At 38.1% G+C, this 288,358-nt stretch overlaps 1 protein-coding gene and 3 pseudogenes across 2 annotated transcripts; 2 read left to right on the forward strand and 2 right to left on the reverse strand.

Moving 5' to 3' along the window:
• Window positions 1–42,389: 42,389 nt before the first annotated feature.
• KLHL4 (kelch like family member 4) lies at window positions 42,390–150,858 on the reverse strand. Of its 2 annotated transcripts, XM_051827398.2 has the most exons (11): window positions 150,054–150,858; window positions 85,194–85,361; window positions 84,716–84,852; window positions 77,765–77,961; window positions 73,532–73,744; window positions 68,047–68,233; window positions 61,150–61,374; window positions 60,203–60,365; window positions 58,273–58,485; window positions 45,217–45,388; window positions 42,390–43,808 (listed from the first exon to the last, which is right to left on the reverse strand). In XM_051827398.2, exons 1-11 carry the CDS (start codon window positions 150,473–150,475, stop codon window positions 43,749–43,751), a joined length of 2,157 nt encoding a protein of 718 aa, XP_051683358.1. In that variant the 5' UTR covers window positions 150,476–150,858; the 3' UTR covers window positions 42,390–43,748. The 2 variants fall into 2 exon arrangements, with proteins under 2 accessions (XP_051683358.1, XP_051683359.1); XM_051827399.3 differs by lacking the exons at window positions 42,390–43,808; window positions 45,217–45,388 and adding an exon at window positions 53,996–57,926 and having other exon boundaries at window positions 150,054–150,842.
• Window positions 112,752–116,619, forward strand: LOC103351929 (28 kDa heat- and acid-stable phosphoprotein pseudogene; annotated as a pseudogene).
• Window positions 150,859–229,067: 78,209 nt separating the features above from the next.
• On the reverse strand, window positions 229,068–236,783 carry LOC127484821 (putative ribosomal protein eS26-like pseudogene; annotated as a pseudogene).
• A 37,186-nt stretch (window positions 236,784–273,969) lies between these two features.
• On the forward strand, window positions 273,970–274,781 carry LOC103351919 (cyclin-G1 pseudogene; annotated as a pseudogene).
• The last annotated feature ends 13,577 nt before the right edge of the window (window positions 274,782–288,358 follow it).

A 288,358-nucleotide genomic window follows, 5' to 3' on the forward strand; every position in this document is an offset into this window, starting at 1 on the left:
GATAGAGTGAGTTACAGATAGAGAGAGGGATAGAGAGAGATAAAGGTCTTCCATCCACGTGTTCACTCCCCAAATGGCCACAATGGTCCATCTGAAGCCAGGAGCAAGGAGCTTCTTCTGGATCTCCCATGTGAGTGCAGGGTTCCAAGCACTTGGGCCATCTTCTGCTGCTTTCTCAGGCCATAGTAGAGAGCTGGGTTAGAAGTGGAGCAGCTGGAACATGAACCGGCACCCATATGGGATGCTAGCACTGCAGGCAGTGGCTTTACCTGCCATGCCACAGCACTGGCCCCCACATATGAATTTGCAAGGAGATACAAACATATAATCTATTGCACCAAGTGATGAACATACACTGTAGTGTATAAACACAATAACATATATGCTTACAATAACAAATATCTAGTTGTATTTTTCATTTATTTATAGATCCACATATCCCACTTTTGCTCCCATAAAGCAAATATTTTTTTAAAAATTTTTATTTTCATTTTAAATCTCTTTACTTCAAATCTGTAGAACAAGTAAAATTATAACAAATATAATAATTTTTAAAACCAAGCACTTTAGATCTATCATTTTAGTAGGTTAAAACTGAAAATTAAACTTGTTTGTATCTCTTTCCAAATTCCATAAGTATATAATTTTGGCTTTATTTCTATTTAGAAGAAAGCAAGAATAGTACTACAGCAATAATGTATGGTTACATTACTTGGCAAGGTAGTTAGGTTAGGGTCCAAATCATATTGAATGTATGCTCAGCCATAATTCTAATTTGTTATACCATCTACTGAAAATGATAATTATAAAAATATAACTGTTATTATTGACTCTTTCCATTAGACACACATTTGCCATACCAATACCAATTACTTTCAGTACAGCAAGGTTAGCTTTATGATTCATACAAAATGCTTTGTCTGCTCAATGGAATGGTGAAATTAACAAAAGATGAGATTAAAAAAAGGATGACTATAGTTTGTGCCTTATATTTGATATTGGAAATGCTATGTTGTAGTGGCTGTTCTGGATTGTCTCGGAGCAGGTTAATTCTATTTTTGAAGATGAATAGTGGAATACCTGATTGTATTGGGTCAGTGTGGACTGATCTGATCTCTATTTATCAGACTTTTAGGTAGTGCTTGATGCTTACATAAACCCCAAACCATTCCGGGATTTCACAAGGAAAATTATCTACTAGCAGAGATGTTTACCTTAGGTTCAGGGCTCCACAGCTAGGTCAGGATGATTGTTGGAAGCCAAGAAGTAAAGGAATTCAGTCAAGTATCTTTTTCATTAGGCTACTCTGCATTTAGTCTTGGACTTCTTTAAAATGGTACAGCACAGAATAACACCAATAAGATATATGTGAACACATCGTAATTAATAGGTGTTCCAACTGTCATTTATGTCTGTGAGCAATTTCATGTTCTCCAAAAGACAAATAAAAAAGAAATGCTTTAGAATTTAATGACAAAGGGTGACTCAAGAATACCGAAGCATCATATATCTAGGTATTATGTTTTGTTCCAATTGTGTTGGTAGAGATTATGGTAAAGATATTTTTCTAACATTATGAAATGAAGTCAATTTCAGATTATAAAGAATGGAATCAAATTTTCATTAGCACAATAAATGCTATTTGATAATAGCTAATGCCAAAATGCCTCACCATTCCTTTTTCCTTGATGAACATGCTGATCTTGCATTTTAAAGAGATTTAGACTAAGCATATACATTCATTTCAACATCACTTTCAACATCATGTAATCAGAACTTACAAGGTGAGATGTCATTTCCAAACTATACTATATGAAAGGATTATATGAACACTCACGATTACATGGATAATCTGTAATCAAGAGTCTAGTGCTATTTAAGAAAAAATAATAAAACAGAGCAGAAGCTTATCTTACTGATACACTAGACACCACTTTCATTTTCTTAGACTTTACATCTCTTTTCCTGTACAGGAAAGAATTCACAAATGAACAATTAGCATTCCCACCCTTACAAAGGAAGTTTTATAGCTTTTTATGCCTAGGCTTCTGAAGTTTCTCAAGGTAATATTGCAGTTTAACTCTTTGAAAAGTACGCAAAATGCTTTGCACCTTAACAAGTATGTTTTCATATAGGCAGCTTCTTCAATGGTAACAGTATGTTTTCCATCCAATTTCATCCCATTGGTTCCACTTTCTTCAGAGCCATGATGAGTGCTTCTTCCCCAAAATGAACATTTTACCCAGTGATATTGCCATAAGCATTGCCAAAATGGGAAGAATAGTAAGGTAAATGGAAATAAGAAGTAAAAAGATTTGAAAGACAGGCATGCAGGCATAAATCGCATTTGCATTTTGAGATGGTTTAGATTAACACATACTGGTTTGGTGCGCATAGGAGTCAGTTAGAAATGTTGTTAAAATGCAGATGGTGATTCAGAAGTTCTAACATGGGCGACAGAAACTGCATTTCTAACGAGTTCCCATGTGAGTGTTGCTGGTCTGTGGGTCATATTGCATAGCAAAGGTTTCTGCAGGATTAGACTGACAAAGAAATCATCTGATGAATTATAATAAAAGTAATTGTCAATATGCAAGTACTTTATTAGGGATTTTTATGCATTATCAAAAATTAACTCCTCAAAAATCTTTATTAATTATTATTATCCTCGTTTTAAAGATGAAAGAACTAAGGCTAAGAGGAGAAGCAATTGCCCAAGCTCCTAAAATATTAATTGGTAGAAATGAGAAGATTTGTGTCACCTCAAAGAGCAAATTTCTCTTTAGAATAACATCTTCAACTTCCTCCAGAAAGTTTCTCTTTAAAAGTAAGAACAAAGGCACAATTAGATTCCAATCCTTGTCACAGAGATTATTAGTAGCTATTTATACTTGGTCTTAAGAAGCTTCCTATGGCAGAATTCCAGTCTTAACTGATATGATAATATTTGGGGGAATATCTAAGACTACACTGCAAAATAAGGTCAAGTTGACATTTGAAAGGAAGAAAATAGAAAATAAAAAAATCATAAGAGGAGAGCATAGTTCACCACAGTGCCTGACATATAGTAAGGGTTTACTGGTAAATGAAATAAAGACAACAGAATACACTCATTCTCCATATGTCTTTCTCATTATACATATAAATGCATATACAAATGCATTGATTCATTACTTTATTGAGACAGAGAGAAATAGATGAGTATTTATATAAGCATCTATATATGAATATTACATATGCATATGTGTGTATAAAGGATAAATGCATTTTTAATCAGATTTGTTATTCAGTAACACATAGTGAAGAGAAGAATATATTTGTTAAGATGATATTAACTACAGCATGGTGGTTTGAGGAAGGAAAAGATTCAATTAAAGAAAATAATCAAGAGAAGAGAGACCAGGATTATGATACAGCAGATTAAATTGCTGCTTGCAATGCTGGCATACCATATCAGTGCTGGTTCCTGTCCCAGTCACTCTGCTTCTCAGCGAGCTCCCTGCTAAAGCTCCTGGGAAAGCAGTAGAAGGTGATGGAAGTGTTTGATTCCCTGTGAATCTCATGGGAGACCCAGATGGAGTTCTTGGATACTGGCTTTGTCCTGGCCCAGTCCTGGCTGTTGTGACCATTTGGTGAGTTGAAGATCGATGGAAAATATTTCTCTCTTTCTCTTTCTCTCTCTCTCTCTCTCTCTCTCTCTCTCTCTGCCATTCTGCATTTCAAATCAATAAATATTTATAAATAAAAGATGTGTAGTATAAAGAGAGGATTTCAGGAGTGAAGTCCTTGAAATAATGAGGAGGAGCACTAGCCAGATCACAAATATAGAAGTGGGAGCAATAAAGCCATTTCTGTTACACAACAGAAGGCAGAGAATAAGGCTATATATGGTGGATTTTACTATTTGAGAGATGGGAAGTTAGGGAGCTTCTGTCATAATTTTTGAATTTTCTCAGCAAAATATGTTGCAACATCATCTACTTTTTAATAATACATGAAGAGTCTGCTATTTGCAATATTTTTCAATTTATATCCTGCCAACTTTCAATTTTTTTCTTGTCTTTATAAATATTGGTAAGTATTTACTGAATATTATCTGTAATAAAAATTGTGAGCTCTTGAAACTAGCTAGGGACTATATTGGTTTTTGAATATCCCACTGTGCCTAGGATAATTCTTACCAACAAACAGTAGTTGATAGCTTGTAGAACAAAGAGGTAAGCTGTGAAATCAGACATATTTGGGATCTTATCACCAGCTCTGTCACTTTCTAGGTATGGGTAACCATGGATAATTGACTTGACACCCCTGAGCTTTAGTTTCTACATTTTAATTATTTTTCAAAGCATAATTTCCACTTTATTTTTCCAGAGGATATTTTTCCTTCAGTCTTTAAGGAATAAACTCCTTGCATGGATTTTGAAAGAGATCATGGGACAGTACTGACAGGTATAAATTGTAGTGACTGCACTCAGATCTTCCAGGCTTCAGGATATTGATTTCTCACTACCCTGTTGTGAATGGTACAACTCATACAATACTGTAGTTTCTCATACAGCTTGGGAAGCAAGTAGCTGTAGAAGACACTCACTTAGGAACTGTCCCTCATGGCTATGGCCTCCATTGTGCTTTGAAGATGAACTTCTTAATGACCTTATCCTTGGGCATGCATGGAGCACAGTTCCCAGGGCAAGTAGGTTGCACTTGGCTGTGGTCCTTTTTGATATGGGGGTTGCTCTTTCTCTTCTTTGTCATCTTGGAAATGAACATCCAAAAGAACTAGTTTCTACATTTTAATGGAAATAATAGCTTCTTAGAATTAGTGTGAAGGTAAGGAAACATAATCAATTTAAGTAAATGTTTTCATGTAGTGTCTGATAGATAGGAAAGGTCCAATGGTATACTGGTTGATGGTAACAAATAGCTTACCCAGATAAAGCAAGGCCCCTGATTTATAGTTTGTCAATTTCCTTGTAAATATTTCCATAATGTACTATTCCCAACATGGTCAATTTCAAGTCAGCAATGTGATGAATCTAAACACAATAGGAAAGGAATGACTACAATGAACTCTCAGAAGCTAGTCCCAGTTGCCTTCAGCACACCACTGGAGGGAAATAAAATATCGCATCTAGCATTATAATTATTAAGGATGTACAGTCACTATTGAAGATGTGACCGAGAACAACACATTGTTTCACAACAAAATGGATGCAACTAGAGACCATTATACTTAGTGAAATAAACCAGTCCCAAAAAGACAAGTGCCATATTTTTCCCTGATTTGTGGTAACTAATATACAGAGTACAAAAAATGTATATAAGGAAAATCGACATTTTGAGATTTGATTATTGTTTATAGCCCTTATCTATACTCTTGAGAAACAATGCTTTGTTTTGTTTTGTTTTTTTACTTTCTATTTGTTGAATTCTTCATTTAGTGGAAGGTTAAGCTTATGATTATAAAGTAAACTGAAAGTGTATCATTGTAAAAAATTAAAAAAAAAACAAGAAAGGAAGAAATAGGGAGGGTGGAGGTGAAGGAAGGAGGGGGTGTGAGTGGGAAGTATCATTCTCTTAAATCTATATACATGAAATACATGAAATTTGTTTCCTTTATATAAATAAAAAGGGACAATACAAAAAACACATTGTCTTGTCTGTATTCAGCACTATGTATGCACTTTATTAGAAGCTGTACAATAGCTATGGCAATTGTGCAATCTGGAATTTGAAAGGAGATATGTATATCTAATTCATGTTTCCTTGATAAAGCAAGGATTTGTTAAAGCAACAAATTAGAACCTATTGTAAAATATAGTCACATATAGGCAATTTGGAAATTATAGGATATATGTATTTGATACATATTTGAAGAGGTCTTTATTTGAAACTGAGCAACAGAAACACGTTTGCTTTGACTTGTGAAAGATGTAACAGATAGGACCATAGAAGGAATGAGAGGCAAATTGTTGAGAAAAATGTGAAAATCAATGTTAGCTTTACTATCTTTACCACATAATTTATTATGTCAATCGTAGAATTATAAAAAATATATATGAGAACTTTCAGAATCTTCCTCAAAATGTCAACTGTTAATCTCTGATTTATATATCATCATCATTGAATTAACATTTAAGTGACATTTCCTTTTCTTCTTCGCATGGCATCAGTAATCCCTTTCCCCAATTCCATAAACTTTACTAGTGGATGGAAGAAAAGAAGTGGTCTTTCATACACAGAATTGCCATGACTTTCTGCAGAAGCTATGTGCTACCATGACCACAGTCATCAATTGCACTTATGGGAGGGCTCATTATTTGTTATCAGAATATTTCTCTTGCTGTCTCCAGCCTCTTCAAGTAAAATATTTCCAGAAATAGTAATATGACCTTTCCTTTATCTCAAACCTTTCATCACTGGATTTCAAATGTTTCAAGTATTTTCCTGATGCTTAGAGATGTGTTTCTGACTGACAAAATAGTCTTTCAACTCAAAACCTTGATGGACTTTAAAATACCAAGTCTGCAGATAAAAGGGATGCTTCCTTTATTGCTAGAATTGCTCTAACATGTTTTTCAGAGTATGTTGTCTTACAGAGGATTTTCAGTTATTTATCCTGGAATAGAAGTATTAGGTTGACACTCAAAGCAGAATTGAGAAATCTGTTTGCAAGAGAATCTAATTATTTCTCAAAGCTGTAGACAAGGAATATGAGACTGCATACGGGCACTACTTTCATTGCACTATGCTTCATCATTCTGCAAAAGTGCAGAAATTATTAGCAAATTGACCTCGGATATACATTATGGGTTTGGTTATTATGTTAAGATTCTGTTATTCTTGTTTTTGTCATTTGCCAGTCATACATGTTCAGCTGTGCTGCATCAAAATATATATGCATGTTATTAGCACACTCTCCTAACATTACCTTGTAGTTATATGTCATGCAACTTCTGTCTCACATATAGAAGTCAAAAAGTAAGTTGTTTACTTCTGGTCGTGACTTGATACGTTTAAGTGATTCTTTATATAAACAAAACATCTTAGGAATTAGAACAACAGATGTGGAAATTCAAATTCAGAAGGTCTGAATTGAAGCCTGAGCACCTGTATGTATGAGAAAGCTCCACAATCAATTCCAGTGTATAACTGGCACTGTGAATCACTGTCTTGAGCAGTAATTCATACCCATAAGGCAGAAAATATAATGTGTATTTTCTAGAGCCTTGCTACCCTAAGTGGGGTCATCAAACCAGCATCATCAACACATTAAAATTTGAGAAGCACTATTTAGGTGAATGAATTTTGCTATTTAAGATTGTAAAACCAGGGCTGGCACTGTGGTGTAGAAGGTTAAGTCTCCTCCCGCAGTGCCAGCATCCCATATGGGTGCCAGTTCAAGTCCTGGTTGCTCTACTTCTGATCCAGCTCCCTGCTAATATGCCTGGGAAAGCAGTAGAAGATGGCCCAAGTGCCTGGGCCCCTGCATGCACATGGGAGACTTTGAAGAAGCTTCTGGCTCCTAGCTTCGGCCTGGCCCAGAGGCCATTTTGATATCAGAGAATGACCCCCTAAAATATGTAAGAAAATGTGGCCCCTAATCCCCAGAAATCCCATCTGGGGTGCCACATATGCTACCGGAATTTGGGGTGCCATATGATATCACCATATGATTACTAATAAATCTCCAATATTAATAAGCCCGAGAGGGTTCTTGCCTAATATTTAGAGAAGAATTCTAAATACTGGTGTAAATAAACCAGGCAGCATGGTACATTTTAGGCTTTTCTTTAGTGTGAAAGGTGCATAGGAGAGTGAGAGCTTTATTAAGAGAGAGGGGTAAATCTGGGTTCATACCTAGCACCAGGAACCAGCCACGTGGAGGAGCATCTAGGCCAGGAAGCCTAGGGCTGGTGACCTGAAGGCCACACACCCTGGAGGCGCAGGGCTACCGCAAGCCCCCTCCTGGCAAGAGACCAGGGAAAAGAGAAGGGCAGACGCACCCTGTGTCCCAGGCTTTTAACCCACTTCCAAAAGGGAGTGGTTAATTAACCTGATTGGCTGGTGGGCACCCAGGTGTGGCCAGGTAGGGGGGATGAGGTCACACAAGGGCGTGGCGAAGGTGAAGCAGGCAGGCATACAGACATACCACCTACAATTGGTTTTGCTCCAGTTTTGCCTTTGCTAATTAGCAACTTATATGTTTCAGAACTCGACTTCTGGGAGTAACTGACTATGCAGGGGTCACAGACGTTGGCAATGAGACTGCCCCAGCTCACAAAGCAAATTTGTGAGATAGGATAGGCAGAGACCTCCAGACCCTGGATAGGCAGGGCCTGCACTACACCCCTCATAAGCAGGAAGCAGTTACAGAAGAGATGATTCCACACCCATCAAATCCCTTTAGGATTAAGGGGATCTTAAGGATTCTGAGGGGGGAATGAAGTAGGCAGGCATACAGGTTAAAATCAATTAGGTTTGTGAGCTGGAAGGCCATGCCCCCGTGTGACCTCACACCCTACCTGATACCTTCGCCACGCCCCTGTGTGACCTCATCCCCCTACCTGGCCACACCTGGGTGCCCACCAGCCAATCAGGTTAATTAACCACTCCCCTTTGGAAAGTGGGTTAAAAGCCTGGGACAGCCCTTTTCTTCCTTGGCCTCTTGCCAGGAGGGAGCTTGATGTAACCCTGTGCCCACAGGGCGCGTGGCCTTCCATCCACCTGCCCTAGGCTTCTTGGCCTAGATGCTCCTCCACGTGGCTGGTTCCTGGTGCTAGGTATGAACCCAGATTTATCTCTCTTAAATAAAGCTCTCACTCTCCTATGCATCTTTCGCACTAAATAAAAGCTTAGACTGTACCATGCTGCCCCGTTTATCTGTGCTGGTATTTAGAATTCTTCTCTAAATATTAGGCAAGAACCCTCTCGGGCTTATTAATATTGGGGATTTATTAGTAATCATATGGTGATATCATATGGCACCCAAAATTCCGGTAGCACATGTGGCACCCCAGATGGCGCTTCTGGGGAACTTTTCGGGGCCACATTTTAGTATAAATTTTAGGGGGTCATCTCCAATATCAAAGGTATCAGGTAGGGCATGAGGTCACAAAGGGGCATGGTGAAGGCGTGGTCTCCCAGCTCAAAACTTAATCAATTTTAGCTGTATGCCTGCCTACTTCAATTTGGGCTTCAGCCTGGCCCAGCAGCCATTTGGAGAGTGAGCCAGCAAATGGAAGATCTCTCTCTCTCTTTCTTCTTCTCACTCTATCTTTGCCTTTTTTTTTTTTTTTTTTTTTTTGACAGGCAGAGTTAGTGAGAAAGACAGAGAGAAAGGTTCACTGGTGAGCAAACAGAAGTGGATTCAAGCTTTATGTTTTTGAAGTTAACACAGAAAGGATTCTCAATCTTCTAATGTCCCTAGGGCATTGTCAATGAGCTTTGGAGAACTGATGACAAATTAGGCTAGTCTACCTTTTCCAGATGACAAGATATTGCGAGGAGTCAAACAGGTAAATAGAATGGCCAAGAAGAAAGGTGAAATCTCTTTGAGGTGGTGCAAAATGTTAGTTTCTCCCTGAAAGTTATCTTTAGAAAGATCAAGTTGCCAAATCCCACTGCGTGTTTCTCCCCAAAAGCTTCCTTTAGCAAGACAAAAGTGCCCATCCCCCCCCCCCCTTTCTGGGTTTCTAGTTTTATCATTAGAATAGGAAGAAGATACCTGTCCCATTCTTATAATGGTTCTTTTGCTTTATCCTGAGCAAGCTAGACAGGGCAAACAAGATAACAAATCCTGCCTTTTGATGGGTTTGGTTTCTGCCTTCTAACTGATTACTAGCTGCTGTTTCTGTTTTTTTTTTTTTTTTTTTTTTCCCAAAAGTGTGCTTAAAAGACCCAGACCCTCACAGTTCTGGGGGGTCTGCCTCTCCTGGAGCTTCCTCCCAGCCCTGCCCCATGGCTGTGGCAGGAAGTTTCTGACGCAGATAAAACTTGATTTTTCTCTCTGCCTTGTCCACTTGGAAATTTTTCTTTCACCTGAGATAAAGGACTGAGGCTGTCTTTCTCCACGCCTTTTCACCAGTAACAATGTGACAAATCTCTACACCCTTTGCTACAATTTCCTCTGTTTGCATAACACTCAAGTCGTTCAAGTCATTCTGTTACGGGAGAAGAAAAGGGTCCTTGTCTTCCCACAAGAAAGAATTCAGATGTGAGACAGAGTAGTGGAAAGCAACATAGCAAGGTTTATTAGGGTAGGGACATCTGTAAGAACGGATGGGCACCTCTCCAGACAGGACCTGAGAGAGAGTGCTCAGTCGCTCAGACTGGGGGAGAGCGAGGTTAACATGGTTGAGTGGAGAGAATATACATGGGCAGGCCAGGTGGGCGGCTCAGCAGAGAGGCACAGGGCTGAGCCCGAAGTCCGGTTGAAGCCAGGGTTTTTAAGAGGATGGGTCTTGTCTTCCCACCTCTTCTTCTTCTCCTCCTGGAACAAAGGACTTTTTGGATGTAAATACGAAAAATTCCTTTCTGAATTTTCCCCTTGAAGTTATCTGACAGGGGGAAGCCTGGCTGGCACCACCCCACCTTAGAGGAAGGATGGCTATCCGGTAGAAGGGGCAGGGCATTTGAAGTGCAGATACTGGGCTGCACCTGGAAGGTTATCAGGATGACTTTGAGATGTGGATGCTGGACCTAGATGTCAACTCCTTAGGGCTTTGTCACAAACACGTAAGCTCATTTCTGACTTCCTACCTAACAATTCTATCCGCAAAATTATATATATTGAAAATGAAGGAATTAGTCTGATATTTCCAAGATCATAAATGCTCTGTTCATGTTAAAGAGATTTGCTGACAGTAAAAAGTGGGGAAAGTCAGGGAGATAGATTAAGTTCATGAGCTGGAGGTCACACCTACCCCACCCCCAAGTAATCCTATCATGAATCAGATGACCCCTCCCCAAGATGCACCTCCCCTTACCTGGGACCTGGGGACAGTACTAAGCAGCCATTCCCCTTGTCAAAACTAAGAAGTCTGGAGAAGGGGAGGGGGCTCTCTCTTTTTCTTTCTTCACCTCGTGGACCCAGGAGGAGCAGAGCAGGGTATGAAATTTCCCTTTTACCTTTCCTGGCCACTCTCTCTAAATGATGCCCTCATGTGCCTGTGTATTCTGCTCACTTTCTAAATAAACCTTACCATGCTGCATGCCGTGTTGGGCCTGTGCTTAGAATTGTCTAAGTAAAAGGCAAGAGCCTGAGATATTAATTTTGGCCCAGCCTAGCCCACAGCAGTATCAAATAGCATTCCTTTTAGTGTAGGCTTCTTGGATTTTGTCTCATTGCATCTATTTCAGGAGACTGGCTTTACATGTGCTTTCATCTCCTTTCTTGTAGGGTCATCTATTAAAATGTGTGATTATGTGTAAAACAAAGAAGGGTGATAGATTCATCAAATAAGCTATTAGGATTGTTTTTCTTTTTTTCTGATCTATTATACAAATATAACTGCATCCTTAAAGAGTTTTGTATGAAGGAAGATGTGAATTTTTTAAGTTGTATTGACAGGATGTAAAAAGAATAAAAAACATTTAAGTTTGAAGAGTGTAAGCAAATAAAAATGTAATTCACACCTAAAGAAGAGATATGCTACTCACAGGAAACTGAAAAGCGCTAATTTGCATTTTAGTAATCAGTAATGGGGGTTATGAGGTGTCGATTATGTTCCACATATGACCTTTTGCAGTTTCTAGGTAATGTACCTCAATTAATTGTCTGTGGTGTCATAAAGAACCCTTTTCACTGCAGCATGACTATGAAAGCAGTAAAATTCTTTCCGTACAGCTAAGTATGAAATGCACAACTGACCTCAGCACTTAGCAGTAGCTCACTGTATCCATGCAGATTTTCTGCTGGCATCAATTACAAGGCAGTCAAAAATCTGAATAGATCAACTGATGCTTTCCTAAAAGATGTGCTGAGTATGGTTAAGTCACAGAAATCGCCATGCTTTTAAATTCATATTTCATTATCAAGTCTAAATATATATTGAAAATCAATTAAGAAGTACAATCCTATCATAATAAGCCAAACTGGAAGGTACTGTTGATGAAACAATTTCAGCTCTTACATAAAGCTTTTCTGCTTCTCTCTTATGCATACCACAAAGCATAAGGAAAATCTAGGAATTATTTATTCATCATTTATTTATTGACTATCTCTTTGTAAATCAATGAGTGTGTATTTGCAGATAATAGTGAATGTGAAGTAGTTCTTGTTCTCAAGGAGTTTACATGACCAAAGAAGTAATTTTAAATTACTATAGGAATCTAAGTATCTGCCTTCCATAAATAATTATTTCTGAAAGCAAACAAATTAAGGATGGGGTATAGGCTTATATACGCATTGGTCCTGGGGGATGGGATGGAGTGGTGGGAAGATAGAATATCATAAGATTTACTTCTTGAGAGCCAGGAACCATAATACAGAACACAAAAGCACTAAAGTCCTTGGGGAGCCTGACCTGTCATGCCTTGCTTCAGGAACTCAACTGGATTCCAAACTGAAATACATTAACACTGTTTCTGTGGCAACAATTCACACAATCCTATCTTCCATCTATCATTCATTTTATTTAGAGTTATATACAAGGTTTTATCAAAAGACTTCTGACAAAGAACAAAACTTGATTTCCATTCTTTGGGATTCATGCAATACAATTGAACCCAAATGTCTGATTGGACTTATTCGTTGTGCTTAAACTTAGATATTACCTACTATATAACCCTGAAATAAGTGATCTCCTGATTATCACAGCCTCTGTGCTTAAAGATCATTCTTTTCAACATGTCCATAATTCAGGATTTTATTTTGATATTCCCAAAAAATATATTTGCATGTGTGCATGTGCACACTCACATATAATGAAAAAGTTTTCATTTAATTTACATTCAAACATTTGTATTTAAGATTACCTTGTGGGACCCGCGCTGTGGCATAATAGGTTAAGCCTCTGCCTGCAGCACCATCATTCCATATTGACACCTGTTCAAGTCCTGGCAGCTCCACTTCTGATCCAGCTCCCTGCTATGGCCTAGAAAAGCAGTAAAAGATGGCCCAAGTTCTTGGGCCCCTGTGCCCATATGGGAGACCTGGAAGAAGCTCCTGGCTCCTGGCTTCCAATAGGCCCAGCTCCAACTGTTACTGGCATTTGGGGAGTGAACCAGAGGATGGAAGATCTCTGTATCTCTCTTCCCTCTCTCTGCAAATCTGACTCTCAAATAAATAAATCTTTTTTAAAAAATTACCTCACAAAAGCTTTTGCTTATTGAGTATCTTCCCCACCATTTTATTCTAAAATGCTGAAAACATAATTAAGTAAATAATACCAGAGATAGCCACTAGTATTTATTTATTTATGATATTTTTATCTACATATGTATATTATGGTAACTATATATGTGAGACTACTTAAATTCATGGAAAATAGAATTAAAACATAGGTTACATTGAGGAGGACATTTTGATGCAATGGTTAAGCTACCTCTTATGACTTCCATATCCCATATGAGAATGCCAGTTCAAGTCCTGACTACTCTGCTTTTGATCCAGCTTCCTGCTAATGTATCCTGGATGGCAGCACATAATGGCTCAAATGCTCGGAACTTTGCCACCCAAGTGGGAGACTAGAATGGAGTTCTAGGCTCCTGACTTTAGCCTGGCTCAAGCCTGACCATTGTGGGTATTTGGGGATTGAACAAGTGGATGGCAGACTGACCTTTCTCTCTCTCTCTCTCTCTCTCTCTCTCTCTCAGTCACTCTTTCAAGTTTAAAAAAAATACATTTACTTCAGTACAAGAAAACAGCCTTTAAATTCATGCATGCTTTTTCATATTTTTCAAAAAAGTTTTGTTTATTGGAAAGGCAGAGTTACAAAGACAGAGGAAGAGATAGAGAGAGGCAGAGATCTTTCATCTGATAGTTCATTCTCCAAATGGTAATAATGGCCAGGGCTGGTCCAGGCCAAAGCCAGGATCCAGGAGCTCGATCTAAGTCTTCCATATGGATGGTGTAAGAAAATGGGTACAAACCAAAGAGAAGATAGGATACGAACTCACAGCCAAAACGAATTTATTTGCAGAGGTGGCCAACTGCCAGCATGCTCACAGACCAAACACGTGGCAGAGGGCAGAGTTATCAGTGGGCTGGGACTTACATATCTTAAGGTGGGCTAAGGGCCCGGAGGTGGGGTGGAGGTGATAGACAGAGGTGAGTTTCTCCATACAGGTTTTTAGATTTCTTTTTTTTTTTAATTTTTTGACAGGCAGAGTTAGACAGTGAGATAGAGAGACAAAGAGAGAGTTATAGACAGTGAGAGAGAGACAGAGAGAAAGGTCTTCCTTCCGTTGGTTCACTCCCCTAATGGCTGCCATGGCCGGCGCTGCGCCGATCCGAAGCCAGGAGCTAGGTGCTTCCTCCCGGTTTCCCATGCGGGTGGAGGGACCCAAGCACTTGGACCATCCTCCACTGCCCTCCAGGGCCACAGCAGAGAGCTGGACTGGAAGAGGAGCAAACGGGACTAGAACCCTGGGTGCCAGCGCCGCAGGCGGAGGATTAGCCAAGTGAACCACAGCACTGGCCAGGTTTTTAGATTTCATGGGGTAGGGGTGGGGGTGGGGGTGTGATTTCAAACTTGGAAAAGAATGCAGGGGATGGGGTGGGGAACAATATAGGGTGTAAGACAGAACTGGTCTCTTGAAAGGATGCAGGGGTAATGGGTAAATTCCGATTTTATCTACTTTCCAGCAAAGAGCTAGAATGGCTGAGGCTTATGTCCTTGTTCCATCAGGTGGCAGGGGTCCAGGCATTTGGGCCATCTTCCAATACTTTCCGAGGTGCATTGGCAGGGAGCTGGATCAGAAGTGGAGCAGCCAGGACTCAAACTGGGGCTCCCATGGGATGCTTATATCACACAACACCAGACCCTGTAGTTTTTCATAATACACACTTTCCATTAATTTTTGTGATCCTTTTTATGGCTTTAGATCCTGATTTTTGTGTCTCACCTTGCATTCTCAAAGTCAATTTAAATTAAAATTTACTGAGCTTTCTCAGGACCATATACTAAAATTCAATGTCACTATCTAAACTACTATGAGACTTAAAATGTGCCCTAAAATACAATCCTAAATAAATTATTAATTTTAAATCAGAATTATCAGGTACATTATGTAAGCAAATAACACACTTATTCATTCTTATCCACAAGCCTATGAACAACCATAAGGAAATTTTTGAGATTCTCCACACAAATTTTGAAACTAACGAATGCAAATAAGGAGCCAGCACTGTGGCATAGCAGGTAAAGCCATTGCCTGTAGTGCTGGCATCCCATATTGATGCCGATTCCAGACCTGGCTGCTCCACTTCTGATCCAGCTCCCTGCTATGGCCTGGGAAAGCAGTAGAAGATGGCCCAAGTGCTTGGGTCCTCGTGCCCATGTGGAGAACCTGGAAGAACCTCCTGATTCCTAGCTTTGAATCAGCCCAGCTCTGGCTGTTGCAGTCATTTGGGGAGTGAGCCGGCGATGGAAGATCTCTCTCTCTCTCTCTCTCTCTCTCTCCCTGCCTCTGCCTCTCTGTAACTCTTGTCTTTCAAATAAACAAATAAATCTTCCAAAAAATAAGAATGGAAATACAGTTTGGGGCCTTGTATTGGCTCATCAAAAATTACCTGAATTAGGGCAGGCATTGTTGCATAGCAGGGAAAGCCTCTGCCTAAAACACCTGCATCTAATAGGAGCACTGGTTCGAGTTCTGGCGGCTCCGCTTCCAGTGTCGCTCCCTGCTAAAGGCATGGGAAGAGTAGTAGAAGGTAGTCCAAATGCTTGGGCCCCGGCCACTCATGTGGGAGACCCAGATAAAAGCCCCTGCCTGTTGGCTTTGGTCTGGCTCAGCCTTGGCTATTTTGGCCACATAAGGAGTGGACCAGTGGATGGCAGACTGACCTTTTCTCTCTCTGTCACTCCCTCTCTCTCTCTCTAACTCTTTCAATTAAATAAATCTTTTTTTTAAAAGTTCCTGAATTTATCAACAAAATGGTGGAACAGGAAATCACAACTCTTGTCTCCCTGCCTTTATGAAAACTCTAGAATCCTTCAAAGAAGGTGCAGCACCCCAGAGGAGCACACAATTGAGAACAACTGTATTAAAAGGGAAAAGAGTAGCAGTATCATTTTATCCATGTTACCACTTTCTCCAAGCTATCCCAGTTCAGTGATGAGAGAGATTCCCTCAGTCCATGATTGCTGCTCTGGGTGAAATAGCGAAGTACATATCCACTTTCCCCACCCTTAGGACACTTCCAGAAAGGTCCATTTCTGTCTCACTTTATTCAGAGTGTTGAGGAAACTTGTATAATTGGAATGCCTGAGAACAAAGAAAAAGAGATATTGACTCAGCTCGTGGACCTCAGCTGACTGTGCACATTTCAGCAGCTGGTGCTGATACCAGCACTCATGACGACTCTCAGCAGCCAGTACTGCTATCAGCAGACGATGCAGAATCCTGAAATTTGTCATTCAGGTGGGAGGATTAGAATTGGCGCTTACAGTCAGTGTTCTAGCCCTTCAGTGCATTGTCCTCAGGAAAATGACAGGCAACTCTCAGTATTTAGCATTTCTCTGTGGGATGAGTAAGAGGAATGTAATCCTCGGGCTACTCACCTAGGAAGCAGGGAGAAGAGAGTGAGTTCACCTAAAGAAAAAGAAAGACTCAGGGGCCAGTGCTGTGGCGCAGCGGGTTAAGGCCCTGGCCTGAAGCGCCAGCTTCCCATATGGGCACCAGTTCGAGACCCGGCTTTCTGATCCAGCTCTTTGCTATGGCCTGGGAAAGCAGTAGAGGATGGCCCAAGTCCTTGGGCCCTGCACCCGCGTGGGAGACCCGGAGGAAGCTCCTGGCTCCTGACTTCGGATCGGCACAGCTCCGGCCAATGTGGCCAGTTGGGGAGTGAACCAGTGGATGGAAACCCTCCCCCACCCCTGCCTCTCCTTCTCTCTGTGTAACTCTGACTTTCAAATAAATAAATAAATATTTTTAAAAAAGAAAGACTCCCCAAATCTCTAGTCAGACTTACTGCTGAAACTCTTATATTGAAAAAGACAGTCTGTAAAGCTTGGAGGATATGGCTGCTTTTTCAAATATGCAGATATCAGCACAGAGTTGCAAGACATGTAAAGAATCAGAAAAATATGACACTACCAAAGGACAAAGCAAGTTTCTACTATTCAATCCTAAATAAAAGGGGATCTATGAGTATCCTGGAAAAGAACTAAAAAAAAACTGTATGTTGAAAGTTCAGTGAGCTACAAGAAAATACAGATGGATAATAAATTAGAAAAATGGTTCATGAACAAAATAAAAATATCAACAAATAGGCTGAAGTCATAGAAAAAGAGCCACATGAAATTCTTGAGATAAAGAATATAATTGAAGTAAAAAATTAAATACAGAGACTCAACAACATACTGGATCAAATACAAGAAATAATAAGTGACTTCAAAGATAGGCCATTTGAAATTACACAGTCAGCAAAAAGAAAAAAAAAATGAAAAATAAAAATAATGAAGAAAGTCTACAGGGCTTCTTGGCCACAATCAAGGGAACCAATATGGGAATAAGAGTTTGTACAAGCATTTCTCCATGAGTGTTTTGAAGATCTCTTGCATTATAAAAGTTTCACCATAAGGACAGAAAGGGAGAGAAAGCTTGTTTAAAGAAATGATGACTGGGGGCCTTATATTTTAAAATTATGTCAGCTTTCGTATCTCTATAGTCTCGAAAACCAACCAATATAATGCCTGAGGTGTTTATCCAAACTTTTTTTCTCAATTTCCCTCTGATGTGACACAACCTCTTTACACCACCAAAGCACATTGCTGGGTCCAGTGCTGTGACGTAGTGGGTGAAGCCACTGCCTGAAGCGCCGACATCCCATATGGAGGCTGGTTTGAGACCCGACTGCTCCACTAATGATCCAGCTCTCTGCTATGGCCTGGGAAAGCAGTGGAAGATGGCCCACGTCCTTGGGCCCCTGCACCCACATGGGAGACCCGGAGGAAGCTCCTGGCTCCTGGCTTCAGATCGGCCCAGCTCCAGCCGTTGCGGCCATTTGGGGAGTGAACCAGTGGATGGAAGACTCTCTCTCTGTCTCTCTCTCTCTCTCTCTTTCTGCCTCTCTGTAACTCTGCCTTTTAAATAAATAAATAAATCTAAAAATAAAACAAAACAAAAAACACATTGCTTCTGGGGCCAGCGCTGTGTGTAGGCTAAGCCGCTGCCTGCAGGGCCAGCATCCCACATGGGTGGCGGTTCATGCCCCAACTGCTCCTTTTCCAATCCAGCTCTCTGTTGATGGTCTGGAAAAGCAACACTTGGACCCATGCACCCATCTGGGAGCTCCTGGCTCCTGGCATCATATCAGCCCAGGTCTGGCCGTTACAGCCATCTGGGGAGTGAACCAGCGGATGGAAGATTCTTTCTCTCTCTGTCTTTCCCTCTGTCTGTTTGTAACTCTACCTCTCAAATTAATAAATAAAATATTTTTAAAGATCCACATAATTTCTAATCATGAATTTCCCAATATTTTGAATACTTGAACATACTCTTGCTCATCCTCTTTGAATACCAGCTGTTTTTTTCCTGAATTCATTCTCGTTCGTACATCTGCACCTGTTTTTACCTCCTTTACCTTCATTCTTTGGCATGGTGGTGACGGTGGTCTTGCGAGTTTCTAATTTCTTTCTGGATGGCTGTGGCGGTGGTGGCAGCAGCAGGGACTTCGAGGGGCTCCAGGGCCCACAGAAGAGAGCACCAGGGATGAGGCAAGCACTGGGAGTCTTGTCCCGAGTTCTTCTGAGACCCACTGGTGCCTATGCTTGGCAGGATCAACATGGCACACAGTATTCTTAAGAGTTCTTTACGTATTATTCCCATTTCATAGATTAATAAAAATGAAGACTTGGGAAATTTAGAGAACTAATTTTCCAAAGGCAGCATTTGTTACCTGACTGCCAGGTATCTGACCCAAGTTCTTCACTACAATGCCTTTGTTTGAACAAGTGCAAACATCTAGATCAGGGGTCAGTAGACTACATTCCACAGGCAGCAGGCCATACCCAGCCCACCCTCTGGTTTTGTGTAGCCTGAGAGCTAAGACTATATATATATATATATATATATATATATATATATATGTATAGCAGAGAGCTGGATCATATATATATATATAAAAGTCGTTGGAAGGCAATCAAAAGAAGAATACTTAGTGATGTGTAAAAATTGCTTGAAATTTGTGTTAGGGTCAGGTCCCCTATAATTACAGTTTTATTGGACAGATCATTCTTATGTGTTAGCATATTGCCCACAGTTTTATATATGCTGTAACAGCAGAGTTGTACAGTTGCTACAGTGGCTATATGACTGGTAAAACCCAAATATTTGCTACCAGAGCCTTTATAGAAAATCTTTGCCAGTCTCTGATTTGTTGCCTATTCTCTTAACTTTGGGCTACATCACACCTTAATTTTATGTAGCTTCTGTGTGTGTGTGTGTGCAAGTGTGTTTCTTGACAAAATAGCATACGTGAGACTAAGAACATGTAACCTTATCAAACAATGAGAAGAGTACGGAGACAATTTGCTGTCTTATTTAATTCTGATAGCATGCTCTTAATGTGATAGAAATTCAGAGAAAAATGGTTAGATAACACCATCTACTGAGAAAATCTGAGATTACAGATGATGTGACAAAACCAGTTTATCTCAACTCTGGTATGCATCAGTGTCTCCTGGATTCTTGGTATGAAATACGGATCTCTGCATCTCATTCCTTACTGATTTTGATTCAGAACAAAGCTTATATCCGAGGGGAACAAGACACGTGCATGTTTACTTCTCCTCACATTATATGCATTCATTTCACACAAGTCAGTATTGCTGTGTCTTGAGCCATGGACTCGATGGAGAAATAGTCATGTGATGCACTGAGTAGAATCAGGGAGGTCTCTGGTGACACCGAGTCCCGGTTACAGCCAGTGTTATGCACAGCTGTCTGAGGGCAAGAGGTGATTGCTGTAGGTGTGCTAAGCCGGGGACTAAAGGTTAGGGTGAAGTAATTTAGATGAGAACAGGAGGATTGGTGATGTGAGTGGGAGGAGGGAATCCTGTGACTTCCCCCAACATGGCATCTCTACTGCTGATGTTGTCAGGGCTCATTGGCCCCGAGAGTACAGAGTTGTGGTCCTAAGGCATAACAGATTCACCATGAAATTTCTGTTAAAAATCATCAGCTGCAACAGCATGCTCTCCAACTTCCAGTTTGTGTTAGAGTGTTATCAGGCCCTATAAATGTGCATGTGCGTGTGCGTGTGTGTTTCTTCCATGGCAGTCCCGAGACAGAATTACCAAGCTGTGGAGTGGGGAAAGCCAGTTAATAAATCAGAGAGAAGACAGCGGTAAAGCCATTTGTGCAAAAGCATTGGGGCTATTCTCACATTGCAGACATTGCTTTCTAATGGGGAAGTTAGTATGTGTGGCACTTTTCAAGCAGATATTATTAAGTTTCACATTACTGTTAAAGAAAGTGAAACTAGGGCCTGCAGTGCTGGCATCCCATATGGGCTCTGATTGTAGTCTTGGCTGTTCCTCTTCCAATCCAGCTCCCTGCTAATGCACCTGGGGAAGCAGCAGAGGATGGTACAAGTCCTTGGGCCCCTAAATCCACATGTGAGACCCAGAAGAGGCTTCTGGCTCCTGGTTTCAGATCAGCCCAGCTCCAGCTGTTAGGGACATTTGGGGAGTGAACCAACAGATGGAAGACCTCTCTCTCTTTGCCTCTGTCTCTCTGTAACTCTTCTTTTCAAATAAATAAATAAATAAATCTTTGAAGAAGAAGAAGGAGGAGGAGGAGGAGAGCCATTGCTGTGGTGTAGTGGGTAGAGCTGCAACTTGAAGTGCCGGCATCCCATATGGGTGATGGTTTGAGTCCCGGCTGCTCCACTTCTGATCCAGCTCTCTGCTGTGTCCTGGGAAAGCAGTGGAAGATGGCCCAAGTCCTTGGGCCCCTGCACCCATGTGGAAGACCCTGAAGAAGCTCCTGGCTCCTGGCTTCAGATCAGCACAGCTCAGGCTGTTGCTACCATCTGGGGAGTGAACCAGTGGATGGAAGACCTCTCTCTCTCTCTCTGCCTCTGCCTCTCTAAAACTGTGCCTTTCAAATAAAATAAATAAATCTTAAAAAAAAAAGAAGTGAAACTTAGGATAAAAAGTTATTTAAGGCAAATGGTGGAGCTAGTCAGGAAATAAATACAGTTTTCTGACCCCAAAGCCTATGCTTCTTCCTTAGTGATAAGCTGCTGGGCAGGTACATGCCCACATGGATATATATAACAATAATTGTAATTACAGAACAGTAATTGTTATCATTTATTAAGCACTTTGTAAGGCTAAGGTATATGCATGATATGATCATATGATACATAGACGGGGAGGGGAGAGCGGAGAGAGAGAGAGAAGACAGTTTTCCCTATATATTGTGGGAGATTGACTCCAGGACCTCCTGTGGATTTCAAAATTGATTAATCAAGCCCCTGTTATAAAATAGTGTAGTATTTGCATGAAACACTTCTCCATATGTATTTTTTAAGATTTATTATATATTTATTTGAAAGAGTTACACAGAGAGCGAAGGAGAGAGAGAGGTTGTCCATCTCGCTGGTTGATTCCACAGATGACAGCAATGGCCAGAGCTGCACTGATCCGAAGCCAGGAGCCAGGAGCTTCTTCCCAGTCTCCCACATGGGTGCAGGGGCCCAAGGAGTTGTGCCATCCTCCACTGTTTTCCCAGGCCATAGCAGAGAGCTGGATCAGAAATGGAGCAGCCATTTGGGATGCTGGCACTTCAGGTGGCAGTTTTATCCACTATGCTACAACGCCAGCCCCTCCATACATATTAAACCATGTCCAGATTGCTTACAATGTTTAACCCAATAAATATGGTATATAAACAGCTGGTTGACTATGTTGTTTAGGGAATAATAACAAGGAAAAAATCTGTAAATGTTTAGTACAGACACAACATTGTTCTTCAGTGTTTTCAATCTATAATTGAATCCATGGACATGGAACCTATAGATTTGGAGGGCCAATTGTATACACACATAGGTACTTATATATATATATATATATACACACATATATATATTCTTTGCTTGATTTGATTCCTGCCATAGTTCTATAAATAGTACTATTATTATTTGTATCCTACTTATGAGGAAATAACTTTTTTTTTAAGAAGTTAACTGAATTTCCCAAGATCATTCAACTAATATGCAGAATTTTGATTTGATCTTAGGTCATTTTGACGCTAAGTCTTTCTACAGTATCCAAATACATTCATGACTTGGTACAGTATCTCAGCAACACCATCCCCCTTCCCCAAGACTCATGTAAAGTATGCAGCTGCTTCTCTTATGCAGAGTCAAATTGAGAACTATAATTAATAATGCAGGGTCTTAGTCCACCCGAACGAGGATCGACTGGGTCCGAAGAAAGGTAAGTGCACCGCTTGTCTGTTCCCCAGTTTCCCGATCCCGGAGACAGGGGGAGTCAAGTCAAGCAAGCAAGAACTCGGTTTATTGTGTGTGTAGCAAAGCCTTTTAAAGCACAAGGCCACAGGATTACTGGGGCAGGGCATAAAGACCAACCAATTACATAAAAGGTCATTTTATGGGGGCGACTTTTTACAGGACCAGCCATATGTCTGTACACTCATCATCAGTTGTCGTCACCTCCCCTGATGCTGCACGGCCAATCAGCTTTGGTGGTAAACGACTTTGGGTACCACCCACCTTACTTCCTTTGGGTGCCATCTTTGAATTGCCTAATTTCTCCACAAACAAAAAATACCAGGCACCATCTATGTCTAAAATGAAGTGTATGGAATACAAACGAACACAAATAATGCCTGAGGGTCTCAATTGTTAGAAGACTACTTACAATGATCATTGCTATACTGTCCATTGCTTGGGTATCCTCTGAAACCTTGGAATATTTTGCACTTCAAACCTTAACATGATTTGAACACCAGCACACAGCTTGATAGCAACTTCATGAAAGACCCTGAGCTAGAGCCATTCCACAATGCCCCTCCTTGTGTTACTGACACTCAGAACACCATTATGTTTGTTTTAAGCTGTTAAATTTGGAATGATTTGTTCTATAGCAACAGTAACACATAAAGGCATTTTATTATTCAGTTGCAATGTATTGTTTCTAAAGAGTAGTATTAAGAGTGAAATTCTGGCTTTCTATGGACTATCTATACCAAGAGATCCGATGGTTCATTTTGTCTGAGTATTCTGTAAGGAATATTTCTGTAACATCCCTGTTCATATCTTTCTTTCTCCCTACAACTTCCCCATAGTCTTCCAGTTTTCTTGAAGCTGAGCTGAATGTATTAAACTGAGTCTCCAACAAGGGCACATCCTTCTAAAAAAAAAGAAAGATTTATTTATTTATTTATTTGAAAGGCAGAGTTACAGCGAGGGAGATGTAGAGAGAGAGTCTTTCATCTACTGGTTCACTCCCCGAATGGCCACAACAGCCAGGGCTGGGCCAGACCAAAGCCTGGAACCAGAAGCTTCATCCAAGTCTTCTGCATGGGTGCAGGGGCCCAAGCACTTGAGCCATCTTCTGCTGCTTTCCCAGGCCATAGCAGAGAGCTGGATTGGAAGTGGAGCATCAGGGACTCAAACAGGTGCCCATATGGGATCCTTGGTGCAGTAGGTGGTGGCCTAACACACTAGGTCACAATGGCAGCCCTCCAAGGGTGCATCATAAGTAAGGACCTGTTACTCTTTCTTCCTGCCTGGTACACATCATGAGCAAGCAGAATTTTATAGTCACACAAACTGCTTACTGACCTTAGACAGCAAAGCTGTTGTCTCTGTAAGCCATGATACACTTTCCCAGGGGCTTCAGTTCTGCTTCTCCCCTTTCTAGATCCAGAGGCCTGTTTCTTTTTCCAGCCTCCTGCCAATATGCACCTGTAGCCTTATCTCACTGTGGATGGAGAGTGAGGCACTGATTTTAATCTGTAGTCCTCCTCTTGCCCTCCAGATCCTCTTAGATTTCCCCAGTCCCTTCTCTTTACTCTTAGGTAGAAGTCTCTATTTCATTCCCCTCTGTACATACTTTCTGTAAAGCTAGTCTGAAGCATCGTTTTGGAGGTATTCATCTCTAATTGTTATCTCAATTTGAATATGCTGCTCAGGGGAATAGAATCATTATAAAGTTCAATCAAGTGGCTGGTGCTGTGGTGTAGCAGGTAAGGCCACCACTTGCAGTGCCGGCATCCCATATGAGCACTGGTTCACTTCCAATTCAGCTCTCTGCTATGGCCTGGGAAAGCAGTAGAAGATGGCCCAAGTGCTTGGGACCTTGCACCCATGTGGGAGACTCAGAAGATGTTCTTGGCTCCTGGCTTCTGATCAGCTCAGCTCCAGCCATGACGGCCATTTGGGAATGAACCAGTGGATGGAAGACCTCTCTCTCTCTCTCTCTCTCTCTCTGTAACTCTGCCTTTCAGATATATAAATAAATATTTTAAAAATTCAATCAGAATGATTTGAAATTACCTTCAGATTTTAGCACAACTAAATAATTATATATATAAATAAATTCATATTACATACAAAATATATACATTTATGTAAGAGATGAATAAGTATATAGACGAACTTATCTGTATGATTCTATATCATCTATATAGATGAACAACTACATAGACATAATCATATGATCTTTTTCTGATACAATGTATAGGAAAAGCACAGTGATATGAGGTGATATATATAGTCTAGTAAAAATAATAAAAATTAATTGCAACAGTAAAGTGCACTAAACAGACACTGCAACTGCTAGGCAAAAGCAATTCAGTTACTAAAATCTTGTCTGTAGCTTGGGTGACATATCCCTCACAAGCAATAAATTCTTTGTCTCTGATGATTGGTTTAGCTTCAAATACTTTGAGGGAGTGATATCTCAGATAATTTTTACCACTGTAAATGTGTATTCCAGTTTGACATTAAACACCCTGACATCTTGGTTTATTATTCCAAGAGAAATATATATATACATATATATAAAAATATATAATTCACTCACTCATAATTGATCAACATTGTTACCCAGAGAGAATCAAACCCCTAGGTGTACACAGGCAAGGACAAAATCATGGGCTAGGATGACCCTAAGGAGCAGAGAGGTTTTGAAGTCCTGAATAGCCAAAAGGACTCTTTTTTTATATTTCTTCTTTGAACTGTGATAGTGAATAATGAAAGTCAAATCTGACTGAAAGCTCGTTTGCTTTGGCTTACAAAACTTCTTAACTTGGATTTTTTTTAAAGGTTTATTTATTTTGAAGTAACGCCTTGACAGTAGGGACTCCATTTTGCAGAACCTGAGACTCCATTCTGAGAAGGTACCCCCCCCCACCATGAGACTCTGGTCTGAAACTATGATCTAAAACAGTCGGACAGTAGCAGTCTACTACATCACACTTGGCAGAGCATAGAAACCCCCTAGCATGATTGCTCAAGCTTGGAAGTGGATAGGCTGCACCTGGGTTAAGGGTAAAAATGTAATTTTTACATTAAATTAAATGTATGATTTACATCATATGATTAAAACCAATACCTGGATTAATGTCAAGATTATAATTGGAAAGGCATTTGGATCTGGCTAAAAAGCACATGGGAGTATTTCAGGCATGGAAAGCCAAGACACTCTGGCAAAAGAAAAGAAAATTACCTAAATGAAAGATCTCTGTGAGAGAGATCCCAGTGGAAAGAACGGGCCATCAGAGAAGGAGGTACCTTTCTCTGACAGGAGGAGAGAACTTCCACTTTGACTATGACCTTGTCTAAATAAGATCGGAGTTGGCGAACTCAAGAGGTTTCCATAGCCTTGGCAGCTCATGACAAGAGCCTTGGGTGATCACTGACGCCATAAATAAGAGTGTCAGTTGTTAAATCAACAACAGGTGTCACAGTGCACTTACTCCCCAAGTAGGATCTCTGTCCTTCATGTGTTGTACTATGTAAATTAATGGTATAACTAGTACTCAAACAGTACTTTATACTTTGTGTTTCTGTGTGGGTGCAAACTGTTGAAATCTTTACTTAGTATATACTAAATTGATCTTCCGTATATAAAGATCATTGAAAATGAATCTTGATGTGAATGGGATGGGAGAGGGAGTGGGAGATGGGATGGTTGTGGGTGAGAGGGAGGTTATGAGGTGAAAAAGCCACTGTAATTCAAAAGTTGTACTTTGGAAATGTATATTTATTAAATTAAATTAAAGTTAAAAAAAAAAAGAAGCTACGGGAAAAAAAGAAGATTGTAACTGGTATTGTCAAGATTACAATTAATACTAGTTTCGCATCAGTTTTAGGTCAGCTTGACCCCAGTAACCATGTATTCCCCCCTGATCCTAGCAACCATGTATTTCCCCTCCCGATGTTGTGGTTTTTACCTTTATAAATCCTGTTGCTTTGGGCTTGGGGGTCGAGAGGGTTTTTTTTTTGTTTTTGTTTTTGTTTTTTTTTTTTTTTTGACAGGCAGAGTGGACAGTGAGAGAGAGAGACAGAGAGAAAGGTCTTCCTTTGCCGTTGGTTCACCCTCCAATGGCCACCGTGGCCAGTGCGCTGTAGCCAGCGCACTGCGCTGATCCGATGGCAGGAGCCAGGTGCTTTTCCTGGTCTCCCATGGGGTGCAGGGCCCAAGCACCTGGGCCATCCTCCACTGCACTCCCTGGCCACAGCAGAGGGCTGGCCTGGAAGAGGGGCAACCGGGACAGAATCCAGCTCCCCGACCGGAACTAGAACCCGGTGTGCCGGCACCGCAAGGCGTAGGATTAGCCTAGTGAGCCGCGGCGCCGGCCCAGGGTCGAGAGTTCTTTAGGGCATGAGCCCACTCTCCATTGCTGGCAATAAAGGACCATCAAATTTTTTCAATGTGTGGTACTCCTTTATTTGCAATTTACTTGAAAGTCAGAGTTACATAGAGAGTGAAGGAAAGGCAGAGAGAGAGAGAGAGAGGTCTTCCATCTGCTGATTCACTCCCCAGATGGCTACAATGGCTGGAGCTGTGCTGATCCGAAGCCAGGAGCCAGGAGCTTCTTCCGGGTCTCCCACGCGGATTCAGGGGCACAAGGAGTTGGGCCATCCTCTACTGCTTTCCCAGGCCATAGCAGAGAGCTGGATGGGAAGTGGAGCAGCGGGACTCAAACTGGCTCCTATATGGGATGCCGGCACTACAGGCAGCGGCTTTACCCACTGGCCCCTTAAATTGGATTTGAGTACCTTCAGAGGAGTTTATATTCTTAATCTCACAGTCTCCATGCTTCTGTTTTAAAGGTATAATGGTGCTGTTCACACGTTTATGCTAGTTATACGTCCCATGAAAAGCATTTGAGTTAGCTGATTCCTAACTTTAATAACTCCTTACTTTCTAATTGCTTAAGATAGATTACTTTGTTATCCTTAACGAAACAACTGCTTCGTTAGCTACAGTCCTCCTATTTCAAGCCTAGTCTATTAATGCCCCTTTGATACTTCTGAACAAGCAACAGTGAAATCACAGGTTGCAGGTGGTAACTGTAATCACCTCACAGACACTCAACTAGAACAAGTTCTTTGTTCATTAAACAAATTTGCCAGGTAACTCAAATCACAAGTCTATTCAGCTCAATGATGTCATTTGCACCATCAGGAAATACTGAGTCTATTTATTTATTTATATATTTTATTTTAGTATTTTTAAATTTTAATTTTTAAGTCATTTTTAAATAGAGTCAATGTGAACTGTAGATACAATTCTAAGAACATAATGATACTCCCTCCCCCTCCTCCCACCCTTCTTCTTTCTCCCTTTCCTGTTTTTTAGTTTTTGAGATAACATACTTGAAATTCATATTACAGTAAAAAAGTTTAATACTTCACCAAATAAGAAGTTTAACAAGTAAAAAGCAGAAAGACCCTAGTTTAGTGGGCATAAGGACAACAGCTATAAAAAGTAACTGAATTGAAAAATGACCATTTTGCCCATGTACAGTAAATTTTAAAGTAATCACAGACACAGTTATAGTATACACTAAGTTATGGATCACATACTAATATTTAAATTCCAAAGTGTGTACCATTCCAATTTTCTCTTTGTGGAAGTAATTAAAATAGACTGTTAAAATTTTTTAAAAATATGGGGCTGGCGCTATGGCACAGTGGGTTAACACCCTGGCCTGAAGCGCCGGCATCCCATATGGGCGCCGGTTCTAGTCCCAGCTGCTCCTCTTCTGATCCAGCTCTCTGCTACTGTCTGGGAAAGCAGTGGAAGATGACCCAAGTGCTTGGGCCCCTGAACCCCTGTGGAAGACCCAGAAGAAGCTCCTGGCTCCTGGCTTCAGATCTGTGCAGCTCTGGCCATTTCGGCCATGTGGGGAGTGAATCAGCGGATGGAAGACCTCTCTCTCTCTGTCTTTACCTCTCTCTGTAACTGTCTTTCAAATAAATAAAACAAATCTTTAAAAAATTTAAAAAATAATAAAATAATCAGAGATCATTAACCCTATATCAGTATAACATTCTTTTTTTAAAAGAGTTATTTATTTGAAAGAGTTACACAGAGAAGGAGAGGCAGAGAGAGAGGGATGCCGGTGCTTCAGGCCAGGGCATTAACCCGCTGCACCACAGTACCGGCCTCAACAGTATAACATTCTTAACCAATGGTTTGATAAATGTATAAAACAAAGTTTTACAAAACTAAATTTCCAGCAATACTGACAAGAACATTTCTTTCATTTTTCCTTTTTGTGTGTTTAAATATTGATTTTAAAAGACAAGATAATTGACTTTTTAAAATTCAATTTATTCTTTTCACAAGTTGAAAAAACAACTTCCATATATGCGTATTTGTTATTTGGTTTATCTGCCACCTTTCTGCTTAAAACTTCAGGCAAGTAAAAGGGTGTTTTACAAACAGCAGCAAAAAATGTTTGTGGCTTCACTTTTTCAGAAGGCAGCAATGTACTCTTTCCTCCCCAACGTTCCACCCTTGCCTTCCAAGCCTAGAGAAAACATGGAAACTCATAGGCTCATCCCCTAAGGCCTTTCCTCCTTATCAATTGCAGTGTTCCTGGTAACTAGAAAAGTACGAGGATTTTTCTTTCTTATTTTTCCAAAGACACGTCCTTCTTCTACGATTGAACATTGGATCCTCAAGTCACACTGTTCTATGAAGAAACAGCAGTTTTTACAGTGTAAGAGAACTGTGTAGGTTGATTCTTCTGGGTATCATGAAGTTAAGAAGGAGGAGAAAATTTTAGAAATTTAAGTCCCCAAACAGAGATCAGGTGTCAGTAAACATTTTCTGTAAATGTTCTATGCCTTATTGATCCCATTCTCTACTGCAACTAGTCAAGTCTGCCACTGGAACATACAAATGAATGAGCATTGCTGTGTATTATGAAACAATGAACAAAGAGCCACTGATGGAAAGCTGACATGACCAAAAGAGCACTACTTTTCTAACACTGAATAACCTCACACTGCCTCATTTTAGTGCACATGCCTCTGAAAGGGACTCATTTCAGTGAAATGTTCACTCAACATCCTAGATACGTAGATGAAAAATTTATAATGTAATATGATTTATAAGAATATGATAAAATCAATGTAATTATATTAACATGCATAGATGACAAGCTTATACATTGAATCTAATATCTAGATCCCTACCTCTTAATTATGAAGAAAAGTCAGTGTTCTCTTTAATTTGTTGCATTACATCACCAAAGCATGTTTTTAAATCTCCTGATTAACAAAAATAGCTTTTTGTCCTGAGAACAGTTTCTGGCCCCTATAACTACACAGGTAGGTAGCATGAAGTGTTATGTTTCATCCATCATTGATGGGATGATGACCAATATAATTTAATGAGACTCACACAAGAGTGATTCATTTGATCCAGGAATGAAAACACTAAAAGAGTAGAAATTTTTTTCAACATGTGAACAAAATATTTACCTTTCTAAATAAAAGTGTAGAAGTGAAGCCATCTAGGGTATGCCTTCACCTATGATTTGCACACATCTTTGAAAAGGAGAAATTGCTGAGTGCCAGCTGTTAATTTTCCTAGTCAGAAAAGCACAGACGTCTAGGCATCTGTCTGTCTGGGAAATATAGACCCTGGTGTCAAGTGTAAGTGATTGTCCTTCTGCACCCTCTCCCCCCATCTCTTCCCACACCCTGCAGCTGATCCCGGGAAAACCATCCTGATTTCGTTCCTGTCTTCTTCTTCCTCCCTGAAATTTGGAATGTGCCTCATCTGTGGCCTTGCCTCCAGGCCTTTGATTCTTGTTACTATAGACCTTAGAATAGAAAATGCTTCAAGTTAGGTAATTATGGAACTCTTGTTGTAATTCCCCCATAGACAAGAGTGGTGAAGGGAATATATGCCTAGGATATTAGCCATAACATGAGCTTCATTTTTGCATTAAGTACTCCCTTAGCACTAGGAAACCATGAAGTGTAAAAGAATATCCCAGGGAATGAGTGGAATGATAATATTCTTTTCAAGGAAGCTTTGGACTTGTAAGGAAGTGATAGAAGCAGCACTCTTGGGACTATGTACCTGCCTTTTGGGACTAAAGTGGCCAGAAAAATATAGAGGATAAGTTAAATTTTACAATCAGAAAAATAATGAATACATTTTTATATAACTGTATTCCAAACATTGTATGGAACACATACCAAAACATTATTTATTGTTTGTCTGAAATTAAAATTTAGCTAGTCACTCCATATCTTCATTTGCTAAATGTGTGTAATAGTTTATTATATCAACTTGCCTAGATCCGAGGGTGCACAGATAGTGGTTAAATATCATTTTGCAGTGTGTATTTGAGAGTGTTTTCAGAGGGGATTAGCATTTACACCAATGGAATCAGCAAAGCTGTTGCACCCCGGTGCAGGGTACAGGTAGGCCTCATTCAGTCCACTGAGGGCTTGCATGGATCACAAGGTGGAAGAAGGGAAGATTCATACCATCTGCCTAACTGCTTGATCTAGGATACTGCTCTTCTCTGGTACTGAACTAATGTTTACACAATTCACTCTGGCTTCTCAGATCTTTGGACTTAGACTAGAACTATATCACTGGTCTTCCTGGGATTCTAGAGTATAGACAGCAAATCATGGGACTTCTCTAAAGTCACATGATCCAATTGTTCACTATAAATTTTTCTCTATCTATCTATCTATCTATCTATCTCCTATTGGTTCTCCTGTTGGAGAACCCTGACAAATACAATCTGTAATTTTGTCCTGAGTATAAAAATCCCCAGTGGCGTTTATACATCATACAGGGTCTACATAGCCAGAGCAATAAGTTTACTAAATCAAGATCAGAACATAAGATTTGTGAAGTCACATTTTTGGTAAAATTATGATCCTCTCTCTCTCTCCATATATATATATATGTATATATATATGTATATGTATATATATGTATATGTATATATGTATATATACATGTGTATACATATATACACGTATATATACATATATACATATATGTATACATACGTATATATACATATATACACATATATATGTATATACATATATATATATGGAATTTAATATCTTGTGCTTCTTCCACAGTGTTTGATAAACTCCTGAGAGTCATCCTGGTTTTACAAGTGATTCCCAGAACTATATACAGTCAGTGATTACAATAGCTCATTTACATATGTACAATTCCTGTCCTTATGTGCCAACATGGAGATGATGGCATTTATCACCTAAGTAAGAGAATGAGAAGAGAAACACAAAACTTGGGTAGATGGTGACAGAGATTGTTTGGTCAAAGTTACTTCTTTGAACAGTATCCAGTGTTTGCATTGCTGGAATGAAGGAAGCAGTTCCTCACAAAGAGTCTTCAAAGACTGAAGAGGTAGTTGCTTCTTTATGTAAAGTAGGCACAGCCAGGTTGGTCCCAAACAATAAGAGATACAAAATGATATGGATTTACCTGATGTACAAGCAAGGGTAACAAGCCCCAGCAAACACACAGGTACTTTCTGGATAGGGTATCTTTAGATAGAGACTCAGGAGGCTTCACTCTTTCTACTCACACCATTGTTTCAAGAGGTCACTAGTAAACCTTTCACTCTGTCTTAAATGTGGTAACATTGAAAGCCAAGAACTGTGTCTAACATTGCTTATTTGAAAGCTTTTGTTTTTCCCTAGGAATAGGGAAAAGACTAGGAATATAAATCTGTTCCTACTTTGGTAGGGAAATAGAAAATGCTACGATACTCCCCTAAAAATCATGTGCTTGGAGGAAAAGATACAATAATAAAAACCATCTTTCCTTGTCACTGTACTTTGCAGCATCCATAACATATTATTTTTATACATGACTTGAAATAGGTTGGCATGTTCTCTATCTACTTTCCAGGATTTTCAGTATTAGCTAAAACCAGAAAAGATACTCATACTACTGTGTTACTAATAAGAGAAAGTTGCTATAGGGAAATGTCAGCAGTGTGGCAGAACAGCACTTTCTTAGAGTCCCCTTTTCACAGAAACATCAATTTGAAAAACTGTACATGCAGAAAACTAACTTCACAAGAGCTAAGGAATCTAAGTAACAGATCACACAACCTAGAAGTGGCACAGGAATAAGAAAAGGTACCTTGAAGAGGGGATGTTAAGGACAGTTTCACACTACCCTTATTGCCCTTCATAAAAGACTGGACAACAAAGGGTGGATAGTAGTGCCTTCCTATTGGGAAAAGGAGAATGAAGCGATGATCTAACTTTGCCACAAAACCCAGAACTTAGCCCACTCTAGTGAAACCTGGTGATAGGCCCCTATACCTCAGGTACCAAACTGCAGCACTGTCTCAGAAGCAGATTGCTCCCAGTGACCCCAGGTTCAAAAATAGTCCCTGTAGACTAAGACCCAGGCCTATCCCAAGCTCAAGACCAACTCCAGCACTAACCTGGTCCCTATGGCCCCAGGCTTCAGGCATGCCCAGTTCTTGACTGGCCTCCACAGCACCAAACTCCAAGATGACCTTTACCAATCCAGCTTCCATATACTTTCCAGAATAAAGATAGCTCATATGGTCCTGATCCCAAAGCCAGCACTGGTATATCCAGGCTACAGGCTGGCCCCCATGGATACAAGCTTTGGATCTGTCCAGTGTAAGACTCAGCTTTGCAGAATCGGGACCCAGGCTACATTCTTTGGTCTCATGCCTCAGTGAACCAGGGTACAGGTAGTGGCCTCAAGCTCCAGCATTTCCCCCAATAAGAGGCCAGTCCCAAGTTTCAGGCCATTGTCTGTGGTCTTATGTTCCAGAGGACCCAGTGTCTAAGACCATTCCAGCAGATCCAGGCTCTAAGGAAGCCTCCTTAGATCAGGATCAAGGCTTGTGCTACAGACTCATGTTTCTGACCTACCCCCATGTCACATTGAACATCATGTATCCAGAGCTCAGGTCAGCCCCAGTGGACCCATGATCCAATCCCAACCCTATGGACCTAGACATCAGGCAAGGCCCTGTGGAACAAAAGAACAGGCCTATCCCCCTGCAAATATAAGCACCAGGCAAGCATTCACAACGATTCTAACAGAAATCTTGCATATTAAAGTCCACCACATGGCCCTTCCACAATCTCTAGATGGGTTAACTAATGAAGGGCTTTCCCTGGAAAAGCTAGTCTTGGTGATTGAGTTAAATACCTATTTATGTAAAGGGACATATACCAAATCCAGGCCAAAAGAAAGATGAATAATCAGGGAAACAAGATACCATAAAAGGAACAAAGCAAAGTACTATTAAATGACTCAATATAAAGAAAGATATATGAACACTTGCCAAAAATTTTCAAATTAACCATTTACAGTTCTTATAAAATAATACAAATAACTAAACAAGATGGGTAAATAATTTGTAAGAATAATAAACTCAACAAAGCAATAAGCCATAGGAAATAAAAACAGCCAAAATTCTGGAGGTAGAAACCACAATGACTAAAAAGAAAAGTTACACAGAGAGCTTCAACAGCAAACTTGATCAATTGAAAGAATCAATGAACTTAAAGATATGTCATTTGTGGCCGGCGCCACGGCTCACTAGGCTAATTCTCCACCTTGCAGCGCCGGCACACCAGGTTCTAGTCCCGGTCGGGGCGCCGGATTCTGTCCTGGTTACCCCTCTTCCAGGCCAGCTCTCTGCTGTGGCCCGGGAGTGCAGTGGAGGATGGCCCAAGTGCTTGGGCCCTGCACCCCATGGGAGACCAGGATAAGTACCTGGCTCCTGGCTCCTGCCATCGGATCAGCGCGGTGTGCCGGCTGCGGCGGCCATTGGAGGGTGAACCAACGGCAAAGGAAGACCTTTCTCTCTGTCTCTCTCTCTCTCACTGTCCACTCTGCCTGTCAAAAAAAAAAATGTCATTTGAAATTACCCAATTATAGGAACATAAAGAGAGGAAAAAGAATGGAAAAGAGTGAAGAAAATCTTTAGGGCTTGTGAGACACCCTGAAGCAAACCAGTATATGCATTATGGAGTCTTAGGATTAAAGAGAAAGAGGGAGGAAGGAGGAAGAGAGACAGAAATGGGCAAAAAGCTTAATTAATGGGGTAATGACATAAAATGTCTCAAATTTGGAGAAATGAACATCCAAATCCATGAATTTGAAAGAACCACAAGTACGCTAAATATAAAGAGATCTCCATGAGAATACATTATAATAATATTATCAAAGTTAAAAAGAATGAGGCATTTTGAAAGTCTCAAGGGGTCAGCACTGTGGCATATTGGGTAAAGCCACCACCTGCAGTGCCGGCATCCCATATGGGTGCCAGTTCAAGTCCCAGCTGCTCCATTTCTGATCCAGCTCTCTGCTATGGCCTGAGAAAGCAATAGAAGATGGCCCAAGCCTTTGGGTCCCTGCACCTGCATGGGAGACCAGGAAGAATCTCCTGGCCCCTGGCTTCAGATCATCACAGCTGCAGCCATTGTGGCTATCTGGGGATGGAAGAACTCTCTCTCACCCTGCCTCTACTTCTCTGTAACTCTACCTTTCAAATAAATAAATAAATATTTAGAAAAAAATTTCCCAGACCAAAAAAAGCTATGGGAGCTTACAACTACAGGATTTGAGTTAAAAGAAATGATAAACAGGGTCAGCGCTGTGGCTCACTTGGTTAATCTTCCACCTGTAGCACCAGCATCCCATTTGGGCACCAGGTTCTAGTCCTGGTTGCTCCTCTTCCAGTCCAGCTCTCTGCTGTGGCCTGGGAAGGCAGTGGAGGATGGCCCAAGTGCTTGGGCCCTGCACCCGTGTGGGAGACCAGAAAGAAGCACCTGGCTCCTGGCTTTGGATCGGTGCAGCTCTGGCTGTGGCAGCCATTTGAGGGGTGAACCAACAGAAGGAAGACCTTTCTCTCTGTCTCTCTCTTACTGTCTAACTCTATTTGTCAAATAAATAAAAAAGGCATTTAAGAAATGATAGAGTTCTCCAATTGGAAATAAAAATAAATGTAACAATAATATCATAGTACAGCAGGTTAAACCATGTCTTACAATGTCCCACATACTTCATTTATGATCCAACTCCCTGCTAATGTACTTGGGAAAGCAGTGGACAATGGCTCAAATACTTGGTCCCTTGCCATCCACATGGGAGACCTGGATGGAGTTCTGGGCTTATGGCTTCAGTATGGCCCAGTCTCTGCAATTGTGGCCATTTGGAGAATTAACCAGCTAGAAAACTTGACTCATTTGCAATCTTTCCAAGGATACTGTGAGCATAAAATAGGTACTACATAGAGATCACTTAATACAATACCTATGAAATAGAATACACATTATACAAAGGATTTTCTTCACTGGGGCATTTGAATAACTAAAAATGTTTTCATCTTGCCCCCCTAACTCTATTCTACAATAAAATAATTTTGAAAGCATTATCATTCCAGGAAACACCCAAGGAAAATTATTCCATTCCCTACTTTCTATTGAAAGTAGTTAAAATCAAAGACAGATATTGTACATAGGAATAATGGAAAGTGAATGTAGCTAACCTCAAGTATTCCTAAACCTGAAAGACAACAGAAGGGAGTAGATATTAAAACTCAAGGAGAAAGGTAGCTACAGAAAGGAGATGTCAAAAACAAACTGTGGCTTTCTGTAAAACCTAGATACTGCCAAAATCTATCCCCAGCAGGAAGAGCCAGGAAAATAAACATCCCTACCTCTCTTTCTTCTTTTACTCTGATCTCCTGTCAATACTTCTAGCTGATTAATTCCCCAAATGTAAGTCAAAGAATAAAAAACCAGAGTTGATATAATCCTTATAAGCCAGTCTCCGAGTAGAGAGCAGAGTGGGAAAAGAAGATGGAAATTGGGCCAGCGCCGCGGCTCACTTGGCTAATCCTCCACCTGTGGCGCTGGCACCCTGGGGTTCTAGTCCCGGTAGGGGTGCCGGATTCTGTCCCAGTTGCCCCTCTTCCAGTCCAGCAGTCCAGCTCTCTGCTGTGGCCCGGAAAGGCAGTGGAGGATGGCCCAAGTGCTTGGGCCCTGCACCCACATGGGAAACCAGGAGGAAGCACCTGGCTCCTGGCTTAGGATCAGCATAGTTCTGGCCATACTGGCCATTTGGGGGGTGAACCAACGGAAGGAAGACCTTTCTCTCTGTCTCTCTCTCTCACTGTCTAACTCTGCCCGTCAAAAAAAAAAAATGAAGAAAAAAAAGATGCAAATGGATCTGGAACAGTGACCTGAGGAAAGAGGCCCACGTTTTTAAAGATTGCATAGGAAGAAGGTGGCAGAGAGGCTAAGAGACATTTTCCAGACTAGAAATAGTACATGGGTGTTGCTAACTGACTTACTCTATCAAAGACAAAGGACAGAAGTGACAAGACAACAGAATGGGAACTTTAGAGTAGAATTTGACTTACTCTGAGTAGAACTCAATTTATTTTTTGAAAGATAAAGAAACATGACATCTATAGCAAAATAATTCAAATTATTTTAAGTTGATGAAAGTTGAACGTTTTGTCACAATCATCTTCCTGAAGAAAAACAAAAGCTGCTAGATATTCAAGACTGAGACTCCTGTGTATCTGTAAACATGTCACCATATTTATTTCCAGTCTTAATCTTGTGAAACAGCCAACCATGTATTTTACATGCACATGTAGTGGATTTTATAAGGCTTGCAGAGTTGGAATCACATTGTCTCATCCCTTTTGAGAAACAGTCTGTCCTGTCACATCCTTTGGTGTGTTCCTTTTAAGTTATAACACCTACAGCAATGTAAATGCCTCTTTATCTAGTTGCCAATTTTGTGGTTTCTTCCACATGCTCTGTATCAGGCATACATAACATTGTTCCATTCACAAGATCACCCTGCAAGTTCACAAGTATTTTCTATGCCTCGTTTAAGAGGTCACGGGAACTCCAGGACACTTCCTTATCCCATTTATGGCAGTAAGGGACTCATTATATAATTATTTATTTTTGGTTAGTAACTACTTCAGCATGATGTTGAAGCTTGCTGTCTCCCTTTGCATTATTGAAGTAAATAAAGCATATACCCTCTTTGTTCTTATATCCTTAATTCTATTTGCTCATTTGCAGGGAGATTTGCCTCAGGATAAATCACACCTTGATTCTCACCTGTATCTGATTTCAGATTTTGTAGTTTAGGCTTTTGAGTTGATTCTGGAGGGTTGATTCTTAGGATGGAATGAATGTATTTTACAGCTGCAAAAGATATTTGTGTAGAAAAAAAATCATCAGTAACTATGAACCCATGTGCAGTATTGTATCAATTCCTGTCACTGCCATGTTACATTAGAATATACAATCAAATGCATACATGTAGCCATATAAGGGAGACAAAGAAGCTAAAATGTATAAGGAAATACTGCCTCCTTGTTCTGGGCTCTGTTAGGAAGAGTTGCAGATTGGTGCCTCTTCACAAGGGGCACCAAAATGTTAGGAAAAGAGGAGCAGAATAGAGAGGAGACAGTGTATGAATTTACAGCCAGACAGAATTTATTCAGAGAAAATAAATTCATAGAGGTGGGTTACCAAATGCCTGCATGCACATTTATGGAGTATGTGGCAGAAGGCCCTGACCCCCAGGGGCTGGGTCTTTTTAAGGAGGGCTAGGAATGGGGTTAGCAGTAGGGGGCAGCAGGTGGAGGGAGATTCCTGGAACTGGACAAGGCCTTGGGAACCTGGAAAAAAATGCAGGATGGGGTATGAATGCAATAGGGTGTGAGACCCAATTGACATTCAAGGGCAAAAAATACATGCCAATGTTTATCTATCTTTTGGGCAATGAGCAAGAATGGCCGAGGCTTATGTCCTTTTCCCATCAGGCTCAGGCTTTTGGATAAGAAATTCCACCTGGGCCTTATGCTGGAATAAATAAAGACTACTTCCTGTTAAAAGGTGCTGGTATCTTGTCTCTGTACATGAATCTTGCTATAGTAAGGCCATCAAATTCTGATTCTCCAACAATTGAAGTATAATCTAAATTTTATAGGCCTAGATTTAGTACAGATTTCACAAACTTAGGCTCTTAACCTAATTTATGCTTATGTCACTGGGCCCCACAACATAGTAGATCCATAATAAGTGTTTGTGTCACAGGGATACTAGTTTGAAGACTATTAATGTCTTTATTGTTTGTGTATGGTGTGTGTATTGGAGTGAGGGATTATTGAGAGGGTTAAAATAATATGAACACAAAAACAAAGAGGTTACCGGGTAACAACAGCAGAAAAATTACTATAACTTCGGTTCTTTGTCTCACATGGAAGAAGAATTTCCAAGCAGACAAGCAGAGAAATTTAAAAAGCAAAATTTATTAGAGTCAAAGACCTCCAGCCAGAGCTGCTTCCAAGAGGGGGGCTTCCAAGAGAGGTCAGTTTTAGAGAATGATAGAATGAATGGACAAAAATTCAAGCTTATATAAGAAGTAAATAACACAGATAATAAGATACCTATACATATACAAACATATTTTTTAATTTTTTAATTTATTTATTTTTTGACAGGCAGAGTGGACAGTGAGAGAGAGAGACAGACAGAAAGGTCTTCCTTTGCCGTTGGTTCACCCTCCAATGGCCGCCGCAGCCGGCTACTACTGGCGCACCGCGCTGATCCGATGGCAGGAGCCAGGTGCTAATCCTGGTCTCCCATGGGGTGCAGGGCCCAAGCACTTGGGCCATCCTCCACTGCACTCCCTGGCCACAGCAGAGAGCTGGCCTGGAAGAGGGGCAACCGGGACAGAATCCGGTGCCCCGACCAGGACTAGAACCCGGTGTGCCGGCGCCGCAGCCGAAGGATTAGCCTATTGAGCCACGGCACCGGCAACTTTTTTTTTTTTTTTTTGACAGGCAGATTTAGACAGTGAGACAGAGACAGAGAGAGAGGTCTTCCTTCAGTTGGTTCACCCCCCAAATGGCCCCTATGGCCGGAGCGCTGCTCCAATCCGAAGCCAGGAGCCAGGTGCTTCCTCCCAGTCTCCCATGCAGGTGCAGGGACCCAAGCACTTGGGCCATCCTCCACTGCACTCCTGGGACACAGCAGTGAGCTGGACTGGAAGAGGAGCAACCGGGACAGAATCTGGTGCCCCAACCGGGACTAGAACCTGGGGTACCGGCGCCACAGGTGGAGGATTAGCCAAGTGAGCCGCGGCGCCACCCAGTATTAAACTTTTATCACCTAGAAAGCTATTTTCCCTAGTCTGTAGCAGACCATAATCTTGAAGAAATAAGCATTGTGAAGAGACAAATATTTTTTTAATTTTAAATCAATCTTATTTTAACTGACAAAACTGTATAATTATTTTAAACAATGCAATATTTTTATATATGCATATAATGTAAAATGATTGAATCAAATTCATGTATACATCAGCTCACTTATCTAATGTTTTCCATGGGAGACATTTGACATTTAAAAGTCTTTAAAATTTTCCTTTGACATGGGTAGCCATGAGTATGAATTAAGTAGTTCGTGTAGTATCTTCTGCAGAGCAGAGAGGAGCTACCTTTTCCATAATTTTCGGTTAGTTTATTTATTTTTCATCTACTTGAAAGAGTGGGGAGAGAGAGAGAGAGAGAGAGATTGACTTTTCATCTGCTTGATCACTCCCCAAATGTCTGCAATAGCCAGGGCTGAGCCAGGCTGAAGCTAGGAACCGAGAATGCCATCTGAATCTCCCACATGAGTCAGGAACCTAAGCACTTGAGCCATCATCCACTGCCTCTCAGGATGCATTAGCAGGAAACTGCATCAGAGGTGGAGCAGCTGGGATTCAAATTAGCACTCTAATATGGAATGCAGGCAATGGAAGCAGTTGCTTCACCTGCTGCACCACAATGCCTATCCTTCTTTCCAACATTTAGATTTGGGTTCAATACCTCCAGCAAAGGAGATATTGCATGAAGAAGTCACGACAGATAGGAAAAGTAACTCTCCCTTTACCTTACATGAAGGTGATATGAGAAAGTAGACAAAGAATGGTGACCGCTGAAGAAACATGTTTCATGGCCTGTTTTTTTTCCTGGACAGATTGCATGTTCAGCAATCTGAAAGATCCCCAAATCCAGTCATCCTGGGTTTTTACAGAAGTTTCAGTACACAAAATTGATCAAACTGTTGGCCATTGGTGATCAACCTAACATTCAGCCTTTCACTTCCTGGGAGGTTAGGGGTGGGGCTGAAAACTCCAAACCTCTAATCCTGAGGTTGGTTGTTCCGTAATCAGCTCTCACTTTGAAGCTAACTATAGGATGCCAATCATTTGTTAATTCATTAACACAGAAAAAGGAACATAGTCCTTTGGAGATTACAAAGATTGTAGGAGCTGAATGCCTGGAAACTGGGGCAAGGACCAAATATATATTTCACCATATTGCAATTGAATATGGGACTTCAGATGGAAACTACCATTTAATGTTCCCTATACATCAAAATGGGGCAGCAGCTATGTCTGAGTCAGAAGGGCATATTTAGGCCCAGATAGGACCTGGATTTAGTGACCCACAGTGGCCTTCAGCTGCTGTGTCATATAGAAGGTATTTAGAAATTGCTGCACGCTCTGCTGAAATATGGGGAAAGCAGATAATTGTGCTGCCCAGAGGATTATTTTGATGCAGGCTGAAGGTTGCGGGACAGGAGTGTGGTCATAGTGATTTATAGAAAAATCAAAGAGGCAACACTTTCTTTCCAATCCAAGTTTATTGTCTAAATGCATGAGCTCTTATGCATGAGAATATATAAATTAACAAACCCCTTTCCTATCCCTTTCCTTTTTTTTTTTTTTTTTGGCTTAAACTAGCTCTGATTGTTCCTCTCCACAAAATCTTGCCTGTAAGGGCTCTGCATATATCCTTCCTTTTCTCAAGTAGATTTCACAATAGCACAATTATGCTCGGATTTTGGCAGTTCATTCTAGGCCATAGTGGCCCTCCAATGATTTTCAAATACAGCTGGTAGCCCTAGGCGACATCCATGTCACCTATGAGTCAACATTTAATCAAATTGAAACAAGGCCTACTGCATCATCAAGAGGATGGCATTTAACCTCCACTTGCTTCACTCCAACAATCTTCCTACTGATACTCTCCTGTTACTAACTAGAGCATTAATAAGTTAGCATCTGATAGGTCCTTTGATCTTTCCCTTATCCACTAGTTCATAGGTGCACACCCTCATTTAACTTAATAAGCCAAGTTGTGTGCTGGGGATACAAACTTAGGTGGTTCTATTTCTACTTTGATTTGGATAACTGAGGGTGGGGAACATTTTTCTGTTAAGGGCCATTTGGATATTTATAACATTATTTGCAGACAATACAAAGTTATCAACCTGAAGATCATCTTGCTCTAGCTTTGCTGAATTTTGAGTCCCATCTGCGGTTACCTTGGTAGGGCCAAACCAAATGATTTTGTGGGCCATTCATGGAATGCAGGCTTTAAGTTCCCCATCCTTGCTATGTGGATTCGGAAGATCCACCAGGGCTGTATATGAGCTTTAGCCTCTCTCTATCTCCATCTCTACTTTCAGTTAGGGAAAAATCTGCAGTTCCCTATTTAGAAGTAGAGACAATGGCAGGTCTAACAAAGCAGGAGAATTTTATGTTTGTAGTTAATATTTCAGTACCTGGGGAAATACAATAACAAAAAGTCAATTCAGGCTACACTTGATATATTGTAAAGGCACACTATAACCAGAGGAAATAGGTTTTATTTAAATTCAATTGTTCAAAGTACAAATGTCTTTGTTCAACTCATACTTTTCTTTTGAAAAACTTAAAAGGTAGAAGTACGTTTCATAAGCATTTCTCTGGATTTTATTTATTGGTTTCACAATCTACAATACAAAGTCTGGTTAAAAGAACATATTATAGAAATTCTAAAATTGTACATTTACTTGAAAAGTTACTTTCATAAAGAAGCTTTATCAATATTTCATTTTAAATAGTTTTAAATTCGATGGAATAAACTCAAGAATCTAAAGCTAAAATACTACTCAACTAGCTTTTTTGTTGTTTTTTAATTTATAATCCTTTTTTGTAGTACACATTTTCTTGAAATTTTCTACTGGATAAATATAACATTAACAGGAACACACATATTGGCATACAAAAGATAACTATAGAATTGACCATGTATATTGAATACTTTGCTTTTTCCATCTGTTATCATTGTATAACATCTTTTCCATTTTAATGCATTTTGAGAATTAAAGTTTTTTTTTTTAAATCTTGTTTTACTTAGTGGTAGGTGTTTAGACAATTCACATAAATGTTTCAGAGGAATATTATTTTCTAAACAAGTGAGACCCTGACACTCTGAAGCTGAGGTCACAATTTTATTAATAGATAAATTTCCAGTGTCTTGTTGTATAGATTGTGGAAATGAAATTACAATAATATTTTACTGGTAGCTAATCCAACACAATATGTCAATACATACCAAATCTATATGTATACTCTGACAGATACTGAAAAAAGAGTAATTTGTGAAAATTTTGAGAAACTGTGTTACTGAAAAAAATCTTTATTCTTGGTAAATTTAGGATACTATTTATCTATTTGGGATACAGTTTGAACAAGAGAATTATGTCTTACTAAGAACCATACTTTATATTCTAAGCTTTAGATTATCTCTTTCAATCAAGTTGTATTCTAGATAATAGCTTTTTTAAAAAAATAAAAATAGAACATCCTTTTAACTTCTCAGGCTTTTAACTTGTAAATTTCTAATGCTTTTATAACCTTCCAGCTTTGGCCACTGTCAATTTTCATTAAGTATTTTAACATTTTATAGCAAGAAGATGAAACCTAGACTACTAGATTTTGCTTTATATTATCAGCTGTGACAACACATACACTTAACACTCATATGTCACACATGTTTAAAAATTCGCAATGGCTTCACAGATGAAACTATAGCTACACAGTAAAACAACACAACAATTTTTGAGTTTGATTATTAGTTGCAGAAAATAACATGTTTCCTCTTTCTCTTCCTGCTACATTTCATAACATTTTCTAGTTTGATTCCATTTGATACAGATAGCTTTAGGGCAGCTTCACAACCACCACACACGCACCAGCTCTTCCAATGTTCACGGGGACTTCCTAAAACAAAAACAAGACAAGAAACACTTGATCTTCGTCTTTAGCATAATACGGAATGTTGAAGTTGAAAAGGCCTTAATTAATATGCTCCAACCATCTCCCTGTATAAAGGCAAGGGAAACTGAAACCCAGTGTAGTGAGTTGGATAGAACACAGCAGTTAGACTAATATAGAACTGAGTTTGAGGATCAGATAATCTTAAGTATGTTTCACCTCACTGCTAATTTCTTCACTTGAAAAACAGCTAATAATACATACCTCTCAAGGCTTTTGTGAGGGTTAATAAGTGACAAGAATTTGGCACAGAGTAGTTATAATCTCACTGTCTGCTAGTTCTCTTTAACACAATGAAACGATGATACAGCCAAGAATAGAATTTAGGACCCTTAGCTGCTGCTCTAAAATCTTCTAAAAAGTAAATTCCACAAATTTAGTCAAGCATTTTGATTATTGTCTTTGATGTAACCTCCTGTTTGCCTCATTTGAATCCTGCATTTCTGGTTTGGTTAAGCATGAATATAAAGTAATTACCTACATGATAGGACTTGAGCGTTTCTGAGAGCCTTAATGAATCAGATTTTTGCAGGAGAGAGACAGAAAATCACTAGCAGTTATCATTATATTAACACTTATCTATTTAAAACAGTAGCCAGCTCTACCCTGAAGAACACAGAGTAGCATTAAGTCAGTATAAAGGAAGAATAAATTAGGTCCCTAAATACAAAATTTGCCTGTTTGTGGACATTGGTAAAGGATTCATGCTGTTTCACTTTTTTTTAACCCATTATTCCGTTGACTAAATGTCATTATGTTGTGGACTAAATCTAGGACGACCATTGGCAAAACCTTAAAGTTTGCATTTGACGTCTCCAAGATGCCCTCTCTGTGTTCCTTTTTGCACCTTCCTTGGAATTTTTGTCTATTAGATGGCTAGCACTTTAGAAAGGGTTTAGTTCTGATCTCTTGCTGTATACTGCATTCCTCCAATGACTGAGAAAGTTTGGAGTATTGTGATTTAAACATTTTTTATAAAAAGAAAATTGAAGGCTTTTCTCCCGGGCACCAGACAATAAGAAGGGCAGACATTTGTAGAAGATATTGCTCTGGCTTTCAAGTTTCAATACATATATAGTTGGGTAGCGTACGGCTCTGGGATATTGAATCTTATTCACTTATTTCTTTGAAGGGAAGTCAAGAGAATGGTCTGTCCTCTTTCATGTCAGTACTGATGAATCCCGTTAATGGTCACTTAGGTCAATTAGTAACTCTCTAAGACAGATAAAGCACATCGTGTACATTTGGTTCTGGTTAAGTCTTAGGAAGAGAATGCAATTCATTCCAAGAATACATTTGAAAACCTTTTATTAAAAACTGAAACATATTAATTTTAATATTTCTATGAGAGTACCTCTTTCCACTCGTTTTTCTGTGCATCATACGACTCAACAGTGTTCAAGTAGGTATGACCATCATATCCTCCAACCACGTAAAGTTTGTCTCCAAGGGGGCACACAGCAACAGCATCTCGAGGGACACTCAGAGGTGCCACAGTCGACCATGAATCATTTTTTGGATCATACCTTAAGAAGTTTAGGAAACAATGGAGAGTGAAAGTCCAATAGTGTTAAAAAAGGCATAAATAAAGTGCATGTTACTCTAAAATATGGAATTAAAAGCACATTATAAATATCAAGTATAGATTGACTAATAAATGTTAAAAATAGGTACATGAAAAAATTCTCTTTAACCACCAGAGGTCTCTCAAAGCATATGAAATAAGTATTTCCTTTCTGAGCTACCACACATTTCTGTACTCAATACTCTGAATCTCTTTGAGGGAATTCACATATTGAGATCTTAATATTACATGGAAAATGCCCCTCTTTCATGCAGTATTCTGGTGAGAGAGCTTTTGTTTTTTTCTTACTCTTTATTCTTCAAAGTTATACATGAGTTAGTTGCCTGATCCTATTTAGGTGAAAACTCATGTTTTAATATAATGGTCTTTCTGGTTTAGTTGTGCTTTATAGAATGCAGTACCCAGGTCTAAATACTATTTTCAGTTAAAAGGATCATATCCTTATCCTGTCATTTTCTTTTCTGAGAGCTCTTACTTACCTTTACAGGAGTTGGTCTGCGATTTGTTTTTCCATTTTAATCTGAAGTTAACACCTTATTCCCAAACCTTCTCAATAACCAGAATGAACAACAACTCAGTAAGTAATGTTAATTAAAATTCTTCCTATGGAGGTCACATGGGGCCCTGGCAATAAGGAAGCTCCTGATTTAAAAAAAAAAAAATCCTCAGCAATAAAGTAATCACTAGTGACTAGTGACAGAAAAGCCTGTAGCCAGCAGCAGTCTGCCTAAGGTATGTATCTCCCAGGCTATAACCCACATTTCAGCAGTTTTCAGCTTCCACCTGACCTGCTCACCCACTGCTCCCTTGCAATATATTTTATTTTATTTTTTACATTTTTAAAAAATTTATTTGAAAGGTAGAGTTACAGAGAGGGAGACAGAGAGAGGGAGAGAGAGGTCTTCCATCCGTTGGTTCACTCCCCAGATGGCTGCAAAGGCCAGAGCTGCGCCGATTGGAAGCCAGGAGCCAGAAGCTTCTTCCTGCTCTCCAACATGAGTGGAGGGGCCCAAGCGCTTGGTCCATTCTCTACTGCTTTCCCAGGTCATAGCAGACAGCTGAATCAGAAGTGGGGCAGTCCAGACTTGAACTGGTGCCCATATGGGATGCAAACACTGCAGGCAGTGGCTTTACCTGCTACACCACATCGCCACCTTCACCACGCCCCTGTGTGACCTCATGCCCCTACCTGACCACAGCTGGGGGCCCACCAGCCAATCAGGTTAATTAACCACTCCCCTTTGGAAGTGGGTTAAAAGTCTGGGACACGGTGTGTCCGGCCCTTCTCTTCTTCCCTGGCCTCTTACCAGGAGGGGGCTTTCTGTAGCCCTGCGCCTCCAGGGCTCATGGCCTTAGGGCCACGCACCCTAGGCTTTCCGCAATGTATTTTTTTTTTTTTCTTGACAGGCAGAGTGGACATTGAGAGAGAGAGACAGAGAGAAAGGTCTTCCTTTGCCGTTGGTTCACCCTCCAATGGCCGCCATGGCTGGCACGCTGCGGCTGGCGCACCGCGCTGATCTGATGGCAGGAACCAGGTGCTTCTCCTGGTCTCCCATGGGGTGCAGGGCCCAAGTACTTGGGCCATCCTCCACTGCACTCCCTGGCCACAGCAGAGAGCTGGCCTGGAAGAGGGGCAACCGGGACAGAATCCGGTTCCCCGACCGGGACTAGAACCCGGTATGCCGGCGCCGCTAGGCGGAGGATTAGCCTAGTGAGCCGCGGCGCCGGCCTCCGCAATGTATTTTAATACATTTAACTGTGCTCACTCCTCCCTGTGTTCAGCTACTGGTGAATTCTCACTGCGCAGGACACTGGCCTCAACTGGTTACTTCCCATCACACTTTACAGGATTGCTTTCTTAAATTTTGAAGTCTATTTAAAATAATACATGACATTGAAATCTAAAAGGGGTGAAGAAGAAAGAAACCACATATAATTATACATGGAAATACTCTCTGATTTTATAATGACCTATTTAAACAAGTTCAATGAAAAATATTTATTTTTGAAGATGAATTTTTATTTATCAAATTCTACCCATTTACCTATATTTCCATTATATCACCTAAATGTTTTCTTGCCTTTTAAATTACATTCTAAATCATCTGATCTGAGCTTACCTAAGAAAGTTTCTTAACATTTAGGAATTTCCCTTATTAAAAAAAATCATGTCCATTTTATTTGAAAGAGAACAGAGAGATAGAATGCGAGAAAGAGAGAGAGAGAGAGAGAGAGAGAGAGAGATATCTTGTATCCTCTGGTTCACTTTCTAAATGCCCAAATAGCCAAAGCTGAAACAGGTCAAAGCCAGGAGCCCAGAACTCAATCTGGGTCTCCCACATGCATTGCAGAAACACAGGTATTTGAGCCATCACCTGCTGTCTCCCAGGGTGTACATTAGCAGGAAGCTGGATTTAAAGTAGGCAGGCATACAGGTTAAAATCAATTAGGTTTGTGAGCTGGAGGACCACACCTTCACCAAGCCCCTGTGTGACCTCACGCCCTACCTGATACCTTCACCACGCCCCTGTGTGACCTCATGCCCCTACCTTGCCACATCTGGGTGCCCACCAGCCAATCAGGTTAATTAACCACTCACTTTTGGAACTGGGTTAAAAGCCTGGGACATGGTGGTGTGTCCGCCCTTCTCCCCTGGCCTCTTGCCAGGAGGGGGCTTTCTGTAGCCCTGTGCCCCCAGGGCGCGTGGCCTTCGGTCCACCCGCCCTAGGCTTCCTGGCCTAGATGCTCCTCCACGTGGCTGGTTCCTGGTGCTAGGTATGAACCCAGATTTATCTCTCTTAAATAAAGCTCTCACTCTCCTGTGCATCTTTCTCACTAAATAAAGGTACCATGCTGCCTCGTTTATTTATGTCGGTATTTAGAATTCTTCCTCTAAATATTAGGCAAGAACCCTCTTGGGCTTATTAATATTGGGGATTTATTAATAAGCATATGGTGATATATGGCACCCCAAGTTCCGGTAGCATATGTGGCACCCCAGATGGTGCTTCTGAGGAACTTTAAGGGGCCACATGTTAGTATAGATTTTAGGGGGTCATCTCCAATATCAGGTTGGGAATGGAGGAGGCTGGACTCAAATCAGGCACACTGATATGAAATGCAGGCATCCCAAAGGGTGACTTAACTGTTGTACCAAAGGTCTACCGCAGGAATATTTTAATGTCTTCTGAAGCCAGCAATAATTAAGATCACTTTTATGTCCATTATATTATCCATTGTCATTTATGATAGCACCTTAAATTCTGATGTTGTAATAAAAACCCAGAACTAGAGAATCCATCTGTGCTCAAACTAAGCAGAATCTTCAGAACAATAGCTACTGTCAATTGATGTTGTACTCAGCCAATAATCAGGGTATGCCAATACATGAATAGTGAACAGAACTCACAGAAGGATTTCCTCGTAGATTTCCACCCAAAGACTCAAGACTTTTCTGCATGTGCTTGAAAATTAATGCCCCTAAGTCTGGCTAACTTGACATTATCTGGTTACTGCTTGAATAACAAAGAGGAGTTTGGGGAACTTTTGAAGAAAAAAATTTGGCAACATAATTAGCATCTTTAAGGACACTACACATTCAAATTAAAATCACAACACTTAGTTTCTCTTTTGCTTTTCTGTCTTCCCTTACTTCCCATATAAGTGTAGTCACACTAGTGGAAATAAAATTGAGCGTGAAGTCAAGAGAATTAGTCATGGATTTATACTCCCACTTAGGGTAATTTGGGATAATTTGCTTGACTTCTTTGCTTCAATTTTCTCATTAATGTTACAGAAATAATAATCCCTGACCCAACCAGTGTGATAGCTTTAGAAACCTTTAATTTAAATGATTATCTTAAATAATTGGATAAGAGACTCCTAAGGTACTGCGTAGGCCAACAGTGTTTTAGCAGAAAATAGTGTCAGGAAAAAAAAAAAGTCCAAGATACAGAAATGAGGCTTATCTGATCTCCAAAATGTGCAATTTTATTTACTTTCTACTGGTAAGTACACTTTACAACTCTGCATGTGTGGAAGTTAAGTTACAGAAAACTGAGTTTACTTGTCACTCCTTTTCATAATGAACCTGAGCTCCCCATATGGTGTATTGAATGCAGATGCAGGATAGCAGAAGGTCCCATGCGAAAATGTACTACTGACTTGAGGGAGTGGTACAGCTGGTCCTACAAGGACCTTAAACACCCACCCTACAAGGTCTTAACCTTGAGACTCATAAGGCCATGTTTCCTTAATAGATACCATCTAGATATTTGGTCTTGTCTTTTCCAGGAATCCCAGGCCTGAACATAGCCCTAACACTGACTGGAGCTCAGTTTCCTATCATCGAAATTGCTAAAGGACATGAGATCACTGACCAATCAGGGGAAAGCCCTGAGCACTGCATACCAACTAGGAAATTGGACATGAACTGAGCATGTGCTTTTCACTTGCATCTTCAGTCTACAAGGACTTTCATCCAAACCCCTCAGGAAGCCTGGGGAATTAAGCCACGGTTGCCCAGCTCCTTATTCTGCAATAAACACCATCACTGTCAGTCATGGGCTTTCTGCACATCTGTTTTGGGGTTCCAAAGCAAGTCCAACCAATTTTGGAAGTTGCTCTATATTAACGATATAGATGCATTTTGCCTAATAGAGATAGAATTGATTTCCACTATGTAGAAATGATGACTTACAAAGACTATATATTAGGTTTGAGTCTATTAATAATTTTTCAACATTCTTAACTGTCTTTTCTTCAAATACTCTTTTGAACTTGTTTTTATCTTGGAGTTACTTTATTAACTAATGGATCACATAAAATTGTTGATATATGTTCATTTTATATTTGCATGAAAATTTTGATAGTTTTAAAATTACGTACCCATTTTTATTTATGTCAGAGGCAGAGTGTGTGTGAAAGAGAGAGAGAGGCAGAGATTGAGAGACAGATTTTCTACCTGCTGGTTCATTCTCCAAATGCCTACAACATCTGCAACCAGGGCAGGTAAGGCAAGAGCCAGGAACTTTATCCCAATCCCTATATGGTTATCAGGGACACAAGTACTTGAGATATCATCTGATGCCTCCTAGGTATATAAATAGTAACCCAGATCAGAAACAGAGGCTGGTCTTGAACCCAGGCACTTAGATATGCAGTGCAGCTTAATCTGCTATGCCAGAAATGTGCCCCAGTGATTTTAATTTTTGAAAATTATACTTTAGCATGAGCCATTTTCTCGAAGTATTTTCAAGGAAAATGACAATAAGGGAATAATGTTAGTAATAAGAATAATACCAATTACAAAAGCTGCTATTATTTGGGGAATCAAATGCACACACACAAGCCCAGAAAGCATGCACACTCTGAAAAAAGCTTAAGATCTCAATCCTTTTGTTGGACTGATTCCAGGCACAGAACATGACCTGCTAATCAATGATGGTCTTCTCATGCATGAAGCCAATCTGCAAAAATTGAGAAAGATGTTTCTTACTTAAAATGCCCACTTTTCACAAAAAGATGACAAAAAATACAAAGAAAGAAACACAAATCCCATTCAAAAGAACAAGAGGAACCTTCAGAAACTGTCTTGGGTGGGGGGCAGCATTGTGACACAACAGGTTAAGCTCACTTCTTCCCCTTTTTAATATATTTTTATTTATTTATTTTTTATTTTTTTATTTTTTGACAGGCAGAGTGGACAGTGAGAGAGAGAGACAGAGAGAAAGGTCTTCCTTTTGGCCGTTGGTTCACCCTCCAATGGCCGCCGCGGCCGGCTCACTGCAGCTAGCACAGCGCGCTGATCCGAAGGCAGGAGCCAGGTGCTTCTCCTGGTCTCCCATGGAGTGCAGGGCCCAAGCACTTGGGCCATCCTCCGCTGCACTCCCGGGCCACAGCAGAGAGCTGGCCTGGAAGAGGGGCAACCGGGACAGAATTCGGTGCCCCGACCAGGACTAGAACCTGGTGTGCCGGCGCCGCAAGGCGGAGGATTAGCCTAGTGAGCCGCGGCACCGGCTCAGTTCTTCCCTTTTTTAAAAAAAATATTTTTTTTTGTTCTAGTACTATTGGTTGAACTCTGTAATTAACACACAATTATTCTTAGGTGTTTAAATTTTAACGGAAAAGTGATCCCTGTTAAATATAAGAGTGGGAATAAGAGAGGGAGGAGATGTACAATTTGGGACATGCTCAATTGGATTTGCCCCAAATGGTGGAGTTAGAAACGTGCCAGGGGATTCCAATACAATCCCATCAAGGTTGCATGTACCAATGCCATCTCACTAGTCCAAGTGATCAATTTCAGTTTACAATTGATCACACTGATAGGTCTAAGAGTCAAAGGGATCACATAAACAAGACTAGTGTCTGCTAATACTAGCTGATAGAATAAAAAAGGGAGAGAACGATCCAACATTGGAAGCAGGATACACAGCAGACTCATAGAATGGCAGATGTCCTAAATAGCACTCTGGCCTCAGAATAAGCCCTTAAGGCATTTGGATACGGCTGAAGAGCCCATGAGAGTATTTTAGGCATGGAAAGCCGAGACACTCTGGGAAAAAAAAAAAAAAAAAACCTAAATGAAAGATCTCTGCGAGTGAGATCCCAGGGGAAAGAACAGGGCCATCAAAGAAAGAGGTACCTTTCTCTGAAGGGAGGAGAGGACTTCCACTTTGACTATGACCCTGATGGAATAAGATCGAAGTCAGCGAACTCAAAAGGCTTCCATATCCTTGGCAACTCATGACAAGAGCCTAGGGAGATTACTGACACCATAAACAAGAGTGTCAAATTGTTAAGTCAACAACAGGAGTCACTGTATACTTACTCCTCATGTGGGATCTGTCCTTAATGTGTTGTCCAATGTGAAATAATGCTATAACTAGTACTGAAACAGTATTTTACACTTTGTGTTTCTGTGTGGGTGCAAACTGTTGAAATCTTTACTTAATATATACTAAATCGATCTTCTGTATATAAAGAGAATTGAAAATGAATCTTGATGTGAATGGAATGGGAGACGGAGTGGGAGATGGGAGGGGTGCGAGTGGGAGGGAAATTATGGGGGGGGGAGCCATTGTAATCCATAAACTGTACTTTGGAAATTTATATTTACTGAATAAAAGTTAAAAAAAATATTTTGAAAAGCAAAGTTACAGAGAGAAAGAGGGAGGGAGGGAGAGAGGGAGGGAGAAAGAGAAAGAGAGAGACCTTCTATTTGTTTACTTCCTGGATGGCTACAGCCAGTGGTGGACCAGGCTGAAGGTAGGAGCCAGGAGCTTCATCTGGATCTCCCACATGAGTGACAGGGCACAAACACTTGGGCCATCTTCTACTGCTTTCCCAGGCCATTAGCAGGGAGCTGGATCAGAAGTGAAGCAGCCAGCCATGACACAAACTGGCACCCATATGTGATGCTGGTATCACAGGTGACACCTTTACCTGCTATGACACAACGCAGAGTTCTCCCCTCTGTCCCTCTCCCTTGCTAAGCTACTTCTGATCCAGTTCCCTGCTAATGAACCTTATTAAACAGCAGAAGGCCCCTGCCACCCACGTGGGAGATCTGGATGGAGTGTCAGGCCAGATGCAGTCCCTACAGCTGTAGGCATTTCGGTATTGAACCACTGAATGGACGACCTCTCTGTCTCTCCCTCTCTGTAACTCTTTCAAATAAATAAATAAACCATTACAAAATATAAGGATCTGACTTGCAAGGGAAATAAATTTGAAGTACAATTTGTACATTCTTTGGTTAAAAGGAAAACTCAAATAATGGAAAGAAGTCAGGAAAATAATATATGAACTGATGAGAATGTCAAACAGAAGCAAGAAATTTTAGGGAATAACCAAACAGAAATTCTGCAGTTGAAAGTAAAATAAAGTGACTGACTTAGAATATTCACCAGAGAGGTTCAGTAGGAGACCTGAGAGGTAGAAGAAAGTATAAATGAACTTGATGACAGGTGATTACAAATGATTGAGTCTGAAGATCAAAAAGCATGAAGAAAAGTGAACAAAGTCTGCTACTGTTTAGATATTAGTTTTGATTTCCTCAATGTGTAAATTTTAAAGACTTAGCCTCAGGATGGTGCTACTGAATAAGCATGGGGGCCAGCGCAATGGTGTAGAGGGTAAAGCTGCAACTTCAGGGCCTGCATCTCTTTTGGGTGCTGGTTTCAGTCCCAGCTGCTCTACTTCCCATCCAGCTCTCTGCTATGGCCTGGGAAAGCAGTGGAAGATGGCCCAAGTCCTTGGACCCCTGCACCTTCATGGGAGACCTGGAAGAGGCTCCTGGCTTCTGGCTTCAGATCGGCCCAGCTCTGGCGGAGTTACCAGTGGATGAAGATATCTTCCTCTCTCTCCTTCTCTGCCTCTCTGTAACTCTGCCTTTAAATGAAATAAATAAATGAATCTTAAAAAAAAAAGCAAGAAAAAGCATGGATACCTGATCTAATTAGGTTTAGGTGGTATGCCTAGTGGGTCATCCTTTGGTCATTGGAGGCATGTGCTTAGAACAGTTCTTTCTTTCTTTCTTTCTTTCTTTCTTTTTTTCTTTTTTCTTTTTTTTTTTTTTTTGACAGGCAGAGTGGACAGTGAGAGAGAGACAGACAGAAAGGTCTTCCTTTGCTGTTCGTTCACCCTCCAATGGCCGCCGTGGCCGGTGCACCGCGCTGATCCGAAGGCAGGAGCCAGGTGCTTCTCCTGGTCTCCCATGGGGTGCAGGGCCCAAGGACTTGGGCCATCCTCCACTGCACTCCCGGGCCACAGCAGAGAGCTGGCCTGGAAGAGGAGCAACCAGGACAGAATCCAGCGCCCCGACCGGGACTAGAACTTGGTGTGCCGGCGCCGCAGGCAGAGGATTAGCCTATTGAGCCACGGCGCCGGCCAGAACAGTTCTCAAAAGAAGGTTGATTATATAAGCCTGTTCTCTCTGTCTCTCTCTCTCTCTCCCTCTCTCCCTCTCTCTGCTTGCTGCCTTGCCATACAATTCTACCTCTGTACATATTCCACGATTTACCACCCTCATCCGTTGAGATCAACAGATCTTGAACTGTGAACCTCCAAAACCATAAACTAAAATAAACCTTCATTTCTTCCTAAGTAGCTTACAGTGGATTTAGTTTTACCATGGAAATCTAATTAACATAGTATCTAAGGCACTAAAGGAATATCAATTAGACCAATGTATGTGTTGTAAAAATCTCAAAAGAAGGAACAAGAGTACTCGTATTTATTTGTTACTTCAAATAATAAATACTTGGAGTAATAATAGCTGAAAATTTCTGACAAGACTAAAATCTATAAGCCAATTGTTAAAAGACAAAAAGACAATCTTAATAGTAAGGAAAGTAACTTGCCACATTTAAGAAATTCTCAAGATTATCAGTAGAAACCTTTGAAGATGACAGGCTATGAAAAGATATTAAAATGCTGAAAGACAGAAAGACATCTAACTAAACTATGCTGCAAAAATAAACAATGTGAGTATAAAAATTCATTTTCACTAGAAGTTCCCTATGGAAAAGTAAATTCTTCAAGTTGTAACAAAACGGTCCCAGACAGTAAGTTGAGATTGTATGGAAATATAAGGTTCTCTGGTAAAGATTATTATATAGACAAAAATAAGAATCAATGTTGTGGTAATTTTGGTTGATAACTCTACTTTTTATTCTTCTATGAGATTTAAAAGACAATAGTATAAAAATTATAAATCCATGTTAATGGGTACACAAAACAGAAAGGTGTAACATCAATAGTAAAGGTATTGAGGAAGGCAGTTTAAAGTCTTTCAATATGATAGAAAAGTTGCTATCAGTTTAAAAGATTGGAAAATCTTTAGGATATTATATATAGTCTCCATTGTAACTACAAAGAAAACATTTATAAGGTATACACACAAGGAATTCAGAAGGGAATCACAACTTTTCAGTATAAAATTCAATAAAACGCAAAGAAAAACTGTAAGTGATAAAGTAAGGAACCAAAAGTTTGTAAATACAGTAAATTTTTCCCTGTTATTAGTTATTTTAAAGGTAGATGAATTAAAATTCCTCAATCAGAAGACATATCTTGGAATAATGGATTTTTAAAACAGTATCCAATTGTCTACAAAAAAAAATATCTTAGATTTTAGATCTTAGGACATACCTAGATCAAAAATGAAAGACTAGACAAAGATATTTAATGTGGGAAGCTGTCAAAAGATAGTGAGTTATTAGGCAAAACAGACTTGAAAACAACAATGGTTACAAAAGATAAAAGAAAGATGTTATATAATAATAAAAGAGTAAATTCACAAAAATATAGTAATTATAAACATATTAACCAACTATCAGAGCTCCTAAATATATGAAGCTGACATTAACAGAACTGCAGGAAGAATCAGAAAACTCTATAATAATAGTAGAAAGCTTCAATTCTTCACTTTAAATAATGGATAGAAAAGTGAGACCAGACTATCAATAAGTTGCTACAGAAAGTGAACATTATAGGCCAACTGGTCATATGCACACACAAAAAAAATCTACTCTACTATAGCAGAACATAATTTTCTCAAGAAAATGTGGACTATTTCCAGAAGAAAGTATTATACCGTAAAACAAGTATTTAATAAACTTAAAAAGATTGAAAACATGCTAGGTACTCTTTTCAGGTCATAATGGAAAGAAACTAGGATTCAAGAGTAGAAAAGAAATTAGAAACATTTCTGAACACGGGGCTGGTGCTGTGGCATAGTAGGTAAAGCCAACACTTGCAGTGCCAGCATCCCATATGGGTGCTGGTTCGAGTCCTGGCTGCTCCGCTTCCAATCCAGCTCTCAGCTGTGGCCTGGGAAAGCAGAGGAAGATGGCCCAAGTCCTTGGGCGCCTGCACCCATGTGAGAGGCCTGGAGGAAGCTCCTGGCTCCTGGCTTTGGATTGGCACAGCTCTGGCTGTTGCGGTCATTTGGGGAGTGAACCAGGGGATGGAAGACCTCTCGCTCTCTCTCACTCTCTTTCTGCCTCTGCCTATTTGTAACTCTGTCTTTCAAATAAATAAATAAATTTTAAATAAGTAAATAAATAAAAAAATCTTAAAAAAATAACAATGGAACAGAGATAACCCAGAAATAAACTCTCACAAACACAGACAATTGATTTTTGTCAATGCCACTCATTGTGGAAAGCAGGGTATTTTCAACAAATGTTTAAGGGAAAATTGGATATTCAATTGCAAAAGAATATAGTTGTATCTTTACTCATATACAAAAAATTAACACAAATCAATAAAAGATGTGAACTTAAGAGTCAAAATTATAAAATTCCAAGAAGAAAACATAGGTGAAAAGATTCATGACAGTAGATTTGGCAAATATTCCTTGGATAGAACACCAAAAAGACAGTCAGTAAGAAACTATTTTAAATAGACTTCCAAAATTTCTAGAAATAGTACTTCAAAGGGAATTTTTAACAGTGAAAAGGAAACCCATAGAATGAGATTTTTATATCTGGTAAAAGATAAAGAACTTATAATTGAACAACAGAAGACAAACATCCCAATTTTTGAAAATGTGCAAACAGCTTGAACAGAAATTTTTCTAAAGAAGATGTAGAGTGACTAGCCATTTAGCCTAGTGGTTGAAAGATCAGCATTCCAAATCAGAGTACAGATTCCATACTTATCTCTGGCTCCAGACTCCAATTTCCTGCTAATGCAGACCCTGGGAGGTAGGGAGGTAGTGGTGATGGATGAGGTAGTGGGTCCCTGCCACCCACATGGAAGATCTGGATTGAGTTCTCACCTCCAGGCTTCAGCCCTGTCCCAAATTCAGCTGTTGGGGACATTTGAGGAGCGAACTGGCAGAAAAGAGCACTTTCTGTGTGTGTGTGTGTGTGTGTGTGTCTGTCTGTCTCTCTCCTTTTCAAACAAATGAATAACACAAAAAAAGAAGATATACCACTGTCCAATAGTACCTGATGATATACTCAACATTTCTACTCACTAAGTAAAAGCAAATCACAACCCCAATGAGATATTACTTCACAAAATATTTACTGCAACAAAGTCATTGTTCACAATATTATTAACATGCTTTTGGAACTTCTCTTTGGCATTTTGGGATAGAAAAGTCTCCACATCTTTGAAGACTGACTTGATTTTAGAAATAGTAAACATATTTTGATTTAAGTCTGTGATTTGGTTGTGTGATATAGCCTGGCAAAAAACTGCCTTACTTTTCATCATTTCGTCTCAGTATTTTTAAAGATTTATTTCTTCATCTGTTTAAAAGGCAGAGAGACAAGTAGAGGGGGAGAGAGAGAGAGAGAGAGAGAGAGAGAGAGTTTCCTTCTGCAGGTCCCAACAGTTGGAGCTGTGCAAGGGTAAATCCAGGAGCCAGGCACTCGATTCAGGTCTCCCATGTGGGTGGCAGGGGCCCAAGTACTTGGGCTATCATCTTCTGCCTCTCAGGATGCATGGACAGGAACCTGGATCTGAAACAGAGTAGCTGGTAATTGAAAGAGTACCCAATATGGGATGTGGGCATCAGAAGTGGTGAATTAACCCTATTTTTTCCCAAATGTGATTAGCCAAAGATAAGGCAGAATACACACACACACACACACACACACACTGATTGTGGATCTGAAGTGAATGAGGAGGATTTTTCCTAAAATATGTTGAGTCTAAGGTTATGTGTACAATTTAACAAAGGGCTAATCTGTTGAAAAAATTAATACTTATATGGAAGTCGGCTTTCTATTAGCTTAAAAATCTTTCTCATTTCTGTAAAAAAAGTAACCAAATCATCACATGCATAAATAAACAGAAACAATTTACCTTTCCACGCAGTCGGAAAGCCTGGAGCAGTGATTAGAAGCAGGGGCATCATGACCTCCTACAACATATAAGAATCCATTGTGTGTTGCAACTCCCACACCTCCACGTCTTTTGGACATTGGAGCACACAGACTCCATTTGTTGGTATGTGGGTCAAAGTATTCCATTGATTTGAGGCAGGAACTTCCATCACGTCCACCGATAGCATATAATCTAGGGGGGAAATGATAGAACGTAGAGCTTTGTGTGTTTGTGTGTGTGTGTATGTACATATAGAAAATATATGCATAGAATAAGTATGTGAAAACTTTATAAAAAGCATTCAAATTTCTGAAGTTTCTGACTGTATGGTCTTCTCCATTATTTTGTAGTAAGTAGTCAGGCTTTGTTAAGGGATAGATGTCTAAGGGCATCTGTTAAGTCTACTCTACCTAAGACCTTTCTTTATCACTTTTGTCAAAGTAACTTTGACACAATTGACTAAAATATTACATGGGAAGTGATGCAGAGGAAAAGGGAAGGTATATCAAATAGGTTGGCAGAATAGTTCCAAAGACCAGCTCCAACAATCTTAAAATTATAGCCAGGCTCAACACCTAGCATCAGAATCCCTGTTGTTTTTGCTACTTTATTTTGTGTAAAAACAGTATCAGTAAGAAGGCATTACCTTAATAAACTAAAGGAATCAGATAGAACATAGAAACTGAATTTTTCCTAGGAAGAGATGTTGGCTGTTGCATTTCTCCCAAAAACTTTGAACTGGTAAATTTTCTGATGGGAAGTATTTTTTAAATATACTTTACATTTAATTTTGCATGAATAAAGAAGATAAGTAGAAACCACATGTCTGTAACTGCCATTCATGTTGGATTTTGAACAACTGCAACTTAAAACAAAATTAAGTCAAATTTGATGATTTCAGGCTGTTTGACAAAGGATTGGAGATTACCTTACTGAATCACCAAGTATCATTTAGGATAAGCCAGAGATGATCAGATTTAAAAGTACATTAAGCTCTAAAACATCACAAATCATGTTAACCATAGATATTGCCTATTTCTTCTTATGTAAGGCGCTAAAACGTATCTGTGTTGCAATTTCTACAAAGCCAGCTTCTGTGATGAGAGATTGGCTTTCTGCAGAGTCAGTACAGCACAGAAGACTGCATCCCGCCACCAACTTATCCTATTGTCTGAAACTGTCATCCTTCAAGCCCCTCCTATATTCTGTTAATTGTCTCCATGAGTCCCATGTCAGGACAGGACATAGTGATGCTAGAGATTTCTGAGAGCTAAAAGTAATAATTATTTGGCATTAATTTTAGATCTCAGAAATCTCTAATATCACTATATTTTAGTATATTACTTTCCTTTCATAGGCAAGTGATAAGGAAGAACATGAATATGAGTATTCAAGAAGTTGAAACTGGTGAGGATTCTATATTTGGGAACTCTGAATGCTTAGGGGAGAAATGATTGAAAAAAACCAAAAGACTTATCTTTTTCCTTGTTATAAATACAGTCAAACCAAAGTTTTAGTAAGTCAAGAATAAGTCAACATAAAAAGTGGTAGTTTCTTGGGGGACAATTATAATTAGTTTGATTATAATTTTTCTTCTCATATTTAATGAGCACACAAGTCACCCAAGGATCTTGTTAAAGGGCAGATTCTGATTCAGAAGATCTGGGGTAGGTCTAAGATTCAGTATTTTGTAACAGTTAGCAAGAAACGCTAATGCTGCTGGTCCTAGGACTGCACTTTGATTGGCAAGAGTCCCAGTAATAATGAAAGGAGGACTCCATTAAAGGCTTTTCATCATTGATAACAAGGTTGTCTTGGTTATTTGGAATACATATTGATGAATGGAATATGTCCCTGAAGTTCTGTACCATATGCATTGGGAACAAAAAGTATGCATGTTTGGACTTACTTGTTGTTTAATGCAACAACACCAACTGTACTTCTAGGCGTTGACATACTGGCCACGTAATTCCATTGGCGTCCCTCAGGATCCCATCTTTCTACAGTATTTAGATAACTCCATCCATCATGACCACCTACAGCATACATTGGTCCTTCAAGAGTGGCTACACCTAAAGAATAAAATTAGTATGAGGGATCACCCAAGACCTTGCGTTTTGCTTATTAAATGATTTTACATATATTGGAAGTATCTAATGATTCTGATATAAAGCTAAATATGCTTTTGTAACCCTAGGAAACTTTCAATCATCATTACTGTGTCATGGAAAGGTACCACTGTCATAACATTGAAGTCAACTGAAATAGTGGAATAGAACTTTTGTTCATGTGTGATAGGAAAGGGATGCTACTTTTTTTCTTTCTTCATGTCAATATAGCTTTTTTTTAATGTACAGGATAGTTTAGATATGGTATTTAATCTTAGATGCACCTTAGAATGGTAGGTGGACTATGGTAGATCTTTATAATCACTTTTTTAATATAGTTACAAATAGATTCCTGTAATACAAATAACTAAACAGGGCTTTTTGAGGTTTAGTTTGAAGTTCTGCTAGATACTATAAATAGCCCTTGTGTGTTTCTTATCTCTTCTGGGAATTCCCATAATTGCCTTTTATCCCCACTTTCCTCACCATTCCAATCAGCCTCTCAGTAGTATATCTTCCTTTTTTCTCCTACTTCTTCATAATATCAGTTTGATTGGGAGAAGCTAGTTCTTTGTTCTCTGTGGGACACACTTTCTAAGTTACGTCTAGAATCACAGTGACATAACTGAACTGAATAATTGTATAGTGTGTCATTTGGCAGACATAATTTATCAGAAGCTGAGTTTAAATATTAAGAACTCAACTAAGTATACATTCTCAAGAAGCCACAGTAACATGATGTTCTTACCTAAGCCATGCCTATGAGTTGACATGGGAGGCATCACAGTCCAGATTTTGCCAACTGGGTTAAAACATTCCACAGTATTTAAAGTTTTTAAACCATCTCTTCCTCCCACAACATAAAGTTTATTATCAATAACTGCAACTCCAAACTGAAGTCTGCGGCCACTCATGGTGCCAATATGCAGCCAGCTGTTGGTCCTGAGGTCATATTTTTCAATTGTAGTGGTACCTGTTAAAATAATATTGAACAATCATAAAAAAACCCTGTATTATAATTTTGAATTGATGTAATTCATGTTATATTTATGTGTGTATTACTTACAGTGCAATAGTAGTGACTGCAAATCAAATTAAGCACCCAGATGATTCTACAATCTGGGAATATCTTACTGCTCTGGATTCAAATGGAAGAATCAGAAAAAAATAGATTTTTAAGGTATGTCTTCATCATTTACGTCCTGTAATCCTTTCTTTTGCTATACTATTCTGACAGAAGAACTAACACAGGTGTCAACCAGAATATCTGGTGACAAAAAAGTAGCATGGATTCTACTATGAAATATTTACACATCCATTATAGTTTTAATGACTTATAACCATTTAATGTGTTAACTTATCTTCTTTCATTTTTTTCTCAGTTTGTGAGGGGTGTGTGTGTGTGTGTGTGTGTGTGTGTATTTAAAGGAAAAATGGCTAAAGATTTAAGATTGAAAATTCTTTTAATAGGCCTCTAGCATTGATTCACATAATGTTCCATGATGCATTATAGTTTAGAGTATAAAAATCTGATGCAATACTTTCTATTTGTTTTAAGAATATTTCATTTTATTCTCAATTACCAAAATACCAAGCTTATAACTGTCATAATAAATTGTTACTACTGTCATAATAATTCATCATTTTATAGATAATTCTGCTTTCCATTTATTCATCATAACTACTGCTATATTTTAGTAAAAGCTGATTTTGTACAAGAGGGACGCTTCTGCCTAATAACCAAAGTGTGGAATAATAGAATTATTACTCACACCTATGTTGTACCTAAAACAGCTTGTGACTGGTTTGGGGAATTTCATCCTAATTGCACAAATCCCAACACAGGAATGTGCAAAAACACTTCCCAGTTTTTGTTTTCCTGGGAAATTTGTGGATAGAATATTATCCATGAGTTAGGATTAAAATATGGTTGTCATGGAAGTATATCTGTTGGCAGTTAAAAGTCCACTCTATGGGGTCATATCAAATGAAAATTTAAACAGATTTGAGTGTATACTAGATCTGTGCTGCTTCTGAAAGTTTGTCTTGGATTAGTGGGAATAGTATTTGTTTCCTTCTTCTAATTTTATGTATTTCCTAGCGAACCATGCACTACATTATTCATGTCCCAGGATTTTGGATTTTCACAATAAACTTGTGAATCCACAGGCACACATTTACTCCTTCCCTTTCATTGCTGCATCATTCACTGATAATGTGGATCGGGCTAATTGCTGATTTCTAGATCAGGTACTGCTCTGTTGAGTGTATTTACTACTGAGAGCTTATATTACAGCACCTATCTTTTCTATACTAAATACCTTTGGATGTAACCATTAAGAAAGGAATAGCTACAAACAAATTCACATCTATGTTCATTTTGTTTGCATTCATAGACTTCCCTGAACAGTTTCCTGTCTTCCCATATCTGTCTTCATGGCTGCCACTGCTGATTTTAACTTTTACTTCTAACTCTTTTCATTAGTGGATTTACCAAAGAGCCAATTTATATCAGGAAATGAGAGCTAGGCTGCTCTCATTATTAAGATTATGGAGATATGAATGGTGAAATAATTAGTTAAGAAATTGTAACAAGCTATACTAATCATCCCTATATAGATTTATATTGCAAGATACAGATATTTGCTTTATGTCAGATTGATTTTCCCAACATTATATTAACATAGAAGAACAACTATCCCACACTTTTTCATTGCAACCACAAACATTTATGTGTCTGTATCTGAATTGTGTACGTTTTTGAAGACCATCTGCCCACCCCCACCAAAACTCCAACTAATTAAAATGTAAAGCCTTCAGCTGGCTTAGTATGACAGCTCTGTGTTTGGTGAAAAAATATAAAGTAGATTTTTAAATTTCTATTATTTTATTTTATCCAAAAATTTAGCAGACACTTAGAAGTTGAACATATTTATGGGATATCATGTGATGTTCTGATACATGTACACATTGTGTTATGTCCAATTAGGATAATTATAACTATCCCCTCAAATGTTTAGCATTTCTTTTTGCTGAAAACATTCAAAATCCTATCTTCTGAGTTTTTTTTCTGTTTGTTTTTATATAGAAATATACAGTGCATTAATCTTATAGTCCTTACTCAACTCTTTAGAATTTTTTTTTTATTTAAGGTGATTTTCTGCCCTAAAGTTTTGCACATATTGTGCATCAATTCATTTCTAAGCTTTCACTTAATACTCATGTATCATCTGTTCAACAACAAGCAAAAGCCAGCAAATTTGACGTATTGCTGTGGGTTCTCTGAGCATAGTAGTATAGATAGTAGCTTTGAATATATCTGATTTAGTGATTTTCTATATCAACTTTAAAATTATCTAAAGATACTATATTAGCTTTTACATTGTTCCCTGATGTACTGTCTCTCAGAAAGTTATTTTTAATAAATAATTTATAAATGTTTATGTGTACAAGACATCCAAAGTTTACCATTTGTCTACTTCTGAATTTTGACTCTGATGATACTTTAAAACTTTCTGATGATTATTTTTGATATACTGTAGGATTTATAGCAAACTCTAGCCATTTGTATGATATCAATATTTAGCAGCTATTTCTGACTTTACTGTGTGAGTAAGAGAGGAAATTAAAGATTGAGGAAGTACTGTATTTCCTAGACATCAAAAAGCAAAAGTTTAAAAAGTATCTTTTATTGTTTACAGCCTATGTCTCTTCCATTGAGGAACAGTGTTTTTTTTTTTCTCTCTCTCTCTCTTCATACTATTTGTTGAACACTTTTAATTAGTGGTGTAGGGTTAACTATATGATCATTAAGTAAACTGAAAATAGATCTTTGTATAAATTAAGAGTGGGAATGTGAGAGGGAGGAGGAGGAAGGGTTTCAGTCTGGTAAGGAGGGAAGGTGAGGGATGAAGTGTCACTATGTTCTTAAATCTGTACATATGAAATGCATGAAACTTGTATAACTTAAATTTTTTTATTTTTTATTTTTTTGACAGGCAGAGTTAGACAGTGAGAGAGAGAGAGAGAGACAGAGAGAAAGGTCTTCCTTTTTCTGTTGGTTCACCCCCCAAGTGGCTGCTATGGCCGGCGCGCTGCGCCGATCTGAAGCCAGGAGCCAGGTGCTTCCTCCTGGTCTCCCATGTGGGTGCAGGGCCCAAGCACCTGGGCCATCCTCCACTCCACTCCCGGGCCATAGCAGAGAGCTGGACTGGAAGAGGGGCAACCGGGACAGAATCCAGCACCCCAACTGGGACTAGAACCCAGGGTGCCGGCGCCACAGGCGGAGGATTAGCCTATTGAGCTGCAGCGCCGGCCCAACTTAATTTTTTTTTTAAAAAAGTATCTTTTAAAAAAACTAAAACAGTACCTATAAGAAAAGGCATGCGTATAGAAATTCTTTATCTATGCTTTTTGTGAATGAATGTAAATAGGTATACTTTTTCAATGCAATACTGATTTTTAGAGATAAATATTACTCTTCTTGTTTTACCCAATATTTTTCTTACACTGCTTACTTTTAATATCTTGCTTTTCCTTTTCGTTTTGGTCCTAAGTATATCTTGGTTTTTCAAAAGATTCTAAGACCTTTACGGTGGGGGGGGGGGGCAGTTTTGTGGCTGTTATTTCTTTTTGTAACAGTGGCAGTGCAGAAAAAAGAACATAGCATTTGAGTAAGAATTACATTTCCAGATTTTATGGATGCTTGTTCTTGGCTTAGTTATCTAACCTTAAGATGTACCTAGTGGGGCTTGTGTTGTGATGTAGTAGGTTAAGTCACCACCATCCCATGTGGATGCCGGTTGCTGTCCCAGCTGCTCTACTTCCAATCCAGCTCCCTTGATAATGCGCCCGTAAAAGCAGTGGAAGATGGTCCAAGTACTGGGGACCCTGCAACCCATATGGGACACCTGGGTGAAGCTCCTGGCTCCTGGTTTCAGCCTGGCCCCATGCTGGCATTTTGAGCCATCTGAAGAGTAAACAAGTAGATGGAAGGTCCATCTTTTTGTCTATCCCTCTCTCACTGTGACTTTGCCTTTCAAAATAAATAAATAAATCTTTAAAAAGATTTATTACCCTAGTAAGGGTAATAAAATCTATTTTGTAGCATTATTGTGAGGATTTGAAAAATACCAATCAAGTACTCAAAAATATTATTTTTGTTTGTCTTTTTAACGATTTATTTATTTATTTGTTTATTTGCTTGATAGAATTACAGACAGAGAGAGGGAGAGATTGAGAGAAAGGTCTTCCATCTACTGGTTCACTCTCCAAAACGCTGCAGCGGCTGGAGCTGAGCCAATCCGAAGCCAGGAGCTTCTTCCGGGTCTCTCTTGTGGGTGCAGGGGCCTAAGCACTTGGGCCATCTTGTACTGCTTTCCCAGGCCATAAGAAGAGAGCTGGACAGAAGAGCAGCCGGGGGACAGGAACTGATGCCCATGTGGGATGCTGGTGCCACAGGCAGAGGCTTAGCCTACTTTGCCACAGTGCAGGCTCCAGTAGTAGATTTTAAAACAATTTATTTATTTGAAAGCCAGAAATACACAGAGTGAAAGATAGAGAGAGATCTTTCATTCACTGGTTCACTTCCCAAATGGCTGCAACAACCTGGTCTGGGCCAAGCTGAAGCCAGGAACCAGAAACTTTTCCCGGGTCTCCCACGTGGGTGCAGGGACCCAAGTACTTTGGGTCATCTTCCACTGCTTTCCCAGGTGCATTAGCAGGGAGCTGGATCAAAAATGGAGAATCTGGGACCTGAACCTGCACCCCATGGGTGCTGGCACTGCAGGCGGAGGCTTAACCTTGTCTGCCACTGTGCTGGCCCCAAAGAGATGGTAATTTTTACTACCCTTCTGGTAGTCTGCAGCTTCCCATAAACTCTCATATGGTGTTTCTATATACTAGGAACTCAAAAGAGTCCCAAAATGAGGGTCTTGCTTCTTTCCATACCAAGCTGTTTTAACAGAATCCAGGAGTTAGAGATTAACTTTTCACTCATTTTTTAGAAACTGGTAAGGAGTTGAGGAGCTTATAACCATTTATGTAATATATTACTTTATGTAATGATGACTGAAATAAGAAAAGCCTGAAAAAAATGACAAAAATAGACAACAAATACTGACACACATACAAACACAAACACAAATACAAGATATTCCTTTTCTCTCATTGCACACCATATGTATGTAAATATATATATAAATATATATAATTTAACACATAATCTAAGAATAACCACATTTGCACTTAGTGCCTTTTTAATTTAAATATCAAACAAGAAACCTTCAAACATGCTATTAACACTAATTTTATTCAACAAAATGCAATAAAGTATCAAATTACCAGGCATGAAAATAAGCATAAGATCCCATTATATTTGTTATTTTCTAAAAAAAAAACAGTAGTTCTGTAAAGTAGCCTTACAATTTTGAAAATGACTGCATTTTCAATCTCTTGTTTTATAGGTGCTTTGATTTGAACATGTCCCCAGGAATTCATATTGGAAAATTAGTCCACAATGTGGCAGCACAGAAAGGTGGTTGAGTCTTTAATAGGTGAGTAGGTCATGGGAAATGGCCTTATGAATGTAATTAAAGCTGCTTTTGCATGGCTGGATAAGTAAGCATAAGAGCAGGCTGTTGTAATGCAAATACACCCCTATTGTTGTCTCCCTTTGGCTGTGCACACTCGCACTTCTCTTTTTCTGTCATATTGTGATACAGCCAGATTCAGCTGTCCAATCTTGGACTTTCAGCCTCCAGAACCATGTGGTAAATAAACCTCTATTCTTTATAAACTATCCAGTGTCAGCTATTTCGTTATAGCAACAGGACTCCTGGCTTTGGCCTGGCGTAGCCCTGGCTATTGTGACCATTTGGGGAGCAAACTAGCTGATGGAATATCTGTTTGTCTCTCCCTCTCTCTATAATTTTGCCTTTCAAATAAAAAAAATAAATCTTCAAAAAAGTACTCTTTTGAAAGCCTCATTTCTTTGTTTTTATGACCAACTTTCAATAAATATCCCCTGAAAAGACTATTGCAGAATTGCTTCCATGAAAGAAAAGGACCTACTAAAGTGTTTTGCTAACACGAATTAAAGGGTTATATGCCATAAGGGGAAAGAAAACTGTGGTCAGAAAAAAATCACATAAAATACCATATTTATGATAACTTTCTTTTTTTCTTTTTTTTTAAAGATTTTATTTATTTTATTTGAGAGGTAGAGTTACAGACAGTGAGAGGGAGAGACAAAGAGAAAGGTCTTCCTTCCGCTGGTTCACTCCCCAGATGGCCGCCACGGCCGGCGCTGCACCGATCCGAACCCAGGAGCCAAGCGTTTTTTCCTGGTCTCCCACGTGGGTGCAGGGACCCAAGGACTTGGGCCATCTTCTACTGCTTTCCCAGGCCACAGCAGAGAGCTGGACTGGAAGTGCAGCAGCCGGGACTAGAACTGGTGCCCATATGGGATGTCAGTGCCACAGGCAGAGGACTAACCTAGTGTGCCACGGCACCGGGCCCGAAAGATAACTTTCAATGCACTCATTTAACATGGTTTTAATACACTCTCTTAATTTGAAAGTGTTGAGAATATCTCATCTATTTTGAATAGAGACATTTTATAAATGAATTAATTTATTCCTTTTACCTTTTAAAGCATCCATGCCTCCCACAGCATAAAGGGCCCCTACAGTTGATTTTCTAGGTTTTGTCCGAGGACTTTGCATCATGGGTCTTCTCTCAGGTAAGAGATGATATTTCATAGCTTCCATCAGGAGCTTCTGACACTCCAGATCACCACTAAACATGGAACTGTTTTCAAGATCTGCCAGTAACTGAAAAGTAATGATGAATGGCATGTGAATGAAGAGGTCACCATTAGAAAGAACATATTTTGGTTTACATATGTTTGGAGAAAACTAGACCTAATTGAAATGTAGAAGTTTTATTATTTAATATTTTAACTTAAATATTTGTATTTTCAGGTGTCGTGTTATAATGACTAAAAGCCTCGTGGTAATAGCTAATGATCTACACATATTTATTAATTGAAACACTATTCAACTTTCAAAGATGTAAATATACAATCTGAAGGAGTCAAAGTGAAAAGTCACCCATAAAAATATTACTGAAAGTAATTAAAAATAATGACTGTGCTTTCAAACAGCAAGCATCTTTTAGTCCAATACATGTAGCTAATGCAAACAGGCACCTTCGGTGAAGTGGGTTGAGGGTAGAGGTGGCAGTCATGCAAATATGCCCAGTTGAAATAACATCACCCACAGGGGACTGCATCTTTATCATGAAATCGTTTCTGAATGATATTGTGAAAGATACTTTTTAACTGAGTTAATGTGCATGTGTTAGTAACTGTATAACACAACAGCAAAAGAAGATCAATGCTCTCAACTATCACTACTTGGCATACAATAAGATTGTACCTGATACTGATAAAATCTAGAAAAATTGTTTTTTCCTGGGATGAGTTGGAGATAAGTCAAGAATATGTTTAGGAGTGTTTTCAAGGGTCAGATTGATTCCCCTGGAGTTTTGGGTCCACTGTATCATTGGCTATTGAGAGGAACAGCAAGCAGCGTATTGGAATGCAAGGACTAATCTCAGTCTACAAAGCTTCTCTGAATTTTCTTGGCCTGCCCTGACTAACTCTGGCTTTGTTCTCACCCCACATGTAATCTCAGGTAGATCATTATTTTGACTTGCTTGATGAGTTCCCAGACATTTCCTAAATGCACAGGCTGTTAGAAATATATCTAAAAATTAAGTTGTGTAATTTTTTCTTCAGAAATTCATCACCATTCTCTTCATATATTTCATTTCTAAAATATTTGCTTAAGGTAGCCTTTACATTCTTTTTGAAAGCCTATACTGGTATGCCATTGCCCAACACTGCAATTATGAAAAGTTCACATGGTCACATTCCAGGCAGAAAGCACACTGAATGTGAGAGGCCCAGGTACCACTGGTTGGGCAGCTGGACTGGAAATTTCTCTTTGTTACAATAAATTAAGAGAGAGGATTCAAGATGGCTGAATATGTGTTGATTTTGACCATGAGGAAGCAACAGAAGAAAAAAGGAGGAACTGCATTTCCAGGGGGAAAGTTGGAGAGAAGCTTGCAGTAGAAATTCTACAGAAAGAAAAAGAGACACCATAGAGCAGCGTGGACGCTACAAACGCACAGCAGTGAGCAGAGAAACTAGTGGTGACTCCTGCAGCCAGGGGCGGAGAAAACATCACATTATGAGATCGAGCTGAGAGCACAGTGTGGAGCCCCTGTCACTGGTGATAGCACCTGAGGGAGAACTTTGGGAACCACACTGATCTGAGTCCAGCCTGGAGCACTAGTCGGGGGCAGGGTGCCCATCTAACTCTGTGAATGGAGAGCATATTTCTTCCTCCCCATCCCCCAACAAGGGCACCTGGTGACTAGCAGTGAGACCATGCCATATTAATAACATAAGCAGAGGCTGCTCTCATGAGTGTGTAACTACTGGATTTTATTTGGCTCATAAACCTGCAGTCCTCACTGACTTAGAGGCTGGTTTGGAGGGTTAGCAGGGGGTGGGGCATCTTTTTAGGCCTGTGAAGTGCTCCCCTCCCCTCACTCTATCATGGGTGCCCCGACTCAAACTGCCAAAATGGAACAGCCACAGGCAGGGACTTCTGGGAATGCCTTGGCTCTGTCTGTGGTTGAGGCAGCTTCAAGGGACTAAGAGTGGACCCCCTGATCCCTGTGACTGTGGGAGCCCTGTGAGCTGTGACTGTGGGCATTCTGTGACTGCATGATGGGGCGTGGGTTATAGCTGGGTCTCTGGACGGCATCTGGCTTCAGAGGTACAGAGTCCCCTGAGTGCCTGATGTGTGTGGGTCATTGCAGAGGGGTCCGTGCTCACACTGAGGACCACACGGATCCTTCGTGTAGTTCATAAGCCTGAGTGGGTGGCGTGTGTAGCCGCTGTGGGCTCACACTAGGCATTGGTCACCTTGACAGAGAGGAGGTGAGGCTGTGATCATGCCAGCTGACCATAGAGGAGTTCCACCACACCCAATTTGGGTGTCACCCTGGACTCTTGCCTCGCCCTCAAGTACAGACCAGAGCTCCCTGGCTCCACCCAGCACACACCTCAAAACGCCTCGAGATATCCACTAAAGGAAGCATATTTTAAAGATGAAATTCATCAGATGCGAAAACCAACAAGTGTTTCCACAAATGCCAAAAAATAAATGTAGAAATACAAGAAACATGAACAAGGAAGACAATATAACTTCCTAAAAGGATAACAACAATGCTTCACTGTTGCAATGTGAAGACAAACAGGTTGATGAAATGCCTAAAAAAGAATTCAAAAGAATGATCATAAGATTACTCAAAAACACAGAGAAGCAAATACATGAGTTAAAGAAATCCATACACTACATGGATGAAAAGTTTTGCCAGAGATAGAGATATTGAAGAGAAATCAAACTGAAATATTAGAATGAATTCAATATGTCAAATAAAAAATACAGTGGAAAGCCTTAACAACATACTTGGTTGTTGTCTTCTGAGCAAGCAGAAAAATCTTTGGATGTATCTCAATCAAACAGAAAACAAAAGAAGAAAAATACTAGAAAAACTGAAAACAGTATGGGATACTATTAAACAAGCTAACATACTTGTCTTAGGAGTTCATGAAGGTGTGGAAAGAGAAAGTGATTATAAGTCTTATCCAGTGAAATAATAGCAGAAAACTTCCTTAATTTAGAGAAAGATAGGGACATTCAAGTACAGGAAGCACATTGAACTCCTAACAGACATGATCAGAAAAGTTCTTCACCAAGACATATTATATTCAAGCGTTCAATATTAAAACATAAAGAAAGCTTTCTAAAATGTGCACAAGAGAAATGCCAGATTATTTTCAAAGGGTCTCCAATTAGATTCACAGCTGATTTTGCATCAGAAATCCTACAAGCTAGGAGAGAATGGAGAGACAAAGACCAAGTCCTAAAACAAAAAACTGTCACCTCAGAATATTGCACTCTACAAAGCTCTCATTTATAAATGAAGGTGAAATAAAGACATTCCAAAACAAACAGAAATTGAAAGAATTTGTCACCACTCTCTTCTAGTCTTACAAATGATACTTAGGAATGTGTACACACAGAAACAGAGAAAGATAGTCACCATCATGAAAGAATGTGAAGGCAGAAAATCTCCTAGTCAGAGTACAAAGGAAATCCAAAGCAAATAGGAATATTTACGGAAAAATGGCAGGGCCAAGTCATTATTTTTCAATAGTAACCTTGAATGCAAATGGCCTAAATTTTCTAATTAAAAGATACAAACTGACTGGGATTTATTTTTAGTTTTTAAAGACTTATTTATTTGAAAGTCAGAGCCACACAGAGAGAGGAGAGAGAGAGGAGAGAGAGAGAGAGAGAAAAGAGGTGTCTTCCATCTGCTGGTTCACTCCCCAATTGGCTGCAATGGCCGGAGCTGCACCAATCCAAAGCCAGGAGCTTCCTCCGGGTCTCCCATGTGGGTGCAGGGGCCCAAGGACTTAGACCATCTTCTACTGCTTTCCCAGGCCATAGCAGAGAGCTGAATCAGAAGTGGAGCAGCCGGGATTCGAACTGGTGCCCATATGGGATGCTGGCACTACAGATGGTGGCTTTACCTGTTATGTGACAGCGCCAGCCCCCTGAATGGATTTAAAAACAAGATCCATCTATTTGCTGCCTACAAGAAACACCCTACTAACAAAGGTGGTTAAATACTTCTTATACAATTGCATCTCAAATTTTTGCATGTCTAAGAATCATTTGGAGAACTTAGTAAAATACAATTCTTCAACCTCACCCTCAGAAATTGCTTTTGTGACTCTGAGGTGGTACCTGAGAAATTATTTTTGCAGTAAGCTCACAGGAAATCCTACACTGATGGTCCAGAAACATTTTGAATGACACTGTTTTATAGAATCTGATAAATCATATAGAACCTCTCTTGAATATAACAAATAAGTGTATCCATGCTCACTAAGACATAAAATTTCTATAGATTCGGAAGCTCATCTATAATCTCAGATTAGAACTTTGGGTCTAAAATTACATATAAATGTTGACATTTCTCTTTTAGGTGTTACCATTGCCTTTCCTTTTGTATAAATTTTTTATTCCTTGAAGGGAAGTCCATTTTTGTTATTTCATAGTATAGATTCTTAAGAGCAAGCATGTAATTTCATAGAATTTAATTAACTACTAAATGTAAAAATATATGTATATAGGAAAATCATCAGTACATTAACAATCTATTTTTCAATATTAACAATTAGTTATTTTGCTGAAAATAAATGTATTTTAATAATTACAAAACTATTGATCCATTATATGCAGATAAGTTCTCTTTTTCCAATGTAGATGATATTGAGGAATTTAGTCACAGACTCAATAAATATGACATGAATATGTTCAACATATTCCTATATATAAATACGTAGTGTGAATTAGATCTGTTATTGATCAATTAGAGGGAAAAAATTGTGGTTATCACTAATGGTGGAGTTATGTAGCAGTACTGCAGAACATTCTCACTAAACTTCACATGCTGAAATTCAATACGAGGTGAGTCAATCTCATGTCTTATCCAAGGGAGTTTGTTTTCACGGTCGTCTTTGCTGTAATCCTTTGGTTCAGCACGCAGGATGAGGCTGCCATTATAACGATGCTCTAGTGCATCTGAAAGTATGATGCGTGCTTTCAATCATAGCAGATAATTATTCATAGTAGCAGGCATCATCCAATATATCACTCCAGAAGGTGAACAGAAAAAAAGAGGAAGATTTGGCTTAGTCATTTTCCCTGCTTGTGACACGTACTATTTGGTGAGCGAGGGAACTGAATTCGATGACTGTTCTGACATTTAGGCATCATCTGTAGTTTTTTTTTAATCCACATTTCCTGTGTCTCCATTATTAATGCCTCTAATTGAAGGCTGGATAGATCCTTCCGCTAAGCAAGCCCTGAACACACCAATTACCAGAAATCCTCTGATTAAATAAGCAAATAAGGAATGAGTTAATGCCTAGTGGGGGTTTTGAACTCTAATTCTATTACCTGGGTACATTTCCATACCTGTGGAGGAAGTAATGGCAGTCGGATATAGGAAAGCAGCATCGCCAGGTCTCGTTGCCTGGTCTGCGCATCATGCCCTACCCACTGCATTAGAGCGTGGAAAATGGTTTCTTCATCAGGTACATTAATGTCATCACTACACAGAAGTTTTGAAATTTCAGTGGCTGGAAGTAGGAGGAATTCCTGGTTCTTTATTACCTCAATGAAGTGTTCCTAAGAAAGGAAGGAAATCCATTCAATCTTTACACTTTAGAAACTTCTTAACAACAACAACAACAAGTATCAAAGCATTTCACTCTGTAAAACATCAGAAAATGGCAGAAAGACAAATATAACTATGTATAACAAACAGATGTTATTGCACACAGGGGTATGGGGAGTCTTCTGAAGCTGAGAGACTAAATGCTTCCACTAGTAATTTCTTATCAAGCACAAGGAAAATCCTTAACTCTCACAGGTTGCATGAGCACAATGTTGCAGCCCATAGAAGTGCTTTTTGCCTTCAGCTGTTGTATGGGACAACAGCTATGACTCCAGACCTAACTGTCCTGTTGGTCTTTAGCCAAAAGCTCTAAGACAAAGGATGAATGTTTTCAAAGTGGAGGCTAACTTGAAGGCCTTGATGAATTAACTCTTGCCATGCATCTGAGGAGGCAACAGACTAAAATCTTTTGAGAGTTTAAGAAAAAGAGATTGATGAAAAACTCTTAGGGAAAAAAAATGATTTCTACTGACCAAGGGAAATGTATCCTTTTACAATGGATCACAATCTATAGATTCAAGACAATTTAAATGGATTTCTTTGGAGTGTTTCTTTAGAAGGAAGTGTGGTTGAATTTACATTTTTATATATTATATCTTAATTCTCACTTTCATCATCATGTTGTATTTTGTCAAGTATCAAACTTCAAAAAGCCATGTTGCAATTTCTTATCAAACACCATATATTTTTCCAGTACATAAATATTATATGCTTTTTATTTGACAACACAATTATCATTTCTCAAATTCTTCATAATAAAGATCTCATATTTTAAATGCAATAAAAGATATTTCTGAAATAGAGGCAATCATGCTTACTTGATATTAATGTTGCAAAATAACCAGATATTCAGGGAACAGTTGAAGACAACCTCTGAGGCCTCTGGAAAAATTAAATCACTCATTCTGCTCTTCTCTTAATTTAGTCATTGTAGAACTGAGTTTGGCTAAAAGCAAAATTATCTACATAGCAATCATCAGAGTTGATAGCTCTAACGTCACAAGGTCAAATTAACTTACCTATTTAGACAAAGAATCCTTCTGGAATTAAGGCAAGCAATTGAGTGAAAACTGGTATTCTTATGGTAGCAGAGGTCTATGGTTGAGAATCCTCTCACAGAATATAATGCTAATAGCACTAGTACTTCTACTACTATTAAACACTTGTACAGTACTTCACACTTTACCAAATTATTTCACAAGAATTAAGTCATCACTCATGTGATCTTGTGAGGGTCCAACTTCTTCAATAAGAAAACCAGTGATATCAGTTTGATCTTTTTTTTTTTTTTTACAATTTAGTGGCAAAGTCTGTACTCAGACAAAAGCCTCTGACATCATGTGTTGCACTTTGCTCAATTACTGCAACTGATTTTCATAATTAATATAATTTTTCTGAAAGGGTTAAGAAAAATATAAAACCCTATAAAACTTACAGTTACCTATTGCTCTTATTACATACAAACTCTGAAACTGCAGTAATATTATGGAAAATCTGTATTTCCTTCTCTTTTCTTGTGTACCCACCAGTGAAAAGTAAAGAAAATAAGATAAGAAGAAATTATCTCAATGTGTATTCCCTACTCAATGACCAATGTTGTTTACAATATGCCTATTTCACTTAGTTATGCATTTTAGACAGCTAAAATGACAAATTATTTATATCATGGCCATATTTAGATATAACCAGAAATTATATATTCTGACAGATTTCTTATGACTTTAGATTTACTATCTGACAAGACAGTATTGAAAATTGCTACGCAATAGATTAACGTAACTAGAAAAATAAACATATAGGTTTAAAGTATCTATGTATGGCACTCCAGCATGAAGTACTGTAGAAAAAATAGTTATACTTAAAGGACAATCTTACCTTGTTTGATTTTGGAATTATTTGGCCTCTAATTTAAAAATAAACACCCTCCTATGCACTTTCCCATGAACCATTTTTGTGTCTTTACTTCATTATTTATTTTATTTAGTCCACACCTAAATTGCTTCAAAATTTAGTAAACGAATATAGCATTCTAGTTGAATGTTTCTTCCAAGCTAACAGCTACTTATATGATTGAGATGACTGATTTTGTGTCAACTTGACTGGGTCATGCTGTGCCGAGACATTTGGTCAAACATTATTCTGGGTGTTTCTGAGAGTGTTTCTGGATGAGGCTCACCCATGTTAGGGAGGGCAACCTGCTTTACTCAGTCTAACAATTGCGTCATGATTATAATTAAATCCATAAAATGCTTGACTCTCTGAGGGTAATTCAGAAAGTTGATAGAAAATGAAATTTAAGTTTATTCTGGTATAAAAGTTTTTGAAATCCATGCATAATTTTTAGTAAGACACATTTCCATGAACTTAATGAAGTGTCTTTGTCTTCCTAGACATCAGAATTATTTATAACCTTATACTATCAATACAGTACTACAAAGGCATAATTATAACAAGGCTTTTGCCTATTTTACTGTATTCACAATAGATACTAAAATAACCAATGAAGGACGATTAAGGAAGACCACAGCAATGCATTTTTATGCACATCCTGTTTTAACACTCAGTTTGGTCGCATAATAGGAAAAGGAAGACAAGTTCATTTTGAGCAACAAAAATAATTCAAGCTGTTTATCAGAATGTATTTTGTCTGCAAGAGTAAGATACCAGACAGGAAACTGTTAATACTTAGTTCAAGAATTTAAGTAATTTAACAGGAAGTTGTCATGTTTGGCTTTTGTGGTAGAACTAACCTTTGAACTACATAACTGCTGTTCTTTCAGATTATATGGCATCTGTATTTAGGACACAGGGCTATAAATAGAATAATTAAATGACATATTTTAAGATGCCAACCATTATAATGTGATTCCCTGCATAATGGTGTTGTTTCAGGAATATCTTTGAAACCTCAAATTTCAACAATGACCCGGGGTGAGAAGGAGGGAGAAAGACTTAGAAGAAACCTTCAGAGAATTCAACTTTAGAAATTTGAAAGTATCATTTATAAACATCTCTATCCTAAAAGATAACACTACTTCTACTTATCATCTTTACATCCAGTTCTCCAGTGCTCACTTATATGCAATTGACTTTGTTTTTTTAATCTTAAGCAATGGGAAGAATTTCCGTTGCTTGGAACTTTTGTCTTGTAATTGGATTTTACAGGAAGTTTTATCTCTTTTGTCATTCACTACTTCATTTCTTTTCAGAGAAGTATAAACATTTATGGTAAGTATTCATTTCATATCTTCTGTTCACATTTTTGCTTCCCAACAATCTATCTTTCATGTGATTAACACCTGACTGAATAAAGATCATTGTACCCTATGCAACTTTTAAATAATTACCACATATGGACATGTTCATTCAATTTACTATAACAGCTAGTAGAATAGAAAGGGATTTTATAAGTTAATTTAAAGGATTGAAATGCAAATTGTTTTTTAGCCAAAGCACAAGTTTTTACTAAGGCATAAAAAAATCCATTCAATAAATTGTCCGCCTTAATAATTTTGGTAGTTCATTAAATCTTTCCAATGGATACTTATCTATTATTATGAGTTTTTTTCCTTATTGAATGATATTTCACTTTCATTAAAAAATAATTTATGCAGCTTTAGAAATTTTAATTCTAAAGCAATTCTATAGTTTAGAAGCTATAGTTCTAATTGTGCAAAAACATCAGGGAATTAACATTTTCCTAATACTGTAGATTCTGTTTTAAATAGACACTTGCACAATTGAATTTTGGGCAGTATTTTCATTTCTCCAAGTTTTGAGATTTAATTAAATCTTTTTGATTCAAAGCATGAAAAAATGTTCTTTTGTACAGTTCAATAAGAAAAATATATTTCTCTAATATACATGATGTGCTAGTCACCTACAAGTTTCATAAGTTCCAATTGCCTACTGATTTTATCACAATATAATCATATTATTAACACAAATTAGATTCAAGCAATTGATTTTACCATGGTGTACTTATGTGCCACATTCAGGAGCTCTGTACAACCCTGGGCATCTCCGAATGATCGAATCCCTAAGCAGTTGGAGGGATGGAGCTGCTTTATGAGGAAATTGGAGCAGACTTCAATGACTTGTGTCAGCTGCAGGAGACAAGCTGCAGCCAGCAAACTTTCAATGGTATCTTCTTTCAATTGCAGGACACCTAGATGGTTTCAAAAAATAAAGAAGGATTATATGCTCCATAAAATGAGACACAAATATTATGGCTGGTTAAAATGTTATCAGTTTCCTCTCTAGTAAGGCTATGATTTTTAGTGTACAATAGCAACTCTGAGAATATGTGTTGAGGTTTACCTACACAAAGGAATCTTGGAGTAAATATTAATAAAATGACTGATGGGAACTAGCCTGGGTTATCAAAAATGAAACAAATGAGCAGTAAATACCATCATTGCAAAGAAAAGTAATTTGTTATTTCTTTATCAATTTAGCTTGGTCTGCATTAAAATTTGATATCATTTCATAATGTATTCGTGCAAGAGAAAATCGCATTGTATTCCTTAGATACATACAATTTTTAATTAGCAATCACACTAAAATAAGGGTGGGAGAATTGTTTATATTATTACTCAAGTAACATTGTGTCATATTGTGTTAAGTATGATACAATTGGCCCTACAGGTAATTGTCATTTGTGTGGAGCCAAACACCCTGGTAAATAAGAATAATTTTGTGCCTCTGTTATTTTGGGAAGAACATTGACCTTATATCTCCATTTTTTTGTTTGCTTGGTCCAGCACTGTAGTACCACAGTCTAAAGCCCAGGCCTGCAGTGCCAGCATCCCATATGGGCACCAGTTTGAGTCCGGGCTGCTCCATTTCTGATCCAGGTCTCTGCTATGGCCTGGGAAAGCAGTGGAGAATAGTCCAAGTCCTTGGGCACCCATGTGGGAGATCCAGAAGAAGCCCCTGGCTCCTGGCTTCAGATCAGTGCAGCTCCGGCCATTGCGGCCATTTGGGGAGTGAACCAGCAAATGGAAGACCTCTCGGTCTCTCTCTCTCTCTGTAACTCTGTCTTTCAAATAATTTAACCTTAAAAAAAAAAGATGTGTTTGCTCAAATATTATGTCGGGAATTCCTCTCTGCATTGTCTCAAAAAGAAAAAAAACATTATGCTAACAGTCCACAAATGAAGAATTGTTTATATGATCATTTGCTTTGGTATAAAAGAACAGTATCTGTTTAAAATGTCTGTAATGAGTTTATTCAAATGAGATCAGAAGTTTGAGTCATCTCCTTTATACTGGTATATCTATATCATTTTAAAGCAAGCATTATTGATTTATTATAAGCATTGTAAATTATCTTTATAAGATATAGTTCTGGTCCTGGCATTGTGACCCAGCAAATTAAACAGCCGCTTGCGATGCTGGCATCCTATATAAGTGCTGGTTGGAGTCCTGGCTACTTCGCTTCTGATACAGGTTCCTGCTAATGCATTTGGGAAAGTAGAAGATGGCACAAGTGCTTGGGCCCCTGGTTTCAGCCTGGCCCAATCTCGGTCTTTGTAGCCATTTGAAGAGTGGAGTGAACCAGTTGATGGAATATTTCTTTCTCTCTCGCTCTCACTCTCTAACTCAGCCTTTAAATAAATATATCTTTTGAATATGGAATCAACCCAGATGTCCATCAACTGATGACTGGTAAAAAAAAATGTGATATATACATATACACATGGTGGACTGCTACTCAGCCATAAAAAGAATGAAATGCTGTATTTTGCAACCAAAAGGATGCAACAGGAGACCATTATGCTTAGTAAAATAAGCCAGTTCCAAAAAGACAAATATCATGTTTTCTCTGATTTGTGATAGTTAATATAGAATACAAAAAGACCCCAACAATGTGTGAGAATGAAACTGACATCTTAAGGTTTAATTGTTGTTTATAGCCCTTGTCTTTATTCTTGTGGAACAATGGTGTTTCTACTTTTTATTTGTTGAAAATTATGGTCAGTGGTGCATTAAGCCTGTGATTATAAAGTAAATTAAAAGTATGTTGTTAAAAAAAGATATAGCACTACACTTTATTGCTTTAGTCAAGCTGTATATAATTTATAAAGAATGTTTCAAATGGCAATTTTAAACTATGGACTACTTCTTCAAAGTTTTTACTTCAAAATAGTTTCATATTGGTTCTACATGATTGCCTATCCATAAGGAAAAGAGCAATACACATTGCCTGCTGCTCTCTACTTAATTCAACCTGCAACAAGGAGAATGTGTTCTAAAGAGATCCAGTCCATCTGCAGAATTTCTTGTGCTGTTTTGCCCTGGATTTTGAGATGATTGGCTGCCCATCTCATAAGACCCAAAGAAGTACAAAATATTCTCATATTTACCTATAAAGATTCACCTGATTGGCCTGATTATTAAGAAGAAAATTAATTCGCAGGAGTATTTCAGTTATAGAAGTCTAGCATACACTATGAAAACATCTGTGTATTCTAATTATTCAACTGTAAAAAAGCGTAACAAAGGCTATTAACAGCTGGATGCAGGTTTTATCTCATTAAAGAGTAAAAGGCTGTGGGCACCTGGCCTAGCAGTTAAGACATCCATTGGGACCAACATCTGAATCCCGTATCAGAGTGCCTGGATTTCAGTTCTGGCTCAAGTTGCTGATACCAGCTTCCTTTGTAGATGATAGCTTAAGTAATTTGGTCCTTGACATCCATGTGGGAGACCAGGATGGACTTCCTGGCTTCTGTCCCAGAAGTGTAGGCATTTGATGAGTGAACCAGCAGATGGAAGCAGTCTTTCTTTCTCTATGCCTCCAAAATAAATAAACATATTTTTTAAAAAGATACACAAGCCAGCTGGCCTGGTCATCTCAGTCTTCACACAATTACAAAAAAGAGATTCGTTAGGAAGAAAAAGGTGTTTTCCAATGACTAAAATGTCTTAGCTAGGAGAAATAAAATCCTTAAAAGTCTAGAAAAGAAAACAGAAGTCTCTGATGATTCAAAAATGCTCTACCTCAGTTCCTGTTTTAAAGAAGTCTATAGAGCTTTTAAAAATTTAAGAAAATTTAGAGGATGCCCATTCAGAGTGCCTGGTTTGAATCCTGGCTCCACTTTCAATTCCATCTTCCTGCTGCTGTGCATCTGGGAGGCAGCAGATGATGGCTCAAGAAGTTGGGTTCCTGCCGCCCTGGTGGGAAACCCAAAATGAGTTCTAGGTTCCTGGCTCTGGCATGACCCAGCCCCAGTTGTCTGGGAAGTGAACCAGCAGATGAGAACCCTCTCGGTATTCTCTCTGTCTCTGTCTTTCTGTGTTCGTTTGTCTGTCTGTCTCTCCCTCTCTAACGTCTTGTCAGAAGAAAGATAGGAGTTGAAGAAAGAGAGTAGGAAAAAGTGAAATTTAGAAGTTATTTTGTTAGAACAGGGATATTCCAGTACTATGAATAACACTAGGCATACATAATACCTTTGCAAGGCACACATCAATTTTATATAAACAAATTTTAAAACCTCAACTTTCATGTATACTCTTCTTTAAAGATGAAATGGGACCAGCATTGTGATGTGGCAGTTGAAGCTGCCTCCTGTGACGCTGGCATCCCAAATGGGCACCCCTTCACATCTGGCTGCTCCACTTCCGAGCCATCTCCCTGCTAATGAACTTTGGAAAGCAGCGGAAGATGACCCAAGTGCTTGAGGCCCGGAACTCATGTGGGAGACCCAGAGGAGGCTCTTGGCTCCTGGCTTTGGCCTGGCCCAGCTCTGGCCATTGCAGCCATCTGGGTATTGAACCAGCAAAGGGAAGACCTCTTTATCTCTCTTTGTCTCTCCCTATCTCTAACTCTGACTCTCAAAAAAAATAAATAACATTTTTTTAAAAAAAGAGATTGTCACCCACAAGGAGATTGTCACCCACAATCTCCTTTTACAATGTCTCTTCCACAATTGTCTTTCTCTTATCTCATGAAAGAAAACCATATTCCTCCCTCATCCATAAGTTCTCTATGCTATATTAGAAGGTGAGATGTATCTACTTCACATCAAATGCACTTTTTTGAAGAGTACAATTCAGTTTTTTGTATATTCACAAAATTGTGCAGTCATTATGATTAATTCCAGAGTATTCTGGGGGAAAAAAAAACCTAAATGAAAGATCTCCACGAGTGAGATCCCAGTAGAAAGAATGGGTCATCAAAGAAGGAGGTACCTTTCTCTGAAGGGAGGAGAGAACTTCCACTTTGACCATGGCCTTGTCTAAAAATGATCAGAGTCAGTGAACTCAGGGGGCTTCCATAGCCTTGGCAACTCATGACAAGAGCTTTGGGTGATTACTGATGCCATAAACAAGAGTGTCAATTTGTTAAGTCAACAACAGGAGTCACTGTGCACTTACTCCTCATGTAGGATCTTTGTCCTTAGTGTGCTGTACATTGAGATCTAATGCTATAACTAGTACTCAAACAGTATTTTTCACTTTATGTTTCTGTGTGGGAGCAAACTGTTGAAATCTTTACTTAATGTATGCTCAACTGATCTTCTGTATATAAAGAGAATCGAAAATGAATCTTGATATGAATGGAAGGGGAGAGGGAGTGGATAAGGGGAGGGTTGCGGGTGGGAGGGACGTTAAGGGAGGGAAGCCATTGTAATCCATATTCTGTACTTTGGAAATTTATATTCATTAAATAAAAGTTAAAAAAATGACCCTAAAAAAAAATTCCAGAGTATTTCACCACTCCCAAGAATAACCCCATACCTGTTCACACTGATTCCCAAGTGTCCCCAGATTCTTGAAACTACGAATCTACTTTCTGTATGTATGAAATTTCCAATATTGGATATTTAATATGGATGGTCTCTTGTAATAGGATTCTTTCCTTTTTGTTTTTAAAGTTTTATTTATTTGAAAGGCAGAGTTACAGAGAGGGAGGGAGACAAAAGAAAAAGAGAAATTGTCCAACCACTAGTTCCCTCCCCAAATGACTACAATGGCCAGGGTTTGGCCAGGCCAAAGCTAGGAGCTAGAGCTCTAACTGGGCCTCCCACATGCACTTTGGCCATCTTTCTCTGCTTTCCCAGTTGCATTAGCAGGGAGCTGGATCAGAAGCAGAACAGCCGGGACTTTAACTGTAGGTTCTCTGATATGGGATGCTGACATTGCAGGCAATGAACTTAACACACCGGGCCACAACAATGGGCCCCTTGATAGGACTCTTTCACCTGACATAAGGTTTTCAAAGTTCATCTATGTTGTAGCATTTATCAGTGCTCTCTTCGGTTTTATTGTCTATTAATATCCCACTGTATGCATATACTGCAATGAATTTATTCATTCCTTAGGCTACAAATATTTGGAATGTTTCTTTTTGTGTTTATTATAAATAATGCTATTATGAACATTCACATACACTTTTTTTGTGGATACAGTTTCAGTTCTTTTTGGATATATACATAGAATTGGAATTTCTGGGTTATAGCATTTAATGAACTTTGAGGAAATTCCATATGTATATATATTTCAAATGAATAGTTACGGATAACAAATTGCTATTAGGTTGTCATTTTGTTGGATATTATTAAAATGCAAATGCTATAGTGCTTTTTAAAAGACATCACTATTGAGGTAGACATTTGGCATAGTGGTTAAGATGCCAGGTAAGACATCCATATTCTATCTCAGAGTGTCTCAGTTTGAGTTCTGGCTCTGCCTCTGGTCTTAGCTTTTGGAAATGCCTGCCCTTGATCAGGTGATGGTTGAAGTACTTGGATCTTTGCCAGTCACGCGGGAGACCTGGATTGAGTTCTCAGCTCCCCGGTTCAGCGATGCCTAGCCTTGGCCATTACAAACATTTGGGGATTGAAATAGTGGATGGAAACTTTCTTTCTCTGCCTATGTGTCTGTTTCTCTTTCTGTTTCTGCCTCTCAGATAAAAAGACATCAATATTTACCAAATATTGAGAAGATAGAGGCCGGTGCTGTGGTGTAGCAGGTAAAGCCGCTGCCTGCATTGCCAGCATCCCATATGGGCACTGGTTCGAGTCCCAGCTGCTCCTCTTCCTATGCAGCTCTCTGCTATGGCTTGGGGAAGCAGTAGAAGATGGCTCAAGTCCTTGGGCCCCTGCACCCGCTTGGGAGACTCGGAAGAAGCCCCGGGCTTCAGATCAGTGCAGCTCCAGCTGTTGCAGCCAATTGGGGAATGACCCAGAGGATGGAAGCCCTCTCTCCCTCTGCCTCTCCTTCTATCTGTGTAACTCTGACTTTCAAAAAAATATTGAGATGATATACAACGACTAAAAATTACAAATTATAATCATTAATGGAATAATGTAATATGAACACATAGTTTTTCAAAATTCTTTTAAGAGAAATGCAAGCAAACATGTGTGAAAATAACTTTATTGAAGAAAACCAGGAGGTAAGTTTTAGTGTTTAGAAAGGTGTAAGAATATACAATCGAATACATGTTCTTAAATACTAGGAAATGCTAAATATGAAATAATGATTATGGAAAAAAGGACAAAATACTTTTGGGATCCCAAAGTCATCCTGTTAGCTTTGTTTGATAGTTTAAGTAAATATGACTTTATTATTCCAGAGGAAGAGACTAATTAAATCTCTACTGTCAAATTGGAAAATTCCTCTTTCACTTTTTTTCATGAGCCAGAACCATTTCAGAGATCCATGTCTTTTATGTTTATGTTAAAGTATCCCTCTTTCCTCAGGGCAAAAAAATATTTGACAGTATATTATCTATCTCAATCTTTTATATCTTACATGTTACTGAACTTAAATGATTACTCTACCTTCTTATTACCCAAAGGAAAATTTCTTAAAATACCTACCCTTTGGTTTCTGCCACTGTGGAGTGGAAATAATAATAATGTGTGCTAGAAATGTGGGGTTGCTGTGAGTAAGTGCATGTCACACGCTTACCTGTGTAAGCATACTGCACCAAGGAATTAAGTGCATGTGGATCTACTCCTTCCATCTTGACCTCCTCTTGTTTGGCTTCAAGAACATCATTAGTAAACATTGCGGCAAAGTAATCAGACACTGCACTGAGAACCAATCTGGAAATAAGAGTGTTTCATTGGATTTCAAATAAGTCCATAATCTCATTGAAAAACACAAAATACATTCAGTAAGTTTGTAACACTGGTGAGTCTGTTTTCTGCATAAAATTCAGTAAGGCATAGCGATGTTAGAAATGCCAAGTAGGTAAATTTTCCTTTTAATCTTTTGTTCATCAGTTTTTCCAAAGTTTGACTCTTCTAAATACTGCACAGAGAAATGGATCGCCTACACTAATGCTTTGTCAACACAGGAAAATAAAAATGTAATCAATGTGCTGGTTCTGTGTTATTCATATTTGTCCCGCCCACCAATTTTCCATCTGCATAAAAATGCTTACCGATGAGCTGGGATTCGAAGGTGTCCAGCAATGAGTAGCACATCACAAAGTTGTTTCTCTTTCAAGTAGTTCTCCATTCTACGAAGAGTTTGCTGTGCATGGTTTACAGCGTGGAACTGCTCCTCAGACCTGCAAACATTCATTTCTTCAGGATGTTGAGTATCTAATCTGAAAGAGAAGTGTGAGTAAGAATATGCTTTATCATATCATCTTGTAAAAATTGTAACTTTTCTCCTTGTGAGTATTCACGTCTCCAATGGACATTTCAGGCACATCAACTTCTAATAGAAGTATATTAGGTTAAAGTAAACTTTGCTCTCCAATCTTAAATAATTCACTGTGATTACTGTCTGATCTTACATTAAAGTGAAGCATCATGTTAGTGTTGCTTCATCTACAGGACTAATAACAATTGTTTATACACAGACAGAAATATCCTCTTTTTTGATTCTTATAGGTATAACTATTGGTTATGTCATTAGGCATGGAACCCTTAGACCTGATTCACAACAATTTTGAAAATTTGATAATGTCCTGAGCTTCTCCATGGGAATACTCATTGCATAGCAATATTATTTCTTGAAGAATCTCAAGTCTGAGATTCCCACTGCATTTTTTATTGTATGTCCATCTCATCAATAAATGATATATGTATTTCTACCTTTTACTTCCCAGTATTTAGGAAAATGTTATCAGTATTTAATTTACAACAGTGAAAGCTATCCACATGTATTTTCAGTATCACACAATGATAGTATTTAAATGCCAACACAAGTACACATAGACATACAATTGATGGGAACTTAAAAATTTGATGATTGGATGAACACAATTAAGTGTTTTGCTTGTTACCTTTCTTGTTTCTGTGCACCATTTTCTAATCACTAGTTAGGATTAGTCAGGTTCCCCCACCCTCAATTCAGCCTGTGTTTTTTTGAAGACAGTTGGTCCAAGGTGACATTATTATCTCTTTTTAAAGAAATTATTTATTTTTTTTTTTTAAATTTTTTTTTTAATTTTTTTTTTTGACAGGCAGAGTGGACAGTGAGAGAGAGAGACAGAGAGAAAGGTCTTCCTTTTGCCGTTGGTTCACCCTCCAATGGCCGCCGCGGCCGGCGCGCTGCGGCCGGCGCACCGCGCTGATCCGATGGCAGGAGCCAGGAGCCAGGTGCTTTTCCTGGTCTCCCATGGGGTGCAGGGCCCAAGCACCTGGGCCATCCTCCACTGTACTCCCGGGCCACAGCAGAGAGCTGGCCTGGAAGAGGGGCAACCGGGACAGGATCCGATGCCCCGACCGGGACTAGAACCCGGTGTGCCGGCGCCGCTAGGCGGAGGATTAGCCTAGTGAGCCGCGGCGCCGGCCTTTATTTATTTATTTGAAAGGGTTACAGAGAGAGAAAGAGAGGGAGAGAGAGAGCGAATCTTCCATCAGCAGGTTCACTCCCCAAATGGTCTCAAGGGCCAGGGTTTAGTTAGACTGAAGTCAGGAGCCAGGAGCTTCCTTTGGGTCTTCTACATGGGTGGTGGGGGCCCAAACACTTGAGTCAGCTTCTGTTGCTTTTCTCAGGGTCTTGCACGGACCTAGATTGGAAGTGGAGCAGCCAGGACATGAACAGGCCCCCATATGTGATGCTGGCATTGCAGATGGCAGCTTTACCTGCTATGCCATGATGCTGGCCCCTTAGTCTCTCTTCTGAATTCAAATAAACAATTCATCTAGGAATCTTCTTAACCTTTAAATAATCTTGGATACATTCAATCATAATACTTTTTTCATAATTAATAGTGATCTAAGCCTGTTTCTTGTCTTAGGTGACAACATTTGGCCCAATGTGGCCTCTGTACATAATGAACTGAAACCTGGTTTGATGTGCAAATTGCAACCTAACCTGATAGTATGCACTTGTACCAAGCAACTGAGTCTTAGTCAATCATAGCAGCCAAATACTTAGCCAATCCCAGCCTTAAGATGGGCAAATTATCCCCAAGTTAAGGTAAAGGCTGAATTGCACCAACCAACGAATCTCTGCACATCGTTTCCTGTTTTTTTCTGATTATAAATACAACCCACTATGTTCAAGGTGAAGGCATTCTATACCGTCATCAGTGTGGAACGCTGCCAAGTTCTCGAGTTTGTTCTTGCTGAAATAAACTGCTAAATTTAACTTGTCTCAATTTTTCTTTAACACATGGTATGGATAGCTAACTAAAAACTTGCCTAATATCCTTCTTCAGATGCACTATTGTATAATTGTTTAGGAAAGGATCAATCCTTTCTCATAATAAACTGGAAAGCATTCATGTAATATTTAGCTCACCTTATCCTAATCTTTCCTCTGCTCTAGTAATTGTTATGTTAACACGAACAGAGTCAAGCATTCAGTGCCTTATTTTCTTAGCTATCCTCATGTATGCTGCACAATATATTGGAGCACAGCATGTTCTAAAGGCAGAAATTGGGAAATTCTAGCCAGGAATCAGTTTCATTCCCTGAATTTTCTTTAGCCTAATTTGGCTAAGAACACAAAAAAATAGTGTCTTCAACTGCCAGCTAATGTGAGATGTCTTTATCTTGGCATAACAAATGTACTAGATATTTTAAATATATTTCATAATTAAAATGCAGATTTAAAAAAATCCTTTTACTATGAATCACACATGAGTTCATTTGATTTCAAAGGACACAAGCAGTTCTATCTTCTGTCACTTCAAGAAACAAGAAATCAAAACTCAGAGAAACCTAAATAGATGAACATATATCAAATATATAATAAACATATTAAAAGATATAAAAATAGAAAAAAATCATCTACTCACTGTTAGCATCTAGAGTATATAATGAGACATCACCATCAACAACAAAATTAGCCTATTGATACTTAACCTTATTTTAGTTCCCAGAGCTCATAAATTACAGTTCTCTTGCTTGCATTGTAGATACTCTAATGGTAGGTCAGGTAGGTATTTTCATGGAAGCTACTACATAGAAAATTTCAATTTGTCTCTTTATCATATGGTACCTACCAATTGTGACATGAGAGGTAGCGTGGTGAAATAAAAAGAACCTATGGTATGACATCAGAAAGCTTGGGGAAAAGCTGGGATTTACTTCCAGCCCTTGCTACTTACTGGATGAGTCATTTTGGGCTAATTACTGTATCTTTCCCAGCCTTAGTTTTCTCTTATAAAATGGGAATGGAACTATACTAATACTACCAACAAGAATACTGAAGCCATAGAACTCTTTTTTTTTTATTTTATTTAAGGTATGCAAGTTTCATGTATTTCATATATACAGATTCAGGAACATAGTGATACTTCCTACCCTACCCTCCCTCCCTCTCATGCTCCAACCCTTCTTCCTCCTCCCTCTCCTATTCCCACTCTTAATTTTTACAAAGATCTGTTTTCAGTTTACTTAATACTCATAAGGTTAACCCTACACTAAGAGTTCAACAATATTTTGAAGAAAAAAACACTGTTCCTCAACAGTAGAGGCATGAGATGAAATAGTTTACATATTCTGTTTAAATGTAACATCTCACATTTGGTTAGTTATTACTACCAATATATATTTGTTTCTATAAACATACTTTAAAAATTGTGTCTCAGAGCCTGCTTCATGGTGCAGCAGGTTAAGCCACCCCCTGCTATGCCAGCATCCCCTATGAGCTCCAGTTGGAGTCCCAGCTGCTCCCCTTCTAAATCAGTTTCCCACTAATGTCCCTGGGAAAGCAGTGGAAGATGGCCCAAGTGCTTTAGTCCCTGCCACTCATGTGAGAGATCACGATGGAGTTTCTGATTCCTCATCCAGCCCTGGCCATTTTAGCCATTTGGGGAGAGAACCAGCTGATGGAAGACCCCTGCCTCTCCCTTTCTCTCTAGAATTCTGCCTTTCAAATAAATAAATAATTCAAAATTTCATCAATTTTGTTTAGTTAGTTGTTTTTTTTTTTAAAGCCAGTAACGGAATTAGAGAAAATTTCTACCTGCCTATTTAACATTTGTTTATATAGTTATCAACTCACAGTTATTTCTGCAATGTTTTGGCTTATAATCCAATACCATTTTAGTCATTGTGTTGTATACATTTTTCCAGCTTTGGTCATTGAGAGCTCTTGCAGTTGATTCCTGTGTTGCTTTGACTTAACGAATTACTATGGGTTGTATTTAGCTTTTCCTTACTTTCTAGCACTAGAAGGGACCCTAGGCTCAACTTCAGGAGAATCAGTCATCTTATCATGGAACCTTAGTTCCTTTCATAGCAAAATTGTATTAGAAATCAAAGTCTGGGTACTAGCTATGCTTGTTGCTACTGGACATCATTGATGCTAGGCTCCCTCAGCTGACAGAACAAGGGAATATATGTGCTTGTATACATACTAACTCAATAAATTGCGTTTCAATGCTGATATTCAAGTGTCAATTTAGTGCACAAGGTATATACAGTATTTTTTGGTTAAGCAACACTTAACATGACTATTATAAATTTAAGTCAAAATTATTTTTCTCTTAGATAATCAAAATTTAGGATGGCATGAAATTTAAGGTGTGAATGAGAATTGAAAACAGAAATAATAATCCAAACCAACTAAAATGAAGCAAAAACACAGTTACTACTATCAGTGTACTTTAAACATCTCCTTAAATCCCCATTATGTTGCACAATGTTCAAGCCAAGTTGTGCCTTCTAAGTAGCATTTCAGTATTCAAAATGGGCTCAGGAACAATGTTTTTTCTTTCTTTTTTTTTATTCATGCTATTTGTCGAACTCTCTACTTAGTATAGAGTTAATCTTATGAATATGAAGTTAACTGAAGATAGATCTTTGTAAAATATAAGAATGGGAATGGGAGAAGGAGGAGGAAGAAGGGTGGGAGGGAGAGAGGGTATTCTTAAATTTGAATATATGAAATGCATGAAGTTTGGATTCCTTAAATAAAATTTTAAAAAAACAATTGGTTCATACAATACTGAAAAGTTGAGACCGGTATTAAAGCCACTCAATAAAGCCACTGCCTGACGCTGGTATCCCACATGGGTGCTGGTTTGAGTCCTGGCTGCTCCACTTCTGATCCAGCTCTCTGATAATGGCCTTAGAAAAGCAGTGGAAGATAGCCCAAGTGTTTGAGCCCCTGCCATTCACATACCTTGGGCCTGGCCATTGTGACCATTTGGGGAGTGAACCAGTGGATGGAAGATCTCTCTCTGTTTCTCCCTCTCTCTCTGTAACTCTGTTTTTCAAATAAATAAATAAATCTTTCAAAAAAAAAAAAAGAAGTCGAGAAACAAAAATTATTATTGAAAATCTTGCTATAATATCTTAGAGATAGAATTCAAATGCTTCCTGGAAACATGTTTACTGACTAGTCCCACACGTTAAAGTTAAGGTTAAAGAAAATATTTGGAAAAATGATAGTAAAAATCTGTATCTCTGAGTACATATACTTAAAAGTCCTATGTGAAAAATTCTGATAATAATATGAATTGTGTATTTGGATACATAATAGCGCCCTACACCTAGAATCAGAGCCCGTTGTGTTGATACTGACTTGTATGTCCTGTTTTACTTGAGACCTTGCTGATTTTGGTTACTTTTTTTCATTTTTTGGATAATCTTCATTGGTCTCTCTTCTTTTCGCTTCCTAAATGTGAGGATCTTAAGATTTTAGCTTTAGTTTGCTCGGTGCCCTTGGAATTTCATACACTTTCATTATTTCAACTATTATTCAAATGTAGAAAAGTTCAAATGCTTGTAACCAATCCTGTCTGCTGAGTTATACAGGCAGATTTTCCAGACAACCTGACACTTCTGCAAGAAGATTTATCTGTCATTTCAAACTCAGTATGTTTAAACATCTCATTCATTTCCTCCCAAAGCTAAGAGTCATGTGGTACTCCTCCTTCTTCCTCATGCCCTATAATTATTTTTTCTGAGTAGTATTGCCTTTTCATACACAGTGGTTCATGAAGTGTGGTTTTATGAAAAGAGCATGACTTTTAGAATTAAAGATTAGGCTCAAGCCCTTGCTTGAATTTAGTTAGACCTGGCAGGTACCTAACCATTGGCAAGCTAGTTATTCCTATTGAATCCTTGATTCCTTATTGGTAAATCTGATGATAACAGCACTCACTATGAGTAGTTGTTTTCAATCTTAGAGACTATATAAAAGTACATGGCAATCAAAAATATTAGCTTACTTCCTTTCGTTTCTTTTTCCCATGAGTTATCCTCAGCCCAGTCCAGGCTTACATTTGTTTTCACAATTTCCAATTAACTTTCATGCCTATGATTTTCCATTTTCTATTCCAGCCTGTAAAAAGTTGCTAGATGACTCTTAGTAACACTAGCACACAGCTCTACCTTTCATGTTCTCAAGACCATCCTGTAGCACCCCTTTGTCTATCATCGTGATACTGCAATACGACCTCAAATTGACAATTTCTACCACATCTTCTTCCTTTATACAAATTGTCTGCTGTTGACTGTTACTTCGTCTTTGACCATCCCGTGCACTTTCTACCTTTACCTACTCTATTTTGTCTTTCTGTAATTCCCTATTCCATATTTGGCTGTTGTATTCATATTCTATAATCTGTCTGCTTCAGGATTTGATATTATCTCTTACTTGAAAATTTCTCCTGGTTTGTTTGTATTGTTCTTTTGATATTTACCTTCTACAAAAATCACTAATATAATGAAGCACAGTATCTGCCTTCAATAAGCTTATGATTCAGTAGTGGGACTTAAAGAATACATAGTTGTGGCCGGCACCATGGCTCACTTGGCTAATCTTCCGCCTGCGGCGCCGGCACCCCAGGTTCTAGTTCCGGTTGGGGCGCCGGGTACTAGTCCCAGTTGCTCCTCTTCCAGTCCAACTCTCTGCTGTGGCCCGGGAGGGCAGTGGAGGATGGTCCAAGTGCTTGGGTCCCTGCACCTGCATGGGAGACCGGGAGGAAGTGCCTGGCTCCTGGCTTCGGATCAGCACAGCGCCAGCCATAGCGACCATTAGGAGAGTGAACCGACAGAAAGAAGACCTTTCTCTCTGTCTCTCTCTCTTTCACTAACTCTGCCTGACAAAAAAAAAAAAAAAAAAAAAAAAAAAGAATACATAGTTGCTAAGTGCATAAGTTAAAATGAATTTATCCATGCATATATTCAGGAGACACACTCAGTGCCTGTTATGTGTCAAGGATCATGATATTCTTATGGAAAGCTCTTCTACATCCGACACTGTCAGGACCCAGCAAAGTTCTATGAAAAGTCACTTCTTTGTTCTGTTCAGACATGGAATAAGAGCCTTTTTCTTGAATAAACTCAGAATGTGGTCAAGCATCTTCAGACTCCAGAACAATTATTTAAATGCATGATCAGTTTAGTTTTCTGGCAAATACTGGTTGAGAATGGATTTGCATTGTCTACTTTTTTCTGATTTCCTAAATTTGTGGTGAAATATGTCTAAGCTAAAATTTAACATTTTTACTTTTTTAAGTATATAGTTTAGTGGCATTAAGAACATTTACATTATTTTGCAAGTGTCACCATTTATTTATAGAACATTTCTCATTTTATAGAAACAAATTCTGTACTTCTTTAATAATAATTCCAATTCCCTCCTTCCCCATACTCTGACATCCATCATTCTAGTTTACTTCCCTATGAATTTGATTACTATAAGATATCTCACATAAGCAGAATCATATAGTATTTGCCATTTTGTGGCTAGTTCATTTCACTTAGCATAATGTTTTCAAGGACCATCCACAATGTAACCCATATTAAAATTTCATTTCTTTTCATGAGTAGTGTTCCATCATGTGACTATATTACAATTTTATCCACCAGTCTGTCAATAGACATTTAAGTTCTTTGTATATGTGGCTACTGTGAATAATACTATCACAAATATCGGTGTATACATATCTGTTCAACTCCTTTTCATTCTTGTGTGTGTGTGTGTGTGTGTATATATATATATATAAAAACTTAAGAGTGCAATTGAAAGAACATATGGTAGTTTTATGCTTAAACATTTTGGTTTGATTTACACAAATGCATTATCTTACAATTCTTTTTTTTTAACTTTTATTTAATGAATATAAATTTCCAAAGTACGATTTATGGATTACAATGGCTTCCCCCCCATACCGTCCCTCCCACCCACAACCCTCCCCTTTCCCACTCCCTCTCCCCTTCCATTCACATCAAGATTCATTTTTGATTATCTTAATATACAGAAGATCAGCTTAGTATACATTAAGTAAGGATTTCAACAGTTTGCTCCCACACAGAAACATAAAGTGAAAATAAATAGATGATTATTTTAAATGATGATGAAATCAGATCAGACCTATTGTCATGTTTAATCCCAGTGAGAGTCAAGTTGGGAGTTGATAATTTCTTTTCTTTTTTTTTCTTTTTTTTTTTTTTTTTACAGAGGATCAGTTTAGTATACATTAAGTAAAGATTTCAACAGTTTGCACCCCCATAGAAACACAAAGTGAAATATATTGTTTGAGTACTCGTTATAGCATTAAATCACAATGTACAGCACATTAAGGACAGAGATCCTACATGAGGAGTAAGTGCACAGTGACTCCTGTTGTTGACTTTACCAGTTGACACTCCTGTTTATGGCATCAGTAATCTCCCTATGCTCCAGTCATGAGTTTCCAAGGCTATGGAAGCCCTCTGAGTTCTCCGATTCTTATCTTGTTTAGACAAGGTCATAGTCAAAGTGGAGGTTCTCTCCTCCCTTCAGAGAAAGGTACCTCCTTCTTTGAAGACCTGTTCTTTCCACTGGGATCTCACTCACAGAGATTATCTTACAATTCTGAAAGACAGAAGTTTGCAATGGGTCTCCCTGGACTAAAATGAAAGTGTAGGCAGAGCTGCATATCTTTGAGGATGATCTAGAGGAGGATCTGTATCCTTGTTTTTTTCAGCTGTTAGAAGCTCATGGGATCCCTTCTGTCTTCAAAGCTAGCAATGTAACATCATTCTGACATTGAGTCTTCTGCCACTGCCACGGCCTCCCACTTAAAAAATATCCTTCACAAAATACAAAAGCAGGGGCCGGTGCTGTGGGGCAGCGGGTTAAAGCCCCGGCCTGCAGCACCGGCATCCCATATGGGTGCTGGTTCTAGTCCTGGTTGCTCCTCTTCCGATCCAGCTCTCTGCTATGGCCTTGGAAAGCAGTAGAGGATGGGCCCCTGCACTCTCGTGGGGGACCCGGAAAGCTCCTGGCTCCTGCCTTCAGATGGGCCATCTGGGGAGTGAACCAGTGGATGGAAGACCTTTCTCTCTCTCTCTCTGCCTCTCTCTGTCACTTTGTCTTTCAAATAAATAAAATAAATCTTTAAAAAAATGCAGAAGCATAAAACATTTTCATTGTTTTAAGTGTACAGTTCAATTGTGTTGATTATGTACACATTGCTGCATAACAAATCTCCAGAACTCTTGCAAAATTTAACTCTATGCCCATTTAACAACAACCCACATTCTGCTTTCCTCCATCCTGTAGCAAACACTATTTTACTTCACCTCTATGACTACTCTTAATACCTCATATAAGTGAATAACATATATAATGTGTTTGTGATTGACTTATAACTATGTGTTGTGATTGACTTACAACTATGTGTTGTGATTGACTTATAACTATGTGTTATAGTATGTTTCAGAAATCCTTTCCTTTTTAAAGCTAAATAATATCTCACTGTACTAACAGGTCATATTTTGTCTATCTTTTCAGCCATTAGTGGACACATGCAATGCTTCCAGTCTTTGTCTATTGTGAATAATATTATTAGGAACATGAGTGCACAAAAATTGTTCCAGTTCTTGCTTTCAATTTTTTGAGGTATATTCCCAGAAGTAGATTTAAATTGCTGGATCATATGAAAATTCTTATTTTATGTTTTGAAAAATCACCATAATGGTTTTCATACTGATAGCATTGTTTTTTTCTCCTCACCAACTAAGTAAAAAGGATACAATTTCTGTACTTTCTTTTCTTAAGCTTTATTTATGTATTTGTTTGCTTATTTAGAAGAGTTACAGAGAGAGAAAGAGAGAGAAAGAGAGAGAAAGAGAGAGAAAGAGAGAGAGAGAGAGAGAGAGATTTTCTATCTGCTGGTTCACTTTCCAAATGCCCACTATGGCCGGGGCTGGGCCAGACTGAAGCCAGAAACCAGGAGCTTCACCTGGATTTCCCATATGGATGTAGGAGTCCAAGCACTTAGGCCATCTTCCACTGATTTTCCAGGTGCATTAGCTAGGAGCTGGACTGGAAGTCAAGCAGCCAGGACCCGAACCTGTGCTCATATGAATGACTGCACCACAGGCAGTGGCTTAATCCTCTGTGCCACAACACAGGCCCCAATTTCTATACATTCTTACCAACATCTGTTATTTCTCACTTTTTTCCTTATTGTAATAATAGCAATCCTAATAGATGTGAAGTGATATTTAATTGTTGTTCAGATTTACATATATCCTGAATGATTAATGATTAGTTTCCTGTTAGGTTTATTCCTACTTATTTATTTTTTATGCCATTGTAAGTTAAATTAATTTTTAATTTCCTCTTAGATTGTTAATTTTTAGAAGAGTTTGTTGAAAAGGGGAATTGAATTTTATCTTGGTATAAAAGTTTGAAATCCATGCATAGCTTTCTAGGTATATGTATATTCCATGAACTTTCTACATACTCATAACATGTATTTTAACATTTCTTGCAAATTTGTTTTAATTTCATCTTCCGTGAAAATGTTTTTTTCCTAATACTGATATGCAATATACTGCTGCATGCTTATATTATATCCTTCCATATTGAATTTGATTATTAGTTTTAATCATTTTTTTTTCTAAAATTTAAGGGCTTTTGCAATATAAAATCATGTCATTTGTGAATGGAGATAACTTTTCTTATTCCTTTCCAATTTTGATGTCTTTTATATATTTACTTTTTTGGTTGGCCTAATTACTCTGGCAAAGATTTCCAGTACTATGTTGATGGAAAGTAGAAAACATGGCTAGCAACAAAGCTAGGAATTTTCTGGGAATTTTTTCATATCACATTACTCTGACACTGAATCTTGTGTCTTATTCCTGACATTATAAGAAAAATCTTCAATTTTTAACCATTTAATATGGGGCTAGGTGTGGTACTTTCATAATGACTTTCTTTTCTTTTTTTTTTTTTTTTTTTTTTTTTGATAGGCAGAGTGGACAGTGAGAGAGAGAGAGACAGAGAGAAAGGTCTTCCTTTGCTGTTGGTTCACCCTCTAATGGCTGCTGCGGCCGGCGCACCATGCTGATCCGAAGTCAGGAGCCAGGTGCTTCTCCTGGTCTCCCATGGGGTGCAGGGCCCAAGCACTTGGGCCATCCTCCACTGCACTACCTGGCCACAGCAGAGAGCTGGCCTGGAAGAGGGGCAACCGGGACAGAATCCGGTGCCCTGACCGGGACTAGAACCCGGTGTGCCGGCGCCGCAAGGCGGAGGATTAGCCTAGTGAGCCGCGGCACCGGCCGTATCATAATGACTTTCATTATGTTGACACAGTTTCCTGTTCTTGGTTTGGTTTCCATTGGTGACAAAAGTATGTTTAATTTTGTAAAACGTTAAATGTCACTCCTGCTTCTTCTTGGGGTCTTAGATGTTCTATTGTGTTCTTTTGACCATAATCACTTGTTCCCAGTTGTCTGTGACTTTGTAGTCCTCCTGCAGATTTCACTCACTATACCATTTCCTTCACTGCCTTCTCTCACTTCTAACGTGCCATGCAAACTATGCTGCTTTTCTCTTCTGAGCTCTAAGTCAAGAAATATTAAATGCAGATCTTCAGGTAGCCTACAGATAAAGCAGAACATTGCAAATAATTTCTTTTTTTTTTTTTTAAGAAAGGAAACTGAGAAATGTGCCTCCTCCTGCTGACTACAACATGACACTTTGTGGAGGGGATATTGTAAGGGCAAACGCAAATGCCACAAAATTTCCCAGTGTTTTGACTTTGTTTCTTAAGCATCTTCTTGGTTGCTACATACCATTAACTCATTTCTCCAAAAGAACTATTTCTGTCAGCCTTTAGTTCTGTGTTTATGTGGAGGAAAGTGGTACCTAGAGTTTTTGCTAACATCACAGAAGCTACCATTATATGATTTGCGTTATTGCCAGAATATTCTAGGTTTCTGTTTTTTAGGATAGCCATAAAACACACATGAAAAAAATAAACTCTTTAGATAGATTTTGCTATAGAATTATTTTGTAACAATTTTATTTCAAAAAAGAAAGGAATTAGAATATTTGAAGGAGTGCTAATTTTGGTAGCCTCCTTGAAAGGGTATTTGATAGTATAAATTACACACACATGCACACACACACACACACTATAAAAGCATTCTGGGGGATCTTCAGAGAAGCTTCCCGAATTTGGTGTAGAAAAGCTGCGTAGCAATATATTAAGGAAACTATCTTTTGCCATAGTTGAAATGCTACAAAGAGACAGAACCAGTTGTTGCTAACAGAGTATTATCACAATATTTAGGCACCTCTCTGCTCAAATAGCTTAATAAGAATTTTTTCCTAGTTTTCTTTTTTTCACACACTTGTCTCATGTTTCAAGGAAAGCATGAGAGGTAAGTGGCAATTCAATCTTCTTCTAATGGTGCTACCTAAGTTCCCAAAGCTCATTATAGGAAAGGTTAATTTCTTACTGAGAAAATGTACATATTCAAAGAAGAATTAATCTCTATTTTTTCTATGTGTATGAAATATAGTTCTGAAGATTCAGAGGAAAAATTATTGCTTAAGTGAAATATTTGTACTTATGCTCTTTGGAGAGTTGTTAAAGCTTGATCTATGTTCTTTTCCTAGATCATGAAAGGTACTCAATAAATCTCTGTTGAGTATATTAATTTATGCAGTATTTAATGATAGTGCAGTTTGAACTATACCATATTTAGTCCATTGGAAGTGCATCTCCAAAGTAAATCACACTTAAACTTTGCTCTTGTTATGATCACCATGGTACCTAGTGAGAAAATTTCAGTGACATGGGCAAAATTATGATTCTTTTATTTGTTTTAAAAATGTATATATTTATTTGAAAAGCAGAGTTAAAGAGAGCAAGAGGGAGAGATAGAAAGAAAGAGAGATCTTCTATCCACTGGTTCACTCCCTAAATGGCTACAGTGGCTAGAACTGAGCTGATCCAGAACCAGGAGCCAGAAGCTGAACATATACAAAGCAGAGAATTTTCTTTGAAGAGATGATACATCTATATGTGTGAATAAGTGTTTTAATATATTACTGGTAATTACATTTTAAGATATATTCATTTATTTAAAAGCCAGAGTTACAGAGAAGGAGACGCAGAGGGAGGTAGAGAGAGAGATCTTCGATCCATTGGTTCACTCCCCAAATGGCCAAAACACCTGGAGCTAGTCCGATCGGAAACCAGAAGCCAGGAGCTTCTTCCAGGTCTCCCACATAAGTGCAGGGGCCCAAGCATTTGGGCCATCTTCCACTGCTTTCCCAGGCACATTCACAGGGAGTTGGATTGGAAGTGGAGCAGCTGGGACTCAAACTGGCACCCATATGGGATGTGGGCACTGTAATATTTCCATAAAGAAGGGACTGTAATATTTCCATAAATTCAAAGCTTATGGCCATCCATTACAACATATCTACTATTAATACTTAGGATATTACCTCTAAATTTTTATTATTTAATTATATAAATGTGATAATGACATCAAAATTTAAGCCACTTTCATTTAGGATTTTAAATTTTACTTAGTCTTGGGTTTTGGCCCGCCAGAATAGTCAGAAAATAAATTTACATTGTTTAGGTCACCCAGTTTATGGTTTTGATTATGGTAGCCCTAGAAAATTAAACTAAGCTATGTATAAAATTAAATGTGATAAAGTCAGGTAACAATGGCTTATAAATATTTGATGAAGGCATTGCAGGTATTTAATAAAAGAAAGTAGATTGAATGATCAGTGAAGGCAATAGCAAAAACTTAAGGTAGCACACAGAAAATATACAGATCAACTTAGCCTTGAGTGACAGATGGAGCCTGGGTGAATATGTATAAAAGAGTGAGAAAGAAAGGCATTGGAGGAATAGAGAGAAGGCTGGGCCCAAGCTTATAAGTGTTAGGTCTAGTGTTATTTGCCCTAGCTATGCTACTTTCAAGTGTTAGAAGGAAATGTGAAAGTAGCACAAAAGCAGACTATGAAAAGTTTAAACTCCAGGAAAAATAATGTCCATGTATCAAACTTGGTGTGTGTAACTAGAAAGTGAGTAAAGAGAAAACTGGAACCAGGAACTGATTCAACAGGAAGGAGCTGCTGTGCATGACGTAGTCTGAGCATTGGCTGTTACAGTGACAAAAAAGCAAGGAGAGTGAAATGAGTCAGTATTTCCCTTCCGTGAGGCCCAAAGTTCTTCCCTGAGTAAAATATACAAATTATGAGCCAGGTGCCTGGATGCAGAAAAGTGTTCAGCATATTTAGCACTTGCCTTTGATCAGATTCATAGAAGTACACAGGTTACATGTGAAACTAGAGTGAAAGCAGCAAATTACATCAAGTATTAGATTTCATGAAATATAGCAAGAACTAGCAAGATTAATATGCAATGGGTATTTAAGCAGCAGCAGGGTCAAGAGAAGTTGGCTGTTTTACATTTTATGGTTTCTTTTCCTTGCTTGTGCTTAATTTGCTCGAATTATTTAACTGCAAGGAACTTCATGCTTTTTGTATTATACATCATGGGCCAACATGAAATGAAATGAATACATAAATAAAATGAAATACATAAATGAAAATCCTTTAAATGTCAAAATCAATGCATTAAATTATATCAGCTCAGGCTGATAAAAGATTTTTGTAACTATTGCTTAACCTTTGAGTTTTCCAAAGGAAATGCTAAGTGAAGTAAAGGGAAGTAGACAATCCTCAAAACATCTTTTTTTAAAAAAGATTTATTTATATTTGAGAGGTAGAGTTACAGAGAGAGGGAGAGATAGAGAGCAAGGTCTTCCATCCGCTGGTTCACTCTCCAAATGGCCACATCAGATGGAGCTGGGCCTATCCAAAGCCAGGAGCTTCTTCCAGGTCTCAATGTCATATTTGAGACTGTCTGAAGTTAGTGATCCTGCCCAGATGCACATATCATAGTTCTGTCCGTGTTGGGTGAAAACATGCTACCAAGTATTTGCAGTTTATCTGTAAATCAAGTCCTAGATTGACATGTAGAGCTAAAGGTGAAACAAGAAATGCATAATCTCACTTACGTCTCACATGAAGACTATGTGGACAATGAAATAAAGACAATACAACATTTCAGCTTCCAAAATCATGAAATAAAGGTAAAAGAATATATTTTTTCAAAAGATTACTAAGGAAAATCCTTGAAACCTAAGTGTGTCATTTAATCAAAGTAAGTCATCCAATTGGCTTATACTCCAGATATGTTTTCTGTTGTCTTTCTTAATTTTGAAGTACAATTTAATGTAAGAAAAATAATCATAGAACAAAATAAGCATGTTATTAATGGTGCATTTTAATGACAAAATGCTATAGGAAATATTAGTTAAAATTGTTTTTCGGGTTGTACTTTTAATCTCCCTCTTGTTCTTCATTCTGGAATACAGTTAAAGATTTATCTATTTTATATGCCTCTATGAAACATAATTATTATAATTAGCAATAAAGAGAGAGAGACTGTCTTACTAGTATATTTATTGAAGGTAATATTCAAATATCTTCCAAGTATTTATTCTTTAAGCAAAGTAAAACAAATGTTTGCAGGCTAAACAGTGGAAAGTTATATTTATATAAAGAGATTTCGCCAAAATAAAAAGCAAAACCACCTCATAAGCTTGGAGCAATAAGTGGTAAGTGATAACTGATACTTGCTTGATCAGGTAGCCAAGTTATGACCTATTTCTTTCAGAGTTGCTATGTATTAGGAGACATAATTTGAACCCATTTTACATAATTTAAATCTATTTTAAAGTGGAATGCATATTTTTAAATTTGCTTTCACTGTGGTACAAATTCCCCTGAAAATATAACATAATCTTTTATTTTTGTCTATACTTATTGGAAATGAAGACTTACATATCCTCCTATATTACCAATATAATAATAATAGACTAGTGAATATCAGTTATGAGCCAGGCAATACACCAGATATTTTCTTTCTTTTTTTTTTTAAGATTCATTTATTTATTTGAGAGTTAGAGTTATAGACAATGAGAGGGAGAGACAGAGAGAGAGGTCTTCCTTCCGTTGGTTCACTCCCCAAATGGCCGCTACGGCCAGAGCTGCGCCGATCCAAAGCCAGGACCAGGAGCTTCCTCCAGTCTCCCATGCAGGTGCAGAGGCCCAAAGACTTGGGCCATCCTCTACTGCTTCCCCAGGCCATAGCAGGGAGCTGGATTGGAAGAGGAGCAGCTGGGACTAGAACCGGTGCCCATATGGGATGCCGGCACCGCAGGCCGAGGCTTAACCTACTGCGCCACAGCACTGGCCCCCAGATATTTTCTTGTAATGTATTAATCCAGCTAATCATCACAGTATATGAGTTAACTTTTATCCGCATTTTTCAGATATGGAAATTAAGTTTGTAAAGTGTAAAAAACTGTTCATCTTTATACATCTAGTGTTGAAATGAAAAAATATATATATATATAGAACTAGCAGATGCTGAATATCAATTGCTTTTTGCTTCTGTACTGCACTGCTTGCTCAATGACTTAAAGTGGGATGTCCAGCATAAGAAAAGGGGGGTGGGGATAATTGTACCTCTGTGACAGGCTTCACAAACTCCAGGAAGACGGGAAGGCCCAATTCTTAGAAAACGAAACTTAGTAATTACTTCCTGAAATTAATGGTCTCCTACTTCCTAGTGTGACCACTTCCTTCTGAGACGTGTAGTCCCGGACTGCTGAGATACACCAATAAAATGCTCAAATTTAGGTAATTGACATATAAAGAGTAAGGAACTAGCATACGTGTGTAATGACGAATATACTTGTTCACTCAAGTGTATAAAAACGCTGAGAACAAGAGAGGCGGGGCTTCTCAGGCCCGCACTGCACTATGTTGTATGTGTCGGTGGCAGCCCCAGCTGGCTGGCATTAAAATAATAAATTCTCTTGCCCTTGCATCTGTGACTGTCTTTTGTGGGTTAATTGGGAAAGGTCTCGGATCCCATAATTCAACACTAGTAAATGGATAGCTCTGTTTTCAGCCACAATCTGTCTGATGCTAAGGTGTTGTTCATTATGGTATTCCACAATGCTAAAGTACTCACGTTACATGACATTGAATTCATAGGAAGTAGACGTGTACAGATAAAGTATGTGTTTATTTGAAAGAAAGTTTTAGCTGATCTCACCTAACATAATGATGTCCAGTTCCATCTATGTTGCTGCAAATGGCAAGACTTCATATTTTTTATGGCTGAATAGTATTGTATTTATGTATATGTAACACATTTTCTTTATCCACTCATCAGTGGATGGACATTTTTTTGTTGCCATTTCCTGGCTGTTGTGAATAATGCTGTAGTAAACATATGAGTGCAGATGTGTTTTCAACAGATTGATTTCATTTTTTTGGACATACATCCAGAAGTAGGATTGCTGGATCATATAGTAATTCTATTTTTTGTTTTGGGAGGAACCTCTGCGCTGTTTTCCAGGAATAATTTATATTCCCATGAACAGTGTATAAACATTCCCATTCCTCCATGTCCTGTCATATTAATCTCACTCATATAGGAAGTCTATAAAAAGGATGATCTTGAGAGTAGTGGTGCAGCACAGAAAGTTAAGCTGCCTCCTGCAACAAACACATCCCATATCTGAGTGCCGGTTCAAGTCCCAGCTCCTCCGTTTCTGATCCAGCTTCCTGCTGATGCTCCCGAGAAAGCCGTAGATGAGAGCCTGTGTACTAGGGTCCCTGCTATTCATGTGGGATATCCAGATGGAGTTCCTGGCTCCTGGCTCCTGACTCTGGAGTCACACAGCCCTGGCTGTTGAGGGCATTTGGGGGTGAACCGGTAGATAGAAAATCTCTCTCTCTCTCTCTCCGTGTGTGTGTGTGTGTGTGTGTGTGTGTGTCTTCTCTCTCTCTCTCTCTGTCACTACTTTTTGAATGAATTAATAAATATTTAAATAATTAAAATGTGACCTCTTAGACATTAAGGCTCAGGAAGGAAGATGGGAGAGAGGGACAAATTGATGAATATTAGCTTTATAGCTAGGTAAAAGTAAGAAATTTGGGGGTCCTATTGCCTAGTGAGTTGACTACTGACAATGGCAATGTACTGTACATTTCTAAAAATAACCTGGAAGACATAATTTTGGATGTTTTCACTCTAAAGAAATAAGAAATATTAAATAAATATAGTTTACCCTGATTGGAACTTACACAGTGCAGACATGAACTGAAACATCACAAATTACCCCATAAAGCTGTATAATATTTTTAAGATCTCTATCTATTTGAAAGGCAGAGTTACAGAGGGGAGAGGGAGAGAAAGAGAGTGATCTTCCATCTGCTGGTTCACTCCCAAATGACCACAACATTTAAGGTTGGACCAGGAGGAAGCCAGGAGCCAGAAGCCTGTTCCAGGTCTCCCATGTGGATGTCAGGGGCCCAAATATTTGCTGCTTTCCCAGGCACGTTAACAGGGAGCTACATGGGAAATGAAGCAACAGGGACTTGAATCAGCACCCACATACGGGATGTGCACCCATGCCGAATGCCGGCATCACAGGCGGTGGCTTAACCTGTTGCATCACAATGCTGGCCCCAATAGGTACAATATTTTCGTGCCCATTGAAACTTATAAAAAGAAAAAGAAAACATTTAAAATAAAGAAAATCTTAGAAAAATTTAAACGAGAATTTTGGTAAATTAGATTAACTTTTGAAAGCTTGTTAAGCAATTTATTATCCTGATAAAATTTAAGGATTACAGGTTAGTGACCTATAACTGACATTTTTAGTTCAAGATATTTTAAGGTAGTAAGTCAAGGGACTTGAAAATCGTATGTCTTAGAAGTCATTTGAGAGGTGCACTTGTTTCTTTGGGGGACCTACTAATTTTGGCATTTTAGATGCTCTACTTTTAGAATTTGTTTCAGGAAGAGAAAGCTCTTGAGCCGATGCCATTTGCTGTTATCTCAAAGTAAACATCTGTGGATATTTTATCTAATTTTTAACAAATATTATTTTTATATGTTTATGAGGTACAATGTGTGCACTGTGGAATGATTAAACCAAGCTAATTACCATTTGTATCAGATTTTAGAGGGGGTACAAGTAAAGAAAAAATAGTATTTCTGTTTGAAATAGTTTGCAGATTGATTATGAAGTCTTTTGGTTTTGAATTATATTTTGAAGACTTCTATACTAAAGCTTTGATTTGTAGTTAGTTGGAAAGTAAGAACTACAACAAAACATAAATGTAGAATAATGGGTTTCCTCAGTCTAATAGCACTGAATTTGTTGCATTTGCATATATTATTTTTTTGACCATTCAGTTTTCCTGATTTTTTTTTTCGTGGAGTGGTGCTAGCTATTGCTAAATCCAAAGTAGAGTTGCTGATGGGCAAGTATCAGAAGCAGAAATACTGAATTAAAGTAATCACATCTGTCGCTCCCCGTCTTCGTGGAGGAACGACACAGGACCCTGCGCTGTTCTTTTGTCTGCTCGGCCCTCCCCGGGTTTGCTGCTGGTTCTTCCCGGGTTGGCTGCCGTCCCTCCACCTCCGTGGAAGGGCGGTTCCCCCTGCCACCTTCCCCACTTCCGCAGGGGAGCGGCACACCGCCGGCCGGCTCTCTCGGGGGCTGCACAGGTGTTCCTTCAGATAGATGTTCCTCGTGCATGTTGTCTCTCTCCTCCTTTATAGTCCTCTTCCGCCAATCCCAACTCTGCTACCCACACGCCAAGTACGCTGCTCTCCTCCAATCAGGAGCAGGATCAGCTCCTGCAGCTCAATCAAATTGGCGAGAGGCAGCTGTATAGAAGTTGTTACTCCCTTCTCAGCGCCATATTGTGGGAGAGCAGATGCATAGAATAAGTCTTAATTCCAGTAACGGTCTAGTCCGAGTTGCTCCCCACAACATCCTCTCAGAGATCTGAAAATACTCTATTCAAAGCACTACAGGTGGCATAATCCTCCAAGTCTGTGTTTGGCACTCGCTAAGGCTACTTATAGTTTTCAGATTTCAAAACTATTGATAGAAGCAAGTGAATCTGGTTACATCTTTACTTCAAATGTTTAAAATATCCTGGGCCTACATGTGTAGAAAGGAACACCAACAGTACTTTTCAAAAATATTGCTGTCTGAATAGAAGTAACATATAAATGTGATTCATGCATGGTACATATGTTTTTTAAAAAGCATAATAAAAATTCTTTCTATTCTCAAATCTGGATTTAATTTGAATATTTGAATCAGAAAACGTAAAATATGTTTTCTAGGCTGAACTGAATATTTCTAGGAAACATGTCTCTTTTTCTTTCATAATATTTTTGCATTTGCCATCTAGGTGAGGCAACATGTTTTGATCTAGTCAAGCAGTTGGAAGTTCTGCAAAACAAATTAGATGAAAATCTCAGAAAACAAAGGGCACACTATCCAAGTACATAATGAGGAGAAAACGGACATAGATGTATAGAAAGACAAGACACAGAGTCAGAAGTCTAAGCATTTACCTAGGAAGAACTTATGGAATCAAAGAAATAACATATACTATTATACATAATTTCACATTATGAAATGTTATATTAATTTTGATAATCCATAGAAGAAATGAAAACACATGACTAAATGTGTGTCAGTCTCATTTCCTGTGATCTAGCCATGGATGGTTATTATTTCTGGATCTCACACAGTGCGCGAGTTCCACTATGCATGTATTTTTTGCAATTTGTAATTTTCCATGGCATAAAACATTTTAGGGACCCACTATATTCAACAGGGAAGTACAGCAGGATCTAGCACTTTTCTAGCCTCCTGGTGGGGAAAATATGAAAATTAAACAATCAGAATCTGTTACATTAGGTTCATAAAACCTTTATTATTCAGATAATAGGGGAAATCTTAATTTTGCCTCTTTCCCATTTGATTTGGCCAAAAACTAAGGTGAAAATGCCAATAGTTATCAAAAATATTATTTTTACCAATATACTTACTTTATTCATTTATACCTCTTCCCTAAATTGGTATTTTTCTCCTTTCTAATTATTGTACAAAAACTAAATGAGCTTACACTGAAGTAAGTAGATTATAAAACTAGTTAATCTTTCCATTAAATAGTAAGATTGCTTTACTGAATAAATACATTCATGGTAACTCTGAAAAGGACTTGTTACCATTTGGTTTTACTAAATGGGATGCTAAAGTATCAGTGTATTCTATATTAACATTCTGTATCGTCATTCACTATTATAATAGCCTTGTCAAAACTTGCTAATTTAAAATTCATGAATTGAGATTTTGTAATACTTCAATCAGGTCATAGATTGATACAACTGAAAAGAGTTTATCAAGCAAGTTAATGAACAGCAAAGGGAAAATACTTACCAAATAAAAAGAATACAAGATTTTAACGTATTTTGGAAACACTAATTTACGTGTCAAAATATAACTCTAGTATAAGAAAACTTTTAGTTTTGATACATGAGCGTACTTCAAGAAGTTCAGAGAATGTAATTAAGATAAGTTTATTTTAGTACAAAATTATAAAAAACATCATGCATAGTTTTTCAGAATATGTATTTAAATGAATTTTTTGAAGACTTCATGCATATGAATCTCAAAATTTGTTGCATGAACATAAACATATTGCTTATATTTTCCACAAACTTTTTGAAGTGTGCTTATACTTATTGGAAGAAATCCTTGAATATATATTGTTAATATTGTTACCTGGGTTATCTGTATTAAATGTAACTTTGTTTCTTCTCAAATTAAGAGTTCTATCCCTATATTGTCAAATTCCATAAAATCAATTAGTAAAAAAAAAGGCAAATTCAAATGTACAAATCAGCTTTCTCTGCACAGGGAGAATATGATAAATTCAGTGTTCTTGTCCCTGGGATGATCCCTCTGCATCCAATACCAACTGATGGGAAGATGGCACTTTCTAAAAACTACTATAAAATAGTATGTACAAAGCCAGTTCATTCAACTTAAAATATTTATTGACAGTCCACCATGTACAAGGCACCGTGCTGATCCATCATACAGTATAACATATGTGAACAGTCCATGACCTTCCGTAGACGCTCTTACAGTTTCCCTGGAAACTGTTTTCAGCCTAGTGCCGTCTTCAGCTTCTACAGATGTTAAAACAAACATGAACTATCAAAATGCTGGCTCCTTGAAATAAACTCTATTGTATCTCATTTCTATATGTATTCTGTAAGTCTGAAGTTTACCATGATTTCTTTTTCTCAGAGAGTTTCAGTCAAGATTACATTACAAATATTAGGAACAAAATGAAGAAGAAGAGTAAGAAGATATTTTGCTACAAGAAAAGTCTGAGTGAATACTTGTGCCATCAAGAAATATAAGCAGAGATTTAGACAAACACTGAAGATATTATTCTTCCCAATCAAAGTAAAGTGATGAAAAGATATTGGAATTTCAATTCCTTAAGTTAAAGCAATTTTTCTATACTTGAATGATCTCTAGGTTCACTGTCAATATCAATAATACTCACAGTTGAGACATGCACTTGGTGCAGTGGTTAAGATGTTGTTTTGGAATGCTTAGGTTTGAGTCCTGGCATTGCTTTCAATTCTAACTTCCTAACCATGAACACCCTGGGAGGCAACAACTGATTGCTCCAGTAACTGAGTCTCTGCCAACCACATGGGAAATGCAGATCGAACTCCAGACTCTAGGCTTCAGTCTGGCTGATCCCTGGGTGTTTCGGGCATTTGTGGAGTGAACCAGTGGATGGAAGACCTTTCATCTCTCTCATCTCTCTCTCTCTCTCTCTCTCTCTCTCTCTCTCTGTATATGTGCATGTTTGTCTCTTTCTCTCTGCCTGACACTCAAAAAATAAACAAAAATTAATAATAACCAGTCAATATTGAATGATCACTTGCAACAAGACATATTTTTCCAAATACTCTCTATATAAAAATAACTTAATCGTCTCAACTATATTCTTATGATGCTACTGTCATTGATGAGGCAACGGGCTGTACAGAGTGATTATATAAACTGCTTAAACCAACACAATCATGTTTTGAATACAGGTAGCTTTTCTCTAGAAAGCCAGCCTTAACCACAAACAAAACCATCTCTTTTTCTAGAACATCTTGTCTAATTTGTATTTTTCTTAATTAATTTTGGAGATTAAATGCAAATTAATAGTGACTAATGATAGTTTAAATTTTGTCAGCGTCTGCATAACTGTAACAGATAGCACAGGCCTGATTCTTTCAGGCAATTCAGAGTTTGGAAGGCTGCCCAAGGGACTGTTTGTAGTTTCAGTATTTTTACATGTAAATTAGAAGTGATAGCTGCAGAATTCTACAGAGAGAAACAAAGCTTCAAAAGTCCCAATGGGTTCAGCCCGTTTCCCTATAGCTATGTTTTAATGGAGCTGTGATGTTACTGATGCTGCATCCACACTGTGTGTGGAGATAGAACTACCACTCACTTCTTGTATAATTTATTTCCTAAAGTCCTTTGAGGCACACTTCATAGAAGGTTATATAGTCTCTTGCTATCCGAAGGATGTTCTAAACAGAATGTAGAAATGTATTTGTCCATTTAGCAAATGTGCCTGAGAAATCAATGGAAGATGGCCGAAGTGCTTGGGCCCCTTGGCACTCATGTGGGAGACCACAATGGAGCTCCTGGCTCCTAGCTTCAACCTGACCCAACTCTAGGTGTCACACCCACTTGGGGAGTGAACCAGCAGATGGATGATCTTTCTCTCTCTCTCTCTCTCTCTCTCTCTCCCTCCCTCCTTCCGTCCTCCCTTCCTCCCTCCTTTTCCCTTTGTTCTCCCTCCCTCCCTCTTTCTTTCAGTCACTCTTTCAAATAAAAAAGTTAAAAATAAATAGACCAATATAATACTTGAGTGGGTAGGAATGAAACACAAGTTCCCACACTTTCCAGTTGAGCACACAAAGACAGAAGAAGCAGATCAATGCCAAAATGTTCCTGATTCAGCAGCTGCTTAGCTGCATCACTCACAGGCACTTTGAAATGGCACAGAAATTTGGACTTAATTCAGCTCCACTCTGTGACCTTTGATGTGTATGGTAGAAAGGTTGTAATTAAATTTCCTGTTAATATTTTCTATATAAACACAGCCTGTAAGACAGCATGCATAAATGTGCATCATATCTTACATGAAGATGCAAAGCAAAGAATTGAAACTGACAAAGTTTGCTTAAATTCTTGGACAGATTCATTTTATTTGTAAGAATCTAAAATGATGCAGACTGTATAAATGTATCAAATAAAGTTGTCTTTAGTTCCATGTAGAGACAAATTAAATATGACATTTGATATCCTACCACTCTTTTGGTTTTAGAGAAATAAAAATATTTCTTTTAATGAGCATTTTAGTTTTGCAATCCTTGAACAGGTGAAGCATATCAAAGTCGGATATTCTAAGGCTGGAGTTGTGGCATAGGGGATAAATCGCACCTGTGACACTGGCATCCCAAATGGGTCCTGGCTGCTCCACTTCTGATCCAGCTCCCTGCTAATGGCCTGAGAAAAACAGTAGAAGATGGTCCCAAGTGCCTGGGCTCCTGCCACCCATGTGGGAGACCCAGATGAAGCTCTTGGCTCTTGGCTTGGATGTGGTCCAGCCCTGGCTGTTGAGGCCATTTAGGGAGTGACCCAAAGCATGGAAGATTTCTTTCTGTCTCTCCTACCCCTCTCTCTGTAACTCTGCCTTTCAAACAAAATAAATGAATCTTTTTTAAAAGCCAGCTATTCCTTATATTTAAGTGAATGAATGCATGATTCGTATTTTTTGATATAATATTCACAGAACACAGAGGACTGGGATTATTTCTAAAGAATCCCCCATCCCTTGGGCCGGCGCTGTGGCTCGGCATCACATATGGGCACCAGGTGACAACTGACTGAACACCAAAAAGGAAACCTGTTGAAGTGAAATGGACACTATGAGAAACGGTGACTTGATCAGCATAGCCCTGACTGTTAATGAACAACTTAATACATTATCCCTCTTAGTATTTTTTTATCTGTTCTACTTAATACTACTGGTTTAATTTTGTAATTAATACACAGTTATTATATGCAATCAGATGATGAAGGCTAACACAAAGACTAATAGAGCATTACAGTATGATTTGTTTTCCCAGGGCGGCTGTCTAGATGGAGGTGGGGAGGGTGATGAGGGCCAGGTTCTGGACTGCAGCCATGACAATGTTGCCATCTGTCTTCAGTGTGGTCAGAGCACGGGGATCTGATAACTGAAAGGGTTACTAAGTGACTAACAGTTGGTAGCAGGTCCTGTTGGACTAAGCTGCACAAAATGATGATTCATGCCCCAAGCGGGATAGAGCAGGATGCTGTGAGATTTCTTCATGGCACTCAGAACAGCACAAAATGTAAAGCTATGAAATGTTTATTTCTAGAATTTTTCATATTTAATATTTTCATACTATGGATTATCACAGGTAAATAAAACTGCTGGAAGGGAAAAATGCAGATAAGTAGGGACTATGGTATCAAATAAAACAGATCTTAATTAAAATACATTAGAATATTAGATTCATTAGAAAAACCTAACAATCATCATCACATACATACCAAAAACACAGGAACAAATCATATGAAGCAAAATCTTACAGAATTTCAGTGAGAAGTACATTGTTTAATAATCATAGTTGGAGACTTCAATATCAACTTTCAATAATAGAACAACGTGGTGGAAGGATTACAAGGAAATAATGGGATTGAACAATACTATAAACTGGCAAGACCTAACAAACCCATACAGAACTCTCCACTCCAAAAGAGCATAATGTATATTCCTCTCAAGAGCACATGGGATATTCTGTATGTTAGGCTATACAACAAGTCCTGATGAATTTTTTTAGAAGGAAAATACACAAAATGTCTTCTCTGACCACAATGGAACACAACTATAAATAAATAATAATGGAAGGAAAAGTGGAAAATTCACAAATATTTAGAAATTAAATGACACATTTTTAAATAACCAGTGCAATATCAAAACAATCACAACAGAAATGAAAAAAAAATCTAGATGAATTCTTAAAAGCACAAAATACTTAAAATTATGGGATATAGTGAAAGCAGTGATTAGATGGGATTTCATAGTCTCAAACATATACATTAGAAAACAAGAAAGATATTAACCTAATTTTACCTCTTAAGGAAATAAGAAAGGACAATATGAACACACATCTAACTGAAGAGGGGAAGCTGGCGTTGCAGGGGAGATTCTCAAAAGAGGAGACTATAAAATAACAGAATCAGTGAAACTAAAAGTTGGTTTTTTTGAAAAAAATAAATCAGCAAACATTTAGTTAGACTGACCAAGCAAAGAACAGAGACCTCACTCAAATCATAAACAAAATTTTCAACAATACTATTGATCTTGCAGAATAAAAAGGATTACAACAATACACCAGAGGGACCAGCATTGTTGTACAGGAGGGTAAGCTGCTGTGTGCGATGTCAGCATCCTATATGAGCACCAGTTTGCATCCTGGCTGCCCCACTTCTGATCCAGCACCCTGCTAACACATCTTGGAAGGCAGAGAAGATGATCCAAGTATTTGGGCCCCTGCCACCCACATGAGAGACCCAGATGGAGTTCCAGGCTCCTGACTTTGACAATGCCCAGCCTCAGCTGTTGGGGAATGAACCAACAGATGAAAGATTTCACTCTATCTCTCCCTCTGTCTTTCTCTGTAACTCTGCCTTTCAAATAAATAAATAAATGTTTATTAAAAAAAGAGTACACTATAAGCAATTTTATGCCAACAAATTCATTATCTTAAGTGAAATAGACAAACTTCTAGAAAGACTCAAAATAACAAATCCATAAAGATGAAACAGAAAATCTGAACAGGCCTATCATGATTAAAGTGACTGAACTGTTAATAAAAAACTTCCCCATGAAGAAAAGTCAGGACTGCTTGGCTTGACTTTTGTAAACGGATACCAAAATTTTGTAAAGGAATTAACATCAATATTTATAACTCTTCCAATAAACAGAAGAGAAGATAACACTTTCCAACTCATCGTATGAGGCCAGCATTACAATGTTAACAAAGTCATCACAAAACAATAAAAATGAATTACAAATGCAGATATAAAAATTAACAAAATACTAGTAAACCAAATTCAGCAGCATATTACAAGCTTTATACATGATGATCAAGTGAGTTTTGTTCAGGAAAAGTTGGTTCAAAAATTCAAAAGTCATTTAATGTAGTAAACTATATTAATGTAATGAATGGAAAAAGTATACAACAATACCGATGCAGAAAAATCATTTGAAAAGTCCAAAATCCTTTCATGATCAAAATAATGAACTAGAAGTAGAAGGGAATTTCCTTAACTTGAAAAACATCGCTTATAAAAAATTGGCAGCCAACAGACTAACAGTTGCAGGTAGGTAAGGGGGAGTGGAGAAAGAGGTGGAACTGCTCTATGGTTACAGTTTCTTTTTGGGGTGATGAAAAATTTTGTAAACTAGACAGTGATGATGGTTATACAACATTTTGGCTAAGCTAAATGCCACTGAATTTTATACTTAAAATTGGTTGAATGGTGAATTTCATGTTACATGAATTTTATCAAAATCATTTTTATTGAGCACATGTGTTATGTTTAGGGAAATGTGCTACATACATTGTTGAGGACAAGGTAAATAAGACACAGTTCCTTACCTAAAGAAAGTTACAAACTTAAAGAAAGATAACTTAAAAAAATATAACACAGGGACAAACAAAATATATGGATTTAAGATAAAGAAAGACACTATATCTAGTTTAGGAGTATTGGGAGAGGCTTGTAAAAAGAGGAGACAGTTTACATGATCCTTGAACAACATGGTGGTTAGTATGTGGGCATATGTTATGTGTACATAGGGGTAAGTAAGCTGATAAATATTTGTAGGCTGCCTTTTCTGAGTAATATCAGTGTTCTAGGTACTGATAATACAATAGTGAGTACAAGAGATATTTGTTCACCTGCATTTTTTCTCATAGAAGTCTAACAGCATTAAACAATTGCAAATATAATAAATATTAGGAAAGAAAAGTGTAATTGTTCTGTGGATATAGCAGAGGGATCACACTTGCTTCTAGAGTTCAATAGAGATGTAAAGAGCAAATGTTCTAGACAGAGGGAGCCACAAGGCCCTGAGAGACCATAGCAGCCTAATGGAACCAAGAGAAGTGAAGTGGGTAACTGTTTCACTTATTTTCCGAATATGAATGCTTTTCAGGGACTTGGTTTCAATGATTATACCAGGACAAGAGGAACACATTAGAACTCTCCATAGTTAAAATCTGGACTTAGAGTCAACCAAGTATGATGGAGGCAGCAAAGGAAGGAGAGAGTTTGAAATATTATCTTCTTAATTAGGTCAGTTTGCATTTTTAAAGTGCAATAAAGTTACACAGCAAGAACATTCATCACTAAATAAGCTACACTGCCTTGTATTACAACATATAACTAGCTGCTAAGAGACTAAAACATAGTATTCGAGGGAATGCTAAAATATTAGCTACAGTTAACTTTATTTTTAAACTAGTACTCAAACAGTATTTTTCACTTTATGTTTCTGTGTGGGAGCAAACTGTTGAAATCTTTACTGAATGTATGCTAAACTGATCTTCTCTATATAAAGAGAAATGAAAACGAATCTTGATGTGAATGGAAGGGGGGAGGGAGTGGATAAGGGGAAGGTTGCGGGTTGGAGAGACGTTATGGGGGGGAAGACATTGTAATCCATATTCTGTACTTTGGAAATTTATATTCATTAAATAAAAGTTAAAAAAATATCAACCCATAATTATAGCTATTTTCATATAATACAATCATACTTTGCTCCGTTTTACAAATGCCTTCCTCAGTCTAGTTTATATATCGCTGTATTTCCTGTAAATTTTATTTTTTTACTTTTGTAAGGAATTTATTAGTACAGTAGATTCCCAGGGTCACAGCAAATGCATGATAATTACTGCAACACAATTCTTATCAATCCTTATGTTAGTGCGATATTAATAGGGCAGATTCCATGTAATTCAGATATAGTTATAAAAATATTCTTCCCTCCCTCCTCTTTTCTTTCTTTCTAGCAAATTTTGAAAGTTTATTTACTTATATTTATTTGAGAGAGAGACAGAAGGAAGGAGAGAGAGGGAGAGAGAGAGAGAGGGAGGGAGGGAGAGAGAGAGATCTTCCATCCACTGGTTCATTGTCAATGACTGCAATAGCCAGGACTGGGCCAAAGCAAGGAGCCCTGAATTCCATCCGGGTTTCCTATGTTGGTGACAGGACTAAAACACTTGAATGCCACCTGTGGCCTCCCAGGATCACATTAACAGGAAGCAGGATTGGAGGGGGAGTAGCCTGGACTCCAACCTGCTCTTTCATGTGGGATGTAGGCATCCTTAGGAACTTAACCCTTTGTGCTACAAAGCCTGCCTCTCCAGTAAGTTTTTAAAATGCAGTGTCTCAGTTGATCATAATGATAGGACTAAGAGTCAAAGGGAGCACATAAACAAGACTAGTGTCTGCAAATACTGACTGATAGAATCAAAAAGGGAGAGAACGATCCAACATGGGAAGCGGGATACACAGCAGACTCATAGAATGGCGGATGTCCTAAACAGCACTCTGGCCTCAGAATCAGCCCTTAAGGCATGCAGATCCGGCTGAAAAGCCCATGAGAGTATTTCAAGCATGGAAAGCCAAGACACTCTGGCAAAAAAAAAAAAAAAAAAAAAAAAAAAAAAACAAACACCTAAATGAAAGATCTCTGCAAGTGAGATCCCAGTGGTAAGAACAGGGCCATCAAAGAAAGAGGTACCTTTCTCTGAAGGGAGGAGAGAACTTCTACTTTGACTACGACCTTGTCTAAATATGATCAGAGTCGGTGAACTCAGGGGGCTTCCATAGCCTTGGCAGCTCATGACAAGAGCCTAGGGTGATTACTGAGGCCATAAACAAGAGTGTCAATTTGTTAAGTCAACAACAGGAGTCACTGTGCACTTACTCCTCATGTAGGATCTCTGTCCTTAATGTGCTGTACATTGTGATTTAATGCTATAACTAGTACTCAAGCAGTATTTTTCACTTTGTGTTTCTATGTGGGTGCAAACTGTTGAATCTTTTTTACTTAATATATGCTAAACTGATCTTCTGTATATAAAGAGAATTGAAAATGAATCTTGATGTGAATGGAAGGGGAGAGGGAGCGGGAAAGTGGAGGGCTACGGGTGGGAGGGAAGTTATGGGGGGGGAGCCATTGTAATCCATAAGCTGTACTTTGGAAATGTATATTCTTAAATAAAAGTTAAAAAAAATAAAATGCAGTATCTTTCTTTTAAACAAGTGAACACTATAATCATGCTGATATCACAGAACATTTAGATGGATCTTAATCCAGAACTCATCTTAAAATGTCGGGTTCCGGTGTCAGCTCCAGGTGCCGCTGCCGCAGCCACTGGACCCGGGATGCCTTGAAGGAGGGAGGAAGGGAGGCCACAAAGACCCAGCAAGGCAGCAAGGCCGTATAGGACCCCTGAGGAGACTGACACTCAGTTCCAGGTTGAAAAGCAGAAGGCCAGGGAAGACAAGCAACAAGAAAGTGGAGGTGACTCCAAAAGGGAGAAGAAATCACTAGACTCAGACTCAGCCCAGACTGAGCGAGTGAGGCTAAAGATGAAGACTACCAGCAAAAGTGCAAAGGCGTGCAAGGGGACCTTGACATTGAGAACCCGAAGCGAATGGTACAGACAACCAACACAACTGGATCTGGGCCAGGCGCAAGAACTTTTAAGGAGAGAATGAGAAGAAATGGCGAAGCAGAAGACAATAAAAGCGTTACATGAGAATGCGTTTAGCTGGGAAGACTGTGGAAGCCGACACTGTCCTTGCCCGGCTGGCGATCTTTCAGAAGCAGCAGAAGGAGGCAGCAAGGAAGAAAGAAGAGGAAAGGAAAGCAAAGTCATGACGTGACTGTCAGGAAAACGAAGGCAGTGACTGCCCCTGAACAAGTGCAGCCTGTGGGATGACATGTTGGGGAGCCGGACTGCACCATCGGGTGTTGGGGGCTGGGTAAGAAGAGCTTCCACGTGTCTGGAAGTAGGCGATTGTGCCAGAGGCCACTGCTGACAGATCTGACACCAGCCCTAGTCTGTGTTGCCTGGGTGCTCACTCAGACAGGGGCTGTTCGTTTGGGTCTCTAGGTCCCTGAAGGTCATGGCTTATCCTTGGCCAGTCTCCTCTGGCTGAAGCCTCTCCTTTCTGCTTTTCCCGGCCCCACTGGCTCCTACGTGGCCAGGGTCAGTGCCTGTTTTTAACCCTACCACAAATCATTTCAAGAAATCTCTGTTTATTATGCAGAACTCTGCCAAGGAATGCTCCACAAATACATCTTATATGTTTACTTGGCAAATTAAACTTGACATTATCAAAAAAAAAAAAACCCACCACCTCATCTTTGATAATATGAACATAAATATTATGCTAGAAAAATCTTACAAAAATATGCATATTTATGTCTCTATCATTTGGTTATGAATATATTGTAAATTAGAAGCCGGTGTTGTGGCCTAGCAGGTAAAGCCACTGCCTGTAGTGCCAGCATCCTATATGGGTGCCAGTTCGGTTCATGTCCCAGTTTCTCCACTTCTGAGCCAGCTCCCTGCTAATGGCCTGGGAAAGCAGTAGAGGATGGCTCAAGTGTTTGGGCTGCTGCAGCCACATGGGAAACTCAGATGAAACTGCTGACCCAAGGCTTCATCTTGACCCAGCCTTGGTTGTTAAGAGTCATCTGGGGAGTGAACCAGCAATGAACGATTCCCTTCCACACACCGTGTAATGCTGACTTTAAATAAATAAATAAAGTCTTAAAAGATATGTTGCAAGTAAATGATAATTTTGATGAAATGCCTATGAACAATACGTGTATTTTAATACCATCACAATGTTAAATTTTTTTTTTTTTAATTTGACAGGTAGAATTACAGGCAGTGAGAGAGAGAGAGAGAGAGAGAGAGAGAAAGGTCTTCCTTCCGTTGGCTTCACTCCCCAAATGGCCTCCACGGCTGGCGCTGTGCTGATCCGAAGCCAGGAGCCAGTGCTTCTTCCTGGTCTCCCATGCCGGTGCAGAGGCCCAAGGACTTGGACCATCCTCCACTGCTTTCCCAGGCCATAACAGAGAGCTGGACTGGAAGAGGAGCAGTCAGGACTAGAACCCAGTGCTCATATGGGATGCCAGCGCCGAAGGCGGAAGGAGTAACCAAGTGAGCCACAGCGCTGGCCCCTAAATGTTTCTTAGTATATAGTTTTTAGATTTTCAGAATATAGTGGTAATTTCTAGAATTGATTCTTCTTGATAATTTTTTTTTCTGGGGCCGACGCTGTGGCGTAGTAGGCTAAGCATCCGCCTACAGCGCTGGCATCCCATATGGGCTCAGGTTCGTGTCTCGGCTGCTCCTCTTCCAGTGCAGCTCTCTGCTATGGTCTGGGAAAGCAGTGGAGGATGGCCAAGTGCTTGGGCCCCTGCAGCTGCATGAGAGACCTAGAAGAAGGTCCTGGCTCCTGGTTTCGGATTGTCTGAGCTCCGGCCATTGCGGCCATTTGGGGAGTGAACCAGTGGATGGAATATCTTTCTCTGTCTCTTCCTCTCTCTTTCTGTAATTCTGCCTCTCAAATAAATAAATAAATCTTTAAAAAAATGTTTCTTGGGCCGCCGCCACGGCTCACTAGGCTAATCCTCCACCTGCGGCACTGGCACTCCGGTTTCTCGTCCCGGTTGGGGTGCCGGTTCTGTCCCGGTTGCTCCTCTTCCAGTCCAGCTTTCTGCTGTGGCCCGGGAAGGTAGTAGAGGATGGCCCAGGTGCTTGGGCCCTGCACCCACATGGGAGACCAGAAGGAAGCACCTGGCTCCTGGTTTCAGATTGGCGCAGCATGCTGGCCATAGCGGCCATTTGGGGGGTGAACCAAAGGAAGGAAGACCTTTCTCTCTCTCTTTCTCTCACTGTCTAACTCTGCCTGTTAAAAAAAAAAAAGATTCTTTTCTATTTTTGGATGACATTGGATATTTCCAAATATATTTCTAGATAATAATTAGGTTAAATTAAAATATTGCCCCCACTTACTTTTGTGAATTTCTAGAATGTCAATGTTTACAAGGGAATATCTTATAGCAAACTAAGCAATGGATAGAATGAAAAACATTTAAGAACCCACTTTTATACATCATTGTCCTAGTTCTCCACAGAAACTCTGATTTAACACTGCTATGTGGATCAAAATGCTTTTATGAGAAATCTAAAATACAATTGAGAAGTCACAATACTTCAGATGAACACAAAGCCAAGAAAAGCTGCACTGAAGTGGATTAGAAAAGCAATTTCAATCCAGCTGCATCTGCCCTTCCCAAAAAACCAGCACGGGTCACACTGAGAAACACAGCATCAGGATGCAACTTTTTCCTTGAGTGAAATGAGAGTCTGGAGTGTGCGGCCAGTGTTCTGTCCTGACATCTACGGAGAGCTTACGGAACTGGCATAGTTGGGATGCATGAGGGAAGCCAATAACAAAGGGAAAGGCATGAGTGGCTTGCTTGCTGTGCGTAGCACAATTCTGGGTGAGAGATTGAGGCTTCTCCCCAGGAGGAAGGGAGAGGAATGGGGCATGCCACCAACATTGTGACCTTTCACTGCACTGCGTGAGGTGCTGTCTTGCCTCACTGGAGCACCGAAAGCACCCACAGAGCTTAGTGGGGACAGCTCAGAACCAAAAGGGGCAGGCAACTTGTTGGACCTGGTACGGTTCTGTGAGCTTGGAAGTTTTAGAACTAAACATTTCTCCAGAGGGAAGGTGGAACAGGAATGGAACATACTCCCAAGTGCCCTGGCCCATGATACAGCAGTCAAACACTAGAAGGAGCAAGGGATTACAGGCTCCTAAAAAAAAAAAAAAAAAAAAAAAAAAAGAAACTTGCAAATTATTTTTAAGATATATTTATTTATCTGAAAGGGAGAAAGAGAGAGAGAGAGAGAGGAGAGAGAGAGAGAGAGAGGAGAAAAAGAGAGAGAAAGAGAGAGAGATCTTTCATCTGCTAGCTCACTCTTCAAAATGACCACAATGGCCGGGACTGTAACAGGCCTAAACCAGAATCCTGGAACTCCATCCGGGTCTCCCAATTGGGTGGCAGGAACCCAAGTACTTGAGCCATCATCTGCTGCTTTCCCAAGTACATTACAGGGAGCTGGACTGGAAGTAGAGCAGTTGAGACTCAAACCCATGCTCATATGAGATGTAAGTGTTGTAGGCAGTGGCTTAATCTGCTATGCCATAACACTGGCCACAGAAATTTGTAAATTCTATCAAATTAGGAATCTACATACAGAAGTACAGAGAAAACACATCCATAGAAAAGGCTGGAGAAGTTCACATAATACTCAGAGGAAAAATAATAATACATAAAACAAGTTTTTAGAAGTTATGGAAGAAGAGAAGGAAGAGGGGGCAGAGAGCTTATCTAAAAATATTAAGACCAAATGTTCAAGTCTGCAGAGAGAAATGGACACCTAGATTCACAAAGCTCACAGGACACCAGAAAGGAGGAATCCAAAGACACCTCCAACAAGACAAATTAAAATAAAATTCGAGGACAGAGAATTTTGAAAGCAGTAAGATAAAAACAACTTATCACACACAAAGAACTCAAAATCTAATGAAACTTCGCAGGCCACAATGGCAGTGGGGCGAGATAGTAAAAGTGTCAAAAAAAAAAAAAAGAATGGCTAACCAAGAATACTATACCTGAATTTTTTTTTCAAAAATGAAGGAAAGATAAAAAAATTTCCCAGAAAATTAAAAATTGATAGAGTACATCACCATTGGATCTGCTTTATGAGAAATGCTAAAGGGAGTTCTAGTTAAAATGAAGGCTACTAAACATTACATGATAGCATAAAAAATGAAAATTAAGATCAGCATTGTGGTGCAGTCACACCAACACTTGAGACATAGGCACCCTATATCAGAATGCCGGTCCCAGTGCTCTGCTTCCAATCCAGCTTCCCACTAATGCCCCTGGGAAGACAGCAGAAGATGAATCAAGTACTTGGGCTCTGCCTACCATATGGGTGGCCTGGATGGAGTTCCTGGCTCCTGGCTTGAGCCAGGACTGTTGTGGCCATTTGGAGAATGAACCAGCAGGTGTTAGTGTGTGTGTGTGTGTGTGTGTGTGTTCCTCTCTCTTGTCACTCTGTTTTTCAAATTAATAAGTAAATCTTCACAAAAGAAAGCAAGCATGAAATTTGGGAAGGTATTTGGCCTAGCAGTTAAGACAATGGTTAGGATGTTTATATCAATGTGTGGGGGCTTCACTCCCTGCTCTCTCTCCTGATTCAGGCTTCCTGCTAATGCAGATCCTAGGAAGCGGTGAGGATGACTTAAATGGTTGGGTTCCTGCTTTGGCTATCATCTGCTGCCTCTCAGGGTGCAAATTAGCAGGAAGCTGAGCAGGGAATTGAAGTAAGCTCTCGAATACTAGTAGAAGGCATCCCAAGCTTCAGCTTAACTGCTGTGCCAAATGCCCTCCCCCCACTATTAAACATTTAAAGAATAATTAAAATCAATCCTTGTGAATCCCCTCTCAAAAACTGAAGAAGGAACACTTTCAAACTCACTTTAGAGGCCAACATTACACCAATATCAAAGCCAAATAAAGACACAAGAAAAGAAAACTATAGGTCAATGGATGTACTAACCGATGCAAAATTCTTCAATGAAATGTGAGAAAACTGATTTCCATAGCACATTAAAACAATCAAATCATTTCTGAAAGGAAAATTTAAAGTGACATTTATCACTGGGGTTCAAGGATATTTTGTTATGTACGAATCAATTAATATGATACATCAAATCAACAGAATGAAGACTATCATGCATCAAATGGAATTTGAAAAACTTCAACAATATTTCATCATGAAAGCTCTCAACAAACTAGATCTAGAAAGAATTTGCCTCAACATCATAAAGGAAAGCTTGCTGGGGCTGGTGCTCTGGCGTAGTAGGTTAAGCCTCTGCCTAAAGTGTCAGTACCCCATATGGGTGCTGGTTTGTGTTCAGGTTGTTCCACTTCCAATCCAACTCCCTGCTAAAGCCCGTGGGAAAGCAGTGGAAGATGGCTCAAGTGCTTGGGCCCCTGCACCCACCTGGGAGACCTGGAGGAGGCTCCTGGTTCCTGACTTTGGATGGCCCTAGCTCTGGCTGTTGCAGCCATTTGGGGAGTGAACTAGCAGATGGAAGATCTTTTTCTCTGTGTCTTCCTCTCTCTGTCTGTAACTCTATCTCTGAAATAAATAAATAAATAAATAAATAAATAATCTTTAAGAAAAAAAGGCCCACAGCTAATGTTATACTTGAGGGTAAAAAAAAAGAATGTTTTTCCCTTTATCTTCTAAGATTGGGAAGAACAAAAGAATACTCACTCTTGACACTTTTTTTAACACAATACTGGTAGTACTACCAAGATCGATTTAGGCAGAAAAAGAAATAAATAATAGTCATTCCTGAAAGGAAGAAGCAAAAATTTTTTTTGTCTGGAGATATCACAATCCTACATACTAAAAGTCCTAATAAATTTCTAAAGAAACTTAAATAAACTAAGGAAAGTTGCAGAATACAAAATCATCATACAAAAATCAGCTGTGTTTCTAAACATAAATAAGCTATCCAAAAAAAGAGTCAAAATTCCATTTATAGATAGCATTAAAAAGAATAAAATATTTAGAAATAGACTCAAAGAGGTGAAAAACTCATATAATCAATATTATATAGCATTGATAAAAGAAATTAAAGAAGACACAAATGAAAAATGTCCTGTGTCTGCTGACCAGAAGGCTTAATATTTTTAAAATCTTCATACTAACTGATCTACAGATTCGATGCTGCACTTATACAAATGCAAATGACATTTGTTACAATCACAGAAAAAATTTCAAGATACATATGGGATTACATGAGACAACAAATATCCAAAAAAAATTGAGAAAGAGTAAAAGACCTGGAGGTATCACATTTCATGATTCCAACTTTGATAACACAGTGGCCATCATTAAAATAGTATGCTACTGCATAAAATCAGGTGAAGAGAAATGTGGAACAGAACAGAGGGCTCAGAAATAAACCCATACGTTTAGGTTCAACTGATTTTTGACAAGAGTATCAAGAATACACAATGGAAAACAGGCAATCCCTTCAAGAACTGGTGTTGGGAAAATATGTAGTAAATAAAACTGGACTCTTACCTATATACCTATACCTGACACTATACACACAAAATGAACTCAAATTGATTAAGAGTATAAATGCCAGACCTGAATCTATAAAGCTCCCAAAAAATAAAAACAGAAGAAACTCTTTGTAACACTGGTCTAGGCAATGTTTTCTTGGATAAGACATAAAAACTCAACAGCAAAGCAAAATAGACCTGTGGGACTGCATCAAGCCAAAAAAGCTCCTTCACAGAAAAGAGAACCATTCACAGAGTACATGTGTAATCTATATAATGGATGAAAATATTTGTAAAGCATGTATCTGATAAAGTGTTAATATAAAAGTAAGTAACTACTAAAACTCAATAGTAGAAAAAAAAAACAATTAAAAATGGGCCAACAACCTGAACAGACATTTCTTCAAAAACATTTACAAATGATCAATAGGTATATAAAAAGACACTCATGGGCAGGTGTTTGACCAAGGTGATAAAGACCCTGCTTGGATGCCTGCATCCCATCTCAGAGTGCCTGTTCAAGTCCTGGCTACTCTGCTTCCTATCCAACTTCCTGCTGCTGCATCACAGGAGGCAGCACGTAATGGTTCAAATGCTTAGGCCCCTGCTGCTCATGTAGGAAACTTCGATGGAGGTCCTGGCTTTTGGCTTTGTCTTGGCTCAGCCCTGGCTATTGTGGGTATTTGGGGAGTGAACCAGCAGATGGAAGATTCTCTCTCTCTCTCCCTCCCACTCTTTTTCATCAAGTAGAAGAACAATATTTTTAAAAGACACTCAACAATACTAATCATCAAAGTAATACAAATTTAAATCACAATGAAAAATCACCTCACACGTGTTAAAGTAGCTATTATCAATATAACAAAAATATAACAAGTGTCAATAAGGACAAGGAGAAATTGGAACCCTGGGTAGTATTGGTGAGAATGTACAATGTTGTAGCCACTATGGAAAACAGTATGAATGTTCCTCAAAAAGTAAAAGTAAGGGCAGGTGTTTGACACACTGATGAAGATGCCACTCAGGAAGCCCACATCCCATATCTGAGTGGCTAGTACAAGTCCTGGCTCCACTTCTGATCCAGCTTCCTGTTAATGCACATCTTTGGAGGCAATAGGTGATGGCTCACACTGGATCCCAAGCTCCTGGCTTTGGTTTGGCTGAACCCTGGCTGCTGCAAGCATTTGGGGACTGAATCAGTAGATGGAAAATTTCTCTTTTGTTTCCATTTCTGCATCTCTCTCTCTCTCTCTCTCTCTCTCTCTCCATCTTTGTCTCTCTGCCTTTCAAGTAAAAGTGAAAAAATAAATATAAATAAATAAATTCTAAAATAATTAAAGATATAGATGCCATATTATCAAGGAAATCCCACTTCTGGGTAATTATCCAAAAGAATTGAAATCAAAATCTTGAAGGGATAACAACATTCCAATATTTATTTCAAAATTATTCACAAATATAAAATTATCTAAATGGCCAAGGACAGCAGAACAGATAAATTGGAATGGATAAATAAACTACAGACAATGAAACAGCATTCAGTCTTTAAAAAGAAGGAAATCCTGATGTATGTGATAATATAGATGAACGTGGAGGACATGATAAGTGAAACTGACCAGTCACAGCAGGACAAATACTGCCTGATTACACTTACATGAACTTCCTAAAATAATGAAAGTCATTGAGATAGGGAGTAGAATGGTGGTTTGTGGAAGCTGGAAGGTAGAGGCAATGGGGGACTGCCGTTCAATGACTACAATATTTTATTTTATTTATTTAAAAGGCAGAAAGAGATGAGGGGGAGGGAGAGGGAGAGGGAGAGGGAGGGAGTGGGGAAGAGGTATCTCCCATACACTGATTCACTTGCCAAATGCCTGCAACAGGCAGGCTGGACCAGGAGCTAAGAACTCCACTGGGGTCTGCCATGTGGATAGTAAGGAGCCAAGTACTTGAGCTAAAATCCACTGCCTCCCAGGGTGTCTGTTAGCAGGAAGGTAGCACTAAGAACAGAGCCAGGACTTGAATCCGGGCACTAAGAAATGGCACATAGGTATGGCTTAACTGCTGCACAAAACTCCCACCCCTAATGTTTCAGCTATGTAAGAATAAGCTCTAGAGATCTGTTGTACAACATTGTGCCAATAGTTAACAAAATGCTGCACTATGTATTTTACATTTTATTAAGAGAGCAGATTTCATTTTACATTTTCTTGCCACAGTAAAAAAAAAAAAAGCAACATATGGAAAATTGTATCAGAGGCCTGCAAATGAACACATTTCTACTGAAGCACTATCAGAGAGGCCGTGACTATTTACAGCTTAACAAAGGACAATGACTCCTTGAAAAAGAGGAAGTAATCTCCAAAAATAAATGTGGAAATTAGCGTGATGGATAAGGACAAACTATTTAGATCATGCAATGTTTTTCTAGTACTCCTTAAATTAAACTCTGCCTACTTCAGGGACATATCCTATCACAAGGCGTCCTAAAGCAAGAGTGAACTAATTTTGTCACAAGCTCTAAAAGCAAATACTGGTTGGCAACACTCTCTTTAGGTATCTGGACCATAACATAAATATTCCTTCTGTATATACAGAGGAACAGCAAATTACTTATGGAACTACAAGTTACCTAACTACTGCACAAAAGAGTAAGTATATCCCACATACATACATATATACTTATGCATCAGTGATTAACATACTGGGATGAATGGTACAATTTTTGTAAGCATTTTTTTTTTATAATTTGCTTTAAAAATACATTATCTGTGACTTGTTAGATATACTACTTTGACAGCACCTACAATGTTCCATCCAGCATTGTAATTATTGCTATATTTCTTGCTGTCTGCTAAACGGTAAGAAACTTTTAATGTAGTTGTTTTTATGCGTCTTTCTGTTTGTCAAGGTGCATGCATCTACTATACATTCTATAAGCTTTTGGAACTTGTGAATGGAGCATGGCTCCGCAGAATTTGTACTTTCATGTGACTTGTGTTCTACAGATGAGAGGAATTTATAGCTGTTAAATAAGATGCTGCTGTGTATCAGTGTAAAAACTCTCACAGGCAGAAGTATTTTAGTTTCTTTAACAGTAGTGAGATCATTTTGACATATAAAGTTGAATCTAAATAGAATGTAAAATTAAAACACTTCTGAAAGTGAGCAAGATTCACTGAGTGGGAAGATTCCAAGCTGTAAAGCATTTCAACTAAGGCTGTAACAACATGATACAATGTTCATGGCTTTCTTTTGTAGAAAACATCCCCTTCATGTCTCGCAAAGTGCTCCTAGACTTGTGATGGACAAACTATCACCTATAGGCTAACTTCTACCATCCATCCATTTGTATAGTTTGAGAGCTAGGAATGGATTTTTTATATACTTTTAAATAGTTCAAATCACAAGGATAAAGGAAGCTTCAAAATTATGAAATTCAAAATTCTGTGTCCATAAATGTTTTATTGGAACACTGTCACACTCATTCAACTACATGTTACTTATGGTTGCTTTCAAGTGAACCTCAGAGTAGGTACAACAGAGACCAGATGGCCTGCAAAGCCTGAAATACAAGAGAATGCCAAAAAGTTCGTGGAAAATGGAATTAAAAGGTAAGCTTACTATGGTGCAAAAAAAATTGAAATTTGTGCATGCAAGGTTCTTCAAAAAGTTATGAAAAACAAGTACCATGAAAAAAAAATGCAAGGATTTAAAAAAAATTTTGCACCAAAATTGTCTTTTAATTCTATTATTCTATGAACATTTTAAATCTCCCTCATACTTACTGTCTGTCCCTTTACAAACAATGCTTGCCTATAGTGTTTTGAAATATTCACTGCTCTCACGCCTTATAAGTGCTTGTAGAATATCCAGCAAGGATCTAACAGTTTTCGTTGTACTACTTTCTATATTTTATTAGTTTGATTTTATCGCACTCCAAATAAGACAGCAATGTAGGTATTAATCCATTTTGAATAGCTTTGTCAAAACACTTAAGGTTGGGTACTTTCTACAGAGGTTTATTTGGCTCAGGATTCTGGTAGCTGGGGGATCCAATCAGCATGATACTAACATCCTGGCAAGGAAACCCCGCCTGCATCAGAATATGGTGAAGAGACATAAAAGGAACTGGCCACATGCCAAAGGGACTAAGCCAACGGGGAGAGCTCGCTTTATAACAACCTGCTCTCATAAGAACAAATTCACTCAGTGAGACAAGCTTTAGTTACTCCCTTCCAAAAGAAGTCATGATCAAATCACATCCCACTTGGCCCCTCACCTAAAAGGATCTACCACCTTTCAATATGACATCATTGGGATCAGACTTCCAGCTCATGAGAATCTCTAGAAAATTAACTCAAATCATGTGCAAACTATGATAATATTTTATTGGATTCTTAGTTCTCTCACATTCCATCCACTGCTGGGATGACTAGAAAATGTTATCTTCTAAACATTACTATTCTAGAGATCTGCTTAGCAAATGGGGAAAGGATGTTTGCTAGTGACTGGATTATGGTTATATGTAGAAATTTCTGCAAATGAGAAGTTAAATGAAAGAATTTGTAAAATAACATTGATTTCCTTAAAATTATTAACTGAATGACTAAGCAATGAGTAAATAATTAGGAAGGAGCTTTTCATCACATCCAAGCAATTATAGTATGCTTAATAATCTACATGATGACTCAAGTGAGTCATGTTAAAAATTGTCCGAAAATGGAAAACGATAATGTTATCACTTATTGAACACTAATATGTGAGGCACTGTTCCAGAAACGTTGTATTTATTGCCACAGTTAATCTTCCACACAGTCCTATGAGATTGTACATGTACTTATCTCATTTTAAAAATGAGAGAAACTGAGACTATGAAATTAAATTACTCACTTGAGGTCATAACAGCAAATAAGTAGCCAAATCGGCATTTGAATTCAGAGACCCTGAATACAGAATGCACCGCATCTTGCCTTCTTATATAGGATGTGGTAGGAAAATGCCTCTGGATACAAACATATTTTACTTGGTGGTGAATATGGGACCACAAATATCTTTTATGTAAAAAACAATGAACATTTTATGATGGATAGCATGAATAGATGATAAACTACATTCTTTACATCAACAAATTAATTCCTTCAGCATATCTATAAGAATGATTTTTAATTCCTATTTGTTTATAAAAGAAATTATACCATATGTTTTGAGTGGATTGAATACAAACTGACATAGACCAAAAGCATAATTATTCTTCTAGGGAGAACAAACCATAAACTCTGAAGTCTCACTTTGTCTGATATGCAAAACCATTACAAATTGTTCGCCATATTTGGAGTCAGAAGCACAGAAGATCAAAGATGGAAGAAAACTGGCTTGCATTTACCACAGCAGCAAAAGACACTTTCATATATAAGCCTGACTTCGCAGCGATGCTACATAAAATTCATAGAACTGATTTAAGAACTTAATGGTGGAAAATTTCCACTGCTGCTTGTTAGTCATAGCTCACTCAGAAAATCAACCAGGTATATTTTGATGATGGCATATTACTTTAGAAGTCTTATAGAAATAATTTATTTCACCATTGTTATTTTTACCTTATCACCGTGTAAACTGCCCTTATGGAAAGTCCGCTTGCTAGTTCAAAGTGTTCAGAGATAACCTGGGAAATAATCTGTGAAATCAATTTCCAGTTGCAATTCTACTTTGTTAATTATCTATATTTATCCACTCCAAGATGTATAAATATTTTAAATTACTATATTGTACACAATAAAAATACACAATGTTATCTGTCAATTTTAAATAAATGAAGTCCATCCAACTTTTGGCTTCATCTTATCTACCTGGTTTTTATGACAGTGTCCTTTCATTACATTTCTTTCAGGATCAAATACAACACATTTATGAAGTCGATTGACTAGGAAAAGAGATAACTTCTTCTTCCATGTGAGATGATAAATAACACATTCTCAGATCTCAAGATTTTTTCTAAGAGAGCAAAGGTTATTGTTTAGCACCTTTGTATAACTCCGGTGATGTTACAATTATTTTAAAATGCTTCCAAATAAAAAGCCAATAACAGATGATTACTTTTGGAAAATAAACCACTAATGTATGCTTTTGTGGCTACTTTAGGAACAGGAAGGAATACTCTCGAAGCAGAAATGATTTTTCATTATTGTAATGATCACTATTAAAGACAAATTGATGTTAGAGTAAGGTATTCTCTTCTTGGGGATTTCCTGTAAATAAAGACACTAATACGCGAAGTACAAAAATTGGTACCTGGTTGAAGTTTGTAACTGGGAATAATGAGATTGTGGTGAAGTTGCAAGGTTCACTACTACTTTAATCTAGGAAAGACACCAACAATGTACAAGGGGACTTCAAAGCATTCACGGAAAAACAGAAATAAAGGACAAGTTTATTTTGAAGCAAGAAATTTTGAAATTCATGCATTTTTTCACAATATGCACTTCGGAGCACTCTGTAGATTAAAATGCAGTAAAATTTCAAGTATTATAGCTCATTAAATAATCAGGAATTGATAACAATTGCAGTGAGTCAAATTCCAAGAATTATATTATTATTTCCTTATTTACAATTGGTAGGATTCAGGAACATGAGTATATTAATTCATAGTTTTTGTTCCAGGTATCTACTCAACAAATACCTGCAAAATACAGGCTACACTACTGGCCATCTGAGAACTATGAGGCTCACATGGAAATCATAATTGAACACTAAATACTAAGGAAAGACCTCATGATTGGTGGGGATATGCATGAATATGACTCAATAATCAATTTGTTAGTGAAGAATTTCACTAAATGAGGCAAAGATGGATGTGAGGGAAGTTAAAACCATTACCAACCTCTCATGAACACAACACACTGTTACAAAGTGAATCTTCAATGTGAAAAATTGCATGTATATAATAATAATTTCAGAAAAATGGCAAAAGAAAATCATAAAACCAGGCTGCTTATTATTGCAAAAGCCCAGGAAAAAATGGAGTCTATAAAAGGAGGTACAGAGGGGCTGGCATTGTAGTGCACTTGGCTAAGCCACTGCCTGCAACTGCATCCCATATTGGAGTGATGGTTCAGGTACTGGCTGTTCTGCTTCTGATACAGCTCCTGCTAATGTGTCTGGGAAAGGCAGAGACGCAAAAGAGGGCCCAAGTGCTTGGGTCCCTGTCACCCATGTGAGACAATAATGGAATTCCTGGTTCCTTTGGCCAGGCCCATTGTGGTTGTGTAGGCAATTGGGGGGGAGTGAACCAGCAGACAGGAGACTTTCTCTCTCTCTCTCTCTCTCTCCCCCCCCCCACTCTGCATTTCAAATAAATACATAAATCTAAAAAAAAATGAGGTACAACAAGCAGAAAAAGAAAAGATGAAGAAGTTACCAACAAACAATGTTTTGGTAGAAAGGAAAAAATTATTTTCCAAGTAGGATGAAGATATCAAAGGAACTGGAGACTCTGGGGGGGGGGGGTGGTGGTAATGGAGCATATTTTATATCTAAAAGAAAACTATGACAAAAAGATTGAATTGAAGAGAAGGGTTTGATGTCTTCCCTTTTATCCTTCATAAAATGTAGTAGATACAGCATAATGATGAGAACCTTTAAGTGTAGAAAATTTCAGAGATAATAGCATGAAAACAGTCTTTAAAAAGGGCTAAAAATAAATAAATAAAAAGGGATGAAAAATCTAACCATTGCCATGTATATACTATATATACACACACATATATAATTGGTATTATACTGTATATATAACATAAAAGTATAGTCTACATATTCTTGTTCTGTTTGGATCTGCTAATTGCATGAAAATCACAAATAATTTATCTACTTTGCAGTGCTCTCTTTTCAAATGTTACTATATATTTTGGCCATAAATATTCATAAGATAGGAAAATGAGATGAAAAGAATCTTTTGTAGCTTGCTTTGTTTAGCATTTAGAGTGTTCATGCTCTTGAATGAAATATGAGAAAATCAAAGGGTACTGGCAACAATGTCTTGCAAGTAAAGAGCTCAAATACAAGATTAAGTGCAGCTTGGAGTCCATGATACTGTCTGTCTCCTTTCTGTTTTTTTTTTTTTTCCTACAATAAATCCTTAAAGTTTAAGAGGAGGAAGACAAAGGAATGGAGAGAAAGATGTAGAGCAAGGTGAAGTAAATGGTCAACATTTCACGAGTAATACATGATAGCAGAGTTTGCAGCTTTCTATTACATTTCATCAAGGGATACAAGCAAGCTACCAGAAAATAAAGCTCTTCCTTAAAAACAAATAAAACAATGTAAGTTCAAATATTGGTTTCCCAAGTCCCTCCGTATGAGCAGAATCTGCTGGATGGAAACATCTAAAGAGTATTTGATCATTTAATTAGATGTACTAAATATAGTAATATTCTAAAATACTCATTGCCACTTTTCAAGGCCAGTTCCATCATTTTACAGTATCTTTCTCCTCTGATAATAAAATTAACACACACAGAAAAAACTGATGGCATAAATACAGTAACTCCCCAAAGCAAGTATCAATAGCCATCATAGGTCATATTTAGGTATATGGACATGATTTTTATGACATAGTCAATTCCTTATGTAATCATGAATTTATGGCATAGCCAAGCATGACATGCAAAGGGACTTCAAAAAGTCCGTGGAAAAATAAAATTAAACAATTGGTGAAAACATTTTTAAATTTGTGTATAATTTTTTCATGATACACATTTTCTGCTAAGTTTTGGAAGATGTCTCATATATGGAGCTCAGATTAACATACCCCTTTGATTCATGTTGATTTTGGTTGTACCCTGGAGTAACTTCTTGGAGCAAAACTATAGCTGACAAGGTCCGGAAAGCAGTAGAAGACGGCCCAAATCCTTGGGCCCCTGCACCCACGTGAGAGAACCAGAAGAAGCTCCTAGCTCCTGGCTTCGGCTCAGCCCAGCTCTGACCATCGCGGCCATTTGGGGAGTAAATCAGCAGATACATCTCTCTCTTTCTCTCTCTCACTCTCTCTGCCTCTGCTTCTCTGTAACTCTGCCTTTCAAATAAATAAATCTTAAAAAAAAAAAAAAAAAACTATAGCTGACAGGCCCTTCAGTGAATCAGCTTCTACTGTGTTCATCGTTTCTTAAGAAAGGAATCAAAATAGAAAAGAAAGAAAGAAGGAGTTAGGAAAAGAAGAAAAAGGAAACAGTCTTTGGGAAATATCAGGAGCTTAGAGTTGCTTATACCTAGTATAGTATAGAGATCTGCAGTGAGACTCTCAGCCTTTTGATTTCTACATTATTATTTGACATGAAGTATAGGATGATTGTGACTTTACATCACAGCACACTGACTTACAGCTAAATGTGTGCCCTGAAACATGTGTTAATGAAATACCAAAGAAGTGATTTGAGGTTGAATCCTATTCCATTTTTACAACACTTGCCAGAATTACAAGGACCAAATCAATATGGAAGTTGTTCATGTCTCCCTTTGTTTCTGGCCATGTGTTTTAATTTTCAGCAAATGAGAACAGTAAGAGTATTAGCTATTAACTAAATAAATATGGGAAGCTTTTAAAATAATAAAGTAAGACTTAAAGGGCACGCAATGATATTTATGCTATTTAAAGTTCATTTAAGAATTTCCTCAGTAAAACAAAACACATTTAGTTAACTATATCTTGAGAACAGGATGTAGTTTTTGAAAATTTAACCTTTTCCAGGAAGTGTTTACATACGTGTGTATAGCCTCATAAAAAACTTGAACAAGATTGTGGAAGCTTTGAGTTGAAGGTCATAAAAGCATTCTTGTAATTTTAATTTAAAGTAGAAAAACTAGAAAAATCACAAAAAAATCAAAGCATTACATAAAATGAAAATTCATTTTGAATAAAACATTCTTTAAAATTCAAATTAACGTTACAAATAATCATCATTTTGTATTTTATATCTTCCTGATGTAGCTAAATAAATGTGTTTGTAAAGAACAATTTGCTCCAATACAGAGATGTCTTGATTCCCACATGACAACTACAGCAAAAAGATTCCAGAAGTATTGAAAGATCTTTAGTTACTCTTTTACTCATAAATGTTCTTTATTGTTTTCCAGCACTGTTGCTGTAACCCTGACCATACATCTCTCGCAGCGATATGAGCCTGTTGTTGTAAAGCTCAGAACCATTTTCTTTTTAAGGTGATGGAAGTGGAGAGGAAGAGACATATCATCCTACTAGATATAATGAGTTCCATGCATTTTACTTCTTTTGTTCACATCAAGAGTCAAACAAGCATTCTGGAAATAACACTATAACATAGGGGTAGCAAGTATGAACGATCAAGAAGGCTCAACATCAGCACAAGTATGAACGATCAAGAAGGCTCAACATCAGCACAAATAGGTGTAATAACAAGCTTGAATTCAACAAATAGAGCCGATTCTGGTGTTACAATGCTCTAAATTATTAATACACCATTTCAAATGCTCAGTGCTGTAGAGACTGCAGTGTAATTCACAAATGGTCTTGCAGCCATCAGAAAAATTAGAAAAAGCCTTATAAATACTAGAGATACAAATTCTTTAATCACTAAAAATACTTAATAGTCCATTAGACTTACAAATGCTTCTAAGATACCCATTTTTAAGTGAAACTATTATCATTCAATAAAAACAAGAGTAATTTTCTTTCTAATTCTTCATTGACAGTAAATTGATATATGTGGGACCAGCATTGTAGTGCAGCAGGTTAAACACTTATAGGTGCCAGTTTGAGTCCCAGGTGCTCCATTTCTGATTCAACTTCCTGCAAACTCACCTGGGCATGCTGCAGAAGATGGCTTGAGTGCCTGGGCCCTTGCCACCCACATGGGAGACCTGGTTGGAGTTCCAGGCTCCAGGCTTCACCCTGGCCCTCCCATGGACTGTTGTGGTCATTTGGGAAGTGAACCAGCAAATGGAGGATTTCTCTCTCTCTCTCTCTCTCTCTCTCTCTCTCTCTCTCTTTCAAAAAAAAAAAAAAAATGTGACTGGCTTATTTCATTAAGCATAGTGGTCCCCATATGTGTTTCTCTGGTATGTAGTAGTTAATATAGAATAAAAAATGTATAAGAATGAGACTGGCATCTTTAGATCTGATTACTGTTTTTAACTGCGATCTATACTCCTGTGGAACAAGGTCTTTCCACTTATTATTTGTTGAACATAATGGTTAGTGGTGCATTAAGCCTGTGATTATAGAGAGGACTGCAATTTTTTTTCAAAAATTAAAGAAAAAAAAAGAAAGGTAGGAACGAGGTGGGGATTGAGGGAGGGAGGGAGGGAGGGAAGTATGGTTATCTTGTTAGAATTGTATCTATGAGATACTTGAAATCTGTTCTATTAATAAAATTTTAAAAATTGTGATTCAGTATGAAAAGTAAAAACATACATATGGATATTTAAATTCTGTTCTTCAAAAATTTGGAAATTGAATTTTGAAGAGTGTGATGATTAAGCTACTTAAGAATGGCTTAAGGGGCCAGGGTTGTGGCCTAGCAGGCTAACGGGTGCCTGTGATGCCAGCATCCCATATGGGCACCAGTTCAAGTCCTGATTGCTACACTTTCAATCCAGCTCCCTGTTAATGCACCTGGATAATCAGGGAAAAGTAGCCCAAGTGCTTGGACCCCTGTACCCACAAGGAACACCCAGATGAAGCTCATGACTCTTGGCTTTGTCCTGTCTCAGCACTGGCTGTCGTGGACCTTTGGGGAGTGTGCTGGCGAATGGAAGATCTCTCTCTGTAATTCTGCCTTTCAAGTGAATAAATAAATAAATTTTTTAAAAAATGACAGTTACTCAGTTTTCCTCCAGTTAAATTAGGAATACTATCATATTCATTCATTCAAAATGAAAAACATGAAACATTATATTTTAATTTTTGAAATATATGCCTCATGTGGGCCTTCTCCACACTTTTTTCACATTTATACTTTCACTAATAATGACCAGAATTCTCATATACCTGTAAACATCTATGCTGTGCTAGAATGCTAACAGGAGATGACTTTCGGCAAGGGGAAAGGTAGATTATTTGTGCCTCACTGGAAGCAATATCAGATGTTTCATTAACTTTTATGTTTTTGCAAGTATCCTCTTTAATGACACAGAAATTGGCATAGAACCATCGATTTTTATTCATTTATCTTTGCAAGTCACTAAACACAAAAGTAAAAATATATGACAGTCAGGCCTTTACTAGTGTATACCTGTCAGTAGAAAACTAAAAAGAGAAATATAAGAACGTTATGTCAACTCTCACAATTTGGCTTAAAGGAAAGAAAATTATAGGATAACTTTGAATGTTCCCATAGAGATTTTATACACACACACACAAACACATACACACATATTTATCATCAGCTTTGTACTGGTGAAGGGAAAATAAGAGAATAGAGACTAAACTGTTGTAGGGTAATTGTTGGTTAGTTTACAGAGAAAGTGTCAGTAGGATTTGAATTACTTCCACATTTTGAATAAAGTTGCAAAAACAATCAATGCGCTTTAGGATAAAAACACCATAAATAGGAACTCACTCAGTTCTTGATTACTCCTCTTATTAATGGGCAGAAACGAAAAAGAGCAGATGCATTCCCAACCAGGGACTTTTTTGCCATGCTCTTGAACTGCTGAGAGTATACAGAAGCTCCTATGAAGTCATAGACAATGTATATTGCATGACATTTACTTACGAGTTCACTGGGTATTTCAGATATTTTCTGCAAACACTGAAATAAACAAGGTGATTTACTACCACAATGATATTAATATTTTTGAAATGTTTTCATATTTTATGTGGCAGTTAACTGATTTAAAGTGCCACATTATTTCAAATATTTTATTCCAGGAAATTATGTGATCCACCTGCTCTAAGTACTTCCTGGTTTCAGTATTGAATTAATGATAATTGAATACTCAGAGTTTAATCAAAAGGAAGTCAAATTTGCTGTTGTAAGAGTAGTGTGGTAAAAGTTCAGGAGTTAGGACATTTAGCATATAACTCTTGTTTTGCCAACATTAGCTGGAGTCACTCCATGTTTTAGATACTTTTTGCCACCTGCATAGTTTTTTAGCAGTCCCCTCTATGTCTAAAATGTTAAGATATCTGTAAATAAGCAATTATTACAGACATAATAAAATGGAACTAAACAAAAGAGAATTTCTGAGAATTTCCTTTCTCTTCAGATATTCATAAATTAGAATTATTACAGCATATGTACTTGTTCTGCTCATCTATGGCAAGCTCAAATATTTGTATAGTATTTTATGTAGAAATAAAAAGCATGTTGATCAATTTTAAGATGCATGCTAACTGCTATCAAGTCTTCTTCACCATGTTACAAGATGGGCCCGGTGTTTCAGAGAGGTGATTAGGTAAAAGATTGTTTTTGTTTAAAGATTTATTTATTTGAAAGGCAGAGTTACAGAGATAGAGATATCTTCTAACTGCTGGTTCACTCTCCAAATGGCCACAATGGCTGGAGCTGGGCCAGACTGAAGCCAGGAGCCAAGAGCTCCTTCCAGGTCTCCCATGTGGGTGCAGGAGCTCAAATACCTGGGCCATTCTCTGCTATTTCCCAGGCACATTAGCAGGGAGCTGGATCAGAAGTGCAGCAGGCAGGACTCAAACCAGTGCCCACGTGGATGCTGGTATCACCAGCGGTGGCTTCAACTGCTATACCACAATTCCAGCCCCCAGGTAGCAAATTTCTTCTTAATCAGTCATCGCTTGTAGAGAAAGACTTCATTTAAAAATATATTTTTTTTATTTATTTGAAAGGCAAGTGTCAGAAATGGAGAAAGAGAGAAATATTGATCTTCCATCTGCTGGTTCACTCCCCAGGTGGCTGCAACAGCCAGGGCTGCACCAGACTGAAGCCAGGAACTTCTTCCAGGTCTCCCGTGTGGGTGCATAGGCCCAAGCACTTGGGCGATCTTTCATTGTTTTTCCCAGGCCATTAGCAGGGAGCTGGATCAGAAGTGGAGCAGCTGGAACTTGAACGGGTGCCCGCATGGGATGCCAGCATCACATGTGTGGCTTTACATGCTACACTTATTCTTCTTAATTGTCTTCCAATTTGAGGTTGCACTTTTCCAGATTTATGTACTTTTATTATGCTAACCCATACAGAAATGAAAAAATTTAGATGAAGAGAGCAACAACTCTAAAGTAGCAACTACAAAAAGTAAAGAGAAAGTAAAAGAGCAGCCAATTAAGTATAGGAACTGAGGCAGGGGACGCTAAGTCAGTGGACAGAATGCCAGAATGCAAGCAGTGTTTTCAATAACTATGTGTGCATATAGAGTATCATGTTAGGGATTATTGCCCAACTTTCAAAACTGATCACTTGTGACGGCAGCCTCAGTGAAGGCAGCCTATCACTACTAATTTTGTTTCAGCATTTTAAAGATTGAAACTACATAAAAAATTTCCACGAAGACTTTTTTTATGTTCTTGGATTAACCTTTCTATGTTTAAAGTCCAAGAGACCTTGAATCATTAATCCTATTTGGGTTGTAATTATCCTGGATAGCCTCTATGGTAAACATCAGGGGCTCTAAACTAAGTTGCTTATTGGGGAGTGTATTTTTCCATTCCAACTGTATTATGAACTCCATAAGGGCAGCATCTGTATTTTCATTATAGTTGAAATGACAGTGGAGAAAACATTATTACCTGCGTTCTTGGTCTCACATGGAAGAAGAATTTCCAAGCAGACAAGGCAAAGAGAAAAGCAAGATTTGAAGGTTTAAAAGCAAGATTTATTAAAGTCAGAGGCCTCCAGCCAGAGAGGAATCAAGGGGGGCTCTAAGAGAGGCAAAACCCGAAGAGGCCAAGGGGCCAGTGGTACTGGGGTTTCTAAGCACAATTTTGGAGAAGAAAAAAAACTCGAGATTCAGTAAGAAAGCAGGGACAAAATCCATCAAAAGATCTGATTTGCAATCTTTTATCCTCTCTGGCTTGCTCAAGATAAAGCAAAAAGAGCCATCAGAAGGGTGGGATACCTAACTTTACAGTACTTTACTTCACAGTAAACTGGATCTCAGAAGGAATTGCCACTCCTTTGTTATTCTTATGAAAAGACTGGAAGCTTCAAAGGAGAGGGCAAGCAGCCACTTTGGACCATGCTAATGACAACCTCTGGGGAAAGCAAGCATTCTGCACCCTGAAACTCCACCCTCCACCGGGACCACCTGGACTGCCACTAACCTGACTCCCTACATTTTTACCCCTTTACCCGCCTTCCTCAGAACCTAACAGTCCATTACACATAGGAGGGGCACAAGGCTTAATTATGCTGTGAACTCTATTTTTTTAGGAATTACCTTGCTCAACATGTAAGAACTTGTCGATGTAAATTCAAGCTTGACTTTTTTGTTTTTACCTTTATTAATATATGAAGTGTTCTTCTAGGAATACTGATAAAATGGGCAGTTAGAAGTTAACTTAGGTTTTTTTTTTTATTTCTTGAAGTTTAGTTCCTAAATCAATGTTACTTAAGAAGTTAAAAATTCACATTTCTATGTCCCACCCGAAACCAAAAACATCAAATTCTCAAATCCTCTGGTGGTGGATACTGAGTAACTGTATTTTTTATCAAGTTTATCAGATGATTCTGGAGCTCAGTAAAATCTGAGCTCTTATTTAGCAGTACTAGCCAAGAGAATTGTCCCAGGAGTAGCTTATTTTACTGGGATCTCCCTCTATTGTAAGCTTAGAGATTTAACAGTGGTACTTCTCTTTCTTCTGAGTTTTCAACATTAGCTTTACACTTGTGTATCTGTGTCATCTTTATTCCAGATTCTGACCTCCTGTCTTAAGGCCCTGAATAGATCTACTGACTGCAACTCCTAATCAAAGCTCCCTTTACTTAATGATCTTATTTTAATGTTCTTAACACCCAGACTATACCCTGATTTTGGTTAATTCATTCATTTGGTTCAAAAAGGAAATTTTGAGTTCCTTTCCCTTACAGCAAATCTATATTGATACATCTTGGAGGTGAGAATAATAAAAGCTCACTATTAACAACGGGGAAGTTGAGCAGTTTTGCTTTTTTTGTTTTGATTTTTTTTTTAACAGGCAGAGTTAAACAGTGAGAGAGAGACAGAGAGAAAGGTCTTCCTTCTGTTGGTTCACCCCCCAAATGACCGATACGGCTGGCGATGCGACGATCCGAAGCCAGGAGCCAGGTGCTTCCTCCTGGTCTCCCATGCGGGTGCAGGGCCCAAGCACTTGGGCCATCCTCCACTGCACTCCCGGGCCACAGAAGAGAGCTGGCCTGGAAGAGGGGCAACCGGGACAGAATCCGGTACCCCGACCGGGACTAGAACCTGGGGTGCCAGCGCCGCAGGTGGAGGATTAGCCTAGCTAGCCAAGGCGCTGGCCTTGATTTGTTTTTTAATTTGAAAGGGAGGGAGACAGTCAAAAAGAGAAATGCAGAGAGCTCCCATCTGCTGATTCACTCTCCAAGTGGACACAACAGTCCTGGCTGGGCCAAACTGAAGCTGACAGCCAAAATGCAATACACGTTTTCCATGCATGTGGCAGGGACCCAACTACAACATAATTCCTGAAAATATTTACTTATTTGCTTGAAAAGCATATTGACAGAGACAGAGAGAGATCTTTCATTCGATGCTTCATTCCCCCAATGGCCACAACCGCTAGAGCTAGGCCAGACTGATACCAGGATCCAGGAACTCCACCCGGGTCTCCTACATAGGTGGCAGGAACCCAAGATCTTGGGGCATCATCTGCTGCCTCCCTAGTGAACTAGCAGGAAAATGGATTGGAAGTGTGGCATAACCTGTATTGGAAGTAGACAGTCTGAGATGGGATGTGGGGATCCCATCTGGCAGTTTAACGTGCCACACCACAACATTTTACCTACATTTTTTCTTTGTTTTCCTAATGTATTATGTATATATATACACACACATACACACATATGTCTCTCTGTGTGTGTGTATATATATATATATACTCACATATATATGTGTATGTATGTGTATATATATGTATATATATGAGTGTATAGTCTTTGCAACTTTCATTATTTTATTTTATTCTATTTCTTTTTTTTAATAGGAATAGCAATCAAGCCATGACTTAGACATTCATTTGAAGGGATTTTTCAAAAACCTGGAATCTTTTTGGTAGATTAGTTAACATGAGTCAATAATTAGCCTGGAAGATAAAAGTTATGTGTTTCCGAATTCCTAGGAAACACTACTTGAGAAATTCTCACCAACTAAAAATTTCGGGTTATTTATTTCTGCTGCTCAGGAAGTTTAGTGACAATTTTTGTGTTTTTTTTTTTTATTATTTTACTTCACAGTTTGGTAGCTCTCAGTAACTTTTCATTGTACTCATGTCTTTTTGAGAAATGGAACTTTTTGAGAATCTAAGAAAAGTGAATAGAATCCCTTAATAAAAAATTTATATTCATAAAATATTTCAGAAATTTCTTACAGATTAAAAATCCCTAACTTCTAAAATGAAAAAACAAAGACCCTATTTTGTATTTTAAGAAATCACCACAATTTAGCCCTGACTTCCTTCCCAGTCTAATTTTCTGCTGTTCTCCAATATGTATTACTCACTTTAACAAAACTAAAATATCCCATTTCAGTACACCTTAACTAACTATTCAGGCTGCATTGCCTTTTTTTTTTTTTTCAGAGAAAGGCATTTTGAACTTATCTTTCTACCTAGATTTCATTTTGCCCCATATCTATCTCAAAATCATATCTGTATCAAATCATATATCCTCCATCAATTTTTCCTACAAGATGTCCATGGCCAGAGGATACTTTCATGCTTTTGAATGTCTACATGGCTCAATGAGTAAGCAACTTCAAACTTTCTGATAATGCAGTGTTTTTTTGTGGCCATGAAGCTTTTCAACTGAATGCAATTCATTTCGTTAGCTACACTGGGCGCCTATAGTGGTAACCGGCATGTGTTATTTACCTATTTATTCTTTAGGGTGCCTAGGAAAGCATAATACAGGTAAGTAGGACTAATACTTCTTGAATGGAGGAAAACACAAAAGAACACCAACTCCTTAGGTAAGCAGCTGGCTTGTTGATTAATACAACAGACTTAAAACGAAATTAAATAGTTGTGTTGCTTCAAATTTCATGTGACAATCTGTTCCTCATGCAGTTGTTTATTAGTGTTGTTACAGATATGGAGATAAAGGACACTCGAATCCCACAGTGCTGACAGAAGTCAGGTGTTTTAGGGAAAAGCTAGACAAGAGATTTAACAGAGCTTCCATTTAGTAAGGTAGCAGGGGGCATTACCAAGAACCAATTGCTTAAATTAAAGACCTACTGAAAAACATTGCAAGGTGTTTAATATGTCTCCTGAGGAATCAATAGCAATAGACAGGGTGAAGAGGGCAAGAGATACACTCTGTACAGTAGCATTCAAAAGCACACAAGGGATAAGTCACTGTGACTGATAGTGACTGGCTAAGAAAAGTTAATTAGGAGTAACAAAGAACTCTGCATTCACTCCTGAATAATAAACATGTCATCAATATTGCTGTGTTTCAGCACAAATAATGATGACTATATAGTAATTGAGGATATATATCTATCTTACAGTGTTTCCATTGTAAAGTCTTTTTTAAAAAAGATTTATTTATTTTACTTGAAAGGTTGAGTTACAAAGAGAAAGGGAGGGACAGCGAAATCTTCTACCATGGGTTCACTCCCCAAATGGCAGCAAAAGCCAGGGCTGGGCCAGGCCGAAGCCAAGAGCCAGGAGCCAGGATCTTCACCCGGGTCTCCCATGTGGGTGCAGGGGCCCAAGCACTTGGGCCATCTTCTGCTGCTTTCCTAGGTGCATTAGCAAGGAGCTGGATCGAAAATGGCACAGTCGGAACACAAACTGGCACACATATGGGATGCCAGTAATGCAGGCGGCAGCTTTACCCGCTGTCACAATGCTGGACCACAGAGTAAACTCTTATGTATTGATTTTTGTGTAACATTTCAAGAATACCTATTCCACCCTAAAGCACCAAATAACTGAAAATTTTTTGATTTAGATTTCTTCACTTCCAGTCGTCTTTTCTTAGGTAGTTCTTTTAAGTCTATTTACAAAATATTTCCAATTATTATGGCTGCACGTTTTCCATTCTGTTTAGTGAAATTATCTGAATAGAACTCAATCATCACAAATAAAATGTGCTCAGTGGCTATATATTTCATTTAGCAAGGGAAAACAAAGATTTATAGATGGAAACTTGTCACATATGACAATCCATAGATAGCAATGTAAAGAAATAAAGAAACGAGTTGCAGGCTGTGTTTTCATGTTTTCTTTATCAAGGACTTGATAAATCATTTGAAAATGCCAAGAAGGGTGGGAATGGGGGTGGGAGGGCAGGCATGGTGGGAAGAATCACTATATTCCAAAAACTGTACTTAAGAAATGCATGAAGTTTGTATTCATTAAATAAAAGGTAAAAAAATGGAAATAGATATAACACATAGTTCTAGAAGAAATACCATAAACAAACCAGCCTGTGGCATAATGGATTAAACAGCTGCCTGTAACGCTTAGCATGCCATAGGGGCACAGGTTACTCCACTTCTGATCCAGCTCCCTACTAACATGCCTGGGAAAGCAGTGGAAGATGGACAAATTCCTTGGGCCCATGCACCCATGTGGGAGATCCAGATGAAGCTCCTAATTTCTGGCTTTGGCCTGGCCCAGCTCTGGTCGTTGCAGTTATTTGAGGAGTGAACCAGTAGATGGAAGATCTCTCTCTCTCTCTCTCTCTCTAACTCTGCTTTTCAACTAAATAAAATAAATCTTTCTAAAAAATACCCAAAAAAAAAAAAGAAAAAGAAAAAGACTTACCTATTCTCTGGAAAAGAATAGAGCAAACAAATGTTGGGACAACCCAACCACAGTTGTATTAATATACATGAGGAAGCAACAGCTAGTGTTATTCTACAGAAATGAATGGATGAATAAATAAATAGACTATAAAAAAAGAAAGAAAAAAGAAAATTCCAATAAATATGATACTTTATTAGGATCTGGGTTTTTCTCAGTGACTATAAAAGAAAGAAAATCAGGCATTTGGCTTAAAGGCACCCACATCTCATATCAGAGTGCCTGGGTCCAGGTTTCAGCTCTGCTCCTGATTCCAGTTTTCAGCTGATGTACACCATGTAAGGCTGCGAGTGATGGCTCAAGTATTTGGATCCTTGTCACCTCCATGACAGACTTGGATTGAGTTCCTAGCTCCCAGTTTCAGCCTAGCCCAGGGCTATCTGTTGCAGGCATTTGGGAAGTGAATCAGCAATGGGAGTGCCTTCTCTCTACTCCACTCTCAAATAAAGTGTTTTTTAAAGCAATGATTTGTCTGTTAAACCCTACTATGAAGTTGGTAGTTGCTAGGCCATTAAAGTTAGTGTACATCAAATAACAATCTCACATGCCATCTGAATATGACTTAACATCGTATGTGGTCACTGAGTATTACATAGCTTTAGCTAACTTCCCTAGAATTCCCTGTAAGATATTATCTTGTTGACAGTATATAGCATTTATATATTTGGAGAATGTAACACCCCATTGATTTTGACTTGGTAATCTTTTAACTAGTTGCCAAAAAAAAAAAAAAAAAACACAAAACAATCAAGAACTAATATCCAGTTTTCCCAATCAGATGGTCCTCTACTGTTGATTTGAGAAATCGACTTAATAAGACAGCCCTTGCTTAAATATTATGTACTTCTGAAACAGAAAGCCTATGATAATTTAATGATAGTATTTCAGTCCCCATACAGTTCACGTCCAGGTCCTTCCTTACTAACATCTTATATTGGTATGGTAAATGTTACAATTAAGTAATCAATACTGACACATGATTACTAGCAAAAGTCTATCTTTATTCATATTTCCTCAGTTATCCCCTTTCTGTTCCACCTTACAACTATTCAGCATGTCTCCTTGGGTTCTACTTAGTTGCGATAATTTCTTTGACTTTTGACAACACTGCTAGTTTCAGGATTACTGACCAGCTATTTTGTAGAATGTTCCTATATTTAAACTTATCTTTTTCTCACAATAATATTACGATAATGGGCTTGGGGGAGCAAGAAGACAGATTTATAATACTATTCTCATCACATCAAAAGAGGTGTACATGCTATTGATATAAACATACACTTCTGATATCAGATTTCTCCAATAACAGTGTAAATATACATCTTCCTGTCCCCTTGCCATGCAGAGCTCACATTTTAGAAAGAAGTCATTATGTGCAGCCCACTCTTAGGGTTCAGTATTCTGCTCCTACTTCTTGAGAGCAGAGTACCTACATAAATTATTTGAAATTTTTCTGCACAGCAGGTTTTTCTTTTCTCTCATTTATTCAATCATCTGTCTATAACAGTATGAAATCCTGCATACTTATTTTATATTTTGCTTTATAATCCAGTATCACTGTGTTGTTCAAATTGTTCCATTTTTGACCATTAGAAGAATTTTTCAGTTGGTTCCTGTGTCCCTTTGACTTGTCTCCACTGCATTTTTAAGAAATTCTTATTTTTTGACACTACAACATGTCCCAGGTACATATTGCAGAATATTGTATTTAGGATAAAGGCTATTTGTGGAAGATCCAGTGTTTCACAATCATCTCCCTTAATTTTGATTTCCCTTCTTTATTTTTTAAAGTAACTAATTTGAGGAGGAAGGAGAGAGAGAGAGAAGAGAGAGATCTTCCATCAGCTGCTTCACTCTTCAAATGGCCACAACAGCCAGGGCTGTGCCTGGCCATAGCCAGGAGCCTGGAACTTCAGATGGATAAAAGGGACCCAGGTACTTGGGCCAACTTCCTCTGCTTTCCAGATGTAATACCAGAGAGATGGATGGAAAGTAGATCGGCTGAGATTCAAAATAGCACTCCAATATGGCATGCTGACATTGCAGGCTGCCGCTTAACTCACTACACTACATCACAGGCCCCTGGTTTCCCTTTTTTAAATACAAGAATTTCACACCAATATACAAGTACACAATAAATACATACACATATATATGTATATATATATAAACATAAACATATGTGTGTATATCTAGCTTATAAAAGGTTGCAACTATTTTCACTTATGAAGTCATGAGAAAGTCATCAACAAGGTTAGCATTAAGGGGCAGAATTCTTACAGGGGTCAGAAAAAAAACATTGAAGTCTAAGAAATAATTTTCAAACTTGCGTATTAAGTGAGTAGTTGCACAATTTGCAACAGCTAAATATAATTACTATGTTATTCTTGGAGTCATATTATAAAGCACAACATATTTTAGTCCTTTATTTTTATATCCACATGTAGAAGTGAAGTGATACTTGCCTTTCAAATATTAGACATAATAGTCACAGGTATTTATTTATAATACAAAGGTACTTTAAAATGTTCATGGCAAAGAATTAAAATATGAGTGCTTTGAATGAAAAAAATTTCTGAAAATATGAAATATTATTTGCATCTACATAAACTCATACTTTAATTCCATTTTCCACAAACATTTTAAAGAAATGTGGCCCGAAAGTATCACCAGATTGCTATATATAGAAGAAAGTCCCAATTTGTCATCCATCAAATGTATCCTAATAGATGCTGATGTCAATTGGTATGCGATACCACATTCTCAGGAATGAGACATGAGGACTAAGATATCTCACTCTCAGGAATGAGGCCAGAAGTAACAACAAATTAAAATCAAACAACACAGATTCTAATTCTGAAAAGGCTAGGAATCATTGCATTAAATATAAATTATTTGTTTATATGCTTTAAATTTAGTAAATCAAATGAAAATCTTTTGTAAATTTGCATTTTCAATCATTTTAAACTATATTTTCATCTTAATCTTTCTATAAACAACCATAAAACCGTAGTCTATTCCTTGTTCTTTCCTTTGCAGTCGCAGTCTCTAATGAATAATGCAGTGTAAAGTGAAGCAAGCCTAGCTCTGAACTTTAGAAAACAATACTATTCTTTGCCTAGGATAAAGATAAGCAACAAACAGACATCCAACAAAATGATATCTGGATAAATATGAACTGTAGTTGTGAATGCTATTTTCACATTAAAGATTTTCCTTGACAGCATGAGAAAATATATGGAAAGTGCTTCATGCCTGGCACAGTGTTTATCAAAAGATTCTTCTTACTTTTAATGCTGTAATGCTGTTGTCTCATGATTGTTACCTTTCCAAAGTCATCTCCTACCACTCTATTGAGCACTCTACTCCAGATGTACTATCCTCCCTTGTGTTTGAACATATCAAGCTCACTACCATCTCAGGGCCCTTGAAATTGCTGTTCTTTCTTTCTGCAAATATCTCCTTGAAAATATCCACAGAGTTCACTTTCCAATGCATGAGAGAGTGTCTTCAAATAAGTTTCACTCATTTGGATTCAGGATTTCCCTTATGAGTAAATATTTCCCAAGCAGATTCCATATCACAGATGGGTGTGCAATGAGGATGAAGACCCACAGTACATTTGATCCTATCTGAATGGCTTGGTTAAGAAAGCAAATAGACTGTCATGTGCCTGTTTTCACAAGGGCATAGGCCCCTGTCCATGAGGCGTATGATCAAGTAGCTGAATAGCCAGATCCCCAGAGGACAAAATGGCACCATGGTTACAGGATGACTGGAAAGTCACCTCTGTGACCACGGGCCATGCATGTGATGCTAAAATTGTTATAATGAACAACAAGGCAGGACATATTTTTTTACTTCATAAGTTATGTTAAAGGATGTTTTGAACATTAATCAATGGACTGTGCTGGGACATATGACATTAATTTGTATAGAAAACCATGAATGGTGTACACAGGAACAGTAACCTCTCATTTGCTTCAAATTCTTGAGTCAGACATTTTGTCTTCTTCCTTCATTTCAGTTAAATCTCTGCTCTAAGATTACTTTTCCAGAAAAGTCTTTCCTATCTGAAGGAGCACCTTTTCCATCAATCTCTTCTCCTCCAATTTTTATTCATGTGATTTATAGCTCTATAACATTGTAGCTTTAGTTCATTTTATTGCACCTCTCTCCCCAGTGGAATGTGTATTCCATGAAAACAGCTTCTCTGATTTGATCTTGTTTTACCACTAATACCTAGAAGAGTTCCTGGCACACAATGGTGCTCAGTATTTCTGGAATGAATTAGTGAATTCTAAGTCTTATTCATCCAATTCTCCTTTCTTTGGAATATCAACATACACAGTGACAGCTGCATTTGTTTCCAGGCAAATTTCACTTTAAAATTGGAAAGGACTCAAGTGCAGTGGGAATTTTGAGTGTTGTCTAACCATGTGTCTAGCAAACACACACAAAATCACATATCAGCACAGTTACTAGGTTCTGCCAAAACTTAAAGCCCCAACAGGTAGGATGAGCCCGTGCTCCCCACTCCCTTCAATTTCTGCAAACTAAACAACTATGTTAACCTCCAATTTTATACTAGGCTATGTTCTGGACCCATAAACAACTTATTTGCATTTTATTTTATGTCTTCAAACACAATGAGGAAATAAGTCTGTTTTAGCAAATGATGTTTAGCAAAATCTTAATATTAAAAATGTGGCATCCACTTGTGTCCTTATGCCATCATTTATTTATGAGAAATTTCAAATATTTATATATATAATTTCATGACTAAATATTCTATTATGTAGGAATCATAATCATAACACACTATTAAATATTCTGTATCTTGAATGTTATGACTGCAATAAAGGATTCTTAAGTAAGGTAGTTATGGGGATGTAAAGATGCAGTTAGTAGATAATTAGGACAATAGTGAAACTATCACTGAGCCCAAGTTTCTGATACTAGACATATTGATGTACATTCTCACAGCATGGAATCATGATACAGAGCTGTTTTTAAATGCATTGCACACACATAATTCAATTACACAGGAGTATAGTTGCATTTAAATCCTCAAAGGAAGATATTATTATGCTTTTAATATTGGTTTCAATATTCTTCTTAAGACAAATAGTGAGTTTTTCTGTTAGATGCATGTTTGTAATTTGGTCCTTTCTCTATTCATTGTCTGTAATATTTGTAGAAAGTGGAGTGGCATAAAGACCCTTACTTTACCCTGAATGTCAGAGTTTACCTTGCACTAGTTTGATAATTCTCCATATTGACCACAATTTTCCTTTTTGTAAAAACCACAGGTGTTATAGTGAAGGGATGACAGGCTACTGTCAACTTAGCCAGATCCATTCCTTGTACTCCCCAATATTACTGGAGAAGAGAAATGTTAGAGAAACAAGATGTCAGAAAACTCCTAGAATTTTCCTTGACCAAGACCTGGAGATTTAGAATGGACAATGAAAGGGTAGCAAACCACCACATTTCACTTAATAACATATTCAATGAACCCCTTTCTTTCTGCCTAACGTATCCCTAGCATATCAATAAAACCACTTCCTGTACTTATTTTAAGAAGTCATTAACTTTCCACAGAAACCATAGGTAGGACAATTAATAGAACATTTATTTAGAACATGAAAAAAGTCAAGCATGAAATCAAAAGAGAAGAGAAATATATTTCTTAAAAATTGCTTGGTGACATTTTTAAATTTGATGTTTTATCCAGCATTTTCTCTTATTATCTAATTAATATACATGTGCTATAAATTTCATTCACAGATTCTCAAAGATGTTTGTTAGAAGAGTACAGTAGGTAATTTAGACTTCCCTACAGCAGAGTTAAAAGTATTTATTAATGGCAAACATCAGCACTTTTAAAAACTGTTGCTCATGGTGAGAAAAGAGAATTTAAAAATCTGCTAAATCTTAAAGTATGGACTGCCTGTTATTTGAGAATCTGTTATGTGTACCAAATGCAACTTTCAATCACAAGAGATACATAGCATTTCCCTAGGAGATAGCAAAATGTGTACAGAAATTCACAAATACACACTTTATTCTTAAGTCTATATTATGGACAATTTATATTACACTCAAAGTCATTCACAAAATCTTCATGTTTACAGTTCAAGACAGATGAGTTCTATAAAGACATCATTTTGCAGAGTTTAGTCATCTTTTGCCATGATGTGGTTATATGTTGCTTTAATATTATGGTTTGAGCTTATGGCAGTAAGACAAGGAGGATATATTGGGAAAACTTATGTCAAGGGGCAAATGTTTCTGTCCCCTAGAGAGACACAGTATGCCAAATATCCAGGTTTCCAAATAATTTGGCATAATTTCCTGTCAACTATTGTATGATTTGAAACATATCAAAAATATTTCCTTTTCTGTGCCATTTCTACTATTTAGTTACATTAAGAAGATTTTCAATTGTGCCTAAAGCATTTTGAGAATATAGAAATTTTTGATAGTCAAAAAGAAAAAAGCCAGAGAAGTAAAGATTCACTAGGCTAAGTTATATTTGGCAATATAAGAGAGCAGAACATAAGTTTCTTCCCCTCCAACAATACCAGTGGACACAACAGTAAATGTAAAATCCAATGTTTAATAAGCTTTACCCAAACTACAATATATTGTCACTTTTTATTGCACTTTAATGTCCTGAAATAGCTGTTATGTGCCATTTTCTACTTTAGGATCTTATTGCTGTAAGAAACATTTTATTTCTTATTTTATGTGGAAGAGCTTCCTGATTTGTTGCAAGGAATCTCAAATGTCAAAGGAAGCTGTTCTATATTCTCATATCAATACAGCATAGTTTCAAAAGTCCACATGGCAACGATGAACTAAGGAACAAAGATGTGCTGAGCAGTTGCACTTTGATTTTGTCACAGTTGGCCTGACTCACAAAGTCAAAAAGAGTTCTGTACGACTCACGACACTTGTACAAAGAATTGCAGCTATCTGAACATTTTCAGCCACAGAGGATATTTGCAGAAAATTGCTAATCACAATAAACATATCTTAGAACTGAAACAAAATTCTTAACTGAATGGGGATGGACTAGGAGAAGAAACTCAGCACCCCCAAAATAATTCCCAACAATTATCAAAACATATATATTATTTCAGTTTTCCTTTAGAGACTTAGAGAAGAGGGTTCCTTGGAGTCCCTGATTGGCTGTATACAAATTCGGAGTTTATTACAGCACTTTCTATTTAAACTCGAAGTGAGACAGTATTTTCGAGGATAAGTTGACCTATGCTATATGGCTTTCAGTGATACGACTAAAACTCCTACCTTGCTGAAGAATCTTCTATGTTGTCATCAGCCATCATCTCCAAATCTTGTGAGCGTTTTTCATAAGCTTCTTTGAACAAATTCTCTCCTGTAACTGCTTTAGGAGTATCTTCATTTGCTTGAAGATGTTCTAGCAGGTTTTGGTGGTGCCAATTCTGAAGGGCTCTTTGATGGGCAGGAGCCGGTCCTGGCACTGGTGCCAGTATATTGTGGTGGACAGGACTGCTGCTTTTCTTTAGTCCGTTTCTGTCCCGAGAGTGGTTCTTCAACCTGCCCTGAACCGGGGTCCCTCTATGCTCATATCCTTCCTGCTGAAGGCAGCTTCCAGTGCTGGGCGAGCCTTGAGAAGGATGACTAAACCACCTCCAGCGTAGCCTGAGGATCTGTTTCACATCAAACTCTTTCTTGCCGGACACTGACATCGTAGCAGGAGGCAAGACAAAAGCCTTCTCTCACAGAAAGGAAACGGAGCCTTTGTTATCTCTTGTTTCTCTGCCTCTTCGTAGAACTAACAAAAGCACAAGTGCCCGGAGAGCAGTCTTGCTTGCTTTCTCTCCCCTCCCCCGCTGCCTATGGAACACTGTGAATACTTCTAGCCTTCCAGCTGAAGCAGAAAGCTGTCGCTAACAGTGTAGGTGGGAACCCATACTGACAGGATGATGAGGTCAGACCTTAAACAAGTAAATCAGCTTAGCACAGGAAAGCAGCTACCACAACACACTCCAGCTGCTTGATCTCAGGCTCGCAGCCCTCCCGCCGGGGCTTGCAACAATCTAGCCCACCTTCTTCAGTCCTGAAGTACAGGAGCTGCAGCTGAAAGCCAGGCAAGTGAGTAGAAGTGGGATGTTGAAACTCACTTCCTTCTAGCTTCTCTCCCTTCACACCGCCCCCTGCCAGGTTCATTTCACCAGCCCACTTCTAAAATTGTGCCACTTTGTCCTAAGAGACAGGGGAATTCATTATGCTCTAGTTGGGGATCCTTCTTATGGAAATTTTGAGAGTAATTCATTAAGGAAAACCATCTTGTCATCAGTTCCTCCACACTGATGTGTTGTAATTAATTACATCCAAAACTCTTCTGAAAATGTGGATGTCTCTATACAAAATTTTGCATTGAAAACTGAACAATTTCAGAAACATAAGAAAGTGTTGGTTATTCATAATCATGCACACACACACACACTTCTATGTATCTCTGCATGCACACACACACACACACACCCCTCTAGAGAATGTAGTAACGATGTTTTATGCCTACATATGAAAAGAGCAGTGCATTTCTAAGCTGGTTAGATTAAGAGATGTCTCCTCAGTGACCAAAGCTTAACAATGAGCAGTCCATTCTGGCTCCAAGCCAGTACAAACACTTCCTTATCATGCCCTTTATTTCCACAAGCAGTGTTAAAGGTTTATTTTCATTGCTCAGAAATCCTTATGAGAGGATGCAACAGGGCAGGTTTTGAACTCACTCCAAATGACCATACTGCTGGGTAATAACAGTGCCCCAGGTATTTCGAGATCTGAATGCACGACTCTGTACAGAAGTAAATGTTTCTACAACAGACTCTCATGTATCAGAAATTCATCTACCAATGCAATCTTGACACTGTTTGAATTTCATCCAAGTCGCAATGCCACGCATACTGGTCGTAAGTAGGAAGCTTTATTAGAGTATCCTTAGAAAGAATATGGAATTTGTATGCTTCTGGTTTTATGGTTAATGAGCTGTGTGACCTTACACAGCTCACTTTTCTTCCTCGCATCTCAGTTTCTTCATATACAATGTGAAGAAGCTGAGCAGATTTCTAGGTTTCCACCGGCACCAACACACAATGGGTTTAGAAATAAATGAGAAATTGAATGAAATGAATCTCTTTATGTTTTGGAAGGCACTTTTATCTCCAGGATTTTTTTTTAATATAAATTCTTTCCTGTCTTATTTTTCTATGTTATGCTTAATTTCTGTGTCAACTAGACCAGGGTAGGGCGTACAAGATAATTCTGGGTGTTTCTGTGAGGATGGTTTTGATGAGCTTGAATGTTAATTGATACCTTGAGTAAAGTGGATTCCTTTCCTGATTTGGTGGGATTCATCCAATCAGTTGAATGGCCGAATAGGCAGAAGGCTGATCCTCCTGGGCCTAAGAGGGAATTCCTCCTCCCTGACTGCCTTCAAACTGGAATGTGGGCTTTTTATATGGCCTTCAGACTTGAACTGAAACATCGCCTCTTCTTGGGTCTAACGCCTCCTAGCATTCAGGCTGAACCTATACCATGGGCTCTCCTGGGTCTCCGGCCTGCTGGCTTCTCAGCCTCAATAATCACATGAGCTAGTTCATTTTCTTTTTCTTTTTAAAACAGTGTTGCTTAGATGACATATTTTTAACATGCATTACAGTCAATGGCTTAATGACCTTACTAAATAAAGAACTCAAAAAATAAAAAGTAAAAACACCATACTCCAGTAGGAAGAGAGTCAAGGCCTATAAACAATAATCAAACGAAAAGAGTAAGCTAATTCCTTATAATCTCCTTCTCTCTCTCTGCCTTTCTCATACACATCCCATAGTTCTATTTCTCTAGAGAACCTTCACTAATTTCTAGGTTTTTCTCATACTTAGAAGTTATTAAACACACACTGGTGGATGTATAATTGAATTTTATATGAGTTACAAATAGGATATTCCCACATACAACTTTCCATCTATTTTTTCCAGCAGGTTCTTTAAACCCAGTTTTGACACTTATAACCTTTTCTCTTTGGTAAGTGTGTTGTCCATATTTAGCTTGTAAATAATTGAAGGAACTCTCAAATGGTTCCTCTCATAAGCTCCAGATATGTCAGTGAGTATTGGCAACTAAACATGAATTGCCTTCCTATTACTTAAATAGGTAACATTCCAGGGAAACTGCCTGGAGTCAGGTTTTGTGTTTTAGACTCACTGCATCTACCATTCAATAATGGATAAAGATGAAGCAAGTGGTAAGTATTAGATAGAGTGAATGAAATGTTCTGATAGATGTGTAATATGTAGTAGTAACAAAAAGCAGTACTGAATTGGCCATCTAAGTAGCTTTAAATTATACCTCATTGGGTTTTATTATTTAAAGAAATGTTAATTATTTAATTTAATATTTAATTTATATTTTTTCAAATAGAATTTTTAAAAAAAAATTTATTTGAAAGTCAGAGTTACAGAATGAGAGAGGGAGAAGCAGAAAGAGGTCTTCCATCTGCTGGTTCATCCCCAAATGGCCACTACAGCCAGGGCTGGGCCATGCCTAAGCCAGGAGCTACTTCCAGATCTCCTACATGAATGCAGGGACCCAAGCACCTGAGGCCTCTTTCACTGCTTTCCCAGGCCATTAGCAAGGAGCTGGATTGGAAGTGAAGCATCCAGGACTGGAACTGGGGTACATATAGGATGCTGGTGTTTCAGTAATCCATTCTGCCACAAAGCCTGTGCATTTTAAATTTACATTATAATCAAAGGCTTAATGGATCCACTAAATAAAGAGTTCAAAAGATAAGGGATATGCGTGGCTCTCTCTGTCTCTCTTTCTCACTCTTTCTCTGTCTCTTGATTTCTCTCTTTCACTCTCTCTCCTGATCTCTTACACTCTCCTTCTCCCTCTTTTCCTTCAGCCCTTCCCTCAGGTCTGTCGGGTTTCCCCCAGTAAACCCTTTCCCTTAAAAAACAAAAAGATAAAGGGATATGAGGAGTCAATAAGCTTGTTTTTCTAATACATTTATTGAGTTTGCTATGATTTAGATACAATTCTGTATTTACCTGTGTCCACTTGCAATAAGATGATGAATGACTAATATCTGTCAAAATCTAAATTTTGCTAGCACAGTGCTCTGAATAGATTTACCAAGTGTGTACTTCATGAAAGTATGACAACTAGGGCCATTTTCCTGGATTGTGAGCACAGAAATGTAGAATGACTAAGAAATTTAAAGGAAATGATATTTTATGAAGCTTTGAGGTTCTGTCTAAATTTATGATTATACAAGAAAGAGTTAGGCAAACTGAAGCAGAAATGAAAAAAATAATTGTGAGGATAGAAGTCATGTCTTGGCCGGTGCCGCGGCTCACTAGGCTAATCCTCCGCCTGTGGCGCTGGCACCCTGGGTTCTAGTCCTCGTTGGGGCGCCGGTTCTGTCCCGGTTGCTCCTCTTCCAGTCCAGCTCTCTGCTGTGGCCCAGCAGTGCAGTGGAGGATGGCTTAGGTCTTTGGGCCCTGCACCTGCATGGGAGACCAGAAGGAAACACCTGGCTCCTGGCTTAGGAGCAGTGCAGCACGCTGGCCGCAGTGCACCGGCCATAGCGGCCACTTGCGGGGGTGAACCAATGGAAAAAGGAAGACCTTTCTCTCTGTTCTCTCTCTCACTCTGCCTGTAAAAAAAAAAAAAAAAAAAAAAAAAAAAAAGAAGTCATGTCTTATTCACCATTTCCTCCCCATTGTCATATTATCTACCTTGCAACTAATATTTAGCCTATGTAGAATAAGTGAATAGTAAATCATAATTGAATTTGTTATCACATGAATTTATTTTCTCAATGAATGCAAAAATTTTAAAATGAAAAACAATGCAGAATAGCTAAGTAGCTAAAATAGTTGCCCAGCTACTTCTTGATTATACAAGTAGACTGCAAACCTGTTGAATATTCAGGGTAACCTGACAACCGTTGACTCTCTTGATAAATTCTCAGCAAAAACCTGGCCAGCAAATCAAATCAGTCAGCTGCTACGGCACTGTAGCATTAACATTATTCACATTTATTTGGACATATTTTGTTTTCTTTCTTTCCCATCATTATCTGATTACACCACTTAAAAATAACATACACTAATACATAGACTTCCATGTATTAAAAGCAACACATCAACAATCTATCATAGCCTTGAGCTGGAATGATTCACTTGGTGTGAGCCATATTGAGCAGCACTAAAATGGTAAAACAAAAACAATATGTGATTGCAAAAGCTTTTATGCTAAACACATAATTTTAAAATATCTTTTGTTATATCCCTGTATTGAAAATCAGTACAAAAATGTTGGAAAGGGTAAAAAAAATACTAATGCTGACTTTTGGTCAAAGTCCTCTGCAAAATGAGGTCAAATAATGTAGTGAAAATGTTACCAAAAAGACCCAAACTTCTGAGCATAGAACAGTATAGTATTTCACATTTACCAATCCTACACTGAAGATTTCACATGGGTGTTTTTAAAAATGCTGACAGCGAGTGAGACATGCATGTATCTGAATGAGCACCAACTGAATCATGGCCCATAGATTAAAAACAAAAAACTTCAAGCAGTAAATTCTCTGTTAAATGGTAAGAAACTCTTTGTTTACCGTCACTACAAAAGGACACAGATAATGATACAGACTGAAGCAGTCACATAGGCACATGCCTTAGCTGTCAGGCCACACAGACACACGCACACTGATTTCAGGTAGCTAGGCATTTAAGTAAGTAAAGAACTAGTGTCTCTACTAAAGTCTATTCCAGTTATATGAGCATACATTTCAATTCTATAAAATCAGGGTTTTTTTAGCAAAATATTTTTATATCAGTTAGGAAACTCATTCAAAAGTGTTCACATACATGCAAGTATATTTGTTATATCTTCATAATCACTACATATGGAAGAAATATAAAGTAGTGTGCCTCCTCATTTTGGTAGCTTATCTTGTATAAATAAGTTCCCAATATATAAGTTGTTTATAATTGTTTGGTTTAGATTTGACAATTGAATTCAGAATAAAAGATTCCTATAGCTTCAGATAAATGTTGAATATAAATTTTGAATATAAGTATATATATTTGATATATATACACTATCTCCATAGATATTTGCTTTTTCTATATTTTGAGAAGCTAACACAGCTAAAGTTGCACAATTTGGTTCAGGAAATATTTATCTACTGCTTGGTAATGGTAGACATTTAGAATTAACTTTTTTCAAAAGGCTTATGATCAAGTGGGTGGCATATTTATAAACTAGCTATAATATGAAACAAGATTAAATAAGTGCTATTATAGAACCACAAATAACATTTGAAGGAAATGTAAACAGAACAATATTGTGAAGGATGGATTACAGAGAAAAGAGAGGAAAAGGGAAAATCAGGAGGCTGCTGGAATAGCATAGATAAAAGATGACGGAGACATGAACCAGACTGATGAGAGTGGGAAGTTGGGGAGGACATGAAAGAAAGCATGAGGTAGCATCAGATGACTGATTAGATACATATGCTGACATGAAGCACAAGTTTTTACTTCATTTGTGATAAAAGCAGTAGTAAAGAGAAAGGTAGGACCAACTGATCAGGCGGAATGGGAAAGTAGAGAAAATGAAATTACATGTTTAGCTTGGAAAAGACTGAGGCTGATATCTCAATGAAATACTGGCATGAATATGTTTAGCTGATATTTGCAAACTTCAATATGGAGCTTATTTCAGAGGTCAAGGGTGGAAATGAAAATTTGGCAATGTTCAACAGATTTACCAATAGACATATGAAGAAATCCTCAATATCTTTACTAAAAGTAAATCAAAGCCACAATGTGGTATCATGTCACTCCAGTAAGATGGGCTATTATCCAAAAGACAAGACAAGTATTGGTGAGGATGTAGGGAAAGGGGGATCTTTACACATGATTAGTGTGAATTTAAACATAACCATTTTGGAAAACAGTCTGGAAGTTCCTCAAATATTGAAAGTAGAACTAGTATATAATCTGGCAATCCCACTACTGGGTCTATATTGAAAGTTAGTATGTTAAAGAGATATTTGCACTTCCACGTTCATTACAGTATTATTTACATTATTCAAGATATGGAAACAACCTGATTGTTCATCAGTGGTTGAATGGATTTTCATATCCATTAAATTGGCACAAATTAAAATACCTTAAAATATCAAGTATTGGTTAGAGTGCATTTATGGGAGTAATGGGAAGTTACTCTCACTGATAATGGAGATATGCATTATTAAAACGATTTTGGAATCATCTAATGGAGTTGAACTTATGCATAACCAAAGACTGGGTATTTCTCTCCCAAATATAGGATCACGGGAAAGTTTCACACATATGTAGGAGGATACATGTGTACAAAAATGTTTGTTGGACAGTTGCTTGTCAGAATGAAAAGGGAACAGCAAATTCTTCTTGACATGAAAATAGAATTGTTTTGATATAGTTACATAAAAATACCACAGATTGGCTGACTTAAGCAAACTAATTTATTTTCTTACAGTTCAGGAGGCTGGAAATTAAAGATCAAGGTATCAGCAGGGTTGGTTTCTTCTGAAGCTTCTTCTTGACTTGCAGCTGCTTACCTTCCTGCTCTATCCCCCTCATGGCCTTTTTTTTTTCTGTGCACCTGTATCCCTGGTGTCTTTCTTTGTGTCCATACTTGCTCTTTTCATTGTTTAGATTGGATGAGGGCTCACCCTAATGTCCCCCTTTTGGTTTATGCACCTCTTTAAAAACCTTATCCTCAAATACAGCCTTATTCTGAGGTACTTAGGGTTAAGTTTTCACATGTGAAGGAGGAGGGGGCACGATTCAAGCCATCACACTGGGGAAGAATACTGGATCTCCAACCAAGCATGGAATGAGGGCTAGAGCAAGTGCATTTCATTGTTGAGAGGATGGGTAAGCCTACAGAAATGGACTTCAGTGATTTTCAGGTAGCTTGGGAACTGTGTTCCCCTAGGTATTCTCACTTTGAATATTTACAAAATCTTGCTCATAGAGCGTGCCTTTTTGTTATTTCAACTCTTATTTAAGTTTTGCCATATTTCTCATCATCATCATGTTTTGTAAATTTGATTTCTGAAAGATTTCTACAATAGAATGAGCCAACATAAGAATGTGACAGAGTAAGAGATTTTTATTTGCATTTCAAAATGACCTATCATAAGTATAAAAGGTGTTAATATATGAGGATGTTTTATAGGCATCTTTTCAACCTTAGATTTTACTCTATAAAATTATTTTTTTCTATCATTTTGAAACATTTCATAATATAAACAATCTTCACTGAGTTGATACGTACAAATGTCAAAGAAAACTGGGGAATTTGCATTATCTATACCTGTACTGGGCACTGCCAGTCACCAGTTGACTAAGCCCCTTTTCAGTCATTTGTACCAAGTATAAGACAATTCTCTTATCCTTTCAAAACACTTTACTGCTCACATACATCAAACACACTGTGACATTTGTATCCTTGTCTCCTCAGACTGCTATAGCAAAATGCCATGGATTAAATGACTTAAACAAGAAACATACGTTTCTCACAGTTCTGGAGATCAAACAGTCCTTTATCAGGGTACAAGCATGGTTGGGTTCTTTGTCAGCACTCTCTTTCTAGCTGACTGTTGGCTTCCTTCTTGCTGTGTCTTCACACGGTGTAGGAAAAGCAAGCTCTGGTTCCTTTATTTTCTTATAATGGCACTAATTCCATGATAAGGGTTCCACCCCTCATGACCTCATCTAACTATAATTACCTCCAAGAGGACCTACTTGCTAATAATAACATTGAGGCACTGGATTCATCATATGAATTTGGGGGAACACATTCAATCCCTAGTAATTTGTTTATTTGCAGTTCTTCTGCCCACAACTCAAATATTTTCTTTTCTGCATTCTGTGCTTTTTTTTTTCCCCTATAAAAACCTTACTCCCCTGTTCCCTTGATGGAGCTCCTGAACTACTTCAGTTTGGAGGTACCTGATTCAAGAATCATTGTTTGCTCAAATGAACTGCTTTAAAATTGTATTCTGTTTCAGATTGCCTTTCTTTTTTAGCAAAGAGAATATTCTTAATTGTGACTTTACCTTTATTAGGTTTGAAAATTTTACAATGTCTATGCATAAGTTTAATTTAAAAAATACCATGTCATTCATAATGTACATACAGTAGTTGACAATCTCCACAATAGTTTTGGTCTGCAGCCTTTTATCATCTAAAAAATTTAGTATCTTCTAAATGGAAGTCATGTTAAAGTGATAATAATGATTTAAAAATTGATGAAAGCAAAATCATGCATCAAAACAGTAACAACATATTTTCCACCTCTTAGTCTACCTTTATTGTATAGCCATATTTAACTGACTTTACAATGAAATAATGAGAGAATAGGAATTGATTAACAGTATCATTTCTAAGAGAAATATAGCTATACACAAAAGGGTTGCTTAAAGTTCATTAAAAGTACTTAAATTCATCAGATGTGGTTAAGAAATAAAATGTTTTCTTAAAACTCGATGCTGAGTGAAAACTACAGCAACTGTGATCCTAAAAACAAACCAAGATTCTGTTTGCTTAAAAAGAAAATATTTGACTCTTGACTCTTGATTTGCGTTTGCCTTGGTTTCAGATGTTAACTTCTCCAAAGAAATTCTATGAAACATATAGAGAAAAATAACTGCATTTGTCAGCAACGCACAAGCTGCATTGTCATGTTAACTGATCCAGAATATATATCTCATCAATATGAATATATATATTCCTAAAGATTTATTTATTTATTTGAAGGTAGAGTTACAAAGAGGCAGAGCAGAGAGACAGAGACAGAGACAGAGAGACAGAGAGACAGAGAAAGTCTTCCATCTGCTCGTTCACTACCTAGATGGCTGCAACGGCTGGAGCTATACTGATCCAACGCTAGGAGCCAGGAGATTCTTCCAGATCGCCCACTCAGCTGCAGGGGCCCAAGCATTCGAGCCAGCTTCCACTGCTTTCCCAGGGCATAGCAGAGAACTGGATCAAAAGTGGAGCATGGGTCAGCACTGTGGCATAACGGGTAAAGCTACTGCCTACAGTGCCGGTATCCCATATGGATGCCAGTTCTAGTCCTGGCTGCTCCACTTCCATCCAGCTCTCTGCTATGGCCTGGGAGAGCAGTAGAAGATGGCCCAAGTGCCTGGGCCATTGCACCTGTGTGAGAGATCTAGGGGAAGCTCCTGGCTCCTAGCTCCGGCCATTGGCGACAACTGAGGAGTGAACCAGCAGATGCAAGACCTCTTTCTCTGCCTCTGCCTATCTCTAAATGCCTTTCAAATAAATAAATGAATCTTTAAGAAGAAAGAAGGAGGAGGAGGAGGAGGAGGAGGGGGAGAAGGAGAAGAGGAAGGGCAAGGGCAAGGGCAAGGGGAAGAAAAGAGCAGCCAGAAACCCAACCAGTTCCCATATGGGATGCTGGCACTGCAGGCGGCGGCTTTTCGACACTACATCATAACGCTGACCTCTGAATATATAGTTTAAAGACAAAAATAAGTTCTAAGCATTTTCTCATGTCTGATGCCCACCAGTTTTTCCATTCTCTATTTCAATGTTACTTCCCTTGTGGAAGCAATTATTACATAAATTTATAATTATCTTTTAATACTGTATCCTCCACTTTATGTGAACAAGGACTCTTTATTTGTTCATTGTTGTATCTCTAAAATTAATCAAAATGCTTCATGGATCGTAAGCAATCCATAAATATTTATTGAAGGAGTGATGGAGGATGATAATACCAGCTTTAATACACTGTCATCAGTCATCTTGACCTTGTTTCTCATTTTGTAAAGGTCATGTTAATAAGCAATACCCAACTGCAGTATTGTCCCAGACATTTAGCAACTGCTGGAGAGGTATTTAGTGTCGGGGACCACGCAGCATGTGACCTCTTAGTGGAAAGACAGGGCTAGACAGGCCAGACCAGATAGTACTGATAACGCAACCTTGTGTGACCTCATGCCTTAAGACCTTGTAACCTTTCCCCTACTTGCACTAGCATTGCAGCTACAAGATAAGCTCCCCCTCCTTCCCCCGCCCGACACCCTGCCTCTATGATATATAAGTGTGTGGTTGAAAAATAAAGGCAGCTTGATCGGCACCTGTCTTGCTGCCATCTTTGTGTCTCCTGTCCCTTTCATTTCTCCTTCTAGGTGCTGGGCCCCAGTTGCTGTCCCGCGGGACGGGACAATTTAGTAGTCACAAATGGGGAAGGTTTATTGTTGGCAGCTACAAGGCTATGTTCACATTCAGGTAGAGAGTATAATTGAGGGACTCAAGTTCATTTTTATTGAAATATTTCATTTCTATACACTGTGGTATATAAATTTATCTTATTAACTGATTTTGTAATGCATATAATATTGTATATTTTTCATTTTATAAATAACAGTTATGAAATTTTTTTTGAAATTTATAAACAGAGCTCAGATCACAGAGACCCAATAGTTAGCACCTTAGCTCTCAAATAATTTATGTGGATGGGGTCTGTGAGTTATGCTAGAAGCAAAAATAAGAATGTTCTTTTACATAAAAAAAGTACTAGATAATATTGCCTTTGTGTTGACATAATCTAAGACAACAAAGTCATGCTTGTTTTTTAAGCTACCTTCAATGGGTAAGGATATTAAACAAAAAAAAAAAGATTTATAACTGACTTTAATCATCCATTCTCAGCATAAAGACAAAATATCACTCTTCCACTGTGTTTGTTGCAAATGTTAGGGTATATGAAGCTGTTCTCTAAAGAAGCACTTTGTACGTGTTGTCCTACTAGTATAGGACAATTCTGTATGTGACTAAATATCTCACCGTGAAATCCTTCAAGGTTGACTCTTTAATGACAAAGGAAATTATAGGTTGTGTTTTCCACATCCCTACTCTGCACTACAGAGTACCAGTCAAAGCTGTATCAGACATTAGCCCTATTTACCATTATAAACCTTATTCAATTCAGCTATCATTGGATAGACAAAGTCTAGGCTGTGTCATTCTTTACTGTAGAATACTGGGTGAGGTGTGAGAAAATAGTTGGAAATATTCACCTAGGAACATTTCACCCTTCTCTTAAAGATGGAAAATATTTTGGAGGCACACAAAATCAACCCAGCTTTCATGAAAGGAGTGAGTTTATGATAATTTCTATTTCTCATTCTCTTTCTCCTATCAATGTAAAATTCCCAAACTGTCTTAGTTTTTTGTTTTTTTTTTTTCTATTTTTTAAAAATTTTCTAATGGTGTACAGGAATAAGCATGATTGGTGTAATATTTAGTATACTCAGTAATTTTCCTCAGAGCCAGTATTGTGACAAAGTGGGTTAAGTTGGAGTCCTGGCTGTTCCACTTCCTATCCAGCTCCTTGTTAATGCACCTGCGAAAGCAGCAGAGGATAGACCAAGTGCTTGGGCACCTTCACTCATGTGGGAGACCCCATGAAGCTCCTGGCTCTGGGCTTCAGCCTGGCCCAGACCCAGTCTTGGCTGATGCAGTCATTTGGGGAATGAACCAGCTGATGGAAGATTCTCTCTCTCTCTTTCTCTCTCTAACTCTGACTTTCAAATAATAAAAACTTTTTTTTTTGACAGGCAGAGTGGACAGTGAGAGAGAGAGACAGAGAGAAAGGTCTTCCTTTGCCATTGGTTCACCCTCCAATGGCTGCCGTGGCCAGCATGCTGCGGCCGACACACCGCGCTGATCCAATGTCAGGAGCCAGGTACTTATCCTGGTCTCCCATGGGGTGCAGGGCCCAAGCACTTGGGCCATCCTCCACTGCACTCCCTGGCCACAGCAGAGAGCTGGCCTGGAAGAGTGGCAACCGGGACAGAATCCGGCGCCCCAACCGGGACTAGAACCCCGTGTGCTGGCGCCTCAAAGCCGAGGATTAGCCTGGTGAGCCGCGGCGCTGGCCCAATAAAAACTCTTAAAAAAATTTTTCTTCATAAAGCATGTGTTGTGTACGCGATCATATCTTTATTTAAATTCATATTTTGAAAAAAATAAGAGAATGGCCTAAAATAGTGTTTTCTGAGATACCACCATATACATATATAAACTATGTATCTGTCTATATAGTATAGTGTGAATAAAACAGATTTAGGGACTCATGTTATTACAAGTCAATCTACTCAATCCCTAGAGAATTTGCTGACAGAGGTAGGATTCTGATTAACTGAAGAACACTGAATTAAACTCTTTTTCTATTTAGTATAGATGAGAGAGGATGGGAGGAGAGAGACAATCGCATGCTATCAAGCATTTTTGTTAAGTAGTAATGATTAGTCTAATGTTGACCTTTTTTGATAATATTCCACAATGTAAATCTTATTTCTGCCCTTATCCTCCCTCCATTAGCACCATCATACTCTTTTGCAAGTTTCTTTCACATTTTTCTGTACTCTGATTTAATCTGGGGTTATTTCCCTCCACTGTTTTCAAGAGTCAATTTGCTCCTGAATCAGTGCATTTGGTAATCTGAAATCTCTCCATCATTGAAATGTTTTTTAAAGTTCTCTAGAAAGTCTCAAAAGCATAAAAATATGGAAGAGCTGGAACCCCTAAATAAAATTATATTAGAATAATAATAGAATTAATAGTTGTGAAATGAAAGTGAAACGAACACATTTGCATTTCCTTTCACCTAAAAATAGCACGTAGATGGTAGGGCACTTTCTTGGAGGAGGCAAGGAATGCTTGTTAATTAAAGGTGGGATATAATAACTCAAAAGAACTTTACATTCACTGAATTATTAGTAAATTTTAGTTTGTCTAGAAATCAATGTAGCATTAAATAAAATAATTTTTCAACATTTGCAAGTACATAGGGAAACAAATGGTTCGGAGACTTAGTGGTTGGCCCCTGAGTATATTCTTTCTTTAGGTCACTGGTTCAAATCAGGTTCCAGTTAAATATGATGTAAGTTTCTACTATAAGACAGCTGTTGATTACTTAATGTGAAATGAGCTGGTAATTTTTTTTTCACTGTATGAGTCACCAACATGTGAAACAAAACAAAGCATAATAGAAAGCTTTATTTGGCAATATGCCCAAAGCGAACAAGAAGTCAAAGAGCCCCAAAACAGAAATTCAGTCTGACAAACGAGCAGTCTGACAGATGTTACAGATGGAGTAAAAGGTAACCAAAGCACTCAGAACTAAGAAAATAAGGCAGGCAGAGACCAGGACAATATCTCCAGGAAAATTGGTTATGGAGGGAAGAAAGGACCCTCTGTACTGTTAGAACAGAAAAATGTGTAGGAATAAGAGTTAGCAAAAACAGACTTCTACAGGCTTTCCTGTTCTAGAGCAGCTTGTGTGTGCCACAGATACTGACCATCCTGAGAAGGAGAAGATTATGCACATCTCTGAATATACTAAAAATCCTTTGAATTGTACATTTTAAATGGATGAATTGTGTTATGTTAATCACATCATAAGGTTGTTTTTAACAAAATGCACGCAATACAATAGCAACTAAAAGAGAAGCAGAAATCATTTCAAATAATGCAATTCCCATGAAAATTCAGCACTTATTTACAATGTCTTCTATGGATCTTATGAAAAATTGCATAGCGGTCATGGGTCATTTGACTAGATGAACAGTATCAGTTACACTGCAGAGAATAGAGTAAATGTCATCATGGATAATTCAGAAATAGTTTAAGCTGGAAATAGTCTGAGAAAAGTTGGTCAGAGAATTGACAAAGGAAGAGTTTAAGCTAGGGTTACTTTTTCATTTTAAATCTCAAATGTGCATGTTTCTGAAAATATCTAATACCTCCTATTTGTCCCGTCCCGCGGGACAGCAACTGGGGCCCAGCACCTAGAAGGAGAAATGAAAGGGACAGGAGACACAAAGATGGCAGCAAGACAGGTGCCGATCAAGCTGAGACTTTATTTTTCATCCACACACTTATATATCATAGAGGCAGGGTGTCAGGCGGGGGAAGGAGGGGGAGCTTATCTTGTAGCTGCAATGCTTGTGCAAGTAGGGGAAAGGTTACAAGGTCTTAAGGCATGAGGTCACACAAGGTTGCGTTATCAGTACTATCTGGTCTGGCCTGTCTAGCCCTGTCTTTCCACTAAGAGGTCACATGCTGCGTGGTCCCCGACACTATTAACTGGACGTTAATGAACAATATCTTTCACCATGGGGTAGCATGCTCCAAAGAGAGCAATGTTTTAGTGGAGAGTGAAAATGAAATGTCACTGAAAAAATTGTATGAAATTTCCTAAAATTGGTGTTTAAACTTTCATGGCTAATTAGTGATAGTAGTGGACATGTATGCAAGGCTATTATAGCTTCCTCTGGGATCCAGGAATTATGGTGAGTGCGCCACAGGTTCCCCCAGGTGAAAATTGCAATGGAAGAAAGGAAAAGGGGCATTCTTTAAGAAGCAAAGTAGATCTTTATGATTATCTTACATATATTATTTAGTACCCAATATGATATTCCAAGGTAAGTATTGTTAACTTCATTATAATGATTGAAGAACTGAATTATTAATACTTAAATTATCCAAGATTCACATATTTAAATTATGGAACTGAGATGGAAAGCACTGGGTATACCTGTTCTCTAAAGTCTGTGTTCTTTCTTACATCACTCTACTGTCAAGTAATTTTTCAACATAAAATACAGTAAGCCTGAAAAAGCAATGAAAAAGCACCATGAGTTTTCACTTGGGAAAACTGATTTGTTGATACGAGCCACATACATGAACTTCTAGAGTCATAAATTATAATGAGTAACATATATAAAAATATATAATCAAGTGAATCATCACCTTCTGGTTACTAGACACCATTTTTTTTTTAACAGATTTATTTATCTATTTGAAAGTCAGAGTTACACAGAGAGAGAAGGAGAGGCAGAGAGAGAGGTCTTCCATCTGCTGGTTCACTCCCTAGTTGCTGTCAATGGCTGGAGCTGTGCTGATCTGAAGCCAGGAGCCAGGAGCCTCCTCCGGGTCTCCCATGTGGGTGCAGGGACCCAAGGACTTGGGCCATCTTACACTGCTTTCCCAGGCGACAACAGAGAGCTGAATCGGAAGTGGAGCAGCTGGGTCTCAAACTGGCACTCATATGGGATGCCGGCACTGCAGGCAACGGCTTTACCTGCTACGCCACAGAGCCGGCCCCTAAAATTCTTAATTAATACTTGATAATCATACCAAATGATATTTCAGAAAATGTATAAAATACACACTGATCAAACCAATATAGCTAATATTTCCCCCTCTCCATTAGTTTATGCTTGGAGCCTTCCACTTCTGTCTTCTATTTGCTCATAAAATACATTATTGTGAATTACATGCGATCTACTTTGCTGAGGAATACTGGAATTTATTCTTTTTATCTAACTGTACCACTATTCACAGTAGCCAAGATAGAGAATCAGCCATGATGTCCATCAACAGATGGTTGCACAAAGAAAATACACAAATATACACAATGGAATATTATTTAGCTACAAAAAATGAATAAAATTCTGTCACTTGTGGTAAAGTGGATGTAACTGGAGATCATGATGTTAAATGAAATAAGCCAGACACAGAAAGACAAATGCTGCATCATCTCCCACATATATGGAAGTTTAAAACAAGTTCATTTGAACAGTGATTACCAGAGTCTGGGAAGGGTGGAGAAAGCCAGAGAGAGATTGGATAACAAGTATTAAAACACACAATTTTCATCTCTACATTTAACATTGCAAATGTAAATTAATTCTGAGTGACACAAAGACTGTAGAAATAGAATGCTTGCATGTATGTGAAGAACAACAAAACTTATCATTTATTTACAGTAATATTCTTAGATTTCAATGGTTTTTACAGACATGGTAATTTATTAAAGGAAGTGTGTATATTACTAGGGATAATTTCTGGGCTGGCTCTGTGGAGTAGTGGGTTAAGCACCAGTATCCCATATGGGCACTGGTTTGTGTCCTGGCTGCTCCACTTCCAATCCAGCTCTCTGCCTATGACCTGGGAAAGCAGTAGAAGATGGTCCAAGTGCTTGGGCCTCTGCACCCACATGGGAGATCCGGAAGAAGCTCCTGACTCTTGGCTTTGGATCAGCCTAGCTCCAGATGTTGTGGCCATCTGGGGAGTGAACCAGTGGGTGGAAGACCTTTCTTTCTGTCTCTCCCTCTCTCTGTAGCTCTGCCTCTCAAAATAAAGAAAAATCTTTAAAAAAAGGATAATTTATTTTATAGTCATAGAAATTTAAACATGTTTACCAAATGAAAGTACATACTAGACAGGGAAACAGATTGTTTTTCACAAAATGCATTTCTTCCCTATTATAAAATTTTTTAACTTTCTGTATTTTATACAAGTAGTCCAGAAATTGAGTTGATTTAGGCACCCAGCTTCTGATTTTTCTATAACAACATTATAGCATCTGAACGTCTTTTGTTCAGTATTGCATATAATTTTAAAAAAAGTATATATAGTGTTGTATATGTAGTATTTGTGTTTGTGAGTTTGTGTGTGCGTTTGTGTGGATATATGAGAATACTTCAAAAAATTCATGGAAATGGAGTTAAAAGATGACGAGGGAGCAGGCATTCAGCCTAGCACTTAAGTCACCCACATTCCACATCAGGGAGCGTGGGTTTGAACTCTAATCTGGCTCCTGACTGACTCCAGCTTACTGGTAACGCAGACCCTGGGAGGCAGTAGCAATGACTCATGCGTTTGGGTTCCTCCCAAATGGGAGATCTAAGTTGAGTTCTGGCTCCTGGCTTTGGTTTCCGTCCAGCCCTAATCATTATGGGCATCTGGGGAGTGAACCTACAAATGAAGCTCTCTTTCTCTCTCTAATAAATGACAAAATAATTTTTAAAAATATGATGCACACTTTCCATACACTTTTAAAGACTTTGTGTGCATGTGAGTGTGTATGTGTGTGTGTGTGTGTGTGTACGAGGGTATAGATAAGTGGATCTTTGAAAAGTTCAAGGAAAATATGTTATCTTTTAATTCAGTTGATCCTCATTATTAGTGAATTCCACAATTTCATACTGGCGAAAATTGATTTGTAACAACAAAAATAAATATCCATAGTGCTATTATGCCTGTTTGTAACCATGTTCGGAGAGAAAAACAATTGAGGCTTTGAAATATATGCATATCTTCAGCTGATACCTAATAAGGTGATGCTATGCTTTCTTATATGAGCTCTTATATTGTAAATGAGAGCCTTTTGTGACCTATTTAGTGCCACATGTGTTGCATTTTTTGTGTTGTTTGTGATGTTTTGCTGTTTAAAATGAACCCCACCACAGTGCTGAATACTGTCTAGCTTGCTAAGTAGATGTGTGATGCACCTTATGGAAAAATGCACTTGTTAAATAAGCTTACCACATGTATGAATTATAGAGCTGTTGGCTAGGACGTCAATGTTAATAAATCGGTAATAGATAACAGGTAAGGTGTCTTTACATAGTAGCATACTTTATTTTTTTTTAAGATTTATTTATTTATTTGAAAGGCAGAGTTACAGAGACAGAGGGGGAAATATATATGCAGAGTGTTATCTTCCATCCACTGTTTCACTCTCCAAATGGCCACAACAGCCAGGGCTGAGTTAGGCTGAAGCCAGGAGCCTACAACTCCAATTGGGTCTTCCACTTGGGTACAGGACCCAAGCAGTTGGTACATCTTCCACTGCTTTCCCAGGCACATTTGCAGGGAGCTGGATCAGAAGTGGAGCAGCTGGGACTCCAACCGGTACCCATATGGGATGCCGGTGTCACAGGCAGCGACTTAGCCGGCTATGCCACAATGCTGACCCCACACATTCTTTTTAAAAGTGTTATGAATTGATCAGAGGCTCACTGGAACCTCTTCCTGTATTTCACCCAGAGGCCAGGCTTCAGTATTTGCTAATTCAGGGTCCACAGTGATATTAGTGATGCTGTGGAACATCGTTAAAATGAATTATGAAAATATATTCTGAGTGTTTGTATATGCGTGTGTGTAAGTGCGTGTATCCTGCAACAGAGTGGCAGATTGACAGTAATAATTCAAAACTAAGCAAACAATAGGAAAACAGGGCAGAAAACACTGTTGGTCACCTACATATATAACTTGACATATAACTCAGTTTAGGTAAAATGAAGAGATTTATGTTGAATAGAACACAAGACATCATACGATACCGAAGAATTTTTATGAACTCTCACAAAGAAATAACAATACAAAATAAGAATGGCATGATACTTGGGGAAAATAGAGCATTTTAATTGGTCCTTGAGAGATGAGAAGGGCTTTACATGCTAAGATGGCAGAAAAACATTAGCTGTGGTAAGAGATGGCCTGGGCCTGAGCTAAGTTTGTGAGAGTATGACTTGAAAGGCATGGACTAATGTGTGATACATTTCTGAGTTAAGGAAGGCAGAGTGACAGAGAAAGAGGGAGGTCTTCCATCCACTGATTCACTCCCCAAACACCCACAAACGCCTGGGCTGGGCTAGGCCCAAGCCAAGAGCCTGGAACTCCTTCTGGGTCTCCCACATGGGTGGCAGGGTATCCAAGTACTTGGGCCATCATCTTCCCAATTATGAGAAGCTGGATGAGAAGCAGAGTATCTGGGACTCAAAATGGCAATCCTGATATGAGATGCAGGCATCTCACTACACCTGCCATGTAGTCTTGATGCTGTACAACGTCTGAAAAGCCCTGAGGTTGAATGTGGGAGAGGGAATGAAGCAGAAGGGACATTGCTGCAAGGGATGTGGAGAAAACTCAAGAGACTGCCTTACCCAAGTCATCAAATGTGCTCCCACCCTGTGTGTTTGCATCTCCAGTGAATCTGTGAAGACATTGAATCCACATGTCACTGTGTCTACTGTAACCCAGAACATAATCAAAGTAATTTCTGAAATTACCTATTACACGTCTTCTCTTCCTCTCCTCTCCATTAATGGGAGAAATGAATTCCACTAAAATTATTTGATGCAGTGTAATAGGTATCACTATAATCTTTGGACATTATAGTGATTCAGCATATTTATAGCTCCAATTTCTCCCAGAGAACAAATCATCTATTTTTGCATACTAAAATGTGACTATCCAGTAGCAATTCAAAACAGTAAATCAAGAGATCAATTTGCATGTGAGCAAAATCTGTAGGCAACTTGCTGTACTTTTGAAAAGAATCATTTATGCGAATGCCAGCTATTATTGCACATGTTTTTGGCAGCGTGCTATGGAAAAAACATAATGTTTCAGATCCTGGTTCTAAAAGGGCGGACCTAAATTAAGTTGAAAATACAGACAAGAAGCATTTTCATAATAAAAAGGAGCAACGCCTAATTGAGATTGTTCTTTTTCGGTTCCTAAAATTTGTAGAGTTAGCTGCAGTTTTGAAGTGACGCTGATCAATGGCAGGGGGGAGATGTACTAGCAAAATTGATGGAGCAAGTACTTGAGCTAGTTCTATTGGGATAAAGGTGAAGGTTATTCTGAACATTTCATTTAGCAGTATATAAAGTCATCTATGTGCTAATCTTAGCTGTTGATCTGTATTGCTTGCAATTTCCCAAATGTGACTTACAATTCTTGCCAACTTGTTGAACAAAAAATTGTTCATTACCTCTTTGCCTTTGTTCTCTCTGATTTGAATAGCCATCACTTCCTTTCTCGTTATTCAAATCTAACTTATCTTTCAAGGCTCATTTCAGATTTTACCTATTCCACAGTCAATGATCCTGCCGCCTTCTTATTTCAGGATTTCTTAATTATTAGTGGTTTTCAAGCAGTTCTTGCATCCTCTAAAAGGCCGTCTTCATTCTTGTTAGGAGATAGTCCATAGCTCTTTTTTTTTTTTAAAGATTTAGTTATTTACCCGAAAGCTGCCACCTGCATCCCATATGGGGGCCAGTGAAAGCAGTAGAAGATGGCTCAAGTCCTTGGACCCCTGAACCCATGTGGGAGACCCAGAGGAAGCTCCTGGCTCCTGGCTTCGGATCGGTGCAGCTCCAGCCGATGCAGGCATTTGGGGAGTGAACCAGTGGATGGAAGATCTCTCTCTCTCTCTCTCTCTCTGCCTCTCCTTCTCTCTCTGTGTAACTCAAATAAATAAGTAAATAAATCTTAATAAAAAAGAATGTGATCATCAGAATGATATCACATTTTATAATAGTGAGACAACCCCAAAATAATGCAAATTTTGGTCTTGGAAATATTCTTTGTGAAGTCATTAGATTTGTCTCAATAATGCAATCATCACTCCAGTTAATAATAGAACATTTAAAGAGTTCTATTTTTATGACTCAATGTTATTATTAACAGACGATTGATTTTATGAATATTTTATGCACCTGATATCATTCAAAATATTTCTACCTAACACTTTCCTGAGGAACTCCACAGGCATATTCTGCATATCCCAGTAGATTAAATGATCCCACTCTTCAAAGCACACTTTACAATTACAAAATATCTTAGGATACACAATGAAAGCACAGAAAATAATATTATAATTATTTTAATTATAGAAATTTGGCATACTATTTTTTGAACATTCATACTGAGACTAATCAAAATGAGATGGAACAACTAGCAGAGGATTTACAGAGGATCAATAGATGAGTGTGTAATCTAAAGTTTGAGATATATTACGGAATGAGGCATGAGGCAGAAATTATTGTATATTCAAAGAAAGAAATAAATAGCATTCAGTGAAGACTGATAATAATAGGTTGTGAGATAAGTTGGGAAAAGGAAGAAATGTTAGTAGAGGAGCAACATCTGTAAGATGGTAGAATATGAAGTTCTCAGACCTAGTCCCTTCACAGTAATACTAACTTAACAATTATCCATAGAAAAATGCTTTTGTGTGAAATACAAAATATGAGAGTGAGTCTACAGCATTCTGATATTGCTGAGAAAATTGCCTTATAACAGATAAAAGGGGCAATCTGACTTAGTTCTCACCGCCCCTCCCTCAAAGCTTGCAGAGAGCCACGTGGAGAAGGACCCCAAGGACCTTCAGTGCAGGAAAAATCGACCAAAGTAGATGCTCAACTTCTCCACTTATTTGAGGTGCTGTTCAAGAGATGCAAATTTGTTTTTCTTCCGGTGGAATACAGGGGGAATTGGCACAAATTTCCCACTGGGGATAGCTAGCAGCAAAACTGTGAGGGTTCTGTTACTAGCACATGAACCTCAGTGGTAGCTACATTTCCAGTGCAGGACACTGGTTATCCACCTCTTTGTACCTTAAGGCCCCTGTAATTGGCTGTGCCTGACTGTGTAATGCACCCTCTGGCTCCAAACAACTAGAAAGCACTGGCCGAGACTCCACCCAAGCAGGCAGCCCAGCGGACACCTCAGCTGCACTACATAATGTAGTTAACAGCACCACCCTACCAGGGAGCTCATCCAGCAGTCCAGTATAAACAAACTAGAATGGTTTGATGACACACAAGTCATTTTAAATAGTATAAAAGTTTTAAAAAGTATTGAGAATAACTCTAGCCATAAAAACTTACTAGTGAACACCCAATATTAAAATAAATGCACTCTGAAATAAATAATAGTGTGGGAAAGGAAGAAGTAAAACCATAGGCTTTCATTCATGATTGAAGTTATTATCAGCTTAAAATAGATTATTGTAACTATAAGATGTCCCATGCAAGACTCATGATAACCACAAAGAAAAACTTATAGTAAATAAGCAAAAGGTAAAGGGAAAATAATAAAAGCATATTACTAGGCTGGCACCGCGGCTCACTAGGCTAATCCTCCGCCTTGCGGCGCCGGCACCCCGGGTTCTAGTCCTGGTTGGGGCTCCGGATTCTTTCCTGGTTGCCCCTCTTCCAGGCCAGCTCTCTGCTATGGCCAGGGAGTGTAGTGGAGGATGGCCCAGGTGCTTGGGCCCTGCAGCCCATGGGAAACCAGGAGAAGCACCTGGCTCCTGCCATCGGATCAGCGTGGTGCGCCGGCTGCAGCGCGCCGGCTGCGGCAGCCATTGGAGGGTGAACCAACGGCAAAGGAAGACCTTTCTCTCTGTCTCTCTCTCACTGTCCACTCTGCCTGTCAAAAAATTTAAAAAAAAAAGCATATTACTATGAAAAATCATCAAACACCATGCACAACAACAAGAAAAGAGAAAGAGAACTACAAAACTGTGAGAAAATGACCGAAAACATGGCAGTAGTAAGTTCTTACCTACAAATATTTACTTTAAATGTTAATACATTCAGTTCACCAGTCAAAAGATACATAGTGGTTTAATGCATAAAATGACAAATTTATACACTGCCTATAAGAGAATCATTTTAGATTTACGGACACATATAAGCTGAAAAAAGGTAGAAAAAGATATTCCAAGAAAATGGTAACTGAAAAAGAGCAAAGGTACTACGTTTATATCAGATAAAACAGACTTTAAGTTAGAAAATGTATCAAGAGACAAAGAATGTTATCATATATTGCTAAAAGATCACTTTAATAGGTACGTACGGAAATGAAAACTTTATTTGTAATTAACATAAAAGCACCTACTTATTTTATATAAAGCAAATGTTGGTGGATCGCAAGGGAATAAATAGCAATACAATAATTGTAGGAGATTTTGATGCCCAACTTTGAATAACATATAGATCATACAAACCAAAAATTCATAAGGAAACAGATTTAAATCACATTATAGACCAAAAGAACTCTATGGGCATTTATAGAACATTCCACACAGCTGCAGCAACCTGCTTATTCTTTAGGATGAGTGACATGCTATGTCACAAAAGAAGTCTGAATAAATTTAAAATTAAAGTCATCTCGGCCGGCGCCTCAGCTCACTAGGCTAATCCTCCGCCTTGCGGCGCTGGCACCCCGGGTTCTAGTCCCGGTCGGGGCGCCGGATTCTGTCCCGGTTGCCCCTCTTCCAGGCCAGCTCTCTGCTGTGGCCCGGGAAGGCAGTGGAGGATGGCCCAGGTGCTTGGGCCCTGCACCCCATGGGAGACCAGGAGAAGCACCTGGCTCCTGCCATTGGAGCAGCGCGGTGCGCTGGCTGCACTGCGCCGGCCGCGGTGGCCATTGGAGGGTGAACCAACGGCAAAGGAAGACCTTTCTCTCTGTCTCTCTCTCTCTCACTGTCCACTCTGCCTGTCAAAATAAGTAAATAAATAAATAAAAATAAAGTCATCCCAAGTGTCTTTTCTGATAGTAATGAAATAATACTATAAACCAATAACAAAAAGAAGAAAATAAATGTATGCAAATTAAACAACACAGCCTTGACCAACCAGTGGATTGAATAAGAAATCAAAAAAGAAATTTAAAAAGTTCTTAAGAAAAAAGAAAATGAAAACACAACATCCCAAACATATTGGCTCCAATGAAAACAATACTAAAAGTGACGTTTATAAAGGAAAATGCCTAACACTAAAAAGAAATGTGTTCTTAAATAAATAATATAATTGTACACTCCAAGGAACTCTTCTGAAATTAAAAGTTTAAAACAATTTTACTCAGAGTCCGTTCTGTTCATAGAGAATACTATAGTGAAATAACCAAAACATACAAAGATATACTAAAATGCTTATTAAAGCATTGTTTGTAACAGTCAAAAACAAAATCCTAATAAAAATGGAATCATAATCCAATTTGCTATGACATCAAGAATCTTTTAAACATTTTGCAAATCTAAATTTGTTAACTGAAGACACTATGTGTGCATGTGTATATATGTAGTTATGTAAAAATAGTACATTGCAAAAGGTCATGTCAACAGAATGTCATTATTAAACAGTTTGCCTACATGTGTGGTCACAGGCAAAACAAAAAAGGTTAGCAGAATATATTACAGTGTATTAGATTAGTATCTCAATAGCATGAATTTCAGTACATTTCCCCTTTTCACACATTTTCTTTGTTTTTAAGATATACAGACTTTATGATAATGATAAAATATTAAATGTTGGCTTTGTAAAGATTAAAAAGAAGGGCAAATATCTTAAAGGGACATTTTTCAAAAGAAGATGCAGAAAAGGCCAAAAGGTGTATGACAGCATGTTCAGTATCACTAGTCATCAGGAAAATGCAAATTAAATCACAAAGAGAGATCATCTCTCACCTGTTAGAAGGGATACTGTTGAAAAGACAAAATATAACAAATGCTTAAGGTGGTGATAAGCCAATCATTCTGATTCTATCCTTACACAATATATTCATGTATCAAAAATTCACATTGTACACCCAGAAATATGTACAATTTATTTAGTGGAACATTACGTCTTGGCTATAAAATAAATATGTTATCTCAAAAATTAAAAAATTAAAAAAGAAAGAAAGGAAGGAAGGAAGAAAGGAAGGAAGGAGAAGGTGGGAGGTGGGAAGGAGGGAGGAAGGAAATAGCATTATCTTAGAATTGTATGTATGGGGGCCTGTGCTGTAGTGCAGTAGGTTAATCCTCTGCCTACAGTGCTGGCATCCTATATGGGCATCGGTTCTAATCTTGGCTGCTCCATTTCTGATCCAGCTCTCTGCTATGCCCTGAGAAAGCAGTAGAAGATGGCCTTAGTGCTTGGGCCCCTGCAGCAGTGTGGGAGACCCGGAGGAAGCTTCTGACTTTCGATCAGCTCAGCTCCAGCTGTTCCAGCCATTTGGGGAGTGAAGCAGCGCATGGAAGACCTTTCTATTTCTCCCTCTCACTGTCTGTAACTCTACCTCTCAAATAAATATATAAAATCTTAAAAAAAATTGTATATATGGACTACATTGAATCTTTTCTCTTTGTATAAATATCACATTAACATTTGAATTGATAAAAATTGTGTTGTAGTAATTACCATGTATTTGCGGTGACCCTGGGAATCTAATGTATTAATAAATTCCAGAAAAAAATTAAAAACCAAAAAATTTTAAAAATAGAAAATAAAACATTAAAGATACCAAATGTTGGTAAGGATATAGAGAAAATAAAATTAGTGTACACTTTTAGTGAAAAGTAAATTGGCACAATCATGAAATATGCCAGGAGATTCCCTAAAAAATTAGAAATAAAAATATGATCTGGTTATTAGGTGTATAGCCAAAGGACATGAAACCACTACTGAGAGATGTTTGTACTTCCTTGTTTATTGCAGCATTATTTACAATAGCCAAAATATTGGCTCAATTAAATGTCCATTAATGGATGAATAAATAAAGAAAATGTCGTATATGTACATAATAGAATATTTTTCAGCCTAAAAGAAAGAGAGCTCCTGTCATTTGTGAAAACATGGATGAATCTGGACGACACTGTTAAGTGAAATGAGCCAGATAGAGAAAGACAAATATTGCATGATCTCACTTATCTGTAGAAACCAAAACAGTCAAACTAACAGACACAGAGAGAAAAATAGTAGTTACGAGAAGCTGGGAAAATTACAGAGATGTTGGTTAAAAACAAAATTTTAGCTAGATGGGTGGAATAATTTCAAAAGATCTATTCCACATCATAATGACTATAGTTAATAACAACAGATATTTTTTGTTTTAAATTTTTGTCAAATAAATTATAGGAATTATATACTGCTATAGCTTAATGATTTTATAACTATTTAAAAATTTACTTTATATGAGTGAAGTTGAACATGTTTTCATTTGAGTTTTGTTTACAGCCCTTGCCAATCTTCCTGCTGGACTATGATCTTTTTACTTTTTATTTGCCCTTTCTGGCTTGCACAAAAGAGCCTTCTGGAAGTGTGGAATCACCACTCCCTTGCTATTCTCATGCTAAGATTAGAAGCTCTCAAGGAGTGGGGCAGGCACTTTTGTTTTGCTAAAAGCAGCTTTTGGGGAGAAACACGCATTGGGATTTGGTACCTTGATCATGCTAAAGGTGACTTTTGGAGAAGCAAGGATTTTACATCTTAATTTCCACCAGGACCGACTTGACTGCCTATTAACCTGTCTGACTCTTCACAATGTCATTATTTACATATTGTTATATTACATGTGCCTTAGCCAATTATTGTAGCTATTATTACTTTTAGTAGCTTTGTCATGTAAGCACTATAGTAGTGATTGGCAAAACACCATGACAATATCAGAGGATTCTAAATGTGTACCGAAGTGAGTTTTATACTTCTGTATGTTTTTATTATCAAATGTTTCTTTAAGCTTGAAGAACACGAGTTAGCATTTCTTGAAAGACAGTCCCTATGGTAATGAACTCCTTGAGTTTTCATTTACATGAGAAAGTCTTTCCTTCACTTCTGATAGACAACTTTTCTAGATAAAGTCTTCTTGGTTGGTAGAAATATAGTTTTCCTTCAGCACATTAAATATATCATCCCATTCTGTTCTGGCTTATAAGATTTCTTTATATGTGATTTGCTTCTTTTTTCTTGCTGATTTCTGTATCTTCTCTTTGTGCTGGTTTGCTGACAACTTGATTTTCATATCTTGGTGTAGTCTTCTTTGGCTTGAATTTGATTAACATCTTTGACCTTCCTGTACCTGGATATTTATATATATGTTTTCTAAGATTTGGAAAGATTTCTGTGATTACTATGTTAAATAGTCTTTCTACATCTTTATCTCTCTATTGTCTTTTTAAAATCCTATAATTGGTGGTGGTGGTGGGGGTGGGATGTTTCCCATAAGAGTTCAAATGCCACTCCGGATGCTCACACCCAGTAAGAGTACCTGTGTTCCAGTTCCAGCCCCACTTCCTGCTAATTAATGCTCACCCTGGGAGGCAACAGGTGAAGGCTACAGTACTTGGGTCCCTGCCACCCACATAGGAGACCTTGATTGAGTTCTGGGCTCCTACTTTGTTCTGGCCCAGGTTTGGTTGTTGTGAGCATTTGGAGAGGGAAACAACAGTTGAATGATCTCTTTTTGTTTGCCTCTTTGCCTTTCAAAAAGAAAGAATATATATAAAAAAAGCATAAAATGTAAAATCCTATAATTCAAGTATTTTTTCTTTTGATGCTCTCACATAAGTTTCATAAGCTGTATGAATTTTTTTTTTACTTTTTTCTCCTCTGTATATTTTCAAATAAGTTCTCTTCAAATTCACAAATATTTCTCTGCTTGATTAATTTTGCCATTGACACTCTTTATTGAATTTTTTATTTATTTGCACTAGATTCTTCAATTCTAGAATTTTTTTTACTTTTTTATCATTTCAACCTTTATTTTAAATATGTAATTTCAGTCTTTTATTATTTTTTGATTTACTTGAATACTTTCTCTTTGTTTTCTTGAAGTTCACTGAGTTTCCTTAAAAGAATTATTCTAAGTTATTTTCTCAGACACAAGGGGTATTCAAAAAGTTAATAAAAGTGCTCAGTATGAAAAAATATGCATGGATTTAAAATTATTTATTTGTTATTTGAAAGACAGAAAGAGACAGAGAGAGTAGGGGAACTTCCATCCTTTGATTTACTCCCCATATATACATATTAGCTGGGGTCCTGGGTCCAGGCTAAAATCAAGAGCTAGGAACTCAACCTGAGTCTCTCACGTGGGTGACAGGGGGACATAACTGTAGCACCTGCTGGTTCCCAGGAGATGTATTAGCAAAAAGCTGGAATTGGAAGTGACATCAACCTCAAACACAGGAATGCTGATTTGGAATGCAGGCATTCTAGGGGCATCTTAACCACTTGTGCTTACCCCTTTATCCAAATTAAATATTGATAGCTTTGGGATCCACAAGGAGGGAAGGCCTACACTTCCAGGAATGGAGAGGCCTACTTCCGGGGAAGAAAGTCCTTGTCAAGGTCCCTGCGGGTGCCTAAAGGTCAACCAATGAGGATCAGACCCAGCTCAACCTTTAACCCCCATGCCCTGAATCTATAAAAGGAGCTCTTCCAATCTCTGATGTGCGACTTCCCTGGCCCCCGCTCTGTTGCTCTGTTGGGGCCGTGGAACCTTGCCCGGGAGCTGAACCCCAATAAAAGCCTGTGAATTAGTTGATTCGTCTGCCTAGGAAAATTTGTTATGCGCCGGAAACCTTACAAATATCAGTGTCCCAAACCACTTTCCATTTGCTATTTATCCAGTTTTGTCCTTTGGAGTTAAGTACCCAAATTCTGATCCTACTGAAAGGAACGGCCGAGAGCCAAGAGCTGCCATAAGAATGGCCTTAATAAAACAGTCCTGGGAAATGGGGAGTAAACTAAGTTCACAGAGAAGGCAGATAGCTACTACCCAGAGATAAGGGCTACTACCCAGAGATAAGGGCGACAGAACATCCTGGTACGCACCTAAGCCCCCTCCCCTGTGCTTGTTCAAGCTTAACAAAGAAACCACGAGGCACGTAGGGCATGTAGCCACCCCTTTCTGCTCTTCAAGGACCTCCTCCCCATATCCAAGCTTAGACACGTAGGGCACGTAGCCCCCTGTTTCTCCTCCTCCTCGACGACCTCCTCCCCTTGTAGTTGCCCAATAAACTTACGCCACCCTATAGTATGTTAATTTTGTGGTTTTGCCCTTTAAAAACTGTGTAAAATGATTGTTCGGGGCTCCTCTCTGCCCCCGCTGCTTGCGGCAGCAAGAAGAGGGCCCATTTGCGCAAATGAAATAAAACTGCCTCCTGCCTTTTGCATCGTCTGGTCCGGAGTCTGTGTTTCTGGGGTCGTCACAAAAGGACACCGCTTTTGGGGTCCTACACTACTCTCAAGGGTATTTGTTACCTGATATCCAAATTGGTGGTGGAAATATCAAATCACTAATGTGACACAAAATTTAAGGATATACACAGGAGAAGCAAGATTGGAGTTGATTCCAAACCAAAAGATGTTTTAAAATAAATCCCATAGAAGTCAGCAGTCATCCATGTTTATAAAGGTAAAAATAGAGAACCATTTCTACATTTAAGAAAGATGGGTTTCATACACTTATATAAAGACATACATTCTTGTAGCTTAGTGTGTTAACCTTCATTTTTGAACAATTTCCTCCATAATAGAAATACACGTCATTTATTTTGTTACAAGAACGGACTCTTTTCCACAATGGTAAGCTGATGTGCAGGAAGAACTAAAACTTAGAAAGCACCAAGTTGAATTCTAGTTACAGTGACCGTACTTTTAATTGTCTCAGTTGAAAACCAAGCCTTTTGGGGCCAGTGCTGTGGAGTAGCAAGTAAAGCAGCCGCCTGTAGTGCCAGCATCCCATATGGGTGCCGGTTTGAGTCCCGGCTGCTCCACTTCCAATCCAGCACTCTGCTATGGCCTGGGAAGGCAGTGAAAGATGGCCCAAGTCCTTGGGCCCCTGTACCCGCATGGGAGACCCAGAGGAAGCTCTTGGCTCCTGGCTTCAGATCAATGCAGCTCTGGCTGTTGCAGCCAATTGGGGAATGAACCAGCGGATAGATTTCTCTCTCTCTGCCTCTCCTTCTCTCTGTGTAACTCTGACTTTCAAATAAATAAATAAATCTTAAAAAAAAAAAAGAAAAGAAAAACCAAGCCTTTTAGAATGAAAACATTTCTGTGATGCTGTGACAGGGAATCTTTGAGTTTTACCACATTCCAATAGCTTATAGGCACAGAAAAACAGATTATGTGGAAAGCAGAGTTTATAGGTTGTGGTATTTTATCACCATTAAGGGTACACATACATGCTTTATCTCAAATATATCCTGGGCAATACATTCAGCTGCTGAGACCTCAAGAGAATTGTGGAGTGGAGTCATTTTCACATGTTCTTAGCTATGACTAAAGGCTAACACTGAATGAAGATATTTCTTTTTTTTTTTTTTAAAGTTTAATTAGTTTCTAATGGATTCAGTATTCCCTTCCTCTCCCTTTCCCCCTCCCACCCTCCTGTCTTCTCCTTTTCCATCTTTAACTTTATAACTGAAATATATTATTAGATAAAATAGTTTATGTGATTTGCAGAGGACCTCACAGATAGTTAGTGCTGGACATAGTATTAATAACTTTTAATTGGGGTCAATGTTGGGGTGCAATGGGTAAGCTACCACTTGTGACACACGCATTTTATACTGGAACACCGGTTCAAATCCTGGCTGCTGTGCTTCTGAACAGCTAATGTGCCTGGGAAAGCAGCGGATTGTCTAAGCAAGTACTTAGGTTCCTGCCATTCATGTTCGTGTCCTGGAAAGAGTCATCATCCAGGCTCCTGGCTTCAGACTGCACCACCCTTGACTGTTGTGGCCATTTGGAGAGTGAACCAGCTAATGGAAGATCTCTCTCTCCCTCCCTCTCTCTGTCATTCTGCCTTTCAAGTAAATAAAATACATCTTTTAAAAACCACTTTTAGTTACTTCATATCTTATGAAACCATGGTTTCAGTAGGCAATCTTTCCAAACCTTTGAGCTTTCTATTTCATACTTAATATTAGATTGGGTGACACACACAATGGAAAAACAAATTATATTTCACTCTCTATTGGAACCTAAAGTCAAATTTTCTATATTTAGCTCCTCCTCCTAACATCTTCTGAGAGACTACTTTTTATTTAACACACACATACGAACACACATACACACATAAACACAGAGCTCCCATCTACTTGTTCTCTTCCCAAATACTGATAATGATGAAGGCTGGGCCAAGGCCAAATCTTGGATCAAGAAACATCATCCAGGTCTCCCTTGTGGGTTTCAGGGCCCCAACACCTTCAGCTGTCACGTGCTGCTTCCAAGGGTGCATATTGGCCGAGAGTTGGTGTCTTAATTACCAGGTCAAAAACCAATCCCAAGAGATTTTTACATTATCCCTTTTTAAATAGCCTTTGACAGTGCTCTATTTGTGTTGACAGTTTATATATCTGACTGCTTTGTCTTCTGGATTCTTTTTTTTTTTTAACTTTTATTTAATGAATATAAATTTCCAAAGTACAGCTTATGGATTACAATGGTCCCCCCCATTACGTCCCTCCCACCCGCAACCCTCCCCTTTCCCACTCCCTCTCCCCTTCCATTCACATCATGATCCATTTTCGATTCTCTTTATATACAGAAGATCAGTTTAGCATACATTAAGTAAAGATTTCAACAGTTCGCTCCCACACAGAAACATAAAGTGAAAAATACTGTTTGAGTACTAGTTATAGCATTAAATCACAATGTACAGCACACTATGGACAAAGATCCTACATGAGGAGTAAGTGCACAGTGACTCCTGTTGTTGACTTAACAAATTGACACTCTTGTTTATGGCCTCAGTAATCACCCTAGGCTCTTGTCATGAGCTGCCAAGGCTATGGAAGCCCCCTGAGTTCACCGACTCTGATCATATTTAGACAAGGCATGGTCAAAGTGGAAGTTCTCTCCTCCCTTCAGAGAAAGGTACCTCCTTCTTTGATGACCCATTCTTTCCACTGGGATCTCACACGCGGAGATCTTTCATTTAGGTTTTTTTTTTTCCCCCCAGAGTGTCTTGGCTTTCCATGCCTGAAATACTCTCATGGGCATTTCAGCCAGATCTGCATGCCTTAAGGGCTGATTCTGAGGCCAGAGTGCTGTTTAGGACATCTGCCATTCTATGGGTCTGCTGTGTATCTCACTTCCCATGTTGGATCGTTCTCTCCCTTTTTTTATTCTATCAGCTAGTATTTGCAGACATTATTCTTGTTTATGTGTTCCCTTTGGTTCTTAGTCCTATCATTATGATCAATTGTGAACAGAAATTGATCACTTGGACTAGTGAGATGGCATTGGTACATGCCACCTTGATGGGACTGAATTGGAATCCCCTGGTATGTTTCTAACTCTACCGTTTGAGGTAAGTCAGCTTGAGCATGTCCCAAATTGCACATCTCTTCCCTCTCTTATTCCCACTCTTATATTTAACAGTGATCACTTTTCAGTTAAGTTTCAGCACTTAAGAAGAATTGTGTATTGATTACAGTCTTCTGGATTCTTTTGTAATTTATTCTTTACTTTTTTTTCTACTTGCATATACTAAGGCTGAACCACAGACAGAAAATTCTCTTAATTTACATTTCATATTTATTTATTTATTTTTACTTTTTGATAGGCAGAGTTACAATGAGAGAGAGAGAGAGACAGAGAGAAAGGTCTCCCTTTTTCCGTTGGTTCACCCCCCAAGTGGCCGCTATGGCCATTGTGTTGCGGCCAGCGCAGCCAGGAGCCAAGTGCTTCCTCCTGGTCTCTCATGCAGGTGCAGGGACCAAGGACCTGGGCCATATTCCACTGCACTCCTGGGCCACAGAAGAGAGCTGGAGTGGAAGAGGAGCAACCAGAACAGAATCCAGCCCCAACTGGGACTAGAACCCGTGGTACCGGCACCGCAGGTGGAGGATTAGCCTCTTAATTTATATTTCGAAGCATAGATATTGTCCTGCTCTTAATTGAGATATTTGATTTAAAGATACTATATATTTTTAAATTAGTTCCTAACATAATCCTCAGGTATTAAACACATAATATGATTCCTAATTAATAGAAGTAAATTACAAGACAAATAAGCTAAGAAGTTGCCACAATAAACTTAATATGTAGACTCATTATGTTTATTTATAGAAAAAAGTTGAGGAAGATTTTTTGATACTCAGATGGCATGCAAAGTGCTTAGTGAAGTAGAAACACTTCTCTTTTCTTTCCCTCATCCCTGCTTCTCTCTCCCATCTGCAACTTACGCCAGGTTCAAGAAGAGGACTATGAGCTGTAGCTTGTAACCTACATATTTTGATCAGTGCTGGCATTTTCTCTGAGATACTTTATATCTAAGGAGTATACAAATTCTCTTAAAAGTTTCAATAGGATTTTTATTGTTTTACTGAATCAGAGTCAATTTAAACTTACCTTTAAGCCTATATCATTTATAGATCATTGCCTTGATTGATCCATCAATCATAACAACTGGAATAGTTGTTTAGCATTGATCCATCCCTGAGCAACATCTATGGACACTCAGACCTGCATGGATCATCATAGCCCCTTCGTGAAGATAAGAGGCTCTCTGTTAATCACTATCATCCTTTGGAAACTGCAGAGCTTTCCTCTGGGTTAATGATGGCCAGTTTTCTAACTGAATGTGTCTGTTTATTGTTATATGTATTTTAATTCTTTGAAAATCAAAACTTGTTCTTTGCTTTTGAAAATTAAAGAAACTGTTTTGCGCACAGAACTATTTATTGCTCTGACTGTATATAAAATATCATATGAGTCAAAGTTATGAACCTGCCACTCATTTTTTTCAGAAATTCAAAATAGAAAACTGAAGCCTGAAAGTGATCTTAAGAAATAAACAAGACGGCCGGCAGTACCAGCATCCAATATGGGCACCGGTTCAAGTCTGGACTACTCCACTTCCAATCCAGCTCTGTGCTGTGGCCTGGGAAAGCAGAATAGGATGGCCCAAGTCCTCGGGCCCCTGCACCCACATGGGAGACCTGGAAGAAGCTCTTGGCTCCTGGCTCCTGGCTCCTTGCTCCTTGCTCCTGGCTTCAGATCAGCTCAGTTCCAGCCATCTGGGGAGTGAATCAGCAGATGGAAGACCTCTCTCTCTGCATCTGTCTCTCTGTAACTCTGCCTTTCAAATAAATATATCTTAAAAAAAAAAAAAAAGAAATGAGTAAGTTACAGGCAGGCATTTGGCCTAGCAGTTAACACACCTACATTCAATTTCAATGGATCTGAATTCATTACCCAATGCTGGCTCTTGTCTCCAGGTTCCTGCTAACGCAGACCCTGGGAGGCAGCGGTGATGGCTCAAGTAGTTGAGTTCCTGCCACCTGCATAGGAAACCTGGATTAGCTCTCAACACATGGCTTTGGCCTCAGCACAGCCCTAGCCTAGCTGTTGTGAACTTCTGAGGAGTAAACCAGTGCAATCAGTACCCCCCCCCATATCAAATACTTTTTTTTTGAATAAAGAAGTTAACAAGGATAGTTAGATATTTGTAGTTTTAGAGAATGATAGAATGAATGGACAAAAATTCAAGCTTATATAAGAAGTAAATAACACAGATAATAAGATACCTATACATATACAAACATATATAATTTTGAACACATCAAAAAGCATACATTGTTCTCAAACATGCAAACAGCATTTATTATAATTAGCCATGCTCAAAGACACCAAGAAAACTAGAAATTAAACTAAAAGAATAAAGTAAGTAACCTGTGCAATAGAAAATTAAAAACAAACCACACTCTGTATATAACTCCAGGATCAAAAAAAGTTTAAAATGCAGATTGTTCAGAAATAAATGATAGTGTGAACATTATATATAACACGTTGTGGAATACAGTCAAAATGTTCTCCAGAAGAATCTTTAAAGCCTAAAAACCACATCTGATTGAAACAAACAACACAGAAAAAAAAAAAAAAACACAAATAAGCAATTTAGAATCAAGAAAGTAGCCATAGAAAGGCATTTGGTTCAGCAGTTAAGTCAACACTTGGGAGACTCATATCCCATATTGTAGCATTTGGGTCTGAGTCCTGGGTCAACTCTCCTTTCTAGCTTTCTGCTAATACATACCCTGGAAGGCAGCAAGTAATGTCTCAAGTACTTGGGTCCCTCCCACCCAGATTGAGTTTGGCTTCCAGTTTATGTATGCATATAGGGAGCGAACCAGTAGACTGAAGATTCCTCTCTCTCCTCTCTCTCTTTCTCTATCTCTGGCTTTTAAATTAAATATATGAAATTCTTTTTAAAAAGTAGCTAAAATGGGCCGGCGCCCTGCTCATTTGGCTAATCCTCCGCCTGCGGCGCCAGCACCCCGGGTTCTAGTCCCGGTCGGGGCGCCGGATTCTGTCCTGGTTGCCCCTCTTCCAGGTCAGCTCTCTGCTGTGGCCCGGGAGTGCAGTGGAGGGTGGCCCAAGTGCTTGGGCCCTGCACCCCATGGGAGACCGGGAGAAGCACCTGGCTCTTGGCTTCGGATCGGCGCGGTGCGTCGGCTGTAGCGGCCATTTTGGGGGTGAACCAACGGAAAAGGAAAACCTTTCTCTCTGTCTCTCTCTCTCTAACTCTGCCTGTCAAAAAAAAAAAAATAGTCAAAATGAAAAAGTATGTTGGGGTGAGCATTTGGCCTAGTGGTTAAGGTGTCAGTGTTCCGTATCAGAATGCATCAGTTTGATTTCCAGCTCTAGCTGCTAAGTCCAACTACCTATTAATGCAGACCTTGCAAGGCAGCGGTAATGATTCAAAGTCGTTGGATTCCTCCTACCCACATGGGAGATTTGGATAGTGTTCCTAGCTCCTGGCCATTGCAGGCATTTGGGGAGTGAACTCTTAGACGGTTTTCTCTCCCCTCTCCTCTCCTTCTCCCCTCTCTCTCTTCCTTTCATCTCCCCTTCCCTCTTTTCTTCTCTTTTCCTTTCTTCCTTCTCCCTTTCTTTCTTTTTCCTTTTTCATTTTTGAATATAAGATGTGGCCTTAAATAAAAATAAAAAAGAAAGAAAGAAAGCTCATAAGCCTTGAAACTATTAAAAGCTATTCTCTCCAGATTATAAAATTATGAAACTGTTTAATAGGAAAACTCTTAGACAAGCAGGAAGAGCTTCGATTTGGAAGATTCTAGTAACATACAACTGGGGAAGAAGACATACTGAAGGTTAGACCTCTTCTGATGTTTGCATTGAAAAGAGGACTGATGGACTTCCCGTTTTCTTTCAAGGCTCATGCCACTTTTTTAAAAAGACTTATTTATTTATTATTTGAAAGGCAGAGTTACAGAGGGGGGTGGGTGGAGCTTCCGTCCATTGGTTTACTCCCCAGATGGCTGCAACAGCCAGAGCTGGGTTGATCCAAAGCTCGGAGTCAGGAGCTTCCTCCGGGTCTCCCACGCAGGTGCAGGGGCCGGAGGACTTGAGCCATCTTCTACTGCTTTCCCAGACCAGAGTAGAGAGCTGGATCAGAAGTGGAGTAGCCCAGAACCAGCGAACCATATGGGATGCTGGCACTGCAGGTGGTGGCTTTACCCACTATGCCACTGTTCCAGCCCCTCATGCCACTTCTTAAAACTGCCAACTTTCCTCCCAGGCAACCAGAGACTCTATTTACATGTAAAATAGATTTTCTTCTTTAGCACCAAGAGCAGTCACTGAGATTCTTGCCAAGATGTAGAACAGCTTCATTGATTTCTGGATTTGTCCATTCAAAATGTCATCCAGGTAGTTATTGAAATCCATGAGCATTTTGTCGGACCAGCTGCCTAGGGGTGTCTCTGAGATCTTCTGCTCCTTTGGACAAATTTCACAGTAGTCATGCTGTGTGTGGGTCTCTGCAGTGCCATTTGGTCTCATGATCCTTGTACATGGATCTTAGGTGTTACACAGCCCGTTGTCCATCATGAAGACAGCCGTGTCACTGACACCCTCTGCAGTTCTGGAGGCCACTTTCTCTGCAACCTGGTTTGGACTGGCATCCTTGACATGCTCATCAGCTTGCTAATCATCATAGTACAAATAGCTGTTGTCTTTGCACCATGAATCAATCCCACATGGGTGGAAGGGATTCAAGTACTTGGGCTGTCTTCTGCTGCTTTCCCAGGTGCATTAGCAGGGAGTTGGATCCGAAGTCGAGCAGCTGGATTTGAACTAGCACCCATATATGGGAAGTCAGAATTGCAGGCGGTGGCTTTACCCACTATGCCACAACACTGGCTCCACATTGCTTGCTTTCTTTCTTTCTTTCTTTCTTTCTTTCTTTCTTTCTTTCTACAGGCAGAGTTAGACAGTGAGAGAGAGAGAGAGAGAGAAAGGTCTGCCTTCCACTGGTTCACTCCCCAAATGGCCACAACGGCTAGAGCTATGCCGATCCGAACCAGGAGCCAGGTGTTTCCTCCTGGTCTCCCATGCAAGTGCAGGGCCCAAGTACTTGGGCCATCCTCCACTGCCTTCCTGGGCCAAAGCAGAAGAGCTGGACTGGAAGAGGAGCAACTGGGACAGAATCCTGCGCCCTGACTGGGACTAGAACCCCGGGGCGCCGGCGCTGCAGGCAGAGGATTAGCCAAGTGAGCCGGGGCGCAGGCCTCCACATTGCTCTTAATTAACCCTTTTTTCTCCCTAAGATCATTAATTTAAGGCAAGAATGACTTCTTTCACAACTCATAATCAGCATCACATGGGAAACCCTATCTAGTGCAATATGCCAAGAAAAGAAAAGATGCAAATACTAAAAAAGAAGAAATAAAGTCATCTTTGTTCAGAAATGGCATCAATGGCAATTTAGAAAAACACCAAAGTAATAACAAAAATATCTTCTGGCATGAATAATTGATTACAACAAGATTGTGTGAATACAAAGTTAATACATAAAATCCAGTGCTTTATTATATACCAGAAATGAACATTGGGAATTTAAAATTTAAATATAATACTATTTATATTATATTGACACTAAAATCCTCTGAAATATATAGATATAAATCCAACAAAGGATATGTAAGACCTATATGGAGAAAGCTATAAGACATCAAATAAGTTCTAATGTGTTAATAGCAAGACTCAATATTAATAAAATTAATAAAATCTAACTTCTTCTCAGCTTCATCTATAATTTCAAATATTTCAAAATCCTATCATGTTATTTTGTGGTTATTGAGAAACATTAAAATATAAATTAAAAGTAAAGACCTCAGAATAGATAACAATATTGAAGATTAAAAAAAAGACTTTCACTATCTGACTTTATTACTATATATAAAGTTATAGTAATCAAAACAGTGTGGTAGTGATGAAAGAGTAGCTAGATAGCCTAATGCAACAGAATATACAATCCAGGGACTGGCAACATGGCATAGGGGGTAAAGCCATCTCCTATCACACTGGCATCCCATAGTCCTGGCTGCTCCACTTCTGATCCAGCTCCCTGCTAATGGCCTGGGAAAGCAGCAGAAGACAGTCCAAGTGCTTGGGCCCCTGTACCCATGTGGGAGACCTAGAAGAAGCTCCTGGCTCTTAGCTTGAGACTGGCCCAACTTTGGTCATTGCAGCCTTTGGGGAGTGACCCAGTGGATGGATAGATGTTCCCTCCCGCCGCCCCCAGAACTCTGCCTTTCAAATAAAAAATAAACAAATCTTTAAAAAATTTTAAAAAGAATATACAATGCAGAACTAGACCTACACAAATATTGTCAGTCAATCTTTGAAAAAGGAACAAAGCCAACTTAGTGGGGAAAAAAAGAGAGTCTTCTCAAAAGTTGGTTTTAGAGTAATACTCACATGCTCTCTTTCACCCCCCAAAATATACCTAGGCATAGGTCTTATACTTTCCCCAAAATTAACTCAAAGTGGATCCTAGACCTAGCAATAAAATGGACACTGCAAAATTCCTAGAAAATAATAAAATCTAGGTGGCTTTGGGTTTGGTGACAGTTCTTGGCCTTTGGAATATATGAATAAAATGGATAATGAAGCTAACCCATGATATTATGATTAGTTACACATTCCTTTTAGTTATGGTGGATATCCTTTGATAACCATGAAATATTCTTAATATTATGACTATGTATGGAACGTTCTTGTTAAAAATATAACACATTATTTTCACAGGACAACCACTTGAATGTTAACTGAGGCATGCAAAATGTGTCATGCCAGAAAATTACTGAGAGGCAATTATCCCATGGAAGTTTGTAGCGGAGAGAATGGACTCCATGATTGTGATGTTGTCGTGTCCTGCGTTAACTCAAAACGTGTCTTTTTCACTATAACTGACTAGCTAAATTTCAATTTTCAACTGTAATTCAAAAATTTAACTGCTGTGAACCAATTTTCAGAATAATTTTGTCCACAGGAGCAGGCTATTGTTCAAACAGCGTTCATGAACTCTTAATGGAACTTTTCATATATAAAGCACCTGGCTCAGGTTGTAAAGAGAACTTTTCTGATTTATTGCACTGACTCACTAAAATAGATGAAAAGGTTTGAGATGGGCATTGAAATGATGGTTTCATAAAACCAGGAAACTTCTGGAGTTGGAAGTAGTAAGGATAAGTTCGGATCATCCTGTCAGATGAATGCTGCCAAATGTGATCTACTTTCTTCAAGTTTGTTTCTTGGTCCAGATTTTCTCAAAATGGATTCTGTTATCATTTAGCGTTTGCATTTGATGAATGATTTATATTATACAGCTTTGTAAGCAATTCAAAATGTACATTATCATATTAAAGGCTTTGAGAAGGACTAAGATAAATAATCCTGCTTCAGTTTGCAACCAGTGTTGCAAGGAGCAAGTACTAATGCTCACGCCTGTTCAAAATGGGGAAAGATGACTGTTACGGTTTAGATATGGTCTATTTAGACATGGCCTAATTATGTCCTCCCAAAGGTTCATATGCTGAAGACTATCTCCAAGGTTGTGCTATTGGATAGAGCAATTGATAAGTGGTGAGGCCCTGTAAGAGGTGAGACCTAGTGGCAGATTTTTGAGTCACTTGGCATATGCCCTGGAAAGGGATTGTGGGACCCAGTCACTCTGCTCTCCCGGTACTTCGGTCTGAGATGTAATTTTTGCTTTCTCTTGCAGGCACTTCTACCATTGCCATCCAAACTATGAGATGATGCAGCCAAGGGGTAAATGAGCGTTATTTCATCACAGTGACACAGAATTGACTAACATTGACTAATACACCAACTTAGACAAAAGAAATATGGTGAGGTGGACATGTAGCACAGCAGTTAGGGCACTGTTTGCGACATCGGCAACTCATATCAGAGTCTCTGGGTTTGAGTCCCAAATCACTTCCAATCCAGCTTTCTGCTAATGCACAGCCCGGGAGGCAGCAGATGATGGCTTAAGTACTTGGGCCTCTGTCACCCAGGTGGGATGCCTGGGCTGAGTTTCCATCTCGGTTTCAGCCTGGTCCAACACTGGCTGTTGGAGACATTTCAGGAGTGAATCAATGGATTGGAGAACGTTTTCTGTCTGCCTGTGTCTCTGTGTTCCTCTCAGCCTCACAAGTAAATAACAACAACAAAAAAAAATAAAAAAAGCAGTTAGGACAATTGTAAATATTTTATGTGATATAACCGCTAAAATTTTCCTTTATAAGTGGCTTTTTGTGACAGCTTTTTTCCCTATTAAAACTGGTCTACAGTTTCCCTAAGAAAAAAATGATGAACAAATTACTTTGGAGTATAGAAAGCAAGATTCAGGAATCTTTAAGAAGCATCTCAATCTTCTCAAAAAGCTGCTTAATACTCTGTCGTTTACTCCCAATATTAGAACTATGGCTATCAGCTGCTGAGGACTCGAACAAAATATTCTCTAATTGAAACTTTTCAGCTTGAGGGTGTGTGTCTGTGTGTGTGTGTGTGTGTGTATTCTACACATTTTATTGTCTTACTGAGTTTGAAATAAAAATGAACTAATTTAATAGTTATCAGTTAACACCCTATCACCTCCACCCCCTTAAAAATAATTTTATGAATCTGATCATTATCTTCACTCTAAGTACTACATCATACAATGAATTACCTATGATGAAACTTTTTTTTTAAACTTACAAATTAGGTATAATATTCATCATCTGTACCAACTATGTCACCACTGCTGATGTTCAAGATTATTATCTTTTTTTCCTGTATGTACATATCTTGCATTATTTTGTACACTTGAATTTTAACTTAGAATCCATTTGGTTGTGTAATTGATGAGAGGTATTACATTAGGGAAAGAGAACAAATATGGACTGTGATGTGTGTAATGAACTTTGCAATCATCCCCAGGGCTTGAGTAGTGTCAACTTTGATTAAATGCTTGCAGAATAAAGTTGAAAAGGTGAAAAATTAAAAATGTCTATAATTCTACAAATAATGATTACTAAACAGATCTCACATCACATATCATCTTCTACTGAAACTTGGGTCTTTAAAAAAAAATCTAATAGGGGGTAGGTGTTGTGTCATAGCAGGTAAAAGCTGTCACCTAGGGTGCTAGCATCCCATGTAGGTGCCAGGTTGTGTTCTGGTTGCTCCACTTCTGATCCAGCAGATTGATAATGGTCTGAGAAAAGCATTGGAAGATGGCCCAAGTTGTTTGGCCCTTATCACCCATGTGGGAGACCTGGAAGAAGCTCCTGAGTCCTGGCTTCAGTCTGGTCCAGCCCTGGCCTTGAGACCTTTGGAGAGTGAACCAGGGATGGAAGATCTCTCTCTGTTTCTGTAACTCTGACTTTCAAATACATAAATAAATCTTTAAAAATACCTAATAGAGGGGCCAGCGCTGTGGTGTAGTGGGTAAAGCTGCCGCCTGCAGTGCTGGCATCCTAAAAATCCAGCTCTCTGCTATGGCCTTGGGTCTCTGCACCCTTGTGGGAGACCCAGAAGAAGCTCTTGGCTCCTGGCTTTGGATCGGTGCAGCTCTGGCCATTCTGGCCATCTGGGGAGTGAACCAGCAGATGGAAGACCTCTCTCTCTCCGCCTCTCCTTTTTTCTCTGTGTAACTCTGACTTTCAAATAAATAAATAAATCCTTAAAAAATCTAATAGAATCCACACAGTTGTGGCATAGTACTGTAATTGAAAATTGAAAAGGAAAGGAGGGTTACTCACTCATAAACAATGACAAGTTATTGCTGAATCAGAAATGGTTTGGTTAAAGTTTCAGGAAGTTTTGGAGCAAAGAATTCATCAGTTTAAAATACCAAACAATGCATTCTGACATTTCTGTTTTTAAAATATTTCTGTTTCTTTTTAAACAGGTTGGTAACCAAATTAGTTTTGAACTCTAAAGTGATGGATTGAGAAAAACAGGAAGCCTAAACATGAAATCATGGAACAGCTACAGCCTATTTAGGCTAAACAACACTTTTCTCCCAATAAAACTGAATGCCAGTGACTTCAAAACGACATGTTGAAGGATATGACAGAATCAGAATCAGAATCCAGATGTCCTGATTACTGGTGTAATGGTTTTACTTCATCAAACTCTCTCTCCATTTGGTATACTCAATATTAACTTTTTGCTAAATTATTTTTTTTTACAAATTTTAAATTTCTGGACATTGTTTTCCCATCTCAAAAGCCAAGTTGTGTTCTCCTTCCCTCTTTGCTTACCACAGTTCAGAATGAAACATGATATAACGAAAAGCACATTATACTCGGTACTTTGCCACCAGAACAAGTGATCCAAGAAAGAGCAGGCCAGAAGCTACAACATATTTCTTAGCCTCAGTTGTCACACATTGTGATTTTTTATAGTATCCTTTTGTTTGTGTACGTGAGTCTCCTTTAATGTGTGAAATGACCATAGAAAGTCATACATACCAAGAGGCAAGTATTATTACTTAGATGTTACCTTCAACACTGGCATAGAGTCATACCTGCTATCTCCCAGTTGCTGTGGTAGTGTCTTCCAAAAAAAAAGTAGTTACATAAAACGTTTGACTTTGTAATTGGGCACATGAGGCTGAAGTATCTATAATCTTTTTTATTTTTTAAATACTTTTTTTATTTATTTACTTGAGAGTCAAAGTTACAGAGAGACAGAGGCAGAGAGAGAGAGAGAGAGAGAGAGAGAGGTCTTCTATCTGCTGGTTCACTCCCCAAATAGCCACAACAGCCGGAGCTGCGCTGATCCGAAGCCAGGAGCCAAGAGCTTCTTCCGGGTCTCCCATGTGGGTGTAGGGGCCCAAGGACTTGGGCCATATTCCACTGCTTTCCCAGGCTATAGCAAAGAGCTGGATCAGAAGTGGAGCAGCTGGGACTCGAACTAGCAACCACATGGCATGCCGGCACTGCAGGTGGCAGCTTTACAGGCTACACCACAGTAGCAGCCCCCTATAGCCTTTTTAATAACAAATCTTCAGACTGAAACAATTAGTTTTTAAATTTAGAGTTAAAATAGATAATGAGATATAGATATTATGTAAAGAAAACTGGCGGCCATAATAAATTAATTAGCAAAGAAAAAAAATACTGTCTCATTTTCCTTTCCCTAATTATATTTAGTAATAATAGTGATTTCTTACTGAACATTTACTCTGTATCAAGTAGTTAGACTTCCACAAAAACAAACAGGGAAAAGCCTTTAGCAAAAAGAATATTGTTTCTAAAGCCACAAAAAACCCACAACATTAATACTGATTAATTTTAATGTATACCATATAACTCAATAAACTAAGAAAGAATAAAAACACCAACTTTGAATTGCAGTACAGATTGGATGGCTATTTTCACTTGCCTTCAAACTGCATTTCAGTACATTGTTTTCAACTCTCTTAGCTTTAACAAATTAAGAAAGTAGAATTAAAATAATGTATGATTTCTCAACTCTCACCAGCTTGGCAGTAGGGAGTCCCTATAAAGTATGCCTGAAAGCACAATTAGTGAAGAAAGCACTTTCCAGAAAGGACTCATGGCTTTTTTTTTTATAAAGATTTATTTATTTACTTGAAAGTCAGAGTTAAACACAGAGAAGGAGAGGCAGAGAGAGAGAGAGAGAGAGAGAAAGAGAGAGAGGTCTTCCATCTGCTGGTTCACTCCCCAGTTGCCTGCAATGGCCAGAGCCGGACTGGTCCGAAGCCAGGAGCCAAGAGCTACTTCTGGGTCTCCCATGCAGGTGCAGGGGCCCAAGGACTTGGGCCATCTTCTACTGCTTTCCCAGGCCACAGCAGAGAGCTGGATCGTAAGTGGAGCAGCTGGGACTTGAACTGGTGCCCATGTGGGATGCTGGCACAGCAGGTGGTGGCCTTACCCACTATGTCACGGCGCTGGCCCCTAGGGCTCATGGTTTAGAAGTGTGTGTCTATGTATTCCACTGATTGCAGCAGTTTACCATTTCATTATTTTAAATACAGAGTAAGGATAAGCTGAAATATGCAAAACAACATATTATAAGGCAAAAATAAAACGCCATCCGAGAAGGAAGAATTTAAGGTACAGCTGTTCCTTTTGGGTCATTTCTAGAATACAGTTATGCACTACATATTTGTTATTGGTGAAAGTTCTTAACCTTAAGGCCAATTACTACAAATACAGAAAATTCTATGAAAGAATCTAGAAAAAAATTTGCTGAAGCCCTTTTTATTTTTAGGATTTACATCTTTATCTAAAAGTCAGAATTACAAGGAGAGAGAGAGAGAGAGGAAATCTTCCATGGTTCCCCTGGTTCACTCCCCTAGATGGCTGCAACAGCTGGGGCTGTGCCAGGTTGAAGCCAGGAGCCAGAAGCTTCTTTCAGGTTGACAAAGAAAGCTATTATTACATCAATACTCAGCCTGCAAGTATTAGCTTGCTAGGACTGACGTAATAAAATACCACAGGCTGGGTGGCTGAAACGTCAGAAATGGATTTTATCACAGTTCCTGGAAGCTTGAAGTCCAAGATGAAGGTGCTGAGATGATTGGTTTCAGTCTGCAACCTCCTTCCTTGATTTGTGGCTAGCCATCTTCTCCCACGTCCTCACGTGGTCTGTTCCCTGTGTGCATGCATCCTGATGTCTGTGTGTCCACATTTCCTCTTCTTTGTAAGGACATCAGTCAGATTGAATTACAGCTTCACCCTAATGGCCTTATTTTCACCTACTCACTTCTTGGAAGGCCCTAACTCCAACTGCAGGCATATTCTGAGCTATTACAACTCGGAATACTACATATGAATTTTGAGGGCACACAATCAAGGCACAACACCACACACAACAAGCTGAGCTACGAACAGAAATATCAGTCAAGTTAGGTCGGTAAGGCAAAAGATAGAGTCACATGTACATAAGAATAAAGTAACATTGCTGCTTTACACAGCCTGAAATAGCTCTACTCATGGCCTACTTGGGATACCTTTCAAATCTTAGCATTCTTAATGTGTACCCAAATGAGAACATTGTTCTATATATATATATATATTTTTTAATTTTTATTTTTTGACAGGCAGAGTTAGACAGTGAGAGAGAGAGAGAGACAGAGAGAAAGGTCTTCCTTCCGTTGGTTCACCCCCCAAATGGCTGCTATGGCTGGCACACTGTGCTGATCCAAAGCCAGGAGCCAGATGCTTCCTCCTGGTCTCCCAAGCGGGTGCAGGGCCCAAGCACTTGGGCCATCCTCCACTGCACTCCCGGGCCACAGCAGAGAGCAGGACTGGAAGAGGAGCAACTGGGACAGAATCCGGAGCCCTGACCAGGACGAGAACCCGGAGTGCCGGTGCCGCAGGCAGAGGATTAGCCTAGTGAGCCACGGCACTGGCCAATTTTTACATTTTTTTAAGATGCATTTATTTATTTTAAAGAGTTACAGGGTGGGGGGGAGACAGAAACAGAGACAGAAAGAGAGATATTTTTTCCATAAGTTGGTTCACTCCCCAAATGGCCACAACAGCCGGAGCTGCGCCTATCTGAACCCAGGTACCAGGAGTCTTTTGTGAGTCTTCTGTGTCTTCCACCCCAGTTCAGGGGCCCAAGCACTTGGGCCATCCTTCACCGCTCTCCCTGGCCATCTGCAGAGAGCGGCATTGGAAGTGGAGCAGCTGGGAATTGAACTGGTGACCACATGGGATGCTGGCACTGCAGGTGGAGGCTGAACCTACTACCTCACAGTGCCGGTCCCAGTTTTTACATTTTTAAAGGATTAGCAAAATGTGGGTACCATTTTGTGACACATGTAACAAAAATCACAAGAAATTCAAATTTCAATGTCTATAAAGTTTTATTGATATAGAGCCATTCATTTGCTTACATGTTTATGGCCACTTTCCCACTACAACACTATGCTTGAGTAGTTGTACAAAGTTCATATGGTCCACAAAGTAAAAAAAAAATAGTATCTAGTCCTTTTCAAAAAAAGTTTGTTAATCCTTTGCTCTTCTACAGCATTTCACACAGTGCTCACTTTACAGTAGTCGCTTGATTAGAGTTTCCCAAAATTGATTGAAGATTACATTTAGAAAGTACATACATTGGCTACTTCTGCCTTCACATTGAAGTGTATTTCCCATAGAATATATTATATAGAATCTAGATTCCTAAATTTCCAACAAAAAGCCTATTTAAACACACATACACATACACATACACATAAACTGATGTCTTACACATCTTTTTCCCATTGCCTTAGCTCCTCTTTAAAATATCTATTCCATTAATTATTTAATTCATTTGGGGAGAGAGAGACAGCCTCTGGTTCACTTCCCCTGCAATAGCCAGGGTTGAGCCAGTCCATTACTAGAGCCAGGAACACTATCTGAGACTCTCATATAGGTGATAGGGACCCAAGTACTTGAGCCATCACCTTCTGTCTCCCAACATGTGCATTTGCAGGAAGCTAGAATCACAAGTGGAGCCAAGACTCGAACACAGGCCCTCTGATATAGGATGCAGGTGTCTCATGTGGCATCTGAACAATGTGCCTCCTTCTCAGCTTCTTTAAATTACTTCCTTTTCCTCATCCAGAAATCCCTATATCTCCAGGTATTTTTTTTTTAATTTTTGCTTCATACTTTCATTTAGTGTTGACTAGACCTATGATAGCTGGTAGTTAGGAGAAGCATCTTCATGCCTGCCAACCATGAGTCATACTGGGTATATTGAATGCCCACATGAGTGACCACTGTACACTCTAGTAACTCCCATTCCACTCTAGTCATACATTATAAAGATGAGTCCACCCAACTTAAATAGTCCTGGAATGCTGTTTACATTCTCACTATGCTTTTCTTACCAAGTGATTCTCCCATCCTCTCCCATCTTCAACCACCTCACCATCTCCTTTGCTCATTTTCATCAGATGAACTTGTCTCCTAATTAACAGAGAAAATAGAATCTATAAGTGCTACGGTAATCTTACTAGTAGTCAATAAAATATTCGTAAATCCAGTAACCTGTAGAATTTACAATGGCTGTATGTGTTTATCAAAAATAATTGTCCAAAAGAGAATTTATTCTCCAGAAATGGAAGTGAGGAAGCAAAATGTTTGGCACAGGTTAAAGTAGCCTAGGCTAGTTAATGATAAAGCCTTTTTTCTTGTTCATCTTTCTGACTTGTATAGTGCCTTGTGCATTGTGTGGGAATAATTTTTAATTTTCTAAATTTTTAGAATTCTCTATCACCTTAGAAAAATATGCACTGTATACAGTGTATAATAATTTTAAAAGTAAATGTGCTTCCTATGTTTCACATTACATAGTCCCAAAGCTTCAGCATAATGCCTCAAAAATTATTTATTTGCAAGAATTATGCTATGAGACTATAAGCAATGTGTTATGGGTTGACTAGAACTTGGCTCCCCAAACTCATGCAGATGTTTGAACTCTGAGCCCTGTGCTAAAGGTTGATGGATTAAGGGTGGAGACCTTATCTAATTATGACATCTAAGAGGTGGGCCTAGAAGCTCACTGGGGGCTTGTCTGTAAGAGGCAATTCTTACGAGAGAATTGGTTGCTTAAATTGAGTTCAGCTTCTCTCTGCTTCCTGATTCACCACGTGATGGTTCTTCCTCATACATTTGCTGTTGCCAGCCCCCAGCAGACTCCGGAGTAATGGGGCTGCTCCATCCGGAACTGTGAACCTCAAAATGAAGTCAAAGTAAATGTTTTCCTTGCCAAGTAGCTCCTTTCAGGTATTTTAGTTAAGGTAGCCAGATGCTGATTAATACAAAAAAGGCCATATGACTTCTCCAAAAACGTCATTTGTGAATTGTTCTATACAAGTTCAAAAGGGCTGAGAGGTACAGTTGGGAACTTCACATCATGACAAACATATAATGCTTATTTGATGTGATTTAAGTGTTTCTAGTGGTCAGTTTTGGTGCTGAAAGCTCAGCTGCTGCCTACGATGACACTAGCACCCCATATAGGTGCGGGTTAGAGTCCCGGCTGCTCCGCTTCCAATCCAGCTTCCCGTTAATGTGCCTTGGAAAGCAGCAGAACATGGCCCAAGTGCTTGGGCCCCCGCCACCCACATAAGAGCCAAGGATGGAGTTCCTGACTTCTGGCTTCTTCCTGGCCAAGCCCAGGCTATTGTGACCATTTAGGGAGTGAACCAGAGGATGGGATCTCTCTCTCTCTTTCTCTCACTCTCTTTCTGTGTAACTCTGCTTTTCAAATAAATAAAATAAATCTTTTTGAAAAAATAAATCTCTTTGAAAAAATAAAATGTGTTTCTAAACAAAAAAAGCAAGTCAAAAGAACACAGAAAAAAATCAATATAGTATTAATATTCACCTATATTATCATTACTTTATCATTTTTTCTTTGTTACAACAAAAGAAAATTATTTTTTTCTTAAAGAAAACTATCAATTAAAAATTGCAATTTATATAGTAAGGCAACATTGATTATCTAGTCAAGATGAAAAGATATTGATTATTTAACAAGTAAACTTTGAATATGTGATATGATGCATTATTAAATCATTAATAAATACATTTAATTATCTGATATGTTTTGTGAGAAGCTAGAGGTTATTCCTTATTGTTGGATTATTTATATGTCTGGATTACTTATTTTTGAGATTTCATAAAAATATTTGCAATGGTATATGTATTAATAAATTAGTATATATATATCTCAAGAGGAAATGGAAAAATATAGATTCTGGTTGAAAGAGAAAATATGTATACATATATATATATATAATAGTTTAAAGCAAAGTAGACTGTTTTGTTTCCATGTATTACTTACAATTAACATCATTTAATTCCCACCAAGTTTTTTTATATAAAATAAGATGCTCTTATTTTTATCTTTATTAATTAAAAGAAAAGCAGGGCCAGCGCCGCGGCTCACTAGGCTAATCCTCCGCCTTGCAGCGCTGGCACACCGAGTTCTAGTCCCGGTCGGGGCGCCGGATTCTGTCCCGGATGCCCCTCTTCCAGGCCAGCCCTCTGCTGTGGCCCGAGAGTGCAGTGGAGGATGGCCCAAGTGCTTGGGCCCTGCACCCCATGGGAGACCAGGAGAAGCACCTGGCTCCTGCCATTGGATCAGCGCGGTGCGCCGGCCGCAGCGCGCTGGCCGCGGCGGCCATTGGAGGATGAACCAACAGCAAAGGAAGACCTTTCTCTCTGTCTCTCTCTCTCTCACTGTTCACTCTGCCTGTCAAAAAAAATTAAAAAAATAAAAAATCAAATAAATAAACCTTAAAATAAAAAAAATCAGTTGCAGAACTGAATTTATAAAAAAAAAGAAAAAAGAAAAGCAGAAACAGACTAGGGAAATAAAGTAATGATAAGAAGAATATTTAACTTTACTACTCCCCTGCCTGACTCCATCTTATTTCCACATATAAAAATGGCTTCAGCAGCAAACTGTTTTGCATTAGCCAAATCCTATCCTTCTCAAATGCATTTGATAACTGAAGGGAGTATTTGCCCTGAGTCTCTTTTTGTCAGTTTTGAATTGTGCTTTACTTTAATGAAGGTCATAAAACAGTTTGAAATGAAGTTATTTATTTTGCTAATGTTATAATTAGAACTCTCTGTGAATGCTTTGTTCTTTTGTGCTTTCATTTGCATTTTCATTCAATGAATAATAGTTTTCACATGATGCTTATTTGTGCTAAAATATTTCTTTTGTCCAGTCCTTTCTCCCATTCTCCACTTTAGAAGATGCCAAACTGCAGGAGGAGGCAACTGCTTATTATTATTGACCATCTTTGATGCACAAAGACCTGACCTACAGGAGAAGTATGTCTTCGACCAAATATGATCCAATTTAAAGAAGAAGCTATTTGAGACTTAACATCCATTCCCATAAATTTTGGTAGCCTGTTAGTATAGCTGCTAACGTAAGATCATCCCTCAAAACAACTCTTTTTAGACTTTTGGTGAATTGTATGCCTTTGGCAATTCATGTCTTTCTGTTACAGTTGGTCATTTTTGTTCCAAAGTATTTTATTAGTATGGGACAGATTTTTTTTCTGGTTTCTGGGGAAATATTTTATAAATCAAATGACCTGAAATTGAATAATGATCTATTCACTCAACCAATAATTGTTAGTTGTCCACCAAACAATGTACAAAGCACTGAAAAATCACCAGCAAATAATTCAGACCTATCTTCTGCCTTCATGAGCTTATGTTCTGATAGCAAAGATGGATGGTAAACAAATAAAAATTTAAATGTAATTACAAGTTGTGAAAAGTACTACGAAGAAGCAAACAGAATGTTGTTATGGGAAATAATGAGTAGGGGTTACTTTGAATGGAGTGCTAAAAAAGGCCTCGCTGAACAGGTAAAATTTAAGCTGAGACCTGAAAGATCCAGCCACACCTGCGGAAGGAGAAAAGAGAAGGAACAGTGCCACAGACCCTGAGTGTGAATGAACTGAAAGAAAGCTAGAGTATAGGGAGCAACAGGTAAAATGGTATGAAATGAGGATGAGAAATAAACAGGACCCATGTCAAACAAAGCTTTGTAGGCTGTGATAAGGAGTTTGAATTTTATTCTCATGTCAATGAAAAAAAAATGAATTGTTTAGGCCTGAAAGTAATTCCAAATGATTTATATTTTCTTTATTTATTTGTGCTTCACTTGGGGGAGAAGTAGACAGAGAAGGAGAGATCTCCCATCTATCAGTTCACTCCCCAAATGCCCATAACAGCTAGAACTGAGTGAGGCTGAAGACAAGGAGCAGAGAGCCCAATCCAGGTCTCCCACAGAGTGACAGGGACCCACGTTCTTGAGCCATCACTTCCTGTTTCCCATTCTGTCCATTAGCGGGAAGCTGAATCTGAAGCAGAGCTGGGACTCAAACCAGGATATTGGTGCATCCCAAGCAGTGTCTTAACTAATGGGCCAATTTGCATTTTTTTAAAAGGTTTCTTTACTATTTGGAAAATAGACCAGAGAATGTCAAGAGTAGAAGCATGGAAGTAGGGAGATCACATAAGAGACTTATTGGGATAGTCCAGACTAGAGAGGATAGTGGCTCGGACTATGTTGGTGGCAATAGGAATGAAATATAGGAAAGCCGACCAGACCCAGTGATGATTTGGATATGAGTGACAGAGTGAAGGGACCACAAGAATCAAAGAGGCCTTCTGGGCTTCTGTCTTGATCAGCAGAGTGGATGGTGGTCCAATGTACTATAATGAGAAAGAAGGGCAGGAATAAAGGAAAACATCCAGGACCATTGTGGGCACATGTGAGATGCCTATGTATCATCTAACCAAATGAGTAGGCACTTGAACATACAAATCCTATTCGAGTAAGTTTTTCTGGAACCAGAGATTTGGATTTCACCAGCACATAGATATTTAAAACTGACAAATTGAGGAGCTGGCGCTGTTTTGTAGCCGGTAAAGCCACCGCCTGCAGTGCCGGCGGTATCCCATATGGGTGCCGGTTCGGGTTCTGGCTGCTCCACTTCCAATCCAACTCTCTTCTGTGGCCTGGGAAAGCAGTACAGGCTGGCCCAAGTCCTTGGGCCCCTGTACCTGCAACTGCGTGGAGATATGCTTAGAACAAATGGCACTTGCAATATCTAAAGATCCTGTTACCATATAGCTCAACGTTTTGGCTATTCTGACAAAAAGTTACTGTCAAAATGTTTCATAAACAATCTGTGCTCATAATTTAAAAAGCATAAAGTTTCATTCCACTCATTTCAGCTAATGCAGTGTTAACAATAAATTTCTTCAGTTTTTATCTTGTTCTAGAGGTTTTAAATTAACATTTCCTTTTCTTATTTGGCTGAATCTATCATTGGCTTTGATGTTACAGAACCACATGTATTTTTCTGATTTCTTTTAGTTTAGATTTCCTTAAAACCTAGATTTCAGTAGAACAAGTATTTTATAAAAAGGAAGCTCACTTTCTGTAATTTAATTTATAAGCTCCGAAACTGAGTGACTGTATTCTATGAAGTCTCACATGATTTAAACCTGGATACTTATGGAGCCTCATGATAAGTAAGATATGCTCATGTCCTTCCTATAAAGGTTCCCAGATTTATGCTGCCAACAATGGAAGTCACATGTTTCCAGGGGAAGGTCAACACTTTTGGCATTTCCTGTCTGCTGTGGTTTGACAGATAATCACTTTTTTTGTTGTTGTTTTAAAAAGAAGTTTAAAGCAAATCTCTTTTGAAATAGCTGGCTTCTCTAAGTGAGGTGGCAAGATGAGTTTTTCATAATACCATTTTATATTGATTTATTCATTCTTTTGATGAGTAAAAGTTTTTCCTCGCGTGAATAGTTTTAATTCATATTACATACTCTATCTCAGTGCACTTTCACAGAAAGTACTCCAGTGTGGTATAATGGACAAAGAATGGCCTTTGTCTACAGTGCATCTGGTTCCCTACAAGGTGCTAGGGTTATATCCATTTTACAGATTAGGGAACCGAAGGAGATAGAAGTTAAGTATATTGTTCAAGTTTACAATATCTGTAAGTGGCAGAATCAGGATTTTAATCAAGAAAGTCTGACTTGAGTCCATGACAATAATTTCTATCCTCTACTGCCTCCCATGGGCTACTATTTGATGATATCTGATAGGCCCTGAAGTCAGTAGCTCTTGCCCAAAATCATGCATCCATTCCAGAAGACAAAATCAAAACTTAATCCTGCTCTCAGTAAATGTATTATCTCTTTCCCAGTATTCATTTCACAATACTCATCTGCTTCCCCTGACAGTAGGAGCACATACCTATGAAATACAGTTCTATAGAGTAAAATTGGAATTACATTACGTAGTCTACGTGGTAGAATGTGGTGGGGGAGATGTAGACCTTTGTAGCTGAACAACTCGGCAGAGTTAATGGCTCTTGTGAAATCAACTGTGACCAACAGTAATCCAAACTTTTAAAGCAGCAGCACTAATCAAGTTCAGGGTTTCATCATGAGATCAGAAACATAGATATCAAGGTGATAATAGGATGTAATAGAGAGGGGAATCTGAATGGAAAGCTGAATAAGGTCTGGAAAAAAACCTGCAGTTGCAAAGAAAGACTTTCGCATTTCCACATATCTTAATCTATTTATCTGAACTCTCTCCCACCCCTCCTTCCAAGAACACAGCCACATTTCTTCCTGAATCCTGACAGGGAAAGAAAGACAACTGGATTCCTATTTTTATATTTTCACCGACACTGTTTCCAAGTGCACGCACAAGCACACATATGCACATCTTTAAGATTGTTGAAAGTTTATATTCCTACTGAACATCTGCACTGCAAAAAAAAAAAAAGTCAACCACTTAAACAGAAATTTCTAAATCTCAGTGATTATTTCTATATTGCACTCTGAATAGTTTCAAAGCTTTTGTGCTTGTTCTTGGTAAATATGTTTTTTCTTAATTCATATTTTGCCATCTTACTTCATGCATCATGCTAAAATATAAGCATCTGATAAACTCAACTAAAAAACAAAGCCATATATACCAAAATGAAAGACATCAAGGCAAAACAAAAAGCAAAACGCCTTTATGACTCGCTTCATGTGGTGTGTATAGGTCAGTAAGAAATGTCTGCATTTAAATTCTCTGATTAATTTGTGTGATGGGAAACCACTATAATGTCTTAAAGTGTTATTTACTTTGACCCACACACTTCAACTATATATTTTTTAAAGATTTATTTTATTTGAAATAGTTACAGAGAGAGAGAGGAGAGAGAGAAATCCTCCATCTGCTGGTTCACTCCCCAATGGCCACAACTGCCAGGGCTGGGTCAGGCTCAAACTTGGAGCCTAAAACTCTGGGTCTCCCACATGGGGGCAGGGGCCCAAGGATTTGGGCCATCTTCTGCTGGTTTCCCAGCTAGCTGATCAGAAGTGCAACAGTAGAGACTTGAACCATCATTTATATGGGATTCTGGCATCCCAGGCCATGGCTTAACCTGCTGTGCCTAAATATCATTCTTAATGATAGCAAAAATAGTTAATAGTTTTTTTTATATTTCATCTGATTGTTTTTCCTTATTCTTCATCTTAAATTGAAATAGACTGTCAATTTTTTGTATTTAAAACACTAAATACTAACTGTGCAGTTAAAACACATTCTCTCAAATCTTTTATGTGGGGGGCCAGAGCTGTGGCATAGTGGGTGAAGCCACCACCTGCGGTGTCGGCATCCCATGTGGGTGCTGGTTTGAGTCCCGGCTGCTCCACAGCCAATCCAGCTCTCTGTTATGGCCTGGGAAAGCAGTGGAAGATGGCCCTGGAGCTTGGGCCCCTGCATCTGCGTGGGAGACCCAGAGGAAGCTCCTGGCTCCTGGCTTCAGATCAGCACAGCTCTGGCCATTGCTGTCAATTGGGGAGTGAACTAGCGGATGGAAGACCTCTCTCTCTCTCTCTCTCTCTCTCTCTGCCTCTGTCTCTCTGTAACTCTGCCTTTCAAATAAAATAATTAAATCTTAAAAAAATCTTTTATGTGTGTGTGTGTGTGTGTGCATTTAGCATTTCCCTACCATTGGATTCCATTTGAATGTTCAATACTATTTACAGGTATTTATAAAAAGAGATGGCTTCTCCACAGTTCTGGAGAGCAATTGTCAGGAAAAAGAATGGAGCTTTGGGTGTGAACGGAATTTTTGAAAGACTTGGAGTTGGTGTCCAATTGCTACCTACATTATTCAGGTATTGTTATACTGTCAGGAAGTAAGGAAAAGATAAGCTTCTTTCAGATTTCCATTTGTCTGACAGGAAAGGCAAACGTGGCAAAAAGCACAAAAAATGGACTATACAAAAATTAAGTGTTGACAACGTATGGGAATCCCAGTGTACAGAGATTATGTTTCTTTTCTACTTCTTCAGGAAAAGGATATATAAGCAGAGCTGTCATATAATGCCATTCTGACTAGGTAAATGCCCACAACCTAAGTCTATACCTGTAACACAAAGCACTGTACATATATTCCTTGGAATTTAATATTTTAACATAAACATCTCCCTCATGAAAATGTGTTTTGAATTCCATAAAATGTGACAGTACTGTAAATAAGTGCAAGGGGTATAATTTGATATTTCTACATCTTTTATAACTTAAAGTGGACCACTCCATGCCATTCCTAGCCACGTTGCCTATTTAAATTGCTACATTGGATTATAGGTACATTAGCTTTATTGTATACCACCTTAAGAAAGAGCAACATCAAAAATGTTGCTAAGTAACATGACATTACAAACCTCAAAAACATCTCTGGACTTTTTAAGTACAGAATTACATTAACTAAGAAGTTTTACTGACAATCTTTTAACTTATGCGTTTAAAGTGTTTTGAGCCACATTTAATACAGATGAGGCTTTGAATATGTTGGTTTTAAGAATTTCAGTTTTTCTGTGTAAAAAATTGGAGTAGATGACATAATTGATACAAGGTCCAAAGGAGAATACAGTTAAAAACATTTGGTAACTCTAAGGCCCCAAGTATAAAAGCTCATATCTTGCAACTAGTAACACTAGGAAATATTACCAGAGAATAAATTAGATACAAGAAGTTCCTAAAAATGGAAAAACAAAGCAAGAATCAATAAACTGCTTTGTCCTTTATTAATTTTAATTAAAAATGAGCTTAAAATTACCACTATACTCCCAGTAGTTATTGCTCTTTTGTTGATAATTAGTATACTCATATAGCCCTGTATGTAAATTCTTATTGGCTGTATAATGAGGCTCTACCTGAAGTTGTGTTTTGTACCTCTGAAGAGGGTAAGACAGGGCATTTGAGACAGGTAGCAACAGGTTCAGAGGTCATAAAATGGCCCCGAATGATGCATATTATTTTTTTTTAAAAAGATTTTATTTATTTGAAATAGTTACAGAGAGAGAGAGAGAGAGAGAGAGAGAGAGAGGTCTTCCATCCTCTGCTTCACTCCCCTAATGGCTGCAATGTTCAAGGCTGTGCCAGGACGAAGCCAGGAGCCAGTAGTTTCTTTTTTTATAGAAAGCTTTTATTTAATAAATATAAATTCCATAAATACAACTTTTGGATTACAGAGAGCCAGTAGTTTCTTCCATGTCTCCCACATGGGTGGCAGGGGCCCAAGTTCTTGAGCCATCTGCTGCTGCTTTCCCAGGTGCATCAACAAGGAGCTGGATCAGAAGTGGAGCCTATATGGGATGCTGGCATCACTGACATCAGCTTTACCCACTATGCCACAATGCTGGCTCCAGTTCATATTCTTAAGACTGTAAGGTTGCCACAAAACACACCAAATACCGGAATAAGGGAAAGGATTTACTGGGGAAACCCTACAGACCAGAGGGAAGGAGTGAAGAGGGAAAAGAGGGAGAAGGAAAGTGTAAGAGAGATCAAGAGAGACAGAGAAAAAAGAGAGCCACGTGTTCAGGAACAGATCCTCTTAAAACTTTGCCAGGGTGGGGTTGGGGGGCAGGCAGGGAAGTAGGAGCAGCAAATCCCATTAATATGGGGGTGGAGCTGACACTGGTGGTTGGGCCATGTGGTCGCCTGGCTTCCAGAAATGGAGCAGGGGCTAGAGCCTAGGATGGTGTAGGGGTGTCATAGATAAGACTGTGCCATTTTACTAACAAAAACAATTGAAACGTTGATTTGTTGTTCATTTAAAATGATTTGTTGGTGCTATAAATACGGCAGTGAATAAGCCCTGTTATGAACCTCTCCTCAAGGAGCTAGCATTTCAGTTTTAAAAGGTCAGAAGTGCCCTAAGTAAAATCACCAGATTTCCTCTTATCCCATTGTCCCATCCCCTGCATAACTATAGTCAAAAACATAATGCTTCTCCTTCCATATGCTTTCTTTTCCTTATACAAATAAATATATAACATGTAGACAGTTGTTTGTGCTTTGTTACATACATGATGTCATACTATACATTTTTATATACTGATTTTATTTGCCTAGCAAAATATCATGGCATCCTTTAAGTATTTCCATAAATTTCCCTTTTCTTTTGAGTAGCTACATCACTCCATCGTCACTACATCACATTATTTCAACATTTCTTCGTTGATACACTTCAAAATCACTTACAGTATTATTATTACAAAAAGCAACATGGAAATAAATACTTTGATAAAGACTCTTGCATAGAGATTTTTTTCATTAGATAAATTTCAAATGTGCGACTGCTAGCTTAAAGACAATGTAAGTTTATAATTAAAAAATGTTGCTTCTAGCCGGCGCCGTGGCTCAATAGGCTAATCCTCCACCTTGCGGCGCCGGCACACCGGGTTCTAGTCCCGGTTGGGGCGCCGGATTCTGTCCCGGTCGCCCCTCTTCCAGGCCAGCTCTCTGCTATGGCCAGGGAGTGCAGTGGAGGATGGCCCAGGTGCTTGGGCCCTGCACCCCATGGGAGACCAGGAAAAGCACCTGGCTCCTGGCTCCTGCCAGGATCAGCGCGGTGCGCCGGCTGCAGCGGCGGCCATTGGAGGGTGAAACAACGGCAAAAGGAAGACCTTTCTCTCTCTGTCTCTCTCTCTCACTGTCCACTCTGCCTGTCAAAAAAAAAAAAAAAAAAAAAATGTTGCTTCTGAATTACTTTCCAAAGACATTGAATAACAGATGTCCTACTACATTGCTAACAATAATAATAACATTGCAACATTTAGACAGGAGTTACAATGTGCCATAAGCTATTGCCAGGGCATAATCAATACCAAAATGATTATATTATATGGGAACCATTATTATCTCAATTCTTGCAGATGAATACACTGAATCAGAAAGACAGTTTATTAACTGTCCCAAGTTGGCAAGTGTTGGAGCTGTTATTTACACTCATGGGGAGTCAGTGTTATGGGGCAGCAGGCTGACTCTGGCATCCCATATCAGAGCTCCTGTTCCAGTCCCAGCTGCTCTACTTCAGATCCAGCTCCCTGCTAATGTGCCTGGGAACACAACGGAAGATGGCCCAAGTGCTTGGTCTCTGTCACCCACGTGGGAGACCAGGGTGGAATTCCTAGTTCCTGGTTTCATCCTTGTCCAGATATGAGTACTGCACCATTTGGGGAGTGAACCAGCAGATTGGAGAACTTTTTATCTCTCTCTGTCTCTCCTTCTTTTTCTGTCACTGTACCTTTCAAATCAATAAATAGACAGACATTTATACTCATCAATTTTGTTCAAGTCCATCTTTCAATCATATAGTTGTTTCACTATCATGATGGAAAAAAGTTATTTTTATTATCTTAATTTTGTATTTCATATTATTAGAGTTCTTCAGCATTTTTAATATATTTATGGTCTTCATTCCCTCTGCTGTGTATTGGTTATTTGTATTTCTCCTTTTTTCAGCAGATGCGTCATTTTAGTCATTATCTTTTGTCAGTGTCTTTTGTATACTTGTTGCAACAAGAATTTGCAACGAAAATACTTTCTTTTTCTTTTCTCTTACATCATCATTTGTCCTTAGACTTGAATGATGTGGACTTTTGCCATACAAAAATATTTATAAAATTTTTTTTCACTTATGGTTTTTGAGATCCTTTTGCTAGGGATATGCTGGTCTAAATAGAATCTGTGAATATTATACTAAATACCCTATAATATTTTATATTTTTGTATGAAGATGATTTTAATATGCAAATGAAATAATTAGTGTGAAGTTAGAGTTCTGCTTTCATATTCTGCCAATAGATAGCTGGTAGTTTCCAAACCATTTTTTGAATACTCTAATTTCCTCTTGCCTCTCTTTTTCATACATTCTCTGAGATTTTCATATGGTGTTGTTCACCTACTCCCACCTACTCCCAGATGTAGTTGAATATTACTCTTTTTATACGAGGAAGGATGATATAATCCTTGTAATTTCAAGGGTCGTGGCTAATGAGAGAGAATGATGCTATTTTAGGTCCAGATATTACAGTACATCATTTTCAGCCACAAAGAGTTCTCTCTTTGTCTTTTTGAAAAATAAACTTTGGGATTGAGTGGGTTTGTAAATAACCTGTATTGGGATTAAGAGAGTTCGTTTGGAAATTCATTCCAATGATACTGTAATTCCAAAAGAAAAATATGGGAAATCTTTGTCTTTCATATGAACTGTAGGATATCTGTTTCAATTTCCTAAATCTCTTAAAATTTCTAAATATGTGTTGTACAGAAACACAAAACTACATGTTTTCTGAGTAGAAAGATTTACTTAACAGGATTTAAAATAGAAGAGGGAATATTTCACCTTTGTAGGTAAGCTTCTCACATTGTGTAGTCAAAAAGAGTGTGGAAATTTTCTTCACACTATGCTGTCTGCAAGTCAGCTACGTTTGTTTTTTAGCTCTACTCTAGCACTTGGCTTTATCAACCACAAAAAATAGCAATTGTTGGCACTTCTGTTCCTCATGGTATAGAGTATCATACCCGAAGAAGAATGAGAACTATTAAAACAGCTTATGTTCTAAAGACATCTTATTGATAGCATTAAAGAGTAAACCAAACCATAACACTTCACAGGAGAAAGATTTGCCAAGTACATTGTCACACTCAAATAGCAGAGACTTAATCTACATTTGAAAAATTGTCTTAAATATAAACCCTTGTACCTGATTTTGAGGAAAAATTTACACAACACAAATAACTATGAACTTGACATATTAACTCATCGATGTGTTTATCTTATATAAAGTTTTAAACTAGATTTAATCTTTATATTACAAGAATAATATATGAAAAATCAAGCTAGTAGGCATCCATCTACTGAAGTCACTTACAGCTGCACACTAAAGGAAAAAAAAAATCCACACGGGCCTAGAATTCCTAGGAGCAACGTCAATAGATTCAGTGTAACACAAGCTAGTTTACTTCTCAGAATTTTTTTCTATTTTTCCTCTTGTTATGGGAATTTTAAAAGCTAACCTGAAAGAAAGTTTTGTGGTATTCCTTAGACAAATATTTTTTAAAGTAATATGTTATAAGGAGAATAAAAAGTAAATAAAAGGGAAGAAAAATAAAAATCCAGGTACATGGACATGACATCTTTTTCTCCCTGAGGAAAATAGTTTAACTTTACTTATATTTTTCTTACTTGATATCATAGCCAAGTATAGCCAGTTTTTAGGGATTGTGGGCTTTAAATTTTATCTACAATCCAGTTTTTCATCTTCTTAGTTTCCAGAAAACTCCCTTCAAATGCTGCCTGTGTCTTTAGCTGGTCTTTAGTCACTAAATGAATTTTGTTTCCTAATTTGGGACTCAGATTCTTACCTCAAATACAAACAGCAAATAAAAGATTTGTTCTGGATTGCTTCAATCCTCCCTAAAATTGTTAGGGTCTTCCTAACACTCCTGTCGTTCTCTTTCCTTGCTTTAAGCGCATTTATCCTAAGGAAGTAGTAAATAATTGACTCATTCATTTATTAAATGAAAGTTAATTTGGCCGGCGCCGTGGCTCAATAGGCTAATCCTCCACCTTGCGGCGCCGGCACACCGGGTTCTAGTCCCGGTCGGGGCGCCGGATTCTGTCCCGGTTGCCCCTCTTCCAGGCCAGCTCTCTGCTATGGCCAGGGAGTGCAGTGGAGGATGGCCCAGGTGCTTGGGCCCTGCACCCCATGGGAGACCAGGAAAAGCACCTGGCTCCTGGCTCCTGCCATCGGATCAGCGCGGTGCGCCGGCTGCAGCGGCGGCCATTGGAGGGTGAACCAACGGCAAAGGAAGACCTTTCTCTCTCTGTCTCTCTCTCTCACTGTCCACTCTGCCTGTCAAAAAAAAAAAAAAAATTAAAAAAAAAAAATGAAAGTTAATTTATCTAACATCACTAACAACTACCAAGATAAGAGATACTACATGTTCATTAAACTATTAGATTATAATATTTTCCATCTCTCCTTTTACCAAATGTCAAAATTGTCTCTCAGTTGGAGAATGGCCACATTAGCAACTTTCTTGCCCTAATCACATTCTCTTTGTTGTTAAAATTTGACTTGCACATATTAAATCCAGTGAGGGTTGATTCTGGTTTTTGAAACTTCCCTCCTAGAAAATTCTTAACAACTCTAAAGATTGTACAAAGGGCAATCAGGTGAAATATAGAGCAGCAGGTCAAATTTGTGCTTTGGATAAATAATGAATGAGTAAATTTTTAGTCTAAGTATGGCAAATGAAACATATGAGAAATACTTAGACTAGAAATAGTATTCATTAACAAAAAAAATTTAAAAACAAGAAAAGAACACCCCTCAATAGCATTCACAATTTTTCTGAGATTCAAATTTGATTTGGTACCCTATATTTTTAAAAACTAAATTTCCAATACTATTTGCAAAGGTTCTGTCTTTACAAAAATCTATGCTTAATTTTACAAATTCCTAATTCTTCAACAATGAATATATACATAATATCAGTGCAAATATTCACAAAGAGATTTCTATTCTTTATGGGAAGTTTACCTACCAACATAATTACACCTTCTTCATTTCATAAACTATTTTTATTAAAAACAGAAAAGGAGATGAAGACTGGAGATGAAAGGTGAGGAACTCTTGCCCTGGTCTAAAAATATTTATTGAAATCAACTTCTCTAAATATAGGGGATAGAAAATTAGTATCTCTAAAGTATCTTTTTTTGTATCTAACAGCAGAGACCTTAGAGGCCATAACAAAGCCCCATATTTTGGGGAGAATTCTTAAGGCAAAACTAAAGGACAACCTTCACCCAGGGCAAAGCACAGCAAATCCAAATAAAATTTTATTTTTGTCATGAATTAGTAAACCTTGTAATTAAAAAGGAGAATGAAATCTTCAATTCCCATATGTATTTTAATGTAGTTCCTCAACCTGACCTATTTGTTTATTAATATTTATAGAAGAAATTTTGTTGATAACTTGTTATTATATATATCATATTATTATAATAAAGCTGTGAGGTAGGCAAGAATTATTAAGACAGCTTTACAGGTTCAGGAAACTAAAGTTAATCAACAACTTAGGTCATAGCACCAATAAGTTAGCTAAGCCAGCGTGAATGACTAAGTCTTCTGATTATAAATCTGATACCTGTCCAATATACAAAATAATATATTAAATAAAAATAAATCTTGATGATTAACAGGTGTGCCTCATTTGGTGTACTGTAATTTTATTAAGTAGCATTTCCAAGGATTGAGTTGAGGGATTCTTCTTGAACAACACCCCTGCTGTTACTCCAAATAGTCTCAGTAAAAACAATTTGTTGTCCTCCAAATGCAATTTCAAGAAAAATCCCTTAGTTCCTTTTATGGTAGAGTGCTTCGAATCTTTTTAAGCACTCTCTCCACAAAACTTCTGTAACAGCCAATTACCTTACACTTTGTTTTGTTATGTTTTTCTTCTCACCAAATATAACACAGGTATGTCAAAAGTTATGTAATAAATTCTGAACTAAAAGTAATTGTAGACAGAGATATGAAAAATATTCTACAATTAATATAAAAGCCCAAATGTAAGGTCAAATTTATTTTAGGATTATAGAATTTTTTTTTTTTTTTTTTTGGACAGGCAGAGTGGACAGTGAGAGAGAGACAGAGAGAAAGGTCTTCCTTTGCCGTTGGTTCACCCAACAATGGCCACCACAGCCGGCGCACTGCGGCCAGCGCACCGCGCTGATCCGAAGGCAGGAGCCAGGTGCTTCTCCTGGTCTCCCATGGGGTGCAGGGCCCAAGGACTTGGGCCATCCTCCACTGCACTCCCTGGCCACAGCAGAGAGCTGGCCTGGAAGAGGAGCAACCGGGACAGAATCCAGCGCCCCGACTGGGACAGAACCTGAGGTGCCGGCGCTGCAGGCAGAGGATTAGCCAGCCAGGATTACAGAATTTTAAAACCTTGGGACAGAGAAGACAGAAAGTGAATAAAACAACACCAGAGGACCAATGCAAAACCATTTCCTTTAACCACACGTGAAAGACTTGGAATATTTAAAATGTATGATGTATATACTTTTATAAGTTCTTAAGTATTTGTATACAAGTTCTGTGTTCTTATACCGTGGGCTCAGGTAGTGCTTTGTAATCCTTTTGATATTTTATAGAAGCTACAAGGTAGAGTCACTTGAATCAATTTAAAACAGATATCAGAACTGAGAGAGTACAACTATTACACTGATGAGTCTGGTGGAAAGAGCAGTCAGACAGGCAGCACCTTACACAGAACAGTGTCTGAACGAGACCTTTTTCAGGCAATATATTTTTTTATTTTTGCTAAAATATAATTTTCAGGCAGGCGTTGTGACACAGTAATAAGCCACATACATCTCAGGCATCCCATACGAGAGGACCAGTTCATGTCCTGGCTTCTCTGCTTCCAATCCTACTTTCTGGTTATGTTCTTGTGAAGGCAGCTGATGACATCCCTGTCACCTAGGTAGAGACCAGGATTGAGTATCTGGATCCTGACTTTGGCCTGACCAAACCCGGGCTCTTTTGGCCATTTGAGGAGTGCACTGGTGGTTGGAAGAGCTTGCTCACTCTCCTACTCTGTCTGATGCTCTTCTTATCAAATAAATTAATAAATAAAAATTTTAAAAATTCAAAACTTGAAAACATAACTTACATGCAAACATAAAATGAACATGTCAATAATTATATTTAGTCCATCAGTTAATGAGAGAACAGTAATATATTAAAACTGTTTCAAAAATGAATTTTTTAAAAAAAGCACATAAAGAGCTAATAAATATGATGAAATAAATTTGCTAATACATTCAAAATGGGTTTATATCTAACCCATTATATAACATGTTTGAGTCTATTTTTTCCCAAGTAACAGTCACATGTATATTAGTGGCTCAAATCTATTTGCATAGTTTAAACACATATTTGCATTACCACCAGTTGTATTCAAAACAATTTCTACCAAATAGGAAGTAGCCTAGGGAATAGAAAAAATGAGTCAAAGTTGAAAGTCTTCTCAAATTAAATAATCTCTCAAGAGTTTTTGTACACAATACCTAGCACTCCATTAAAAGGATACTCAGAAATCTTCCCCTGTTCATTTCCAAGTCTAAGACTGTTTTCAAATCATTTGTTCAAATGTTGTCAAGCTTTTCTGCATACTTGATTCTATAATAAATGACAAATGGATCTTATTTTATATCTCTGTTTATATATTACTAATACTGATAATTCGGCTTATAAACACCTGAAATATAAACATTATTATTTAAATATATGTTTCCATATCATGCAAATAAATTCCTTTATTTTTGTAGATGAATGTATGTGTTGTAAAATAATTCATTTGTTTTGAAAGTAATATTCTACAAAAATAGAATTAAACTGAAAAGGCTTTGTCACATATTCAGTTTGGTTGCTGAACAAAAATTTAAAAAACACTTTATTTTCACTCAATATTGCTGTTGCCCTTTCCAATGTGGCTAGTCCCTTTGATGAGCTCTGTCAGAGATCATGATGCTGGTAGGTTTTGTGCTTAGCTATAGACCATGACGAGACATCACCCTTGCCATCCATATAGTCATACCATTACCCTCTAGTAGAAAACTGTTAGACTAAATAGTTTTCAAATGAATTTGTTAATGAACTTGTGGGTTCTAGTAGTGTCCATCAGTTTTCATGACTCTCCATAAAATAGCTTCAATAAAAGTTCCCCATTTTAAAGAAATATGTCAAAAAGAGAGATACATTTATAGAAATATGCTACTGTCATGCCCCTCTTTAAATTTTACTTCACAAGGTACATTATGTCCTTCACCATAAAGGACTTACAAAATAAGTCCATTAGCAACAAACATTTGAGGCTTTCAAAAACAAGCCATTAAATAGCATTGCATGCTCTTTGTCCTTTTAGGAGGAACAACTAAAAGCACAGAGTTTGAAAAGGGAATTTTTGCTTCCATAAAGAGGAAATTAAAAATACAAATACAAAGGGCCAGGCAGCACTTTAAGTCACAGTTATTCTTATGAATAGGAACAGCATTTCAAGGATATAGTTTAAAATCTTATTTTCAATAATTTGGTATACTGTATATGCACTTTTAAACAATCAATGTTAATGCATGGAATAAAATAATTTTTCTCTTATTTACTTTTTGTTACTTTGCTCTCTTGGGTTGAAATTTTAAAGAAATAGACAATGACATGAAGTTTAAAGAATATTTACTTTTGACTGCCTCAGCAAAGATCATTACAGTTGAGGGAGAATGTCGCTCCCCCTCTTCATGGAGGAACGACACTAAACCCTGCCTAGGCTTCATATCCGAGTCACGGCACCATTATGTCGCTCCCCCTCTTCGTGGAGGAACGACACAGGACCCTGCGCTGTTCTTTTGTCTGCTCGGCCCTTCTTTTTGTCTGCTCGGGTTTGCTGCTGGTTCTTCCCGGGTTGGCTACCGTCCCTCCACCTCCGTGGAAGGGCGGTTCCCCCTGCCACTTTCCCCACTTCCGCGGGGGAGTGGCACACCGCCGGCCGGCTCTCTCGGGGGCTGCTCAGATGTTCCTCAGGTGTTCCTCCAGTTAGATCTTCCTGGTGCATGTTGTCTCTCTCCTCCTTTATAGTCCTCTTCCACCAATCCCAACTCTGCTACCCACACGCCGAGTACGCTGCTCTCCTGCAATCAGGAGCAGGTCCTGCTGTTTATTGGTTGAACTGGAGGCAGCTGTGTAGAAGCTGTTTCCTCCTCTCCCAGCACCATATTGTGGGAGAGCAGATGCATAGAATAAGTCTTAATTCCAGTAACTTAGTCTAGTCCGAGTTGCTCCCAGTTGCTCCCCACAGGAGAAGAGGAACATTTTTCCCTTAAAATCTTGTGCTTCTCTTAAACTCTCTCAAAATTCTTGTTTCTAAAATTTCTTTAAATATTGCCCCTTAAAAATGGAAACCTTTCAACGTAGTATTGGGAGTCCTAGCAAGAGAAATTAGGCAAGAAAAAGAAATACAATGAATCCAAATAAGACAGCAAGAATTTTAATGATCTCTACAGGTATTTGGTGCCCTGTGAATTACCGAGGAAAGATTAATAGCAGAAAGTACAATATTTACCCAAACGCGTTTAGTAATACATGGAAGTAACTTGCTGATTAATTAGAGATAGAGGTTTATATACCTAACTTAATAAAGGAAAAGAACAGTTGTAAAGAGCTTCTATGGGGAGATTAAATAATTTATTAAGGGGAGACAAATGGATTTTTGAAACAGCAAACAGAAGATAAGGAACTTTGTGATAATGTATGTTTAAAAGCATGAGTGATCTTTTCCTTGGGAGCAAAATTCCCTGGAAAGGGTGTTTAGGTCACCTTCATGCTCAGATGCGCAGGATAACTTTTGTGCCACAGTGGTATATCCTGGATTACTTTGCTTCTAAACGGAAATAACCAAAATAATATGGAACCGGTATTGTACCATATACTCACATAGGCCAGTGGAAGAGAACACAGAGCCTATCAACAAATCCTCAACTATGGGATCAAATGGTTAACAAGGGTGCCCGAACCATTCAACGGAAAAAGGAGAGTCTTTTCAACAAGTTTTATTGAGAAAACTGGACATCTACCAGCAAAGAGTGAAATTAAACTAAAAATGTATACAAAAATAATTCCAAAATGGATTAAAGAAATAAATATAAGAATTAAAACTATAAAGTACCTAGAAGAAAGTAAAGGGGAAAAGTTTACATGACACTGGGTTTGACAGTGATACCTGGGTATGGCACCTAAAGCATATGCAACAAAAGAAAAAAAAAAGACAAATTATATTTAACTGAAATTTAAAATTGGGCATTAAAAAGATAATCAACAGAGTAAAAAGAAAAAAGGCATCCCAGAAAATGGAGAAAATATTTGCAAGCAATATATCTGTTAATGAATTAATACACAGAATATAAATACAACACTTTAATCCTAAAGCAAAATCAACACAAAACTCAATTTGATGAACAAACCAACAATTAACTTTAATAGACATTTCTTCCAAGAAAAAAAATTATATATATATAAATAACCTATAAACACAGGAAATTACACTTAGAAATACCAATTATTAGGAACATGCAAATCAAAGCCACAGTGAGAACCATCTCATACACATTAGGCTATCATATTAAAACAAAACAAAATAAGACCAGAAAATAGCAAGTGTTGTTAGGAATGTGGAGGAAGTGGAACACTTGTGTACTTTCAGTTGGGAATGTAAAACGGTGCAGTTGCGTCCGGCGCCGCGGCTCACTAGGATAATCCTCCGCCTTGCAGCGCTGGTACACTGAGTTCTAGTCCCGGTCGGGGCGCCGGATTCTGTCCCGGTTGCCCCTCTTCCAGGCCAGCTCTCTGCTGTGGCCAGGGAGTGCAGTGGAGGATGGCCCAAGTGCTTGGGCCCTGCACCCCATGGGAGACCAGGAGAAGCACCTGGCTCCTGCCATCGGATCACTGTGGTGCGCCAGCCGCGGCGGCCATTGGAGGGTGAACCAACGGCAAAGGAAGACCTTTCTCTCTGTCTCTCTCTCACTGTCCACTCTGCCTGTCAAAAATAAATAAATAAATAAATAAATAAAAAAAGGGTGCAGTTGCTACAGGAAATAATATAATAATTTTTCAAAATGTTAAGAATAGGGGGTGGGCATTTGGTGCAGTGGTAGATGCCACTTGGGATGTTGACATCCCATATTGGAGTGCTGACTCCATTTCCAATTCCAGATTCTCACTAATGGATACTTTGGTAAGCAACAGATGATGTCCCAAGTACTTGAATTTCTGCCACCCACATGGAAGATTCAGATTGAGTTTCAGGCTCCTGGTTTCATTCTGACTCAATCCTAACTACTATGGGCATCTGAGGAGTAGCCAGTAGATGGAAGATGTATCTCTCTCGGTCTGTTTCTATTTCACTGTCTTTACCTTTCAAATAAAGAAATATTTTTAAGAATATAATTTCAATACATATGTCCTATCAATTCCATTAAAGTCAGGAAATGGAGCATATATGTGTGCACACATGTTCATAACAATATTGTTTATAATAGCCAAAAGTTGGAAGTAACCCAAACATTTTTCTGTAAATGAATATATATTCATGCAATGGAATATTATTTCACCTCAAAAAAAGAAGAAAATTCTGACACATGCCATGATATAGATGAAGTCTGAAGACGTTATGCTAAGTGAAATAAAAGATAGCCACAAAAGGAGAGGTATTCTATGATTCCATTCATATGAGGAAACCAGTATAGTCAAAATTATAGAGACAGAAAATAGAATGGTAGTTGTCAGAGATTGGTGGGCTGCAATAGGGAGTTAGCATTTAATGCATACAGAGTTTCAGTTTTGCAAGATGAAAAGAATTCTGGAGATAGATCATAGCAATGATTGCACAGCAATGAGAATATAATTAAAGTCACTGAGCTGCACACTTAAAAATGTTTAAGATGGTGAATTTTATGTTACATGTAGTTTACAAATTTAAACATTATAATAAATTATTGAGAACCTCAAATATTTTGTTTATTTCAGTTATAATTATTGATACATATCATATTTGAAATTAAAGCTGAGAAATATTACAAAGCACTTAAGAATGTATTAAAATTAAAAATTAAAATAATAAACTTAAAATAATATTTATACAATGAGTAAACATAAATGACTTATATTTATCACAAGTATATTTTCCAAAACAAAATCTTAGTAAGAAAAATGGTATTGTTCTACATTTTTGCAAATCTCTTCAAAATATTTGTGAAGAATTAAATTGAAAGAAAATGCACATTTCTATGTACTTGTTGAGGATTCCTTATACGTGGCTTAATAAAGGACACATAGGCAGGCTCTCATAGCTTTTGTCCTCTATATTTTCCAATATGTTATTTTGTTTGAAGTATGTAAAGAAATTTCTAGTGGCCAGCACTGTGGCATAGCAGGTTAAGCATTTGCCTGTGGAAACGCATCCCATATGGGTGCTATTTCAAGTCCCAGCTGCTCCACTTCTGATCCAGCTCCCTGCTGATGGCCTGGAAAAGCAGAAGATGGCCCAAGTGCTTGGGCCCCTGCACCTACCTGAGAGACCTAGAAGAAGTTTCTGGCTCCTGGCTTCAGATCAGCCTAGTTCTGGCCATTGTAGCCATTTGGGGAGTGAACCAGCGGATGGAAGACCTCGTTTTCTCTCTCTCCCTCTCTGTGTCTGTAACTACCTCTCAAGTAAATAAATAAATCTAAAAAAAAGAAATTTCTGCCTCACACACACATATATATGTATATATAATACACACACACATATATATGTATATATAATATACACACATATATAGCTGTAAAAAATAAAAAGATTTTAATAGTCTTCATAAACTGTAGATGGTCTTTCTTTGTTGATATTGTGTTAATGCTTAACAAATGGTTCACTGGTTCACTCTCCAAATGTCCACAAGGACCAGGGTTTGGCCAAGTTTAAGTCATGAGCTGGGAACACAATCCAGGTCTCCCATATGATGGCAGAAATCCAACCATTTCAGCCATCACCATTGTCTCCCAGGGCTTGCATTAGCAGAAAGCTGAATTAGGAGCTGGAGGTGTGCATTGAACCCGGGTTTATCAGTATAGGATGTGGGCATCTTAACTGCTAAGTCAAATGTCTATACCTTGTATATTGTTCTTTATTTATAGAATTTTATTTGGTTTGTTCTTTCTGAATTTTTGAAATTATGATTATATTTTCAAGTTTGGTTGTAAATATGTCTCAAATATTCATTTTTTAAACTTGTTCCTAGGAACCTGTTGAATCAAAGAAGGCAACTGCTGGCTCAGACATCTTACAGAATGAGTTTTGCAATTTGACGTAGGGGAGAAGTGTTCTCTATAATGATGGAGAAAGTATGGTTCATAGCACTATATGGAAACATGATTCAGTTTAGAAGTGTATTGCCAAAGAGAAATAATGCCCTAGGAATGGAAAAAATATCAAAGGAAAAGGATTTAAATCATAAATGCACTGATTTTTAAAACAAATAACTACCATTTATATTGATATCATTTTTACTAAGGTCACTTCAGGATGGTCCTGACTAATAAAGCAGCTTTAAACCACAAGGGGCTCAGGACCAGTTTCCCATTATGTGTTTCCACGAGACATAATGAAAGAAACTCAATGATAGCTATAATTATGCAAGATAAATGTGTCACAAATTGAATGGCTTATTTCCTAAGTGTTATTCCCTCAAGGTCAGTCTCTATTCAAACTTAGAGATAATTAGATTCTACAGAAAATTTTAGAAACATAAGGTTACTAATTCTGACCAAAAGTAATAAAACACTTTGCTTTCAGTTAATGAAATGGCATAGGACTCTGTGTTTTCCTCACCCTGTGTTGTTTCTGTCTTAGTTGCACATGGGAGATGAATTTTGCTTCATTTCAATATATTGCATTTCCCCTCAGCCTGTAATTTTCATAGTGTTTTGATATAATTGCTTTTTAAAACACTGATGCTAGTAGTTAGTTTTTGTGGCCCAATATTATATATCAAGGTCCAGTGCAGGATAGCTTTTATAACAATGGTTAATGTATTTAAGGTATAAAATATCAGAAATTATGTACATAAAGTAGGATTCATTAGACTGAAATAACAAAGGAGAAAATAAAATCCTACTTCCTGGAAAGAAAATAGTGCTCTTAATGAGAAAAGATAGTAATATTTCTTTAAGACTATATTAATAGTGTAATTGCCATAGATAATTTGAAATTGCTTTGATATGTTGATATTTTTACTTCTACTGACAATTTTAGAAAGCATTTGATTAACATTATTAAAGTCAAAATAATACTTACAATATCTAACAATATGTAGTCTGCATTTCCACAAGGTTTTGACAACAGCTGCTGCTGTAGAACACCAAATGTTTCAAACGAAAATAAGTACAATAATCTGGGCAAAATTTAAAATGTAATGGCTTTTTATTAGTAGTAATTGAAATGTTTCCTCATTGTCCATTACTTGCACGGTATCCTTGGGTCTTTGAGGGGGAAAATAAGAATCTAATTATTATAGCAGAATCAGCTTTTCATCTTGGAATAACTTTGTGATATCCACTGTGCAATGCAATTAATCCCAGATTGATGTTTGTGTGCTTTGATGAACTGAATTTATTGAGCCTTGACACATTTTTCCTTCAGAAATGGGAAACTAGAAATATATACTCCTGGGGAATCAAGATTGAACCCCAGAAATTTAATAGGATTTTGTATCCAGGTTTCCATGGAAATAGATTAAGCACTCTGAGCCTGGGCTTCTATGTCCTAACAACCTTGGCCTTGGGAAGGAGCAGCACCTTCTCTCTAGTCCAACAATCCAAACAGGAAAACCTTGGGGGAGTCAAAAGTTTGTTTCAATTCAGAAAATCATAATCATGTTTTTTCTTCAAGTTTTGCAACTACAGTGTGGTGCTCTCTCTTGTTTTTCTTTCTTTTTCTTTCTTTCTTTTACTGCCATGTAAAAGGGGTCATTACAGGGAAACATCCTGCTGAAGCAGCTGGCCAAAAGCTAGAAGTGACCTAGGGCAGTTGAGAGACCAAGAAAAACAATGGAATTAAGCACATCATAATGTCTCTTGCTTTTTTCTTAAAAACATGTTTGTCCTCACCAGTCAAAAACATTATAAGGTGATTTGTCATCTGTTTGAGCAGGTATTTTGTATTTTTAAAAAATTCTTTATATACAACATTCTTTCTGCTATTGAATATATTTTTGAACTACACAAGCACACACAGGGATTCCAATATCCCAAAGAAGATGTTTTGTCTACTAGCAAAGAGTAGACAAGTTTAAGAGCATATATAACTATAATACAAATGAGATAAGATAAATGCATAAGATGTTTAAATGAAAGTCCTTGATGATTCAGAGGACAGATCCTCATGACAAGGGCTTTGAAGTATGGACAGGGTTACCACAAATAGCAGGAGTAAAGTTACTAAAGTAAAGATGTAAAATGTGTGTTTGGGGTATACTGTGTAGGTCCATCTGACTTAAAAAGCAGAGTACTTAGTGGAGAATTAAGGCTGTTATAAAGTAAGTTGATAGTATGCTACCACAAAAATTAAAAAAAGGAAGGAAAGAGTATGGACAAAATGGAGGGAGATAAGTATTCTTACGTTCTTAGAATTGTATTTTTGAAATACATGAACTCTCTCTACGTTAATAAATTTTCTTAAAAAGTAAAATTAATTAAATAAAAATTAAAGTATGGGAGTGGGGAATCAAAAATATCATCACTCTGTACCTCATAAATATGTACAGCATCCAGTCACTGTGTGTCAATTAAAAATCAAAATATTTTAACAGCTACATTGTGCAAAGCATAAATATTAAACTGGGGAGTTCATGGTAATTCAGAAATAAGCAAAGACCAATAGACGTTTTACGCAGCTTGAGAGTCTCAAAAACGTAGGAGGTCAACCATTCATGCTACGACCCTACCCTTGGAGAGTCTAATTTAACTGAGCTGGGGATTTGATCCAGGTACTAGCTCTGTTTTAAAGTGAAAAATGTTATTTTAATATGCAGCCACTATTAATAAGCACAGATCTAAGTGTAAAGAATTTCTCAACTTCTTTGGCCATCATCCTCTTTCATGGTAGTCATTTTGTGAAATCTAAACCAATAATGCTCATAAACTTTTAGAAAACATACTTGCAAAGTTTCAACCTTAGAGATTTTGACTTACTTCATTTAGGGCATGTATCTTCACTGGTGTCCACAAGCCACAATTGTTGAGAAACATTGGTCTAAGATGACTAAAGTATAGAGCCTTGATAATTCTAAAGCATATTTGAAGTCTTCAAATAAAGTTTAGATAAAGTAGTATAAGGCTCATACACAGCACATGTCAGATTTAACAGTTCCTTCATCTGGTGTTTGTCTCTCTAGTAATACTGCTTTCTTACTTTTGAAAATCAAAGTGGTGAGAGATATATAGAAACTCTTTGTGTTACTAAAACTATTCTGAAATAAAATGTTAAATATGAAATAATAATAGCTACTTCACAATATCATTTGAATCTTAAGGGAATTTGATTAGCCATGTAAAGGTTTGAGGTTCATCCTGAGATATAGGAGCATTCCAATAAACATTCACTTTGCCCTCTGAAGATTTTCTGGAACGAATTGAGAATAGATTCGATGGGAGAAAACATATACAAATGCTTTAATGTGCAAAAGGGAAAAATCACAGCATAGTGGAAAATCAAAGCACTGTGATTGGCCATTAACCCAAAGTCATTCACAATCTTATTTCCCCCTTTTTCTATATGGGAGGGGAGGAGGGAGATTGACAATAAAATAGCACATGATTTTAAGAGGACTTACTGGGTTTGGAGAACATATAATTACTGGATTAAAGTCCATTGGGCCCATAGAGCAAATGATGGATTGTAAATTAATCTCTGTGGAATCAAAATAAAGGACAATGATGTAATGATAAGTCTGCCCAGGTGTATTGACAAACTGCAATCTTTTTTCTTGTGACGTGAGTTTAGTTAATGAAGGCTCAGAGGAGAGACTGGAGCTAATTGCTTCATCCTTGACAATTCTGAACTTCAGGCAGATAGCAGAAAACCTCACTATATGCATGGGATTAGGCAAGCGGTAAGAAGCAAACAAGGTTAAAGGGACTTGATTCCAAGCCTATTTTTAAAGCCTTTGAATTTGCTCAGCATGACAAAAAAAAAAAGAATCAAAATTTTACAGTATTACTCTTTGAATTCCAAAATTCCTCTGTCTAAAACTTCCCTAGAAATTTACAAGTTAAAAGCCGAGTTGGGGATTGTGGAGAGAAAAATTGTGTTGGTAGCTGAGTGGCAAAATAGTTCATCAAATCGGTCTTCCATTTCTTAGAATGGGTCAGTTCACCAGTGTCTGCAAATAATAAATGATATAGTTAAAAAGGAGAGAATGATCCTACATAGGAAGTGGGATACACAGCAGACTCATAGAATGGAAAATGCCCTAAACAGCACTCTGGCCTCAGAATCAGTCCTTAAGGCATTCGGATCCAGCTAAAAAGCCCATGAGAGTTTCGCAGGCATGGAAAGCCAAGACACTTTGGCAAAACAAAAACAAAAACAAAAACAAAAAAAAACACCTAAATGAAAGATCTCTGTGAGTGAGATCCCAGTGGGAAGAACGGACCATCAAAGAAGGAGGCACCTTTCTCTGAAAGGAGGAGAGAACTTCCACTTTGAATATGGCCTTGTCTAAACAAGATTGGAGCTGGTGAACTCAAGAGGTTTCCATAGCCTTGGCAGCTCATGACAAGAGCCTTGGGTGGTTACTGACATCATTAATAAGAGTGTCAATTGTTAAATCAACAACGGGAGTCACTGTGCACCTGCTTCCCATGTAGGACCTCTGTCCTTGATGTGTTATACTATGCGGATTAACAGTAAAACTACTACCCAAACAGTACTCTATACTTTGTGTGTCTTTGTGGGTGCAGTCTGTTGAAAGATTTACTTAGTATATATTAAGTTGATCTTCTGTATATAAAGAAAATTGAAAATGAATCATGATGAAAAATGGGATGGGAGAGGGAGTGGGAGATGGGATGGTTGCAGGTGGGAGGGAAGTTATGGGGGGGAAGTCACTATAATTCACAAGTTGTACTTTGGAAATTTATATTTATTAGATAAAAGTAAAAGAAAGAATGGGTCAATTCAATTAAAATTTTGTGAGGGCCAACACTGTGGTGTAGCGAGTAAAGCCATTGCTTGCATTGCTGGCATCCCTTAAGGGCGCCGGTTCGAGTCCTGGCAGCTCCACTTCCAATCTAGCTCTCTGCTATAGCCTAGGAAGGCAGTAGAAGATGGCTCAAGTCCTTGGGCCCCTGCACCCATGTGGGAGACCCGGAAGAAGCTCCTGGCTCCTGGCTTCGGATTAGCACAGCTCCGGCCGCTGCCGCCAACTGGGGAGTGAACCAGCGGAAGGAAGACCTCTCTCTTTTTGCCTCTCTTTCTCTCTCTGTGTAACTCTGACTTTCAAATAAATAAATAGATCTTTAAGAAAAATCATGTCTCATTTCTGAAGGTGATGTTTGTAGGAATCCTCAAATCAAGCAAACAGTTCTTCAATAAGAGGCATTTCTGTAGAAACAGAAGAAAAACATAATTTAGTAACTGGGATAGTCTATAGACCAAGTTGATGAGACTGGAAGGCACCTAGCTGAAGTTATTAGATACTTGGTTTCAGTGTTGAGTGGAAATGGAAGCAGAATGTGGCAATTGGACAAATTTTTGCTATTTTGCAATCTGTGGTGATTTTTCCAGATTCTGTCTCAAGTTCATCAGTTTTTTTCTGTAGGCCTATAAAAAAGGTTAATTGTAAAATGAGTACAAGTTAGAAAAATGGAAGAAAATTTAGAAGCATTAGACTGACAGCCAGGAAAGAATTCAGAATACAGCTCACATTTCAGCTGTATAGTATGCAAGGAATTTTCAAAAAGTTCAAGGAAATGTATACCATGTAAATACTTTGTGGGTCCAGTGCTGTGATGTAGTGGGTTAATGCCACAGCCTGTAGCACTGGCATCCGGTGTGGGCCAGTGGTGGCTCAAGTCTCAGCTGTTCCACTTCTGATCCAGCTCCCTGCTAATGCGCTTGGGAAAGCAGAGGAGAATGGCCCAAACCCTTGAGCCTCTGAATCCACTTGGGAGACTTGGATGAAGCTCTTGGCTCCTGGCTTTGGATCGGCCCCGCTTTGGCTGTTGCAACCATTTAGGGAGCAAACCATCAGATGGAAGATCTCTCTCTCTCTCTTTGTCTCGCTTCTCTCCCTGTAACTCTGCCTTTCAAATAAATAAATCTGAAAAAAAGAAAAGAAAATATTTTTCATGGATTTCAAAATTTTTTTCACTCCAAAATAAACTTATCTTTTAATTTCATTTTTCTATGAACTCTTTCAAATGTCCTCATAAAACTCTGAAAAAACAAACAATAAAGAACAGCATTATGATTTAATAACAGGTAAACCATAGTTTTCTTCTGAAACTTTCCAGGCCCCCCAGTTTTACCAAAGATAATCAACGAAAGTCTAATTTACTTTGAAAAATATTTTTAAAATTATTTATTTGAAAGGCAAAGTTACATAGGAAGAGAGATAGAGAGATATCTTCCATCCACCCTGCATGTTCACAACAGCCAAGGCTGAGCCACACTAAAGCCAGGAGCCTAAAATTCCATCTGTCTCCCACGTAGGTGGTAAGAACCAAATTACTTGAGCCATCACCTACTGCCTCCCAGGTGCATTATCAGAAAGCTGGATTGGAAATGTAGTAGCCAAGACTCTACCTGAAACTTCAGTATGGGATATGGGAATTCCAAGCAGTAGCTTAACCTATTATGCCACAACACCAGTTTAAAGTCAAATTTGTTTGTAAAATGAGTTTATTTGCTTAATGCTTGACTGATTTTTGTTAACTTTTATTTAACAAATATAATTTTTCCAAAGCACAGCTTATGGATTACATTGGCTTTTCCCCTCCATAACTTCCCTCCCACCTTCAACCCTCCCATCTGCCACTCCCTCTCCCATTCCATTCACATCAAGATTCATTTTCAATTATCTTTATATACAGAAGATCAATTTAGTATATATTAAGTAAAGATTTCAACAGTTTGCACCTACACAGAAACACAAAGTGTAAAGTACTGTTTGAGTACTCGTTATAGCATTAAATCACAATGTATAACACATTAAGGACAGAGATCCTACATGAGGAGTATGTGCACAATGACTCCTGTTGTTGACCTAACAAATTGACACTCTTGTCTATGGCATCAGTAACCACCCTAAGCTCTTGTTATGAGTTTCCAAGGCCATGGAAGCCTTTTGAGTTCGCTGACTCCGATCTTATTTAGACAGGGTCATAGTCAAAGTGGAAGTTCTCTCCTCCTTTCAGAGAAAGGTACCTCCTTCTTTGATGGCGCATTCTTTCCACTGGGATCTTTCATTTAGTTGTTGTGTTTTTTTTTTTTTTTTTTTTGCCAGAGTGTCTTGGCTTTCCATGCCTGAAATACTCTCATGGGCTTTTTAGCTGGATCCACATGCCTTAAGGGCTGATTCTGAGGCCAGAGTGCTGTTTAGGACATCTGCCATTCTATGAGTCTGCTGTGTATCCTGCTTCCCATGTTGGATGGTTCTTTCCTTTTTAATTCTATCAGTTAGTATTAGCAGACACTAGTCTTGTTTGTATGATCCCTTTGACTCTTAATCCTATCATTATGATCAATTATGAACTGAAATTGATCACTTAGACTAGTGAGATGGCATTGGTACATGCCACCTTTATGGGATTGAATTGGAATTCCCTGGCACATTTCTAACTCTCCCATTTGGGGCAAGTCCAATTGAGCATGTCCCAAATTGTACATCTCCTCCCTCTCTTATTCCCACTCTTATATTTAATATAAGATCACTTTTCAGTTAAATTTAAACACCTAAGAATAATTGTGTGTTAATTAAAGAGTTCAACCAATAGTATTAAGTAGAACAAAAAATACTAAAAGGGATAAAGTATTAAGTTGTTCATCAACAGTTAGGAAAAGGGCTGATCAACTAACCGAGCACCAAAAAGGAAACCTGTTGAAGTGAAATGGACACTATGAGAAACAGTGACTTGACTGATTTTTTGTATAAAGTGCAGCAACAAGTGATTGGCCATATAGGCTTCTTTTGAATTTGCTTTATTACCACTTAGAAAATTGATTTTTTATGCATCCAGCAGGAGGAGGAATGGCACCTCACCTCCTTTTTTCTAACTTTATTTCAGTAGTTTTAAATTTACAAAAAAATTGTAGAGCTGTGCAAATAGTTCCCATATATCCCATACCCATTCCCTATTATTTTTTATGAAAGAAACCTTTTACTTAAGGAATACAATCTTCATGCATTTCATAAGTATAACTTTAGAAATATAGTGATTCTTCCTACCTTACTCGCCCTCCCACCCACACTCCACACCTCCTCCTCCTCCCTCTCCCATTCACAGTCCCATTCTCTGCTAAGATCCATTTTCAGTTAACTTTATACACAGAAGACCAACTGTATACTAAGTAAAGAGTTCAATAATTTGCATGAAAAAAACTATTTCTCAACAGTTGAGACAATGACTGTTAAAAGTCATTGCATCTGCAAGTTAATTTCACTTTTTTTTTTTTTTTTACAAATTTAATTGATTATAAAGAAGCACCCAAGAATGGTACATCTTTTGGGAGCACTTAGACATAACTATAATACAACTCTTTGAGGACAGAGGTCCTGCATGGGAAGTTAGTGCACAGTGACTTCTGTTGTTAATTTAACAATTAACACTCTTATGTATGACATCAGTGATCTCCTGAGGCTCTTGGCATGAGCTGCCTAGGCTATGAAACTCTTTTGAGTCCACAAACTCCGTCAGTATTTGGACAAGGCCATAAGCAAAGTAGAAGTTCTCAGAAAACTGATTTTTTAAAAGTATAATCTCCACTTTATTTTCCCACAGTTTTCCCTCAGTCCTTACAGACTAAGTCCCTTACATGGAGTTGGCAGGAGGTCGTGGGGAAACACCAGCAGGCCTAAACTGGGCACTTCTGGGCTTCATGAAGATGCTTCCCAACTACTTGGCTGTGAGCAACCAGACTCATATAATAATGTAGCTTCACCCACCACTAGAAAAGCAAGTAGGTGTCAAAGACATTTCTGAAATGTCCCTGATGGCTCTGGCTTCACCTATGTTTCAAATGATGAACTTCATAATGGCCTGGTCTTTGGGCACACATGGGACACAGTTTGTGCAGTGAATAGGCTGTATGTGGCCTTGGCCCTTTTTGTCATGGCTATTGTTTCTTCTTTCTCCTCCTTCTCCTCCTCATCCTCCTCTTCCTCCTTTTTCTTCTTCTTCTACTTCGTCTTCTTCTGGGTCACTTTGGAAGCGAGGACCAGAAATGGCAGGGATTTTAATAAGGAATACCAAATTAAACTATTTTGAAAGCATCTCAAAACAAGAAGGCTAAGTCAAGGGCTCTCTGTAGATTTCCCTTTTAGTATTAGAGTGAATTTCCCATTTTTTGAAATTCTCCAAATAAACTAAAGTTCTTGGGACTGTCAGAATGTGACATTTTTACTTCATGCAAGGCCAGGAAGCCTAAAGGAACTATTTAAAGAACGTACCAGACTAGTTTTACAGGGAGCTCCTATTGCTTCATAAAGTCAACCATTAGTTCCTTAAGATAGTCTGGTCACATCTGAATATATGGCATTCCAGGAAAAGCACCATTAACATAATCAGTGTTTTCAATCATGTCCTGTGATAAGAAGAACCTATTCTTATTGAACTTACATGATAAACTATATTGCCATAAGATATGAATATTTGTAAATGGTTTCTGAATTCTGAGTTAATTGGGGAGGGAGAAAGGTAAAGGCTTCAATTCTACTGAAAAAATTATACCATATCAAAGTGATGCAAACTATAGATAACCTGAAAGAAAAAAAAATCCTTAAATCTGGGAAACATAAAAAGAATCAGTGATGTCTCAAACAAAAAGTAATAAGAAGTTGTAATTCTTTAACAGCTTAGTCAGTTCTTGTAACTTTTTTGTTTTGCTTGATGTTGGCTTAGCAATTTTATGAGTCCAGGTTTTTATTAGAATTCTAGAATTGTTACCTAGTTCATGAGCATGGTGTTAAAACTACCAGCAACCTGTATTGTCAGAGATTTACCCATTATTTTTATGATCATCTGGAGGAAGCATCAATTTGGGATTACTGCTTGCAAGATGCTTTCAGAAAAATAATAATAGAGCAATTTAACAATAGACAAGACTTAAAACACCATGATCTGATGAGAGTACAGAACTGACAAAGATACTTGGTTATCTCTGTGGAATAGAAGAATTTAACATTAGAACTATGACTGACACCATATACTAAGTCATATTAGGTTCTAGGAATCGTCTACAATTAGGAACACACGCTAATAACACATTCATACAAATGTAACTCAAAGCTAAACAACATTTATTTTTTGATAAAGTTTTACATTTACTACATCAAAGAAACCTACTTTATATGTTTCTTAGACTCCAATGGCCCTTCAGAATGTCTGAAGTTATTTTGAGATCAAATGACTTAAGTTTGAATTTAACATTTGATTTTAGGAAATTTGTCATATATGTCAAGCTTTAAAACATTCGATCAAAATAGGATCACAATTTACTGAGAAATAATGCTTATCCACTTAAGCAGATCGGTAATTTAAAAGACTTTTGCATTAGGGTATTATTAATAACAAAGTTAATTTTAATAAAACTTTATGAATAAATGTGTACAATCCCAGCTTTGACCACACAAGAGAATATTTTATAAAGCTTTTTTGCAATCCTTTTATCTATTTAATTTTACCTATTTAAAGTAAATTTTTGTCTTAAAAGAATTTGCAAATAACCCCTAAACCTAACAAAAATACTCTTTTTAACAAAAACATATTCTGATATTTTCCTTACAACATTCTTCAGCAAAAATACTTCCCAGTTTCCCTGTTTATTTTATACACAAAATTCTTTCTCATTTCTAAAGGTTTGAATTACACATATTTGTCGCTCCCCGTCTTCGTGGAGGAACGACACAGGACCCTGCGCTGTTCTTTCGTCTGCTCGGCCCTCCCCGGGTTTGCTGCTGGTTCTTCCCAGGTTGGCTGCCGTCCCTCCACCTCCGTGGAAGGGCGGTTCCCCCTGCCACCTTCCCCACTTCCGCGGGGGAGCGGCACACCGCCGGCCGGCTCTCTCGGGGGCTGCTCAGGTGTTCCTTCAGATAGATGTTCCCCTTAGATGTTCCTGGTGCATGCCGTCTCTCTCCTCCTTTATAGTCCTCCTCTGCCAATCCTAACTCTGCTGCCCACACGCTGAGTACGCTGCTCTCCTGCAATCAGGAGCAGGTCCTGCTGTTTATTGGTTGAACTGGAGGCAGCTGTGTAGAAGCTGTTTCCTCCTCTCCCAGCGCCATATTGTGGGAGAGCAGATGCATAGAATAAGTCTTAATTCCAGTAACTTAGTCTAGTCCGAGTTGCTCCCCACACATATTAATCTTCAGCAATTAATTGATAGTTAGTATTTTATAGGTAAAAACTATTTTATAATCTCTAGAAATATATTTTAACATGGAATAAGACGTATTTACTGACAAACCCAAGGGTATTTTTGCCTTTCTATAAAATTTGAGAAGCAAAAGGTAGATAAGCTTAAGCCCTGTTTTTAAGCAATTAATATTTTAGTATTTTATCTTATTTTAAAATTATCTAAGTATTTAATGAATGTCCATTATCTAATCTAATTTAGCAGCATTTTAGGGGAATAGTTACCAAAAATATTTGTGAAACTTGTTTAAGTAAACATGTTAAAAAAAGGCCATTGTTGCTAAGTTTATTCATTAGCTTGTATACTTTTTTTTTTTTTTGACAGGCAGAGTGGATAGTGAGAGAGAGAGACAGAGAGAAAGGTCTTCCTTTTCTGTTAGTTCACCTCCCAATGGCCGCTGTGCTGACCCGAAGCCAGGAGCCAGGTGCTTCTCCTGGTCTCCCATGAAGGTGCAGGGCCCAAGGACCTGGGCCATCCTCCACTGCACTCCCTGGCCACAGCAGAGAGCTGGCCTGGAAGAGGGGCAACCGGGACAGAATCCGGCGCCCCGACCGGGACTAGAACCTGGTGTGCTGGTGCCGCAGGAGGAGGATTAGCCTAGTGAGCCGCGGCGCCGGCTGTATTCTTTTTTCTTTTTTTTTTTTTTAGATGTATTTTATTTATTTGAAAGAATTATAGAGAGAAGTAGAGAGAGAGAGAGAGAGAGAGGTCTTCCATCTGCTGGTTCACTTCCCAAATGGCTGCAACAGCCAGAGATGTTCCGTTCTGAAGCCAGGAGCAGGAACTTCCTCTGGGTTTCCCAAGCGGATGCAGGGGACCAAGGACTTGGGCCATCTTCTATTGCTTTCCCAGGCCATAGCAGAAAGCTGGATCACAAGTGGAGCAGCCAGGACTGGAACCAGTGCCCACATAGGATGCTGGTACTGCAGGCAGCAGTTTCACCCACTATGTCACAGTGCCGGCCCCTAGCATGTACTCTTTATATCTATTTAATTTACTTGTTTTTCAGATTAAATTCATATTTTTAATGAACTTAAATATCTACTAGAGATGAAAGTTGTGTACTTCAATTATATTGAATGCTGATAGTCATGTCTGTTTTATTTAGACCAATAGCACTTTTATTTACCAAAGATTACTAAAGTCAAATGAACTTGAAAAACATCTAAAACTATTAGTTAAATTGTGAGTGCACAATTTTTAAGTCAATTTTGTAGAAATTTTGTATTGTGTGACCAGTCTAGCAGTCTGGGGAGCCTTAGCCTTCAGTGGTAAATATTCTAACAGAATTCAAATGCCCAAAGAAAATCCACTGTCAAGTAGTGGCCTGGGTTCGGACATCACCAGCAACCAAACCAATAACTTCTCTTGCAACAATTTGTCACTTACTCTCACTTCCGTGTGAGCCTGTCAGAAACTTGAGGATTTTCTTATCCTTTATGCAAAGTAATGAGGAAACTAGAAAGCTAAAAAAATTGTACCTTTTACTAGTGACTTGCTAGTCACTCTACATTCCAAGTTCAGTTATCTTTTCATAGTACACAGTAACTCTAGGTACCACTAAAAGCCAAAGAGATCAAAGAATTAAACATAAAAGAATCCAAAGCTTCAGCTTGAGAGGAAATCATTCATGATTCTTGGGCTCCATGAGAAAGACATAAGGACTCCCAAAAAGGGGTCAGCGGTGCTGTTTTTATATAGGTTCATGAAAGAGTCACAGAGTCAGTATAATGTTCCTCCAGGTTTTATGTGTTGGTTAGAACTCAGCTGTTTCCCTTAGTAATTTTTTAATCCATTGACCATAAAATGAGGGAGGTATGGCCTTGACTGGGCTTGAATCTTAAAATCCTTCAAGATGAAAGGGAACATCAAAGGTAGCAGAAGGAGATAGAAGGAACTGAAGCATGGAAAGATCAAGTCTCAGTGGAGCCAGTTTGGGTAGAACTTGAGTTTCCCCACAAGGCGAATGAAGTTTTAGTTAGTAGCGATTTGAGAAAAGGAGTTTAACCAACTGACCAAGATCCAAAAGGGAGAGAAGAGAAGCCTTAAAGTATTTTTTTAATATCATCTCCAATTATGCTGGTTTTTTTTAAATCATAGAGCTAATTCAAATATCCCTTTTCCTTCCTGAGATGAATAGCTGAGGTTTGCGGTTTGGAAAGAACAAGTGGGCTTAGGAAGAATTTACCCTGCTAGGAGTTGGCCTTCTTCCAGAGTTGAGAGACCACCAGCAGGAGCACCAAGGGCAGCACTTTCTCCCTTCACCAGAGAAGAACCTGTGGCACCTGCTCACATCCACGTCTCCCAGCAGCAGAGGGAGGTCTTCTTCCCAGTCCCAGTCTGTGTCTGGCTCATCCCAAGGACGCACAGAAGTCATTATGTTTTACTTATCGTTTGATATCAGGAAGCAGATCCCCAACCAAGATGGAACTCAAAAGATTGCTCTGTTCAGCACTTAAAGTTCTTGGTCTTTGAATTGTTTTAAAAAACTGATGTCTTTCCTTCTTAGGACATGGTTCTATTTCAACTCAGGAGAGAAGATAAAGCAAACAGCAAAGCTCCCATCAAACTCCAAATATTAACCAAAATTTTAAACCAGAGATATGTTACCTGTGACTCAGGCATGAGCATAATTTAAAATTCAACACTAAAACTCATAAAAATATAACAAGATTCTGATCATTCCTAAAGACAGACAAAATGCAAAAATGTCTGCTCTCTGCAGATGGTGGTGCCCACCCACATTTTTTGTACAGCCATATTTCTTGGCATCTTAAGCCTTTGATTCATCATATGTACACACGGGTCCTATATGCTATCTATCCTCAACAGACAGAAAGTAGAACACAAAGGCTGTTGATCAGAGGGAAAAGGATCACTTGTAGAGAATACACTGAAGTCAAGGGTCAAATAAAAATTTAAAGTAAATAATTAAAAGTTAATTCAAGCTAATCCTTACAAGTATTAATATCTTGAAACAAAGAAATTGTATTTCAGGAAATGGAGTTCTATTCAAAGAAGGGGGGTTTAAAATAGAGGCTCAATTTATTTTTAATTGATACATAAAAATTGTGCAAATTTGTGTAGTAATATGTGATGGTTTGATATGTGTATACATTTTGCAATGTTCAAGTCTGGGTAAACATATCTGTCTCCCCAGACATTTATTATCCATTTAGAACAAAAATATTCAATATTTTTTCTCTTGGCTTTTAAAAATCTAGCACATTATTAATATTTATAGTCTCCTGCCTACCATGCATCAGAACACTTCTTTCTCTATATTTCTCTTTTAAAAAAAGTCAGAAGAAAATATCTTGAGTGTTTTCACAATAAAGAAAAAAATGTTTGAGGAGATACATATATTTACCTTGAATGGAAATGATATAATGTATACATGTAGATAAACATTGCATGGTTCTCTCTGGCTATATCTATATCTATATATCTATATCTATTTATATCCATATGTGTGTGAGTGGTTACTATATAACTGAAATATATTTAAAAATAATAAAAATCACTGAGAGTGTACACATGCATATGCCCCCCAACATGAATTAAGAACACCAAAAATAGTTTCTATTATGCAACTGTGACATGGAATCTGTTAATCAAATTGTTCTCATCCCTCTCTCTCCCTGGCCTTCTCAGACTCTGCTAGCCACCATTCCACTCTCACATTGTTTGAGATCACCATTATTACATTCCATATATCAGTGATATCATGTTTACTTGTCTCTCTATGCCTGTCTTATTTCACTTAACATGATTATCTTCAAGTCATCCATGTTGTAGCCAATGAACAAGATTTTATCTTTTTTATGGATGAATAGTATTACACTGTGGGCATGTACCACACATTTTTATCCATTGATCAACCAATAAAATCTTTAACTCTTTCCATCTTGCCTATTGTGAATAGTGTTATAATAAAATTGGAATGCAGATGTCTTTTAAACACACTAATTTCATTTCATTTGGATGTATGCCAAGTAGTGAGATCATTGGATCATATAATATTTCTTTTTTTAAAGAATTTATTTATTTGAAAGTCAGTTGCACAGAGAGAAGAGAGGCAGAGAGAGAGAGGTCTTCCACCCAATGGTTCACTCCCCAATTGGCCACAATGGCCGGAGCTGTGCCAATCCGAAGCCAGGAGCCAGGAGCTTCCTCCAGATCTCCTACGCTGGTGCAGGGGCCCAAGGACTTGGGCCATCTTCTACTTCTATCCTAAACCATAGCAGAGAGCTGGATCAGAAGAGGAGCAGCTGGGTCCTGAACCAGCACCCATATGAGATGCCGCAGTTTCAGGCCAGGGCGTTAACCACTGTGCCACAGCGCCAGCCTTGAAAATGTGATTTTTAAATTGAATGTTCTTGGCACTCTTATTTAAAATCATTTAACCGGCTGGCGCTGTGGCTCAATAGGCTAATCCTCCACCTAGCGGTGCCGGCACACCGGGTTCTAGTCCCGGTCGGGGCGCCGGATTCTTTCCCAGTTGCCCCTCTTCCAGGCCAGCTCTCTGCTGTGGCCCAGGAAGGCAGTGGAGGATGGCCCAAGTGCTTGGGCCCTGCACCCCATGGGAGACCAGGAGAAGCACCTGGCTCCTGCCTTCGGATCAGCGCGGTGCGCTGGTTGCAGCGCGCTAGCCATGGGGGCCTTTGGAGGGTGAACCAACGGCAAAAGGAAGACCTTTCTCTCTGTCTCTCTCTCTCACTATCCACTCTGCCTGTCAAAATAAATAAATAAAATCATTTAAACATGTATGCACACTTATATGGACCCTATTCCAGTCCATTGGTTTATATATCTTTCTTTAAGTCAGTACTATACCATTTTGATTACATAGTTTCATATATAATATTTCTATTTTAAAAAATTTTGAGGGGAACCACAATCCCATTTTCTATAATGGGTGTATTGATTTCAATACCAGAAGTTTTCAGGAGTTTTCCTTTCTCCACGTCCTCACAGCTATCTGATGCTTGTATCTTTGTCTTATTGATAATAGCCATTCTACCTGGTGTGCGGTAGTACTGCACAGTGGTATTGATTTGTATTTTACTGATTATTAGTTGTGTTGAGAAATTTCTCATGTACTTCTTGGCCATTTATATATTTTTCTTTGAAAAGTATCTATTTATATACACCTATCTTTTCTTTCATATGTTATCTCTTTGCCCCATTTAGTGTTCTCTTTGCTGTGCAGAAATTTTTTAGTTTTAAAAATCCCATCTGTCTGTTTTCACTTTTGTTGCTTGTGCTTTTAGGATCTGATACAAGGAATTCATGTCCAGCAAAACAGCCTGAATTACTCCTCCTATGATTTATTCTAGCAGTTTCATAGTTTAAGGTCTGACATTGAGGTCTTCAATGTGTTTTGTATTGATTTTTGTATATGGTAAGAGATATAGTCTGGTTTCATTCTTACATGTATGGGTATCCGTTCTTCTCAGCACCATTTACTGAAAAGATATGCTTTATCCAGTGGAGGTTCCCAGCACTTTGTGAAAGATCTGCTGGCTTTTCGTATTTGGGTTTTAATTCTATATTTTCTATTTTGTTCTAATGGTATGAAATAGTTTTAAATACTAAAGTTTATAGTATATTTTGAATTCAAGTTACACAATGACTCTTATTTATTCTTTTTGCTAAGGATTATTTTGGCCACTATGAGTGTTTTGTGGTACCACACATATATTAAGATTTTTTTCTGGTTCTGAGAAGACTGTCATTGATATTTTGGTAGATACTGACTTAATGATAATTTTGAGGAGGTTAGAAAATTTAAAACTATCAGTTCTCTCAATATGTGAACAGAGAATGTCTGTGAACTTTTTGTGTCCTTATTTCTTTCACCAGTGCTTTTTAAGACTTATTTCTTTTATTTGAAAGGTAGAATTAAAGAGAGGAGAGAGAGGGAGAGAAAGAGAGAGAGAGAGAGAAATCCTCCATCTGCTGGTTCACTCCCCAAATGGCTGCAATGGCTACGTTTGGGCCAGGCCAAAACCAGGAGCCTGGAATTCCACCCAGGTCTCCAAAATGGGTAAAGGGACTCAAGTACTTGGGACATTTTCTGCTGCTTTCCCATGTACTATAAAATGGAGCTGAATCAGAAGTGGAGAAGCCAAGACTCAAACTGGCATCATCCACATAGGTTGTAGGCATTGCAGGCAGCCCCTTGGTTCTCTGTGCAACAATGCCAGACACAGTGTTTTATAGCCATTATTATACAGATCTTTCACCTAGCTACTTAAATTTATTTCTCAGTATTTTATTATTTTTTAAGTTGAACAAATTTCACATAGTTCATACGTACAGATTAGGAGCACAATGATACTTCCTCCCCTACCTCCCTCTTGTCCATGCACCTACTCTTCCTTCCTCCTCCTACATTTCTTATTCCTTCTTTTAATTTTTGGAAAGATCTCCTTTCCATTTATTTTATATTCATAAGATTAACCCTATACTAAGTAAGGAATTCAACAAATAGTAAGAAGGAAAAAGCACTGTTCCTTAACAATAAAGACAAGGGCTGTAAACAATCATCAAATCTCAATGTCAATTTTACTCATATACATTACATTTTTGTACTCTATTAGTTATCAAAGATCAGGGAAAATATATACTATTTTTATTGGCCTGGCTTATTTCACTAAGTATAATGGTTTCGTAACTGGGTTGTTTGTTTTGTTGTTGAGTTCCTTGATCTCTTTATATATTCTGTTTATTAATCCTTTATCAGTTGCATGTAATTTCTCCCATTCTGTTGGCTGCCTCTTCACTTTGGTGAATGCTTCTTTTGCAGTGCAGAAACTTCTCAATTTGATCAATCTCATTTCTGAAATTTGGCTTTGATTGCCTGTGCTTTCGGGTCTTTTCCAAGAACTCTTTATCTATGCCAATGTCTTGTGGGATTTCCCAAATCTTCTCTAATAATTTGATGGTATCATTTTGTAGATTTAAGTCTTTGATACGTTTTGAGTGGATTTTTGTGTAAGGTGTAAGATAGAGGTCTTGCTTCATACTTCCACATGCAGAGAGCCAGTTTTCCCGGCACCATTTGTTGAAGAGACTGTCCTTGCTCCAGGGATTGATTTTAGCTCCCGTGTGAACTATAAGTTGGTTGTAGACAATGTAGACTTATTTCTAGATTTTCTATTCTATTCTATTGGTCTATCCGTCTGTTTTTTTTTTTTACCAGTACCAGACTGTTTTGATTATAACTTCCCTGTAGTATGTCTCGAAATCAGATATTATGATGGCTCCAGCTTTGTTTTTGTTGTATAAGATTGCTTTAGCTATCTGGGGTCTCCTGTGTTTCCAAATGAAGTTCAGCATTGAAATATTTTTGTATCTGAGAGGAATGTCTTTGGTATTTTGATTTGTATCACATTGAATATGTAAGTTGCTTTCAGTAGTATAGACATTTTCATGACATCTATTCTTCCAATCCATGAACATGGAAGATTTTTCCATTTTTTTGTGTCTTCTATTATTTCTTTAATGTTTTGTAATTCTCCTCCTAAAGATGTTTTATGTCTTTGGTTAGATTTATTCCAAGATATTTAATTTTGTGTAGCTATTTTGAAGGAGACTGATCTTAGAAGTTCTTTCTCAGCTGTGACATTGTCTGGGTATAAAAAGGATAGTGACTTTTTTTTGTTAATTTTATATCTTGCCACTTTACCAAACTCTTTTATGAATTCCAATAGTCTCTCTGTGGAGTCTTTTGGAGCCTCTATATATGGACTCATACCATCTGCAAGTAGGGATAGCTTGATTTACTCTTTTCCAGTTTGTTTTATTTTGATTTCTTTTTCTTGCCTAATGGCTCTGGCTAACACTTCCAGGACTACATTGAATAGCAATGGTGAGAGTGGACATCCTTTTATAGTTCTGGAACTTAGTGAAAATGCTTCCAAGTTTTCCCCATTCAATAGGACATTGGCTGTGGATTTATCATAAATTGCTTTGATTGTGTTGAGGAATGTTCCTTCTATACCCAATTTGCTTAAGATTTTCATCATGAAAGGATGTTGCTTTTTATCAAATGCTTTCTCTGCATTTATTGATATAATTATTTGGTTTTTGTGCTTCAGTTTGTTAATGTGGTGTATCACATTGATTGATTTGTGAATGTTGAACCATCCTTGCATACCAGGGATAAATCCCACTTTGTCCAGGTGGATGATCTTTCTTATTTGCTGCTGGATTCAATCGGCTCTTACTTTGTTGAGGATTTTGTGTCTATGTTCATCAGGGAAATTTGTCTGTAGTTCTCTTTCTATGTTGTATCTTTTTCAGGTTTAGAAATTAAAGTCATCTCAGCATCATTTGTTGAAGTGACTGTCCTTTCTCCCGCATTTTACTTTAGCTCATTTGTCAATGATTTATTGGTTGTAGATGTGTGGGTTGATTTCTGGAGTTTCTATTCTGTTCCATTCTTATACATGTCTATTTTTTGTGCCAGTATCAGGCTGTTTGGATTATATCTTCTATGAAGTATGTCTTGAAATACGTTACTTTGTTGCCTCTTTGTTTTGTTATTTGAAATTGTCTTAGCAATTCAGGGTCTCTTGTGTTTCCATATGAATTTTAGCAGCATTTTTCCTAGATCTGAGAATGCTGTTTGCATTTTGATTGGGATCTCATTGAATCTGTAAATTGTTTTGATAGTATGAATTTTGATATTAATTCTTCTAATCTACAAATATCATTGATTTTTCCATTTTTTTGTGTCCTCCTTTATTTCTTTAATGTTTTGTGTCCAGGAATCATTCTTTTTTTTCTAGATTTTACAATTTGTTGTCATATACTTATTGTAGTAATTCCTGACGATTCTATATTATTTCTGTCTATTGTTAAATCTTTTTAATCTCTGATTTCATTGGTTTGGGTCTTCTCCCTCTTTTTTGGTTGGTTGGGCCAATGGTGTATCAATTTTGTTTATTTTTTTCAAAAAATATCTGTTCATTTTCACTGATCTTTTGTGTTTTTTTTTCTTTCAATTTTGTTATTTCTTCTCTAATTTTTATCATTTCTTTCATCCTAGTACTTTTGGGCTTGGTTTGTTGTTTTTTTTTCCCTAGATCCTTGAGATGCATTGGCATATCATTTTTGATACTTTTCCAATTTCTTGATGTAAGCACTAATTGCTATAAACTTTTAACATTGTTTTTGCTATTTCCCATAATTTTTGATATGTTGTCTTGTCACCTTCTTTCATTTCTAATAAATTTTTGTTTTCCTTTTTGATTTCTTCTCTGATCCTCTGTTCATTCAGGAGTGTGTTGTTCAGTCTTCATGTGTTTGCATATTTTCTAGAGATTTTTAAGTTGTTAATTTCTAGCTTCATTACCCTGTGATCTGAAGACATACATATTATGATTTCAATTTTATAATTTGCTGAAAATTACATTATGGTCTAGTATATTGTCTATCCTAGAGAAAGTTCCATGTACTGATAAACAGAATGTATATTCTTTAACTATGTGGTGAAATGCTCTATAGATATTATTTAGGCCTATTTCTTCCATAGTTTAGATTAGCTCTGCTGTTTCTTTGTTGATTTTCTGCCTAGTGGATCTGTTTGTGGATGAAAATGGAGTGTTGAAGTCTCCCCATTACTATTGAATTGAAGTATATGCTTCCCTTTGGATTCATTAACATTAGTTTCAAATAGCATATTCCTCTGTAGAACTTCCACTGTAATCTTCTTCTCTCCCATGGGAATGCACTTCCTCCACTTTTCTTTTGCTGTTTTCCCCTGGTCATCAATCTTGGAATCCTCTAAGTTAATCTGTACAATTTATTTAAGCTTCATTTTAAACTTGCAAGATACTTGCTATTATGCTCAGTTTACATATAAAGTCGTAAAAAAAGAAAAATTAAAATAATATGTTGAATTATAGAACGCAGAGTTAATATTATACCATGTGTACTCCTGAATGTATCATTGTATTCTTGGAGTCATTGGCTAAACAAAAAGTTTACACAAAATAGAATCAAAAAGAGACTTTTAGTTTGATGAAAAAAATGTGAAACGTAGGGTGAGCATTTGTACATATAGAGGTCTTTGTATAGTTCCCTGACATAGTGCATGGTTATTAAATTTTCTTTCCCTTCCTAGTAACATTCCCCAAATTGGGTGGCATTTTTCTCATGCACATTTTAGAATATTTTCTTTATGTCTTACTGTGGAGAGTCTGACTACAATATGTCATGGTGAAGATCTTTTCTGGTCATATCTGTTAGGAGTTCTCTGTGCTTCCTGTATTTGGGTGTCACAATATTTCTCCAAATTAGGGAATTTTTCTGCTATTATTTCACTGAATATGTCTTTTAATCCATTCTCTCCACACTTTCAGGAACTCCAAAGACACATATGTTTGGTCTTTAAAAGCATGTTTATGTCTTTGCGTAGATCTTACCGCGTTGGATATGACTGATGGCCTGTGTGTTTCCTATACTTAGATATTTGTAGCTGGAGAATTTTCTATTATCTCTTTGAATAAGCTTTCTCCTCCTTTGATCCCCAAAGTCCCAATTAAATCACAATAACTAAGATGCTTATTTTTAGTGATGCCCCAAAGTTCTCACAAACTTTCTTTATTCTTGTTTTCTTTTTCTCTAAGCTTCTATGGGTTGTCTGCAGCTCAGGTAGACTTGAAACCTGAGACTGCTGCAACCAGCTTCAAAAGATGCCATCTGAGATGAGAATCTATCTGATCAACTGGGGTCATGGATCTCCACTTGAAACCAGGGCTGTTCCAGAAGCTCCTTCCTTAGGTATGGGTCTCAGAACAGGAACCATGAAGACTTTTTTGGACTTACAAGAGTGGCTCGAAGATGCTGTCCAATGCTCCACTTTACACAGTATTTTCCCATAGCTAAAGACTTTCTCCTCATTTTCTGCTCAAGAAATGGGTCTAGAGAAATGATGAAGACAATTCCTTGGCCACCCAATCTGATACTAAGCTGTGTCACACATGAGTTTCACAGGTGCAAGGCCCTGCCCAATTTCATGGATGTGTGCCTGTGGCTGCTAGTTAGGAAGGTCAAAACACAAATCCACTCTATCAGAGCACAGGTCTCTGCCTAGTATCAGGGCAGGTATAAAGGTATTTTCTCTTAGTATTGGCCTGGGGACAAGAGACTTTGGGCTTTACCTCGTGCTAGATCTCTATGCAGCAGGCTCAGTAACTGAGCTACAAGGCAAAGCGTTATGTTTACTTCTCCACCCTTCTCCCTATTAGTAAGATCCTTGCTTTGCTGTCTGCTGGAAGCTGAGGGAGGAGTGATGATGGCAGTCCCATGGATGCTTGGTTAAGCAGGCTTCAAAGTCTCTGTCTGCAGATGATGGTCCAGAAGCAGAGGCCATGGGGCCCTGTTCAACACTAGATTTTACCATCGTGGCATGGTACTGGAATCCAAATCTAAAAACTAGTTTTAGTTCTCTGTCCATCTTCCAAGTGGGCCATCAGGTGTCTCAACTACTTAGAGTTGTGGGAACCTGGCACACACAACTCTTTCCTTTCAGCTTTCTTCCGAGAATCTTTTCTTATTTTACTAAAACCAGGAACTATGGTCTATTACTTGATTTCCATAGCCCTGAGAAGGAGATGATATATGACCAGCTATTAAAATTCATGTCTCTATGGGGTGATGATTATCAGGAATCTTACTTAGTTGCCATCTTACTCAACCCTTCCTCTATATTTTTTAATCATTCTTTTAGATTATAACCCTTTTATTTATTAAAAAATAGTCTACTAGAAAATAATATATAGTGTTGTACCAGCAGCAGCCTCACACATCACCTGTTTACTTTGTCTCTTGTTTGCATGATATTATTTTGTGCTTGATTTAATACCAGGTTGTTTTGTTTATCATGACCCCTAAGTGTACAAAATCCATGGCTATTGCCAGTAAAAGGCCACAGTGAGTGACGACCTGGAAATATTAAGGGACACAAGGGTGAAAATCAGTAATGGTTATTGATCACCAATCAGGCATGTCCCATTCTACCATATCTATGATCTTGAAGAATAACAATAAAGTGACAGGAGCTGTTAAAGGATTTGCTTCATTGAAAGCATTGAGACTAACAAATACTGAAAAAGGGTGTATATCAGATGTAAGACAACTTCTAATGACCGTGATTGAAAAGTAGACCGAAAAACATATCCCTCTCAGCACCACAATGATCATGACCAAAGCAAAATTGTTGAAAGAGAAGACTGGACCCAACTATAATGCTGAATTTTCCAATGGCTCTGGTTGGTTTAAATCAGTAAAAAATATTACTAATTATACAGTGAGAAAGTGAGTGATCAGTTTGTGAGTGCTGACTTGAGGGTACATGGAGGATTCTTTGAAATTCTAGCTAAGCTGATTCTAGAGGTAAATTATTTGCCAGAATAATGGATGCTTAAAAGGGATTCCATCCATAAGGAGGTCAAGTCAGGGATTGGTTTCAAGGATGTTAAGGACAAGAAAACATTCATCTTGGAGCAATGTTGCATGCTAGGGATTGAAGCCCTTTTAGATCTCTAACAGTGAGAACTCCAGAACAGTCAAGTTTGTCAATAAACACACTGTCAGTGCACTGCAGCAAAAACAAAGTCTTGGGTGGCACAGCTTCTTTTCCAAAATGCCCTGCTGAGCTGTTATGCCAATGAAATGTAAAATACTGTTAAATAACAACACACCTTTGAAGATTTTGTTTATTTAGGTTTTCATAAGTACATTTCATATAATGTTTGCATAATGAAGAAAGAGCCTACGAGTACATTTTATAGAACACACTCTCATTGTTTGACCATTTCTAGCATAATATGCATATTGTATACATATAAAGGCATATTTAGGCCTGGAAAGCATTGTGACTCTGATGTATAAACAGCCTCTGTCCTTATAGGAGCTGAAAAACATAATTATTTCTTCATAAGATATTAAGTTACTCCTTTTCAAATTGCTCATTTGTGTGGACAGACACATCATGATAAGCTGAATTTCTTTTCCTTAAGATGCATGTGAAGCATATCAGTATGAACTATAGAAAGATGTTTACAGAAGTGACAGTGAAAATAACTGGCAAAAAATCACTGTGTTGCATTTATCCAGTGACAGAGTAATAAATTAAAGCATTTAAAGAAGTTCCCAACTTTTCATTATACACTCATAATGTTGATATCCTGTATTGATTACTTATTGTACATTGATGTTTCTTATTCTCATGAGTTTCCAGAAAAATTCCCAACAGGGCCATAAAGCATACCATATATATATTTTTTTGATAGGCAGAGTTAGACGCAGAGAGAGAGACAGAGAGAAAGGTCTTCCTTCTGTTGGTTCACCCCCAAAATGGCCGCTATGGCCAGCACTGTGCCAATCCGAAGCCAGGTGCTTCTCCTGGTCTCCCATGGGGTGCAGGGCCCAAGCACTTGGGCCATCCTCCACTGCCTTCCCAGGCCACAGCAGAGAGCTGGACTGGAAGAGGAGCAACTAGAACAGAACCGGTGCCCCAACCGGGACTAGAACCCAGGGTGCTGGCGCCACAACCGGAGGATTAGCCTAGTGAGCCACGGCGCTGGTCAGGATACCATATTTTGTTGATTATAAGATGCAATTTTTAAATTCAAACTTCATTTTTATGGAATTTATGCATGATACAGTAGATGATGCATTTAGTATAATGTTCTTTTTTTTGCCATAAAGCTGTTATTAACCAAACAATGTATCATAAAACTGAAAAGTTCTGAAAATAGAGGAAATATGGTAATCATTAGTAAAGCAACCTCTCCTTTTCTTAAAAGCTTCTATGATTCTTCTACCCAAACAGTTTTTTCTACAAGTTTCATCAAACAATGTTTACATAGTGTCTGGGATTTCTTTTAGCATCTATTTTTTGACATTTGTTTTCTATAATGAGAAGTAAGCATGATGTTCAATGTATTTTTCTATAACATATAATAGCTTTATGGTGTTCAAAATAAAAATTAAAACCACTATTAAATATCATCTTACAAGTATAAACATGGCTGTTTTAAAAAACAAAAAATAATATATGCTGGTGAGGAAATGAAAACAAGGGGCCCCTAGCATACTGTTAGTAAGAATGTAGATTCATGGGGCCCAGTGTTTTGGTGTAGTAGGTGAAGCCTCTAGCTGCAATGCTGGCAGCCCATATTGGTGCTGGTTTGAGATTAGGCTGCTCCACTTCCAATCCTGCTCCCTGCTGTTGCACCTGCAAAAGCAGCAGAAGACAGCCCAAGTGGCTGTACCCACATGGGAGACCCAGAAAATGCTCTGTGGAGCTCTGTGGAGCAGCAGGGACTTGACCTGGTGCCCATATGGGATGCCGGGACCACAGGCGGCAGCTTTACCTGTTATGTCACAGTACCAGCCCCTGTTAAATAGATTTTAAAGTCTTGTGTCACAAAAAAATTAACTATGTGAGATGATAGATATGTTAATCTACTTCATTAGAGTAACCATTTTATTATTCACCTGTATCTATTTCCTATAATGTAAGTTATCAATCTTAAATATACAGAATAAAACTTATTTTAATTGATAGAAAATGCACAAATGACATATAAGTCTGTGACTGAAAAATTAAAAATCAGTGTTGCATACTGACCATTCTCAAGAACCAAATATTATTACATGCTTAATAAAAGTAGAAACCAGGATGCTTTCTTTTGAGTTTGCATGTGACAAATGCTGTAGAAGTGTTGCATAAATATGTTATGGAAATGATCAGCTTTGGCATTTGCTTAGTCATTTTATTTCTATACATTTTAGGTGATAGTAAGTAATTTACATATATTCACAATTTTTAAGAAGCAGCTCTTTGGCAAAATCTGATAAATTTCTGAACTTATTTTCTGACAAGTGGTAAAACAGTGTATGTTTAATCAAGATGACTCAGTTTTAACCATAAGTGGTATTGTTAGAAATTCAAGTACATGTTGCCACCATAGGAGTTATGTGGGTCACTGACAACCATCACATTGAACTATATGAAATGCCATTTTTGTAGGTCAGTAAAGTCAAATGTTAGCAATGTAGTATGGTTCAAATTAATAAAATAAATTTTAGAATTATTTTAAGTAAACATTTTATATATGTGATATATAACATGATGTTTTAAACATACATGTACATGATTATTATAGTCAAAGCCTAGTATATTCATTTCCCCACAGTTACCTTTTTTGTGACAATGGTGTCTGAAATAATATCATTAAACTATAATAATTTAATGACTGTCAAAACTTTTTTTTTTTTTACAGAGAATAAACTTTTTGCTTTGCTCTGGTTTTATCAACTAGTGCATAGGGTAGATAAACATTGCATGATTAATCAAGTAAAGGTAATTTGTTCCACTAATTAAAGCTTTCTTATCATAGAACTTTCAGTATGTGAAGAAGACTTAATGTTTAATTGCAAGAATTTAATGAGTTATGAGAATGATAATTTGAAAGTTTGAGTTTTATATTTTCAGTTTTTGTTATGGAATAAACTTCAGTCTGATTTCAAATAATGAAATAAGTTAGAAGTGTGACATCAGTATGCAAATATCCTTAATGGGCTATAATAGCATATACATAATTTCACCTCCCACCATGTAACAGAAATGGTGATGAAAGGTCAATAGCAGCATGGATAGAAGCCCATTTAAATGAAGGGCTATTCATTGCAGCCTTCCATTTTTCCTATATCCTCTTTCTATATTCTCTATCAACTTTCCTTCTAGTGGCCCAAGCTATGATCTTCAATCATCTTCAAATCATCTTTCCTCTCATCCCTCTATATCTGATCATTCATCAAACTCCATCACTTCTACTTCACAAGTATCCATGAAAGCAATGTTTGCCTCATAATTACAACTTTCACATTTTTTGGATCTCATTATGCTAACCAAATTTAGATTTCTGAAATATGAAAAATATTACCCCTTACTTAAAAAGTTATAAGACTCCTCTTGTTTATAGAATCAAATGTAAGTTACTTCTTACTCAAATAAACATAAGAACTTTAAAATAGATCTAATATTCCCTTCTAGCTTCATCATCATTTGTTTTCCAACTGACCATTGTCACAAATATTACTTAAGTCCCCATTAACAGCAAACTCTTCACACTTTCAATACTGTGTGCTTGTATTATTGTAGCTGAATGAATCCAAGTGAATCCAGTGGCAGAAAGCACAAATGTTGACATGCACTTTAAAATTATATATCACAAAACAAAAACAAACTTTTCTTGCTGGTTCATGTCATGGTCTTATGCATGTCAGATACTAGTCAACACATTTGTCTCAGAGCATGTGAGTGCTGTCAATTTTATATGAGATGAGATATTTAAAAGAAAGGGGGTCTAGGATCTATCAAAGGTTTCAATTAGCAAAATTGAAGCTTGTAATGTAGTTATCCTCTAAAGAAACTGGAATGAGCTAGTCTGACCCTGCTTCATTGAAAATAACAGGTGGATTCGTTCTATGTGGTCAGCTTCCCTCACCAATATAGTGTTAATGTCTCAGTTACAAAGCTTAATACTTGAAAACGTGAAACCTCAATCACATGGGTTGTTTTTAAATCCAGCCTTGAGCTATTTTGACCATATTTTTTCTTTGTGACCCACATTATAGTATTTATGCTGAGGTGGCCATTAGGTACAACAGTTGACTCTGCATAGGAGGCGTGCATCCTATATCAGAATGCCTAGGTTTGAGTCCCAGCTCCGCTTCTGATTTCAGCTTCCTAACAGTAAACATCTTGGGAAGCAGCACCTGATTGCTCAAATACCTGGGTCCCTGCCACCCATGTGGGAGACCCAGACTAAGTTCTGGACTCTCTGCTTTGACCTGATCCAATCCTAGCTATTGTGGGTATTTGTGGAGTGAACTAGCAGATGGAAGACCTCTCTGTTTTTCCTCTCTTAAATAAATAAAGATAAATGAACAATATATGCATTCTCCTATCTAGTGAAATAAGCCCCTTTCTTGGCCAAAAACAATAAAAAAAGTCTATACAATAATCTATCTAGACAAGGACTGTATGAGCATCTGGTAGGTCCTATGTAAAACACTGAGTTAGCTGGAGTGTATAAAAATTTGACTTCTACAACGTGGAGCTTGCCTTAGGCCACTTAACTGAAAATTTGAGTTAAAGTAGATCATCATAAAATAATGCATGTTCTTAAACATTTCATTTTCATCCACGCAGCCATCAAAGAACACTGAATTCGTTTCTGTATCTTGTTTATTATCAATAATGCTTCAGTGAACATGTGAGTGAAGATATCTCTTTGGGATGCTGACTTCATTTCCTTTGGATATATCCATAGAAGTAGGATTGGTGTATCATATGGTAGTTCTGTTTTTTAGGTTTTTTTAAGAAACTTCCATAATATTCTCCACAATGGATCTACTAACTCACATTTCCACCAACAGTACATAGCAGTTTCTTTTTCTGTAAGTCTTTGCCAGTGTTTATTTTTTTCTTTTATGATAATAGTCATTCTGAATGTGGAAAGGTGATATCCTATTTTGATTTTTTAAAAAGGTTTATTTTATTTACTTGAAAGGCAGAAGTACAGAGAGAGAGAAAGAGAGAGAGAGAGACAGAGAGAGTGTTCTTGCATCTACTGGTTTACTTCCCAAATGGCTGCAATGGCCAGGGCTGGGCCAGGCCAAAACCAGGAGCCAGAAGCTTCATTTGGGTTTCCAAAGTGGATGCAGGGAAGTTCAAGCATTTGGACTATCTTCTACTGCTTTCCCAGGTGCATCTGCATGGTGCTGGATCAGAAGTGGAGCAGCCAGGACTCAAACCAACGGGATACAAGCACTGCAAGCGGAGGCTGAACTTTCTATGTCACAGCACTGGTTCCTTACTTTAATTTTAATTTCATCTTTTTGGCGATTTGTGATGTTGAGCATTTTTTCATTTATCTGGTGGTCATTTGCATGTCTTCTTTATAATAAAGTTCATTTAGGTTTTGGCCCATTTTTTGGCAGTTGATTACTTTGAGTTCCTTATATATTTTGGATAGTAACACATTATCTGCTATATGGTTGGAAAATGTTTTCTCTAATTAGTAGGTTGCTTTTAATGTTGTTGATTGCTTCCTTTGTTCTGCAGAAGGGTTTTAGTTTGATGTAGTTCCACTTGTTTATTTTCACTTTTTTGTCCTTGCTTTTGATGTCATATCTAAAACATCACTACCAAGACCAATGCCAAGGAGTTCTTTTCTTGAACTCTTCTAGAAGTTTTATTGTTTCAGATACTAAATTTAAAATTTTAATATATTTTAATTAATTTTTGCATATAGTTTAAGATGAGTCAAAGTTCATTCTTCCAATTTTCCAATGCTATTTTGAAGGAACTTTTTTTCCCCCATTGTTCATTATTGGCATTCTTGTTGAAGATTAGTTGACCATATGGATATGTGTGTGGGTTTTCTCCTAAGTTCTATATTCTCTTCTGCTTGTCAATATGTTTTTGTCAATACTATACTTATATGATTATTATGATATGGAAAATATGATATATACAAACAAAATAGACTATTAGTTAATAACACAAGGAAGGGAATACTTATATTTGTAACAATATGTATGGAACTGGAGGACATTATACCAAGTTAAATAAGCTAGACACAGAATGACAAATGCTATATGATTTTAGTAACATGAATTTTAAAAATGTTGAAGTGATGGAAACAGAGTAGAAAGTGGTTAACAGGGACTGGGAGTTGAAGAGAATAAGGAGATGAGGAGTATGAACTTTCAGAGAGAGTGTGAGAAAGTTCTGGGAATCTGTTTTACAGCATAAGTGGTAATGATTGTGCTAATTACTTTGGGGTAAATGTTGCACAATATACACCTATATTTAATTATTACATTGTATACTTTGAATACATACAGTATTTGTGAATTAAATAATTCAAACTTGATAAATTATTTTAACTGAAAATATAGATTTACCTTTATTTCCCAATATGATGATTTGTGATCAAAGCCTTTTCTTTGAGTATGGTGCACTGGTTAGAGTGGTGTGTCACCTTTGCTCCACAAACCATATAGTGTGTCATGTCTAACTTCCAACATTTTATTGCTTTAAAAAAAGATTAACTTAAGAACCACAAACATGCTTTAGTATAAATCTTGTATGAGCCACACCCATATCAATTTGATATTTGAGGTTACTCATTGTTAATTTTCTATTTGAAAGAATTCAGCATTATTTTCATAAAACATTAGGTTTTGCACTTGGGTTTATAAAGAACCAATAAATATGACATAAAACATTTTGAGAACTAATGTTAGTTCTTGGTAAACTCAGAAACAGAAGCAGAAATATATAGAAAATTATAGCATTAAGAATTTTATCAGATCATTTTATAAAGAACAAGGGGAAGATTGATTGATTTTGCAAGTCAGTTAAGTAGATTTTAATTAAGAGAGCTTCCATGTCCTTTCAAATAAATTGGCCTCTAGTCTTACAACTAGCTATGCTATTTGCAACATTACTATGGACTATTTTATTATGACATTGATATTGTTATGAGATATTATGGAGTATCTATTACCCTTTGCAGGGTCTATTTTAGTCCTTTTATTACTTCTTTGTTTCCCCTTTTTTCTTTTTTTGGATGATTTATTCATTTATCTGAAAGTCAGATTTACGGGGGGGGGGGAGACAGAGAAAGAGGTCGTCCATTTGCTGATTCACTCCCCAAATGGCCACAATAGCCAACACTGGGCCTGGACGAAGCCAGGATCCAGGAGTTTCTTCCAGGTTTCCCACGTGGGTAGCGTGGACCCAAGCCTTTGGATCATATTCCATTGCTTTTCTTAGGCCATTAGCAGGGAGCTGAATTGAAAGTCGAGAAACTGGTAGTGGAACCGGCACCCATATGGGTTGCAGGCATCACAGGCAGCCACTTCACCCACTGTGCCACAACGTCAATCCCATGAGCCAATTCTTTAAAAACAAATCTCTGTTTCTGTCTGACTCTCCGTCTCTGTCCCTCTGTCCCTGGTTCTCTGGCTCTGTTTCTGTCTTGCTGTCTCCATATAAATATACATGCGTATCTCAAACAGAAATGTATGTTTATATATGCACACATACATTTTCTTTTGGTTCCATTTTTCTGGACAATCCTCATATATTTCCCCTGACTGAATTTTTGTAAAAAACTTGAAAGCATTGCCATTTATAAACATAAAGCATATCTAATTTCTTGTTACTGATGACTCAACTACTATCTGGAGCTCAATTAATATAAGAGATTTAGAAACATTGAAGAATATAACTAATATAATTGTAATTATTTTATTTAGCTATTGTAAGTGAACCAAAAAAAAAAAAAAAAAAACGTATGTTTGTGGCCATGCCATCTGCAGATGCAAGGATATAATTGTTATATGTTCAAACATATATTTGGTTTTTTTTCTTCAGACTACCTAGTCTGGTATAAAATGGTTTATAAATTTAATTTTAAAACACTTGCACTGAATTTACCTTTGAAATAGTAAAATGTTAATAAAGTGAAAACAAACTAAACAGTGTTGCACTGAAATAGTTAATAGACATAGTGAGCTAGAATTAACGTTCCTCAAAGATAGTCTAATAAAAGCTTTAAAATTTGAAATGGAGACCATCTGGAACTGCTAAGAGAGACTATGTAATTCAAGAAACAATGTAAAAAGTAGATAGTTACAAAATAAATAATTTTAACTCAACGAGCTATCACAGAGTAGAATTAATTTCAAGTGTTCCAAGGAGTGAAATGTTTATTTTTTATAAAAACATAGAAAAGACTGCAGACTATCATTTAACATCTTCTTAAATCTAAAAATAAAGAAAAATTATTATAAAACAAAGATTTATATATTGAATTAGCTAGGAAAGTTAAAATCTGAAACTTTGTCATTATTTTTAACTGCCAACTCAATGCCAGAGATAATACAAATTGGCAAAAAGCATTCTTTATTGAAAACCACTCTGGTACTATGACCAAAGAAACTTAAGGCCTGCGCTGCGGCTCACTTGGCTAATCTTCCAGCTGCGGCGCCAGCACACTGAGTTCTAATCCCGGTTGGGGCACCGGATTCTGTCCTGGTTGCTCCTCTTCCAGTCCAGCTCTCTGCTGTGGCCCAGAAGTGCAGTGGAGGATGGCCCAGGTCCTTGGGCCCTGCAACTGCATGGGAGACCAGGATAAGCACCTGGCTCCTGCCTTCGGATCGGCGCGGTGCACTGGCCACAGTGTGCCAGCCGCAGCGGCCATTGGAAGGTGAACCAACGGCAAAAGGAAGACCTCTCTCTCTCTCTCTCTCTCTCTCTCTCTGCCTCTCCCTCTGTGTAACTCTGACTTTCAAATAAATAGATCTTTAAAAAAAAAAAAAAAAGGTCCCTTGGAATACCCACTCCCGTAAAGCGGTGTCTGTGATCAAATTCCAGCTCCACTTCCTTTTCTAGCTTCCAGCTATTGCACACCCTGGGAGGAAGTGAATGATGGTCAAAGAGTTGTCTCCCTGCTAACCAAGTAGGCGACCAAGACTGAGTTCCTGGCATCTGGCTTTTGCTGGGCCAACCCCTGGATGTTGTAAGCATGTAGGGAGTGAATCAGCAGAGAAGAGGTTTCTCTAGCTCTTTCTCTCTCTCTTTCTCTCTGCTTCATCATCTTCTTCTTTTTTAAAGATTTATTTATTTATTTGAAAGGCAGAGTTGCAGAGACAGAGGTAGAAAGACAGAGAGAGAGAGAGAAAGAGAGAGAGAGATATTCACTTCCCAATTGGCTGCAATGGCTGGAGCTGCACCAATCTGAAGCCAGGAGCCAGGAGCTTCCTCCAAGTCTTTCCACAAGGGTGCAGGGGCCCAAGTACTTGGGCCATCTTCCACTGCTTTCCCAGGCCATACCAGAGAGCTGGATAGGAAGTGGAGCAGCCTGGACTCTAACCAGAGCCCATATTGGTTGCTGGCACTGCAGGTGATGGCTTTACCTACTATACCACAGTGCTGGCCCCTCTCTACTTCTTAAATAAACAAAAATTTAAAAAGAAAATTTATATATAAAGACATTATGGATATATAATTTCTAAGAAGTAATCCTTAAAACAGCTTATGTAATCAACATGAGGGACCTTATTACATGTCATGGCACAGTCATGTGCCAATATTATCAATATTATCAATATTTTCAAACTCATGTTCAAAGATCATTTGGTGCTATGCAAAAACTAAGTAAGATCTCCAATTAGCAAAAGAAAACAGGAAAAACTCAGACAAATTCAACCTTCTAAATTATAGAAATTATTATGTGTAATAAAAGGTCCTGAAGTCTAGCCCAGCAATATTTTAATGAAGATTATCTATGTGGGTGGTGAGATCACAGGTGATTTTCCCATTTGTACTTTTGTGCATAGTTTAAGTTTTCTGTAATAATTATCTGACTTTTATCATCAAAAATATAAAGCTGTTAAAATCCACATTGTAGTACATAATTGCAACAAAAGATTAGGTCTGTTTTTGCTTCAATTGTTTTTTATTATGCTAGTAGAATGAGATTTAAATTGGGTAGGGGAAGAATAAAAGCTACTCCTCCTTCAATAATTTATCTAATGTCTCTTATCATTTCCTGCACACTTTATGCCACTTTAAGCCACCTCAATTCCATCTGGCTAGATAACTAAATGATTATCCAAGTTAGAAAACTGAATCTACTTAGGAAGACGTATTGTGGTTCTGATAATATTGTGATATGATACTGGCACCCTATTGGAAGATTTCTAGACAATGTATTCTTGAAGATGAAGTGCATACACAACAAGATATAAACACTTGTGTAAATAGTGTTAGAAAACATGTAAGAGTGCCAGTATACAATACAGATGTGCATGTTTCTCTGTGTGCTCCCGTATATAGCATTTGAAAATCAAGACTGGTAGCAGAACCATCTGCTGGAGCTGTGAAAAGTTCTCATACTTAGATCTCAAGCGTTTTTTATAATTGCTTTTAGAAGCTCATCAAAAACACAGACTCAGCTACAATATGAGTGAAATTCCTTTCATGATTCTTTCTAAGATATGTTTAATGACCTATTTTACTCCAGGCATTAAAGCCAGGCAGAGAAAAGAAAAAAACATTGTCAGGTAATGGAACACAATATATTAGAAACTATCGATCGCTACTTGATCTGCCTGTGGGGGACAACCAGCTATATAAGTTCATGATGGCAATTTGGGGAAAAAATGTTACTAGGAAGGGAAAGAAAATTTAATAACTGTACACTATGTTGGGGCACTATACAAAGATCTCTATATGTACATTTTTTAAGCTTCATTTCAAACTTGCAAGATACTCACTATTATGCTCAGTTTACAGATAAAGCCTTGAAAGACCAAAAAATTAAAATAATATGCTGAATTATAGAAGGTATAGTTAATATTATACCATGTGCACTCCTGAACGTAATAGTATATTCTTGGAGGCATTGGCTAAACAAAAAGTTTATACAACACGGAATCAAAAATAGACATTTAGTTTGATTAAAAAAATGAAACGCAGGGTGAGCATTTCTTGCAGCAGTTAAAATGTTGCTTGGGACTCACACATCCCATATTACAGTGCCTGGTTCAAATCTTGGCATTCTTCTGATCCAGCTTCCTGCTAACACATTGGGAGGCACCTGCCACCCATGTAGGAGACCTGGATGGAGTTCCCACCTCCTGGCTTTGGTTTGGTCCATAGTTTTTACAGACATTTAAGTAGCTAACCAATGGGTGGAAGATATTTCTTGGTCTGTCTCCCTCTGTCTTTGAATCTCTGCCTTTCAAATACAATGAAAATGAGGCAAATGAACAAAAATTTTGAATTTGAAATTAATAAATAGTTTTTATATATTATACACTTTCATGAGCTTTTTGAAAAATGATCAAATAAAATAACTCAGAAAAGATTAGAAGGCCTTTTTAGTGAGATACTAGCAGAAAACTTCATGGGTTTGGAGAAGCAAAGAGACATCCAAGTACAGGAAGCACATAAAACCCCCAATAAACAACCAAAAGAGATCCTCACCATGACACGTTGTATTCAAACTCACCACAGTGAAACATAAAGAAAAGATTCTAAAATGTGCAAGAGAGAAATGTCAGGTTACTCTCAGAGGATCTCCAATTAGACTCACAGCTGACTTCTCATCAGAAACCCTACAGGCTAGGAGGGAATGGTGAGATATAGTCCAAGTACTAAGAGAACACAACTGCCATCCCAGAATATTATATCTTGCAAAGCTCTCATTTGTGAATGAAGGTGAAATAAAGAACTTTCATAGCAAACAGAAATTGAAAGAATTTGTCACCACTCGTCCTGCCAGAAAAAGATGCTTAAAGATGTGTTACCCACAGAAACATGGCCACCAATATGAAAGATGATAAAGGAGGAAAGTCTCCCAGTAAAAAATCATAGGAAGTTCAAAGCTTATACTGGAAATATCTTTGGAAAAATTGCAGGGCAAAGTCACTACTTACCAATAGTCACATTGAATGTAAATGGCCTCAACTCTCCTGTTAAAAGGCACAGACTGGCTGAATGTATTAAAAAAACAAAACCCATCTATTTGCTGCTTACAAGAAACACATCTTTCCAACAAAGATGCATGCAGGCTGGAAGTGAAAGGTTGGAAAAAAGATATTCCGTGCCAACAGAAACTAAAAAAGAACTGGCATAGCCATCTTAATATCAGACAAAATAAACGTTAACACAAAAAATGTTAAGAGAGTCAAAGAGGGGCACTATATAATCATTAAGGGATCAACTCAACAGGAAGATGTAACTATTATAAATGTATATGCACCTAATTACAGGGCACTGGTTTATTTAAAAGATATGCAAAGGAACTTAAAGGGAGACTTAGAATCCAATACAATAGTATTGGGAGAATTCAATACTCCACTTTCAGAAATAGACAGACCAACTCTAAAACCAATCCCTGGAGCAAGGACAGTCTATTCAATAGATGGTGCTGGGAAAACTGGACATCCACGTGTGGAAGAATGAAGCAAGACCCCTAACTTACACCTTACACCTTACACAAAAATCCATTCAACATGGATTAAAGATCTAAATCTATGACCTGACACAGTCAAATCATTAGAGAACATTGGAGAAACCCTGCAAGATATTGGCACAGGCAAAGACTTCTTGGACAAGACCCCAGAGGCACAGGCAGTCAAAGCCAAAATTAACAATTGGGATTGCATCAAATTGAGAAGTTTCTGTACTGCAAAAGAAACAGTCAGGAAAGTGAAGAGGCACCCAACAGAATGGGAAAACATATTTGCAAACTATGCGATACATAAAGGATTAATAACCAGAATCTACAAAGAGATCAAGAAACTCCACAACAACTAAACAAACAATGCACTTAAGAGATGGGCCAAGGACCTCAATAGACATTTTTCAAAAGAGGAAATCCAAATGGCCAACAGGCACATAAAAAAATGTTCAGGATCACTAGCAATCAGGGAAATGCAAATCAAAACCACAATGAGGTTTCACCTTACCCCGGTTAGAATAGCTCACATACAGAAATCTACCACAACAGATGCTGGTGAGGATGTGGGGAAAAAGGGACACTAACCCACTGTTGGTGGGAATGCAAACTGGTCAAGCCACTATGGAAGTCAGTCTGGAGATTCCTCAGAAACCTGAAGATAACCCTACCACAAGACCCAGCCATCCCACTCCTTGAAATTTACCCAAAAGAAATTAAATTGGCAAACAAAAGAGCTCTCTGCACCTTAATGTTTATTGCAGCTCAATTCGCAATAGCTAAGACCTGGAATCAACCTAAATGTCCATCAACAGAAGACTGGATAAAGAAATTATGGGACATGTACTCTATAGAATACTATGCAGCAGTAAAAAACAATGAAATCCGGTCATTTGCAACAAAATGGAGGAATCTGGAAAATATCATGCTGAGTGAAATCAGCCAGTCCCAAAGGGACAAATATCCTATGTTCTCCCTGATCAGTGACAACTAACTGAGCACCAAAAAGGAAACCTGTTGAAGTGAAATCAATACTATGAGAAACAATGACTTGATCAGCCCTTGTCTTGACTGTTGAGGAACAACTTACTACATTATTCCTTTTAGTATTTTTTTGTTCTACTTAAATCATTGGTTGAACTCTTTAATTAATACACAACTATTCTTAGGTGTTTAAATTTAACTGAAAAGTGATCTCTGTTAAATGTAAGATTGGGAATAAGAGAGGGAGGAGATGTACAGTTTGGCACATGCTCAATCGGACTTACCCCTAATGGTAGAGTTAGAAACGTGCCAGGGGATTTCAATTCAATCCCATCAATGTAGCATGTACCAATGCCATCTCACTAGTCCAAGTGATCAATTTCAGTTCATAATTGATCATAGTGACATGATTAAGAGTCAAAGGGATCACATAAACAAGACTAGTGTCTGCTAATACTAACTGATAGAATTAAAAAGGAGAGATCCATCCAACATGGGAAGCAGGATACACAGCAGTCTCATAGAATGGCAGATGTCCTAAATAGCACTCTGGCCTCAGAATCAGCCCTTAAGGCATTCGGATCTGGCTGAAGAGCCCATGAGAGTATTTTAGGCATGGAAAGCCAAGACATTCTGGCAAAGAAAAAAAATGACCTAAGTGAAAGATCTCTATTAGTGAGATCCCAGTGGAAAGAACGCGCCATCAAAGAAGGAGGTACCTTTCTCTGAAGGTAGGAGAAAACTTCCACTTTGACTATGTCCTTGTCTAAATAAGATCGGAGTTGGTGAACTCAAAAAGCTTCCATAGCCTTGGCAGCTCATGACAAGAGCCTCGGGTGATTACTGACATCATAAATAATAGTGTCAATTGTCAAATCAGCAACAGGAGTCACTGTGTACTTACTCCCCATGTAGGATCTCTGTCCTTAATGTGTTGTACTATGTCAATTAATGCTATAACTAGTACTCAAACAGTACTTTATATTTTGTGTTTCTGTGTGGGTGCAAACTGTTGAAACCTTTACTTAAAACATACTTAACTGATCGTCTGTATATAAAGATAATTGAAAATGAATCTTGCTATGAATGGGATGGGAGAGGGAGTGGGAGATGGGATGGTTGCAGGTGGAAGGGAGGTTATGGGGTGAAAAAGCTGCTATGATCCAGAATTTGAACTTTGGAAATTTATATGTATTAAATAAAAGTTAAAAATAAAATATAATTTTTAAAAAGAAAAAAATAATAAAATAACTTCAGAAAATTATAATTCCCACTCACATCTATGACCTGTCCAGATAAACACATTAAACAATTGCAGCTTATTTTTTATGCAAATGTGGCCTCAGAACATATGCTTTATCCTTTTACCAATCAAATTTTCACCCTCTCCACAAAATCTTCTGAAATCATCATTTTCTAGATGAATATTAATTTCTTTTTTTTCTTTTTATTTGAAAGGCAAAGAGACAGACTGACAGATGCAGAGTGATCTTTCATACACTAGTTAATTCCCCAAATGCCTGAAATAGCCAGAGCTGAACCAAGCTGAGGCTAAAAGCTAGCAACTCTCTCCTGGTCTTCCACATGGGTGATAGGGATCCAAGTCCTTGAGCCATCATCTGTTATCTCCCAGAGTATGCATTTTGAGGAAACTGAATTAGAAGCGAGTAATTTGGACTCCAACCAGGCACTCTTCAGGCATCTGAAGAGGTGACTTAACTGTTGCACGCAATGCCCACTCTTCATGGTGATTTTTAAGAGCACTATTTTTATATAGTACTGTACTCTTAGAAATTGCTCTAATACTCCACATTACTTAGAGGGGAATTATAAAATGTTTGTGGGTAAAAAATATTATAAGATGATGTGCATTTTCTATGAATTTTTAAAGACCCCTTATATCTTATTTGCTGATTTAAACAAATTCTACTCGGTGTCTTATAATTTTTTTTTTTTTTGACAGGCAGAGTGGACAGTGAGAGAGAGAGAGACAAAGAGAAAGGTCTTCCTTTGCCGTTGGTTCACCCTCCAATGGCCGGCGCACCGCGCTGATCCGATGGCAGGAGCCAGGTACTTATCCTGGTCTCCCATGGGGTGCAGGGCCATCCTCCACTGCACTCCCTGGCCACAGCAGAGAGCTGGCCTGGAAGAGGGGCAACCGGGACAGAATCCGGCGCCCCGACCGGGACTAGAACCCGGTGTGCCGGCGCTGCAAGGCGGAGGATTAGCCTAGTGAGCCGTGGCGCCGGCCTGTCTTATAATCCTCATCACTGTATCTTTATTTACTGTAGACAGGACTGACAACTCTGACACCCACTTGCTGGTGCTACTTCAGTGACTTCCTGACCCTTAGAAATCAGGCACAGTGAAGTCAGGACTCTGCATAATAGCAGAGAAGACTGAACAGTAGCCCCACAGAGCATTAAGGATTCTTCTGGGATCAGACCTGGATTCAGGATTATACAAAGCGGTCACATACCATTGACTTAAGTTTGGTCCCTGGAGAGGCCACAGCCACCCCTTGGCTTGGTGCTATGGTCTGAATTCTTGCTCAAATTCATATGTGAAATCTAATCACCAACACAATGGTGTTAGAAAAAGATGAGGTCTTTGGGAGACGATTCAGCGATGAGGGTGGGAGCCCTCATGGATGAGATTAGTGCCCTTATATAAAGGCCTAGAGGAGAGACACTCACCCTTCCTGCCGTATGAGGACACAACAAGAAGACACGGTGTATGGAGCAGAAAGCAGATTTTCATCAACACCAAACCTGCTAGAGCCTTGACCTTTGACTTTCCAGGCTCCACAACTATCAGAAACAACTTTTTGTTATTTATAAGTGATATGGTTTATGATATTTTGTTATCCTGTAAAATCGAAGTGGTATTTTCCCATAACGTATTCTACTCCTGAAAATAAGCTAATGTAATCATAAAATACAAAAATCATGAAGTACTATTACAGAAGAGAAGTTTAGTAGTATTTGCATGTATGTACATATGTATGTGTATATATATTTATTTATTTAAGAGGGCGAGAAATAGAGACAGACAGATCTCCTGGCTGCTGGTTTATTCCCCTGATGCTCACGGTGACCAGGACTGGGCTGTGGCTGAAGCCAGGAGCATGGAACTCAATCCAGGTCTTCCATTTGGGTGGCACGGACAAAAGTAGGATTGTCCATTTCCTGCTGCTTCCCAAGGTCCAAACTGATATGAAGATGGAATTAGGAAATGGAGGAGAGAATTGAACACAGACAATCTGATGTGGGATACAAGTATCTTAACTAGCAAATCAGGCACTAAGACATGTAGTTTTTATACAAATCACTGAAAATTCCTGAGGAGTGTGTATCCTCTTTAGAATCACAACTAGCCAAATAATATTCTCTATTACCACTATATTAATTAATGGAATAAAGTTCTACCCATATAATGGGTACTTAATACATATGAGATTGATGGACATTTTTTAAATAACCAAATATAAATCTTGAGACACTGAGTAAAACATTAATATGCTTAATCACACTCACTTGCACATTGTTACAATTATCATATGCAAATATGACCTTGCACCGTTCTCAAATATTAATATATGCTATTGTACTGAATGACATTACTACTCTCTCCTGGGTTTTTTGCCTCTCCATAGGCCTCTCTTTTCATTTAAGATTTTCAGAAGTTTGATCTTCTATAAAGCAATTATTTCCTCAGAAGTTGTTATCATCATGATCACACAGCATTACATACTTCTTAAATCTCTGGATGGTAAGCAAGTTTCAAAAGGCATGTACAAAAATAAATCAAAGAGATGTCAATACTGAGATGAATTTCTCTTTAAATAAAACAAACTCATCATAAATTGCTCCATAGAGGAGTTGCATTGCTACTTGTAAACCATTGATCGGTATCCCACTGGTATAGCAATTCACATGTATAATTGGCTTTCTGTTTTCTTTAGTTTTCAGTACTACTGTAAGGAGGTTTCAAAAAGCCTGTGGAAAAATGGAATTAAAAGATAACATGCATTTTCCATGAATGTTTTGAAGCCTCAATTGTATTATGCAAGTGGAAAAGAGCTTCCAAGACACATGCAAGTTCACTGGAGGGTCACAAACTGGATATTTAAAAATAACTTGGTTTCCTTCTACTACATCTGTGTTCTCTGAAAATGCCTATGTTCATACAGAAAGAAAGTGTAAGAATGAAACAGACATCTGATCATTTGGTTATCACTTTTAGCCCTTGTCTATATTGATGTGCAAAAGTGGTTTTTCTACTTTTTGCTTATGGAACATTATGGTTAGTGGTACATTAAGCCTGTGATTATAAAGTAAGCTGAAACTGTGTTATAAAAATTAAAGGGAAAAAAAGAAAGGAAAGAAGGAGGGGGAGTTGGTGTTGGGATAAGGAAAGAAGTATGGTTATCTTCTTCTTAGAATTGAATCTATGAAATATATTAAATCTATTCCCTTTACATTAACTAAAATTATTTTAAAAATAAAATGCCTATGTTCAATTTTTTACTTAAATATAATAAATAAAATAATAACTTTCATTTATTTAATTTATTCCAGGACAGAAATTAGAGTACATCTTAGCATATCATGATTAAACCAAATCTACACAGTAGCTATTTTTGTGATTTTGAAAAACTGAGGTCCAGAGGTTATGTTTTGTCCAAAATTATACAGCTATTTGTCCAAATATACAAGAATCAGACCAAAGGCTAGGCATAAAGCCCATTTTTGCAGTATTTCATACTGCTTCAAGTGTGAATGAATTGCAGATTAATAATTTATGTGCAATAGATAATTGTGTTATAAAGAATTAAATCTAAGGGCCGGCTCTGTGTCATAGCAGGTAAAGCCTCTGCCTGCAGTGCCAGCATCCCATATGGTCACTGGTTTGAGTCCTGGCTGCTCCTCTTCTGATCCAGCTCTCTGCTACGGCTGGGAAAGCAGTGGAAGATGGCCCAAGTTCTTGGGCCCCTGCACCCGCGTGGGAGACCTGGAAGAATTCCTGGCTCCTGGTTTCAGATCGGTGCAGCTCCTGCTGTTGTGGCCAATTGGGGAGTGAACCAGTGTATGGAAGACTTTCTCTCTCTCTCTCTCTCTCTCTTTCTCTCTGCCTTTCCTTCTCTGTGTAACTCTTTCAAATAAATAAATAAATCTTAAAAGAAAAAGAATTAAATCTGGAAAGGCAATGATGGTGTTTCATTTGTTTATTGCATATGGGCTCTTGATAATAATTAGGACAGTTTTCCAAATGTATCCATATATTTAGAATAAAAGTTAAAGTCCACCTCAAAGGATCAGTATTACAAAACAAGCCTACTAGCATACCAGTGGAAATTTTGCATACATGCTAATTCTCATAATTTTTAGATCTTTTGGACCATTGGCAAGAGGAACTGATGTGCCTGAAGAATACAGTTTAAATTATATGAATACATTTTTATGTCATTAAAACTTAAGCTAAATATCAAGTATAACTTCATAAAATTTGAACTAGAGGAGATCTTTCTTTTTTTAAAGTTTTATTTTATTTATTTGAAAGTCAGAGTTATAGAGAGAGATAGAGACAGAGACACAGAGAGAGGTCTTCCATCCGCAGGTTCAATCCCCAAATGGCCTCAATGGCCAGAGCTGAGCTTATCCAAAGCCAGGAGCCAGGAGCTTCATCGAGCTTTCCCACATGGGTGCAGGGGCTCAAGGACCTGGGCCATCTTCTGTAATTAATACACAGTTATTCTTAAGTGTTGAAATTTAACTGAAATGTGATCCCTGTTAAATATAAGAGTGGGAATAAGAGTGGGAAGAGATGTACAATTTGGGACATGCTCAAGCTGACCTGCCCCAAATGGTAGAGTTAGAAACATACCAGGGGATTCCAATTCAATCCCATCAAGGTGGCATGTACCAATGCCATCTCACTAGTCCAAGTGATCAATTTCAGTTCACAATTGATCATAATGAAAGGACTAAGAGTCAAAGGGAGCACATAAACAAGTCTAGTGCCTGCTAATACTAACCGATAGAATGAATAAAGGGGAGAGCGATCCAACATGGGAAGTGAGATACACAGCAGACTCATAGAAAGGCAGATGTCCTAAACAGCACTCTGGCCTCAGAATCAGCCCTAAAGGCATTCGGATCACCGTTTCTCATAGTGTCCATTTCACTTCAACAGGTTTCCTTTTTGGTGCTCGGTTAGTTGATCAGCCCTTTTCCTAACTGTTGATGAACAACTTAATACTTTATCCCTTTTAGTATTTTTTTGTTCTGCTTAATACTATTGGTTGAACTCTTTAATTAACACACAATTATTCTTAGGTGTTTAAATTTAACTGAAAAGTGATCTTATATTAAATATAAGAGTGGGAATAAGAGAGGGAGGAGATGTACAATTTGGGATATGCTCAATCGGACTTGCACCAAATGGGAGAGTTAGAAATGTGCCAGGGAATTCCAATTCAATCCCATCAAGGTGGCATATACCAATGCCATCTCACTAGTCCCGGTGATCAATTTCAGTTCGCAATTGATCATAATGATAGGATTAAGAATCAAAGGGATCACATAAACAAGACTAGTGTCTGCTAATACTAACTGATAGAATTAAAAAGGAGAGATCCATCCAACATGGGAAGCAGGATACACAGCAGACTCATAGAATGGCAGATGTCCTAAACAGCACTCTGGCCTCAGAATCAGCCCTTAAGGCATGCAGATCCAGCTAAAAAGCCCATGAGAGTATTTCAGGCATGGAAAGCCAAGACACTCTGGCAAAAAAAAAAAAAAAAAAAAAACACTAAATGAAAGATCCCTGTGAGTGAGGTCCCAGTGGAAAGAACAGATCTTCAAAGAAGGAGGTACCTTTCTCTGAAGGGAGGAGAGAACTTCCACTTTGACTATGACCCTGTCTAAATAAGATTGGAGTCGGTGAACTCAAAAGGCTTCCATAGCCTTGGAAACTCATGACTGGAGCATAGGGAGATTACTGATGCCATAAACAGGAGTGTCAATTGGTAAAGTCAACAACAGGAGTCACTGTGCACTTACTCCTCATGTAGGATCTCTGTCCTAAATGTGCTGTACATTGTGATTTAATGCTATAACGAGTACTCAAGCAGTATTTTTCACTTTGTGTTTCTGTGTGGGTGCAAACTGTTGAAATCATCAGCAATGAATTCCACAATTAAAGACTATATAATACACCTTCTTAATTCTATTAAGCAGTCTTCAGGACAAAAGGAAGTTTATGAAGTTAACAAGAATTAAATATAATAATTTTAAAATGCAACTCAAATGTTAACTATATTCAGGGGTACCTTAAAAAGTTTGTGGAAACTGGAATTAAAGATGTTTATTTTAGTGCTAAAATTTGAAATACATCTAATATGAAAGGTCTTCAAAAACTTCATGGAGATATTTGTTATGAAAAATAATGTGCTTCACTCTAAAAAATTTATACCAAAACAATCTAATTGATTTTTTTCTGATTTTTTTTTCACATAGCATTGACAAGTATTTTAATGAACAACATTTAAAGCTCTTCCTGCTGCCAGAAATATGCAAGAAGGAATGAGCACATTCCTTTAATGCAACCTTGACAGTTGTACTAAGTGAAGAAACAGACAATATAAATAGAAAATGCAGTATCTGTAAGACATTGCAGTCTGCCTATAGTAAAAGTGCTTGGGCAATCACTGCGTTTAAAATGTATGTAGGATTTTACACTCAGGAACACAGTTACCTTAAGCAATAATATTCTATTACAATGTAATACAAAATTACTACCTCAATAAAATGTTTACTATCTGAATGCAGAAGAGATTTAAAATTATATATATATGTATATATACACTCTAATTACCTAGCATGCTCCAATATAAGTGAAAAAATGTATATATAGCTGTTTTTAAAATATTACAGCTCTCATTATTTCTGTGGAAGTTGATTAGGGAAATAAGGAAGGGAAAGAAAACCAACACTTACTAAAATAATGTTTATAGAATGCCTATGTATGTACCAGGCAGAGGGGACAGTATATTGAATCAAAAAGAGTGCTTCACAGCCTTGTGAAATAAAAATTAATTATTCAGTTAAGAAATAAGAAATTCTCCAAAGGGAATTCAAATGTCCTGGTCTCCCTCCAATGTCTTTTTTCCCCAATGAAACTTTTTATTTAATGAATAAAAACTTCATGCATTTCATGAATACAACTTTAGAAATATAGTGATTCTTCCCACTATACATGCCCTCCCACCCACTCTCCCACCCCCCCTTCTCCTTCTCCTCCTCCCTCTTCCATTCCCTCTCCTTCTCCTCCTCCCTCTTCCATTCCCAGTCCCATCCTCCACTAAGATTCATTTTCAATTAACTTTATACATGGAAGACCAACTCTATACTAAGTAAAGAGTTCAACAATTTCCATAAAAAAAAAACTGTTCCTCAACAGTCGAGACAAGGGCTGTTCAAAGCCTTTGCATCTTGAAGTTAATTTCACTTTTTTTTAGAAACTTAGTTAACTTCAAAGAAGCACACAAGAATGATACATCTCTTAAGAGCATGTAGACACAATTATAGTACAACTCTTTGAGGACAGAGGTCCTGCATGGGAAGTTAGTGCAATGGGAAGTTAGTGCACAATGACTTGTGTTGTTAATTTAACAATTAACACTCTTTTTGTTTATTTTTAACATCAGCTTTATTTTTTGAGATCTGGTACAAACAATAACATTCATGCATTTGATTTCAGTGACCTTTGAAAAAAGTATGCATTAATGTGACCAGCGGAACTGTCACTACAGTCAAGATATAAAACATTCACATTCTTTTTTTTAAAGATTTATTTATTCATTTGAAAGTAAGAGTTATACAGAGAAAAGGAGAAGCAGAGAGAGAGAGAAAGAGAGAGAGAAAGAGGTCTTCCTTCTGTTGGTTCACTCCATAATCGACCTCAACAGCCAGAGCTGAGTCAACATGAAGCCAGGAGCCAGGAGCCAGGAGCTTCTTCTGGGTCTCCCATGTGGGTAGAGGGGCCAAGGCCTTGGGCCATCTTCCACTGCTTTCCCAGGCCATAGCAGAGAGCTGGATTGGAAGTCCAGCCAGGATTCTAACTGGTGCCTATAAGGGATGGCAGCACGGCAGGCAGCAGCTTTATCCGCTATGCCACAGCTTCAGCCCCATCAATTAGCACTCTTATGCATGATGTCAGTGATCATCAAAGGCTCTTTTTTTTTTTTTTTTTTTTTGGACAGGCAGTGTTATACAGTGAGAGAGAGACAGAGAGAAAGGTCTTCCTTCTGTTGGTTCACCCTCCAAATGACTGCTACGGCCAGCACGCTGCGCCAATCCAAAGCCAGGAGCCAGGTGCTTCCTCCTGGTCTCCCATGTGGGTGCAGGGCCCAAGCACTTCGACCATTCTCGACTGCCTTCCCAGGCCACAGCAGAGAGCTGGACTGGAAGAGGAACAACCAGTACAGAATCTGGCGCCCCAACTGGGACTAGAACCCAGGGTGTGGGCACCACAGGGGGAGGATTAGCCAAGTGAGCCATAGTTCTGGCCCATCCAAGGCTCTTAACATGAGCTGCCTAGACCATGGAGGCCTTTTGAATCCACAAACTCCTTCAATATGTAGACAAGGCCATAAGCAAAGTGTAAGTTCTCTTCTCCCTTCAGAGAAAAGTACCTTCTTCTTTGATGACCATTTTTTCCCACTGGGTCTCACCCACATATGTCCTTTATGTAGGACATTTTTTGCCACAATGTCTTGGTTTTCTATTTCTGAAATGCTCTCATGAGCTTTCAACCAGATCAGAATGCCTAAAAGGCTGATTCTGAGATCAGAGTGCTATTTAAAGTGATTCTCATTCTTTCTATGAGTCTGCTGTGCGGTCTGCTTCCCACGTTGGAGCATTCACTCTTTTTAAATTCTATCTATTATTATTACCAGATACTTAACCCTATCTATATGATTGTTTTAACCCTATCCATATGACCACTTTAACACTTTATAACTCTTTATACCACCCAGCTTAAGGGGATGCTCTCCAATGTTTTGATTTCACTAGCTATCTCCCAGCACTTTGAAGCAACATCGAATAGTAATGTAGTTGCCAATGCTCCTTCAAATGTTAGTGTTAGTGAATTTTATATATCACATATAAATTAGAATAAGAATACCCATTTTGACTTAAAATGAAATAAAATATTGATTGGTCATTTCCCATTATAGTCAGATGAGTTACCCTCCCTCTTTCCCTCCTAAATGTTCACAGTGCCTCAAAAGTGCCCTGCTCTTTTTCACCTGTGGGCTTTTATACAATAAGTTATCAAAATTTGAAATTGTTCCTCTCCTCCTGAACCCTAATTTCTCCTTCAGGTCTCCTAGCTGAATTACATTTACTTCAGGAAACCTTGCCTAAACACTTCTTCCCTCTGCCCCTACTTTGGGTTAGCTGCTGCGGCTACATGCTTTTATAGAAGAGAAACATACTTTCTGGTCATAGTATTTAGCACATTTTGCCCCAGTTACCCTTTTCACACCATTAATTCCACGCAGTTGCTTGCTTGCTGGATTATTCACTATGTACTCTATTTTTGCATTTGAGTATTCAAAAAAGATTTTGTGAAAGAAATGTGATATATGAGTAGACATGGTCCTTAGGAAGGCAAATTGGATTTTGCTGGATAAAGGGATAAAGAGCATTTCCACACTTTTGGGCAAAGAGCTAGAGATGCCAGTTAGCAGGATGGATGTAGAAGGCAGTGCTATTCCTGAAGCAGATATCACCAAAATAGAAAATCTTGTCTTGGCAGCAGGTGATGGCTCACATACTTGAGTTCCTGCCACTTACATAGGAGACCTGTATAGAGTTGCTGGCTAGTGGCTTTAGCCTGGCTTACCCTCAGCTGTTGTGAGCATTTGGAGAGTGAACCAGTGGATGAAAGATTCTCTCTCTCTTTCCCTCTCTCTCTTCTCTCTCTCTCCTTTCAAATAAATAGATAAATAAATAAATAAAAGAAGCACCCAAAGGTGTTTTGGACATGGTAAGATGGGATATAGTAGCTATTATAGTGTCTTTAATTTGAGGTCATGAATGGTATCTATGATAAAACCACTGCATTTAAACACAAATTTGGCAACTAGGGAATAGATATGATGTGACAGACTATCAGAAGCAGAGATGCATGTATGTGAAGAACGTAAAAGGTAGAACCTAATGAGGTAGGAGCTGGCATGTGTGGCAAGTGGGTTAAAGGACTACTTGTGACACAAGCATCCCGTGTAAGCACAGCTTTGAGTCTAGCTGCTCTGCTTACCAGCCAATTCTCTGTTAATGTGCCTGGGAAAGCAGTGGAACATGGCCCAGATGCTTGGGCCCCTGCCACCCATGTGGGAGACCCAGATAGAATTCCTGGCTCCTAGCTTCTGCAACCATTTGAGGAGTTAACCAGCAGAGGGAAGATCTTTCTCTCTGTCTTTTCCTCTCTTTGTCACTCTGTCTTTAAATTTTTTTTTTTTTGAAAAAAGAAGAAGCTGGTAAGGCAAAGGACAAACATGTTAATTTCTTCAATAATCTGTCAGGTCTCCCCTTTTTTTCTGAAGCAAAAATGACAGTGGAAATTTTATCCATTTGTTTTCCTACCTTCTTTTTTTAAAAATGTATTTTTAAGAAAAGAAAAATTCTGAGAAGTTGTAATTATATTATTGTGTCTTCCAAGTTAAATGTGATATTTTTATCCTAAGTGTCTAGCTATCTATCTAGCTTGATATTTACAACTGATCTATTAGTCCCTCAAGCTAACCCTGGCAGTTTGATTAGAAACTTGGAGTTAGAAACAAGTTTCTTTATTGTTATTATCATCATTAGTAGTAGTAATAGTAGTAATATTTGAACGTGAGATGATAGAGACAAAGAGAGAGAAGAGAAGAGGAGATAGAGAGAGAGAAACAGAACAATCCTATCTTTTCTTTCACTCCCTAAATACTGGTAATAGCTGGAGTTGGAAAAGGAAGAGAAGGAACTCAGTCAGGGTCTTCCATGTGAGTGGCAGGCACCCAACTCTTTGAGCCAGCAGTTCCTCTCTCCTAGGGATGTCTTAGCAGGAATCTTGAATTGAGAGTGCAGCCTGGAAGTAAACTCAAGAACTCCAATATGGAATGTGGGTATGCTTACCAGTGTCTTAAACTGCCATGCTAAACCCACACTGAAAAACAAGTTTTCTAAAGCATCTAAGCTGCTGCTGCTCTACACCCCTGAAAAAGATTGTTTTAAAATAAAGGGTTAAAATTGATTTTCCTTTTATTCTAACTTTTAATTTATAATAATCATACATATTTATGGGCTACAGTGTGATATTTCAATACATTCATACAGTGTGTACAGATCAGAAAAGGCCAATCAGCACCTCGCCTTCTTTGACATTCTTTTCTGATAGGAGGCTTAGAGTTTCTCTCTTCTATATCTTCGTACAATACAAACTAGATCATTATGAACTATGGGTTCTCCACTATTGTAACACCGGGAACTTATTCCTTCCATTTAACTCTGATTTGGTACCCTTTATCAAAATCTAAATTCACTTTATCTCCCCATCCCTCTAAGCCTCTACTAATCACTATCCCATCATAAGACTGAGTTTTTTCATTTGCTTTCAGTTTCTGCATATGGGAAAGAAATGTTGTATTTGTCTTCCTGAGTCTGGCTTATTTCCCTTAACATGCTCCAGTTTCGTTCATTTTGCTGCAAATTACAGGATTCTATTGTTTGTATGACTGAATAATATTGCCTTATGTATGTATATACCACATTTTCTGCATTCATTCACCTGATGAGTGACACCTTGGTTGATTCTGTATCTTGGTTATTGTGAATATTGCTGCAGTACACATGGTTGCAAGCTTCTGCACAACAAACAAAACAATCAGTACAGTGGAGAGACATCTGACACAATGGGAGACAATATTTGTAAGCTATTTATATGACAAAGGATTAATACACAGGATATATCAGGTAGTGAAAAAGTCGTACAACACAAAACAAGTAATGCAGTTAAGAACTAAGCAAAAGACTATTCCAGAGGTCTAGGAGAACCTCAATAGATGGTTCTCAAAAGAAGAAATAAATTTGTCAACAAATATATTTTTAAATGCTCAATATCAATAGACATCCTGGAAATGAAAATAAAAACCTCAACGAGCTATCAGTTCATCCCTGTCAGAATGTTTATTATCAAAAAGAAAGTAACAAACTCAGACAAGAATGTGGAGAAAGGGGAACTCTTTTTTTTTTTTTTTTGTATATAGATTTTATTTTATTTTTATTTTTTTATTTTTTAAGCTTTTATTTAATGAATATAACTTTCCAAAGTACAGCTTATGGATTACATTGGCTTTTCCCCCCCATAACTTCCCTCCCACCTTCAACCCTCCCCTTTCTCACTCCCTCTCCCCTTCCATTCACATCAAGATTCATTTTCGTTTCTCTTTATATACAGAAGATCATTTTAGCATACATTAAGTAAAGATTTCAACAGTTTGCTCCCACACAGAAACATAAAGTGAAAAATACTGTTTGAGTACTAGTTATAGCATTAAATCTCAATGTACAGCACACTAAGGACAAAGATCCTACATGAGGAGTAAGTGCACAGTGACTCCTGTTGTTGACTTAACAAATTGACACTCTTGTTTATGGCATCAGTAATCTCCCTATGCTCCAGTCATGAGTTTCCAAGGCTATGGAAGCCCCCTGAGTTCATTGACTCTGATCATTTTTAGACAAGGCCATGGTCAAAGTGGAAGTTCTCTCCTCCCTTCAGAGAAAGGTACCTCCTTCTTTGATGACCCGTTCTTTCCACTGGGATCTCACTCACAGAGATCTTTCATTTAGGTTTTTTTTTTTTTCCCCAGAGTGTCTTGGCTTTCCATGCCTGAAATACTCTCATGGGCTTTTCAGCCGGATCCGCATGCCTTAAGGGCTGATTCTGAGGCCAGAGTGCTGTTTAGGACATCTGCCATTCTATGGGTCTGCTGTGTATCTCACTTCCCATGTTGGATCGTTCTCTCCCTTTTTTTTTTAAATTCTATCAGCTAGTATTTGCAGACACTATTCTTGTTTATGTGATCCCTTTGGTTCTTAGTCCTATCATTATGATCAATTGTGAACAGAAATTGATCACTTGGACTAGTGAGATGGCATTGGTACATGCCACCTTGATGGGATTGAATTGGAATCCGAGAAAGGGGAACTCTTTCACACAGTTAGTGGGGATAAAAATTAGTAGGGCCACTATGGAAAGCAGTATGGAGATTTCTTAAAAAAAAAAAAAAAAAGAGCTAGAAATGGAACTGTAATATAAGTCAGCAATCCCAATCCTGTACATATATTCAGAAGACATGAAACCTTTGTATCAAAGAGATACCTGCTCCACCATGTTTACTGAAATTGTTTTAAGGAAATCATAATGAAGAGAAATGAAGGGAAACACTTGTATAGCTAACGAATCAGCTAAATCAACATCAGTGAAAAATGATATGACAGATGATGAATAGCGAGCACTTTTGACTCTTGTTCAACTACCCAGAAATAATCAGGTTAACAAAAGTTACATATTCAGATATATAGAGTCGAGCAAAAGGAAAAAACAATCACTTGTAATTCATTGTGAGGAAATGGTAATCCATGACCACAAATTTAGCTTAGGTTATTAAAAAAAAAAAAAACAAACTAAAACTTGAATCCTAATTATAACTAATCTTTTTTCAATTGAACTTTCACTAAACAAGTTATAAAACTCAGTTTATATCCCTCAGTTCCTCTTTTTTCCTGTTGCTTTATAAAATCATTTTATGGAGCCAGTGCTGTGGCGTATTGGGTGAAGCCATCGCCTGCAGTGCTGACATCCCATATGGTCGCCGGTTCGAGTCTCGGCTGCTTTACTTCCCATCCAGCTCTTTGCTATGACCTGGGAAAGCAGTAGAAGATGGCCCAAGCCCTTGGGCCCCTGCACTCGCGTGGGAGACCCAGAAGAAGCTCCTGGCTCCTGACTTCAGATCAGCACAGCTCCGGCCGTTGAGGCTAACTGGGGAGTGAACTAGTGGATGGAAGCCCTATCTCTCTCTGCCTCTCCTTCTCTGTCTGTGTAACTCTGACTTCGGAGTAAAATAAATAAATCTTTAAAAAATGTTTTTACAAGAATTTAAATTATTAACAGGAACTCTCATTTTTATTGTATATGGCTACATTATTTCTCATGTCTCCAAGTAAATTGCCTTACACGTAATTTTTGCCCAAGAAAACATTTATTTAAGATATACAGGCTTCGTGCATTTCACCAATACAATTTTAGGAACATAGTGATTCTTTCCACCCTATCCTTCCTCCCACCTGTACTCCCACTCTACTTCCTCCTCTTTATCTAATTCCCATTCTTATTTTTTACTAAGATCTATTTCAGCTCACTTTATACACATAAAATTAACCCTACATTAAGTACAGAGTTCAACAAATAGTATGAAAAAACAAAAACACACAAAAAAACTGTCCCTCAGCAGTTGAAACAAGGGCTGTCCAATAGTAGATCTTAGTTAAAAGATGGATGATTCCCAACTGGGCCAAAACAGAGCAGATGGCATGAGATTTATTCCTAATACTCAAAGTGGAATGCACTTTAAACTTATGAATAGCTTATTTCTATAATTTCTCATTAACATTTTTTGGACTACAGTTTTCTGTGGGTAACTGAAACCACAAAAAAGTAAAACTGTAGATAGGCAGGGACTACTGTATTCTAATTGACTAGAGTTTAGTCTAAAGCAGTACTCTTAGAAATACTGCGGGTGTATTGTCACCATTGGAAATAAATGCGTCCTACACCCTTAACCTGACAACTTTTCTTCTTCTGCCCTTACGTTCACCAATCACCTTTTCTTTATAACTTAGCATCCTGTTGATGTCTTCCCTACAGGAAACTAAAGCACACATCATACATTCATAAGAATGCATGACAATTATTCTTTCTATTTAATATTAAAGTATTCCCTTCAGCTCCGAGCTGACTCTTCGGAGGGCAGTGTCTCAGCGGTGCTGGGAAGACCTGCACCCAGGACGGCTCCCCCTCCCGGGGCCTCTCTCCTCTCCCTGTGAGTCCCCTGGTCTCATAGACCTCTGGAATCTGATTCCCTGGGGTGAGGTGAGAGCAGGCCCAGGGAGGGAGGTTACCACTTAGGAAGCCGCTGACAACAGCTGACTCTTAGAAACTGCTACACCAGCTGAACACTGTTGGAACCCGAGTCTAGATGTCAACCCAAAATCTGTGGCTTGAGACTAATTAAGTCTGCACACAATAATGGTCTCAGAATGACTGCACGACCGAGGGACTTCCCAGTAAAAGATCTTCTTAGTCTAATTCAGTTTTCTGGCTTTGACAGGGAGACATTTTCTGGAGCTGTGCATTTACTGGACAGATTCCTGTGTAAAATGAAGCACCTTGGACGTGTCAGTGTCTGAGTTGTTTTTATTTGGCTGTAAAATCAATAGAAGAGGAAAGGAATGTCCTACTGTCAACCGACTTGATCCAGATAAGTCAATATAGGTTTACGGTTTCAGCCTTAATGAGAATGGAAAAGCTTGTACTGGAGAAGGTGTGTTGGAAAGTCAAAGCTACTAATGCCTTTCAGTTTCTGCAACTCTATTACCCCCTCATTCAAGAGAACTTGCCGTTTGAAAGCAGAAATAGCCTTAATTTTTGAAAGACTGGAAGCTCAGGCATGTCACTGCAGGATCATATTTTTTTTAAAGCAAAGCGTATAGAGTTAACAGAAAGAATAGAATGTCTTCAGAAACATTCCAAGATAAATGGCAGAGATTTGACCTTCTGGCAAGAGCTTGTATCGAAGTGCTTAACTGAATATTCATCAAACAAGTGTTCGAAACCAAACAGAAGTTGAAATGGATTGTGTCTGGGCGTACTGCACAGCAGTTGAAGCATAGATACTGCAGAGTAACTCACCTTCCAACAATTTCTGAAATGGTTCCTTAATTCGTAAAATTGGATCATTGCTATTCTCCATATAGAGGAAATTATCCAGTGCTATAATTTTCTTTTACAATTGTAGAATTAAAATATCAATTCTCTTCAAAGTAAACAAAATGGAGTTGCAATAGCAAAGAGGAAGTGACTTCACTGATTTGGTAAGCTAATATTTGAAGACATATACTGTATATAGTACCCTAAGGGTAAGGAATTATTCAACCTCTGATATGTATGTTAGTCATTTCATTAATCAGCAGATAAAAAGTGTCTTCCTCAACAACCCAAGTTTTTAAAGTAGCCGTAAAATGGTATTTTCTTGTTGCACATCATTTTGCTCTATGTAGACTTAAGCTCTGGCTCATTTAAAGATATACTAGCTGAGTAGGACAGTAAGACCAAACTTTTGGGTCATTTGTAGACTAATTTGAGAATGTTAGCTTATAAGCAAAATCAATATGAACTTGGATAGTGTATTTAAAGAAAAAGCAAGATATAGCTGATGAGTCTTGACATTGGGTGTCTAGAAACTGCAAGAGTGTCAACACTGTAATTACTATAATATTTGGAATCCTGGGAATGTAGTTACATGCATAAAATGTAAACTTGGGGTCACTGTGTATACAGGCTTGACATTTAAATTTCTTAACTAGTGGTAATAATTTATCTTTTTCCATTCAAAATTAAATTAATATTGAACTTATCTGTGATTATGAAACTTAACCTAAACAGCTAGTTCACTTTTGATAGTGATTATTTCACGGGTGTCTGATAAGTTTTTTTGTTGTTGTTGTTTATTTAAAGAGGATTATTACAGCAAAAAAAAAGCTCTGAACCCCTTCTCCACAACCCTGAGCTGTGGATTCCATGGTGTTTTCATAAGTTTCAATTTCAAGCCTTAAAACTTTACAACTAGATGAGCATGATGTTCTCAGGCTTGGGAAAACTGCCTAATTAGTATTATGTTATAGTGGAATTATGTTTAGATATGAATTCATCCGTGAAGCACTCAAATCAAAGTTAAAAGCATAAATGTGAGGCACTAATCACAAGCTTGGGAAAGTAAACTGTGAATATTCATTTCTTAACATTGATTTAACGTTCTATATTTGATTGATATATTTAGGTAGTATGGAAAATGCTAACCTACATAATTTAAATTTTTTAAATTATGAGGTTTTCAGCAAGGTAACATTTTACATATGCACTTTTAAGGTATAACAAAGGTTAGTGTTTTTGGCAGTTTAAATGGTTTCCTGTTGCCCAAAATGCAATAATATAATTCTGAGAAGGGGACATTATTAGTAAATGGGAATTACATTTAAATTTGAAGGTGTTTTATAGGAAGCAAAAAAAAGACTTAGTAAGTTTGGCAAATTCATAATCTTTAATATTTTTTCAAGGAAACAGGTGATGTTTTGTATGTGTGATAAGATCTTTCCTACAGAATCTACTGCCCCAGTCTAGTCCAATCAAGAAAAATTGTTTTCTATTTTATTAGTTGCTAAAATTATCACTCTGAGAACTTACTTTACTCCACTAAAGTAAGTTCAGACTAGATTTAACACTCCAGAATACTAAGTACTGCTTTCATAAAACTGCCATTGCTTCTAATTCAGATTGGAATAAAATTCTAAAGAATATGCTTCCACTAGTGCCCTTACTGCATCTTAAGAAAAGTCAGTAGACTTCATAAGTAGATCACTGAGGCGGTGTTCAAGAAACAGTCTTCAGTCAGTCAGTGAATGCAAAGAGGTCTACAGTGTGGCGGTGCCATGGATAATTAACAGAGCAATGCACAGCCTGAGTTCATTCAGAGTGGTTATAATCAATTTTGACACGATGTTGTGGATAAATATGCAGCAAAAAATAAAAACCAAAGAATCACAGCATATATTATCCTCAAATTTTATAATACGTGTTTTATAGGTAACTTCAGTTTTTCCAAAAGGCTGGTAATATTTTGGTTATTTTGATACATCATTGTTAACTTTGAGTTGGCAGAGGGAACCTAACCAAATATCATTCTCTTTGGTACTAAGTGATATAACTTTCAATAAAGTTATTGAAATGCAAGCAAAATTAGAGTATTGACATTCTGATTACATTTGGCAGTCTCACAGAACTTGGTTGACTTTTCCTTTGAGCTTGATTCAGTATGGTTTGATTCTCTCCTTACACAGGGAGTTCCTGATCAAAGAGATGTAATAATTAGGATTTTCAATTAAATGTTTGATTTTTTAACTGTAGTGAGATAACTAATAGGCTTTGTCTGGTCACCAGTCTACATCACTGAACACTTTTTGTTAAATTTCTGGAGAGACCAAAGAAGACTTTGTATAAATTAGACAAGTATAAACACTTTGAGGACACATGATATGTATTAACTGCATCATAGTTTTTGATACATAGTTGTACTCAATACATGCTTTTGAATAAGTGAATTAATTTGCTAGCATAAATATTCATAAGTTGTCTGCATTTATTTCAAGTTAAAGTTACCCATTTACTTTTTCTAAGATTTATTTATTTGAAAAGAGAAGTTATATAGAGAGGAGGGACAGACACAGAGAGAGAGAGAGAGAGATCTTCCATCTGCTGGTTTACTCCCCAAGTGGCTGCAACTGCAGGGGCTGAGCCAGGCCAAAGCCAGAAGCTAGGAGCTTCATCCAAGTCTCCCATGTGGGTGCAGGGGCCCAAGCAATTGGGCCATCTTCTGCTTTCCCAGGTGCATTAGCAGGGAGCTGCATGAGAAGTGGAGCAGCCAAGATTTGAACCAGTCCCCATATGGGATGCCAGCATCACAGGTGGCAGTTTAACCCATGTATGACACAATGCCAGCCTCCCAAGTTTTTGAAGAAGTTTGAATCATAAAATTTGAATTCATTTTAATTTATAATAGAAGCACCTAGCTCTATAGAGTAATACATTCTCCATTCTCAAAGATATCCCTATATAAAACCCTCATCATTTCAACATATGCGTTCACCACCCCATGACTTCTTTCATAGATGTGTTGTTTCAATGAAAGAATGGTGAGAAATTGTATCATTAGATAACATTACACCATAGGCTGCAAAATCTCATGATACTGCTTTGTTTCCACTGTCAACAGTTCCCTGTGCTCCCATTGTTCTTTTACAACCAGCTTTGTTATTTCAGGGGACAGGCAATCAAAGGCTAGTTCCCCAACATGTATCCTATGCTAGTAAATCTTTGTCTGAAATGTCATTCATAAGTTTGACACTATTTTTCCCCTGGCTCTTTAAATATGTTGTCCAAGTCTGAATGTTTCCAATGACCTTTCACCGGGGAATTGTAATCTGGATGATATCAGAAATTGCTGATTATTTCATTTCTTTGAAATTGCCTTATTTCCTTTACTAACCTCAGGTTAACAGGAGATCAAAAGTGCACTTCCAGAAAGTATCTAGGTTTTGTGTGAACCTAAAGTCCAGTTTTGCTTCTTATAGAATTAAATCCACAAACATTTTGCTTGAAAAAGCCAGTTGCGCAGAAAATCCCTCAGTCAACCATGTGGAAAATATAATTGCATTTGGAACCTTAGTCTAATGTTGCCTTTCAAACTCATGATTAACAATTGTGTTGTTATAGAGTTTTTCTAACATTTTATATAAAATTCATGCTGTTTTAATGTTCACAGATTTGTGCACATTATATTAAAAACCAATAGTATCATTCAACATAATCTAACTTATCAAGAAAAATAAAAATTTTAATAAGAAAAAAATTTTTCTCTCTCCAAATTGTTTTATACCTTTGTAGCACTCAATTTAGAAAATAATCTCAATGCCAAAAAAGATTATGTTTATTTAATACACAGTAACTTTCTCTTACTCCATTTTCCCATTCCGTACTAAAACACAGCCAATGTGGTATTTTGAAACATTTATAATTCAGCTCTAAATAGCACCTTCAGAATCTGGGGGAAGGAGGAAAGTGAGACTGTAGGAGTGAGAATTGAAACAGTGTATGTGTTCCCTCATCCTTTGGCATGCAGCTTTCTGATACGACTTACTATTTGTTTCTGACATTCACACAAGCAATTACAAAAGTCTACCTGTGTGGGTCCACATTAGATGTTGAGTCAGCAAATTAGCATCTAGTTTTAGTATCAGCAAGTATTATACTTGTAGAATTTTTCCTTACACTTAATTTAAACCACTCATGGTAAAACTTTTCTTCTTAGTCTACTATGAAAGAAAATAATCCATTTGTTTTGTTACTATTAAAATAATTAATGATGATATTAAAATACTTTACAGACTTTCTTTCAATGAACTAATTTAAATTCTTATAATCAAAGCTAGCGTTTAGCCTAGCAGTTAAGACATCCATGTCCCACACCAGTTACAAGGGTTCCAATACCTGACTCCAGTTTCCTGCAAATGCAGGCCCAGGGACTCAGCAGTGATGTTTCATGTAACTGGATTTCTGCTACCTATGTAAGACACCTGGATTGCATTCCCGGCTCCTGCCTTTGGTCCCTGCCAAGCCACAGCCATTGTAGTCATGAGGAGTGAACCAACAGACGAGACCGCTCTCTCTCTCTCTCTAACAAACTTTACAGTTTCAAAAATAATTTTAAAATAATTCCTGTAGTTTCTCTTGTAGATTGTTTCTTAATTTTAGACTTAAATTCTCATTGTTTTAGTATCCTTAGTCTCTGCATTTTAATAGCATGTATATATTCTGAATATTTTAATGTTTGTATCACTAAGAAAAAAATTTTTCTCTATTGAAAATGCATTTAGGGCCGGCGCCGCGGCTCACTAGGCTAATCCTCCGCCTAGTGGCGCCGGCACACCGGGTTCTAGTCCCGGTCGGGGCGCCGGATTCTGTCCCGGTTGCCCTTCTTCCAGGCCAGCCCTCTGCTGTGGCCAGGGAGTGCAGTGGAGGATGGCCCAGGTGCTTGGGCCCTGCACCCCATGGGAGACCAGGAAAAGCACCTGGCTCCTGGCTCCTGCCATCGGATCAGCGCGGTGCGCCGGCCGCAGCGCGCTGGCCGCGGCGGCCATTGGAGGGTGAACCAACGGCAAAGGAAGACCTTTCTCTCTGTCTCTCTCTCTCACTGTCCACTCTGCCTGTCAAAAATAAAAATTAAAAAAAAAAAAAAAAAAAAAAAGAAAATGCATTTAGACAAGAAACCTATTTGAATTTTCCTAAAAACATAGAAGCCTAAGTGCAACTTTTAAATGATTTATTAATTTTTTTGAAAGGGAGAGTAACAGAGCGAGAGGGAGAGAGAGAGAGAGAGAGAGAGAGAGCAAGCTTTTTTTCATCCACTGGTTCACTCCCCAAATGTCTGCAACAGTTAAGGCTATGCCAGGCCAAAGCCAGGATCTAGGAACTCCATCCAGGTCTCCCATATACAGTGTAAGAATTCAAGTACTTTGGCCATCATCCACCTCTCCCTGGTGCATTAATAGGAAGCTGGATCAGAAGCTTGAAGTAACCAGGACTTGAACCAGACACTCAGATATAGAAGTGGTTGTCTCAAACACTGGCTTGACCTGCAGTGCCAAATACCTGCTGCTAATTGTTACTGTTTTTTTTTTAAATATTAATTTATTTTATTTGAAAGAGTTGCAAAGAGAGGTAGAGGGAGAGACAGAGAGGTCTTTCATGCATTGGTCCACACCCCAAATGCTCCCAATGGCCGGGGCTGGGCTAGGCCAAAGCCAGGAGCCTGGAACCCCATCCAGGCCTCCCACATGGGTGGCAGGGGCCCAGGTGCTTGAGCCATTTTGTGCTGCTTTCCCAAGGATATTAGCCAGGAGCTGCATCAGAAGTGTAGTAACTGGGATTCAAACCAGCATCCATATAAGATGCTGGTATTGCAGGCAGTGGCTTAATCGGCTATGTCACAACACTGGCCACCTGATACTTTTAAGTAGAGTCATTGAAAGGCCATTTCTCTTGATTTATTGAACTATTCTCTTAATATTTATAGCCATAAGTACTTAATTTCATTATTCATTATTCATTTTGTTCCAATGAAAATTGATTAATTTGGTTAAATTTATTCACTCCATTGAATAATTAACACTTCAAATTCAGAGACTGTATTAAGCATCAAGCCAACTGGAAACACCATATGCTTCCAGATTTTCAAGATATTGTTTTCTTCTCCCTGTTTTAAATTTTATGCATGTTACAGTTAAAGACTATTTCTCACCTGCATATGCATTGCTTTTGTGGAAAATAAATCTACCTTTATGTCATATCTGAGCTAGCTCAAAATATTTCAGCAGAACTTCAAATGCTAGCACACAAAAAGCATGGATTTCCAAGGTGCTCACTGTGAATTATAGTCACTTAGCATTTAGATGGAATGTTTTATTTGCAATATGCTCATGTAAACACTTGCTTGGTCATGCAAGTAAACAGTAGAAGAGAAATCCCAGCTATTTGCTACCAGCTTGGCAGTGTCTGTATTTTTTAATAATTAGGAGCTAGAAAGAAACTGATTACATAGTATGCCATATTGTATCCTTCTCTGGTGAATTAGTGCCACATCTATGCCTACATTTACAAAGTATATTTTGAAGATATACTGCTTATCTAACACGTTGAAGCCACTTTTCTGTCAGACATAATAGCTAAAACACTCTTATGGAGATCTCTAATGTGTATATTCTTAGATGCAAAGCTCCTGTTGCAGGGTATACAAGTTAAGAATCTAACTCATTATTCTGACTATGTGTTTGTGGTCACTGAGAATGTGATCATCTTTTTATTAAATGCTGTGACTTTGGGTGGCCTTATATTTCAGATTTGGCTTAGTAAAAATTGATAATTGAGAGATGCAGTATACATAGTCTCAACAGTATGATAATCAGTTAATGCTAAAGTCTAAAAGCCAATTTAAAATAAATTGGGGAATGATAGAGATAATTAAAAGTGATTTCATTACAGGAGTGCAGGCAAATCTCAGGATGATTCATTTTAAACCTTAAAGACTATAAAAATAGCTACTATTCTCAAGAAGCACTTTTAGAAATTTAACAGAAACATACACGAATGATAATTCTCTTCATGGGGATAGCACTATAGGGAACACACTTTTTATGAACACATCTTTTAGAGATCCAAGTGAACTACCTGGGTACATTCTTAAGCATTAAGATGGTCTACAGTCACTCATCATAACCTAGTTTCCACAAGATCAGCATTGTGATTTTAGGTCACAGAGAAAAGAGTAACTCTAGAACAATGATTGAAAGTGCAAGAGTAGTGTTGCAAGAGATAGCTCTCTTTGGGTGTTTCATGTCCTTGTACATCTTCCTGAATTGCCAAAAATGACAGGTCCCAACTGCTATTCATTCAGGTCATTTTTCAGAATTGAGTTTACAACAACATTGAAGGATAAAGAGTATGCTTGTACATTGCTTGACACTAAAGAAGTGGATTTCCCAAGTCCTTTGTTCCCAACTGTGATGCAAAGTCCTTTGTGTGTATGTTTCTAGGCAGTATCACACTATTCCTTTGAAACTTGGGAGCAAGGGAAACCTGTGCTAAAATGCTTGTGTTCATGCTGATTGCTGTACCATGAGGAATAAAGTCTGTTCTCTCTGTCCCAGGGGTTATATATGTTCTGCCAGCATCTATGAAGGAGTTGTAGGCTTAGTAGCTTGCACATAGGGGAAAATAAAATTCCAGCTCTGATGGGAAAGACATTAATATTTCTTTATCAAACTAAATATCCACCAATATTATCATGAGAATCAATGTCACAAAAGCTGTTTAGTCATTCACTGTTTCTTAGTGTGAGTTAATCCCGCCGAAGCGTGGAGCTTCACAATAATCGAGATCCATTCAGCTACTAAATTTGCCTTTGGCCTCTTAATATTTCTTTCGTTGGTAAACTCCTCCCCACCCCCGCAACCCTTAATTTAATTAATGAATCCAATCCATTCATAAATGCTTATCTTATATCTTAATTGCCAGAGTTTTAAAAACGGAGATGGTAATTCCTTAAGTCAAAAGACATCTTCAGAGGCAAGTGCTGTGGCACAGCAGGTTAACACACTGGCCTGAAGTGCTGGCATCCCATATGAGCGCCGGTTCGAGACCCAGCTGCTCCACTCCCAATCCAGCTCTCTGCTATGGCCTGGGAAAGCCGTGGAAGATGCCCCGAGGCCTTGGGCTCCTGCACCTGTGTGGGAGACCTGGAAGAAGCTCCTGGCTCCTGGCTTCAGATTGGTACAGCTCCAGCCATTGCAGCCAATTTGGGAGTGAACCATCGGATGGAAGACCTCTCTCTCTCTTTCTCTCTCTCTCTGCCTCTCCTCTCGCTGTGTAACTCTGACTTTCAAATAAAAATAAATAAATCTTTAAAAAATACAACTTCAAATCTAATGAATAGAGTGTGATAAAGTATATATAATAATGAAAGAAATTCTAAAGATAAGAAAAAAATTCTACTGACTGTAACATTAATGGAAAACATTAATGGAAGACATTGAGACTGTTCATATCTTCAGAGATTTGTAAAATTTTAATGGACACACCATTGGTGAGAATTTTTTTTTTTTTTGGTGAATAAAACTGCTTGAGCCAATTCCTGATAATGGGAATGTGTGAGACATGCTAAGAACAGCAGGTAGATTTATTTCATTAGAGTATTCCTTATGGTAAAACGTGGAGAAAAGTTGGGAAATATTGGTTGGGACAAATTAAGTGTGGAAATAATGTCTTGTATGTTTAATGTTATCAATAGGTAGATGCTGAGAGGCAATATTTAGGCATGAGTGGGAAAGAGAACTGCCACAAATTGGAAGTTTGTGGAGGGTTCTGCATTGTGAGAGTGGAGATGGTCATAGCATATTTGAAGATATTTCCAAAAAATCATGGAGGTGAGGCATTGTTTGTGGCACAGCAGTTAAGGTGCATGTATCCCATTATCCGAATGCCTTGGCTTAAGTCCTGGTTCTGCTTATGATTCCAGATTCTGGTTTATACACATCCTAAGAGGCAGAAGGTGATGATTCAAGTGCTTGGGTCCCTGTCACCCATATAGAAGACTCGAATTGAGTTCCAGGCTCCTGGCTTCAGCCTCAGACCCAACTGCTTCAGACATTTGGGGAGTGAACCAGCTGATGAAGGATCTTTCTCTCTCCCCTCTCTCTCAGTCTTTGAAATAAAAAAGTAAATAAAATTTAAACAGAAATAGTTCATGGAACATAAAATTAAAATACAATTTTATTTTGGTACAAATTTCTCTTTAATATTTTTGTTTATTTAATTGAAAGGCAAAGTTACAGAGAGAGGGATAGACAGAGAGAGAAAGATCTTCTATCTGCTGGTTCACTTCCTGAATGGCTGCAAATGACCAGTGCTGGGCCATGCCAAAGGCAGGAACTTGGAACTCCATCTAGGTCTGCCTCTTGGGTGGCAGGGGCCCAAGCACTTGGGCCGTCATGCACCTCCTTCCCAGGAGCATTAGCAGGAAGCTGGATTGGAAGCAGAGCAGTCAGAACTCCAACCAGTACTTGGATATGTTGCTACTGGCATCATAAGCAATGGCTTAACCTGCTGTGCCACAATGCCAGTCTCACACTGTAAAAATTTGAGAAATAAATTAATGTACATAAAATTGCATTTAGGAAATAGTAGATTGTTTTTAGTATATTGGATCAATTTGATGGGCAACTGGTTTGGGATCTATAGTTAGGAGAACATCATTAGTGTGGTAGCAGAATGTAAAATGAGTGCACAAGGACAGACTATGTAAAATGTGTGTACACATGAATAATGCCTATATGACAACATGGAAAACGTTTGAAGTGTTGAGACCAGAGGATTTTGAAGGATTTCTTCTCTTTCTTTTTAAAAAATATTGATTAAATTTGATATATTTTATTTTATTTAAAAGATTTATTTATTTAGTTGAAAGTCAGAGCTACACAGAGAGAGAAGGAGAAGCAGAGAGAGAGAGAGAGGTCTTCCATCTGCTGGTTCACTCCCCAATTGGCCACAATGGCTGGAGCTGCACTGATCCAAAACCAGGAGCCAGGAGCTTCTTCCAGGTCTCCCACGCGGGTGCAGGGGCCCAAGGACTTGGACCATCCTCCACTGCTTTCCCAGGCCATAACAGAGAGCTGGATCAGAAGTGGAGCAGCCAGGTCCCCATATGGGATGCTGGCGCTTCAAGCCAGGGAGTTAACCCGCTGTGCCACAGCGCTGCCCCCTCTCCCCCAAATAAATTAAAAAAAAAAAAAAAGAAAAGAAATCTCACATGTTACCTCATAAAGATACATGATTTAAATGGGCTAGTTAAAAATAAACTTTAAAAGGAATTTTCAAAAGTTTGTGGAAAATGCACATTACAAAAAAAATTATGCATGGATTTAAAGTTGTTTCCATCAATATAAACTTATCTTTTAATTTAAAAATTTTAGAAGCAACCCAGATATCCACAGACTGTGAATGGATAAATAAAATATTGTATAAGCATATAAAAGAGGATTATTTGGGGGCTGGTGCTGTGGTGCACAGGTTAACGCCCTGGCCTGAAGCACTGGCATTCCATATAGGCGCCGGTTCGAGACCCGGCTGCTCCACTTCCTATCCAGCTCTCTGCCATGGCCTGGGAAAGCAGTACAAGACGGCCCAAGTCCTTGGGCCCCTGCACCCACGTGGGAGTCCTGGAAGAAGCTCCTGGCTCCTGGCTTCAGATCGGTGCAGCTCCGGCCATTGTGGCCAATTGGGAAGTGAACCATCCGATGGAAGACCTCTCTCTCTCTCTCTCTCTGCCTCTCCTCTCTCTGTGTAACTGTGACTTTCAAGTAAATAAATAAATCTTTTAAAAAAAGAGAATTATTGGATAATAAAAAATAATAAAGTACGGGTACATTGCACAACATGTATGAACACTAAAAAGATATTAAAAGAAAGAAAGTATACATAAAAGCCCATATATTGTATGATTCTACTACTATGAAATATCATAAATGGGATAATTCATAGAGGCAGAAATTAAATTATTGATTATCTAAGACAGGGGAGAGGAGAAAATAGAGGAGTGATTGCTAGTGACTTTTGTGGGATGATGAAAATATACTATGATTAGATAATAGGAAATTTTATAATCCTTGAGTTGCATCTAAAAATTTTTTTTTGTTATCTAAAAAATAAAAAAAAATTCTGTGACAAGCCATGGGAACCTTCCCCAGTCAATGCTGGAAGTTTACAAGCAGCTACTGAAGGACCAGGGATAATGCAGAAAGGATTATTGCTATATTCACTGGCAGTTTTACTAGATAGCCTCTAATAGGCATTTCAATTTTAAGATACAATCTCTCACTCGAACAGGAAAGAACAATGGCTGTAGTCAGTTGTAAACTCTCTGTAAATAGCAAAGTGTCTCTAAAAGAAACTCAATTTTGTGTGACTTCTCTATAGCATTTCCATGAATTGTACTGAGATCAACAAGAGGGCTTGTTAATATACCTATTTGAATCTCCCTCAAATAATGGCCGATTCCCAATCACTGTGAAGTCACAGTATTCAAATATTCTCAGTGATTCCAATTTGAAAGAAATGCATGCTTCAGTATTCTGAATCCACTAAGGTATTTTAACGAGAAAGAACAGATCTGTGTTGGGAAATTCCAGAATTCAGTATCAAATTTTTCAGAATACATTTTCTATGTACATGTATAGACTTACACTCCATCTAAATAAAATCTGTATTGTCTATACTTTGTAAACTCTTCCTAATTTTAAAATAGTAAGCACTCTCAGATAAAGTCACCAAATACCACTTTTCAAAAACTTACAATAACACCTTTGGTATATATATATAAACATGTCCAGAGACTCATAAGTTCCGACTGCCAAGATTTACAATACATACAAAGTAGTAGCTCAAATGTATAACATAGAGGAAGTGAGTGAAGGGACTATCACAGAAATCTACAAACCAAATGATCTGATAGTCTAAAAATTGTGAAAATGAAAATTGTGAAGAAGTATACATCATATTATATTCTGATTGACTATATGTCTGTCTTCCCCCAAAAGACCTTAAGTGATTTGAGGGCAGGTAAATCTTTCTTATGGCTATAATGGCTATTGTCATAAAGTAAAGGTACATGGCATAGAGATTTTCAAATATTTTATCACAGGAGATTATTGAAATTTAATTTATCTTTTGCACAATATTGAGGTCCAGTCTAACTCTTTGGAAAAAGCTTTATTTTATGATGATCAAAGACACCGAAAAAATGAAATTGAAAATTTTAAAGCTTTGTGATTTTTTTTTGCTGTAGAACAATGATATTTTAGGGCATGATCCCTTAAAATCCTTATCTTCATTGACCTCCCTACTTTGGCCACCGACCACAATGCCTTACCTTAGATCCTCATTACTCAGAAATACTGAGATGTCAAGTTCTGAAACACCTTCTTTGTGCTCCAAACACAGATTTGCATTTACCCACTCCCACATAGGTTTCTCTGACTCACATTTTGATTAATTTTCCCAATTGAATTTCTAGCATCTGACTTCACATGAATATGACCAATTATTTCAGTGATTTTTTTAGCATTCTCCTGATTTTTATTGTCTATGACATGCCATTTCTCAACCCAGAGTGAATTTCCACTCTGCTTTCTTGACTCCTACTTCTGAACTGTGAAGCACTGCTACATAAATTCATGAAACTATGTTAATTGGAGCCACTGCAATTTCATTTTGTCTCACCTCAGTTGAACTGTCCCTGTTGCTTGGCAATCCTTTTATTTATCAGTGTTGATTCCCCCATTACATTTCACAAAGCAGCTGTTCAAACATTTCTACTCTTCAAGGTTCCAAACTCTCCATCGTGTTTTTACTTCCAACAGATGCCTCTCTTATTGATAAGGTAAAGAAATTCTATAAAACTTCATTTTTCATTTTTATCTACCTAAGATTTCTTCTTTTAGTTATTTTTTCCTGTATTAAAATAGTGAGTATCCTTCTTTGCTACAACTTCCATTCAATCTTATTCTCTTTCCTCTTTGGGACTTTTCTTTGACCACATTTATTTTTTCCTATATAATCTAAATCCCTCCTTGTCTCAGATATATCAGGAATATCTTTTCTGGACATGGTGAATTTCATAAAAGGTGAGTCTCTCGCTTCTCTTGCCAACTCACACCTTAAGTTTTTATGATTTGTTTTAGCTCTATTCTACAAATAAAGTCAAGAGTATTCATCTAATTTGAACATTCTGTGGAATCTCCTCCATATTTCCCTCCCAGGAAGCCTATACTGCATACAACTTTGTTGTTAAATGATATGATTTGAGCATGTTACCCAAGGGATTATGTATTGGAAAATTGGACCCTAAGTTGGTAATGATGGGAGATCATGGAATCTTTAAGAGGTTGGGATTAGTGGGAGTTGGTTAGATCATTGGGAGTGCTGCCCTTGGAAGTGATCCAGGTCATTTTCATGGGACCCTAAGTTTGTTTTGGTAAAAGAAAGTTGTCATCAGTATGAGACTTACCCCTTGAATCTCTTTTGGCTTCCTGGCTAGTGATGTGCTCTCTCACAACTGCATATACTCCCACTGTTAA

Source organism: Oryctolagus cuniculus, chromosome X, assembly GCF_051225735.1.
Source record: "Oryctolagus cuniculus isolate XC-2025 breed Fujian yellow rabbit chromosome X, ASM5122573v1, whole genome shotgun sequence".
NCBI lineage: Eukaryota > Metazoa > Chordata > Mammalia > Lagomorpha > Leporidae > Oryctolagus > Oryctolagus cuniculus.

Excerpts from the sequence above, each read along its gene's own strand:
- KLHL4 (XM_051827398.2), bottom strand. The coding sequence starts at position 150,475 with ATGTCAGTGTCCGGCAAGAAAGAGTTTGATGTGAAACAGATCCTCAGG. Across the intron at positions 68,234-73,531 it reads TGCCATTACTTCCTCCACAG|TTACTGGCAGATCTTGAAAA; the intron begins GTATGGAAATGT and ends ATTACTTTTCAG. Across the intron at positions 43,809-45,216 it reads AGAAAAACGAGTGGAAAGAG|GAAGTCCCCGTGAACATTGG; the intron begins GTACTCTCATAG and ends TTTTTGTTTTAG.